The 220,273-nt window shown below is 39.5% G+C and overlaps 3 protein-coding genes across 13 annotated transcripts; 2 read left to right on the top strand and 1 right to left on the bottom strand.

Annotated features, from left to right (window-relative positions):
- The first annotated feature begins 1,541 nt into the window (after nucleotides 1-1,541).
- Nucleotides 1,542-26,246, top strand: LOC119799529 (potassium voltage-gated channel subfamily H member 2-like). Its single transcript, XM_038309467.1, has 10 exons — nucleotides 1,542-1,736; nucleotides 11,117-11,369; nucleotides 15,840-16,033; nucleotides 16,112-16,214; nucleotides 16,876-17,030; nucleotides 18,547-18,691; nucleotides 18,797-18,986; nucleotides 22,026-22,131; nucleotides 22,220-22,309; nucleotides 24,166-26,246. The coding sequence occupies exons 1-10, from the start codon at nucleotides 1,542-1,544 to the stop codon at nucleotides 24,541-24,543; spliced, it is 1,809 nt and encodes a 602-aa protein (XP_038165395.1). The 3' UTR covers nucleotides 24,544-26,246.
- Nucleotides 26,247-41,938: 15,692 nt separating this feature from the next.
- On the top strand, nucleotides 41,939-194,968 carry LOC119799535 (microtubule-associated protein 4-like). Of its 9 annotated transcripts, none has more exons than XM_038309481.1 (18): nucleotides 41,939-42,101; nucleotides 96,086-96,274; nucleotides 100,089-100,145; nucleotides 132,352-132,438; nucleotides 134,335-134,523; nucleotides 138,269-139,732; nucleotides 169,614-170,506; nucleotides 170,663-170,986; nucleotides 173,054-173,296; nucleotides 174,567-174,741; nucleotides 174,836-174,898; nucleotides 179,720-180,024; nucleotides 183,302-183,358; nucleotides 185,598-185,690; nucleotides 187,815-187,896; nucleotides 189,589-189,701; nucleotides 191,236-191,419; nucleotides 193,990-194,122. In XM_038309481.1, the coding sequence occupies exons 2-18, from the start codon at nucleotides 96,088-96,090 to the stop codon at nucleotides 193,995-193,997; spliced, it is 4,524 nt and encodes a 1,507-aa protein (XP_038165409.1). In that variant the 5' UTR covers nucleotides 41,939-42,101; nucleotides 96,086-96,087; the 3' UTR covers nucleotides 193,998-194,122. The 9 variants fall into 9 exon arrangements, with proteins under 9 accessions (XP_038165409.1, XP_038165402.1, XP_038165408.1 ...); XM_038309474.1 differs by lacking the exon at nucleotides 193,990-194,122 and adding an exon at nucleotides 194,169-194,968 and having other exon boundaries at nucleotides 41,954-42,101; XM_038309480.1 differs by lacking the exon at nucleotides 173,054-173,296 and having other exon boundaries at nucleotides 41,954-42,101; nucleotides 193,990-194,123.
- A 13,593-nt stretch (nucleotides 194,969-208,561) lies between these two features.
- On the bottom strand, nucleotides 208,562-216,522 carry LOC119799530 (leucine-rich repeat-containing protein 19-like). Of its 3 annotated transcripts, none has more exons than XM_038309468.1 (8): nucleotides 216,180-216,522; nucleotides 215,094-215,104; nucleotides 214,543-214,621; nucleotides 214,215-214,465; nucleotides 214,024-214,135; nucleotides 212,712-212,799; nucleotides 212,407-212,613; nucleotides 208,562-210,133 (listed from the first exon to the last, which is right to left on the bottom strand). In XM_038309468.1, the coding sequence occupies exons 1-8, from the start codon at nucleotides 216,201-216,203 to the stop codon at nucleotides 209,790-209,792; spliced, it is 1,116 nt and encodes a 371-aa protein (XP_038165396.1). In that variant the 5' UTR covers nucleotides 216,204-216,522; the 3' UTR covers nucleotides 208,562-209,789. The 3 variants fall into 3 exon arrangements, with proteins under 3 accessions (XP_038165396.1, XP_038165397.1, XP_038165398.1); XM_038309469.1 differs by having other exon boundaries at nucleotides 208,562-210,130; nucleotides 216,180-216,510; XM_038309470.1 differs by lacking the exons at nucleotides 215,094-215,104; nucleotides 216,180-216,522 and having other exon boundaries at nucleotides 214,543-214,675.
- Between the last annotated feature and the right edge of the window lie 3,751 nt (nucleotides 216,523-220,273).

The raw sequence follows: 220,273 nt of genomic DNA, 5'->3' as shown, positions 1-220,273 counted from the left end.
GCTCCAGTGGAGAGACCAGCACACAGAGATAGTTAATGTGGTTAACTTAAAGCCCTATTTTGGAGTTCAACCTCCTTTGCCTCCGGCTGGGGGGGGGGGGGATTGTAACATAACCACTATGTTATTTTTTCACCTTTTGTATAAAGCACTTTAAACTGTACCAATGATATACTGTCTGGTAGAACAGTTATGTCTTGGATAAAATTATTTCAAAACTCCACTGGTTAAAAAATGATGATGTAAATTAATATGCTGGGTTTTTTTGGTGTGGAAACATTTTTGAATAAAAAGGGGTGTGTGCATCGGCGCGGGCGGCTCGACAGGTGAGAAAGACGCGCACTGACAGGTCTGTGCAGCGGGAGATTTTGTCTTGTTGTCCGTTAAAAAGAAATCGAAAAATAAAGGAAGAAAGATGAACCACGGACAGAGTTTGTCCCAGCGCCGCAGATCACCGCAGAGATTTGAGGTAAACTGATTGTCGGAGTTTGCACCCAGAGGACGCCGCCCGGTGCAAAGAGACGCCGCCCAGGGGGAAAAAAGGACGCTCCGGTGAGATCTGGACCTTATTTTTCTTTTTGGGGATTTTTGGTGGTACCACTCTTTTTCTAATCTTTTTTTGGGGCGGGTTTACTGTTTGGATTTTTCGTTTTGCAAAAGACTTTGGACTGAAACGGTTCCAGGATTTTACTTTGGGTTCGAAGTGTATGGAACTCCTGTTGGGACATTATTATAAGAAGAAAAAAGAGACGGACAGTTTTGGACTTTCAGTTATTAGCGATGTTTTTGTTTGTATTTTGCGGATATAAATTGAGACTTTGAGTTTACTTATAAACTGGTTGTGAAGGTTTTTTGGTTTATTTATCATTTATATTGAAATATTATTGAATTAAACTTTGGATTTCCTCGGTAATAGTTTTTTTTATTATTATTATTATTATTATTTTAAATAAATCTTTGTTTTTCCTTAAAATTGTAATATTTTGCCTGATTTCCTGTGAAAAAACCCCCTTGAGTTTTTGTGAGTTCCGCTTTAATCTGGCTGAATTTTACAAAATGAATTATCCCAAATTTTGTCCAAAGCGTTAAACCAAAAGGATTTTTTTTTGCTTCTTTTGTGTTTTTTTACACAAACTGACAGCAGAATTTTTAAAATTCCTATCAGTAAAAAACAGTGTTATAAAACTTTCCAATCTGATTATATTGTTTAAAGAAAATGTTTGCGCACAGAGCAGGTTTTTTTTTTTTTTTTTTGGTCTCTCTGTATGTGTGCGTTTAGGCCGTTGCCATAGAAACTGCAGCGGTTATGTAGCCAGTGCTGTGAGCTGACAGAGGTTAAGAGGTCAGTGAGATCCCACCTGATGGAAAGATACTGATGGTTCATCGAGGAAAGATCAAACAGCAGGATGTCGTCTGCATAGAAACTCATTCTCGTCAAGATTTTGAATATTTCATGGGAATTTTTTATTTTTTTTTCCTTGCGAAGGATCATAGGTTGTATTTGATTTCCTGTCTGTTTTCTCTCCCCCACGCCTCCAGCCCTGATGTACGCCAGCATCTTCGGGAACGTATCAGCCATCATCCAGCGGCTCTACTCAGGGACGGCCCGCTACCACACCCAGATGCTGAGAGTCAGGGAGTTCATCCGCTTCCACCAGATCCCCAACCCTCTGCGGCAGCGGCTGGAGGAGTACTTCCAGCACGCCTGGTCCTACACCAACGGCATCGACATGAACGCCGTGAGTTTCCTCCTGAGAGTACTTCACTTTTTCCCCATTCAGGGCTTTTCTACCTATTTATTTAGCATTTATTATTATCATCGCCCAGGTTAAAGGTTTGGTAAATCAGTTTATTTTTTATTATTGAGGTTTAATCTCTGATCAATTAAAAACGGTTAAATGTTTTATACACGGCTTGTTAGGGTCGGCATCTTTGATTTGGTTATAAAGCTCTTTTTTGTGAACATGGGATTTTCCCTAAGTGCGTAAATGTACTCGAATTGAAGGTTAGTTGTTGCTAATTATTCCACGGTATAATTATGCATCAACGATTCAAACAGCAGCCGGCACTTTAAGCATCGCCATCAAACCAGCAGGAATGAAATTAAAAACCAGAGCGGCCCCTTACGGCTAAATTGGTGTAGAACCAGTGGCTGAAGCTGCAGCTCAGACTCCCACTGACTCACTCCTGTGGATGGACTGGAACACACCGTGGAGTGGTTTGATATAAACTTCATGCCTTTCTGGACGGTTTCTGCTCAAACCTGCACAGATATGCAGACTGGATGTGGACTTAAATGTTACAGAGAAAACAGAAGCATTGCATTAATGTACCTGTCTGTAAGGTGCTGCTTACATGAAGCATGTTTTGATGAATTAGCAATCAAATATGCCATATATGCACTAATTTTTAGGTTACACCACCTAAATATTGCGTTTTCTTATTTCTTGAAGCTATTTTATTGTTAATTTCAATAATAAAATCGTCCCTCAGCTTGTTACTGATGCAGCCAAACATTTTTGGCCCAAACTGTCTGATATATCAGCTTAACACCTCCAGGCCAGCAGGTGGTGCTCTCACCCACTCTTGTTTCAACCTTTAACCTCTTAAAATCCACCGGGTCGCCGGCGACCAGGTGGAACTTAAAGCTACAGTGTGTAACTTTCAGCGACATCTAGCGGTCAGACTGCAGACTGCAGCAACATGAACATCTCCCCCCCTCCGCTTCTCCCCCCCAACAGTACGGCGAGCTTTACGGGACAAAATGTCTTCCACGACGTCCGCATCACCTACCTTCTCAAGTGATGAGGTTTGTTTACATAGATAATTTTACAGATAGTATTTCATTAGTCTGTGTAGGGTATAGATTTCATGTAGACTTAAGATAATAAATATACCCGTTATTTTTTCTACATCGTTGTGACATTTTGGCGATCTCGCAATCGCTAGTTTGTTGGCTCTGCGCTGCCGTAGCGCAAAGATGTCTGCCTCCATGGCTGCGAGACCGGCTCCTATGTAATTATAAATAACGAATTCTAAGGCAACACAAATATTAAGGTTAAGAGGCTGAGCTCGTAGATGATGATAAATAACATAGTTATGTATAATATATTACATTTCTGACTGTATATCCCTTTAATTATTACACACTGTAGCTTTAAGCGAGGGTAATAATTCAGTATGCATAAAATTCCTCCGGTAAACTTTTTACCAGCAGGTGGAGCCACTGCAGCTCCAATCTGACACCAAAAGTTCCAAACCCCACAGCTCTGGAACTGTTATAGCTAGAGGTCTGAAATTTTCTGCATTTGTGGTTGACATGATGTAGAAAAATATAATAAAATAAAACCTGCTTTTTCTTAAGAATGTCTTTATAACTGCTGTTTAAAAAAGACCTATCATTTCCGAGAATAAAATAACAACCTTGAGTCATGTTTGAACCAATGCAGGATGGTCTGCTTTCTAGTCACCCAAATATATATATTTTTTTATATATAATCTATATATTAGGAAACTAGAGGGCGTTAGCTTTCAAATAATGTATTGCACATGTAATTTGGGCTTACAGTTTTTCCATTTGGGTAAGCAAAATAGGTGGATGTTAAGAGGTTCAAAATATATTTCTATATTTACTTCTGGTTACGATGCCAGTGTTGACATAAAGGATTGTGCACCAATAGGAACGGTAGGTTGAAGTCATGTGAGATGAAGTTAAGGCATTACATTTCTTACATTTAAGCCAAAAAAAAGGGAAATAAATAAATAAAAGCATATTGAGGGCCAAGTTCTGAGGTTTGTTGCCGACTTAAAAAAATTAAAGGGGCTCGGATTCCAGGCACAGGTTGCTGCATACCTTCTGGCCTTTAGGTCATTATTTGCAAAGGTTAGTGCCACTTTGGAGCTGGTCAGAGTTAAACTTGTGGGGATCACCTGTAACTAGTGATGGGTTTATGAGGAGGCTGCTGGTTTCTAAAATATGGGAGGCTGTTAAATCCAGATGTGGGGTGCGGCAGTGGTGCAGAAGTTTAGCATGACCCATGTTCAGAGGTTTGAGTCCTGACACTTTTGACCATTTTCTTTCTGCCAAATATAAAAAAAATAGATAACAAAATAAACGCTGTTGAAGCCTTAAAAAAATATGTTAAAAAAAGTAAATCCAGACATAACAATTTGCACAATTAAACACATTATTTATAAACAAAATAAGCCTTTCTCTCCTTTTTCAGGAAATGTTATATGACCCTGTCGTACCAACTGGCCATCGTTTCCATTGATTTGATCAGGCTCCTCTCAGTAGAGCAAGTTTGCTTTAATTCTCATGGTCCATTGTGTTCCAAGGGTAGGACATCACTTAAGCAAGAGAAGCTGCGATCTACACCAGCCGATTATGGCAGCCAAACACAACAGCTTGTACAGCTGTCATAATGCCCCATCTAATTCCAGGTCTTTAAAAAATACTCAAAACTCAGTTTTCCTCTCTTCCCTTGCAAGTCGCTGTTTGAATATATATATTGGGGCTTTTTCCTGAGGTATGTTTGTGGAATACACAGTGTGTTGTGGGGCATCACAGTAAATGTAGGTTATGTTTAAATTTTGTGACTGGCATGATGTGAAATTAGTTGATATCGGTATTGGCTTATATCGGAATCGAAAATTGAGCATTTGGAATATCGGCATATCGAATATCGGCAAAAAAGCATCCCTAGTTTTGATCCCATAAAAAATTCATCAAATTATTTATATACCATTTATGTGGATTGTATTTAAAAAGTTGTAGCTATGACCTTTTAAACAGAGGAATTCCCATAAAGAACGGTAACTCCATAGCATGACACTGCCATCACCAGGTCAAATGATTCCAAATGGTTCTTAATCCTTATGCTACCTCCCCATTATATATCTAGCCTCGTGAGACCATCCTGATCTCGCGAGCTTTCAAGGTTTCACTCGCTAATCAGTCTGGAGACTCTCCGTTAAAGAAAATTTGGAGCCGTTCACCAAGCGACGTCCAATCAGCGTTGGCTTTGAGGCGGGTTGAGGTGTGACGCAACGAGAAGCGCGACAGTTCATTCTAAAGAACATGGCGGCTTCAGCCGATGAAACTAGCATTAGCGTGGCTATCGAGCACGTTTTATCGGAATTACAGAGTATTTCTTCACTGAAAGAAGAGCAAAACACTGCTCTGGAGGCTTTTCTCAGAGGAAAAGATGTTTTTGCTCTTCTCCCAACTGCTTCGACTTGTGGTTGTGTTTTCGTCGTCGCTCTGTTAGTACGTCATATGCTTCGTTGATCTGATTGGTTTATTTGGCCCGTCTATCACCAACATAGGCCAATCAGCTAACCAGTATTTTCGCCCCTTCCCAAAATTACTTCAACGGAAGGTTTCCAGATGGATATGCGGAGCAAATCCATCTGGCGGAGTCAGGTTAATAAATATCACCTGTTTCTGCTAAAAAAATAAAACTCTGTTTGAAGGAGGTGTTGAATAAAGGCAACGTCCAACCGCTGCCACAGAGAACAGCTCCCTCTTCCTGGGACAGACTGCATTACACAATGTTTACCGCTTTCATTTGCTTCAGTCTGTCTCGTTCACTCCATGACCGCCTCGATCAGCTCTTTCACCGATGGAGATAGAAGAGAGAATAATGATGCAGCTGGGAGAGACAGCCGCTTTAAGGCATGTCGTGAAATTGCACCAGCTTCTACAGACACAAACAGAGGAAGGAATCTCAGCAAATAGAGATCAGTTCTTTTGTGCAGCACTGTGAACTCCAGATTTCCAGCAGAGGCCCTGAGGGCGGCCCCGCTGTGGCTCTCTCATTCAGCCCTCAGTGGAAGCGAGATAATAAGACAATTAGAGAACCGCCACACTGAATTGTTCCATTGTACGAAGGCAAAGCCCTCAATAAAGCTCTGCTCCACTCTGAGCTCCATTAAGTTATTTGTGAGCTCAGCAGTCTTTACTCTGCTGTAACACAGGACATTTTACCCATGGAAGGAAGGAGGAGGGATATTTAACGTAGCATCTAACCATCGTTTTATGTCATTGCTCTGTATTAGCAATCCCTTTTTCAATAAGGCATTGATTTAACACCCTGTAGGTTGGATTTATGCTGTGGAAGCCCTTTTTGTTTCCTCTATAACCCCTTATAAATAATTGCATTTATTATATTTCTTTTGTAGTTATTTCTCCGCTTCTTGTTTAAATGAGAGCAATTCATGGATCGTTCTGGGTGGTGTTTAAAAAAAAAATCCTCCTCACTTCTCTCTCTGTTTAGATATATAAGATATCTGTAAACAGAGGAAGAATCAAGTGAAAGTACTCATATGTATAGTGCCAAAAAGTTTTCTTTAAGTCTGCTAACATGTAAAACAGTACGATCACACAATCCAGGTAAGTATTCACTCAGAGAAGCGCTATAAGAAAGGTAAATATTATGGAAACATAATTGAAAATTAGTTTTTTTAATGTGTTTGAATTAGGACAATGCACAACATTAAAGCATCGATTTAAATATGCCAGAATTAGCACAACAGCTAATTTCCATCCGCTTTCCTAAGACAGATAAAACAGTAAACATTACACAAGATTCTGCAGGAGAGAACAGAGTAGAAACAAACTGATAAGATGCCAACAACATAAAAACATCCATGTTGAGTGTGGTACACACCATGTCACCAAACAGTGACCTGGAGCACCATATTTAAGCCACTGACTTGTCAAAAGATTGTAGACAACTGTGATGCTTTGGTCGGCTCATATTTAGTATTTTATTTACCATAATCTTTGTCCAATTTTATTTTTTAAGCATCATTCTTCTGAAGAAATGCAAAGAAATTGAAGATTTCCTACAGCGGTGTGTACTACTCCCTTCAGAGGACAGGACAAACAGGCTCTAACCAGAGTAGAAAAGAAGTGGGAGGCCGCGTTGCACAACTGAGCAAGAAGATAAGTACATTAGAGTCTCTAGTTTGAGAAACAGACGCCTCACAGGTCCCCAACTGGCATCTTCATTAAATAGTACCTGCAGTAGCCTGTTTGTGCTGTCCTCTGAAGGGAGTAGTACACACTAGGGATGCACGATATTGGGATTTTGGCCGATATCCGATATGCCGATATTTTAAAACTCATGTAGCCGATAACCGATATCGATACCGATGTTAAAGCTGGACAAAAATAAGTAGTCATTGAAAATAGCAGTTTTGTTATCCATTTCTGACACTTTGAAAAATAATATACTCAAATATATTTTCATATGCTGATATCAAATTGATTTTTAAAAACGCGGTATCGATCTATTTTACTTTCAAAATCTCGTGAAATGTCATCGTTCTGTTACAAACTCTCGTGATATTTTCCAAATTCTTGTGAGATTTTGTTAGTAAAATAGATCGATACCGCGTCAATATATCAACATATAAAAATATGGCAAAATTTTGTGGATTTTCGGGGGATTTCGTAGCATAACGATGACATATAGCAATATTTCATTAGTAAAAGAGATTGATATGGTGTTTTTAAATGGCAATATATCAGCATATGAAGATATTGGGATATTTTAATGGATCAATATTTTTTCCCTCGTCTTTAAGTTTTTAAGTCTGTAAAAAAGAAGTTTTTGAGGAAGAAGAAGAAGTAGTATTTATTTTTTTATTTTTTAGACTTTAGAAACTCGGAAGATGATCAAATATCGGGTTAAATATTGGTGGGGTGGCCGATGTCCGATATTCAGTTTTAAGGCCGATACCGATAGGGGGCCGATTATATCGTGCATCCCTAGTACACACCGTTGTAGGAAATCTTCCATTTCTTAGCAATTTCTCGCATGGAATAGCCTTCATTTCTAAGAACAAGAATAGACTGTCTAGTTTCAGATGAAAGTTTTCTTTTTCTGGCCATTTTGAGCGTTTAATTGACCCCACAAATGTGATGCTCCAGAAACTCAATCTGCTCAAAGGAAGGTCAGTTTTGTAGCTTCTGTAACGAGCTGAACTGTTTTCAGATGTGTGAACATGATTGCACAAGGGTTTTCTAATCATTAATTAGCCTTCTGAGCCAATGAGCAAACACATTGTACCATTAGAACACTGGAGTGATAGTTGCTGGAAATGGGCCTCTATACATCTATGTAGATATTGCACCAAAAACCAGACATTTGCAGCTAGAATAGTCATTTAGCACATTAGCAATGTATAGAGTGTATTTCTTTAAAGTTAAGACGAGTTTAAAGTTATCTTTATTGAAAAGTACAGTGCTTTTCCTTTCAATGTGACCCCGAACTTTTGAACGGTAGTGTATATATACACACTTATATTTTGAGTCAGTTTTAATCTTTAAAAATGGAGCAAATGTTATCTAATTAAAAAATCTTGTCTGCTTGAGTAGATTTTTCCTATGCTAGATTCTCAGAGGTGTTGGTTCTCCCGTCTCTAAGCCAACAGAGCATCCAGCTGCTAATTTCCGAAGCCGCTCTTATCGTTTCATTCCATGCAGATGAATTCATTTTTCCTTTGCAGCAGTTTTGCTATTAATCAACCCTTCCTAGTGTGTAATGAATGAGTGAAAGGAATGCTTGGTATAAATCCAACAGGATCCCTTCAGTGGGGCTAAGCTTCATTCTCTGCCATCCATAGTGACATTAGTTTAGGATCTTAGAGAGATGAAGTGAGCTCAAAGGGGGACTGGAAACAAGATAGTAGCTTGAAACGGAAATGAAACGTGGGAGTTGGAGATGCAGAGGTTTCCCTCTCAGTTTAGAAAGCCCCCCCTCGCCCACTGATTTAAAGGCCGGCAGTCAACTCATTAAAGTTGCACCAGTTCTTTATTTTAATTACTTTCTGGGTCTGCAGACTCCCTCTCTGCAAGACTGTTTGACTTTATTTTGCAATAAGGCTAAAATGAATCAGACAAAAATCCCCCTATTGTGTTTTTAAAAGTTAGACAGCTCTTAGAAAAATGTCTCTGCTTAGTTGTTCAAATCTGAAATAGATAATTAGATCAATGTCCCACGTTAGTCTATGTTCAATGTTAGATTTCTAGTTTTTCCTGTGCTATCACATTAGCTCAAACACTGGGGGAGTGGTGGCCCAGTGGTTAGGGCTTATAGCTTGGAATCCTGAGGTTGTAAGTTTGAAACCCACTCCCACAGACTGCCACTCTGGGTCCCTGAGCAAAGACCTTTAACCCCACACTGCTCCCTGGGTGCTGCACAATGGCAGCCCAATGCTCTCCAAAGGGATGGGTTACATGCAGAGTGAATTTCGTTCCTCTGTACTTGTGACAGTGTGATCACAAAAAAAAAGCTGGAAAAAAAAACTTCAGTCAGGTAGGATAGGATTAACTTCATATTTTCAGTTTTCCAAATGGTGAGATTGGTATTGGTAATTATTTAGCTCAAATCATAATGTTGACACTTCTTAAGCACCTGAATTAATGTTAGAGATAAGTTAACCCACTAGATCAGAGGTAACCAATTAAAAATCAGCTGGATCAGAATAAAGAAAATCATCAACCAGTAAAGGTCCAGAGATTTTTAATTATAATCTGTTACTTTAACAGAATTTAACACTGAAATAAAATGAGATTTTTACGCATCCATGAAGTGGATTTTTTAATAAAAAAAATATATAACAAAAAAATAGCATATTTTTTTACATTTTAAAATCTAAAGTGTTTTTTAATGTAGAGAACAACAATCATTCAGTTTGGTATATAGACAATGTCCTGATTCACGTACAGGGGGCTTTAGGCTGCCCTGCAAGGCTTTAAACCTGGGTTTAACCGGAGACTAAGCCATTCTCAAGCACATATCAAGGAGCTCATTTTGAGCCTGGATCCAGATTTATTGTTGATTCTGTTCATGGTGGAGAATCCTGCTTCACAGCAGCAGGTTGAGCCAAACATCCTCTAAATGTGCAGGGTCATCTTTGAGCACGCCATTTCACTTTTCTTTCACCAGTTCACCGCAGTTCTTCCAGCAGTCCACACTTTCTCTGCTCTCTTTTTCTCATGGTCTTCTCCTTCTTTCCCATCGCCCGGCTTGCCGCTAACCGGTGTCCTCTGCACTAGTGGGTTTATTTAAAAGGTGATACCAGGAAATAACTAAGAAGCCTATTCTGACTGACACCTGGATGATAGCATCATGTCAATAACAGCGCTGTGAATTGACACAAGAACGATTTATGTTGTTTTGTTTATAATATTCTAGCTCTGTAAAATTTCACAGGATCTTGTTGTTGCTCTGCTGCAGCTTGTGCAGAGCAGCTTAATAATAGGCCCTTGGTTTGTGTGCTTCCACCTAGTGGCTGGAGGTTTAAATGTTATATAAAAGTAAGACACTGAAATGAATGTATTTTTTACATTAAAGATCCATACTAAGTGTCAGGTCTAAGCACCTTAAACATCATACATACATGCAGGGAAAGAAAGTAGGCACAGAGACAATTAATTTAGTTACTCGCGAGGAGAATAGGAAGGAGACTGCAGAGTTTACAATCTCCACCCCACTCTGCAGTCTTCAGCTTTCTCCTTGCTATTTACTGAAGAAAAGGGGATGTCCCTAATTACACCAGCTGAGGTTAACTAAAGGGAAGGGAAACAAAAGGATCTTACTTTAAACCTCAGCACATATGTTAAACAAAGCATGTGGTTGTTTTACAATTGAATTGTTCCAAGAACACATGTTTAGAAGAAACATGTGATAGAGGATGTTCAGGCCTCTTTCACAACCCGTCCGTTTCATGACCTTTATCTGTAACGATCTTTAGCAAGAGTTAATAAAAGATGAATCACACATTATACATCATAGTAGTTCATTAGAACAAAACCCATGAAACCCGAACGGAGTATAAATAAAATATTTCTAACACTAAGCCATATTCTAAACCAACAACCAGGAAGTTACCCATGGATGCAAACCGATATTGAAAGATATATCTAGTGTGACAAAAACTATTTATGTTTCTCATTATTCTGACATTTAGCAAATAAACATCATATTGTTAATTCTAACTGAATTTCAATGAGAAGATTCCTTTTTCTGTCTTTGTTATCCTCCCTCTTTAATTCACCCACTCCTCTCTTTGTCTTTGTGCATCTTTCTCTCCTCACTACCTCCAGGTGCTCAAAGGGTTCCCTGAATGTCTCCAGGCAGATATCTGCCTCCACCTGAACCGAACGCTGCTGCAGAACTGTAAGGCCTTTAAAGGCTCCACTAAGGGCTGCCTCAGGGCGCTGGCCATGAAGTTCAAGACCACCCACGCACCCCCCGGTGACACGCTGGTCCACGCCGGGGACGTCCTCACCGCCCTCTACTTCATATCCAGGGGATCCATAGAGATCCTGAGAGGAGATGTGGTCGTCGCCATCTTGGGTAAAATATAACAAGTTACTTTTTTCTATATTATTTAAAGTTGTATCATACTTACATTTCGTTTAACTAAAAAACCGAATCAGTCTAAAGATCGAACACCTGTCTGGTCATCAAACTAAATAGCACTCAGTAAAAACACCTTGGTTTCTTGCCAAAGGGGCGATAAAACCTAGAAGGGGCCGAACCACATTCCATGGCTTCATGAGTTTCTGCACCCAAACCTTAATTCTAGTTGCATAAAGAGGCTTCTTGATTAAATCATGCTGCCCTAAAGGTTTATTCTATTTAATTTCTGTGTTTTCCACTTTTTTTGTTCCTTTTATCAGTAAATGTACCAAAGATACAACACGGAACAATAAGGTAGCGAGTAGCTTAACAAGGAAGAAATTTAGCCTAGCAAGTCACAACGACCAAAATACACATACCGTATTTTCACGACCATAAGGCGCACCGTACTTAAAGGCGCACTCTCAGTTATTTGTGCCATTACTGTATTTAACACACACATAAAGCGCACCGGATTATAGAGCGCAGGTTTTATTTACAGGTACATATCCTCTACTACGTTTAAATACCTCTACTGCGTATTTAAAAATAGAGCGGGGGCAAAACTGAGTATATTTGTGCTTTATTCATGTATTTATTACAAAGTATTAATCAAACCATCAAAGTCATCATCCTCTGTTTCTGAATTAAACAGCTGTTTAGGCCCCGTCCACACGAAGCCGAACCCTGGCCTAAACGCACAAATTTTTCACCAAACCAGCCTCTCATCCATACGAAGCCGGCGTTTCGGGGGTCTGTAAACAATTTTTTTTTTATTAAGCCTTCAGAGTGGCAAGATTTTGAAACGCAGTTTTCGCGGTTCCATCTTTAAGCTCTAACCGCATCGCAACAACAATGGCGCCGTGTTCAACTGTGTTGAATGGTTGCTGCTCATGCTCCTCACCCTGCTGTCGGGCTTACAACAGAATCTTCTTCTTCTGGAATATCTCCAGGAAGAACGGAGCAATTTCGACCACATAGTTCAGCACCTGAATTTGACTGAACCACCAAAATGGACCCGCAGGGCCATTTTCCGGTTTTCCGGTTTGGTTGTTGTATAAATATTAATGCACATGCCCAACATTTCGTTGCCTGTTTTCGCCTATTTTTGCTTTGGCACCACAGCGCCACTTACAGGCCTGGCATACATTTTGCAGCGTTTTCATGCATTCGTGTGGACGATCACATTTATTTTACGTCTCCGTCTTTAAGACAAACGTTCTGGAAAATATTAGCGTTTCGTGTTCGTTTTGACTTCGTGTGGACGGGGCCTTAATTTCCGAGTTGCGCGCGGCTCCTTGGAAATGATGCCGGCTTTTGCGAAAGCTCGAACAACAGAGCCAGCAGACACGTTAGCCCAAGCATCTACAATCCATCCGCAAACTGTGGCGTAACTTGCCCGCCGCTGCCTTCCACTTTTCGTGAAACTGTGGTCTCCGTCTGTCATCCATCGCTCCCACGCCGCTCGTAGCCTTACTTTGAACGGCCGGTTCACACCGATGTCGAGCGGTTGAAGTTCCTTTGTCAGACCTCCTGGAATAACAGCGAGCACAGCGTTCATTTGTTTCACCACGCAGATTAACAGCGATGGTGATGAGTGGGAAAAAACCACCTGGTCTCCTTATATTCACGTCCCTCAGCCACGCTTTCATCATCTCCTCATCCATCCAGCCCTTTCATTTGCCTTAGTAACGACTCCAGCTGGAAAAGTCTCTTTAGGCAAAGTCTTTCTCTTAAATCACCATAGGCGGCAGTTTCTGTCCGTCCACGCCCTCACTTCTCCCGCTTTAACGTTCTCATGGCGGTCTCAACAACATCTGCAGTAACAACACACATAGGGGCACCGCACTACAGGGCGCGCCGCACATTTTGAGGGAAAAAAAAGATGTTTATACCTTATAGTCGCGAAAATACGGTAGTTAGCTGAAATCAGTGTTGAGCGATCTTATTTACTCGACACAAATGTTAAAATGAAACTAAACGCTATAAACTTTGTATAAGTAAAAACTGGATGACAGTGGATATTTATTTATTCAGTGGAAGTAGAACTGTTTTTAATATTAAAAAAGACAAAGAGCTTAATTGAGTTAACAGTAGGTGTGCGAACGATCGATCATTTGAGTTTTAGATATTATTGGTAGAAATAGAAAGCCTCAAAATCAAGTTCAGCTAATGACCCCATTCTGCTTTACTAGGGTTATGAACATGGGTATCGGTTTAGGTAACAAGAACACATATTTTACACGTATTTTAGGTTTTAACGTGGAAGCCATGTTTGTTGTCAGACTGCAGCCTCTCTGTGTTGCTGCAGATGCTCTCTGCATGTTTACACACAGTTAACAATGTTTGCTTTGCTACTGAGGAATCTCATCAACAATCTCTCTTTAAAGAGGATTGCTGATGTCTGCAGCGGACAGGCTGTATAGTTCACAGTGTCCAGGCTGCTGCAGGAAAACAGAGGAGTTATGTGGACCAATACTGAATGGCTGTACTATTTCTTTGGTATGACCAGGTCATCAACATGGTGGGTGTAGAGTAGAGATGGAAACCAACGACTGACTTGCAATTAATTGTCAAATACTGGTTTCTTAGATAAGAATTGGTTCTTGTGATTAACTGAATATTTCCCAAAAAGTTCACTGGACTTTGTTTCCAAGTTTGAAGCTGTTTCGCTTCCCATCCAGGAAGCTTTATCAGTTCAAAATGGCAGAATTAGCATTGAGTTCGAGGCTTTATAGAGTGGACCAAATCAACGCCTTGTTTTAGCTTAGAAAACATGCAAATTAAACTGGAAGAACAGGTCCACCCCTTAGGAATGGGGAGTCATTTGGGTTCTTTGTTTGAAATGTACTGCCATTCAAACCAAACTAGAACTTTAAACAGAGGCTAGTGCAATCTAAGACAAAACCCCCAAACCAAATATGAGCGGAGTGCTGTCTGCAGTTCAATGCAGTGAGGAATGCTCTGATCTTTACTTTGGAGAAACCAAACAGCCTCTCCACAGACAAATGTCTCAACACAGAAGAGCGCCCTCCTCTGGACAAGACTCTGCTGTCCATCTACACCTTAAGGACAAAGGACATTCTTTGGAGGACCAGAATGTTCACATTTAGGACAAAGAAGACAGGTGGTTTGAGAGGGGCGTGAAGGAAGCCATCTTTGTTAAGAAAGAGAAACCAACCTTAAACTGAGGGACTGGACTCAGGTTCCAGCTTTCAGAAACCTACAATCCAGCAATTTAGTTGATTTTTTTCTCAGCTATCATCACAACCCCACCCCCATCGGGTATGGGGTATTGCAGGCTGACAAAGAACCCAAACAACCCCCCATTCCAAAGGGGCGGTCCCATTCTTCCGGTTCAATTTGCATGTTTTCTAAGCCAAAACAAGGCTTTTGTTTTGGTCCGCTCTATAAAGCTTCCAACTCAACACTATTCCTGACATTTTGAATTGAAAAAGTTTCCTGGATGGGAAGCAAAACGTCTTCAAACTTGGAAACAAGGTCCAGTGGATTATTTTTTTAACTTTTTTGGAATGACTATGACCTGGATGACTGAGAATCTTCACCAACATATTAACTGAGTGTTGTAGTGTTACCTTTGTCCATTAGAGGGCGCCACTGGTCACTCTACAGCGGAGCCTCACTGGTTATTTGCAGTAGACATAATGTCATAGTGGAGACATGCTGGAGCAGAATCATGAATGGATGCAGAGCCCAGATTATTTCTACTGTTTAATGGATCCAATGAAGCAGAAAGAAATTTCCGTCGTTCTTATTGTAAATATCAACACTAAATAAACTACTTAAATTCTCACCTCAATAGGCACATTTAGCTGTGCTGTATGGAGGAGCAGCAGAACTTATCTTTCTTGCATTCCTAGTTTAATAATTCATCCCTAGTCCAGTATATTATGCTGTAAATCTGGGACATACTGTAACTTGTCTTTTTTTACATGTATTTCTTTCATGAAAAAAAAAATGTAGATCTAGATAAATTTGTCCATGTTTTGAGCAGGCAAGTGAGAAAATGTGTCAGTGGGATAAAGTAATTAACATTAAAAATAAGTAAAAACAACTAAAATTTCTTATCTAAAGTGCATACTATCTAATTAATATTATTGTAAGAACAAAAATATTAATTCAAATGGCAGATCATCTTATTTAATTGCTCAAATTACGGGGAATACACTTAGTTTAAGAATTTTTTTACTTATTTTTTTAGATTTCTTTTTCCAGTCTCCCCTTTCAGATCTTGCTGTTAAAGCTTTAAGTTTTGGCGCCATCTACTGGCAACTATAGTTTCATTCCAAACTGATGAGGACAGAATAAATCTTTTTATTGTCTGCAGCAGAGCTTTGCAGTAGAATGCGATGCTGCTCACACGGCGGCTAATGATCTGCTTCCTCTTTTTTCATCTTCCTGCAGGAAAGAACGACATATTCGGTGAACCCATCAACCTGTACCCCCGCCCGGGTAAATCCAACGCTGATGTGAGAGCTCTGACATACTGTGACCTCCATAAGATTCTGAGAGAAGACATCCTGGAGGTACTGGACATGTATCCAGAGTTTGGAGAACACTTCTGGAACAACCTGGAAATCACCTTCAACCTCAGAGACGTGAGTTTAGGAGCTTTGACCTGGACAGGAAGGAAGTGGTAGATCTGAAGAACTCATGATGGTTGGTGTTTGTTCCAGACCAACATGATCCCAGGCTCCCCCAGCAGTGATGACTCCACAGGAGGAGGGTTCAACAAACTACGCAGGAGGAAGTTATCCTTTAGAAGACGTACAGAAAAAGGTTTGATACATAATGTACTATGAATTTTGTTACAATATGGTTGCAGGCAAAGTCAGGCTTTGTAAAAAAATATTTTGGGATATTTTGGTTAAAGATTGAAAACATAAAATCTGTTTAAAAAAAGGAGTTTTCCAAGAAATGAAATTCGAAAAACTTACATATAAAATACGTTTGTAAGCATTTTTTTTAAATGACATTTGAAAAAATAAAAAAATGTATTAAAAATGCTTAAAAAAAGCAAAGTTACTCTTAAAGGTTTTTACTAAATGTTTTCTTTGCCTGCAAAAATAAGGAGACTCAATTCATTCCATAAAGGACAGTAAAATATATTTATATTTTAATTTAACGCCTCATAAGTTATTAAATAATAATAAACCTGAGGATGAAATTACACTTTAAAGCATTAACATGTGGTTGTTGTCATGTTTTAATGATATTTTAAAGCTCTCATGTATTGTAACATGTATTACTTTATTACATAATATAGCTTAAGAATCCCTAGAAGAAAAGAAAATTGCTTGTTTGATAAAAAATAAATCAGAAATGTTTTCACCAGGGCAATATTTAGTTTAACTTGTTGGTGAAATCTGAACAAAATCAGCTGCTTACATGGGAAAATGAGAGATAATATGAATGTTTCTGATCTGGGCCTGATCACCAGACGATGCAGACGCCGGAGAATATAAAAAATCCCATAAATCCTCGAGGCGAAGACAGAGGGAGCCAGCAGGCAACCATCGGGAGAAGGAGGAAGCTGCTAAAAGACCATGGGGGGGCCATCGGGGCTCGGTGTCATCACACTCCAGCGGTGACGAGGTATCCGTCAGTATGAACAGTGTGTTAGGCTACGTTCACACTGCAGCCTTAAAGGACCCAAATCATATTTTATTGCCAATATCCAAACTTTACCTAATCTTAACATGACAGCCAAGTGGCCTGGGTCGCATTTGAAAAAAATATATCCCTTATTCAATTCAATTCAGTTTATTTCTATAGCGCCAATTTACAACACATGTCATCTCAGGTCACTTTCCAGTTCACCAGATCATCCAGTCAGATTGATTCAATGTTTTCTATCTAAGGAAAACCAGCTGATTGCATCGACTCATTGACTCTTCAGCAATCCCTCACACTAAGCATGCTTGTAGCGACAGTGGAGAGGAAAAACTCCCTTTGAACAGGAAGAAACCTCCAGCAGAACCAGGCTCAGTGTGAGCGGCCATCTGCTGAGGCCCACTGGGGTTCAAGGAGACAGAAGCAGACATAGAAAAAGAAGCATAGATACAAAAGGCAACTGTCAACCAGCTCCACAGGCGGCCCCGTCCAGGAAACACACAGCCAGGCAGACGAGCTCCGAGCCAGCTCCCATGTCAGAGGATGAAGAGAGCACATCCAGTTAGTCACAGTCAGAGAAACAGGACTACACTGTAAAACAGGCCAAGCTCCAACATCTAGAAACAAAGGTGTTGATGGCAGCAGCACAGCTGATATTTCTCTCCAGGATGGAGTCACAGCCAAACAGGAACAGACCAGATGAAGCTACTATGAGAAAAAGCAGAGAGAGCAGAACGTTAGAGATTGAACTAACAGATTCTGCAGAGTGGGAGAATAGAGATAGAATGAAGCAGAATGATGAAAAAGGGGTCCCTATGTCCTCCAGCAGTCTAAGCCTATAGCAGCAGAACTATAGAGATAGCTCAGGATAACCTGAGCCACTCTAACTAGAAGCTTTATCAAAAAGGAAAGTTTTAAGCCTAGCCTTAAAAGTAGACAGGGTGTCTGCCTCACGGACTAAAACTGGTAGTTGGTTCCACAGGAGAGGATATATATCCGATCTTTTCAAATGTGATCTGTGTGTGAACGTCCAGGTCGGATGAATGTGACTGAACTCAAAGGCCCCTATTCTGTGTCGGCCAATGCAGGAGCAGGTAGAATAACAACCACGGTGAATGATAATGCGGGGATCAGCCTTTCTTTATGATCTTCTTGAAAATATTTTGTTGATAATGCACTGGATGAAGTTTGGAAAGAAATAAAATTTCTAAATCACAAGATGAGCTCCAGCATTTCATCCATGTTTACTTCAGTGAACACTGAGAACACTCCCAAGTTGTGACGTCATTGCTTCCTCTATTGCGCATGCGGGACACTTAAGTTTTACGATTGCATTTCGCACAGGAGATCACATACAAGCCGCTTATATTTGGAAATGTGAACGACCACGAAGAAGAATCAGATTTCACAACATAATTCGCCTGCAGTGTGAAACTAGCCTTAGTGGTGTTGTTTATGCTGGCATTGTATGAACGCTGCTCTGGTTCTGCTCTCACAGGGGGAGGAGCCAGTTGTCACCGGCCTCGCTCCACCCCCCGCGATGCTGGAACCCCCCAAGGCTCAAGCCCCACCCAGAAACTTCAGTGATAACACAGAGGCTGAGGGAGACCCAAAGACAGGGAACACCTGCAACGCCCTTTCAGGTAAACCACCAAACACCCCACCCCCCCAGTGATCGTCACCAAATGTTAAAGTCATCCGTTGCCAGTGTTTGAATCCATGGTCCCCCTCCCCCACGCCTCGCTCAGGGGCTTTCTCAGGGGTGTCCAACATCTTCAGCTTCTGGGGAGAGAGCCGAGGAGGCGGTCAGTACCAGGAGGTCCCCAGCTGCAGCCTGGCTTCCCCCCCGCCTCTCAACACGCCGCTGCACAGCCTGAGCCGGCAGCAGCGCAGCCAGCTGGACACGCGCCTCGACCTGCTGCAGAAACAGCTCAACAGGTCAGTTTGGCTCCGCCCACCAAGACCCTTAACCCCTGATTGCTCCCCGGGTGCTGCACAATGGCAGCCCTTTGCTCCTAAAGGGGATGGGTTAAATGCAGAGTGTGAATTTCTCCAATGTGACTTCAGTTAAAAAACTTCAGTTATTACATTTTATTTTATTATTTAAGTTTTGCGACATCAGGTGTTTCATTTGTCAGAATACTAATTTAAAAGTCATTGATACGAGTTACAAAGTTTCAACTTTGCAATATTACGAGTACAATTTACTGACTGAAAAATGAAACTACATCCTCTGATGAAGCTGTAACACTCCTCACCACCTGATGGCGCTAATGCCGTTACAAATGTTCACCATTAACACTTACAAAAGAAGAAGAGGACCCAAAAAAAGCATTGAATAGAATATCAATGCGTAGATATCTGATGATTAGATATCTTTTCTGAAATGTTTTCAAAGCGTGCGCAGAATAATGTTTATTAACCAGTTCTGTTTTCTTCCTCTTCCTCTTTTTCTCATTTGAAGGCGGTTGGCAAAAACTTCCACTTACATCACTGCCACCAGCTGGTAGTCAGTGTTACTGCTTCTTCTGGATTTGTAGATTCTTACTCGTAAATTTGGAATTTTTACCTGTAAACTTGTAATTCATTTTAGTAAACTTTTAATAAATATTTTTGCAATGCATACTCCTTAAGTTATGATTATTATCTCCGCTCTGTCCAGATTATTTTTAGAATTTTTTTATTTTAGACAAAATCATGAAAATAACTTAGTTCTTGGAAAAGTTTGTATTATTTCTGTGTTGCAGTTTCTTAACACTATCAACATATAAAGGATTTGTTTTGATCGGCCAAAAAAATTGTTTTGCACTTTTTAAATTTGATTAAAAAATGCAAACAATTTGTGTTTTTTGGACATTTTTTGGACAGTGACAGAATTGTCCAAATTCTGTCCTAGATTTTAATTAAAGAATAAACATCTGAAGGTCAAAAGTTTTTTATCAGCCTTATATATTACAATGTAATGATACTGACCCTGATTTAACACGGATACCAAACTGAGCAGAATCACACGCCTCTTCTAGCCTCCAAACTTTTTTCACTCTCATGGAAGCTTAATTATGTCATAAATTAGTGTTTTAACATTGTTTATACCTCATACCAGATAATCAATGATGTACTTTGCATATAGAACCAGCTCATGTATCCATTTTGACCAAATAAAACACTGATATCATGATCTGCCGTTCTGGTTCTGTTTTCACTCTGGGTTCTCAGTTATGCTTTCATTTGTGTTATGTTTTAATGTGTTGTTGCCAATATTTATATCATTTTAGAGTTTTTAGTTTTACTCTTCCTCGTTTTTTGTTTTTTTTTTTAAGTTATCTCTTTTCCGCATTTTTGGTATTCCTTTTTTTTTTTTTGGTCTAGTTTGTCATAGTCAATCGTTCTGTTATCTTTAGATTATGTTCCTCTATGGAAAATTTGTTTTTTTAGTTGACTTGGTTGTTAGTTTCTTTTCTCTTTGGAGCCTCTTTGTATTTTTAGTTACTCTCCACTGCCTCCTAATGTCACCTTCTTTCCTCTTAGTTTTCTTCTAGTTCTTTCTCTGCCCTCCTGCCCCCTCTTAGATCATTGCTACAATCATTGTCCTGTCTCCTCCTCGGTGTATATATACTCCTAACCTACAGTTTGTTTTTACTTCATGTCTTCATTAATCCCTGTTTCTTACCATCTTTCTTTCTTTACTTTAGTTCCTGTGTTCTGTTTACTTTTTGGATTAATCTCTTTGCTGCCATCATCACAATAAATCGACAAGAAAACTACTCAGCCTCCGCTTCTGCATTCTGAGACCAACTACAAACATTCGAAAACTCTGACAAATATATCCCTAGTGAAAAGTCCCAGAGCGGCTGTAATACGTTCATTCCAGCGTTCTGTCATGATAGAAGGCCACAATAACAGTGAAATAAATCCAGTTTTGATGAATGTAAAGGTCATTTACCAGCTGAAATTAAGAACAAAATTTACTGATTTGAAGACATTATTACTTGTTTTGCAGAGCATACAGTACACAGAAGTGGGAATTCAAACTTAATTAGGAACTGTGAGTGAAACTTCAGGGTTCCTGTGGTCGAGTAGCTACATGCATGATTAATGTTTGCCTCAGATGCAGTGATGTGAAGAAGCTTTTCCCTGTTCTGTTCCATGCCACAGCTTCAGCCTATGTTGATGGCTTATATGAGCACATTGACTACCATTAGACATCTTGTTGTCAAGATCCAGAAGAGAAGGACTCAGTTTTCAGGCAAGACAGACAGTGGGATTACTCAAAAAGCATTTATTAAAAGGCTCAGATGTCCAGGACAAAGGCAGTTCAGGTGGGAACAGGCAAGCTCAGTGGTTTAGAGGCAGAACAGGTCAGAATCAGTTAATCAGAAACACCAAGGCACTCTAAAAACACTCACCACTGGCAAGAGAGAACAAGAGTAATTTGACTCTGATGACTGGATGCAGGCGCCTTAAATAGAGGCAGGAGTAGGTGGATCAGATGAGGAATGATGAAAAACCCTACTGAGTTAGACAGGTGAATGGAATGAGTAATTAGGCCAGTTAGGCCAAGATCATTACACTTGCAGACGACTGCTCCCAAAAATGCCACAAATGGCCAAAAATGGAAATGCTTTTAAATGCCTCTCTGATACTTTGAGCACCTCCACATGGTGTGTTTAGTGACCGAAAAAGAAAATATGTATATTTAAATTTTTTACCAGCTGGACAAGGTTTAGCCCAGTCGAACACCATTAAAACCTTAAACCTCTTCTTCGCAATGTTTCAAGTCAGCTTTACTGACTTTTCTGCATCATGTCTCATTATGCAGAAAAAAAGTTTTTTTTTTAGTATCGAGATGAAAATCATTAGATATTTTTCTTCATATTCAACATTTTTATAGTTTTTCTTTCGGGTTCCCTGATAATATTTAAAATAACATTAACATTTTAGGACTACAGGACCAATGCCTTTCCTTTCTGTATACAGGTTGGAGAGCCGCATGTCCGCGGACATTGGTGTGATCATGCAGCTCCTGCAGAGACAGATGGCCCTGGTTCCTCCTGCTTACAGTGCTGTGTCTTCACCTCCTCAGGTAACCACGTGGTTGGTCCACAATATAAACTGTTTTAGATCCGTTTTTATAAAATAGTTCATTTACACTTGATGGTTTTGGTCTGCAGCCCTCACCCTACCCTGGCCCAGGACCAGGAGACAGAGCAGCTCCACCCATCCCTCCTCTGGAAACAGACACACTGGCTTCCCTATCACAGGTGAGCGTTCGGACATTAAGGGATCCGTAAACCCATTACAGGCCAGTAACAAAACTGTTTGTTGAAGTGAACAGAATGGAAAAGCCTGTTCACCAGCATTCTTTCTTTAAACCTTTGTGACATTAAGCAAATATCTACCTGGGAATGCTGGGCATATGGCAAAAGGACCGCCATTTTTGACCAATAGAAGAAACAAAAGGCCATTTGTCAATTGTCAAATCTCAACATTAGCTCTAGCTTTTACTGAAAGCCAGTGCAGAGATGAAAGCTTAGCTACTGTATGTTTCTCCATACTAGTTACTAGAAAGCCTTTTGATTTAAGACTTTAGCTCTATTTCTGTAGTGAAGTGTCATCCAGAAAAAACAGTAGAGTTATACTTTATAGACAAAATGTATACTGAAATACAACTATTCGTCATCTGCATAGAATCACAGAACAGAAAATGGGTCCTTGATTCCAGCTTTTTATTGTCATTCCACTGTCACAAGTACAGAGAAACGAATGAACTCTCTGCATTTAACCCATCCCCTTGGGAGCAGTGGGCTGCCAATGTGCGGCGCCCGGGAAACAGTGTAGATTTAAGGGTCTTGCTCAGGGACCCAGAGTTGTAGTCTGTGGGAGTGGGGTTTTTGAATTCAGAACCTCAGGATTCCAAGATATAATATAGATGTAATACAGACCATTTAGCCAAACACACCATTTAGCCAAATACAAGAGATTCTAGATGTTATATTTTACATGACAAGGGGAGATCCTTCTGAAGCACCAAACCAGGGAACGCCATTAACTATCTTCAATATAAAACATCGCTAAGACTACCTTGTGAGTGCTGTTACTGGGAAAGGGTTAATATGAAAAGCAGACTGCTATGGTCCCAGTATCAATGTTAGATAAACTATTGTCTGAGTTGAGATGATGTTCTGAAGACTTTTAAAGCAAAATTTTCTTCTTAAGCAAGGCACCTCGTGTAAGATGGCTGCGCTCCTTAACACAACTTGCCAAAATTTGACTCCATGCCTCAGTTCGGAAAAAATACCAAGTTTAATGAAGGCTCTATTTTATATTAGAGTAGAATAGAAACAATGGAAACATTTACACAGTCCAAAAAAAAGAAAAACTAATTGAAATATGATTAAATCTGAATCTAAAAGAGAAATCAAAAGTTAATATAGCAAAATTATATTTTCAGATTAAATAAATTAGTGTATTATTCGGGCAATAATGTACACTGCATTATGTGATTAATTATGTAAAACAACATTGTTCAGTAAACCAAACCTTTTTTTAAATCGGTTATAACAACAAATACTTGTACCGTTGAAGCAGTGGTAATCAGTCGCACAGTATATTAGGGCAACATACCCTTTCTTTAAATTATAGTTTTCAAAAGGAAACCATGTTTAATATTGGATCTTTTCTTTTCAGTAATCTAGTAGGCCCATGTTTTTTTATCTTATAAATTTGTCCAATAATGTCTAAGAACACAAGTTTTTGTTCAGTTAGTTTAAAAAACATCTGGCACAATAAATACTTCAACTATAACGATGTACATTTTTTATTTGATCATTTGCCTCCCTGGTTGTTGTGTTAACGGGTTGACAAAACTAAAGTAGTTCATGATACATCAGATGCGGTCCTGTTGTAAACCATAGTTATGGTTACTTCCTGGTTAACTTAAACAACTTTCATATTTTACATAAATGTATATAACTGTCATTTAACTGAGCTAGCTAGCCTGATTTTAATTTAATATACCATTAATCGTCATTCAACAAAGCCCTAAACAATAAACTCTTGATTTTCCAAGTATTTTAATGACAATCAGTGCCTAACAGAGTTTTTTTTTTTCTTGCAGATCTTGGACTCCCAGAACTTTGAAGAGTTCCCAGCAAAGACACTTGATTCTGTTCTTCCCCAGGACACCTCTTTTATCATCCCCAAACAGGAACAACCTGAATCCTCTGGACTAAGCGGCTTGGGACAGCACCTGAAGCTGGAGCTTGGACTTGGCAGTGGGGCTGGAGTAATGGCGGAAGGAAGTGTGACACATGGGGAAACAAGTTTAGAAGGAGAATTGGGATTTGCGTCAGGGGAGCATTTGATGCCAGCAGCTGGGACGGCGGTATCACCTTTGGATTCTGAGACCCAAAGAAGGCTTTCTCTTCAAGACTCACAGACTCCTCTGGATTCACGGACACCACAGAGACATGGCTCTGACCCAGGGGGGAGCTAAGGCAATGTGATAGAGGAGGGGGTGAAGAGATCTGTCAATTGTTCAACAAGGAAGGTAGAAGATCAGGAGGCAACCGGTGGATCTACCAACCATGCCCTTTTTGGCCATAATAATGCCATGAAAAGGGTCAAGAACTTCTCCTTCTGCCTCAGTCTTTGTCTCTGAGTCCCCCTCAAGACAACTTGATCTTTCTGATCTTCAAAGCGGTACACCTTTAACCAAAACCATAAGCCGAACAGAGGCTAACCCTGGCCAGTCCGTTCTGGGCCTTTCAGCCAGCCACTAAGGATTACCTTTCTTCTCACTTACTTTGAAAAGATGACTAACTTATTGAAGAATCCCTTTACTGCTGTGTCCGGTGTTGGACAATTAAAGAGAAAGAGATAACAGTGGACAGAACAACAACAAAAAGTAGCCATTTTACGTCTTGCACTGAAAACCTTGATACACTGATTATTCTTTCTATATATGTCCAAGGCGCTTCCGAAAAAAACTCGCTGACCGGTTGGTGAATTGTAGTGTTAGCTGGCCTAACAGGAACTCTGCTGTCCCGTTCTGTCATTGGTTCCGTCCCCCTTGATGTCCCTCCCCCTAAAAGAGGTGGAGCTAATCTTTTAATTTGTATTCTGCCCAAGAGCCCCTTGGATTGGCTGGTCCGCACCTCAGGGGGTGGGAACTGGAGGGTTACAAGCCATGAATTTCCTCGAAGAACATATCAGCTATCCTATCATTAATGTTGACATTTGCTAGAGAGCTGAACACAAGCGACAACGCTTAGGTTGTGTGAGCAACAGGTAAACTGGCAAACTTACAAGGTTTTTAAATAAGAGCAGTAGACCAAAAAAGCTTCACCAAGCAGGCCCCCCATTAACAGCTCCATTAGCTTCTCTATGAGCTGATGCCCTGCAGTGAGGAGGTCTGCGCTGATTTCTAACACCCAGTTAAGGCTCATGCATGAAGGAACTCCAGTTTTTCGTTGTTGAATTTGCTACCTCAGATTTCATTGGTCCTTGCTTTTGTTTTTCACCCCAAGCACGCACCCTGAATGCATTTACCTTGTATATATGAGCTTGTCATGTGACACATAAGTATACGAGTTTGCCAGTTTACAAACGACCAGCCGAATGCGCCATTTATAGATGTACAGTACAATATGCAAACACTGGCTAGATGAAATAAGTGTGTGGGTGTGTGCTATGCTACTATGTGTGGGATAGGGCCTAATAGGGCCTGATCAGAGGCTTTCAGTTTGTAGTTTGTCTCGTTTTATTTAATCTCGTTCAGAGTTCAATGTGTTTGCTTCGACACAATGCTTAGAGGCTCACTGGGTTTGCTTGTTTAGCTTTTTTCCCAAGACAAAAACAAGTAAATTATGCCTTGTTGAAAAAAGCTGATGGAAGGTTAACTTTATGAGATATAAACCCTTTACACTTTCACTCTACGTATAGAACACACAGTCCTTTTAACATCGGTTAAAAGATACAAAGAAATTCTGCTTTATTACTATTTTACATTATAGGGTTAAGCTTTTATTATAAAAAAAAAAGGGGCAGTCAAGATAAACAGAAAAATTATATAGTTCATGAATAATTTGGAATTGAAAAATTATTTTGAAACTGAAAAGATTCATTTTTGTTTTTAGTCATGGACCCTAAAGCTCAAAGTTTGGGTTAAAGCGGCTCATGTAAGGAAAAGGGACTAATCATGACTAGGGATGGGGATCGAAACCCGGTTCCATCAAGGACCCGGTTCCACTTTTTTCAAAACCCGAAAATCAATAACGTTTGGGCTTATCAATACCACTATCGAGTCTGGTCGTTTTTTTTTTTTCTCCCGGAGGTCCTGTAACATAATTGTGTGTCCCTCGAGTCGCGTCACAGCATTTAAATCTAATCAATCCAATCACTGCAGCGTGTCCACCAATGTTTTGGAATGAAATTGTAAGCAAACAGATATTAAAAGTAAAACAAGTGAAGTCTGGCAGTTAACTTTGCTCGCGACTCGAGAATGGCTGAACAGAAAAGACTCCTCCTCCTCCTGCTGCTGCTGCCGCCGCACCACGTCTTCATCATCCACTCAGAGTACCACTGGTAAGCGCGCACACAGACTTTGTAGCTTGTCCGGTCAGTTAAAAATAGTAATTGTGAAATCCGTGTTGTAATCGGCAGCATACAAGCTAGTTAGCTTGAAAAGTAAATAAAGTTTCAGACGTGCTGCGTGATGATGTGTTCAGATTGGCTCAGTAAAACGACAATTAGGTTATCATGATGCGTTCATGTGTAACGTAAAGAAAACGGGAAATTTTGTTTTTGGCGAGAAACATGAGTAAAACAGTTGTATATTGCTCTATATATAATTAAACTACTGATGCCAACATTTATTAAAAGTTACATTTAATTTAAAATACAATTATTTATTTGTTAAATATTTTCCTAATCACTAAAAACATGATGAAAAGTGACAGTAGACAATACATTAACCAACAATTGTGAAAATATATTCTAGTTAGTTTTATGTCATTTCGAAGTGGCCTATTACATTAGCCATGTTTATTAAAGGCTAGAAACGTTTTTGTTATGCTCACTTGTTAAGCAATAAAAGCAATACCAGTTCTGTTAAAAAAATTTTGTTGCATCGTCTTTCCACCAAATAACAGAAAAGTATCGATAGTGGTATCGATAAAGACTCGGATCGATAAGGAGTATCGATAAAGGTATCAATATCAATAAATATTAACGATCCCCATCTCTAATCATGACACCCAGAACAAAAGCTGTTGGGTTTTACCTATTTTTACTTTTAGAGTGAACAGCTCAACAATTCACAATCTATGTTTTAAAAAATTTCTATTGGTGTAGAATACTCCCTCCTTGAAAAGTCTATATATCACAGTTTTATGCTAGTCCCTTTTTAGCTAAACTGGTTGCTCCGGTTTTCTTAAATAGGAGATATTTTCACAAAACCTAATCTGAGATGTAAAGAGCCTCTGTTCAAAGAGGTTATCAAATACAACTCATATCTCCTTAAAAAATAGGGAAATACATTTTAGCTCTAATAAGTTGGAAGTTGACGCTAAATCTAGCATACGTTAATGGCTAGTTAGCTAGCAACTTTATTCTTGTTATCCTTTTGAGTTATTGACATTTGCTCTGTCACTCTAGCACCTATTTAAATTTTTCCCCCAGAGTGCTGTCAAATAATCGATCCAAAAAAGCAGAGTTCCTTCTGTTTATTAAAGGCAGTGTTTTTGGCTAACATGATGAAGAATGCTCTTAGTTAGCAGAGTATGCTAACTAAAATTCTACTTCCTTCCTTTTTTAACCTAAGAATCTAAAGTGTCATGATCTAAAGTGTCAGTTTCGTGTTGAACAGTTATATTAGCTGAAGAGTTAAATGGACGTGACCGAAAACCATCAAAAAACAAGGAGGGGTTAACTCATATTTTCCGTTTCTGTAGAAAGAATATACCTGAAAAAGCAAAATGGAAAACTTTGCTATGATGAAAAAGTTTAGAGCAATTTCAGACCACTATGTGGAAATATACTCTAAAACACACAACAATAAAATTGATTTGACCTGTCGCTTTCAACTGTGAGACAAAAATTAGCCAAATTTGATCTTTATTGATGTTTTTTAAATTGCATTCTGGCTGATAAATGTAGAATTTTCCTATTTTAGATACATTCATCACATTGGGGGCTAATGAGCACAACCATTCCCTCATTATTAGAATTTTTTCCCATGTAAACATTGAAACCACTTCACAGATTTAGCAGTTGGTTATGGCCTAAGCTAGTATCAACCCGCACATATCAAAAACGATAATATACCTATTTATTGCAGGTATAAACACTCAACACAAATTCACCTAATAGGCTGAACTGTTCTTTTAAAATGTAATTTGAAGCCAGGCACATTTTTAGGTCCCTAGATCATTAAAACATGGCTAAATATTATTGGTCTACGCTAGACATTAGTTCATCATTTATATCAATATGACCACAGACATGGTGTTTTAAAATAAATAACTCTCATGATAGCATAAATTGTTAGCTGTTAAAGAGTCTAATGGTTTCATACTGGGTAATAGGTGAGTGAGTTTCAAACATCTAAAAGGAAGAAAACCAAGTGCACCAACATGTGGTCTAACTTACATCAATTATGTTTAATTCAGTTTATTTCTATAGCGCCAATTCACATCACGTCATCTTAGGGTACTTTACAGTTCACCACATCGTACAGTCAGATTAATTCAAAGTTTTCTATCTAAGTAAAACCAGTTGATTGTATTGACTCATTGACTAGAAGGCAATCCCTCACACCAAGCATGCTTGCAGCGACAGTGGAGAGGAAAAACTCTCTACATCCATTACCTAAAACAAAAAGAAAACATTTGAGTTCTTATGGGATGAAGACAAACTAAATCCTAGCTCATAATTAAATTTACTTCCCCGATCTAAAATCCCACAGAGAATCTGATCTGAGTATAAAAGGGTGAAGACATGCAGACGGGGACCTTTGGTGAAGTGCAATAGTCCTTTCATTTGTTCTGACATGTTGCAGCTCGAGTTCGTCTGGTAAAAAATAAAATAAAATCAATAGTTCTGCACTTTACGTTGCTGTAATGTAAACAGCGCACATGTTTAATAGAAGACTCAGGAATGTGTCAGTCAGGCGATGGGAGAGTTTTATTTTTCTTTGCTCAACAAATTAAAAATCCACCAATCAGGAGACTTTAACGCAGCTGATGTTTGGCTGAATTCCCCTTTAATGAAGCACTGAGAAGATGTGACTCTGCTGTTTGTGTCTCAGCTATTTATTTTATTTATTGTGATAAGTATATTAGGTTTGCATGTTGGCTGTGATTGAAATCACTTTGGTTCAGCTTTATTAGGAACTCATATGCTGGAAGACGTGAAAGGTTCTCAGTGGGACCGTTTAGTTCTCCATGTTCATGTTGCTGAAATGTATAAATATGCTCTGTCGTTGTAAATATACGGGTACAACAAAAAACTATGAATATCGAGAAAAAGGCAACTTTTCTATCATTTATCTCAGAAAGTAAGTTAATTTATTGTATAGATTCATTATACATATTGATGATTGTTGCTTATTGATAATGTAAACCTAAATTAATCTTTAAAAAAGGTGAAAATGGGACAAAGTTCAGTTTTAGAAACTTCCATTTTTAATTAACATAAAACACACTGGAAAAAATGGAAATCCAGATAAAATCTTAAAATAAGTGCATTTGCTCTTGGATTGATCAGGTAAAAGACACATTTTGCCAATAGAACAAGGTAATTTACACCTAAAATAAGAAAACACAATTGCATTGTCTTATTACAAGTGCATATTATCTAATTATCTTATTTTGGGGGGGAAATTACTCATTCCATTGGCAAACTATCTCATTTACCTACGGTACTCAAATTAAGGGTAAATACACTTAATTTAAGAACTTTCTACTTATTTCTGGAGCGTTTTTCCAGTGCATTTCCTGTAAATCAAGGGTTTCTAAACTGGGAGGACTGGGAGGATCCCTTGGGGTGTTGCAAGATACCAATTTGGGGTTTCTGAGATGATTTTTATAATATTTTTAAAGCGATTTCTGAGGTATATAAAGGTCCTAATTATACCAAAATACACATAATGGGAATTAAATCAATACATTTTCATTTAACTATGAGATTAATAGATAGAGTAGTAATACATGTTCAAACATATTAAAAGTACCGTTAAATAACAAAATCAACAATAAAATAAATGTCCCTTTAAAAAAAAAAGTTATTTAAAATTATTAAATAATGTTAATTTAAAATTTTATTTAACAAATTATATTAATAAATTCACTGTAGATGTTTAAATAAATATAGAGTGAAGTTTAATATGTATTATTCTCTGTTTTGTATTTTTATTTTTTGGGTTTACAGGCTAATTTATTTGGGACCCTCTGCTCTAAATTATCTGGCGTAATACATCCGGCCCTCAAGGACCTTAAAGATCTATCTGGACTTAAAATAGAAGAATTGGTTATTTTTTAAGCAGCTGAAATAACATGAGGGTGAGGTTATATTACCAGTGCAGTGTAACGTAATTACATGTTTCACTTAAACACCTGCACACATTTAGATAATGCTGAACTGACCTGATGAGTTCAACATTCCTGCTCTAAATGGTTTCAAAATCATCAAAAAAAAAGTCAGAATATGAGAGAATAAAATAATTTTGATAAGACCAATAAGACGGGAGCTGTGAAAGTTATCAGCAAAGCTCATCCAAACTGCAGCCTGAGCCCAAGAGTTTAAAATCAGAGGGAAGAAGAAGAAGAATTGACATTAAAGTAGGCTAATTCATAACCTGTTAATATTAGGACATTATCATGTTTATATTACATTTTGTTTTCGTGTTATGTTACGACCTTATTCTCTTACTTTTATAGCTTTAATTTAGCAATTTTATGACTTTATTCTCATAATCTTATGGTTTTATTCTTAGAATTTAAAGAAAAATAAATTCTTAGTGTGGCCCTAACTCTGGTTTAAATGGAAATCCAAAAATTATATATTTTTTATGAGGGTTTGGCACATCTTTGTAATATTTCTAACATCATCCTAAATCATGTTTAGCCATAGAAGATGATTGCTAAATAAGCTAGCTGTTCAGAGAGGCCGTATCCAGGTATATATATTTATTTAGAGATGGATGGAAGATAAAAACCCAGATAGGAAGAAAAGTTTCACAATTTCTCAGTCTTCCAAAATCTTCCTTTTTAGGTGGAAGTTAAGGTAGAGGTAACTGGGATTACTGGGTGTCCAGTAATGATGCTATACAAGAGTTAAACTTTCTGAAATGAGTGAAATATTGTGACATATTCAGATTTTTGTGGAGTTGTAACTGTATATTGAGGAACAGAGCAGACTGCTGTGTGTTTTATCACTTCCTGTATGCCTGTTTGAGCCATGTCCCTAAAAGATGGCGTCCCTAAGCGTGGCCCCCGGCGCAACGGGGCCCGTTCACACGTGCGCAGCTCGTATCACGCTTTGTAACGGTGCACTTTAGTATTGAACCAAAGCAAGCGAAAGCTGTAACAAACCAACAGCGGAGACATTTGAAGCCCACAGGCGACTCAGCTGAAGGAGCAACGATAGAGGAATGTGACAGTTTGAGTTTGGCCCGTTGGGACGTTGGTTTTTTTCTTTATGTCGGACGACAAAGGTCAACATGACTTATGATGTGAACAGGAAGAGATGGGAGAATCTGAGCCCAGATGATGACTTTCTATAGAGGCGGGATGAGGGCTACGGTGGGAAGTGACTCTTTTGGGAAACATTTGAAAACTTTTTCTGGTTTAAAGTCGGAATGAAACCTGAACCTTTTAAAAACTGTTCAGATGTGAGTCTTTCCTTTACGACTGAAGGGATCTGCTCGGTCGCCATCACTTCATTTCTCTACCTTAAACCTTGGTGTGTTCACTAGCATTGTTACCATAGCGTCACAGTGAACAGAAACTTTAACGGCTTTCATGCATCAGGACAAAATAAATGAATAGAATCTGGTTGATTTCTATCAAATTCTAAGAATATTTAACCTTAAGGGAAAAAGAAAAACATTAAGTTTCTTCATTGTCTTTACTTTTTAACCAAGTTAAGCAAAATTTATTTTGTAGAGGTAGATTTTGTTGCTGCATCTTGATTTCATTCATTTCTCACATCATCTGGAGGAAAAAAAGTGAGCCCATATCATGATTCCTCCACCTCTGTGCTTTGTTTTATTTATTGCCTTTATGCTTTGTTTTACTTTCTCAAACATCGTGTTTGGGACTTTATTTCAAAATGTGTTGCTTATTCGGGTTAACTTTCATGCTGCTGACATTTCCTTTCACAGCTTTGCTGCCCCCTGGTGGTGGAAAATCTTTTCCTAACTGCTGCTTCATGACCTTTGACATTTATTCTGGGCTGATGACTAAATGTTCAGCTTCTTATCAATCAAATCTATATCATTAAAAAGCACTTTCAACCAAACTGCTATGCAGGGGTCAAAAAGAAAAAGCTGCATTTCAGATGAAAATAGACAAAAAATTACTTATAACAACGATTATGATAAAAAGAGGAATATAGATAGTGTAAGAATTTGTATTATGTCATATTTTTAAACTGCAAAAACTTATTTTAAATAAGAAAAGATCTTAAAAATACATATTTTGCCTGTAATTTTAGCAGGTAAATAAAATAATCTGACAATGGAATAAGTATATATACCCTTACAAAAAGATAATTAATTAGTATGCAGTGGATAAAAGATAATGGAGCTGATTTGTTGTTTTTCTATCATTATTTTAAAGATAGGTCTTACAAGCGAAAATACGCTTATTTCTTGGGGAAAAAAGTGTCTGTTTATTTCTAATATTTACAGTCGCATTGCACTGCAAAAATTGATCTAATAAAAAGCTTAAATTTGTTTTAAAAAGTGTATTTGCCCTGAATTTGAGCAGGTAATTTACCAACATGATTCAATTATTTGAAAATATCAACCTCTGTTTACAGAACCAGAAATGCAGACAATTGAGTGAGTTGGTTTGAAAGCAAGTTAGTAATTTGAATCACATTACATCAAATTTTATCTATATTAAACACATAATTGAAGTATCGTGGATCATAATTACCTATAGAATAGAACACAACTGTGAAATTCTGATGTTTACAGCAGCAAACCGATAATAGAAAAAATGGTCAAACAAACGTGAGCTTTAGAAAAATGTATTACAATAACATAACATAGTACAGCCTTCCTGACCAGACTGTCAAAAAAAAAAAAATATATATAAATATTCATTTCAGTTTATTTATATAGCGCCACTTTACAACATATGTCATCTCAAGGCACTTTACAGTTCACCAGATCATCCCGTCAAATGGAAAACCAGTTGATTTCATCGACTCAATGACAATCTCTCACACTAAGCATGCCTGTAGCGACAGTGGAGAGGAAAAACTCCCTTTGAACAGGAAGAAACCTCCAGCAGAACCAGACTCAGTGTGAGCGGCCATCTGCTGAGGCCCACTGGGGTTCAAGGAGACAGAAGCAGAGTTACAAAAAGCAGCTGTAAAAGGCGGCCCCGTCCAGGAAACACACAGCCAGGCAGACGAGCTCTGAGCCAGCTCCCATGTCAGAGGATGAAGAGAGCACATCCAGTTAGTCACAGTCAGAGAAACAGGACTACACTGGAAAACTTTAAATAAGAAAAATGTAAATAATTTTAGTCCAATGGTAAATTGTCTTACCTGCTCAATTAAGGGTAAAACACACTTATTACATGAACAACAAACTTACCCTTACTAGTTTTTTTGCAGCTTTCTGATCTGTGACCAAATTGGCGTCCTGTAATACCTGTATACTGCAGAGCAGCAAACTGTTGAAAGTGCTTTTTATAGAAGAACTCACCTGCAGATCATCATTTAAACAAGGGCTTCTAGTTTTTAACAATTTCACATCATCACAACAACCAGACACTTTATTATGTCCTGATACAAAAACACAAACATTTCAGATTGAACACATCCCTGACTGCACCATCAATCTGCCATCATGGGAATGTTTCTAACAAAAGCAGCGGTCAGTCCTGGGAATCCCATCCTAACTGTAGCTTTTTTCTTTTCCTGTTCAATAAGTCACCTAGTGGCCTGAAATGTGTACTCTCAATGACCTGAAAACAAGAATGTGGTTGTTTTCTTCCCGTTAGGTGTGGTGTGTGGGGCGGTGGGAGCTGGAGGAATAAAATCCAGAGCTACTAGATGCATGTTTGGAGAGAAAACTACCAAACTGGATGAATAAAGTGAGACGGTGGTCATTCAGCCTACAGAACACTAAACACACACCTCCTTCTTGGCTCTTCCGTACTGCTGAGCTAATTTTTTTTTAGCTCTATTTAACTTTGTATGAGTTCCAACAGGTTCAGGTCCTGTTTTTGTACATATTTTTCATCACGTCGAGGGTCGGTATACAAGCACTGGATCTGTGTCTATTCTCGCCTGTACATATAACCTGTTTCCATTGTAAAAGAACCGGCGCCCCCCGGCGCTCCTATAGCCAGCACTATGCAGAAACTATGAATAAAATAAATCTTTGGCATGCTCTGAAATGCAGAATATATTAGAAGAAAATGTAATTTCTTATTCTTATCTAAAAATGACCTTGTTTAAAAAAAAAAAAAGCTGAATGGTGGTCATTGCGACGGTGGATGTGATGAAGGAGCGATGAAGCTAAAGACGTTTATTATTGTGCACCTTTTTACTTGCATGCTGCACTGAGAATCATCCGGCCAGTGAAGGTTCGACGTGCAAAGCGGCTCTTTTTTGCTGTATGCTTGCAGACTGTGTGTAGAGTGAAAAAAAATCTTCCAGATTGTGGGAGAGTCGCATTTATACACACATTATATAAATATATATATATATATAATTACCTGAATTCCAGGTCATGGAAGAAAGACTTACTGATTAGCTTAGATGATTAAATCTGTTATATTTATTTATCTGGGTGAGGACTGCTGGAGGAGGGATTCATGTCTGGCTGTTTCCCAAACATGGCAGGTTTTCTAAAAATCAATTACACCCCAAAATATTTAAAATCCTGCCGATGACCCATCTGGGAAAGAACAGCTCTCCGTTCCTCCAATTAACAGCTACCTTTCCTTATTAGCAGGTATTTAAAAGATCAGTTAGCAACAGAAAATCTGTGTGAAAGTGGGATTATCCCTCGTAATCTGATGCAAATGTTTAATGAAAGCAAAACCTTTTATTTATTTTTTTCTTTGTAAGTCATCCAAACTCCTCAGCAGCTCCTGGATTAGGATCTAACCTCTGAATGATGCCAGGCTGCTCCATGGAGCACTTCCACGCAGCAAATCATACGGATTGTTGGTGAAAGAGCGAAGAAAGTGAAAACTGTCAAATGTCATTAATTGTTGGACTTTCTAAGATTTCAAAAACCTTTTCTTTCATTAAACCTATTTTAAAACAAATCTGTTCTTTCTGAGTCTTTATTTTGTATCTAAAGCAGGGGTTTCCAAATTAGGGGGTCGAGAGAAAACTGTGCCTGAGGTATAAAGTATGGAGGGCGAAGAACGCCAAAATACAATAAATAGATTTATGAAACATTTATTTAAATGTGTCATTTCATTAAAACTGGAGATAAATACAGAATGTATTTAATAATTATATAATTCTTTTTATGTTTAATGTAGTTCCTTTAGGGGTTGCCCTAATTTATTCTAGTTGCCAAAATAAATTAGCTTTTAATAACACTATAATTTACCATATATGAATGTAAATTGGATTATGATTTTATAGCAAAGCACCTTTGAGATAACATTTGCTGTGGATTAGTGCTTTATAAATCAGCTGAAGTTAATTATTACAGTCAGTTGACAACATATTCTCATTATCACTGCGTATGAAATCGTACGAAAAGTTATGCACACTATTTCGTACGTTTTGGACGTTTTTTCCTCAAAAAACCTCATCAGTGCGCATGCGCTGGCAGACAGAAAAAAAAAAAACAGATCCGCGGACGGACGTAAAACTGGGAAAAACAGTGCAGTCATCACTTATTCATGTCTCTAACTACGTTGCTTGCTGTTTTATATCTTAGGGTTAGGGCTATTCTATATTCGCATGGGCATACGACGAAAAAAAACGTCCAAAACGTACGAAATTACGGTGCATAACTTTTCGTACGATTTCAGACGCACTCATAATGAGAATAGGTTGCAGTTGATGAATGACGTCAATGTGTCAACCAGAGGCAGAAAGCAAAAGGAAAACGGACATTGCTGCACAGGTTTTAGCTGAAAGACACACTGTTTTCAAAAAAACATGCAAAAAGACACAATATTTGCCTTTACGGATGCGAAGATGGCTGCCTGTTCCCCCCGACCGGATTTGGTAAGAGTTTGATTTATCAGTCAGTTGTTAAACAAATAAAGCTGCTGTGGTTGGATAAAAACTCACCATGGGAGGCAGGTAGCCAATCAGATCGAAGAACTGTACTGAATGTCCCTCCCTTTTGTGGAAACTTTTTACAGAAGCCTTTCCAGATCAATAGTGTGGTCCTGTTTGAATACTGCAAGGTATGAATCTGGCTCATACCAGGTTACTTCCTGCACATCTCAGACTGATTTTCAACTGCTGGACTTAAATGGAGCCCAGCAGGTAAAACCATCAAACCCTGCCTGGGGCTCAGGGATTACCTACTGCCTGATGTCTGTCTGTAGGAACTGAGGCCCTATTCACACAGAGAGCAGATTATTAGCATTTTGGAAGAGCATAGATGATATTTTTTTGAAACCAGGTCCCAAAGTGGAAGAAAAGGAGACTTCATGAGATCTTCACACGTCCAGTGTTTTTCTCAGAGGTTTGGGTGTGATTCTGTGGCAGTGCTACAGCGCCAACAAAAGGCTCGGCATGTGTAGCATCACATCTTCACTTGTGCTGTGGACACAACTTTTTTTATGGGACATCTTTGAAAATATACCACGTTAATCTTCATGGGGGAGTGGTGGGCTAGTGTTTAAGCTATAGAGTTTGGAATCCTGAGGTTCTGAGTTCGAGCCCCACTCCCACAGACTGCCACTCTGGGTGCCTGAGCAAGACCCTTAACCCCACAATGCTCCCCTAGCACCACAAGATGGCACACTGGAAAAACGATCTAAAAATAAGTAAAAATTATGTGTATTTACTCCTAATTTCAGTACGTAAATGAGATAATTTGCCAATGGAATGAGTGTTTTTACTCTTAAAATAAGATAATTAGATAAAATGCACTTGAAATGAGAGAATGCAGTTTTGTTTTCTTATTTTAAGTGTATATCGTCTTGTTCCATTGGCAAAATGTCTCTTTTACCTCCTCAATCCAAGAACAAATACACTTATTTTATAAAAAAAAATGACTTATCTAGATTTGGATTTTTTCCAGTGCAGACAACTGCTCCCCAAGGGGATTAGTTAAATGCAGAGTTAATTTCGTTGCTCTGTACTTGTGACAGTGTGATGACAAAAAAAAACAGAAAAAAAAATGTGGACTAGGTCTTGAAGTGAATGTAAAAAAGGCTATGAGGTATGTGGGGAAAACTGAAGTGCCAGATTACAAAAAATGTGTATATTTTGCCAGAAAAGCTTCTACTTCATGGAGTCTGCTAGGTTCACCAGATTCCCTGAGACAGAACCAGTATGAGGAATACCTCCACCACCTTTAGAGGCCCTGCAGCAATAATACAAAAAAACCCCTTTTTTTGTATTTTTTTTAGTTGCAATCAAAACTTCACAATTCAATAGACATTGAGTTTGTTGAATATACACTCACCGGCCACTTTATTAGGTACCCCATGCTAGTAACGGGTTTGACCCACTTTTGTCTTCAGAACTGCCTCAATTCTTCGTGGCATAGATTCAACAAGGTGCTGGAAGCATTCCTCAGGGAGTCTGGTCCATATTGACATGATGGCATCCCACAGTTGCCGCAGATTTGTCGGCTGCACATCCATGATGCGAATCTCCCGTTCCACCACATCCCAAAGATGCTCTATTGGATTGAGATCTGGTGACTGTGGAGGCCATTTGAGAACAGTGAACTCATTGTCATGTTCAAGAAACCAGTCTGAGATGATTCCAGCTTTATGACATGGCGCATTATCCTGCTGAAAGTAGCCATCAGAAGTTGGGTACATTGTGGTCATAAAGGGATGGACATGGTCAGCAACAATACTCAGGTAGGCTGTGGCGTTGCAACGATGCTCAATTGGTACCAAGGGGCCCAAAGAGTGCCAAGAAAATATTCCCCACACCATGACACCACCACCACCAGCCTGAACCGTTGATACAAGGCAGGATGGATCCATGCTTTTATGTTGTAGACGGCAAATTCTGACCCTACCATCCGAATGTCGCAGCAGAAATCGAGACTCGTCAGACCAGGCAACGTTTTTCCAATCTTCTATTGTCCAATTTCGATGAGCTTGTGCAAATTGTAGCCTCAGTTTCCTGTTCTTAGCTGAAAGGAGTGGCACCCGGTGTGGTCTTCTGCTGCTGCAGCCCATCTGCCTCAAAGTTCGACGTACTGTGCGTTCAGAGATGCTCTTCTGCCCACCTTGGTTGTAACGGGTGGTTATTTGAGTAACTGTTGCCCTTCTATCAGCTCCAACCAGTCTGGCCATTCTCCTCTGACCTCTGGCATCAACAAGGCATTTCCGCCCACAGAACTGCCGCTCACTGGATGTTTTTTCTTTTTCGGACCATTCTCTGTAAACCCTAGAGATGGTTGTGCGTGAAAATCCCAGTAGATCAGCAGTTTCTGAAATACTCAGACCAGCGCTTCTGGCACCAACAATCATGCCACGTTCAAAGTCACTCAAATCACCTTTCTTCCCCATACTGATGCTCGCTTTGAACTGCAGGAGATTGTCTTGACCATGTCTACATGCCTAAATGCACTGAGTTACTGCCATGTGATTGGCTGCTTAGAAATTAAGTGTTAACGAGCAGTTGGACATGTGTACCTAATAAAGTGGCAGGTGAGTGTATGCTCTCTGTGTATGCACCCTGATGCTCTATCTCTCTGGTTCTTTCTCCTGCGATGCACTCGGCACAAACTCTTTAAATAACACTTCATAACTTGCAGGTATTAAATAACCAGGAGACATGACAACAGAATTAGATAGAAATTGTAATCTTACTCAGATCAGAGAAATTGCTTAGAATGGACAGAAGGCAGCTGCTCACCTCTCAGGAAGAGGCCACGATTAATAGTTAAATGCATTTTATACATCTCATATCTGCCACATCATCTTATTTTACATCAAACACATTAGCAGACGATTAGACATCCATGGCTGCAGCCTTATCAAAATATTACTTTGTTCTTAGCTGAAGGACGCCGCTCTCATTAAATTCCCAAATCTTGGCCACATACAGAATGAAGATTATAACTGTATATCCAGACAGAGGAATTGTCTTAATTAGATTAAAACATCAGTTCTGACGCGCAACAGGCAGCTAATACCAGGGTCTAATAAACTCACACATCTTCAATGAGAATTATCCTAACAAGATGAAGAACTATTTAACTAAATAAGTGGACACTTTTATAATGTTAATAAAGTTGCGTCATAAACTCGTATAAAAGAACTAAAAAAGATGTAGTTTCGTGTTTATATAAAGTGCTGTTAAAAGGTTTTAGTTCTGTTACAAATTCCTTTTGATGTGAATTAAAACTTCAGTTATTGGAGGAAAAGCAACCAGTTGTGACTCTGACTCATATTCCCCTGTTTCTACTTAATTATAAAGTTGTTTCTTAAAGTTTTTCCTCAGCTATGCAGCTCCATTGAGGTGGCTGGTTGCAGTGGCGGCCGGCCCATAGGGGGCGCTGGGGCACCGCCCTCCCTGATAAGAAGAGAGAAACGTAAAATATATTTTTAGAAATTAACTCATAAATGTCTGTTTTACTCTCTAGACTGTGTAACTATAAGCAAAACAAATTATATAAACTACATTTCCCTATCTACTGTCATTAATTTGTGGATTTCCACAGACAGACTCCTACCGTCTCTGTTCTGGGGGCTGTGATCAGACTGACCCACATTTGCAGAGAATCTGTCAATCATGTACTATTGCTAGGTGAATTTAATGGCCAATCAGCGTCTCGGAACTTTATGGTATTGGGGCGCTGAAAATACTGCGCTTTTACAGGCTTCTCTTCTGAACCCAAGCGCAGGTGCAGACAATTAGAGGGAAGATGGCGAATGTAACGAGCGAGATGCAGCTTCCACCAAATTCGGTGAGATCCTTATTTATCTACCCGTTTGCCAGAAGAACATCCCTGTTGTATGATATGAACATTTCATTTCATGGTTATTGTGACTGTGACGAATCCACCTCGTCGCTTAAAACAACCTCTCTAACTTTGCGCGCCACACACACATTCCTGTTATACTGTGTTTGTGAGGACCAATACACTCGCGCTGAGCCCAGTAGCTCTATTAACTTAAAACACACAAGCTGTTCCTGGTTACCTGCTGGCGTATTGAGGATGCACACTTAATATTTCAGTGGGGTTAGCCGTGTGTGTGTGTGTGTGTGTGTGTGTGTGTGTGTGTGTGTGTGTGGGTATGTGGGGGGTGTGGGTGTGTACGTGTTTATGCGGGGACTTGTCATCTTCAGTCTGGCTGCGTCTTTGCTGGGTTCAAACCCAGTTTGGTGTAATTGAATAAGTCAATGAATCTGTGTAAAAGAATTAAGTTGTAAAAATTATTTGTTTTTGTACATCAATTGTTTGTGGAGGTAATATATGGACAAAACTGATTAATGAGAAGAAATCAGAAATAAGAGAGCCTGAGGTGAGGGGCTTAAACTATTTAATGAGGGCTGTGGGAAGAAAAGCGGCAATTTTTGTTTTCTGTTTCTTTGTTCCATTGCTGGTAACTGGAGGGAGGCTGAGGCCCAGAGGATCTTGTATATGTTTAGTTTCTTTTCCACCCTGTTTTGAGTTTTTGAGCTCAATAAATCACCAACACCGGTAACCCGACTGAGACTGGATTCTTGGAGGCCAAAGAACCCCGTCACAGTGACCCAAATCATCACTGTTACTGTTATTATATAGTAAATTAAATCATTACTGTTAAATTGTATGTATTGTCCAATTGTTTATTTGAATTCTTATTCCGGGTTAGTTGGAGACATACACTAGGCTATATCAGCCCCACCAAAAATATTTTTCACCAGCCGCCACTGGCTGGTTGACATTTTGAGCTAGATGTGTGTTATGCTGTCTCATCCTGGGACACTGGGCTGTGCTTTTTACATGTCCCACCACTAGATGTCAGTATAACACTGGTTTAAAACCAATCTGATGAATATTCTGAAACTTTTAATGTGTTTTTTCCTGTTATTCTATAAGCATTTCAAAGCTAGCAGTGTAAATAATTATCCTTTTCACTTGAAATTCGGATTTGTGTTTTTATTCACATGATAAAACAGCGAACAGCGCTGTTTTAATTCAGTATTTTTCAATAAATCTTTGTGTTTATATTAGTCTGCCATGTTGTACCAGACTGTCGCTGTGTTTTAGCCCTGGATGTTAATTCCCTTCAACCCGGTTGACATTCCTACGTCAGGGCGGGTTTTAGGACGTGTTCCTCGGCCCTAAAGTCGTTCCTCTCGGCTATTGGACCGAATCGGTGCCGTAAAAGGAATCAAAGTTCTCCATTGTGTGCGGAGAGTGTCTGTCAAAAGTACATCCAACAAAAAGGAAGAAGTGACTCATGGCTGAGGAGCTGCCTCTGGACAGCGGCATGGTCAGTCAGGACAACAGAAGCATCTGATTGGATGAAACCGGTGCAAATCAGCGAGCGAGGTCTGTGATTGGCTGTGTGAGCGTTTCCGGGGAGGGGCTGAGTGCGTGTACGGCCTGCAGAGAGAGCGCAGGCTTTGGGGTGGGCGGAACCACAGCAGTGACAGCGACGCTCCGGGGACTTCCTAACAAAGCTGTCAGAAAACATTCAACTAACGGTGAGTTCAGCTCAAATATAATAACTCTGCTCTACCCACTCGTGGCCGTGAGCACGCGCTGTTTCTCGCGGGGAGGCGAACCCCCCCTCGCGTGTCGGTGTTTGCAGCAGTGAAATGACGGTGATTTGGGCTCTCAGCGTGCATCCCAGCGGCCGTGGATGGGTGCTGGTTAGTGCTGCGTTCAGGTGCTACACGGAAACTTTTACTTTCCAATCGGCGCTGCGCCAAGACACAGGGCGGCTATCCTCGAGCTGATGGGCGATTTTTAGCATAAAAATGGTCGCCTTTAAATTTTTGTGTTTTTATCCTCTCACTTCCTTTTTCTGTGCGGATAAAGAGAGTAACGGTGCTCACGTTGTAGGTGAAGCTGTAATTCCCCACGTCATTAAAAGCATCCCAGAGAAGTTAGCTTAGAGAGCAAAGTTATGCTAGTTGGAAGCTCCTCTGTGGAAGCAGCTTTCTTTAAGGTTAATATGAGAGAAAACTCTGAAATAAAAACACATGTGTTTAACGTAGATCTGTTGTATTGATGAAGTGTTTCTGCAACATTTGTGGTTTCTGATTTACAGTAGCGGTTCCTGCATGAATGGCGCCCTGGGGAGCCCCCCCCCCCCACACACACACCTACTGCACTGAACAGTGCTGCTGTTCTGTCAGAGCAGCATGCCCCCATTGGGGCAGCATGCCCCTTTATCCCTTTAGCTTATCTCTTTAGTTTATCACTTTAGTTTTGTACAAAAAATTAACTTAAACAGGGATTACAGTATTCCGGCCCCAGGTCGGATTTCCGGCTCATAGCGATTGCCCATTGGTAAAAAGAAAATCACTCGAAAATAAATTGATGGTAAATAAATTCAAAAAGACAATCAAAATCCCTCTTGCGTTTGTCAGCCAATGGTAGCAAAGGAGCGCTCTGAAACTAACAGTATTAGCCAATCAGAAGAAGAAGGGGGCGGGTCTTAGGAAAGCTCCTCTCGCTTCTTGCTCAAGTCGCCAGATAGATTGTTGTTCAGTGCTGAAGTTCTACACGGAGAGTCACCTTGCTCCGTTTACGGCTTCATTCAACGGAGAGGTGTGTTAAAAATAAATAAAATAAACCTATGTTTGGAGAGAAGGACGATGGAGAGAACAGAAATTCCATGAAGTTGGTAGGGGAGAGTGAGGTAAAGTGAGACACCGGGTAATGTGAGACAACGTGTATCTAGGCAACAGAACACATTTATGCCCATGTGACCATTTTGATTCCAAGCTCCTCCCATTTCCCATTTGCCATAAAGGAGAGAAGCTCATTTTGCTGAGGTAAGCATGTTTTTTCCAACAAAATGTTTTTTTTGCATATAAAAGTAAATTTTCTTGCTGTCAACTTAATCAACTGTTGTGCCAAAGCAAACTGATTCAAGTAGAAAAACTTATATCATACCTGTTGATGAACTACCAACATATAAAACCATGTGATGATGCTAGCTGAAGGTTAGCCTGAATTGCTAAGAAAGGTAATTTTTTCAAAAATGGTGGAGGTGGGGTAAATTGAGACAAATGCTGTGGGGTAAAGTGATACAGTGTCTTACTTTACCCCCACCATGAGGCACGGGTGAAGTTTAGTTGTAAACATATTTAATGTACTATTACATTGCATATGTAATGTAATATTACTATTAATTACATATTAATTAATATGTAATGGTACATTTTTATTTCAAATGTCATAAACATTGTAGAAAAGCCATCATGCCAAGGAATTACACCAGGAAGACAACCTGGGGCAAAACACCCCTCGAGGAGATGGAGAGCACAGCCGCTTAGGTCAAGGAAGGAAAGAAGTCTCTAAGAGCAGCTCCAAAGGGACAGAAATATTGACAAGTCAAGCCTTTTAAGATTCATAAAGAATGCTGGGAATGCCATACCTCCCATGTTTGTCTTCCCCAGAGTCAAGTTTAAGGATTGCTTCATGACAGGAGCACCTCCAGGAGCCAAAGGTACCGCCACCAGAACGGGATGGATGAATGAAGACATCTGGCCTGCGTTCCTTGATCACCTGATACAGCACACTAACTGCACCCCTGATCGTCCCATGCTGCTAATCCTGGGTAATCTAAAAGCTCACATCTCACTTAAGGCAATAGAAATGTCCAAGAGCAACGGAATTGTTCTGCTCACTCTCCCACCCCACACATCCCATCGCATGCAGCCTCTCGACGTGACCGTGTATGGTCCGTTCAAGACCCAATACAGCCATGCTCTTGATGAGTGGATGAGGTCTAACCCAGACAAAACAGTCTCTATCTACCAGACTGCAGGACTTGTGAATGAAGCTTTCATGTCAGCAGTGACACCACGCAACATCACTTCTGGATTTAGGTCCACTGGGATTTTTCCATATAACCAAGACATTTTCCCTGATGAAGCGTTTGCACCATCCATGGTGTCACACCTGCCAAATCCTGAGCTGCAGCCTGCCAATGCAGATGATCTGGATGGTCCACCCCCTGCAGATGATCTTGATAGTCCACCCCCTGCAGATGATCCACCTGCAGACGAACCACCAGCTGCAGATAATTTACCCGCTGATGCTTATCATTCCACTGTGCATGGTCCACATGGATGTGCCTCGCCCGCTGATTCAGATGTGCCACGTGTTCCCAGCCGAACTGGATATGTGTCTCCTCGTGAAATACTACCACTTCCCAAATGTCCACCCAGAACACAAACCAAACGAAAGCGTGTGAAGACAGCCATCATAACTGAGAAGCAGGCAATTGAAGATGCTTATAAAGAAAGACAAAAGAAAAAAAACTATAAAAATTAAAATGGCAAAGAAAAGGGAAAACCGAATAAGAAAGCAACCAAAAGGAAAATCGTAGTTAGCAGCTCTGAGGAGAGTGATGTCCCTGTCCCATTTGATAATGAAGAAGAGAGCTCTGAGGATGAAAGAAGTGATCCAGGAAACAAAGATCTGTCTGGGGGTGACTTTGTCATGATTAACTTTACAACCAAACACAGGAACCTCCGGTATATTGGAATGGTCGAAAAAGTTGAAGATGATGAAATTCTTATCCAATTCCTTAGAAAAATTCAGGGAAACACAAAAGTGTGGGAGAGACCCACATTTGCTATTAAGGAAAAAGATGTGGCACATGTTCCCAAAGCAGATGTGGTGAAGAAGCTGCCTCAACCTAAGAGGCGTGGAGGGACCACACGTAGAGAACAACTCTTCATCTTTCCCTGCAATCTTCAGGGCTGGAATGTGGAGTAGTTGTAGAGGCCTACTGTATTTGTAGAGAATGCTCTGATTGTGGATTTAGTCCTGTTGAGTCCCAGGCTGTTCTAGCTGGCTCTAAAGGTCCTGTGTTCTGACCCCGAGACTGTGTTTTTATATTAAGACTTTTATATACATATAAAAAAGGGATATTTTGTAGTGTAGGAGTTGAGTTGCAGCAAGGTGATTCATACCTCTCATTTGAATATTAATAAAACATTTTGAATTGCATTATGTTGTATTTGATTTTGTTTAGAATTACTTTCAAGTGTTGTAGGAAAAAATTTGCTTCATAGACCAATTCCAATGGTTATTTTACTAATCTGGCATTTGTTCTGGGATGTGAGGTTGTCAGACAATCTGTCAGGATTCTAACCTGTTACAACATATGTTGTTATAGTACTTTCAGAGTGGAAAAGGTAAGTGGATCAGTTTACCCCTAGTTGGTTCACTTTACCCCATTGACTTCTCTGGTCTGTCTCATTTTACCCCTAAGCTGGGGTAAAGTGAGCCACAAGACCACTTTTTTTAAAAACATCATATTTTCACTGCCCTTCATCCTGAATACATTCTGATAATTACAATAACAAGGAAACATCCTTAATTAATGGGAAATGTGTAAATTTAATTGATATATCATTTTAGCTCACTTGGAGGGGAGCAAATGTAAAAAACGTCTCACTTTACCCCCCTCTCCCCTATAAGGCAGTTCATGGACTCCGGGGAAGATGTCACGACCTTAGATAAAGGTCTGAAAAATAAATGGCGCTGGGCATGGCTGCAGGAGACAGGGTGAGATGGCGAGCCATTTAGCAGCTGGTGCAGGAAGTTAGGTCAACCAGGCGCTTGCTTCTGCACGCTGTGCTCCACGAACGCTTAGCAGCAAAACTGGACATCAAAAGAAACGTGGTCCATGCTAGTTGTAGATATAGATGCACTTTTATCATCTTCTGGCCATTTTTGGTGTTAGATTTTAAAAAGTCAAATTTAGTTTTCAATCATTCATGCAATCTCTGATCCCATGCCCCCAAACTACTCATGGGCATGTGTCCCTTTAGTCATGTACAAAAAAGCAACTTAACGACTTACTTTTTGGTGTTTCTTTTTTTTTAAGCGTATGGCGATCTGACCTTAAATTGTGTTTTTTGTAGATGAATGAAGGGATACACACCTGTCGAGGTATTTTAAAGTGTGTAATTGTACAAAACTAAAGGGATTAACGCAAATATGACGCCTTCTGCATGCAGGTTGACTATAGGTATGCTGGTCTGACGAGGTGTGGTCATCTGCTAAATTAGCTTTTTAATGGAAGCACAGATTAAAAAAAACCTACAGAGCCAAGGTTGCAGACTTCTGATCTAACGGATGAAAACTTTGATCGATGCTAATATGGCTGAAGCTTCAAGGTGACTGTAATCTGTAAATACTGGATAAAGTGAATTGTAGCAGTGAAATATTAAATTGGTCCACTAACCAACTAACTAAAAAGTAAATTATGTCTTGTTTTGGGAATGATAAACTAGGCAAGCAGGTTATGTTAGATGATTAATCTTGTTTTGAGGGGATTCTTCTGAAAATAAGTGGAATAATAATCTGCCTTTGCAGTCAGACAGTTGACATGTTGTATATTCTTAAAACAAGCAGGTTGTTAATCTAGGATTGTTGGACGTGGTTTGATGGAGGCTTTTAGCAGTGCTGTTACCTGTCAGCGTAAATCATCATTGGAAATGTGTATTACTCTGCAAAAACTGAAGCCCAAAAGTAAAAACGTCTTAAATCCAGTGCATTTATCCTTAAACTTCCCAGATTTAAGATGATCTGTGAGTATTTTACAAGATAAACGTATATTATCCACTTGTTTTTTAGTTTTTTGTCTTATCTTGTTCCATTGATAAATTGTCTCAGCTACCTTCCCAAATCAAGAGAAAGCAAACTTATTTCTAGTAGAAATGACTTGTTTTCGTTTTTGTAGTGTTTGCTGTCGGTCAGGGGCCTTAAAAGGGGCCAGGACCCGTTCTACAGGAGCGCTGACCCTGTAGAACGGGTCCCTGTCTAGAAGCACCTAAGCAGCTGAATAATGCAACAGAAAGTCTTTTTTTTTTATATAAATTATCCGAATAGTAGGAAGAAAATAACTCTTATAACTTAAGTTTTATTAGCAGTATTTTAAATATATTATATATTACATACACTCACCGGCCACTTTATTAGGTACACCTGTCCAACTGCTCGTTAACACTTAATTTCTAAGCAGCCAATCACATGGCGGCAACTCAGTGCATTTAGGCATGTAGACATGGTCAAGACAATCTCCTGCAGTTCAAACCGAGCATCAGTATGGGGAAGAAAGGTGATTTGAGTGACTTTGAACGTGGCATGATTGTTGGTGCCAGAAGGGCTGGTCTGAGTATTTCAGAAACTGCTGATCTACTGGGATTTTCACGCACAACCATCTCTAGGGTTTACAGAGAATGGTCCGAAAAAGAAAAAACATCCAGTGAGCGCCAGTTCTGTGGGCGGAAATGCCTTGTTCATGCCAGAGGTCAGAGGAGAATGGCCAGACTGGTTCGAGCTGATAGAAGGGCAACAGTGACTCAAATAACCACCCGTTACTAAGGGTGTGCAAAATAATCGTCAAATCGATGCATCGTGATTCTAATTTTTGTGATCTACTGAATCGATTCTTGAAGGCAAGAATCGATTATAAAAAAAAAAATGAACAAATAAAATACATTAATGGTTGGCGCACATCAATCAAACCAAGTGGAATACAACTTCCAGTCCAGCAGATGTCGCTGCGGATGTGTTGACGCCTGCTGCTTTGTGTCACAAGCATGTCCGGCCGTTGGATACTGAGACGAGTCATTCGTAAACAAAATATGGAGGAGACTGAGAAAATTAGCCCCCCAGCTCCATCACATTTCAAGTCAGATGCTTGGATGCATTTTGGCTTTAAAAACAAAGAAGGTAAAAACGAAATTGATATGAAGCACGTAATTTGCAAAAGGGGAAATGTCTCACATTTGAATGTTTTCATTTCATTGGTTTAAAGGACCACTGGGGCCATGTAAACGGCTCTGATTATCCTTATTTTGTTATTTTAAGTTTGATGAATCCTAAGATCTTTTTGTTAGTGTGTCCACGCCAGTAATAGTAATATTTCTGTCCAGTATTTGTTTTCATGGAAACACCTCCAAAAGTCGTTTCAATAAATACAGCTATGTATGAATTCAGTTGCTTTCAGTTATGTATCAATTGAAGACACGATCCAGATCACACACAGCCAGTCAGCCACTGGTAAGGGCTGGATCTTTTTCTTACAGTGTTCAGTGAAAATATCCCAATATTTCAAGTATCGTGATGCATTGTGATAGAATCGCATCGTGGCTAGTGAATCGTGATTCGAATCGAATCGTGACTTCTTTGCCAATACCCACCTCTACCCGTTACAACCAAGGTGGGCAGAAGAGCATCTCTGAACGCACAGTACGTCGAACTTTGAGGCAGATGGGCTACAGCAGCAGAAGACCACACCGGGTGCCACTCCTTTCAGCTAAGAACAGGAAACTGAGGCTACAATTTGCACAAGCTCATCGAAATTGGACAATAGAAGATTGGAAAAACGTTGCCTGGTCTGACGAGTCTCGATTTCTGCTGCGACATTCGGATGGTAGGGTCAGAATTTGGCGTCTACAACATGAAGGCATGGATCCCTCCTGCCTTGTATCAACGGTTCAGGCTGGTGGTGGTGGTGTCATGGTGTGGGGAATATTTTCTTGGCACTCTTTGGGCCCCTTGGTACCAATTGAGCATCGTTGCAACGCCACAGCCTACCTGAGTATTGTTGCTGACCATGTCCATCCCTTTATGACCACAATGTACCCAACTTCTGATGGCTACTTTCAGCAGGATAATGCGCCATGTCATAAAGCTGGAATCATCTCAGACTGGTTTCTTGAACATGACAATGAGTTCACTGTACTCAAATGGCCTCCACAGTCACCAGATCTCAATCCAATAGAGCATCTTTGGGATGTGGTGGAACGGGAGATTCGCATCATGGATGTGCAGCCGACAAATCTGCGGCAACTGTGTGATGCCATCATGTCAATATGGACCAAACTCCCTGAGGAATGCTTCCAGCACCTTGTTGAATCTATGCCACGAAGAACTGAGGCAGTTCTGAAGACAAAAGTGGGTCCAACCCGTTACTAGCATGGGGTACCTAATAAAGTGGCCGGTGAGTGTATAGCGTGTATAATCTATCTGGTACGTTTATTGTCTTTTTCACATTCATTGTAAATTGGTGATCATCTGAATGGAAAGAAAACATCAGACATGCTTTTTAGATATTTTATGGATTGAAATATGAACTCATCGTATGTAATGAGTGCAGCGATTAAATGTAGGTTGTTTTTTTTTTTTTTTTTTTTTGGATGAAGTTTAAATCTATCAGTTTTGTAGGTGTTTGCACCAATAAAATCTGATTTGTTTGGATGCAATAGGGGGAAAATTATACTCTTGGGTAAAATCTTAATTAAATGGGTCCAACAAAAGCCTGGCTGCTGTTCTGAGGCTCAGGTTAGATTTTGAACAAGCAGTTTTCTGATTGCCTGACATGAGCTGTTTGCATGAAATATATTTTTTAAACTCATGTAACACCCATGCCATGCCACCCTGGCAGAGAGGTATAAAGGTAATTTTTCTCTTTCTGCAGAGAAAAATCAGATCTTTGTTTATTCTGCGTTATTCAGCTCTGCCTGTGGTTTGGCTGCTTTCCACCTGCAGGACGTCAGCGCCCTCCTCATCTGGAGGAATTGATCTAAAGAGGAATTACAGCAGAGAGGATTGTCCCCCTCTCTCCTCCCCTCCTCACTCCAGATTACCCCCCCCCCCCCCCCCCCCCCTCCCCAATCCTCCACCCGGCAGATTACAGAGTAGGAAATCAGAGTCTGCCTCACATCAGAATCTGATGTGAGGCAGTGAATTCATTATGGAGCTGATCCAGTCCATCCCTGAGCGATGCTAACTTTGCTGTAAGTCCGGGTCAGAACCTTCGGCGCTTCCTTTGGTGACAAACCCCTGGAAATGCTGGATTAAACCCGTCTGCCCTGCTTTAGGCACCTTATGTCATTGCTTCGCCTGCTTCTGGCTCTTATTTTGAAAGGTTTGGCTATCGGCTGATGCGATGCTACTGCAGGATATTTTCTAAGGCTGCTTTATAGTCCTTTTTTTTTTTTTTTTTTTTTTTTATTCTAATAAACTGAAACAAGTTGGTACATTAATCAGAGAAAGATGAGAAGGTTCCTGGAAAACATTCAAATTTAAGCATCATGGAGACCAAAAAAAGCTCAGCTTACAGTCAGAGAAAGCTGCATCTGCATCACCCACATATCCACCAACAGGCATGACTGCAGGGAGTCAGAGCTAAGCAACAACAAGGTGAAATCTCACCTGCAACCCCACCCATTTAAAGCATGGTGTTGGCTGCATGATGATGCGGAAATGCTTTTCTTCAGCAGAGACTGGGAGGCTGGTTAGATTTTACTGGTCGAATGGAACTAAGTCACCTTAAAACTGTGTGGAAACGATCAACCACTTTTTCCTCTCCTGATTTGAACCCACTGCTGTATGTAGAGACATTTGGTCCAATATTATCAAAGGCATGGACTATGTTACAAACAACAGAAATTGTGACTCAAAAGGGAACTTTTAAAAACTTATAATTGAAAGAAAACACATTTTAGAGTAATTTGTAATGTTTACAAAAGAATTCAATGATATTAACGTTTTCTGCTGTTTTTGTTTTTATTTTCTAAATTACAGATCTCTCTCAGGTTGTGTATTTAATTTTTTTTGTTAATTATGTTTTTTCCAATTTTTGGGTGACGGAGTTTTACCGATTGTTTTCTTTTAAAATCTTGTTTTAGAGATTTTTACTAAAACCTCTGGGTGGTCTGTTCGCGGACCAATAGGAGGGCTGTTGCTAATGTCCAACCAGAGCAGACTCATTTCTATTGGTCCACGAACAGATCAACTAGAAATGAAGGGAAAAATCTTTAAAATGGGATTCAAAGGGACTGCAAATGGTAGAACTCAGTCTTTGACCCCAAAATGTACATTAAAAAATGTACAAGAACTTAAAAAATATATGATTGGACAAAACTCTGGAAAGATTATATAAGATAAATGACTTTTTTTTTCATAATAAGAAAAACATTTTGAAAATGAAATCAGGAAAAAATACCTGAGAAAATATAAAAGAAAAAATAGAGCAAATAACAAAAGCTGAAAGAAAAAATGTGAAACATGTTTATTACAAAAATTACATTTGGCAAATAAAATGTGAAAATTGGCAAACTAAATATATTGGATCAATGTTTACATATGCATAATAGATTTAGGGCTTCAACTAATTCTTATTTTGCAAATTAATTTATCTGTCAATAATTTTTTCGATTAATCAATTAATAATCAGATTTTTTTTACTAATTACACCAGGTTAAACTCCACTTGAGGAGTTCTGGGTGTAGCATATTGATGACAAACATTTTTTTAAATCTAAAATGCAAAATGTTTATATATTTTTTTACTATTATGGTATAGTTACTGCTCTAAGTGGGTCACTCTGCACAAAATCAATGTAATGAGTTCAATGCAATACCTCGGCTCCAGAGAAACTGTCCAACATATTTTTTTAGAATGTAATAAATATACTCAGGAAAGAGAGATGTTGCGTAGAGAGTTAGACAGGAATAAAAATAAACTAGATATAAGGGAATTGTTTCAAAGGTAATCTGGGGATGTAGTTTTTGGTAGTATTTTTAATTTTCTAAGAAGAACGGGTATTTTAGGGAGAATATAATAGTTTGTCTGGTCCATACTCCATTCTGGAAGGTGGCGGTAATGCACCTATAAGTTGTCAACCGCCATTAAAAAAAAGAAGAAGAAGGCTACAGAGTGTCGACGTCACCGCCTTGAGAGACGCTCCGCTGCACCTCTCCCAGATTGTAGCTGACCGCAAACAGTGCAGCAGACAGGAGGCCGGCTTGTTTTGTTTTTATGACCGAAATTGCGGAAAACAACTCGTGAAGTTTGACCCGCTAGAAGAGCGAGGTGCACGAGAAAGCTGGGACCCTTTTTCCAGCTGAATCTCCGCTCTTTTTGGCCCTCATGTCCCTCCGTCGTCGGACTAAACTCGTCCCCACTTCCTCACCGCCTCGGCCGTATCTAGACCAACAGCGTGTAGCTCAGACCACGCTTCAATACTGAGCATAATTTAAAAATGTCTGTGTCAAGCTCACTGCAACACACTGCTGTAAGAGTATAACCATGAAGGAGGGCAAAATAGGTTTAGCGCCACCGCAGCACGGGAGAATTACACCCAGGAGCAAATGGATAAAAATAGACCGGAGGAAAATAAAACATGCATCGATTATCTTGCGGACGTGTCGATGCATCGGATCGTCGGCTTTTGGATCGATGCATCGATACAAAACGATTATTATTTACACCCGTAGGTAAAGGCGTGTTTTAGAGTCTCTGTACTAGGGATGCACGATATAATGGGCCCCCTATCGGTATCGGCCTTAAAACTGAATATCGGACATCGGCCACCCCACCGATATTTAACCCGATATTTGATCAGCTTCTGAGTTTCTAAAGTCTAAAAAAAAAAATACTTCTTCTTCTTACTCAAAAACTTTTTTACAGACTTAAAAACTTCTAAAGACGAGGGAAAAAATATTGATACATTAAAATATCACAATATCTTCATATGCTGATATATTGCCATTTAAAAACACCATATCAATCTCTGTTACTAATGAAATATTGCTATATGTCATCGTTATGCTACGAAATCCCCCGAAAATTCACAAAATTTGGCCATATTTTTATATGTTGATACACTATATTGCCAAAAGTATTTGCTCACCTGCCTTGACTCACATATGAGCTTAAGTGACATCCCGTTCCTAATCCATAGGGTTCAATATGACGTCGGTCCACCCTTTGCAGCTAGAACAGCTTCAACTCTTCTGGGAAGGCTGTCCACAAGGTTTCGGAGTGTGTTTATGGGAATTTTTGACCATTCTTCCAGAAGCGCATTTGTGAGGTCGCACACTGATGTTGGACGAGAAGGCCTGGCTCTCAGTCTCCGCTCTAATTCATCCCAAAGGTGTTCTATCGGGTTGAGGTCAGGACTCTGTGCAGGCCAGTCAAGTTCATCCACACCAGACTCTGTCATCCATGTCTTTATGGACCTTGCTTTGTGCACTGGTGCACAGTCATGTTGGAAGAGGAAGGGGCCAGCTCCAAACTGTTCCCACAAAGTTGGGAGCATGGAATTGTCCAAAATGTCTTGGTATGCTGAAGCATTCGGAGTTCCTTTCACTGGAACTAAGGGGCCAAGCCCAGCTCCTGAAAAACAACCCCACACCATAATCCCCCCTCCACCAAACTTTACACTTGGCACAATGCAGTCAGACAAGTACCGTTCTCCTGGCAACCGCCAAACCCAGACCCGTCCATCAGATTGCCAGATGGAGAAGCGCGATTCGTCACTCCAGAGAACGCGTCTCCACTGCTCTAGAGTCCAGTGGCGGCGTGCTTTACACCACCGCATCCGACGCTTTGCATTGCACTTGGTGATGTATGGCTTGGATGCAGCTGCTCGACCATGGAAACCCATTCCATGAAGCTCTCTGCGCACTGTTCTTGAGCTAATCTGAAGGCCACATGAAGTTTGGAGGTCTGTAGTGATTGACTCTGCAGAAAGTTGGCGACCTCTTCGCACTATGCGCTTCAGCATCCGCTGACCCCGCTCCGTCAGTTTACGTGGCCTACCACTTCGTGGCTGAGTTGCTGTCGTTCCCAAACACTTCCATTTTCTTATAATACAGCTGACAGTTGACTGTGGAATATTTAGGAGTGAGGAAATTTCACGACTGGATTTGTTGCACAGGTGGCATCCTATCACAGTTCCACGCTGGAATTCACTGAGCTCCTGAGAGCGACCCATTCTTTCACAAATGTTTGTAAAAACAGTCTGCATGCCTAGGTGCTTGAATTTATACACCTGTGGCCATGGAAGTGATTGGAACACCTGATTCCAATAATTTGGATGGGTGAGCAAATACTTTTGGCAATATAGTGTATATTGACGCGGTATTGATCTATTTTACTAACAAAATCTCACAAGAATTTGCAAAATATCACGAGAGTTTGTAACAGAACGATGAAATTTCACGAGATTTTGTTAGTAAAATAGATCGATACCGCGTTTTTAAAAATTTATTTGATATCAGCATATGAAAATATATTTGAGTATATTATTTTTCAAAGTGTCAGAAATGGATAACAAAACTGCTATTTTCAATGACTACTTATTTTTGTCCAGCTTTAACATCGGTATCGATATCGGTTATCGGCTACATGAGTTTTAAAATATCGGCATATCGGATATCGGCCAAAATCTCAATATCGTGCATCCTTACTCTGTACTCAAGTTAACGATTAATCAATTACTTAATTAGTTGATGATTATTTCAATAATCCATTAATTACGATTTATCTGATTGTTTTAGTCCTAAATAGATAACTCTCTTAACCGTTTTTGTTTTTATTTAGAAGAGTTACAAAGTTCTCTTTCTGAAACACATTTTTAAATTTTCAGTTTTTTTCTTTAGCGAATATACACCCCAAATTTCTCTCCATACTGTTGGGCCTTTTCCAGTAAAACCCCAGCTTCCACCAGAACAGATACTCCTGCGTCCACAACTCTGCTGTCCTGAGACTAATTTTACTCCTGAGTCAACTTTCCAGCACCAAACAGCACCTGCTGTGGTTTGGCTACTGTGTGCCCATTATTATTTACGCTTCTATGGAAACTGGTCTGGGTGCTAAATGCAGAATAACCAGCTTCTGGCTTCCATAACCAATCCAACATGCAAAACCCAGCTCAGAAAAAAGCCAGCCTGCCTTTTGCATGCTGCTGGATAAGATCCAGCTCCAGTTAATCATTACTCAGCCCAGAGCCTGGAGCCTTTCAGGCCCTTAACAGCCACTTCTACTGGGCCTTGTTAGTCTTTGACAAATGCTGGATTATTTGGACCCAGATGTGGATTAAAAACAGCTACATTCCTGGGAAGCTAAACTGGGTCAGCAGAACCAGTTTAGCTACATTGAATCCAGAGGTGTGAAGAAGCTGTCACCTGTAGGTGTGAATGTTTCAGACACTAAATGCTGCTTCTTTAGGAAAATCTTAAGTTAGACCTGATGATACCTTGATTATTTTCCCTTAATTCCAATTTATATTAAAGTTGTATGGAAATCATATTTAAATGTCAAATAATTCTGGCTTAATCATCTATATAAATGTACTCTTTATTAGACCATATTGTCCCAAAAGTTACCCTGAACAGCTAAATTCGGCCAATTATTTCCTGGGAGATTCATATTTCTGTTGTTTATGATAACCTCTATTAACCTCAGAGATCACATTGCAATGATTAATTTTTTCTGACCCCCTGGGGGTCCCTACCCTCGCGTCTGGAACCCCTGATCTAAAACATTAAGTGGTAAAAGGCATTGTTCTTTTTTTTTATTTTTAATTATTTTAGAAAAGTAGTACTTTAAACTAATTTACTTAAAAATTAATATTATGTTTAATTTTCTAATTATGAATGAATGAATATAGAGTGGAGTAAAAATTAAATAAAAATGAAAAAATAGTCTAACATTTTATTTAAAAAACTGCAATTTAAAGTCAATATAATACATGACTTCATACATATGAATAAATATAGAGTGAGGTATTTCCTTTGGTTCTAAGGGGTCCTCAGGTTGCTAGATTAGTCGTTTTTGGTTTCAGACGCTGAACGTGTCAGGACAGCCTGCCTGTCGGAGTGTTGGCCCTCAGTTAGAACTTCAGGACGCCCTGCTGTTGGCCCCCAGTTAGAGCTTTGGGATGCCCTGCCGTTGGCCCCTAGTTAGAACTTTGGGACGCCCTGCCGTTGGCCCCCACTTAGAGCTTTGGGACGCCCTGCCATTGGCCCTTAGTTAGAGCTTTGGGACGCCCTGCCGTTGGCCCCCACTTAGAGCTTCGGGACGCCCTGCCATTGGCCCTTAGTTAAAGCTTTGAGACGTCCTGCCGTTGGCCCCCAGTGAGAGCTTCGGGACGCCCTGCCGTTGGCCCCCACCTAGAGCTTCGGGACGCCCTGCCGTTGGCCCCCAGTTAGAGATTTGGGACGCCCTGCTGTTGGCCCCCAGTTAGAGATTTGGGACGCCCTGCCATTGGCCCCCAGTTAGAGCTTTGGGACGTCCTGCCATTGGCCCTTAGTTAGAGCTTTGGGACGTCCTGCCATTGGCGCCCAGTTAGAGCTTTGGGACGCCCTGCTGTTGGCCCCCAGTTAGAGCTTCGGGACGCCCTGCTGTTGGCCCCCAGTTAGAGCTTCGGGACGCCCTGCTGTTGGCCCCCAGTTAGAGCTTTGGGACGCCCTGCCATTGGCCCCCAGTTAGAGCTTTGGGACGTCCTGCCATTGGCCCTTAGTTAGAGCTTTGGGACGTCCTGCCGTTGGCGCCCAGTTAGAGCTTTGGGACGCCCTTCCGTTGGCCCCCACTTAGAGCTTCGGGACGCCCTGCCATTGGCCCTTAGTTAGAGCTTTGAGACGTCCTGCCGTTGGCCCCCAGTTAGAGCTTTGGGACGCCCTGCCGTTGGCCCCCACTTAGAGCTTTGGGACGCCCTGCCATTGGCCCTTAGTTAGAGCTTTGAGACGTCCTGACGTTGGCCCCCAGTGAGAGCTTTTGGACGCCCTGCCGTTGGCCCCCAGTGAGAGCTTTGGGATGCCCTGCCATTGGCCCTTAGTTAGAGCTTTGAGACGTCCTGCCGTTGGCCCCCAGTTAGAGCTTTGGGACGCCCTGCCGTTGGCCCCCACTTAGAGCTTCGGGACGCCCTGCCGTTGGCCCCCAGTGAGAGCTTTGGGACGCCCTGCCGTTGGCCCCCAGTGAGAGCTTTGGGACGCCCTGCCGTTGGCCCCCAGTGAGAGCTTTGGGACGCCCTGCCGTTGGCCCCCAGTGAGAGCTTTGGGACGCCCTGCCGTTGGCCCCCACTTGGAGCTTCGGGCCGCCCTGCCATTGGCCCTTAGTTAGAGCTTTGAGACGTCCTGCCGTTGGCCCCCAGTGAGAGCTTTGGGACGCCCTGCCGTTGGCCCCCAGTTAGAGCTTTTGGACGCCCTGCCGTTGGCGCCCAGTTAGAGCTTTTGGACGCCCTGCCGTTGGCCCCCAGTTAGAGCTTTTGGACGCCCTGCCGTTGGCCCCCAGTTAGAGCTTTTGGACGCCCTGCCGTTGGCGCCCAGTGAGAGCTTTGGGACGCCCTGCCGTTGGCCCCCAGTTAGAGCTTTTGGACGCCCTGCCGTTGGCCCCCAGTTAGAGCTTTTGGACGCCCTGCCGTTGGCCCCCAGTTAGAGCTTTTGGACGCCCTGCCGTTGGCCCCCAGTGAGAGCTTTGGGACGCCCTGCCGTTGGCCACCAGTGAGAGCTTTGGGACGCCCTGCCGTTGGCCCCCAGTTAGAGCTTTTGGACGCCCTGCCGTTGGCCCCCAGTTAGAGCTTTGGGACGCCCTGCCGTTGGCCCCCAGTGAGAGCTTTGGGACGCCCTGCCGTTGGCCCCCAGTGAGAGCTTTGGGACGCCCTGCCGTTGGCCACCAGTGAGAGCTTTGGGACGCCCTGCCGCTCTCTAAGACGCTCTCTGTCACCTCCTGGGAATAGCAACGGCCTCCGACCTTTGACCCTTGTCCCTTCAAATCTCAGTTAAAGTTCTACCAGGTTATACGACTGAGCCGATGACTTCAACAAAAACATGCTGCAGTTTTCTCAAACCAGCTCTGCTTGGCTGAAGCTCTCATGTTCATGTCTGCTTCCTGCTTTCAGGGAATTCATTAACGACCATTTTTTAAATCTTGACTTTGATAAACAGCTTCGGGTCAGACTCAGTGGTCTGTGCCAGGAAGTCCAGGGGAAGACAGAAAAAAAGGAAAGGATGTTTTTATACTTGGATATAAACTCTTCCCTCAGCTGATTGGTCCAATAATAAGTTCACTCTTTAGTTATCAGGGTGGGTGGTGGAGAAAAACAAAAATTCAGCTACGCTTGATAAATAACATCCTTCTCCAGATTTATGGGTTCTAACAGATTGACCTCTTGGGGCTCCTTCAGCCATGACCTTTGACCCATATTTATTATACAGCATCTTCCAGTTAGGGTAACGATCATTTTACAGTTATGGATAAAACCAACATTTCTGCAGAGATTCAGGGCTCAGGATGCACACGTTTAGATCACAGTTAGCATCCTTTACTGGCTGCAAAGAACAGCTAGAAATACAGCAGCTAGAAAAATAAGCATCTATAAAACTGAGGAAAAAAAGATTCATTCAAACATTGTTTTATAAAGTACAGTATTCTGTATTTCACTAACATTTTACGAACACACTGAAGTTAATTATAAAAGTTTTTGGTGCATTTGAAAAAATAAAAGATTTAAATATAGTATATTAAAAACAAAAATCTAAAAAAATACATTTGAAAAAAATAAATCTAAAGGAAAAAAAAACCCACTAAAGAAATTTTGCTTTGTTTTTTTAAATTATGTTTGGAAATAATCTGACAGAAAACAAATATTTGAAAAATAAAATCTGGAAAAGGAAGTAAACAAAAAATAAATCTGGAAAAAAAAAACATTTGATAAAATCTGAGAATATATCTTTTAAATAATATTGTTGTTAAATAAAAAAACTCAGAAAAAAAAAATTGGAAAATAAAATCTAAAAAGATGTAAAAAAAAAAATAATAAATGTGGAATATGGAAAGATAAAGAAATACATTTAGACAATAAACAGCAAAAAATCTTACAGTATTTCATAGGAAAATCTAAAAAAAATAAAAAAAAGTCTAAATTCTAAAACTACTGGTTGAACTTTTTCATATACTCTATAAACTACTCTATTTTATTCTTTTGTTAAAATAATCTTTCTAAAACAATCCAGAGGAAATCCTATGAACGAAGTATTGGGACTTCATTTTTTCTAGGATGTTCAGACAAAGATAAACCCAAAAATAACTTCAATCTGACAAAATATAATGGTTAAAAAATTCAGCAATTTAAAAGTCAGAACTTACTTTTCTAAAATCCTCCAACAGAAAGATAAAAAATAAATAAATAAACCCTTGAAACAGCCTGGATAAAATAAGGTACCCCCCCTAAAGGGCAGGTTAAATCCACGAGGGACTCAGTGAAGCTTTGTAGGCAGATTCTCATCGTCTCTCTGATCACAATTCATGTTTAAAAGGTTATAATTTAATCAACTGGGCATGTTTAGAGTTTGCACAGAGAAACAATATTTTTGTGTAGCATAGCGGCTGGTTGTGCTGCTCATAAAACTCTGTTTAGAGGAAGGAAGGAAGAATAATGGGAAGGGGAGTCTAGTAAGGAAGGGAGTGAGGAAGTATTTAGACAAACACGAAGGTTCCCAGAGCTCCGCTGGATTCCTCCTGCCGTCCTGAAGCAGTCCACCTTTCCTCCCTGAGCTGGAGGCATACAGTGGGGCAAAAAAGTATTTAGTCAGCCACCAATAGTGCAAGTTCTCCAACTCAAAAAGATGAGAGAGGCCGGTCATTTTCATCATAGATATACCTCAACTATGAGAGACAAAATGAGAGAAAAAAATCCAGAAAATCCCATTGTCTGATTTTTAAAGAATTTATTTGCAAAATATGGTGGAAAAAAAGTATTTGGTCAGTTACAAACAAGCAAGATTTCTGGCTCTCACAGACCTGTAACTTCTTCTGTAAGAGGCTCCTCTGTCCTCCACTCGTTACCTTCATTAATGGCACCTGTTTGAACCCGTTATCAGTATAAAAGACACCTGTCCACAACCTCAAACAGTCACACTCTAAACTCCACCATGGCCAAAACTAGAGAGCTGTCAAAGGACACCCGAAACAAAATGATAGACCTGCACCAGGCTGGGAAGTCTGAATCTGCAATAGGTAAACAGCTTGGTGTGAAGAAATCAACTGTGGGATCCATTATTAGAAAATGGAAAACATACAAGACCACTGATAATCCTCCTCGATCTGGGGCTCCACGCAAGATCTCACCCCGTGGGGTCAAAATGATCACAAGAACGGTGAGTAAAAATCCCAGAACCACACGGGGGGACCTAGTGAATGACCTGCAGAGAGCTGGGACCAAAGTAACAAAGGCTACCATCAGTAACACACTACGCCGCCAGGGACTCAAATCCTGCAGTGCCAGACGTGTCCCCCTGCTTAAGCCAGTACATGTCAAGGCCCGTCTCAAGTTTGCTAGAGAGCATTTGGATGATCCAGACGATGACTGGGAGAATATCATATGGTCAGATGAAACCAAAATAGAACTTTTTGGTAAAAACTCCACTCATCGTGTTTGGAGGAGAGAGAATGCTGAGTTGCATCCAAAGAACACCATACCTACAGTGAAGCATGGGGGTGGAAACATCATGCTTTGGGGCTGTTTTTCTGCTAAGGGACCAGGACGACTGATCCGTGTGAAGGACAGAATGAATGGGGCCATGTATCGTCAAATTATGAGTGAAAACCTCCTTCCATCACCAAAGGCATTGAAGATGAAACGTGGCTGGGTCTTTCAGCATGACAATGATCCCAAACACACCGCTCGGGTAACGAAGGAGTGGCTTCGTAAGAAGCATTTCAAGGTCCTGAATTGGCCTAGCCAGTCTCCAGATCTCAACCCCATAGAAAATCTTTGGAGGGAGTTGAAAGTCCGTGTTGCCCAGCGACAGCCCCAGATCATCACTGCTCTAGAGGAGATCTGCATGGAGGAATGGGCCAAAATACCAGCAACAGTGTGTGAAAACCTTGTGAAGACTTACAGAAAACGTTTGATCTCTGTCATTGCCAACAAAGGGTATATAACAAAGTATTGAGATGAACTTTTGTTATTGACCAAATACTTATTTTCCACCATATTTTGCAAATAAATTCTTTAAAAATCAGACAATGTGATTTTCTGGATTATTTTTTCTCATTTTGTCTCTCATAGTTGAGGTATATCTATGATGAAAATTACTGGCCTCTCTCATCTTTTTAAGTGGGAGAACTTGAACTATTGGTGGCTGACTAAATACTTTTTTGCCCCACTGTATTTCATTAGAGAACACCGACGCCTCCTTTCAGGGTCGCCCCCACGCTAGCGGGATGCTTCAAGGACGGCAGGCTGCCTCCTCCCATCGTCTCTGTGGGACGCTCAGGAAATCCATCATTGATCAGTGTGTGAGGAAAGCTCCGTCTGCAGCTCCTATGTGCATGAAGGACTACTCTACTGAAACAAACATAGAATTACTTATTTAATGCATTTTAAAGAGTCCAAAATGTAGAAATATTTCTTTCTATGACGCCAAAGAAAAAAAAAAGAAGCAAAATAAGAGGATGAACATCAAGCTTTGAGCGTTGGTGATGACTTTAGTAGGAACTTGCTTTAAAAGTCAGGCTGCTTTAGTTCTGGATGGGAAACTAAGTCTTTTCTAATGCTAACGCACAAATGCACCACTTCCTGGTTGGGAGGAGTTTAACTTGTAACCCCATACCTGTCTATGTTAGGGTGGGGGTTGGGGTAGACAGGTATGGGGCATTGCAGGCTAACTAAAAAAGCCTTTCCAAAGGGTTGGACCCTTTGGTTCGGTTCAATTTAAATGTTTTCTAAACAAAAACAAGGCTTTGTTTTTAGTCCACTCTATAAAGCCTGGAACTCAACGCTATTTCTGACATTTTGAATTGAAAAAGCTTCCTGGATGGGAAGGGAAATGTCTTCAAACTTGGAGCCTTTCTCACTGTTGACCGTTCGCTCCGTCTCTCCGCTCAGTGGCTTATAAAATCCCTTCTGCTAACAAACGCCACTGTTATCTGATGCGTTTGTGTCCCTCTGCTCTCTGAGAGCCGCAGTCTGACCTCTGACCCTCGTATTGACCCTCTTAGTTCAATCGGCTCATTTCAAAGCGTCTCTAAAAAGGTTCTTCAGTCACATTCAAGCATTTACTGTCATTTTAAATAGCCAGTAAGCTGGTGTTCTAGAGAAACATGGCTGACCCTTCCTGTTAATGTGAATGGTGTTGATGGTGGGGGGAGGTGGATGGGGGTTGCATGTCAGCAGCTGATTGAGTGAATAAAGTGATGGAGGGATGCGGAGTAGAGAGCAAGAATGGGACGGTACAGGGCCGCAGTAATCCCCTGTCGCCGCGGTAGCAGCTGGACCCGTGTGTCAGCATTCCGGCTCTGCAGCGGCCAATTAGCTCTGCTGGGATTTACACATCAGGACAGAACATTCAGATGGAGGAGTAGGCAGGTTTAGGGATAACCTGACTCCGCATATCCATCTGGAAATCTTCCGTTGAAGTAATTTTGGGAAGGGGTGAAAATACTGGTTAGCTGATTGGCCTATGTTGGTGATAGACGGGCCAAATAAACCAATCAGATCAACGAAGCATATGACGTACTAACAGCCAGGCTACTCTTGCCGAAACCAGTCGGGAGAAGAGCAAAAACATCTTTTCCTCTGAGAAAAGCCTCCAGAGCAGTGTTTTGCTCTTCTTTCAGTGATGAAATACTCTGTAATTCCGATAAAACTTGCTCGATAGCCACGCTAACGCTAGTTTCATCGGCTGAAGCCGCCATGTTCTTTAGACTGAACTGTCGCGCTTCTCGTTGCGTCACACCTCAACCCGCCTCAAAGCCAACGCTGATTGAGAGAGAAACAGACTGATTGCTTCCTGTTTGGACCTGTTCACTTCCTGTTTGGATTAACTGAGTGTGCAACTGAGTGTGCAGCTGTTCAGAGGATCTCCATCTGAAGTTAAGTTATTTTCTCTGTGATATCTCTGTATCTAAGTGACTACTTTAAAACATAGCACCTTCTGCTGCACTTTTCTACTGAGCACTTGTCAGTTTCACACGGTTTTATTTCTGATAGCAAGAAGTAGCTAGCCTAGGCTAGCGCTAGCTTAGCATTGCTATGGCTTCTCTCTCTCCCTCCCTTGACTCTTTTCCAACTCTTCCTTCTTCCTCTCCTCTCTCCTGCTCTCTGTGTCAGATGTTCAGTTATTCCTCTGCCTCCTTTAGTGATAATGGGATGTGTAATAAGTGTAGTATTTTTGTAGCTTTGGAGGCGAGGGTGTCAGAGTTAGAATCCAGGCTTCAGGCTGTTGAAGTAGGCCCCCCACGTAGCTGTCCTCCAAAAGTGCCTGAGCAGCCAGGCGATTGGGTAACTGTACGCAGAAAGCGTAGTCGTGGATCTCTGCCCACTGGTCACCACCAACCCGTTCACGTTTCTAACCGGTTTTCCCCACTCAGTGACACACCCACTGAGAAGCCCACTCTGGTGATTGGCAGCTCCATAGTCAGAAACGTGGCATTAGAGACACCAGGGACCATAGTCAAATGTTTGCCGGGGGCCAGAACGGGCGACATCAAATCCTACCTGAAACTACTGGCTAAGGATAAGGTTAAATACAGTAAGATTGTTATTCACGCTGGTGGTAATGACACCCGGTTACGCCGATCGGAGGTCACTAAAATTAGTGTTGCTTCGGTGTGTAAGTTTGCCAAAAAAATGTCGGACTCCGTAATTTTCTCTGGTCCCCTCCCTGATCTGACCAGTGATGACATGTTTAGCCGCATGTCGTCATTCAACCGCTGGTTGTCTAGGTGGTGCCCTGAAAACAACGTGGGCTACATTAATAATTGGCAATCCTTTTGGGGAAAGCCTGGTCTGATTCGGAGAGACGGCATCCATCCCACTTTGGATGGTGCAGCTCTTCTTTCTAGGAATCTGGCCACATTTATTAGTCCTCCAAAACCCTGACCACCCAGGGTGCAGACCAGGAAGCAGAGTTGTAGTTTAACACACATCTCTGCAGCTTCTCTACTGTTACCCACTCTTTACTCCATCCAGACAGTGTCTTGCCCACGACCAAAATCTAATAAATTAGCAAAGATTCCCAAAGGAGTAAATCATGATAATCTAATTAAAATCAAAATAACTCCAATTGGGGAAAAAGTTAAAACAATTAAATGCGGTCTGTTTAACATAAGATCGCTTTCCTCTAAAAGTCTACTAGTTAATGACTTGATTTGTGATAATCACATTGACTTGTTTTGCCTTACAGAAACCTGGCTGCAGCAAGAGGATTATGTGAGCATAAATGAGGCAACTCCTTCAAGCTATTTAAATTTTCACATCCCCAGAAGTTCTGGGCGAGGAGGAGGAGTAGCAACAATCTTCCAGTCTGACTTACTGATTACTCCCAAAACAATTAATACCTACAACTCTTTTGAACATTTAACCCTTAATTTCCCTGATCCAAATTTCAAGGCAAGAAAACCTCTTCTTTTTGTAACTTTGTATCGTCCACCAGGTCCTTACTCTGAATTTTTAGATGAGTTTTCAGAGTTCCTTTCTGATTTGGTATTAAATACTGACAGGGTCATCATAGTGGGAGATTTTAACATCCATGCTGACATTGAAGGCGATAGCTTAAGAGCAGCCTTTAATGCTATCTTAGACACTATTGGCTTTGTTCAAAATGTGAATAGTCCCACGCATTCTCATCTTCATACTTTGGATCTTGTGCTGACATACGGCATAGAATGTGAAGAAATAACAGTATTTCCTCACAACCCTGTCCTCTCTGACCACTTTCTAATAACCTTCAGGATTACTTTAACAGAGTTCTCCTCCCCCAAAAGAAGGTTCAATTTTAGTAGATCTTTATCAGATAGTGCAGTTATAAATTTTAAAGAATCTGCTTCACTTTCTCTCTGCTCTGTGTCACTGAGCAGTGCTGCAGAGTGCAAAAGCTTAGCTTATTCCCCTTCACAGGTTGATGATTTTGTTGATGGGGTTGCTAGTTCTCTGCGTATTGCCTTAGACAACGCAGCTCCTTTGAAAATGAAAACCGTTAAAAATAGAAAGCTTGCTCCTTGGTTTAATGCAGAGCTGCGTACTTTGAAGCAAAATGCTAGGAAACTGGAGAGAAAATATCGCTCCACAGGCCTGCGAGAGTCCTTCCTAGTCTGGAAAAATGGTTTACTGCTGTATAAGAGGACCCTTTGTAAAGCAAGAGCAGCATACTTCTCCTCATTAATAGAGGAGAATAAGAATAATCCTAGATTTCTTTTTAATACAGTTGCCAAACTCACCCAGAGCCATAGCTCTGTTGAACCGTCCATTCCACCTGCTCTTAGCAGCAATGATTTTATGGGATTCTTTATAAATAAGATTGATCTTATTAAAAATAAGATCATAAGCACTCCTCTATCCGCGATTGTACCTGAGGTAGTCATGGAATCTGAACCGGGTTTAGACTGCTTTGATCCAGTTGAACTCTCTGAATTAGCAAAATTATTGTCTTCATCTAAGCCTTCAACTTGTATGTTAGATCCAGTTCCAACCAGGTTATTTAAGGAGGTATTCCCTTTGATCTCCTCCTCCATTTTAGATGTGATTAATCTATCTCTGTTACAGGGATATGTACCTAAAGCTTTTAAGATTGCTGTAATTAAACCTCTGCTTAAGAAACCGTCTCTTGACCCAGATGACTTGGTCAATTATAGACCTATATCCAATCTTCCTTTCTTATCCAAAATTCTTGAGAAAGTAGTTGCCAAACAAGTTTGCGATCACTTCCACCATAATGAACTTTTTGAAGAGTTTCAGTCTGGCTTTAGAGCTCATCATAGCACTGAAACAGCTCTGGTGAAAGTCACTAATGATATTCTCATGGCCTCAGATAATGGACTTGTATCTGTGCTCGTCCTGTTGGATCTTAGTGCTGCATTTGATACAGTTGACCATAATATTCTTTTAGAAAGACTTGAATATTTTGTTGGAATTAAAGGAACAGCACTAGACTGGTTTAAATCTTATCTATCTGATCGAATTCAGTTTGTTCATGTTAATGATAGATCTTCAACACGCTCAAAGGTTACCTGTGGAGTACCACAGGGATCAGTGCTAGGACCAATTCTCTTTACTTTATACATGCTCCCAATTGGTAGAATTATTAGACAGCATGGGATTAATTTCCACTGTTATGCTGATGATACCCAGCTATATCTGTCTATAAATCCAGATGAAGCTAACCCATTACATAGATTACAGGCATGTCTTGAAGACATAAAAACCTGGATGACTCTTAACTTTCTGCTTCTGAATGCAGACAAAACAGAAGTTATAGTCTTTGGACCAGAGTCTCTGAAAAAGAAACTGATTAGCCAGTCACTTCATTTGGATGGGATTAAACTGATTTCAGATAATAAAGTAAAAAATCTTGGTGTTATTTTTGATCAGGACCTGTCATTTAAATCCCATATCAAAGAGGTTTCTAGAATTTCCTTCTTTCATCTGAGGAACATTGCAAAAATTAGAAATATCCTGTCCAGGGGTGATGCTGAGAAACTAGTCCATGCATTTGTTACTTCAAGGCTGGACTATTGTAATTCTTTACTATCAGGAAGTCCACAAACTGTAGTTAAAAGCCTTCAGCTGATCCAAAATGCTGCAGCCAGAGTTCTAATGAAAATAAAAAAGAGAGATCATATCTCTCCTATCCTGGCTTCTCTTCATTGGCTTCCTGTTAAATCAAGAATAGAATTTAAAATCCTTCTTCTCACATATAAAGCCTTAAATGGCCAAGCTCCATCTTATATCAGAGATCTGATTGTTCCTTATGTTCCTAACAGAGCACTTCGCTCTCAATCTGCAGGTTTACTAGTGGTTCCTAGAATTTCTAAAAGTAGAATGGGAGGCAGATCTTTTAGTTATCAGGCTCCTCTCCTGTGGAACCAACTACCAGTTTTAGTCCGTGAGGCAGACACCCTGTCTACTTTTAAGGCTAGGCTTAAAACTTTCATTTTTGATAAAGCTTATAGTTAGGGTGGCTCAGGTTATCCTGAGCTATCTCTATAGTTATGCTGCTATAGGCTTAGACTTTTGGAGGACATAGGGACCCCCATTTCATCATTCTGCTTCATTCTCTCTCTGTTCTCCTATTCTGCAGAATCTGTTAGTTCAATCTCTAACCTTCTGCTCTCTCTGCTTTTCCTCAGAGTAGCTTTGCCTCGTCTGTTCCTGTTTGGCTGTGACGTCATCCTGGAAAAAAAACATCAGCTGTGCTGCTTCTATCAACACCCTTGTTAATAGATGTTGGAGATCGGCCTGTTTTCCAGTGTGGTCCTGTTTCTCTGACCGTGACTGAGTGGATGTGCTCTCTTCGTCCTCTGGCATGGGAGCTGCCTTGGAGCTCGTCTGCCTGGCTGTGTGTTTCCTGGACGGGGCCGCCTTTTACAGCTGCTTTTTGTATCTCTGCTTCTGTCTCCTTGAACCCCAGTCGGCCTCAGCAGATGGCCGCTCACACTGAGCCTGGTTCTGCTGGAGGTTTCTTCCTGTTAAAAGGGAGTTTTTCCTCTCCACTGTCGCTACAAGCATGCTTAGTGTGGGGGATTGTATTTGAGTCAATGAGTCAATGCAATCAACTGGTTTTCCTTAGATAGAAAACTTTGTATCAATTTGACTGTATGATCTGGTTGAACTGTAAAGTGCCTTGAGATGACATGTGTTGTGAATTTGGCGCTATATAAATAAACTGAATTGAATTGAATTGAATTGATTGGACGTTCGTTTGGCGAATGGCTCCAAATTTTCTTTAACGGAGAGTCTCCAGACTGATTAGCGAGTGAAACCTTGAAAGCTCGCGAGATCAGGATGGTCTCACGAGGCTAGTTTAGGGAGGCCTCAAGTTGCTTTAAATGTGACATCAGTTGGCTAATAAAGTGTCAGCCTATACAGATAAGTATTACAAATTACACGTTTCTCTGTTAACGATTATTTTGCAAACTGATTACTGTGTTGATTATTTTTTCAATTAATAATGAAATTTACCTTAAAGAAGACTTTTTTCTAATTTTAACCAAGTGAAAATAAAACTGACCAGCTCTGCTCGCTAAGGAGCTGTTTGTCCAACTGAGTTGTTCTTATACTAGAGTGGTGGCAGCGCTGAGTCAGTTCTAGAACAAATATAGCAAAATAAAAAAAAATATATATAAAGTAATATAAAATAGTGCCCCATAGACTTGATTTGTACATTTTTAAATGCGAAAAACAGGATTTTAGGGTGTGTCGCACTTTAAGCTCAGGTAATAATCTCACCCCCTAAGGGTGGACGTGTCTGAATAGATTTCAATGGTATAAAACTGTTCAGAGAACATCTAATATTTAAGATCTGCTTCAAAATCAGTAGGTTTTCTTTTAAGAATAAAAAAAGACTTTAAACACAATCTAGAATAAACTCTGGTTATTTGCAGGTTAAACATGTCTTTGCAGCGGAGGAGTGAGCGTTGGGGTCAATGACAGTTCAGACATGACTGATAATAAAAACAAAGCAAAACTGAAAGGACTGAACCTCACAATGTCAGCTCCGTTATCTCTGCACTTTGTATCCTCTGGTTTTCATTTTTATTTCCACATATCGACTGAAGCGGTGATCTCCCAAAGACGTCGGACTTTAAGATGAATTTATTCTTTTAAAAAAAGGAGACGAAGACAAAGATCAGATAACGTTTTTTATGAAGGCAGCTGAGCCTCGTTTGCTAATGCAGACCAGCTTAGCTGCTGGCTTAATGATGCAGAACCCATCCTCTGCTGCTTTTAGAGCTTCTTATCAATCACTGTTTTTATTTTATGTATAATTGATGCTGTTTACACAGGACTCCTTTACTTATTTATTACGCTGAGAGGCAGAGAGCTGAATGCATGTGGATTTACTGCTCCTATAAAATATAAAACAGGGAATTTTCTGGATCATTTGCCAGGTGATAAAACAATATTTTACTGCTATATGAAGCTTTGAGATGCATATATATATATATATAGTTTTTTATATTTTTAATTTTTGAGAACAAAGTTGTAACATCAGAATAGAGTCATAATGATTGAATAAAAGCTTAATGATATGAGAGTAAACTTTTCATAGTATGAGATAAGTCAGTTTAATAGTTTAATGGATTTATGAGCAAATATCAAAGCCTCAGGCTGAACCCAGGCTATTTAACTCAAAGCTGCTCTTAGTTTGCTTCTTCTTTAATCTCGATAAATAGCATTATTTCCTGGATGTTAATATATATAGAACCTTTATTCTCCTTATGTTAGGACTTTATTCTTGTAATATTTTTGTAAAATTCAGCTTGATTAAAAGCAGAACTCACAAATACTCACAGGAAAACAGGCAATAAGTGTTACAATATAAATCTAATATAAGGATTATGTTGATTTTGTTAGCAAACAAAGTTTTATTAAAAAAAATATTTAAAAAGTCGCACTACTACCAAGAATCCACAGTTTCATTCAATAATATTTCAGTATAAATAGATCAATAAACCAAAAACCTTCACAACCAATTTATCAGTAAACTCAAAATCTCAATATATATCTGCAAAAAACAAACAAAAACATCCCTAATATCTGAAAGTCCATAGCTGTCCGTTCTTTTTTTGTTTTTAATAATAATGTCCAAACAGGAGTTCCATATGCTCCGAACCCAAAGTAAAATCCTGGAACCGTTTAAGTCCAAATTCCTTTCCAAAACGAAAAATCCAAACTGTAACCCCCCCCCCCCAAAAAAGAATAGAAGTAAGAGTGGTACCACCAAAAATCCCCAAAAAGAAAAATAAGGTCCAGATCTCACCGGAGCATCTTTCTTTCCCCTGGGCGGCGTCCTCTGGGTGCAAACTCCAATCAGTTTCCTTCATTAGATCTGCAGCGCTGGGACAATCTTCGGCTGAGTTTTATTCTTTCTTCCTTTATTTTTTGACTTGTTTTTAACAGAAAACCAGATAAAAACTCCCGCTGCACAGACCTGTCAGTGTGCGTCTTCCTCACCTGTCAAACCGCACGCGCCGACGCACACGCCCCTTTTTATTAAGACATTTCTCAACTCCAAAAAACCCAGCATATTAATCCCCATCATCATTTTTTAACCAGTGGAGATTTGAAATAATAATACCAAAGACATAACAGTTCTACAAGACAGTTTGTTATCGGCACACTTTAATGGACTTTATACAAAAAGAGAAAATAACATGGTGGTTATGTTACATTTTGACATTGTTGTCGTAACAGTACAACTTTAATCAAGTAATGCAATCCATCATCTGACAGGCTTGTCTACGGGCGAGAGGCGGGGTACAGTCGCCAGTCCATCGCAGAGCGACACAGAGACACAACCATTCACACCAACACCTAAGGAGAATTTAGAGAAGCCAATTAAACTAACAGTCATGTTTTTGGACTGTGGGAGGAAGCTGGAGTACCCAGAGAGAACCCATGCATGCTCACGGAGAACTTGCAAACTCCATGCAGAGAGAACCTGCTCCCCACTGCGCCACTGAGCATAATGCCATAGCATTCATCTGTGATGTTATGACATTATTCTTATAATTTTATTCTCATTATGTCATGACTTTAAGACTATTATCTACAACTTCGATTTTTTTAATGTTACGACTATTCTAATAATGTTACAACTATCCCTGTATTGTTGCAACATTATTCTAATAATAATGAGTTTATTCTTAGCAATATTACATTATTCTTGAATTTTAATGACTTTTTTTCTGGTAATGTCACCATTTCATGACTTTATTCCCATTAAGTTACGACTCCCATGATGTGATGATTGTTTATTTTTTGTAATATTAAAACTATTCTTGTATTATAATGACTTTACTGTGTTAGCATTTTAATATGGTGAGGGTATGGCCTTATATTCGCCATTTTACTTCTCTATTATTCTAATTTAACCACCTAATTCTGAAAATCTTACAAATTCCTTTTTGTAATGTTTTAACTTTATTTCAGTAATATTAGGGTTATTCTGGTACAGCTTTAATCTTATAATCTTGCACCTTTATTCTATTAAGATTACAAATTTTAATCTTGTGTTGTGATTTTATTTTCTTAATTTCCTCTTACTCTGGTAATGTTACGACTTTATTCTTGTAGACTTAAAATTAGGACTTTTTATTAACAATGTTGTGACTTTAATAATTTTTTCTGGTATTGTTATGAGTTTATTCTGATAAATTAGAACTTTAATTTTGTAATATTATGGCATTATTATCCTAGACTTAATATTATGACAATTTTTTAAATAATTTAAGATTTGAATCTTGTAAGGCAAGGCAAGGCAAATGTATTTATATAGCACAATTCAGTACAAAGACAATGCAAAGTGCTTTACATGATTAAAATATAGAAATCAAAGCAAATAGGAAAAAATAAAAAAAATAAAATAAAAAAATGCAGAGAGAAAAAAGAATATTAAAAACAGTTGGACTAAAGAAAATATGTTTTAGTTGTAGACCCAGTCCTCAGACTTTAGACTTAAAGAAGTTAAATCTGGATAAAATAATTGACAAATCTCTAATTCTGTTAGTTTGGCCCCTGTGGTCTGGTGTATATAATGTTGTGTCCACCTCTGTCGTCAGTTAGGGATTAGAGTGTGACCTCAGTGCGCGTATCTGTGCGTGCGTCTGCGCTGCTTTGCATTCCATCGCCATGTGTAAGGCCTCACATTTGCAACAATAGAGCAAAGAACCGCTCGGTTTGTGTGTGGAGGCGAGAACACAGGGACATACAGGGAGTCCATTCAGTCCCAGAGTGAGACAGAGCCGACATGGGTTAGGGAACACTACCTGTCTCTCTCCGCTAGCCTCTAATATTTCTCTAATGGCTTCCAGCAAGTGCTGAATTATAAAAACATGTCCTGAGAGGCTTGAGTAATTCTGTTACACACATAAAGACTGTTGGTCAAATGGCAAACATGGGCTCTTTGACGGAGCTCTGAACGGGGCCTCTGTGGGCTCCATTAAGGTACGTCTGTAGAGTAGAGCAGCAGACGCACATGTGGACGCAGGTATTACAGATATCCCAGGAGTAAAGAGAAGGAAGCCAGACTTAAGGCAAGGCAAGGCAAGGCAAATTTATTTGTAAAGCACAATTCAGTACAGAGACAATGCAAAGTGCTTTACATGATTTAAAATACAGGAAGATAAAACAGAATCAAAGCAAGTAGGAAAAAAAAAAAAAAAAAAAAAAAAAAAAAAAAAAAAAAAAAAAAAATCACTGGCTGCTCAGAACCAAGTCTGGACACAAACTACCAAGTCCTGCTTTAGCTGGCAGGGATGAGCGCCCAGCGGATCCTTCCAAATCATCATCATTACTAGGGATGCACCATATAATCGGCCCCCTATCGGTATCGGCCTTAAAACTGAATATCGGACATCGGCCACCCCACCGATATTTAACCTGATATTTGATCAGCTTCTGAGTTTCTAAAGTAAAAATAAATAAATACTACTTCTTCTTCTTCCTCAAAAACTTCTTTTTTACAGACTTAAAAACTTCTAAAGACGAGGGCAAATATATTGATACATTAAAATATCCCAATATCTTCATATGCTGATATATTGCCATTTAAAAACACCATATCAATCTCTTTTACTAATGAAATATTGCTATATGTCATCGTTATGCTACGAAATCCCCCAAAAATTCACGAAATGTTGCCATATTTTTATATGTTGAAATATTGACGCGGTATCGATCTATTTTACTAACAAAATCTCACAAGAATTTGCAAAATATCACGAGAGTTTGTAACAGAACGATGAAATTTCACGAGATTTTGAAAGTAAAATAGATCGATACCGCGTTTTTAAAAATCAATTTGATATCAGCATATGAAAATATATTAGAGTATATTATTTTTCAAAGTGTCAGAAATGGATAACAAAACTGCTATTTTCAATGACTACTTATTTTTGTCCAGCTTTAACATCGGAATTGGTATCGGTTATCGGCTACATGAGTTTTAAAATATCGGCATATCGGATATCGGCCAAAATCCCAATATCGTGCATCCCTACTTTCTGGGTCTGCTAATGCTAACCAAATATTTAACTTAACAGTTCTTTCAGCCCCTTTGCTTCCTTAAGGCCAATTTCTGCGACCATCAAATGCGACTCTGTGTGCGACCACACCCCCACGCAGAAGTTCAGCATCCGCCGTCGTGCAACTCAAAAAAATCCTGACTATGTGTCGGATGGTTGCGAACCCGCGCAGAGCTCAAGCGGAAGTGCGCAGATAAAAACCAGCTGTGATTGGTTCTTGGTTTGCCTTTCCGGCTGTCTGTGTGGTCGTCCTTCTCCATTCGGTGCCGGGGTGCGCCATTTTTAAAAACCGAAGAACAACTACAAAGGACAGCTACGATAAAAGGTTAATGGAGGAGATCTCAAATAGGCTCCCCCTTGTGCTTTGGCGTGAAACTGCTGTGCGTCCCTAGAATTTCCAGACTGACGGTGCAGAAGCATAGCAGCAAAACTGGTTTGCGACCCAAGCCACATTTGATGTGTGCTGTTGCAGAAGTTTAATCTGCTTCAAATATTTCCTCCCTTAGCCAGGTAGCTCTTGGTACGTCCTTTATTTCACAGGCAGTGAGGTAGATTGCAAATATAAATCTAAATATTCAGAGCGATGCAGCTATTAAACCAGCCATGTTTAAATATCTTATGGTTCTAGACCACTATTTCTACCAAATCATTTTACCTGACAGCCATCTTTATTTTCTATTTTTGCCCCAATCAGCAGATTTCCAGTGTAGTCCATTGTTCTCCTCTCCTGTTGGCTTGTCGACAGTGTTGAGGCCGTCCTGATTTAGTAACGCCTGATTAGAGAAGCAGTGCGGCGTGTTTCCCAACACATCCACTCAGAGCCATCCTAGCCCACTTGAGAGGTTTCCCATGTAGCCGTTAGCCACGAGGGAAACCAGCTAGCCCACTTGCATTATTTATTCAACCTAATTTAACAACTTCAATTATTTATTTAAGTTGTTGTTTCTCTTCTCCCCATAGATGTGGACATAGACGTGTTAGTGTGACCTAAACCACATCCATGTAGAGCTAACCCACTGGTTCATCCTCTTTAAGGCATCTTTAATTCACACACTCATCCAGAAACATGTATGCAGGCGTTAGCTGGTTGGTTGATGTGTTTTTTTCTCACAGTTGGCTGTTCAGTGACCCCACAACGCATCAGTTAGCTTCCTATTTTTGGCTCTTTCCTGTCTGACATCATCCCTAATGTTTAGGTGTCACCGCATCATCTGTTACCACGGTATAAACAGCTTCTAATGTCCTACTTTAAACTTGTAGAAAGACTTGAATTAGTTTAATCTAGATCTGCTTCACCAAGATTTAAAACACTGTGAACGCTGCATGACTTCAGGACTATAATTTAGCATTCATTTATATTATATTTTGGCTACATTTATTTACTTTTAGTACATTTAATGACTTAATTCATCATTTTAAATGCTTTTTTAATTAGTTAATTGTAGATGTAATCGTTTCATTGTGTTTTGGGAGTTATATAAATTATAATTGGCTAACTTTATTGATTTCACACTGGAGAAATTTATCTCTGCATTTCACCCCTCCCCTTGGGGAGCAGTGGGCTGCCATTGTGACCCAGAGTGGCAGTCAGTGGGAGTGGGGCTCAAACTCCAGGCCAAATGCCCTGACCACTAGACCACTAGACTAGGGATGCACGATATAATCGGCCCCCTATCGGTATCGGCCTTAAAACTGAATATCGGACATCGGCCACCCCACCGATATTTAACCCGATATTTGATCAGCTTCTGAGTTTCTACTACTTCTTCCTAAAAAACGTCTTTTTTACAGACTTAAAAACTTCTAAAGACGAGGGAAAAAATATTGATACATTAAAATATCCCAATATCTTCATATGCTGATATATTGCCATTTAAAAACACCATATCAATCTCTTTTACTAATGAAATATTGCTATATGTCATCGTTATGCTACGAAATCCCCCGAAAATTCACAAAATGTTGCCATATTTTTATATGTTGATATATTGACTCGGTATCGATCTATTTTACTAACAAAATCTCACAAGAATTTGCAAAATATCACGAGAGTTTGTAACAGAACGATGAAATTTCACGAGATTTTGAAAGTAAAATAGATCGATACCGCGTTTTTAAAAATCAATTTGATATCAGCATATGAAAATATATTTGAGTATATTATTTTTCAAAGTGTCAGAAATGGATAACAAAACTGCTATTTTCAATGACTACTTATTTTTGTCCAGCTTTAACATAGAGATCGATATCGGTTATCGGCTACATGAGTTTTAAAATATCGGATATCGGCCAAAATCCCAATATCGTGCATCCGTAATAAATAAATAAGTCTGTATTTTTGGCCCTACTATAGAAATATCTGGATCAACATTAAACTTTTATTTTGAAAAGCAATCAAGCATGCATGCAGTTTGGATGCAGGCAGGATCTTTGGATCCATTGCTTTTGTTAGTTTTGATGAAACCTGTTTCACCATGAGCAAAGATGACAGCATCATCTGTGTACATGACGATGAAGCAACTCCAACAAACTAATAGCAAATCATTGATATAAATGATGAAAAGAACGACCGTCACTGAGAATTGAGGTTTTCCAGTTAGTATTTGCAAAGCGTGGCAGTTCTAACTATCTAGTGGGATTTGATCACAGTAATAAAAGCTTTGGAGAAATGAAAGTGCTCTTAAACCTGCACTAAAAAAGCATAAAGGCTTCTGGTGGCTTCTGTCATCGTCCTGGTAGTCGCAGAGCCTGATGGAGGACATGCCACGAACGCCGGTGCGTTCGTCAGTCTCTGGGTGTGTCTGGGAATACGCTCACCGACGCTGCCTGGGCTTTAAACGAGGAAATGATCCCTGCTAAAAAGCTGCAGTCTCACTTTTCCTCTTGATCTAAAATGATCTTTGAGTTTCAGAGAGAAAACATGCAATCTTTAAATGAATGAAATGATAATTCAGAGCCTTCTTCTAACATCCTGCAGTGGCATTTGTGCTTGAGATGATTAAAATAATGTCCGTTCCTCTGCAGCCATGTAGCCGCAGCTAACCGTTACTAATAATAATAAAAATGTAACATTGGAGAAATTTACCTCTGCATTTAACCCATCTCCATTTAATCCAGGTTTTCTTTTTTTTACATAAAGCAGTGAAATTCCCAAACTAGGAATTTGCCCGGAGGCCTGGGTGTGATCTCACTTTCAATTAGCCGCTGTGCCAGACTGATTTGAATAAAACGCCTGAAGTGGAAATGAGATGAAAAAAGCTGCACTGGGGACATATTTCCCTCTTTCACACAGTTCTAGCTTTAAATAGAGCGTAGGATTCATGCAGGTGGGTGTGTGCGCTCCGGGACACAATGAAGCTCCTCTGTTTTAGGGGTTTCGATGAACTGGCCTGGAAGGAATTTCACTGATAGCATCTGTTAGATCTGTGCAGCAGCGGCATATAGACGATTAGGGGACAAACGGACACACCTTCCCCTTATTTAGACCTGAAATAGTCAATAAAGTCCATCCTGATGGGAGGCAGACGCCTTTCCAGGCCCTCATGTTCACCTAAAAACAAGTTGACACCATCAACACTGGTCTGCTGCCGCCTGTATGGTCTGATCCTGCTATCGTGGTTTTAAATCTTGATAACGGGGCGGCCATGTTGGAGGAAAGTGTATGGAGTAAATCTCGGCGCATAACTGCTTCAGGCAAGAACATGTTTTGTGAATGCAAACTGGGGGAAAATAGATGCAATCCTTAAAAAAAAAAAAAAACTTTGAAAAATGTTTTATTTAAAAAAGAATTGGGAAGTAACTTTGCTGATTTCATAGACTTATTATTTTTTTCCAGGCTTAATATTTGTTTATATAGAATATTTTAAAAGATGTTAAGTTGAATTTTTTTTTATTTCAGTTTCACAAATTGCATTTTTTTCCACATTCCAGAGATCCCGTTGTCTTCACTTCTGGGGGGCGGGCTTTACTATGGAGTGAGGAGCAAAGACTTATTTCTATTGGTCCACATGGACAGTAGCAGATAGGGGTGTAAATCACATCCATCATGGCGATTCGATTCAGTATCAATTTCCTGACCCAACGATTCGATTATTTTCGATACTCAAGAATAGGGCTGCAACTAACGATTATTTTAAAAATCGATGAATCGGACGATTATTTTTTCGATTAATCGATGAATCGGACAAAAAATATTTTTTATATTAACCTCTTTATTCCAAAATAAACATTATAGACAGAACAAACAAGCACACAAGTACAGGTTTCTCATTAACTGTACTGGTGCAATATGAAAAATAAATGTTTCTGTTAAAACTACGCAAACTTACATGAGAAATGTAGCTGTACATCCACAAAATATAGGGTACTTTGTTTCATAAAGCGCAAAAAAAGACATTTTTGTTTTTAAAAGCCCCTAAGGGGTTCAAACAATAGGTCCCCCCATTTCAACAAATGAGTTTTTTTTAGACTAGAAGAGTTCTGCCTTTTAAGACAGGATATAAGTATAGCAGTTAAAGTTGCTACTTGAGAAAATACTGAACCATAGAGATAAAAATAGCCCTGTGATTCAAATTATAAATTGTATTTGGAATAAAAATGAGAGAACTAGGGGTGCTAAAAAACACATCCTCCAAAGACAGATATTTACATGGGAATGTGGCAGATAATTAATTGACATATTACTGATCTTGCTGGATTTTTATTCTGCTTTACTTCTATAAATTGCAGGATCATCTTTACTTTATCTTTGCCAGAAGATTTAAACTTTAAAAGCCTTGCCCTCATAATTTGCAAGTTAATTTATTTATAAAGTAAATATAAACGCTGCTTAAGCTAATTCAAATGAAATTAAAAGTAAAATAAGTAGCCAACCTTATCACTGTCTGTAACCTACTAACACGGTAAGGAAAGCATCAGATGAGCTACCTGAGAAACTAACGTTACGTTTCCCCCACTTTAAAACCAAACAAACATGGTGGTTCCGTGCCATGTTAATTTCTTTTGAAAAAAGTTGCATGTTATCACTTTTTTCGCTTTACAAAGCGCAGGCTATTTTAATTATTGTGATCAATTTGCGCCGTCAATCCCGGTGCATGCGCGCTTCATTTGCAGTCTGGACGCTGAGGCTCTGAATGAGAGGGACTCCTGCGGGAAAACGCGGTTGGGGTGGGGGAGGCGCCCCACGGCAGAGTAGGAACATGCATGCTTTCACGTAAGAGTCTCCAAAAGCCGCCAGTGACACCGAAAAAAGTCGCCAGATTTGTCGCTAGTCGCTTTTTTGAAAAACATTCGCTGGAGGGGTCTGAAAAGTCGCGGAGTTGGCAACACTGCACCTGCGGCGCTGACTCGCTCTGCCGTATTTTTTTTTCTTCCTCTTTCAGTCAAGAGGCAGTGATGACGGCGCGGCGGATGACGCAATAATCGCGCGACACAACTAATCGATGATGAAATTCGTTGCCAACGCTTTTAAAAGTCGATTTTTATCGATTTTATCGATTCGTTGTTGCAGCCCTACTCAAGAATACACCACGATTCGATTTGATTAATCGGTTATTTATTTATTTTTTATTATTATTATTTTTTTTACACCTTACAGGCTAAACAAAGTTTCAAGTTTGAAATAAGTCAATGAAAGCTGTAATATCATTATGCATTTTCTTTAGAAACAACAGCAAATAACAGAAGTAGAAAAGTTGCATCAAAAAATCCTGCACAATATCAGTGTAATGAGTTCAATGCAATACCTCGGCTCCAGAGAAACTGTCCAACATATTTTTTTAGAATGTAATAAATATACTCAGGAAAGAGAGATGTTGTGTAGAGAGTTAGACAGGAATAAAAATAAACTAGATATAAGGGAATTGTTTCACAGGTCATCTGGGGATGTAGTTTTTGGTAGTATTTTTAATTTTCTAAGAAGAACGGGTATTTTAGGGAGAATATAATAGTTTTTCTGGTCCATACTCCATTCTGGAAGGTGGCGGTAATGCACCTATAAGTTGTTTGCCAACCGCCATTAAAAAAAAGAAGAAGAAGAAGAAGAAGGTTTCAGAGAATCGACGTCACCGCCCCCTTGAGAGACGCTCCGCTGCACCTCTCCCAGATTGTAGCTGACCGCAAACAGTGCCGCAGACAGGAGGCCGGCTTGTTTTGTTTTTATGACCGAAATTGTGGAAAACAACTCGTGAAGTTCGACCCGCTAGAAGAGCGAGGTGCGCGAGAACGCTGGGAGCCTTTTTCCACCTGGATCTCCGCTCTCTTTGGCCCTCATGTCCCTCCGTCGTCGGACTAAACTCGCCCCCACTTCCTCACCGCCTCGGCCGTATCTAGACCAACAGCGTGTAGCACAGACCACGCTTCAATACTGAGCATAATTTGAAAATGTCTGCATCAAGCTCACTGCAACACACTGCTGTAAGAGTATAACCAGGAAGCGCGGTAGGAGGGCAAAATAGGTTTAGCGCCACCGCAGCACGGGAGGGAGAATTACGCCCAGGAGCAAATGGATAAAAATAGACCGGAGGAAAAAAAAAAACATGAATCGATTCTCTTGCAGACGTGTCGATGCATCGGATCGTCGGCTTTTGGATCGATGCGTCGATACAAAACGATTATTATTTACACCCGTAGTAGCAGAACGTGTTTATTGGTCAAAGTCTGTGTCAAGAACAAGACGTTTTAATCAGGTTTGAAATAAAGAGAATTAATTTATGAGTTAGAATCTAATAATCTATGAAGGCCACAGAAAAGTTTGAATCATGTACAAGAAATGTTAATTTAATTTCTGAATAAAAAACAGATATTTGTGGATTAGAATCAGAAATTTAAGAGTATAAATAACAGATTTAACAAATTAAAAATGTACAAAAACGAGTTACAAGTTTTAAGAATGTAAATAACAATTTTTGAGAACGAAGAACAGATTTAGGAGAAAAAATCTGAAAATTTAGTAAGATAAAATTAGATTCAGAAATTATGCAGTGTTAATCAGAAATATAATTTAAACAAATTTGTGAGTACGAAGCACAATTTTTAGTAGAAATGAAAGGTTTATATTCTAGTAAACTAGCCCCACCCACCAGCGGCCAAAATAATTTTTGCCTGTGAGTTGGTCTAGCCTAAATCAATGCCCCAGGCCCTAAATCTGATGGACCAATCACAACGCAGAGATGTGGTTTGAATGTCTGGACAGTGTTGCCAACTCAGCGACTTTGTCGCTATATTTAGCGACTTTTCAGACCCCTCCAGCGACTATTTTTCAAAAAACCAACTAGCGACAAATCTGGCGAATTTTTACGGTGTCACTGGCGGCTTTTGGAGACTCTTACGTGAAAGCTTGTATCACTCCTACTAGGGGTGTGCAAAATAATCGTCATGACGATGCATCGTGATTCTAATTTTCGTGATCGACTACATCGATTCTTGACGCCAAGTATTGATTATTAATTAGAAAAAAATAATATAAATAAAATTGCATGAATGGTTGGCGAACATCAGCCAAAAACAAGTGTAATACAACTTCCAGTCCAGTAGATGTCGCTGCGGATGTGTTGACACACGCTGCCTTGTGTCACAAGCATTTCCGGCCGCGGGATACTGCGCAGAGGCATTCGAAAACAAAACACAGAGGAGATTGAGAAACTTTGTCCAGCTCCATCACATTTCAAATCTGATGTTTGGAAGCATTTTGGTTTTAAAAACAAAGGTAAAAATGAAGTTGATATATTGTTACAGTAATATTTGTTTTCATGGCAACACCTCCAAAAGTCATTTCAAAAATACAGCTACGTATGAATGCATCGCAATAATTCAAGAATCGTGATGAATCGTGATTCGAATCGAATCGTGACTTCTTTGGCAATACCCACCCCTAGTTCCTACTCTTGTCCTCCAGCGGTAGCTGTTGCCGTGGGGCGCCTCCCCCATCCCAACCCCGTTCTCCCACAGGAGTCCCTCTCAGCGCTGCAGTCAGAGCCGCAGGATGTTTACCCTCAGCGTCCAGACTGCAAATGAAGCGCGCATGCGCCGGGATTGACGGCGCAAATTGATCACGCGGTGCCGCTCCGCCCTGACTTACATTTAAGGCGGGAGCGAGCGGGATGTGAATGTAAAATGTTATTTAATCTAAAATAAATAAGTAAATTTGAAATATTTTATCTTAAATAAATAACAGCATTTGATTCACACAGCCACAGTCAGTCACTTAATCACCTTGTCTATTGTGTTTTCCTCTCTAAGATTAACATTGATCTGCTGGTGAGAATCATTATGTCTCAGTCTAAACTGTACAGTCAAAAATAGAGAAAAGAGTGGGCTCTATTATAGTAGTAATAGTAACACTATTATATAGTGTTTTTACTCACTTTTTGTCTTTCTGTAACGACATTATTTCTCCCACAGCATCAATAACATGCACATCACTTCCTGCTGCAGATTATGCAAATTAGGTGATGACGTCATTTAGCGACTTTTAGCACAGCCAATAGCTACTTTCCTTACTGAGGAGTTGGCAACACTGTGTCTGGTTGCAAAGTGGGCGGAGTTTTGAGGGCATGAAGACAAAGCTGCAAAATGCTGTTGGGAACAGTAGTGGTTCTAGATTCTTACAGCTGATCTGATATGCATGGATCAGATGACAACAAAGAACAAACACAAATCTTTTATTTATTGTTGGTTGCAGCTTTAATTTAGAGATTTAGACCCCTGGAAATATTTTTATGTCTGTTTGACTGGTCTGTTTCAGTCGGACCTAAAAGCAAAGTAAAGAGTATCTGCTTGGCGTAGGATCTCTGAATCCCCAGATTTACCTCCATATCTGTACATAGACTGAGAGACACTTGGTCAATAAAACATTTCACTGTCAGACATGAGCGAGGCTCCTGGCCTTTTAGGTGCTCCTACATCTTCATGCAGCGCCACTCGTGCAGTTAGTGAGAGCTGAGGGTTACCAGAGGATACTTTAATGACGAAGCTCCTCGGCGTGACAGGATGCAGGATCCCCCTGGGGGTGAAGGAGGTAAAGGTGTGATTTACAGGCTGAGGACAAGGGTCAGGTTGCAGAGTGTCTCTACGACTTCCTGCTTCTTGTAAAGGGGAGGAGTCGTGGCGGTAAGGTGACACAGCACAGTCTGATATCTTATCTGAGATCATTTATTCAGTGTTGTTGGATTAAAGGGATGATATTTTCCCGAGGCAAACATTAGAGCAGGTCTGGATGCCTTGTGGTGTTTAGAGCAGGTTTGTTTTTTTTGCTGACTTGGAGTGAAATCGATCTATTGATGTTTTTGCGTTTCCATTGCTGAGTTGGAGGTTTGATCAGCCGGGGTTTAGAAGAGCAGCGAAATGATGACGGATACAGACAGAACTATTCTGTTTGTTTTGCATTACTGTGGAAGTCTCTATATATTTGTCCTTTTAATAAAATGAAACATAAAATAAACATTTTCTTGCTTAGATATTTTTTTTTTGTGAAATACTAAAATTTATGAAAATAAAAGCAATAAAGGTGCATGCAGGACTCTTCTGGCTTATCTATGGTTCTCTGTACAAATATGTTTGTCCCTCAACAATCAGACAAAACATATATAACTGGGATTCTTGCAACATTTGTCTGTTCTTTTGTTTTTTCTCCAACAAAAGCTCGTTTCTTACTACGGCTGAAACAAGCAAATTATTTCATGATTGAAACAATCATCAAATAATTTGTTAATCAGCTCCTATCGTTACCTGAAGTATGACTCCCCATCACTAAGGGGTGGACCTGTTTTTTCGGTTCAATTTGGATGTTTTCTAAGCATAATAAGACTTTTCAGGGTTTGTACGGGTGCTGGAAATCCTTGAAAATGCTTGCATTTTGACGTTGTGTTGAAAAGTGCTTATATTTCGGATGAAATGCTTGAAATTGTAACTATTTCTTTCGCAACAAATACCTATCTAACTGAATCATGTTTTTATTACATGGAGAAATAAAATGTTGGAGAGCCCGAAAATGAAACCTGCTCGCTTATGTGTGACTGCGATCTGCCAGTCTATTTCCATGTGTGACTCCGCCCCCATGAAACCACTACTGCACCATGCAGGGAGGTTGTCGTTTCAATGAACGTTGGCTGGAAGATGAAAAATACAAATTATGGATTAAACGGTTACAAACCCCACGAGTTGCCTCTTGTAAAGTCTGCAAAACATGAGTTTGGCGAGGCGGCCGCCTTTGTTAATGAAAGTATATTGTCTGTCAGGTCCAGTGTGTTTTTAAGGACAACATAAAAAGAGAAACAGGCCAGGGCTGAAAGTCCCTGGTCAGCTGTCTCTGCACATCAGACAGATAGAAGAAGCAGAACAAAGAACGAAGGGAAACAGCCTCAAACACACACAGTCCATGAGCAACCGCTCTGATCAAACAGTCCTCACAGGACGGACGAGACGGACTGGACACACTTCTCTCACTTTATTTCTATAGCACCAGTTCACAACACGTCAATTCAAGGCTCTTTGCATAGACGACTCAACCAGGTTATATAGTCAGATTAGTCCAAAGTTTCTATCTAAGGAAAACCAGCTGATTGCAACATTTTATTCAAGTTGCTTGACATGGTCCACCCCTATAGAGACAGTAGATACATACATTTTGTCATTGACTCTATGGCAAACACATACACCAAGCCTGCATGCGGCAACAGTGGAGAGAAAAACTCACTTTTAACAGAACAAAAACCATCAGTAGAACCAGGCTGGGTATGTGTTGCATTCTGCTGAGGCCGACTGGGATTCAAAGAGACAGAAGCAGACAAAAAATATATCATAGAAGCGCTGAACTATAAATACTTCCCATGTTACAAAAGGTAAAGTTAAAAGGTAGCTGTGTCTCAGGAAAAACAGTTAGGTAGATGAAATCTTAGACGGTTTAATGTCCAACTGATAAGAAAGCACATAGAGCTAGGTTTTAAACTAAGAAATACTGCAGAGTGGGAGATTAGAGACAGAATGAAACAGAATGATGAAAGTGGTCCCCATGTCCTCCAGCAGCCTAAGTCTATAGCAGCATAACTATAGAGATGGCTCAGGATAGGAAAACTTTATTTGTTAATTTTGTCAGTATTTTATATATTTTCAGCACTACATAATTAATTTATGATAATTTACTACTTTTTCATTTTAGTATATTCTAAAAAAGTATATATAGCAAGAACATCCGGATAAAAGAGAAATCTCCTGTTCTAGAAAATGGCCGCTTGTCATTTAATCATTAGTCGATCCACAAGATCAAATCAACCTTAGATTAGTTGGCTAACCAATAAATTACTTTTCTAGAGGAAGATTGAAGTATACTTACTTGAGTTGCTGGTTACTTTACTTTCCCATTTGCTAACTAGGAAGTGTTTGTTTTTTTTCCATGTATTTGAGTTTCTAGGAACATAAAGTCTGTTACTAGTTGGTTGGAGGGAATTGCCTCATTTCCAGTAGATGTCTCAAAAGGAATTGGAGGAAAATCCAGTTTTAAATGGATTGTTTTCTTGTGAACATCGATTAAGTTACTTTGATTTCCAAGTTCTAAAGAAACAAAGAATTATCCCAAAGAATGATACTGCCACTGCCATACTTCACAAAGCAGGTATTGTTATCAGATTTGTTTTGGTCTCGTCTGACTGGTAGATCCATGTTATTGCAAGTCATTGCTGCTTCTTGGAACGGTTCGCAGACCTGGGTTAATCCCCCCTTCATATTAATAAACGTTTGATCAGTACGGAGGAATATTTTTTTTTTAGTATTTCTCAGTCAGGAGTCTGACTCATCCTGATGGTAACAGGAGAAGCCTGTAGCAACAACCGTTCAAGCAGCAACACGAGCCAGCCCCGTTTATGTCTGACACACTTGGTCCCAGAGGACACAGCAACCGCCAACATTGACAGGAAGTGTCCCACCTCTCAGGTCATTGCTTCTCCTCAGGCTGAAGGCCAGTTCGTCCTAATGTTACTGTGGAGCTGCGCAGTCGTAAGAAAGACAAACTGCTCCAGAGTCTATAGAGGATAGGGTTCCTAGATAGTCTAGAAAAAAAAAAGATATATAGTTTCCCTACTTTTCTACATCTGGATGAAAACAATAAAATGTTTAAATATTCAGACTTTTCCTTATTTTTTCTTATCTGTAAAGCAAAATCTATTTTTTTCATTTCAAGATATTGACTTTTTATTTTTTGGGAATATTTTATATTTTTTCGTATTTATTTATCGTACCCTTAAATAGATTCATGTCTAGTTGAACATGTTGGCCTAAATATGTTGGAATTTTACTATTAACTTAAAAATTGCTGTGATAAATAAAAATCTCATTATATATCAAAAACTATATTTCCTTTCTTATATTTTTCCACCCATGCCGGGCGCCATTTTTTCACCTGAGCAATGCATGCTGGGTAAATGCTGGGTTAGGTCTGACTGAAACCTACAGAGTAAACACACGAAGGCTAACGTTAGCAGAGCTGATTTTTATCGTATTGTTTGACTGTTATACATTTAGACAATGTCACACTGTGTCGCTGCCTCAAAATTTTCATGACTTTCATTATACTTTAGATACCCGTTAGCTAGCAAATGTGATCGGCATCTGAGCTCCTTTTTACTTTATTAGCTCGAGCTAACACCATTAGCAGAGGCTAACGTAAAATCAAAATCAAACTGGAAGATAATGAAAGACTCTTTAAAGTTACAGTGAGCCATCTTTCAGTTCTTGTAGCACATCTGATGCTAACCTGATGCTAACAGTAAACAGCCTCAGAAACTGGATTTCTTTGTAGCATAGCTCTCCATCAGGGTTAGCTTCTAGCAACAGCCGCGCTAACAGCAGCTTCTACTCTTCCTCTATTTGGTCCTCATCTTCATTGCTTCTTGTAATTTCTACATTATTGGTTTCAAAGCGCTCTTGTTCAAACTGTAAAGGTTTAATGTAACGTTTTGCTGTTTTGGGAGCTAGCGCTACAGGACCTAGCATACACCATTCCCTCAGAATGCTATCCATGTGACAGTATTTTATTTAAATGTATTAAAACTAAATGACTTACAGTCTAACTGTATTTTACTTTCATCAAGATGTAAATATTACTCAAATAAAGTCTATTTTTATGACCAAACATGGATCCCTTTAATAGTTTTCTGCTGCTACTAGTTTAACTGAACACATCTGAATTCCATCAAAATGTTTAATATCATCTTGGCCTCTATAATTTATTTTCTCCATTTTTATGTGTTTTTGGATGTTAGCAGTTTTCTGAAAAGATAAAAATTATAAAAAAAAAAAAAACCAAACGTAGAAGGAAGACAGAAGTGAAGTGTTTAGGATAAGATGGATTATATAAAGTCCAACTGGGTTAGATGCACCACAGATAAACCCCTAAGCTTCGGCTTGGATCAGTTTTAAGGTTGGATCTGTGGTTTTAAATTCGCCTCTGGTTTAAAAGTCAAGCAAAAAAAAGCAAACCTTGACAGAATAGAGGTCTTCAGATCCTACAAACTCTGTTTAAATGATCTTTATATTAAAATCCTTCAGTCCATGTTTTTTTTCCCATAATTTAGTGTTAGAAATCCTTAAGTAGAGCTGGTTTAACTGATCCAAAAATAATAAAAATAAAGAAGTGAGCTCCACTGTACAGCTGGACTGGAAGCCTAACTCGGCATCATGTTCAGTGTTGATTAATAAAACACACACGACATAAAACCCAGCTGGATAAATTATCTTTGGACTCAGATTTCCAGAAAAAAAAAAACCCATAAAAATTATAAAGCATGAACCTCTAAGATGAAAAAAAGGGGCAAGGATCCCTGGACCAGCTGGTAGTTCAGGTTTATTGATTTGATCCAATATGAGGACGATTTGGACTTTCAGTAACGGTCTATTATTAGTGATCTAGAAGAAGAGGAACAACAAAAAATGCTGAAAAGGAAGATTCAGTTAAATATGAGAAGTGAGAGTTGGATGAGGAAGTTTAGGTTTTCTGTATAATTTAATAATAAATACATTAATAAACTCTGATGCCATTCCTAGAGATCTTAGTTGTTAAGAATTTGGTGATACGATGTGTATCATGATCCATGCGTAACATTGGCTACGTTCACACAGCAGTCTGAAGTGACCAAAGATTTTTCTTTTTGCCCATATGCGACCTGTATCTGATCTTTTCATGGCAGCCTTAACAACACAGATCCTATTTTTTGTACCGATGGGATCCAGGCTACTTGGCTCTGTGGTCCTGAATCTGATACGAATCTGATCAAATGCAACCTGCGTCTGGACGGCCAGGTCGCTTTTATCCAACCTGAATCTCATTAATGCTCAAACAAAATGTCCTATCCTGCATCTTGCTACATAGAAATGGGAAGAAAAACAACAATTATGGTGGGCTTTTGTTTATTTTAAACTATCTTTAAAAGATTGAGTTTTTAAGCTTGGGAAAGATCGCTAAAAGTGCTCCAACACTACCATCCATGTTTACTTCTTAAACAAAGAGCACGCTTGCTTGTGACTTCATTGCGTCCTCTACTGTGCATGCGGGACACTTTAGCTTTATGAACGCAGTACACAAAGGAGATCACATACAACTCGCATATATTTGGAAATGTGAACGGCAACGCAAAAAAAAATCAGATTTCACAAAAAAATCGGAATTGAGCACGAAGGCCTGCAGTGTGAACGTAGTTATTAAGATTTACCGCGATGCATTAACAAATAGGATATATTAAGAAATACGATACGTTGACAAATGTGATATCTTAACAAATGTGATCCGTAAACAAATACGATACTTTAACAAATCTGATACGTTTACAAATCTGATACGTTAACAAATCTGATACATTAGCAAATCTGATACATTAGCAAATCTGATACGTTTACAAATCTGATACATTAGCAAATCTGATACGTTCAATATCTGATATGTTTACAAATCTGATACATTAGCAAATCTGATACGTTTACAAATGTGATACATTAGCAAATCTGATAGATTAGCAAATCTGATACGTTCGCAAATCTGATAAATTAGCAAATCTGATACGTTTACAAATCTGATACGTTAACAAGTCTGATACGTTAACAAATCTGATACGTTTACAAATCTGATACGTTAACAAATCTGATACGTTAACAAATCTGATACGTTAGCAAATCTGATACGTTTGCAAATCTGATACGTTTACAAATCTGATACGTTTACAAATCTGATATGTTTACAAATCTGATACATTAGCAAATCTGATACGTTTACAAATGTGATACATTAGCAAATCTGATAGATTAGCAAATCTGATACGTTCGCAAATCTGATAAATTAGCAAATCTGATACGTTTACAAATCTGATACGTTAACAAGTCTGATACGTTAACAAATCTGATACGTTTACAAATCTGATACGTTAACAAATCTGATACGTTTACAAATCTGATACATTAGCAAATCTGATAGATTAGCAAATCTGATACGTTCGCAAATCTGATAAATTAGCAAATCTGATACGTTAACAAATCTGATACGTTTACAAATCTGATACGTTAACAAATCTGATACGTTAACAAATCTGATACGTTTACAAATCTGATAGGTTTACAAATCTGATACGTTAACAAATCTGATTTGTTAACAAATCTGATACGTTTAATAAATCCAATACATTGTGGTCTTAATGATAATGTAGCTTTGGAAAACATCAGAAGATCTTGTTGTTGCTCTGCTGTAGACGGTTTAGAGCAGCTGGATCAGAGGCTATAATGAAAAGACGGTTTGCCTGTAAATGTTTTTACATTAGCATCCATTTTGTCACACTTAAAATCAAAACCAATATTTTAAATCAATACAAATTTCATCTAATGAAATATGATGTTTGACAGAAATATATATATTTTTTTTCACACCTAATAGTTCATAATTTATTCAGGATCTTTCAAATATATCTGCATTATCTTGTGATAAAAATTTTGTATAATTTGCACTATTATAAACATGTTCTAGAAACAAAACTTTAAGACTTAATAATAATGGATTTAAGATACGATATGCAGATTTATTATATAAGATGTATTACAGTAAATTTGGGAGCAAAGAGTTTTTTCCCATTTAAATGTTTTTTTTTTGTTTTTTTTATACAGTTTTCAGTAAAAAATGCTATTAATTATAATTGATAAATTACTGACCGTGTGTTTAACTGGATTCTAAATTAAAATGTGGTCCCAGTAGATTGAAGACGGGTCGGTCGGTCTGTGTGTAAATGTTACTCAGATCTTCTGCTGCTTTCTGTACCAGTCTGAGTTTATAAACAGAGCTCATTCAGAGACATTTCATTTACTGGTTTCCTGCAGGTAGAATCCCAAACATCATGCAGTGCAGACCTCAGGCTGTGGGATTTCCTGTAATCACAGCTCTGCTTCAGTGTCCATGTGGGGATATTAAAGCAGCCATCAGCTCTGATTGGTCAGAGAACGGCTCGTTGCTCCGCTCCTGATAATTCATGCATTTTGGTTTATTGGGATCCGACGTCTGGGCCTTCAGATCATCTCCATGACGACCGTCAGCCTCAGCTTTCAATTTCATTCTGTTCAGGGAGAAGGGATTTGTCTTCTTATGCGTTATGTCACTCGTATGCGTTGCGTCACCTTTTAACCTGACAGCTGCGGCCGACGGTAAGCTTATAGAAATCCACATTCACTCACCAAACCCTGAAGTTCAACTGTTTGCAAATATATGTTGTTAAGCAGTAAAACCTAAAGCCTCCTGGATGTTCGCTTCTCTGTTTCATCTTTATGCCTCCTGCAGATGTTGTGCTTTTTCTATTCGCCTGAACCTTTTACTAGACATGGTCCTCATTAAGGATCAATTATTACTAAAACTCTTAAGTACTCCTTATTGACTCCGTATTTTATCAACACATAAGGGTAAAAACTAAAGATGAGAGTAACTGGTTTATCTTTCAAACATTTTATATAAAATTTAAAATTTACCATTTAATGAAAACAAAATGATTCACACAGGATTTAAATAACTTTATATAGGACTGAAGAAAATGTTAAAATTGACTTTTTCCCTTTTTTAGATGTTTAGAATCAACATTTTAAACATTAAATTAAATTATTTTTTATTAAAAGTCACTAGATCAGATCCAAATCATTTGCATATTTAATAAAACTTTTATTTGGTTTGTAGGAGAAATAAATAAATATCAGCACTGGAAAGACTGAAAGGAATCATTATATTTAATATATTTTAAAATAAACTCACCTCTGAACCCCCCCCCCCCCCCCACCCCCCGCACATACAGTACTAACATTTTAAAGCTTAATTTAAAGTAAGAAGTGATTTAATGCGGTTTGTTAAATGTATGGAGTCAGAAATGGCTCAAAATGTTTAATTTATAAATCTTAGTTGAAACTGAGAAGATAAAAGTTGAAACAGAAAAAACAGAAGTTGATTTTTAATGTCAAATTTATACCTTTTATTATGTGAGAAACTAAAAAAGCAAACATAAAATAATTAAAAATTTAATCTAAATTAATTTTAGTGTTTTAATTACAGTTTTTCTTTATTTGTTGCAGTTTTTAAATTTTATATTTTCAGATTCAAATCAATTTTTTTCAATTTTTTATTCTTTTTAGTTTCAAATTCCTTTTTCAGTTTCAGGATTTTTTTTTTTTTTTTACATTTTCAAATAAATTTTTTTCACATTCAAATTTTCAATCTAACCCTTACCAGTGCGTACCCCACCCTAACCCAATGACACCTGAAGGGCCGGTTCTCCTCCCGCAGCAGTGAGAGTTAAAATACGATAATTTGATAAAATGCACTTGAAATAAGACAATTCAATTGTGTTTTCTTATTTTAAAGGTAAATTGTCCTGTTCCATTGGCAAAATGTCTCCCTTACCTTCTCAATCCAAGAACAAATACACTTATTTTAAGAAAAAACAGTGCATAAGAGTTATTTATACCACATCCCTGTTCAAAGCTACAATTTTAATTAAAATATTTCATTTTCTCTTTGTTTTGTTAACTTTTTATGTTCAAAACCTAATGTGTAGTCATAGAGGAACACAAGACCTTTACCTTGTACCTTTATAACATAAAAAAATATGGATATTTTAAGGCAAAAATTAATGTCAATGTAGTAAGAAACACCAACTTGCCTGAATATATTAAGAAAAATAACAAAAGTACTTTTATAAGAAATTCATGAAAAACATTCAGAGAGTGAAAGAAACACTTTTTTTGGTCCAACATAATCTTAGAGCCGTTAATGCTGATACTGGCACTTACATTTTTTGGATTATAAACCTCAACACAATTGTTAACTAGGTTTATTAACTCTTTACCTTTTACATATTTTTTCACTTAACTTTTTTTATATCAACTTAATTAATTTGACCAATCAGAGGCCTCCTGTCTGCAGTCACCTATTATTGTGGAGAGGTGCAGCAGAGTTTGGAAGGGGGAACATTTGTGTTCATTGTGACACACACAGGCGACCTGGTTTCTGAGTATAAATCAGCCTTTAGCCCTGAACCTAACCATTACCAGTGCACACCTCACCCTAACCCAGATGACACCTTAACCCTAAACCTATGGAAGAAAAACAGTCTCATTGGAATCTTTTTTTTAACGCCTAATTTTAAACACAGAGTTTTTTTAGACATTGAATTCCTTAAACCCAATTTTATTTGGTAAAAAGTTCACCAGAAAAAAATTCAGCTGCAGAAAATTCAGATGCAAAAAAATTCAGATGCAAAAAAATTCAGCTGCAGAAATTTCAGCTGCAAAAAAATTCAGATGCAAAAATTCAGATGCAAAAAAATTCAGCTGCAGAAAATTCAGCTGCAGAAGATTCAGATGCAAAAAAATTCAAATGCAAAAAAAATCAACTGCAGAAAATTCAGCTGCAAAAAAAATTCAGCTGCAAAAAAAATTCAGCTGCAAAAAAAATTCAGCTGCAAAAAAAATTCAGCTGCAAAAAAAATTCAGCTGCAAAAAAAATTCAGCTGCAAAAAAAATTCAGCTGCAAAAAAATTCAGCTGCAAAAATTCAGCTGCAGAAGATCCAGCCGCAAAGGGACCTTTTGGTGAACTCAAGCCAAAGCAATCTACACTCGATAGAGTCGAGCAGCTTCTAGCCAATGAAATTAGCTCATTTGGTCACGTGACACAATGGCTGCGCTCAGCACTGTTCCCGGCTGAATGAGGAATTATTTTTTGTTAAACAGATAGAATTACAAAACGTCAGTTAGCTACTAACAGAAAGCTATCAGTTTTTCCTCTTATCAGACTGGGTGAAACAACTGAGCCCATCACAGCTAGTACAGCACCCCTGTCTGTTTGCCGCCGCCATGTTGCCTCTGGCCGAAATGGAGAAGAAAAAAAGTTTGCCGCCGGCCGCTTCTTCCGGATCAAACCAAGATCCTTGGAAGAAAATTTGTTGTTAAAAAAATTCAGTGTTTAAAATTCGGTGTTTAAAAAAAAGACAGATTCCAATGAGACTGTTTTTCTTCCATATAAACCAGACTGACTGCAAGATAGCTGGTGAGGACCAGCAAATGTCCTCACTTTACTACAACTGGTCCTTCAAATAGTTATTTTCCTCGTGGTATCTGCTCGTCAAGTGATCATAGATGATCACTACTTTTCAAGGTGCATTTTGGGAAATTTCCAGTCCGCTACTTTTTCATCCACTACATTCAGACACTGGTTTAAAATGGTGTAATCAGCATATAGTGCCATATATAGTGATAAGGGTGGACATTGGGACACAGCCATGGTGAAATCTGAAATGTGGTCCTCACTCTGATGGCTTGACAGGTACACACACACACACCAACCTACTGAGCAGAAACCTTGGTGGTTTCCTTTATATATTGACTTCAGATCATAGCTATGTAGCCACGCTAAAGCTGTTAGCAGCAGGGGATTGGAACATGGACACCTGAGTTTGACTCCTACCTACAGTGTCCAGCTGGAGTCAAACAAAGGGAACAGAAAGCAGCACTAGTCCTGGGATAGAGTCCTCTTAGAGCCGTGTCTAATGAAAAGCTCTCCTCCTGCGGTCATGTAGGAAACCACAGGGCAAATAAAAGCAGCTGAACGCAGCAGAGACATCAGCCCTTCGCTTGCAGCCTGTTTCTTTTCGCACACAGGAAAACTGTGCAGCTGGCACACATTTGGTGCCGTAGTACACATGGAGACGAGGTGGGGCTAAATGTGGAAGCGGAGGCATTTTTTTATTTTTTTTTTCTCTCTGACCAGCATGGCTTTGTGGTGGAGGCAGCCGACACACCCTGAACTCTACATGCAGTTATTTCCAGCAGCCATGGCTCTGTTTGGGTGGGTTCTGTTTGGGTGGGTTTATTCATAGTTTCTTCCTATTGTTCACAAAGTAAACACTTTGGCTTAGGTAACATTTAATATGATTTATTTATGACATTAAAGGCTTACTCTAGTTTTTTGAATCTCAAAAAACAATAAAACACTCACCAAATTCTATTAACAAACTATATATATTTGTTTGTTTCTCAGCCTGTTTTTCTGTAGTAAGCCAACAAATCCAGCAGAGGGCAGCAAATACTTATTATTAGAACTTGGATTTTTTTTTAAATATATTTGCAGCCTTTTAAACATAGATGCTATCCATGAGCTTCTATTCTACTAGATCCACTTCTTTAAAACAAAGAATTTAAAAAGCAGAATTAACATAAAAGTGAGATCTTTAAAGCTCTAATGAGGTAAATTACACATTAAATTAAAGCTGTTAATTGTTAATTCTGCAGCCAGGAATGATCTAGCCAGTTTGGACCCCTGGTTTATAACGGTGTGCCGCCATCAGGTCTGGGCGGTTGATTTATTTGATTAATTAATTTTTTGGCAAAATTTGTGTTTTTTAATTCCACTAATGAACTCCTTGGTCTTCCTCAGCTCAGAGCAACATCAGTTCATCACTTTTTGTCCTGATAACGACTAGAGTAGATGACTGGCAGATTCACACACTTTGATTTATTGTTTGTAGTTTGGATGATTGAAATAAAAGGTAGGGATGCAGGATATAATCGGCCCCCTATCGGTATCGGCCTTAAAACTGAATATCGGACATCGGCCACCCCACCGATATTTAACCCGATCTTTGATCAGCTTCTGAGTTTCTAAAGTCTAAAAAAAAAAAAAAAAATACTACTTCTTCTTCTTCCTCAAAAACTTCTTTTTTACAGACTTAAAAACTTCTAAAGACGAGGGAAAAAATATTGATACATTAAAATATCCCAATATCTTCATATGCTGATATATTGCCATTTAAAAACACCATATCAATCTCTTTTACTAATGAAATATTGCTATATGTCATCGTTATGCTACGAAATAACCCAGAAAATTCACGAAATGTTGCCATATTTTTATATGTTGATATATTGACGCGGTATCGATCTATTTTACTAACAAAATCTCACAAGAATTTGCAAAATATCACGAGAGTTTGTAACAGAACGATGAAATTTCACCAGATTTTGAAAGTAAAATAGATCGATACCGCGTTTTAAAAAATCAATTTGATATCAGCATATGAAAATATATTTGAGTATATTATTTTTCAAAGTGTCAGAAATGGATAACAAAACTGCTATTTTCAATGACTACTTATTTTTGTCCAGCTTTAACATCGGTATCGATATCGGTTATCGGCTACATGAGTTTTAAAATATCGGCATATCGGATATCGGCCAAAATCCCAATATCGTGCATCCGTAATAAAAGGTCATTTTTTATAGTAATTTATGCAATTTTTCATTGTTTTTTAATACATTTTAAGGAAGGAAAAAAAATATCAATTGGATTTGATATGAAAACGTAATTTCATCCCTAGTTGCCATTTCTAAAGCCATGTTTGTTATCAGTTTATTTATGAAGTATTTTTAATGAATTATCAAGATAAAAAAAATCCGAAAATTCTTCTAAGTAATTTAGGACAGCAACTTTCGATCTCTGTAGATATTAGATAATCTTTTATATTATTTATTTCTATTTATCTAAGAAGAGATACTTTAAGTACATTAGCTTTTCTAAATGAAAACATTTATAGTCTTTAATTTGTATTTTTTAAGTGAAACACAAATGTCAAAAAAATGTAGAGAAAAAGTAAACTATTAAGATTTTTTATTTTAAATGTCAAATGTTTATATATTTCCATAGTTTGGTCTAAATTACTGCTATAGGCAGGTTATTCTTTCTGCAAACAGCACGTTTTAGAGTCTGTTCTGTTGCTTTAGGTAACAATCTTTACCAGATTGATCAAAATATTTACATTAATCAATTAATTACAATTTATTCTCTGAGCCAAAGTGTCATTAATATTGTGCTGATGCAGCTATCAGGATGATGATGATGATGATGATCTGAATGTTGTTGTTCCAGTGTTTCATGTTAACAGCTGCCCCCTTGTGGAGGAAAGTATTATTAAAGTTAGTTTCCGATCAGATCGGACCCATTGTTTGGTTTTATTTATTTACTTATTTTTTATTCTTCAGTTTTCCAGCCTGACTTTGTTTGTGGGTTCGATCCGTTGAGTTCTGGACTTCTGTTTACCTCAAACAGCCAGATATAATCAGATTAATCTAATCCTGGTTGTTTGGCTGACTTTCTGACCCGTTTCTGTTCCTCTCCAGCCATGGCAGAGTTGGACCTGAGTCTGAGCGACGCGCTGACGGACAGCCCTGCGCAGCCCGGCCCAGAGGGCAAGGTGGAGAGAGACTTTATGGCCCAGCTGGAGGCCGAGACGTTCGACGATCAGGTGAAGGAGACGGTGGGGAAGACGGACTACATCCCCCTGCTGGACAACGATGACACCCGGGCAGGTGAGGAGGCCTGGAAATGGCTGCTGATACGAACACAGAGGCTGAACATTAGAGGCGTCCGTCTGTTTCACTTTCATTTCTGTGAAACAACATAAAGAATGATTCTTCTCTTATTAAATAAAACCAAATAACCTTCACCCAGAAACAGATCTTTGAGAGCCACTGATGAAGCAGAGCCTGCCTGGTAACAGGAGCTGCAGCTGCTCCTAAATGACTCGTAGCGTTCCACACTGTGAGACAGCGGCTGCCATGTTGGATAAGCGGGGGTGTCATTCAGCCATCGGGTCAGCGTTCGCTCGCAGATACGGTTTGGAGCATCAGCTCATCGCTGCGGATTCTCTGCAGCCAAGGTTTTATTCCAAGGTCCTGCAGAATCTGGGGATGTATGGAGCTAAATTAGTGACAGTTTGACGGCGAGAAAAAGGTTTGACTTTTTAAATGATACATTGAAAAATAGGATGGTGAAAAGGATCAGTTTTACTTTAAGTCGTTTAATTTTTCTAAAACAAAAGCAAAATGGTCGTAGCACTCTGGCTTTAGAATAGAAATATAGAAATTAAAGTAAAGAACATTTCACTTTTTCTGATTCAAAAAGGATTAAGCAACATTTAAAACCTTTTTGAGTTTCATTTTCTGTTTTAATTCACAAAAAAAAAGGAATTTAGATAAAAATAGACACTAAAAATACTTGTCCAAATATGTGGGCCCTTATTTCACAAGAGGACTGAATTTGAGAGGGAGAAGAAATTACAAGAACGCCTGAGAGGAAGAGGATTTCTGCAGGTACTTTAAACAAATGTTTAAACAAAATATTTGAGACATTAAAAATTTAGTTGAAAACAGTTCTAATGTGGAAAATTTTAATCGTACAACTTCATTAACTGAAATTTTAAACTTGGAAAATACAGACATGGGAAATTTGAACGTAAACATTCAGTCTGAAAATTGAAATGTTAACAAATCAACCATTGAAAATTTAAATAACAAAATGAACACTGAAAATATAAATGTTCAAAATTTAAAGATTGAAAATTCTAACTTTAAAATCTAAACTTGGAAAATACAAACAAGGAAAAATGTTAAGTTTGGAAATGTAGATCTAAAAACAATCGGCCGTTGAAAATGTTACAATTTTAAATTTCAGATATTGAAATTCGAATATTTAAAGGTCAGACGTTTCTCTTTAAAAACCGACAAAAAAAATCTTCTGATGATTTTCTAATTTAATGCTGCAGCGCCTGATCTTATTAATGCACCAAAACTGACTTTATAGAGGAACTAAACTTAAATTTATAATAGAGGGAACGCTTCAGTGGTTAGCGCACACAACACATCTATGGAGGCCTAAAGCGCTGGTTATCCTCCTGCAGCAGTATTTCGCAGTGAGCTTTACGCAAATATTGTTGATTTGCGTACTCAAACTCAACTCAAACTTTATTTATAAAGCACATTTAAAACAACGTGGGTTGACCAAAGTGCTGTACAGGAATCACAGTTAAGGAACATAAGATAAAAGCTGAAGGCTAAAATACAAAAACACATAAAAAATAGAATAGGATAAATGTTTCAATTAAAATACATTTTAGAATAAAAATGTAAAATAAAATTTAGCCAAATGTCCAGCACTGGACTTTAGTCCAAATTTGCTTGACGTATAGTTAAGATGTGGATCTATAAAGTCTGAGGCTCATCCAGAGTTTCAAATGGGCTTTCATGGTGTTTCGCAGTGTTTATTTAGGAAAAAAAAAATGTTGTCAGGCTAAATATTTTTAATTTTTTATTTGTTTTATCACCTATAAATCAGACCTGGTGACATTTAAAAAAATTCAGAAAAATACAAACAATCGTATTTCCAATTTCTAGTTTGGGAGTTTTTCTTGCTTTAGTTCACATGTATAATTTCAGGTGGAATTTACTCCTAAGACCCTCTGGGCTTAAGGGGATCAAAATGTCTTTTCACACATGAAGTTGTGGTCAGAAATTTTAGATTTCTCTTGTCTTATATATTTAGTTATGTTATTTATCCAGTGAAAAATGCTTTTACTCAGATTGTTTCACCTGCAAGGCTGAGAAACGTATGTAACGTACACTGCGACTCACATGCAGACTAACTGGTTTCTGAGTATAAACGGCCTTTAGTCCTCGATGCGGGCGACCTGGGTTCGAATCCGACATGTTTTCCTTTGCCGCATGTCTCTCCCCATCTCTCATACTGTCCCAAAAAAAAAAAAATTCACTAGTGCTGTAAAAACTCAAAAAATAGATTAAAAAAATGTGCGAAAAATCCTCCATTATACGATTTTGTTTTTAAAGACCCACCCTCTGCACAAAAAAAAAGCACATGCTCAACCCTGTACCTGCTCCCAAAGGGAATGCCTATTAGAGCGTGCATGAGGAGAAATGGGCTGTTTAATAGTTGCTGTTTACATCGTTCATAGAAGCTTGTACGTGTAGGACATAAAGATGCCTGCAGAATGATTGACAATTAGAAGGACCACTGATTTAGATAATGCACCCAGAAAAAGAACATCCTCCACTATACCCACTGCAAAAACAATCTAGAAATAAGTAAAGATTTCTTAAATTAAGTGTATTTACCCTTAATTTGAGAAGGTATGTAAGAGGATTTGCCAATGGAATGAGTATTTTTACACTTAAAATAAGATAATTAGATAAAATTCACTTGAAATAAGAAAATGCAATTGTTTTTTTCTGATTTTAAATGTCAATTGTCTTGTTCCATTGGCAAAGTGTCTCACTTACCTCCTCAATACAAGAAAAAATGCACTTATTTTTAATTGACTTATTAAGATAAAAATTTTCTGCAGTGCCTTTAATTATAAAAAAGGAGCACTTGTTGGTTTCTGCAATAAAAAACAACCTTTGAATTTGAGTTTTTTGTGTTTTATTCCACATTTCCAAATCTCTTAGTTGATTTCAATGAAAGCTGTCTCTGGTTTAGCTCCAGTTTGAAGTGGAATTGTAAACAGATATAGCCTGTAGTTGCTTTCACTTTTGCAGCAGTAGAAAGCACTGAATCCTTATTCTTCTCCCTGTAGTTTAGTTTTCTGCCTCGGATTGATGCTCATCATCTGATCAGAGCCAGAATGTCGCCTTATTTGGTGCGTTAAGACGCTGTGCTGCTTAATTTGCTGCACAGCAGCAAAGGCTGAGCCTGGATGTGTCGGAAACAGAGATGCAGGATTCATGCGAACGCGGAGCAAAGTAGCCGGTGAGGGAACGGGCGGATAACAGGAAGTGACAGCTAACCGTGGATGACTGGGCTCTCAGGGCCCGTTCTGGTTTCCCAGACGCTTTGCTCAGACAGCAGACCGTGACAGCCGGCTGCAGGACGGGCCGTGGGCGGCGTCGCCAGCGATCAGCCGCGGAGCAGACATGCTGACACGGGGCGAGGCCGTCCGCCAGTTATTGTCCTCCTGTCAGCAGGAGTGAAGTCAGAGTCCTGCACAGGAACTCTGAGGTGACCTGGGAGTTTAAATCAGCTGCCGTCTCTGTGATTAATGAAAAATTTGATTTTTAAAACCTTTAATGAGCTAAATACTAATATTAGATTGAGAAAAGTTTATGTTTGCTTTTGGAGTCAGGTTCTTAGATGGTGAATGAACAAATCGCAGTGATTGAACACCACTTCCTATTAGCTTTGCTCTGCCGGGCACATTTAGTCCAAACCACACAAACATCCCAACAACAGTGAAAATCCTCAAACTGAGCAAACAGTGTTGGAGGACGGAGCCATTAGGAGTCAGATGGACAGTAATGAACCGTCTGTGTGTGTCTGTGGCTGTATGTGCAGACGCTGTGGCCGCTCTGGAGAACGGAGAGCAGGAGGCTCATGGGGCGCAAAAGCCTGGTAAGAAAAAAACTAAAAAAACAACAATTCCCACAATTCCATCTGCTGTCGGTCACTTGGCTAAAGCTTTTCCATCTCTGGCCTTTTTTTTTAGTCTTTATTTCCTTCTTGTCTTTTGGTTCTGCGTGTTTTTTTTTTTTGTGTGTAAAAAGTTGTTTTTGTTTTTTTATTGAGTTTCTGTTCAGAGTGTGAGCTGCTCTCAGCGTTTTCCAGCATCCTTCCTTTAAACGTGTCTCTGATTCCTTCCTCCGTTTGGGAACATCCACCTCCATCAAACAGTTCAGCCAGAAATGAAACAGACCTCAAAATAACTCATCAAAATAAATATATATTAAATTACTTTAAATTAAAATATTCATATAACAGGACATAATTATATACATGTTTTAGATTATTGTTTTTTTATGTATTTAATGGGTCATTTAAGTGTATATTTTGGTATATTTAATATTTACATAATTTAGATAAATAAAGGTTACATGGAACATTAATTTAGGGGGGTTCAGACTGTGTCTATGGGAACCCCTGATCTTATTTAAAGGCAAAGAAAACGGTTGAAACATTCCCAATTGGCGCAGGTGGATATTTTATATTTAATTTTGATTTAGTTTGGCCTATATGTTATTATTTATATTTTTTTTTCATTTTTGTTTTGTTTATTTATCAATGATTTTCAACCTCAAGATCATTAATCGTAACATTTTCAGCGGTCTAAGTGAGGGATATAAACAAATCATCTACTAATGATTAATTATTGATTAATGGTTTACATGTTGTCCACTAGGGGGCACTGAGGTGCATTCTTTAACAGATGCTCACTGGTATTTGTAGTAGAAGTAATGGCAGAGTGGAGGCATGATTAAGGAGAACATTGAATGAATCAGGGATCCGGTTTGATTTGATGACGAGATTGATGCAGAATTAACTTTCTGTGATTCTGATTGTTGATAAAATCCTTCAGTTCAAACCTCAATGAATGAATAAATCTGCTGAGATCAATTGGTCAGGATGTGATGCTAGAAAAGTGGAGGACATTATGCTAAACGTTTCGAACAGGATAGAAGTAGACGTACTAGCAGTTGGCATGCTAGCAGTTAGCATGGTAGACGGGAAACGGTTTGAGTTAATGGCTTTATGAGAAAAGTTTTACCATTCCTATAAGAGAAACCAGAGCCACCTGTTTAAAAGCTCAGCTAACGGCGCACCATCTCTCCCAGCTGATTGCTGGATCAAAATAAAGCTAGAGAGCTTTATCAAACGTAGCATCCAGGTCATTGAACAGTAGTAAAAAGTCTGCCACTATATTAGAGCGATATACCCTGTCTGTTTATTATAATTTCAAATTTATTTATTTTTTTATACTTTTTATTCTGTCACCTAATAGGTTCCCTTCTTGTTAGATCTCATAAATACCGTAAATCCTCTAATATTGGCCTGTATTCCATTAGTGGCCGGGTCTCTAATAATTGTCTGTCTGGCTGTCGGCGGAGGTAAATAATGGCTGGACTCGTATACAGGCTGGGGCTATAATTAGAAACAATGATGTTCCTGGGCAGTCCTCAACAACCTGTGATAGTAACATACAAGTACCACAGGGGGGCAGTGTTTGCTAACGAATGCAAGCCATTAGCATGGGAAGTCCCATCCTTACACAGAGATCGTAGTGGCCTTACGCAATCGTTCCGATCTGAAAGACACATGATTACCGGTGTAATGGCAGTAACCAGGCAGCGTTAAAATGACAGAATTTCGTTGGCCTTCATTGTTCTGAATTTCCCTTGAAATATACGATACTGGTAGCCTATTTCCTTTTAGCCTGCCTCAAATACAGTTTCGCTGTGATGGCAGAACAGTTTCAAATAATGTTTTTAAAAAACTTTATTTCGCAAGTCAGTTTGGCCAAGATTCCATTCTGTGTCTTTTTTTTTTGTATTTCCGTGCATAAATAAAATTGCAGCTGCTGGAAGATGTCTGAATAATGTTCTGCATATTGTTATGGTAACTCTACTTTTTCAATAAATTAATAAAATGGAAATAAAGGCCTGCCTCTAATTCTGGCCTCCTTCCAATAATGGCCTGGACCAAGATGTAACGGAGTGAAATTAAGGCCCCGGAATATATTAGAGGATTTACGGTAAGAGCATTAATATGTAAAGAAATATGAAAGGAATTATTTATTCAGTCAGAATTTTAACACTCTCAACAATAAATTATTAAAAACATAATGATGTACTATTTTTTCAGTTTAGTACATTCGAAAAAACATTTTTTTCTTTCATGTTAGAAATATTCTCTTAATGCGAGACAAAATGGCTGCTTAGCAGTAGCTTGAAAAGATCAACTTTGGATTCATTCTTTAATCAATAATTTACATCCCTAATTATATATTTTTAGCCAGACTGAACTCTAATTCAAACTTTCTTACCCACAAAATGGTACCAGAGTTAACTTATGACCAAAAATATTGGTTTAGAAGCAAATATTTCTACAATATCAATTAACTATCGGCCTAATAGTTTGTTACAAACAGCATCAGCAACCAAAGTCGTTGGTTCTGTTTGCTTGGTTTAATTTCTGTAGTGGATCTTGAGAATCCTTACTGGTTAAAGAAGGAACCTCAGGTGGGGTCACGACCCCAACTTTGGTAATCAATGAGACTTTGAAACAGCTTCACTCACAGAGACTCACAGATCAGAGAACCATTAGGATCTAGAGCAGGGGTCACCAAGGGCCCCTCAAGGACCACATGGGGGGCTGAAAACAGAAGAACGCACTCAGTGGGTTAAGTTTTTTATTTTTTATTCTGTTGCTCTTCTTTTTAATCATTTATGTATTATTTCATCATGTTAACTATTAAATCATATTTCAGTGGTTTCAAAATGACAATATTAAAAAGAAAATTAGAAATGAATAAAAGAATAAAATAAGAATAAAAATGAGTTTTTATGGATGAGATTTACTGTAGATGAACACTGATCCCTCCAGTTCATAGGTCAGTATTGGTAGCCCTTCCTATGACTCGGTAGCCATGAAGTAGCCCTCAGCCTTAAAAAGGTTGGTGACCCCTGGTCTAGAGGTTCAAGGAAAACTTCAACATGTCTCCATCTATTTCGTTTGGCTATAAAACGCCTTACAGAGCTGTACATACGCCGTTGAAACAACCAGGCATGCGTGGTAAACTCACTGTCATTGAGTTGCACATGCTTTTTTACATTAAAGCCCAAAACATCTAGACTTTCATATTGTTTGACCAACAGTAATTAGTACCAACCTTAAAGGAAAATTCCGGTTTTTAACACTTTTAGACCCTTTTCTGTAGTGTCCAGGATGAAATCGAATGATCGACACCAAAATTTTGACGATTGGTCCTGTCTCTGCTATTTGGCTCATGCAGAATCCACCCCTGGCTGCTTCAGAATGGCTTCCATAGTGCATGTCCGATAATGTCCTTAAAACAACCTTAAACGTTCTTTTTTTAAAATATGCTACTCACCGGGTCGTCAGCGCTGTTCAATGACGTTCCAAAAAAAGTTTCGTGAAGAAAAACCGTTCCTGTCTTGTTTTATTTAGCATTTTGTAAATCCCATTGAGTTCTGTTGGAATAGTCAATATCCCTCCGCCACCGGAAACGGAAATGGGGCCTGTTTACGCTTAGTTGTAGTCTTTTCGCAAGGCCCAAGTGTTTCTGCTTCACTCTGTGTACTCCGACGTCGAGGTGCTAACGTCTCTGTTAAACACTTTAAAAAACTCTGAAAATGGAATACGAAAGGTGGATTCTTGAGGAGGACATATTCATATACAATCCCAAAGTATAGAGACATTGTCGCCAACTAGTGGTGGAGTGTGCAACGCTTCAGATTCGATAAATAAAACAAGACAGGAACGGTTTTTCTTCACGAAACTTTTTTGTGAACGTCATTGAACAGCGCTGACGACCCGGTGAGTAGCATATTTAAAAAAAAGAACGTTTAAGGTTGTTTTAAGGACATTATCGGACATGCACAATGGAAGCCATTCTGAAGCAGCCAGGGGGGGATTCTGCATGAGCCAAATAGCAGAGACAGGACCAATTGTCAAAATTTTGGTGTCGATCATTCGATTTCATCCTGGACACTACAGAAAAGGGGCTAAAAGTGTTAAAAACCGGAATTTTCCTTTAAAGGCGATTTGCTCGTCCAAAGACTCTTTATTGGATTTGCATTCTAGCCTAGAAGGCTTGTATGAAGAAACTACTGAACTCTCTGTGGAGATTTATAGGTCTGGACTTTTTCCTCGACTGTTGAAAAACCATTACATTTGCAGCCTGTTTTTTAGGGATGGCGTCCTGCTGAAAGCTGAGTCTCCATTCATGTCTCTCAGACCTCTAACAGGGTTTTTCTCAGCCTTTAGCTCCATTCATCTTCCCTTCTACTCTGATCTGCTGGGTGTGGATTGTTCTTATTTATGCTTTTTACAGGTGAAATACCGGATCTATAGTAGACTGTTTCAATTGTAGTTTTTCTTTAGGTTGTAAAGATGGATGGTTTGCTTTAAAATTCCTCCCACAGTTTGTCAGCATTGGGATATTGCTGCTGATGTAGCTCTGCTGACAGTGGGCAGCTCTGGTGTCTGCTAAGGTTGAAAGTGTGGAAAGCTTTATGTCAAAACCTGAAGTTTTTCCAGACATGGACGTTTCTAAATATGTGTACTTTTACGTTCTGATGTCCTCGTGAAACGTCATCAGCTTCAGTCCTATTACTGTTTCAATTCAAAAGATCAGGATGATCGAGAACGGACAAAGCCGTCGACTCTTGTTCTGGCCCCTCCCTCTTTACCCAGCATGCATCAGAGCAGACCTGTCCGTTCTCCAGGTTGGCAGCTGTCCCAGCATGCACTGCAGCAGCAGCTTCCAGATTAGCGCTCACAGAGCTCAGTTTTAAGTTAGAAGTTCTGTTTTCTGTTGCCGTTTTTCTATTAAAGTAGAACATTGTACTTTTAAACACTATGAGGCCCATTTACTGATTTTTAGTGCGTCATAAAAAAAAAAAAAAAAAGTTCCGATGTTGAGAGGATCGCTGCAACCGGCGGGCCTCCTTGGCAAACCGCAGCCAGCGCTAATGTTAGCCCATCTGTAGCAGCGCTCTCTCTGGCATGAAGGGCCGCTGGCTCTGATGGAGATTTGGCAGCATGTTAATTTGATTTGTGTTTTTCTGACTTTGTTAATTATTATTACCCCACTAAATGAAAAAAGTAAGAATTTATTATTATCTAGAGACTAGAGGTGAAATGCAGCTGCAAACGAGCAGAGCTTGTGGTGACGTCATGAGTACGGTTCTAATTCAATTGACCCCGATTTATGCTGCGTGCTCCCAGAGTCCACACTTTGCTGTGTTCTTCTCAAGAACATACTTGGTGAAGACACAAGTCTGTACTCGCATTCTTGTCAATTAAGAAACGGCCGTGGGTTTATTGACATATGATACCTCACATAAATTTCAGAGCTGTTAAAGCTGTGTGTAGCAGTGAGCTAGCGCTAACCTAACAGGGATAATTATGTACTTAAAGCTCAGGCAGTTTGCAGCGACACAGACATGGAGAGCAAAGCAAACACAGAGCTGATAGTTTTGCGACCAAACGGTGGGATCTTTCTCCACCGTATCCAAGAAGCAAAGGTTCTCTGCAGGAGCCTAGCTGCCCTGACCCGACCCGACTACATCAGCTGCCTCAGAGAGTCTGCTCCCTGCTCTCTAATGGGGAACACAGATACATATGTGAATCAAGCACTTTCAATAAACAGAAATTAATAACTTTCATGTCTTGTGACCCCCTGACACAAAACTGAAGTCAAATCATTATTCTAGACTAGAAGTAAACTCCCTCTTTGTCCCTTTGTGATTCATTTTCTTTTTTTCTTTTTTCTTCATCAGGGGTTGATGCCCAAAGGGCAAGTGGCTTTCACATTTCATTTGCCCAAAAACAATTTCTACTTGCCCAGAATAATGTTTGGTAAATATAGTTCCTAATATTCCTTTTTGTATATATATCAATTAAAATCACGCGGCTTTTTCAAATCACGCGAGAATGTGTACAAAACAACAACAATGGTGCCGGCAACGCTTCTTGGTCGTTCTCATCGAATGTCAGTGATTTTAAAGTAATTTTGAGTGATAATTAATTTTGTTTTTTGCAAAATTTGTACTATGCCAACAATAAAAACTACTTGCCTCGGGAGATCGGGCGATGGTTTCATCTTTAAAACAAATTTTTGTTTTCCCCCAATAATTTTTATGTCACACAAAAAAGTAATGTCAAATCGTTATACTGGACTAAACAGAGTTGTATAGGTATATAGGAACCTGCAGAACATTGTGCTAACGCCCGCCTGTTTCCTGCTAAAATTATCTGTTGCGTGCATACGTATTAGAACAATGTATGCCGATCTGACAGCGTATGCTGTTCTGACAGAACATCGGCAAAAATCCAAACTGTAGAGGCGGCCATTGGGCTGCTGTTCCTCCTAAACCCTGAGTTTCTTTTACAAAATGTCTAGACCTGGTAACTGAACTCATGATGGATGCTGCAGTGAAGAGAGGAGTGAGCATCTCTGCAGCTCAGTTTTAAGTTGCCGGCATGTTCGCGTGGCTTCTGTTGTTTCCCTGCATGCTTAAAGCCGATGCTCTGTTTGGTTTGCCTTTGTGGAGTCTCCTCTGCTAGACGGGAACATCTGGCCTGGTCCTGGTGAACCGGATCCATTCATCATGTAACTGTATCCGTCCCCCAGAGAGAGAGAGCCAGCATTAAAAGTAGGAACTGGGTCACAGAATGGAGAACGCACACCGGAACCTGACAGAGCAGATCTAGATGCATCTATCTATGCATGCATTGACCTTTTCCTGCATGGTTGTTCTGCACAGCTTTTGCATAAACATGTAAAGTAAATATTTGTTCTGTTTTTGCACATGAAATAAGCTGTTTTAATTGGACATTTGTTAGACAAGAGTCGCAGTTTGATTCTGCTACTAACCTGCTGTCTTCCTCTTTACTCCTCCTCATTGTTCTTTTTTTTTGGGCTTACACTTGATTTCTTCCTTCCACATCATAATTTTATCCTCCAAACTGCTTCCATTTCATTTCCTCCACCTCACACGCCCCCCTCCCCTCCAACATTATCTTTTTGTTCCTCTCCACACCATGCTTCAGAGGACTAAAGCTCTTCTTCATCAGCCCGATGACTGCCTGTCGGCTCCGCTTCTGCTTCTCTGCACCTCCCCTCCTCTCCTCTCGTGCAGAACGCACACGCGCGCACACTCGTCCTCACACACTAGCTGTCTGATCAGCGCTTCCTTCATCCTGCTGAACGGAGGCGGTCTGAGGATGAGGGTGCTGGTCTCTATGTTCCACCAAATACAGCTCCCTTTGGAACGCCTTAGATCTGGACGGATGATATTCACATCATGACAAATAATCACCTGATCCGTTCAAATGTTTTTGTTCTCCTGCCCATTTCTCTCTCATCATTTGAGTCCGAGCTAAAATAAAACAAACAAAACATTAAGTTGGTTCATTTTCATGAGATTTAAAGCCTAATGTGGCAGAAAGTTTCCTCTCCGCAGCAGCAAACGAGTTCATAAGTTCACCTCCTCTCCCGCTCCGTCTCCGAGGCACCGCCAGACACCATGCAGCAGTCCCTCTCTGTCTGATACCCATCACAGAAAGACGCCGGCGCTGCAAGGCCAGTCTGTCAACACCTCGCCACCGACAGACTCAGACTCCAACATGACGGCCCGCTCGCTCACCTAAGGACTGTTTGTTTTCTTCTGTCTCCTCCTCAGTTTCACCTAAGAGTGATGCGTCCATTTTTTATACTGGCTTCAACCCAAAGGAAGCAGCTTTTCAGGTTTCAAAAGGTTTTAATCTCTTTTTTAGAATGGAAGCAACTTTGTTAGCCTCAAACATTTAATGGTCAAAGGAATTCACTTGCAGCGGCTCCCCCTACAGGGGGCGCTGTGTCAGTGCGGGGGGAGTCCCAATATACTCTAAGATTAACTGTTTAACTTAAAGGGTAAAGCTGTGATTTTAAACACATATGCTTTTCTTTTTCCTATTAAAACTTTTGGTTGTCGTCTGCATAAAGGGATAATACAATGCTTTGCTCGGATTTTGTTATTTTTGTAGCTCCTCCTGCATTTTACTGTTACGTTTCTCATTGAATAAACTCTAGATGTACGCATACTCTTGAAAAAGTAGTTTTAATTTCAGGCTTAAAGCCCCCCCGTACCAAAGTCCTCATAGCCGTCAAGGCATTGAACTCCAAGGAGAGAAAATAGACTGTACTTCTTCAAGGCACTGCTTAATTTTTAAATGCTTGATTGAACAGAAAAAAAGATAAAAGCAGTATAGAATATGCAAACCACCATAAAGCAAGCTGAACATGTGGCTTTTAAAGAACAGTTTGGGGTGTCCAATAAGACACGGAGATGAGAAATATTGAAAAGAGCAACACAAGATGAGATGTTGAGAATTATTTGAGGAAAACCAAAATTATAAAATCACTTTTTGGTTTGCTTGTAGACTTAAGTTTGTGATGATTATAGAAAAGTCCATGGATGGAACAAGACCTAACAATACGCTTCACATGCTGACTTAATCCTTATGCTAAAGAAATTATTATATATGTTATGCTTATTATGCTTTATTTTTTTATTTATCTCTACCCAGAGTAAAATGGTCAAATTTAAGTTTTGTTCTGCGTAAGTAAGTTAGATCTGGGCTGGAAATCCAGAAATGTGGACGCTACGCTAATGCTACATGTAGCGAATCAATGCGACCCCAGATTAGCTATTAGCAGTCAGTGTAGCTCCTCTCTGATTACTTCGTTTATAAACCATCAGGAACTAAATGCCGGGAAAAATGAGACGTCACGTTGAGACACAAACTAAAAAGCTTTGTTTTTCTGTCGGCTATTAATGCTTTTCTATCTTTGCTCTGTAATGCCTCCTTTACACTGGATAAAGTCCCTAATAAAATCACCAAGATCAAAGTTATCAATCAGAAAATAACTGGTTTGAAACTATTTAATAAACCAGTGATGATACTGGAACTCTCCCAGTACTTCCCAGTAGGTTATCTATATCTACAGCTCATTCTCAGATCAAACCGCTTTCTATTCCACCGAATTGGACAAATCCAGTCCAACTGCTCACCAGATTATCACTATTTCACTTTTGCACGAGGATATTTCTGTTACTTTGTCAGCTAATTTCTCCCGTATCTATATATGAGGTTTCAGCGCCTCCATCATATTCAGCCATGCAAAGAAGTGAAAATCTTAAAGGTTCATAGGGCCTGGTCTAATATTTTTGGATCAGCAAGCTACATTAATATGGAGTGAAATTTGTTCCATCATTCTTGCAAGCTAACCACACCCTTTCTTTTTTTTTATCAAAAAAGGTTTTGAAAGTTATTTTGCTGTATTCTCATTTTTTAAAACCGTATTTTAATTGATTTCATATTTTCACTTTTTTTTTTTTTTTGTGGCTTTCTTAGATATTGAAAGATTTGCATTCCAAACAATATAAATGTTGTTGCTAACGTCCATTCAGAACCAATTAAAATGTCTTTGCAGTTTGAAAAGAATGTGTTTTATAACAAATCTGACAAAAAAAGAAAATATGAAAAAAGTTGGACATCAAATTTTTTTTTAAAGATTGCAAAAATAAAAACTGAAAAAATAGAAATTTCTTTGAAAATTCTAAGAAAACTAAACACAAAAACTTTTTTTATGCACAAACTAGTCAAATTTTAATTTCTGAATTGCAATTTTTTTTATGTACAAAGAGTGTTTTTTTAATTGCAATAATAATGGGAAAAAGTTCACTCCATACCCCAACATGCATAGACCCCATGTAAGTTAGTCCTATCACTAAGCTTTTCCTAGGATCCACCTACGATTCCTGTGCTTTTCCATAATGAACCGCCTCTATCTTCCTACAGAAGTTTCTAAATTTGTCCAGAAACCTTCGCGGCTCGTTGATTAATTAGTTTCCTCATTCAGTCTAAAGACTTTTTCAATGCTACAATAAACTCCTTTTTATGCCAGAGCGGGATCCTTATCCAGTTTGAAGGGGGTAGAAGTTTGTTTTTGTGCTTTAAAAGTCTAATTCCAGAGTTTCTATGCTCTGTTCTGTCAAACTGCTCCTTTTTGGAGACGTCTCTGTTGTCAGCCTGCACCTCCTGCTAATAAATGGACGTATAACTCACACTTCTTTGGCTTTTGGTTTCTGTGTCTTCTAACTGAACTCTACTAAACCTCTTTTTGTTCCTGACACCTATTTTCCACATATATTCTTTGATCTTTCTGCTCTGTAGTAAACCTGAATGCTGAGTCTCTGGGCTGTAAGCTCAGAATAAGGATAGTGAGAGTTTTCTCATTTAAGTGGGATTAATAAATCAGAGGAAAACCGTTTCTATTAGCATTAGTGTTTGTCTGCTTCCCAAATACATCAGCATTGGTTGAGTATAAGCCAGGGGGCTCTTCCCACCTAACCTGATGTTTTTAACTCATTTGTTTTTGTAGAAAAGGAAAAAAGAGGGTTTTAATACTTTGAATGTAGCCTCGGGTTTTATAAGAGCAGAAAGGTGAACATCTATGAGTCACTTCTGATGACTAAAATGGTGATGTAACCTGGCTTTTTAAGCACATGTTTGGTTTCTGTTAAAATAAGATAAATCTCTGAGTAGTTTTCCAAGACAGAATTTTCCTAATTGTTTGGAAAGTAGCTTCAGGTTTTTATATATATTAATATAAGGCTGGAAAATAAGACAACGTCTCTGGGTCCTTGAGCAAAAGACCCTTAACCCCACAAGGGGACGGGTTCAGTGCGGTTGCTCTGTACTTTAGACAGTGTAATGACAATAAATCACTGGAAAAAAAAGAAAAAGAGAGCTTGTTTTGATGCTGTTTTCTAATTAGGTCAAGAATGTTTTAAATCTCCTGAAATAAGGAAAATAACAGTTTGTTAGAGTTTAAATTCTGTTAAAAGTTCAGATAATCCAGATCCAACAATATTTTAAAACATTTATAAATTACTGCATGTTATCCGACGACAGTGTCTAACTTCATTTGCGCCTCTTCTCCTGTTAATACGGTAAAGCCCTGGGGAGCGTCCGGCTCCAGGCTGCACGTGATCCAAATGAGCCAATGAGCTGTCAGTCTGGGTTGCTGCTGCTGCTACTTTTAGACACAGCAGGCAAACCTGTGGCAAGCCGGGCGATGGGAAAGAAGGAGAAGACCATGAGAAAAAGAGAGCAGAGAAAGTGTGGACTGCTGGAAGAACTGCGGTGAACTGGTGAAAGAAAAGTGAAATGGCGTGCTCAAAGATGACCCTGCACATTTAGAGGATGTTTGGCTCAACCTGCTGCTGTGAAGCAGGATTCTCCACCATGAACAGAATCAACAATAAATCTGGATCCAGGCTCAAAATGAGCTCCTTGATATGTGCTTGAGAATGGCTTAGTCTCCGGTTAAACCCAGGTTTAAAGCCTCGCAGGGCAGCCTAAAGCCCACTGCCAACATTAAGACACGAATGTTGCAGCTGCATCAGGTGATTTCCTGCTTTCTTTCATGTTCAGGCAGCTAAATGTTTAAAGGTCCAAAGGAAGCATATCGAGGGATGCTAACAGTACAGATGGACACTGCAGAACTACACATTAGTTGGAAAATCTGAGCTTCTTTGCAATATTGCATAAACCAGACTGAATTTGGTTTTGAAGTAGGATGAAGCAAAGACTTTTTTACATTAAAAACTCACCGAGGTCGATTCATCCTTTGATCAATGAAAGAAATAGAGATACAGAAAGACAGGTGACTAACTCTGAAAATGGAAGACTAGTACTGTGCCTTCTTATATAATTTTTAATACAACACAAACTATTGTTTTTGTTGCCATTTTAAACAACTAACAGCTTTTTTTTGTTTTTACCAAAATTAAGAAAAAAATAAAACGATTTATAAAGATGGAACATCAATTTTCTTCTATAGGTTATTTGATGTGAAAATAATAATAAATAATAATAATAAACACATAATTTCCAAGCTAATGAAAAGAAAATAGCTTTAAAAACATATTTCTTGTGCTTTTAATCTAATTCTGTTGTGAAAATCCACTTTAAATATTCTTTATAAAAACCAATAAAGCTTTCAAGACTGACATTTGTTATTAAACTACATCAGTTAGTTATTAAAATCATATTTAAACTCCATTGTAGAGGGTTTAAAAAGCCGCAGGTTGTAGATCCTGGTCTCCATGTTTGTAAATGTCTAATATTTTTATTTATTTATTTTTTACATGAATACATGAACATAAAACAAAAAACAAAAATCATCACATTTTGCCAGGGAAAGTACAAATTTACAAAAAGATATTAAATTGTTTACACACATTTACAGTTTTTGTTGCCTTTTGATTAAAATAATACTTAATGGTGTTAACATATTGCTTGACCTCATTGTTAAAAGCAATAAAATATATTTTGGAATGTGCAAACTTACATTTATGAATGTAGAATTTTGCCAAGAGAATAATAACATTAAGTAAATGTCTTAATATACCCCTAGAAACATTTTAATAGATGACATCATCAGTAATCTTGCATTCGATCGGTCAGAACGTCAGCCATCAAATATCCTCACCGGCCACTTTATTAGGTACACATGTCCAACTGCTCGTTAACACTTAATTTCTAAGCAGCCAATCACATGACAGCAACTCAGTGCATTTAGGCATGTAGACATGGTCAAGACAATCTCCTGCAGTTCAAGCCGAGCATCAGTATGGGGAAGAAAGGTGATTTGAGTGACTTTGAACGTGGCATGATTGTTGGTGCCAGAAGCGCTGGTCTGAGTATTTCAGAAACTGCTGATCTACTGGGATTTTCACGCACAACCATCTCTAGGGTTTACAGAGAATGGTCCGAAAAAGAAAAAACATCCAGTGAGCGGCAGTTCTGTGGGCGGAAATGCCTTGTTGATGCCAGAGGTCAGAGGAGAATGGCCAGACTGGTTGGAGCTGATAGAAGGGCAACAGTGACTCAAATAACCACCCGTTACAACCAAGGTGGGCAGAAGAGCATCTCTGAACGCACAGTACGTCGAACTTTGAGGCAGATGGGCTACAGCAGCAGAAGACCACACCGGGTGCCACTCCTTTCAGCTAAGAACAGGAAACTGAGGCTACAATTTGCACAAGCTCATCGAAATTGGACAATAGAAGATTGGAAAAACGTTGCCTGGTCTGATGAGTCTCGATTTCTGCTGCGACATTCGGATGGTAGGGTCAGAATTTGGCGTCTACAACATGAAAGCAGGGATCCATCCTGCCTTGTATCAACAGTTCAGGCTGGTGGTGGTGGTGTCATGGTGTGGGGAATATTTTCTTGGCACTCTTTGGGCCCCTTGGTACCAATTGAGCATCGTTGCAACGCCACAGCCTACCTGAGTATTGTTGCTGACCATGTCCATCCCTTTATGACCACAATGTACCCAACTTCTGATGGCTACTTTCAGCAGGATAATGCGCCATGTCATAAAGCTGGAATCATCTCAGACTGGTTTCTTGAACATGACAATGAGTTCACTGTACTCAAATGGCCTCCACAGTCACCAGATCTCAATCCAATAGAGCATCTTTGGGATGTGGTGGAACGGGAGATTCGCATCATGGATGTGCAGCCGACAAATCTGCGGCAACTGTGTGATGCCATCATGTCAATATGGACCAAACTCCCTGAGGAATGCTTCCAGCACCTTGTTGAATCTATGCCACCAAGAATTGAGGCAGTTCTGAAGGCAAAAGGGGGTCCAACCCGTTACTAGCATGGGGTACCTAATAAAGTGGCCGGTGAGTGTAGACTCCCAGTGTAAATAGAATCTCATAGAGCCTCTGGTCATTTTTATAGCAGAGCCGTCCATCATTCCTCAGGTATTGTTTCCCCTCTCTGGAGGTCAGCTATAGAAATGAGTATAAATGTACCGTACAGTGTTACATCCAGTCTGCGGTGACCTTTGGAGGCCAAGGTGACGGTTTGAGCGTCTCTGTCAGCAGGAATCTGAGCGTCTCTATGAGGCGCAGCTCCGCTCAGGCTGTGGGACTCGTTCTGTGAGTGATGGATGAAGAGGAGTCCGGCTGCATTAATCTGGCCGTCTCCTCTGGGTTTGCAGCTTTTATTGGTTGGATGCTACCGTAGTGAATGTGTGACACTAACACACACTTAATGCACCAGCCGTATAACCTTGAACAGTTTCACCTTTTATTGCTCCTCTGTTAGCTATGGTACGTTGCAGCTGCTGACCAACAGTAAAGGCGATGTTTACTGGAAGACCTGCAGCCATCTTTATTGATCCTCTGAGGGATGTTCCATCGATCTAACAGAGATGTTGGATTGGAAACCTTGTTGTCCATCATTATCCAAATGCTGAATGATAGATTTTTTTTTATTTTACAGTAGGTCTTATTGCCTTTTTTATTGTTTGTTTTTAATGATGCCCTGTCTTTTTAATAGTTTGACTCCTGAATATGTCTGCCTCATCACTGATGATCTGGTTTTAGCTAAATCTACAAGGTCTAAGCAAACGGATTGTAAGGCATTTAAAATGTTATATCTGAGTTTTATTTGGCTCTGATAATAAATACAAAAATGGATGAATAACGATATTAAGGACAAACCAATAAAAATCAAATCAATCTTCAAGTTCAGGATATATTATAGAGAAGCAGGTATGGGTTAAGGTGGCAGCGATAACTGGATTAATTAAATAGAATCTGGAGGGAGACATCTAAAGATGTATGGATAACATTTTTTAACTTTGAAAAACGTGCAAATCAGAACTACAACTTTGCTAAAAAACTTCTTATAGTAACTTAGCTTATTTCTTAGATTCATTTTTTTTTCAATTTTTTTCAGATTTGTTCTTTTTTTTCTTTTTTTTTTCTCAAATTCTTGTTTTTTTAAATTTCAGTTTTTTTCAGATTGAGTTTCAAAAATGTATTTGTTCCAAATTGTGTTTTACAGAATACATTGTGTTTACTCCTGGGAGCTGGCTTTCATTTGGAGCATTTCTTTTGTTCAACAACAATATGAGTAACAATTTATCAATTAGTTTGGGTTAAGAGCGAGCTTCTGTATTTGGGCTCGAAGTGAAGAGAAGATGAATATAATCTTGCAATTTGACAACAATGTAATCTGTGAAAGACGATCCGAAAAGGAAAAAATAAAAAGTTAAATGTATTTAAATATGAGAAAGAAATCGTGTAAAACAATATCTTGAATAAAACGCAGTTGAACTCAAAACCTTTTATATTTTATTATGAACATTTTTTATTTTTTTATTTTTTTGGATGTAATTTTTTTTTCATTTCTGGAAAGCAATTTACAAAAAAAATCATTCTTTGTTTTCAACAGTAACTGAAAAAAAATTCACTCCTAAGCACATTAACAGTGGGATGCCAATCACAGACCCACCCATCGTTTAACGTGGCTGTTGGGGTTTGTAGTTTTGGGCGGGTTTTGTGTTCGGCCATCTTAACGATGGTGAGGCTGATTGGATAATTTCTTTAAAGTGAGTTCCAGGAATAAATTTCATATGTTTGGAAGCTGAAACTGTTCAGTGATTAGCTTTTTTTTATTTAAAGAAAGATGGCTTCCTTTACCCCTCTTTTGAGCCGTCCGTCCTCTCTGTCCAAGATCTCAACATTTTGATCCTTAAACTTGTATGGTTTGTTTTTAAACTGGAGGTATAATGTAAATCTTGGCCAGACCTGCTGGCTCTCCTGCTGAGCCATTGCTTTAACGTAGGTGATGTCTGGCCTCTTTGTGTAGGAGTCCCAGAGGTTCAGCTGTGGGATTTGCTCTTTCTACCTCGTTGAACTAAACTCTAGGATTAACAATAACTCACTCAGCAAGTCCGTGAACTTATCCAGTCAACTGTTTTCGGTCTTTACCAAGTCAACCAGGATCCACCATTTAACTCCTGCTGGAAAAAAACCCCAACAGCTGTTGGTTCATGTTTGTTGTAGCCATTTTTTTAAGCCAGGTGTCAGCTTCTCTGAGGCTAAAAGACACACCACCGTCTTTTAGCCTCTTTTAACTGCCTACTTCATTCTCCTTTGCCAATTATTTCTGTCTAAAACCTGGAATATATAGAAATATTTGTCCTCCAAACAATCTTGGATAACTTCACTTAATAAATGTGGTTGATTTGGTCTCTAAATGCCAAACGGTGAACTTCTTTAAAGTCTAATTTCTTGGCAAACTGAAGCTCTATAGACGGCATTGCCAGACCATTCAATATTTCCTGGGGATTCCTAGAGCCCAGGTAGTTTTTTATCCATTTATTTTTAATATTTGCTCCTAAAATCCTTCAAGCCTTTGGTGTCATCTTCCCTTTTTCTCTCTATTTTTCTGTGTGCCAGACTTCTGAAAACCTGACTTTACTAGTTTGTAGCAAAACTTTAAAACTTGCAGCCGCCGTTCAAAGGGGTTGAGGAGTTCTAATGGCTCCCTATTTAAAGAAAACATGTTATATATACCTAATACTGATCTATTTATATATCTAGTTACTTTAATATTAAATATTTTTATCACAATATGCCCTTACCTCAGTTAATATCTGACCCAGTTGCCTGAAAAGACCAATAATTACATCTGATTATTTACTCTATAAATACCTTTTTGTTTTCTTTGTAAATGATTTTCACTCTCAAGAAGTTTTTAGCCCAGCTCATGTTTTGACGACTTTGACAGAGTGGTGCGATCACACTGCTGGAGGAAAAGGGGATAAATCCTCCTGTTAATATTCATGATGCAGCTTTAATCCATGAGCCAGAAAATAAACCTAATTCCTCTCTAACTTAAGTCTTTTCTGTAGACGGAGAGCTTTTCATCTGAGAGCACTTGAAGATGTGTTTGGCTGCGGTTATGTAAGTTTGTTATTGGATGCATCAGGTGCGTTCTTTGAACGTATTCCTCGTGTCTGACCAAATATTTATTGGAAATGTAGGATAAATAAAAGCAAACATATAAAAAAAAAAAAACAGAAGAGAAAAACCCAGTGAGGACGTTGAAGCGGGTTCAATAGAAGGACAGAACAGTTTGCCGGTTTTTACTTTATTTTCTCTTTTGTTTTTCTTATCCTGACAGAACTAAGCTTGTTTCCAGGCTACAGCAGGAAGGTGTCCAGGACACACTGACAAAGTAGGTTTACATTCAAGGAATGAAAGCCATGCAGGGAGAGAGGTAGGGTTCCACAGCTGGCTCTGAGTCCGTGCACGATGCCTGCAGGTCTTATCAACCACCTGCTTCTTCAAGGAACACAGACTTGGTGCAGCCATGCTGACAAATCCAACACATCATGTTTGGTCTTTAAAGGATAAAAGCTTTTTACATTAATGATTAAAGATGTCACTGGCTGTGAAATTCAATGCAGTTTATTATGTAAAAATGTTCCTATAGGGAACATACATTTTGTAGTAACTCATTGGGTTTCTTTTTTTTTTTTTTGCATTCTGTCTAACACTGGATCTGGAGAGAGCCACTGTCACACCTTACCAATTTAGCCAGTGTATTCCTGACGTCCCAGAATCTCCTAAAACGCTGCCATACGCTGAACTTTCTAAGTATTTCTCTCAATTTGGGGCATATATATATATATATATATATATATATATATATATATATATATATATATATATATAGTAGGGATGGGACGGTTTATGAAAACCGTCCGAACCGTTCGGTTCGACTGTCTCGGTTCGGTTCGCGTGTGTTGCGTTCGGTTCATGCGCTGCTCCATTTTCTCATAGGTGAAGCTATTACACTCCAGAGCAGAAGGTGGCGGTACTGCGACCAAAGCCAACCACCAGTAGTAAACAAGAAGAAGAAGCGAAGCAGCGTAGCCGGGTGTAGCAGGGAAAAAAATCAGCTGTTGTGGAGAATTGTGTGGGTATGGCGAGTGGGAAAGAACAGGAGCTGGAAGACGCGCCAGCAGCACTTTATAGGTCTGCTGTATGGGACCGCTTTGCATTTAGAGTGACCTACGATGACGGCGGAAAGAAAGCTGTGGATAAAAGTGCAACAGTGTGCAAGCATTGTGCAACACGATTTGTTTATGCTAACAGCAACACGACCAACATGTCCTGCTAACCCCGAAATCCCATATACTCCGTCAGCGCTCCGCTCCGCTGCGCTCCAGACCGGCTGCACAAAGCAACGCCTACAGCCTCCACTGTGGCCCCCGTCCGCTCCGCTCTGAGTTCCTTGGAGATCGTAGAGGGCATGCGCCAGATGATTAAATTCAAAGCAGCAAAACATGCGGAAATGATCCAGGGTTTCCGCGGATCATTAAAAATAATTACAATTCATTAATTTTTTGGATTTTTTCATTAATTTCATTCAAAAAAATTAGTTTAATTAATTTTTTATAATTTTTATATAGTTTTTACTTTTTGGTCTAACATACTGAACGGAACCGAAAACTGTGACCACGAAACCGTGAACCGAACCGAACCGTGGATTTTGTGAACCGTTCCACCCCTAATATACATATATATTGAGTATTCATAATGAGTCCAGAACTTCTGTCTAACGTCAGCCTAAATTATGCATAACGCACGGCAGCGTAATGTCCATGAAATGATGCACAAGCCAGTGTCCTGCCCGCTGGGCAAGTGCAATGATGGCAAGAAAAAATGTCCATCCATGCAGCCTGATAATGTGCTGGTTGTAATCCCAATTAAAGACTTAATTAAAATGTAAAAACATTTCCCCCCTAAAGATGATACTTACTGTATGTTCCTATATATTATGTTCAAATACCAGTTTTATTTTATCTGCAACATAAAATAAAGATATTTAAATCTGCTCCAGATGTAGTTTAAACTAACAATGATCACATTAAACTACAGAACAAATGAAACTTTAAAATATTAGGAAATAAAAATTAATGAGGCTCGTCCATTTAGCTGAGGGTAAATCTGACGTCTACACTGCAAAAAATCTAAATCTAGATAAGTCATTTTTTCTTAAAATAAGTGCATTTGTTCTTGAATTGAGGAGGTAAAAGAGACATTTTGCCAATGGAACAAGACAATTTACACTTAAAATAAGAAAACACAATTGCATTGACTTATTTCAAGTGCATATTATCTAATTATCTTATTTTAAGAATAACATTACTCATACCAATAGCAAACTAGCTCATTTACCTACTCAAATTAAGGGTGAATACACCTAATTTAAGAAATTTTTACTTATTTCTAGATCATTTTTGCAGTGTAAAAACACGTATCAGCTATATTCCTTGTTAATGTGGTGTCATCGCTGAATCAATGCGGCGCTTTAGATCTGTGTGCAGCTGAGGGAAGCAGTCTGTCCTGTCTGTGACCCGCCATGGACGTCCTGCAGCAGCTGAAACCCAGACAGCGCTCCTGCAGCTTGAAGTAATGCGGCTGAGGCAGAGGAAGCAGAATAGAAAGGGTCAGCCGAGGGGCGTCTGCAGGACTCCTGGCTGCCAGCTCATCCCAGATTACAGAGTTTAGAAGACGAGAAAGAAGCACAGTGTGACTCTGGGATGGAAGATTGGAAGCTGGTCGGATGAATCCAGCTCATCTGGACTTTGTTCACTGAAATGTCTCTTGTTGACCTTAAAGTGAGGTCAGCAGTCTGTAAACCTGCATTAATGGTTTTCCAGTGGCGTTACGCGGCGCCTTGATCCAGTTTAAATACATGCGTCATATTTTGTGCAGGGAATTCATCTCTTCTAGACGTTGCAGCAAACTAGCAGTGTGTTTGCATTTCTTTGCTCCTGGCTTTGCTGTAGCCTGACCCGGCTGGTACGGTTCAGCACTTCTGCTTTGCTGTAAAATGTAGAGCAGAGAATGAGGCTGAAGCCGGGTCGTCTGGAGGACGGAGACTGACCCAGAGGCTACCAGCCATATGAGAGGAAGCAGAAGAACGAGGCTGAGGAGAACGACTCAGCCGTCACCCCTGCTTGAACTCTATGTTAACCTATTCGCTCTGCCTTATATAGCCAGGCCACTTTGTCTCTCTGAGTGATGACATCAACCCTGGAGTTTCACATGCATCAGAAAGTTAGTTTTTTATAGTGTCGATAAAAACGGGTCAATTCCTGTTTTTTTTTCTTCCTAAAAGGTGTTTTATTTTGAAGGGATCCATGACTCATTGAACACGTCGGTCTAAACATGTGGTAACTGACTTATTAACTTAAAATTTGCCATTTGAGATTCATAAAAACTCATAATACTTGAGTAATTATAAATGCTTTTTTACATTTTTCATAGAGTTCACCATTTCTTTACCTTTGCAAAGCATGCTGGGTAGATGATGCTCTTACTAACTGGACAAGAACCGACAGAGTAAAAACAGGAAGGCTAACATCACCAGAGTTGTTTTAAAAAAAATAATTATTTTGTGTTTAACTGGTGTAAATTTAAACTACTTTATTGTTAAAAAAAACGAATAAAAGTGAACGGCTAACGGTTTACTATATTAGCAAAAGCTAACACCACTAGCAGATGCTAATGTGAAATCACAGTCATATTTTTGGACTGTGGGAGGAAGCTGGAGTACCCAGAGAGAACCCACGCATGCTCAGGGAGAACATGAATAATCCGTGCAGAAAGACCCCGGGCCGGGAATCGAACCCAGAACCTTCCCAGAACCGCGTCACTGAGCAGCCCTTATCGTTCAAATAAATACAAGAAAAATGTTTTGATCCTGATACTAACAGTAAACAGCCTCATTTAAAAACTTCTAGCATATCTCTCCATCTGGGTTAGTATGGAGTGAATTTTGTTCCGTTATTTTTCTAAGCACAAAACACATTTTGTAAATTTAAAAACAGAAAAATGTGCCTTTGAAAAACCATATAACTAAAAACATGTTTTGACTTCAGACTTCTTATTTTTTAATTCAACTTATTTGCTTCTTTTTTGTTGATTTTTTACAGCTTTTTCATATATATATATATACATATATAAATATATATACATATGTATATGTATATATTGTGTATATGTGTATATATATATATATATATATATATATATATATATATATACATATGTATGTATATATATATATATATATATATATATGTATATATATTAGGGATACATGATATTGGGAATTATATATATATATTATATACAAAAATAAGTAGTCATTGAAAATAGCAGTTTTGTTATCCATTTCTGACACTTTGAAAAATAATATACTCAAATATATTTTCATATGCTGATATCAAATTGATTTTTAAAAACGCGGTACCGATCTATTTTACTTTCAAAATCTGGTGAAATTTCATCGTTCTGTTACAAACTCTCGTGATATTTTGCAAATTCTTGTGAGATTTTGTTAGTAAAATAGATCGATACCGCGTCAATATATCAACATATAAAAATATGGCAACATTTGGTGAATTTTCGGGGTATTTCGTAGCATAACGATGACATATAGCAATATTTCATTAGTAAAAGAGATTGATATGGTGTTTTTAAATGGCAATATATCAGCATAGGAAGATATTGGGATATTTTAATGTATCAATATTTTTTCCCTCGTCTTTAGAAGTTTTTAAGTCTGTAAAAAAGACGTTTTTAAAGAAAAAGAAGAAGAAGTATTTTTTATTTTATTATTTTTTTTTTTAGACTTTAGAAACTCAGAAGCTGATCAAATATCGGGTTAAATATCGGTGGGGTGGCCGATGTCCTGTATTCAGTTTTAAGGCCGATACCGATAGGAGGTCGATTATATCCTGCATCCCTAATATATATATATATATATATATATATATATATATACACACATATAGAGAGACAGAGAGATAATGTAAGCCTCAATTATAGAAGCTGTAAGTAAAATTTGATTTTATGAAGTTTATTATATAAATAAAAGAAATATATTAAGTTTATATTTCTGTTTTCTTTTGTTTGTTATGAGTAAGATTTGATTTAGATGCACTTTGTTAATTGTTTAGGCTTCCTGTTGTTTTTGGCAAATTATGAGGAACAAAAGGAGCAAAGGTGGAGCTATACGGTTGTTTTACCTTTGGCGTTGCAGAGAAGCCGACATAACGTATAAAAACTTCTTCTCTACTTTATTTCACAGAGTTTAGAATATAAGAAGGTAAAAAAATCTGAAAATGTCAATCCTATATATAAATATCTTCATAGAGGGAAGCTCAAAGGACAGTTTTTTTTTTTCAGTTTTTGCTCCAAAATTGTAGAATGTTTTTGCGTTTGTGGTTTGTTTTACTTTTTGTTTTGATTATTTTGTTATATTTGTTTGGTCCTTTAAACATCTGGTTGGATGGACCTGGCGCTACAGTCATTTACTCAAAAAATCATTACAGGGAAATCCTGTCTGTTTGAATTTGTATGTAAATATGTTATATACATTCATTACTACTAAAAAAGTGACAATATTTGTATCGATTTACATAAAAAATAAATATTACTGATATAGTCTATTTTTACAGCTTATAATGGATCACTTCACAGTTATGGTTGTAATACTATCAAGACTTGTATTTAATTATTTTAGTTCTAGAAATCTCTCCATAAAGCCCCCAATAAAAAACTGAATAAAGTTTATAACATTTAGCCACAATAACCTGAATTAATCTCCTCTTACATCAATAGGATTCATCAGAAATATTGACTTCCTTCCAGAATATTCTGCTGCTTTTCCTTTGACCTTTTCTGCTTTAAATAAGCTGGTTTGTTGGGCATCTTTTCCACAATCATGTTTTTTATTTTTTCTAAATCCAGAGTTTTGTTTAGCGGCCAACTAGCTGGTTCTGTTGAAACGTTTTAATGATTAGTAATTAATTTTAGAAACATTTAAGCTTCCTACCTCGAGAGATTTTGGTAAAATAGAGACTATGTTAGACCTGCATTACAGAGGCTGAAAAACAGGGCCGGTTTCAGGGCGTTAGGGATCCATTAGCTGCAATATTTCCTGAAAGGTTTGACCTTAATGACCAAACGGACTTTGTTCTAGTGTTTTATTTCCCATTTGGTAGCCAGAAGCGTTTGACGTTCTCTAATAGATGTAACTCCATCTGGTAATGAAACCGATGCGATGGTAGACGGAGGAGGATTCTCCACCACAGAAGATTGACTCTAACTAAGTGTGACTGGCAGCCGGCCTCGCTCGTCTGCTTCCTGTCTGCACAACCGGCCATCAGGACCACTTTTCTAGCTTAACACTGTCTGAGCCGGGCTAAAGGAGCCTGTTCTGTCACTTTGCCTTTTCTTCTACTTCTCCATTTTATTTTCTCTGGTTGGTTGGTGTCAAACATTGGTTTCCACTCTGTAAAATCAGACACGTCTGTTTCTGTGTTTTAGTTTCTGATTGGTACGGAAGAGGATTAGGGCCAATAAAAAAAAGTTAAAAAGTTAACAGATTTTTAAATTTTTTTTTAGTTTAACATAGGAAAAAAGTCAGAATTCTGACTTTAATCTCAGAATTCTGACTTATTTCTCAGAATTCTGACTTTAATCTCAGAATTCTGACTTTAATCTCAGAATTTTGACTTTTTTTCTCAGAATTCTGACTTTTTTTCTCAGAATACTGACTTTAATTTCAGAATTCTGACTTATTTCTCAGAATTCTGACTTTAATCTCAGAATTCAGACTTTAATCTCAGAATTCTGACAGCTAACAAACATGTTAGCATCAAGCCATAGCCATGTCTCTTTTAGAGACTAGCTCTCTTGTTTTAATGACCTTCTGCTCCTCCATTAATGAGGGGACCCCTCGGGCACGTAAAAAGTTGCCTAATTCCGTCATTTTCCACCAATGTGTCACTGGCCACCTCAAACAACTCACATCTTTGTCAGTGAAGCTGAGTGCTCCACATCTCTTCCTTCATGGTGCCCATCTACATTAAGATCCAAAATTCTGAGATTAAAGTCAGAATTCTGAGATTAAAGTCAGAGCCGTCAAAATTCTGACTTTTTTCCCATGTTAAACTTAAATAAATTTTTAAAATCGTTAACTTTTTTTTTTTCCAGTGGCCCTAATCCTCTTCCGTAGATTGGAGTTCTTATAGAATTTGAAAATTACTATCAAAAATTATTCATTTTTTAAAGAAGCTTTTTTCAAAGTTCCATTTTTGAAACGCATGTCCTTCACATTTTCTTTTTCGAAACAAAGTTGTTCCTTTTAACAATATCGGAACAAATGTCTCTGCATAGATGGCTTCCTGTTTCAACATGGGCGTACTGATCCATGGGGGGGTATGAGGACATCCACTTAGAAACACTCTGTTTAAGCATTTATGATTAAAGCCACGTTAATAATGTAATTATGAAACCAAAACGTCTGTAAATCCATCAAGTTTCCAGTTAAATTAGATGGTTTGCGTTTGCATCCATCATTCACCTTCACTGAGAAGCCATAGAGAGCCTGCCAGTGTTAAGAGGGCCGATGGTGATGCCGTCTGGCGAGCCACCAATTTGCATCGATCTAACATTTATATAGATATCTATGGGACCATTTTCTGCAGATTTCCTTTTTTTGCTTTTAATAATATTGGGACAGATTTCTCTCCATAGCCACGGCTTCTGAGCTCAGCTCTGACATCATGATGGTGTTTATTTAGTACATCCTGTTGTTTTCCCCATTAGCTAAGCGTGTTCAACCCGTAGACATGTTCTGCGTTCATATTTCAGTTGTTAGGTTGCTAAGCAACAGCATCTAATACAACCAGCAGAGACACTGAGGGGTCAAAGGTCAGTCAGTTGAATACATGAAACCTCAGAAGCAAAAGAAGGAAACAGACAACTGTGTCAGGCTGCACCTGTTGATCATTTCAGTCATTAATTATTCTTTCACTTCACACCTGATTGGAGCGAAACGGGAACATTAACTCCCAACAAACACAGAACCTTTCAAGGTTTTGACTTTTTTAGGTTGTTATATTTAGATTTTGTCTCATAAGGAACGTTTTCTAAGTGATATAAATTGGGTCATGATGACACTAAACGTTCAAACTCTATATCTATACCTAGAACAATATCCAGTACTTATTTAATACCATGGGGATAAAAAATGGCAAATAATTAAAGGCCAAAGAATTATTACTAACATGAAAAATGGACGTTTTCAATCTGATGACGATTGATTTCTCATCACTTGATTGATTTTCTCATCAATCTGTAATTCTGTTGATTTATCAACAGAATTACAGATTAAATTTCAATGAATATGTGCAAAAAAAGTAATCCAAATATAAAACATATATAAAGGTTATCTGAGGTGTTATTTTAATAAGAAAATGATACAGAAATATAAAATTAACAGTAAAACTATACAAACGGCTGCCTTTAGTATTAACATCATGTCAAATAAATATTTCAACTGAATACAATTTTTGTCTAACAATATATTTTGAAGCATCAATATTTTTAACGGGTTGTACAGTGGAGCAATGGGTAGCACTGCTGGAGCAAAAAGGTTCTGGGTTCGATTCCTGCATGGAGTTTGCGTGTTCTTCCAGAGCAAGTAAGGGTTCTCTCCAGGTACTCCTGCTTCTTCCCACAGTCCAAAAACATGACTGTTATGTTAATTGGCTTTTCTAAATCCCCCTCCCCCTGCGCAGACACCCTTCCAAAATTTTAGGTGATCGCAGACAGGAGGCCTCTGATTGGTCAAATCTACATCCGCTCTACACGATGCGTGTTTCCTGTTTGGTTCCTTACCGGCTTGTTTTGTTTGTATGACCGCCATTGTGGGAAACGACTCATGGAATTGGAGCAGCTAGAAGAGCGAGGTGTGGGAGAACGCTGGGACCCTTTTTCCACCTGGTTCCCCGCTCTTTTTGGCCCTCATGTCCCTCCGTTGTTGCAATAACTTGTCCCCCACTACCTCGCCGCCTTGGCCGTATCTAGACCCACAGCTAGTTCCTGATTGGCCCTCTGGCATTGTGGCGTGGAATAACATAGTGCAGACCATGCTTCAATATTGGGCATAAATCAAAAACATCTGCAACAACCTCACTGCGACACACTGCTGCAGGACGATAACCAGAACTTTTGGATCTGTGAAAAATTGTAGAAAAAAAAGACTTTCTGTAAAAAGGAGAAATTTGAAAAAAAAATAGGATTTGAATCGAAATATCTCTCTAAACTGAAAGGAGATTTTTTTTTTACTTTTTTTCAAAGGTACCTTTTTGGTTTGCTTTTTTCCCCAAATTTCCATTTACAAAATCTGTTATGTGCGGCAGCAATAATGGAGGAAAATTTGACTCCATAGTTTTATTAATATTGTTTAAATCCAGACGTGTATATTTTTGTTTGTATCATTTTACAGACGAAGAAAAAGGAACATGGATTCAGGGATCATTAACGAATTGATTAAAGAACCGGTTTTAGTCGACCTCTTGTTTTCAGTCGAATTTCTGAAAAGTTCGAGGTCTTCTTTTAACACCCCCCCCCCCCTCCCCCCATAGAGGGGAGTTAAATATAGCTCCTCCTGCAGGCTGGTGGCCGACGGCCGACAGAAATGAACCTCTGTGTCTCGTTTTTTTTCCACCCCAGGGAAGCTGGATGTCATGGATGAATAAACTGACGTGTTTTAAATGTTGCTGCAGCTAAAGTTGAATCTATGAGAGGAATCTCTATGCACTTTTGCCAGTTGTTTTAAAAAAAGATCAGGAAAAGGCTGTTTATGAGAAGACATTTCTGCTGCGTGTCTTTACACGGATAGTTGTTAGTTTGGTGTTTAGAGGTCGTGGTGTTTTTCTCTCTCTGCCTGAAGCTCAGTCAGCCAGCAGGGTTCAGTTCAGGCCAAACCCACACAGACAGGCCCTGTTAGCTGCTGTGCTTTCCGTTTGTGGCCTTAGATGCCCATAGCTTTCAGCACCACGGACAGCGCCTCTGCTCGGCGGGACGTACCTCCGCCTGTTTTCCCTGCAACGAGCAGAGCAAAGTTTGTTTGTTTGCTTCCTGTACCTCTGCTCTGCGTCTCACCTGTCGCTTTGCATCGACCTCTTAGAGTCCTGAAATATTTGCCGTTGCTGAGGCCAAATATGAGGGATCGGTTTCTGGAAATGAGTCTGGGAAGCTACTGATGGACGGGTTTGTGCGTCCGGTCAGGGCAGCCGGCGGAGGCCTCTGTGTGTTGTATACATGAAAGCGTTTGTGACTGTGGGTAGCATCCTGTCGGCTCGCCTCACCGTCAGCCTGTGTGTACGCTGCTAGGAGGAAGAGGGGGGGGGGTCGCTAAAGGTGCCTCCCTCTGCGTCTCCTCTGCTCCTCGACATCACCTCCTTCCTATTTTCTATCTGTCCTCCTCTCCCTTTATCAGATTCTCCTGGTTGTCACTCCTGATCAAAGACGAGCGCCGTCCTGCTGTCTTTCCGCCGTCGTTTTGTCTCGCGCTCTGACTCCCGAATTCCATTCTGGCCCTATCGGTTCAGCCCGGACCTCGCAGACATGAGCTGAAGGGTGGCGACAGCAGAGGGAGGGGAGGGGAGGCGGTGGCTGGGGGGGGGGATACCCGGGACCTGAACCAGACAGGCGGTGAAACGTCACCGCACCAAAGCCAGACTCCCTGACTGTGATGGCGGCGTGTGTGTGTGTGTGTTTGGGTGTGTGTGAGGGTTCACAGCGTTGGCGGCTCAGAGCCAGCTGAGGCTGCGGCGCAGACAGACCGAGGCGGAGCTCTGCAGCTGAATGCCGGCGTGTTTGGGACCTGCATGGCTGCTGAATGCGGAAACCACCCAGGTGAGCGAGCACAGGCTGGAGCTTTGGGTTTCACACAAGTTCAGTCCTTTTTTTTTGGATTATTTTCATCTTTCAGGGAGGGACAAATATAAAGTTTTATTGTTGTTTTGCTCAGTGATGGAGATGTTCAGCAGGACGTTATCAGAGCTGCAGGTCTGAAGGTCGCCTCAGGGGTCATGTAGTTTTAAACCCGCCGCAGGCCTCAGTCTCACAACCTTTTATTAAGGAGCGTGGAAAATATTTATCTGAGAAGTGTGTGGAAACACCGTAACCTGGAGGTTTAGAAGGAACTTGATCATTTTAGGATGACATTCTTGAAAAGGTTTCAAAATTTGCAGTTAAATCAAAACCTTGTCTGGTTTGGAGTCTAATCATAAAGGCTGCTGTGAGGTTTTTGCAGACGATAAATACAATAAAACTAAATTTACCACAGAACAATTGCTAAAAAATTTAATACTTAGCAGCTGCTATGGATAAAGTTGGTTTCGAAGCATTTCTTGTCGAGCTAATAATCCGATATCAGATGCCTGTTGGTGCTCAGTCCGTCTACGTGGCGATTATGAAAGAAAGAAGCGATGCACAACAAACTGCCAACGATTTGCTGAAGACATGAAGAATAAAGAAATTGGAAATTAAAATATTAATAATAGCAATTGTGTGGTAGTGTTGGCCTAGTGGTTAGAACAGTGCTCTGAGAAGGTTGCAGGTACCCAGTTCGACCCCCACTGCCTGCACCCTGGGTCCCTCCCGGGTGCCACACAATGGCAGCCCACTGCTCTCCAAGGCGATGGGTTAAATCCAGAGAGAGATTTTCCCCATTGTTGGACAATAAAGGGATTTACATTTTTAATTTTTATTTTTGCAATATTAATCTATTTGGTCAAGATGGTTTAGAGTGCTTGTGACGGCAACCAGGTGAGGAGTGCAGAGTTCCTCGCCTAGTGGAGGATGGTGGTGGAAGTGTCATGTTTGGGGCTGCGTAAGCGTCCATTAAAGGAATAAAAATACCAACCTGTGACGTAATGAAGAAGAGTGCGATCCCTTCCCTCCAGGAACTATATTTTTAATCTAATGATGAAACTTTTTATTAATAATTTATTTACAGAAGTATTTTTCCATCCATTGTTTTGAATAAATCATCTCTCCATATCCCCAGTATGACCGCGACCCCAAACATTCCTCCAGGGCGATCACTGGAGATAAAGGAGACATGATTCCAGACTTTTAACTGTTTGTTGGGTAGTTTTTAGATGGAGAGTAAAGAAACACAGGGTCTAAAACATCCTCCAGCTTCATGATGTTTCATCAAGGAAGAGGACTCAATTCAATTCAGTTTATTTCTATAGCACCAATTCACATTATATCCTCTCAAGGCACTTTCCAGTTCAACCACATCAACCAGACTCGTCTAGAGAGTCAAAGCTATGCTGTGGAAAAAGGATGGCTGCACCAAATATTCACCCTTTGGTAACATTTAGACATAATTCATTCTGGTTGCCAAGAATTTGGACATTAACGTCTGTTTGACTATTTTACGTCGTATCAAAGAGCGACATCCTCAGTTTCATCTCATCAAAAGATGAACTAAAATATTTACACAAATGTTAGAAGTGCGATGCTGTAGCTTGGTTTGTGTAGTTTGACCTTAAAGGTAGCTGTCGCTTCCACTCATCGACTCTCTGAAATGCTTCCAGGCAGAAGGATTCTTTGTAAGTGAAAAGAGCCTTGTTTCAGCCAGCTGACCAGCAGAGGGTAACAGCACGGGGAGAAAAGCTTACGTCTATATATTCTATTTAACTGGAGAAAACTCCTGTACTTCATTGAGTATCTAATAACGTTACTTAAAGCATTCTACATTTTTATGAAGGAGGTTTTAGAGCCTCAGCCATACTTTATGTTTGGACCAGGCTTAGCCCATCCCAGCTTTTTTATTATGTAAAGGCAAATTAAACTGCTGTTTTACTCAATCATTCGAAAAATGTCTTTAAATTCACATTTATTCATCTTTAGGTAAAAAAAAAAACTTAAAGGATAATTCCGGTTTTTAACACTTTTAGCCCATTTTCTGTAGTGTCCAGGATGAAATCGAATGATCGACACCAAAATTTTGACGATTGGTCCTGTCTCTGCTTTTTGGCTCATGCAGAATCCCCCCCTGGCTGCTTCAGAATGGCTTCCATTGTGCATGTCCGATAATGTCCCTAAAACAACCTTAAACGTTCTTTTTTTTAAATATGCTACTCACCGGGTCGTCAGCGCTGTTCAATGACGTTCCAAAAAAAGTTTCGTGAAGAAAAACCGTTCCTGTCTTGTTTTATTTAGCATTTTGTAAATCCCAGAACTATTTTTTCCGATACATCACAACCGCTTATAAACTTCCGCTTCCCGTTCGAATCTGAAGCGTTGCACACTCCAGACCACTAGTTGGCGACGGTATCCTCTACCGTCAAACTCAAAGTCCAATATGTCCTCCTCAAGAATCCACCTTTCGTATTCCATTTTCAGAGTTTTTTAAAGTGTTTAACAGAGACGTTAGCACCTCGACGTCGGAGTACACAGAGTGAAGCGAAAAGACTACAACTAAGCGTAAACAGGCCCCGTTTCCGTTTCCGGTGGCGGAGGGATATTGACTATTCCTACAGAACTCAATGGGATTTACAAAATGCTAAATAAAACACTACAGGAACGTTTTTTCTTTACGAAACTTTTTTTGGAACGTCATTGAACAGCGCTGACGACCCGGTGAGTAGCATATTTTAAAAAAAGAATGTTTAAGGTTGTTTTAAGGACATTATCAGACATGCTCTATGGTAGCCATTCTGAAGCAGCCAGGGGGGGATTCTGCATGAGCCAAATAGCAGAGACAGGCCCAATTGTCAAAATTTTGGTGTCGATCATTCGATTTCATCCTGGACACTACAGAAAATGGGCTAAAAGTGTTAAAAACCGGAATTCTCCTTTAAGAGTTCATTGGAAACCCTAAACACAGGAGTTTGACTAGAAGCTACACTCGTTCATGTGGATATAGCGTTAGCAACATTAGCATTTGTCATGGTTGGTCTCTTGCTCAGGAGGTCAAAGGTTACACAATCAGCAGCACTTGGCGACAACGGATTAATCCCTGATTGGTGGAATAGAGAAGTGGAGATAGCGGAGCAGGCTAACGTTAGCATCCTTCCAGGAATAACGTTAATTCAAGTGGAGGAGCGAAAAGTTAGTTTGTAGGCTTTTCTGGTTTGAATAAAGAGTCCAGAAATAAACAAGCATTTTTTTAGACTTTTTTTTTTTTTTTTTCCAGGTGACGACTCCTTGAATGGTAATAGTTAATTCGTTTCTTCTTCTACGGCCGCTTATCACTCAGAAAAGCAACCAGAACTGCCGTTAGCTTTACTTCCTGCAGATATGATCATGCACCGAAGTTATTCATACCCCTTGCATGAATTAAAATGACCAACAAATTAGGGATGGAACGGTTTTTGAAAACCGTCCGAACCGTTCGGTTCGACTGTCTCGGTTTGGTTCGCGTGTTTCGTTCGGTTCATGCGCTGCTCCTTTTTCTCATAGGCGAAGCGTTTCCACTCCAGAGCAGAAGGTGGCGGTACTGCGACCAAAGCCAACCACCAGTAGTAAACAAGAAGAAGAAGAAGAAGCGAAGCAGCGTAGCCGGGTGTAGCAGAAAAAAATCAGTTGTTGTGGAGAATTGTGTGGGTATGGCGAGTGGGAAAGAACAGGCGTTGGAAGACGCGCCAGCAGCACTTTATAGGTCTGCTGTATGGGACCACTTTGCATTTAGAGTGACCTACGATGACGGCGGGAAGAAAGCTGTGGATAAAAGTGCAACAGTGTGCAAGCATTGTGCAACACGTTTTGTTTATGCTAACAGCAACATGGCCAACATGTCAGGCTAACAATCAACATGTACCGAACCGAAAACCGTGGATTTTGTGAACCGTTTCACCCCTAATAAACACCTCATTTTATTTCAGTGTTAAATTCTGTTTAAAGTAACAGATTATAATTAAAAATGTCTCCAGACTTTTACTGGTTGATGATTTTTCTTATTCAGACCGCTCTGATTTTTAATTGGTTACTGCTCTCCTAGAAGATATTTTAAAGTCAAACCTTTATGGTTAAATCTGGACCTTCCTCACTCCTGAGCAGTCGTCGTCTGATCAGCAATTCCCTGTTTGGTTTGAGGACCCAAGTTCTAACAGTTTTCGCCTCGAGCCCAGGCTGCTGCTGACTGAACATCTGGACCTTCTGGACGGCTGTTTTGTTATCAGAACACCACAATCGATTAGAACTGAAAGTGACCTTTGCCACTAGAACGGCTCTCCTGTCGTATTTGTTTGGTGTGCTGAATTATTAATGCCTTCACGTCTAACATCCTCCTCCATCTTTCTTCCTCTCCATCCTCTCAGTCTCCATGGCGGCTCACTCTGACTCCCTTGCCTCTCACTCCAGCCCCGTCCAAATTATGGATTCTGGTCTGCTGGGGACTTTTCAAGGTATAGCTGGAAGCATTCTGCTACAAAACTCTGCTTTTTTCATTTCTACAGCTGCCACTGCTGCAGGCCTCTGCATTTATTTATTTAGCTTTATTGTCTGTAAAACATAATAATTTGTACATTTACTGCAGCCGTTCCTAATGCTGCTGCTATGGATATATTTTTGTTCATTTCTAACCTCATTCTGTTTAACATTAATTTAGTAGCTAGTTTTTTAATTAGCCTAGCAATAGATCGGTGTGAAAGAGACGTTTGTATCATTGGCATTTGCTCCATATTTTCTAAAGTCTCAGTTAGATATTTTACCTTTAACCTCAAGTTAGTGCTAAAGTAGCATGCCTTAATTTTAGCGTATATGTGTGTTTTTAGGAGTTAGAAACTATATTTCAAATATTTTAGGCTCTAAAGAAATTCAGCACTTGGGAGTCTGCACCAGACATGTAAAAAAAGTTACATTTTTGATCTTTTTTTGTGCTTTTTACACTAAATCTGCATTTTAGAGATATGGTATAACAAGCTACACATTCTTAGAAAGCATAGATCCAATTGTGGACATTATCTGTGCAGAGATAGATGTAGCTGAGATAAACTAAAGGTTTCAGTAGCACGGGCCTGGGTCTCCTGCCTTTGGCACCACTTGGACCAGTTTACCAATTAATGAAAGTAGAATTTTCTTGTTTATTCTTTCCACTTTGTAAATGTAATTAACGTTTTTTCCAAAACGTTTAAAATTAGTTTTTTATGAAGCTTTTCTAATCAAATACACTTTTAATTTTCAGACAATTTTAGGATACAGCCATTACGACAACTAAAACTTCTTTGAATTGGTTAGTTTACACAAATCAGTTAATCCATAAAGCTGCTAGAATCGAGCTTATTACATTTAGGTTTCTCTAACCCAGTGTTTTTCAATCCTGGTCCTCAAGGCACACTGCCCTGCATGTTTTAGATGTTTCCCAGCTTTCACATACCTGTTATCAATTGATAGCAGATTATCAAGCTTTGCTGAACTGCAATCATCTGAATCAGGTTTGCTGAAGCTCAGAAACATCAAAAATATGCAGAGCAGTGTGTCCTGGTGACCAGGGTAAATGCAGAATGATGATGTTGGGCTATGCAGTATGAACAACCTTAACTTTCCTTGTGACTGATTAAAAAAGGGGGAACAGTGGTGCATAAAGCCAGAGAGGGTGAATTAGTGGCTCGTTTAGCTAACAGGGCTGTGTTAGAAAAACATGACCCAGGGGTATGGAGTGAATTGTGTTCCATTATTGTCGGAAAAAACTGATTTTGTGAAATGAAAATTTAAAAATAAGATGCAAACCAGAAATGAAACTTGAAAAAATATTAATTAAAAAAAGGTTTTTAAAGAATTTTTTTCCCTTAATTTTGTAATATTTTATATAATATTTAAAAACAAAATGTTTCAGATTGTGTTTTATGAATTGCACTGTTTTCAAATTGCGTTTTGGACTGAGGAGAAAGACACATTTCTAATGGTCTGTTGGACATTAATAACTGCATTTTTATTGGTAAATGTCATTTGAAATGGGCTTAAAGTGAAGAGAAGGTGACTGGTGGAATGCAGTAGGGAATACAGATTGTAAAAGTCAGTTAAACTACATAAAAAAAAAATTTGAAAATCAAATTTTTTTTTTTTTATTCATTTTCTTGTATTCAAAATGTCCATTTAGACATTTTTTTCCCGCAACAATTATGGAACAAAATTCTCTCCATACTTTTGGCCTTGCTGCTTTTGTAGATGTCTGGGTCTACTTCATGCTGTCAGACAGGTGCTTTCTCAGGTCACAGGCTCCTTTTTTCCACCATTAAAGCAAATTTATTCATCTGAAACCTTTCAGGATGGACTTTAAATCCTAAATAATTGTTTTTTAGGCTTTTCCCAGCCTGGTGGGATTGGAATGACCGTGGAAGTCGGAGCCTCACCTGTGCAGACACAGAAGACCCCGAGTATATCCGAGCCGCAGTTTCCTACACCTCAAGCTGCGTCGGACGTCCCGAAGGATCACAGCGCCGCTCTCCCAGAGTTCCATGCTCCCAGCAGCCCTCTGGATGCTTCAGCAGGTAAAACATCACGAGTCCCACTCTGTCAGAGAGAGCTTATACAGAGATTCACTTGGTTTCTTTTCAAGCCTGGTCTGTGGCACGGTGACATGTATTTTCTAGAAGATGTTTCCCATCAGCACTAATCCCCTGTGTAGCATTGACTTGTTTTGAGTTCGAATTTTAATGGTTAACAAACCTCCAAAGCTTTTGGCGTCCCTGGGAGCTCAAAGAGAGTAAGCAGACCCTCTGGGTCATAGTGCTCATTCTGGAGAACTCAAACCATGTCACTATGGCAAGCTGTTTTAGCATTTGTAAAAAAGTACACAGACATAATAAATAATGATACACAGTGAATAAAGAGATTTTAATTTTACTCACCATAAAGATTAAACTAAAAGTTAGTAAGTCTACATCTATGGAGAGAAATGTGTTTCAGTATTGCTGAAAGGAAAAAACATGTTCCAATAGAGGAAATTTGTTGAAAATGTTTTGTGAAAAATGCAACTTTTAAAAAAAAAACGTCTTGATTAAAAAAAAAATAAATAAATTTTAGATTGATTTAAAATATTTATGCAAAAGTTAAAGCAATATTTTTAGTTTGCCATTTTTTATATTTAAGTCTACGTATATTCAGAGAAAACCTTAAATAGGAGGACACTAGTTTTCTAATCAGTCAGTAACTTTTGGTTCCCATTCAGGTTACATTAGAGCCATAATCTCTACTGGTTTTATTGGGTAAATAGACCGATTCACTGCCTCAAAGCAGGGAACACTTTTAAAAGGAGGAAAAATAATCCATAGTGATTAGTTGATATGTTAGCTACATTGCAAAAAATCTAAAATAGATGCATTTTTTCTTGACTTGAGAAGGTAAGTGAGAAACTTTGTCGGTGGAACAAAACAATTTATATTTCAAATAAGAAATAACAATTTCATTGTCTTATATGAAGTGCAAATTATCCAATTATCTTGTTTTATTAGTAACAATTCTCATTCTGTTGGCAAATCATCTTATTTATCAACTCAAATTAACGGTAAATACATTTAATTTACGAAATCTTTCTTCTTTCTTGATAATATTTGCAGTATACAAATAAAAACTTCGACTCAGATTTCTAAAGCCCCATTGACTCAGTGTCAATAAATAAAAACTAGTGTAATCTATTACCTGAGCAAAGAAACAAGAGAAAAGAAACAAAAACAAATCCTGGTTAAGTTAGATTTTAACATTTTGGATCTGTTCATCCTAAAATACAAAGAGGAGGTCTGAACTGAAAACTTAACATTAACATAACCATTAACATAACATACAGCACCTCTGGAAGAGCTGCAGAAATTGATTGCTCAGGTGGGAGAATCGGCGGACAGGATATTATTCAGGTTTCCTCTCCACAACCCTAAACTTTTTAGCATAATGGTAAAAACTGCTTTTTAAAGTTGTTTGGAAGTTTCTCTTGGTTTGTCCTGTACGTATTCTCTTTGATGTGTCACATTAATTTTGACTCAAAAGTTGTTTTAATGTCATAAAAACACCAATAGCTGCCATGATGGTGAAAAGTATTCTGCTTTGACTGATCCTGCTCCTTCATCAGCTTCGCTTACACTTATTGAATTCTTCTAATGCGGGTGGAGGATCTAAGCAGACCTACTGTAACCAAGCCTGTGTCAGTCTCTGGTCAGTCAGTGGAGCTCGGGTATATTCCTGACGTGCTAGCTGTCTGTTCTACCAATCCAGGCAGCTTTTTTCTGCCTTTCCCAAGTTTAGAACCCTCAGCATTGAGAGCACAGTTCTGTCGTTGCCTTGTTAGCATGAAATATGGCCCTCCAGAGAGCCACTGTATGGTTTGGACCCTGACATCTGCTCTACTTTAGCTCTTCCTTCCTATCCATGTGCGTCTGTGTGTGGGTATAGAGAACTGTTTTAAACTGGGCCAAAGTAGAAATAATAAATCCGCCTCAGTGAGCAATTTCCTCCTGAGTTGTGTTCCTTCTCATTTGCTTTGCATCTTCCTGCTTTCCTTACCTTGGAACTGAGAGATGTGTTGTTTTGCTGCCATCCATCATAATTATACTTCTGCTTTGAGCACGTAGTTAAGTTAGAGCAGCGTGGTCTGTAATGACCTCCTTTTGGTACGACGGTTCAGTTCAGGTCATTTAGATAATGCCATTTTACAACATATGCTGTCTCTGCGCACTTTACAGAAAACGACCAAGAGTTAATGGCTCTTTTAGTAGCTTCCTCTAAGAGAGAAATAGGGCTAAGCAGATGAAGTATGAGCCAGTTTTCTCATATCGGATGTTAGAGAGCTCAGGCCCTTTGCCAAAGGAACAATTTAGACGATGGCTATCAGTAATAGAGAGACAGAGGTAACCAGTGAAAGTCATCCGGGTCATGGAAAATTCTCGCAAAAATCATACAGTGTATGCCCGGCTTAAGGGGTAATAAACTCACCCATCATCAGTGTTAATTACCTAACATAGCTTCAATTGAAGGTAAAAAAAAACCCACACAACTTTGAATTACGAAAGATTAAGGAACCATAAGGCCTAAAAGCTATATATTATTTGAACTGTCTCTACTGTGTAAAAGTAGTTTTAGCAGATTAATTGTCTGAAGTCACAAAACAATCTTAGAGAAGTCATTGTTTTTTTCCTTTCTTTTGAAGGACTAGTAGTTCCATATTCAAATGTGCAAACCCAAAATCAACAACAAACCCAGCTGATGTAGGTCAGCATCTACATTAGATAATGTGAATTGTTAAGATCCATGAACTCACAGTAATGTAAAAAGGAGGGCGAGGAGAGAGTCTACAATTTGATTTTTCAAAGCTGCATCTGAAGCACAACACATCCAAGCAGAGAACATTAGCTTAACATGAACAAAGTCATGATTGGTTAGAATTGAAACATATTACTGATAAACATAAAGTATCAGTTGCTAAAGACATGGTCCAGACACAAGAAATCCTCTTTCTGTTGTTTTTATGGAAAGTCTTGATCCAAAAAAATGAAGCCAAAATAGATTAGTGGACCTAAAAGACACAAACTAAACACATTTTAGCGTTAAAGCACAGTGGCGGAGGGGTGATGGTTGGGGCATTTTGAGCAGTATCAGGTAATCGCCCAGTTATTGAGTCAACATGGACTTTCACGATTACACATATGCTTGACTCAAATGCCATAATCTGGAGGAGTGTCTTCCACATAATAAGGACCCTGAACAAAGCAGTAAGTATTGGAATATCCAAAACAATAAAAAGAACAAAATGTTTGTATAGATCTAGTCATAAAATAACACCTAATTAAAATTAAACATCCATCGGGACTTTGAAAGAGGTAGAGAAACCAATATAATTAAAAGTCAGACATCAGTTTACCATCATTGTTGATCTGTTAAACGAAATCGATGCACCATAGCCAGAACGTTTAAACTAGCAAAGTCATATTTACGGATTGGGCAAATTGATTTTAAGATAATACATACTTTTGGAAATCGGCACCAATTTCATGTACAAATAATCTATAAATTTAAACAGGATTTGCACATGAGTTCATATTTGGATTCCAGCATTAGACTGATTAAAAGCTTGATATAATCCTATGGCAGCTGCCAATTAATACAACCTGGCAGCCCAAATAACCTGATTTAAAAGTTTTTGGGCCTAACTTTAAAAGTGGCTACTATAACAGTGTTTTTTTTAGTTAGATCAAAAGAGCCAGTATACCCCCAACATTTAACTTTCCCCTCTTCGCCCACAATAAGGTTCCTTAGAGGACACTTGGCAAGACCAGACTGGGGCCATATCAACAGACCCACCGTTGGCTCCAAGCATTACAGTGACGTTTTCCGACCAAGCCGAACAGCTCACAGCCAGCCCAGAGGATGCGCCCGGCAGCTGGCCCAGCCGTGAGAGCTCCGCCTATGCTGGAGGTGATGAAAGAGACACGGATGGATCTGACAGGAAACAGAAGAAAAAGAAGAAAAGGAGACAGAAAGATGAAGGATCCTATGAAAACTTTGAGAGCAGGGACCAATCAGAGATGCAGGGAGCAGGAGAGAACACTCCTCCGACGGAAGAGTTTTATCATAGGATCGGTCCAAGAAGGGACAGAGGAGAAGGTGGCTGGGAAGAGCATATTGGCAAGAGCGGAGGCCGCGGGAAGAAAAGTAAAAACAGGAGGAAGCTTCCAGAGGAGTGGGCGGTGACCGCAGAACCCTTTGTTCCCTCTTCAGCGATTGCCTCGGAAACAAAACCGGACATAATGATGGATCTTGGGAGCCCAAATAATGAGCTGTTGGAGACGTCTTTATCAGACACGGATGGTGGCAAACAGGCCATGAAGAAAGAAGTTTACCCAGAAGAAGACTCAACCCCTCTGTCCCAGGATGTGTTTTCTCCAACGGCAGCAGTCATCAGTCCACTCGCTCTGAACAGTGAGCTGAATGCTACAGCAGCTCCGTTCACAATGCCGTCGCCCACCAACAAAACAACTCATGGAAACTTCGCAGGGGCTGCTTCCTCTGGTGATCCAGTTGACATCCTAATGGATGCTGAAAATGCCGTTTTGGGCCAAAGCAATCAAACCTTTTATAATCCTTTCTCCTCAGAGAATACAGAAGCAGTCAGTAACATGGTTGACAGTGGGATGTTCGACACCTCAAGTTCCATTCACGAATCTTCTATGACGGCTGTGTCAGAGGGAGACACCTCTGCTTTTAGTTCTGCTTCACAATCAAGCCAAGCCCTTTCCCCTAAAGTGCTGGCTTCTGCCCCACCTCTGTCCCCCTCTGATGCTTCATGGCTTCTGAATAACTCTCAGACGAGCAACAGCAGCGATCTATTTGACTTCAGTGAAACCAGCGCTGCTGGCCATCCTTTACCCCTGGGCCTGTCCTTTAACACCCCGAGCCCAGCACCTCTCCGCTCACCTAAAACCACTGCGCAAGAGTTCCAGCCCAAGCATAAAGATGGAAAGTCAACTCAGAAACAGTCCCGAAAGTCACCCTCATCATCTCCCCCCTCATCATTGAGGAGTCCTACCTCCCCAGAGGCAAAGCCCTCCCCGCAGGCTTCCCCCGTTACTTCACCCTCATCTCCTGGTTCGGTCACTGCTGTCGGAGTTCCAGGATCTGGTCTCAATCCTGCAGCAAAGCCTTTCTTTCCTAGCTTTGCAGATCCAATGGAAGACACAGCTGTGGTCCCTCCAGTTGTCCCCATCGTGGAAGGTTGGTTGTAGTCAGCCTTAACCGCAGTAGAAGTGCTGAAGGCTCCTTAAAAATAGAACCCAGTTGTTGCCCTGCATGATGCTTCCAACCAGCTTCAGTAGTTCCAGTATCAGGCTGTATTGATTGCTTGAGTGTCTTCTACTAATCAGGGGGATTATCCTGAGAATTGCACCCATCTATGCCATTTCTTGTATGACTACAACTAAAAATCTGTAGCATGTGTTGGACTTGTTTTGGGGTGACTAACTCAACTGTCGACCATTTGAGACTCTGGATTGCCTTGATGCTAACCTGTATTTTCGAAGATCAACTGCAAGGATTCTCCCATAATTAACAACTTTCTTGTTGATGGGTATGCAGCCTCTAACCAATCACAGTTTCTCTGTCCTTAGACACACTGGTAGATAATAAAAAATAACTACACATCTTCTCTTTTTGGGGAGTTCTATCTTCCGCAGAGGTTTGTGCTAACACAATAATGATGTTCCCCCCTAACTTTGCACCCAGCAGTTTTAATGTTATCTCTCTTCTCTGGTCATTTAATTCCAATCTTTTCCCTGCTGGTCCTATGTGTTTGTTTTCATATTTACTTAAACTTAAAATAACTTTAAAAACTGATGTCTTTTTAGAAAATACAGTAATTGAAGGAAGAATTCTTATTGCCTTTCTTGTTTGTTTTTTTTCCATGTCATGACTCTTGACCTGGCCGTGTCTCTACCATAGGTGAGTCCTATTTGAATTATTTTTTGTCTCTGGTGGCTTTTGTTCCTTTACTTCTCTTTAAAGGTGTTCACTAGAAAACACTGCTCCTTTATTTTGTTATGGTATACACTCACATTGGTCTTAAAGGACCGGAACCACAGTGGCTCAGGAGGTAGGTAGGACACAGTGTCATTGTGTCCTAGGGTAAGACACTTCACCTGCATTGTCTACTGATGGTGGTCAGAGGGCCCAGTGGCACCAGTGTATGGCAACCCCGCTTCTGTCAGTGAGCCCCAGGGCAGCTGTGGCTACAATGTAGCTTGCCACTATCAGTGTGTGCGTGAATGGGTGAATGAATGTAGTGTAAAGCGCTTTGGTCAAGTCTCCTAACTTGAATAAAGGAGCTTTATAAGTACATGCCATTTAGGTAGGAGTTCATCCAGTAACTGGTGGGTTGCTGGTTTAGGACCAGCTCCATCTGTTATCTAAGACACTTGACCCGTCTTGTTGGTGGTGAGGCTCTTGGACCTGATTAAGCATAATACAAGTACTGCATTTACCATAAAAGTTCAACACTAAGCTAAATTTTATTTTTATACACATTTTGGTTCTTCCCAAAGATTTACCAAAATCTCTAATATTTCTGTAAATTTTAAAGATATTCATAATTTGTGAACATTTTCACAATGTTACAAGCCAAGAGGTCTCCAAGGTGAAGTGGGTAAAGTCTTTGACTTTAATGTTGGGTACCTGGTTTTTTTATCTTTATGTCAGAAAAGGCGTCTTTCATAAAAACTCAAACTGGGTTTTGATATTGAAGTGGTTGGACACAGATAATTATGTTAGAAACCCAACCATTCCATCCATTTTCGCACTTATCCCAGTTGGGGTCGCGAGGGGTGCTGGTGCCTATCTCCAGCTGTCTACGGGCGAGATGCGGGGTCGTCCCTGGACAGGTCACCAGTCCATCATAGGTCAACACAGAGACAAACAGGATTAGCCACCATTCACACACACACTCAAGCCTAAAGAGAAGCCAATTAACCTAACAGTCATGTTTTTGGACTGTGGGAGGAAGCTGGAGTACCTGGAGAGAACCCACGCATGCTGGGAGAGAACATGCAAACTCCATGCAGAAAGACCCCGGGCCGGGAGTCGAACCGGTAGACCTTTTTATTGGTCTACCTTCTTGTACCACTGTGTCACAGCCTATTTTTATTTGGCCTCGGATGGGTTTTCTACCAGGACCTCCCTGGTTTTAGCCCAGCCCATCCTCCATCTAGTCCCATCTGAAGACAACCCAATCACTCTCAACACAAACGGCACAATAATCAGGGCAGAAATCAGTGCAGGTATCACTGCAGTGAGCCCCCCTTAACTTTGTGGTTTAACTAAATTGCCAGGGCTTTTTTTGGTTTTCAGATAAACTGTTAGTTTTCCTCGTTCAGATTGCCTACTAAACAGAGCTCCCTGAGATGTTTAGGTCTTTTTTCTGCAGGTCTAAACAGCTTTCTCTCTTTCCTGTGCTGTCTTCCTTTGTCTCACATGATACTGTTAATTCACAAATAAACAATAAACAAACATAAAACACTGAGCTCCAGTAACCAGAATGTGGATAGCATTTGGTAAAGACTACTACTACTACGTTATTTAAGCATTTTTTACTTTTTTTATTGGTCTACAACATAAAATCCCCAAATAATACTTTCTGGTTTTTGTGTGTGACTAAGTGCCAAAACACAGAACGCCAAATATTTAAAAGTGGACACTGTGTGTCATTCAGAGTGATTGTTCTGGTGATGATGTCTCTATTGTCTTGTCTGGGTTGGTGTCTACCTGTGTGGGTTTTTCCTTTCCAACAGCAGATGAGGTGTTTGGTATGTTGTGTTTATGGGGGTGCTGAGCTCCAGGGGAGTCATTTCCTCCTCCTCAATTTCAACACTTCCTGTCTGCTTCCATTTGGTGGCTTCATGAGGGCTGAACCAGCCGCACCACCCTGAGACTAGGATCCTCTACCTGACTATTAATTTGCCTAAATCAATGTTTTCATAACCTTACCTTACCATTTTTCCTCTGGATGTTACTGTTTCAGTCTGCTGTCTTGATTAAACATTTGTTGTTTTGTGATATTCTTTCTTAAAGTGTTTGTTCACATTTGATTTATACAAACTGTGTGAGAATTAAATATTGGTGCACTTGAGAAAAGGGACATGGTGCAGCTGGCTGAGCTTTCTGTTTAATGAGAGGTTGTGTCATGGTCTAAGTGTGCCTCTGTGTCAGAAAAACTGGTATTTAAGCCCTGTAAGGAGGATAGGGTGTGTGGTGAACGATAAGGAAAGGGAATAAAGACATGCAGGGTGAGGGAGGAAGGGTTTTCAGATTAATCTGAGGAAAGAATAAGTGAGGAATGAGAGAATATGGGAAGTAAGGAAAGAAGAGAAGGAGAAAGCTTAGCAGTTTATAGCAAAAGTTATTAAAGCAAAACCATCACATGCATGTTTTTATGTGTTGATGTCTGTTTTCTCAGCTATCTTACATTCTTAACCAGCAACCAAAGAACAAATCACTTTTACAACCACTTATTGCTGCTGGACTCAACATTAGCTCTACGGTACACAAACCATATGTTCTAAAACTACAAATTTAGATTAATATTTCCTTATTTGTAAGCATTAATTAACCCCAAAACTCTACTTTAAACAAATGAATATTAGCTAGGTCAAAAATAATCTAAAATAAGTACATTTCATTCTCACCATATCGAAATCTTTTTATTTTTCTATCAGAAACAGCTAAAAAAAACAGGTGTTAGATTTCTATAAAAGCTGCATCAATAACGTTTCCCCTGTTTTTCTGCACAAACACACAGACGCCGACACGCACACTCTACACAACTCTACACTAAGGCTATTTGAGGACAAGCCCAGATCCTCAAAAGGCATAAAAACGCTGTATCAGAGGTCCATTTTCACCACATAGGGTTCTTTTCTGATGCTTCACAACAGGCTGTTAGACGGTAGCCTGGAAGGGCCACATTTACAGTACGGCACCACCGGGAGCTGTGGCCAGCTAATGTCTTTTGACGGCTTTGGGTGAAAATGTCACGTTTCTTTTCCTCATCGGCGTCGATTTAGGAGCCAACAGCTAACTTCTGCAGCAGAGTGTGAGTCATTGTGGGATTTGTTTTTCTAAAGATTCCTGACCAACATGTTTCTGGGGTTCCTCCTGAGATGGCTCCGGGGCAGCTGTGTGAGCCGTACTTGAGATGTGATAAAAATGGCTTTAAAAAGGCTCAGCAAACGGGAACTTTTTCTAGAAGCTCAGATGAACAATATCATATCCTAATATTTCTAATAAGGCGGTATGGTGGTACACCTACCGACCCACCCTTCTCTACCCCCTAGAAAGAACTGCATTGAGATGATAGTCGTTTTTGAGCTTTTAAATGTCAGGAACAAATTTAACTATCTCCTGTGCTTTTATTTTCTAGCAGCCTAATTTCAGTTAATGATTTTCGCTACATGCCTAATTTCTTATGGTTCCTTCTCTCTGAATTGGACCTAATTAGCAAACAGATGTTAGCATCAGGAAACAGACCGCAGTCCAGAACAAGAGTTTGCCGCTTACTTTCCATGAGGAGTTTAGGTTGTAGATATTATTGTTGAAGGACTGTTTTACAGAGTTCAGGAGAACTGTAGGGATCTGTAGGTTCCAGGAACCAAAGAGATTAATTTACATGTTATATCTCTTTGTAGAGACATGTTTACGAGTGCTATGATGCAAAGGAACGTGACAGGCGCTTCCAGCAATGCAAGCGGCACGTTTATGGCGATCACAGCAACACGAGAACAACACCTGCAAACTACACCTGTGATGGTTGTTAGAATTAGAAAATTCTGATCTTCTCCTGAGCCCTTGTCATGTTGGGACCCTAAATCTGGGCATATATGTAGGGTGAAGGAGCACAGAGACTAAGCTGTTTTCAATATAAGTGTTAGAAAAGATTATGATGACATAGGATGGAGTTGGGAATGTTCTTCACAGGTTTATAGATGGCTTTAAAAAAGCCATTTTAATTTAACCCTACGAAGAACTGTTACCAATCGTCCTCCTCTTGTAGCTCCACCCACTTCTGCCCGGCTCTTGTCTACTCTCTGCCGCGGTCATTACTCTGATCTAATGCCCCTCCCTGAGCACCAGAACACCTCTTTAAGGTCTGGTTATCTTCCCGCAGCAGTGTGTCGCAGTGAGCTTGTTGCAGATATTTTTCATTTATGCCCAATATTGAAGCGTGGTAATGCCACACCACCATGCAAGAGGGACAATCAGGAGTGAGCTGTGATTCTAGATATGGCCGAGGCAATGAGGAAGTAGGGGCAAGGTTGTGCGACAACGAAGGAACATGAGGGCAAAAACGATTGCGGATAAAGGTGGACTAGCTGGTCCAACTCCACGAGTCGTTTTCTACAATGGCGGTAATACAAACAAAACAAGCCAGTAAGGTACCAAACAGGAAATGCATAGTGTAGTGCGGATGTAGATTTGACCAATCAGAGGCTTCCTGTCTGCGGTCACCTACAACTCTGCATTCACTATAACACCTACGCTGACCACCTAGTTTCAAAGTATAAATCAGCCTTTACCTTACCTCTGTCCTGTCAATCTGTGGTGTAACGTGACACTGGTGGATGAATCGAGAGATGATGTCCCAGATGTTCTTAATCAGATTCAGGTCTGCGGAACAGGCGGGCCGGTCCATAGCTCCAATGCCTTCATCTTGAGTGAAGGATAGAGGTGCTAAATGCAGCAAAGTCCTCCACAGACTGGGACATCACCCCACGCTATGTGTAGTAGGAGCCTCTATACAGTACTTACCTTAACCAGTTGGACATAGAAAGAAACTGCAGTCAGAGGGAGGTGGCGTGACCCTGGCTTAACATTTTGAAGATGAATTAGATACTGACAGCCCACATCTAAACCACACACCACCCTTTTAATATAGCCAAAGCAAAGTAAAAAAAAACAGCCTAAAAAATTACAGCTAAGAATTTTCTGCCTCAGAAGCAGATGATAATAATCCCTACAGGCTGTTTGGAGGTCCTCTTTTTACTCCTTTAAAAGTTTTCTATCATCTATGACCTGCTTTTCTGTTCATATCAGCAACTTTATGTTCTGAGCTTTACTTAGCCACGATGTGAGCTAAAAAAAGGTAGGTCTATACTGTCCAGTTTTATTTAGCGCTGGTGCAGGTTGAATCTGTGGTGTAGAGAAAGTGTAATACTGGATCTCTATTCTAGTCTGCCAGGAATCACATCTTGTTCCTTATGTCTTCAATATATATATATATTTTTAATTTATTTATTTATGTTTTTCTTGACATGTTTCATTCTACAGATGACTAACTGGATGGTCACTTTAACTGGCAGTCTGTGTTGATTTGTAAAGAAAACATTTTGTAAATAAGGAAACCTTTTAAACTTCAGGTTGGATGGAATAAATCTAAAATAGAGCACTGCCTCAAAAAACGATGTCAAAAGAAATTAAAAGAAAAAGGGTCGGTAAACAGACAAGAGGCAGAGGACTGTCTGGTCTGAGCGGACAGAAAGGGTTGACAGGCCAACCGAGATGTTAGGAACAGTTTCCGATTGGATAAGACAGGACAGCTTTCCTAGCATGAAGGTTAATATTTATGTTAATACATGGAAATATCATGAGATTCAGAAACGTTCTCCGAAGCATTTATGATTGTACATATATTAGTGGTCGGGATCTATTAAGACTTTTCAGTCATGTTAATTATACATTCTGTAATTAATTAGTCACAATGAATCCCATTTTAATCTAAGCCCATAACAACATCAACCACAAAAAAACGTTTCTATTCAAAAACCCTTTTTGCTCCTAAATAATCAACCATCAGATTCGTTGAAAGTTATAATCATTTAGCTATCGAAAAAACACTGATATTTTTATGCAACCTGTTTAAAGCTACAGTGTGTAACTTTTAGCGACATCTAGCGGTCAGACTGCAGACTGCAGCAACATGAACATCTCCCCCCACCGCTTCTCCCCCCCAACAGTACGGCGAGCGTTACGGGACAAAATGTCTTCCACGACGTCCGCATCACCTACCTTCTCAAGTGATGAGGTTTGTTTACATAGATAATTTTACAGATAGTATTTCATTAGTCTGTGTAGGGTATAGATTTCATGTAGACTTAAGATAATAAATATACCCGTTATTTTTTCTACATCGTTGTGACGTTTTGGCGATCTCGCAATCGCTAGTTTGTTGGCTCTGCGCTGCCGTAGCGCAAAGATGTCTGCCTCCATGGCTGCGAGACCCACTCCTATGTAATTATAAATAACGAATTCTAAGGCAACGCAAATATTAAGGTTAAGAGGCTGAGCTCGTAGATGATGATAAATAACATAGTTATGTATAATATATTACATTTCTGACTGTATATCCCTGTAATTATTACACACTGTAGCTTTAAAAAAAACTGCTTCTTTAAAGTACATTAATATTAATTGGATCACAATTAATATAAAAAGTTGAACTTTTTCTGTATGCATAAGTTAAAAATTCATTTCTAAAACTGACAACAGACTAATGACCATAGTGTTGAAGCTTTGCTGTTAACAGCTCAGCATCAACATGTAACATTTAGTGAATTTCAAACCTATATATACCAGTGAGGATACTTCCTCCTCCCTTAGACAGTTAATAAGACAAACAATCAATGTTGCAGCCCACTTTAGCAGGAGGTGTTTAGTTTTTCAGGCGGTGGCTCTGAAGATTGTCATCTGGTCCGATCTGGCCCGGCTGACATGATTGTTGTAAATGTTTGTTTATGCCACTGAGATGGTTTTACCACCAGTTAACAAACGCTTGTGGTGCTGATGTCAGATTTACAGGTGTAGAGGAAACAGAACACAAATGGACTTTAGCGCATATCTCTAAAAGCACACTTCTTCTCCCTGGCTTCTAATCAAGTCTAAGTGGACATTTCGCAACATTTTATTTGAAATTCTATTTTATTTTAAAATGTATTTTAATAGAAACATTTATCCTATTATATTTTATCTCTATTCCATTTTCTTTTTGTAATGTGTTTATGTATTTTGGCCATCAGTTTTTATCTTATGTTCCTGTACAGCACTTTGGTCAACCCCGGTAGTTTTAAATGTGCTCTATAAATAAAGTTGAGGTGAGTTTAGATTAATTAATATGAATAAACACATTAAAGTCCCATCCCTAATATAAATATACATCTGTGTGTGTGTGTGTGTGTGTGTGTGTGTGTGTGTGTGTGTGTGTGTGTGTGTGTGTGTGTGTGTGTGTGTGTGTGTGTGTGTGTGTGTGTGTGTGTGTGTGTGTGCTCTTGTCTTGGTATCTTAGTGAGTAAAGTGAGGACATTTTCCTGGTTTCTCACCTTAATGTGAGTTGGGTATAGTTTAGGGTTAAGGTCTGAACACATCAGAAGCGTACACATTTTTTATCTCCAATCCCATTTTTTTTTTCCATGTCAAACTGACTCCATATACAGAAGCTCTGATTAGGCAGGGTGGGTAGATCTGAGCAGAGATTCTTTATTAAAACAACTTCCCACATTTGACTTGGACAGATTATGAGAAGTTATGTTGTGCATTCTATAATGCAAAGCCCCATTTAACGAGTCTGTGTAGCATCTCAAACCACAACAGATAGAGAATGCACATATATTTAACCCTTTAAAGCCCAATCCAAGAATAAAACAAAACAGAAAATTGCTTTTTTTTTTGTTTTAAGTCCTTATTTGCCCTTTTAACAAAATACGTAAAAAGAAAAAACAGAAATACATTTTTGATATTAATAATTTATTACTATGCGATAAGTCAAGATTATTTTTTGTGCAGTCTTCTGCCCTCTGTTATCAGGTATATCTGATTGTGTAAAATAGGATTTTGAGCAAAGTTTTTACCATTAAATTATGCAAAAGGTGTCAGACGCAAAATATTTCAGAAACCGTATGTATCAAATATGATACATTTGGCATTACAGGGTTAAAAACATAATGACATCTACGTCTAAATAAAAGAAAAACACAGCCATAAACACCGTGGAGTGGTTTCTATGCTGACTGAGATAGAAAGGTGATTCTCATAGAGGGATCTGGGAAGTTTATCCAAGTTTATCTTTCTTTTTTTCCATAAAGAGGTGAGGAACCTGCTCTGTCTGCCCCTCATATTTAGTTTTTTGTTAAGCTCAGAGAGGATCACGACTTTATCTGTTTTCTGTCCTCCTGAAGTCCTATCATAGGTATAGTTTTCTATTTTAACGTTTCGGTCATTGTTTTTGCACCAGTCTGTCCTGATATACGCGATGTACGACTCAAAAACGACTCATTCCCGTGCGATTAACAGATTTTCTTTAGTATTTTCTCCCCCAAAGCGTCTCTCCTCCTGTCAGACCCATGAAATTGCTGCTGAATTGCTGCGTAGTCCAACTAAAATAGACCTGGGGTCTATCTTAGTCGAAGCTATGCTGCCCCCTGCAGAAATCGTGTTGGATCGGACGCACAATCCGATTCGCTATGTTCTGGCGTTTAGGATTAGCTATGTTAATGGTTAGTATTAGGGTTATAATCGGTTTTAGGGCATAAAAAGAGTTGAAAATGACAGAAAATCAATGGCAGTCAATGTATGTATGTTTTCATTTAGCCGATCTCTGATATTTAGACTTTCTCCATTAAATATGCCTTTGTGTTCTAGAGGTCATTGTTGTCTCCCTTTGCTTTCACTTTGTTGTTTTTTGAGTTTATGAATAGAGAATCAGATGCATCTGTTTGGTTCATCCTCAGTCTCATACATAACAGCTGAAAATGCTTGGCTTCATATTTGGCAGCATGAGGTCAAACCCCTTATATTTGCTCCTTTAGGTGAAGTTGAGCACTAATGATGATTGGACGAGGCAGATGAGCAGGTGGTGTTTTGCACAACTTGCCATGAGAGCTTCAGCAGCAGGGTGAAATATGCAAACCATTATCAGCATCACTCCAGTGCCATTTCCTTCTTTTCCTCACTGCGCAGCGTTCACATGAACCCGTTTGAAAGATCACGTTGTAAGAGATTAAATGGACGTAAAATGTCACTAAAGGTCACAAAGTTGTTGTTTTGAAGTTTTCCTACTGCGACTGAGATGGAGATGGGCTAAGACATGAGGTGGCTTTGGGGGAAAAGACAGACGGAGGGGGAAAAAAAGATCAACGAGCAGGGGTTGCCATAGAGACTGAGTATCAGCTAACATTTCTACAAGAACAGCAACAGATATGTAGAAGGAAAACCATACTGCATGTACCAACAACAGCCTTTTGTAGACCATGAGTGCTTTCTATTTTTGGTCTCATTGAATCTGGTTTATGTTTGAGTCCTCTGGAAGAAAGGCTTTGGTATTCAGGGTGGACGTTCTCTAGGTCGTAGCTCACCTTTAAAGGCAGAAGACCTTATAGAATCATTATAGTGACAGAGGTGAAAAAAGGAAATTAGAGGGGTTTGTAGGAAATGGTTTTTGAAGGAGGGCAGTATGGCAAGAAATAGCAAGAAATCCTCAGTTTGTGCCGTAATTATGTAACTCTTTGGTGTATATCTATACAGTAGTAGCCGTTTAACATTTCCCTGGCCCTTTGCTGGTCCTTGGCTGGCCCTTTGCTGGTCCTTGGTTGGCCCTTTGCTGGTCCTTACCTAGTCCTTTGCTGGTCCTTACCTGGCCCTTTGCTGGTCCTTACCTAGTCCTTTGCTGGTCCTTACCTGGCCCTTTGCTGGTCCTTACCTGGCCCTTTGCTGGTCCTTACCTGGTCTTTGGCTGGCCCTTGACTGGCCTTTTGCTGGTCCTTACCTGGCCCTTTGCTGGTCCTTACCTGGCCCTTTGCTGGTCCTTATGTGGCCCTTTGCTGGTCCTTAGCTGGTCTTTGGCTGGTCCTTACCTGGTCTTTGGCTGGCCCTTGAATGGCCTTTTGCTGGTCCTTACCTGGTCCTTTGCTGGTCCTTACCTGGTCTTTGGCTGGTCCTTACCTGGTCTTTGGCTGGTCCTTACCTGGTCTTTGGCTGGCCCTTGACTGGCCTTTTGCTGGCCCTTTGCTGGTCCTTACCTGCTCTTTGGCTGGTCCTTACCTGGCCCTGGGATGGTCCTTACCTGGCCCTTTGCTGGTCCTTACCTGGCCCTTTGCTGGTCCTTAACTGGCACTTTGCTGTTCCTTACCTGGCCCTTTGCTGGCCTTTGGCTGGATGGTCCCCTACATTTCCTTTTTAGACATCAATCTTTGTACTAAAATATTCTTTCTGTCATGATTTGTGATCTAAAGAGATGTGCCATCTCCTGGTCAGACCATTTTATTCAGTGAAAGGGTGGAGTCAGAGTAAACAACTATGCAAGTGGGGGGAAATGTCATGAAAGCTGTCTAAAACGAAATGCCGTTGCCTAAGTCTTAAGTTAGAGACCCAAAAGAGCTACAGCTTTAACTGCAGCCATTAAGGGTTTCCACCACATGTTGTCTCTCAGAAGCTGAACAAACATACTCTACCCTCTCTACCTGCAGGTTATAATTAAAAGGTTTATAAGCCTTGTCCCAGTTATTCTCCACTTTAAGCGTATTCTATCCTAAGAATATCTGTGGTTGGAGGGTACTAGAAGGTTCACAGAGGATGGATGTCTTGATTCTGCTCTGAACTACTGGACCAGGTCTTCATGTTTTCCAGTGAAGTTTACTCTAACTGCGTCTATAAAGTGTTGGAAGTGTATAGATGTTCACCCAGCTGCTCTCAATCCCCTCATCCTCTCCACATCCTCCCTTCAGCTGGCCCACCAGGGGTTTTTCTGCCACCCCTCTTGCGGGGTGCCTGTTGCCGTAGCAACATGAGGCAGGCTTCTGGCGACTAATGTGAATAGGGGCTAGCGAGGAAACAATAGGCGTTTGGGGGGTGTTGTGGTGGGATGCTGAGCTATAAATAGATTTATAGCTCAGCCGCTTCATCCTGTCTTGGATTTTCCTTCTCCTCCTCCTCTACACCTGTGATCAGCTCTCCTTTATCTCCTGCTGTTCTGTATTTAGAGGAAACTGAGGGATTTTTATTTTATTGAAGGACCGGCTAACACCACAGCTCATGGGTAATCATAGCTTCTGCCAGCCAGACGTGGTGAAATCAACCCGTCTACCTGGGCGTCCACGGGGCCCGCCGTCTAGATAGTTCTATAAAAAGAGACAGATGGTGATTTTTGAAGTTTGAAGCCGGACTGAAGAAGCTATGAAAGCAGAACCTTCTCAGATGGTAACAAGGTTAAGTCACACGATGAGATTTAACTAAATGAGTTCAAACCAAACATCTTATGGCAACATTTAGAATTCTGATATCCACGTTTCTGAAGTTTTCCTCTGGAAAATGTTAAAAAGCTGCATCAGTGCACCCTGATGCCTGATTGTTAGTGACACAGCCCCCTGCTGTGCTTCTCCTTGCACTTCCTCTAAGTCAGACTCATGACGGGTCACCAAAATACCAAATCTGCTGGAGCTGTGCTCAAAATGCCACCTCCCCGAAGCGTAGGGCGCACCATCCACTGGGTGCTGTTACATCATCAGTGGAGGTTGGATGTTTTTATCAATTCATTTTAATACCAGTCAGAAGCAACTAAGGACGCCACAACCAATCATCTTTAGCTAAAAAACAAAACACTGATGAAAAATTAATATTTTAAACAGATTTAATTGTAAAGATCTTCATGTTTAAACACAATTTGGTATTGCTGAAAACTAACAGGAACTAGCAACATATTTCATTATATCAAGCCCCTTGACGATTTAGCTAAAGTACGCTGAAACACGTCGACAGTAAGCGAGTACATTGAGATACATCTGGCATACGTATCTGGCATACGGCAAAATTCCGTTACGTTACAGGTAAGTTATCTGATCGTTAACATACGTTAAGTTCAAGTTACTCATAAGTCGTGGCGTGTAGCTTATTCAAAACCTACGTGCGCATAACTTATGCGTAAAATTTCAATGCGTATCAACGTCTCTGACGAGTTCCAGACGAGCGCTGAACGTGTTTCTAACTTACAGCTATTTAATGGCGTATTGGCAGCGTTTTGGTACATGAACCAGATATACATATTTTATTTTATTTTTAATTTAACCTTTATTTTACCAGGACGTCCCTTGAGATGAAATCTCTTTTTTTTTCGAGGGAGACCTGGCCGAGAGGCAGCAGTACAGTGAGACATATAAGAACACAGGACAACATAATAAAATCAATCATAAAGTAGACTCTAGAATAACAGTTACAATTCTTTGTGCAAGCGGTTTTCAATAGTGATTTAAAATGCTGTAGCGTAATAAGAGTCCGTAATTGGAGGGAGTTTGGAATATTGTGCCACGACCATGGTGCTTTACAGAAAAATGTTTTGCCAAGATCTGTGTTGATCCTGGGAATAGTGTAAAGAACACGACTTGAAGAGCGTGAGTTGTAACCACTGTTAGCTACAGACATGAGGTGACGAATATACTACAGATATACATATTTTAATTTGGAAACATACCTAAATTAAGTTTTTCCCTCCCCCAAAATAGTAATTGCATTAAAGTATATTGTGTTAAAGGTTAATAATGTATTTCCTGTACTATGTAATCCATTAAAATCCTTTCTGTTTTATCACTGGTCTGTGCCCGACCTGTGTTGGTAATGGGATCCTACGCTACTTCAGGGAGCCAACTTTTTAAGGTTTTAGAGTTTTATGTTTTCATTTTGTGTTAATATTATGGTATACAGTGCGAAGCCTGAAGAAAGAAATAACTAAAATGCAGATAAACATGGTTTAATCATATTTGTATGCCTACTCTGAGCATGTCTGATGATGTCAGAGAAGCAGTTTAATGAAGAGAATTTAAAAAGCATCAAAATTGTCTCAGTAAAATCATTAAAAAATTGTTTTAAACTGTGTATTGGTATTCTTTAGTGAGTTAAGGATAGAAATAAGTAAATTTAATGCCATAATTACATTATTTATTGAAACCCGGATGTAAATATGGTGCCACATGCGCAAATGAGCTGATGGCACGGATCGAGCTTCTGGTACAAATCGGGTAGTGACAGTTCTGCTAACTTTGGATATTAAGTGTTAACAATTTTTTATTTTATTTTTTTTTTGGATTGAATCTTCGTTGTGCAACAAAATTTAGTCTCAGCTAAAATTAAATCGTGTCAATGTTAGCATCATAATCAGAAGTAAAATATTTAGATATTTTAGACCCATCATCATTTATAAAACAATTAGTAATATACTATATAGCTTTTATTTTGAATTAACGCGTTAATTCTGGGCTGCTCTAGAAGTTATGTGCGTCTTTGTTTTTTTTGTTTTTTTTTTTTTGAAAGATGAATCCTTTTAAAAAGTTAACAAACATTTTATCTTTATCGGTCCTTTACGCCTCAGGCTGTACTTTATTGTTTTCCTTGATATTTTGGGGTAGAATGGTAGAATAATTTAAACTATCCCACCTGTTAGCCTAGCCTCATTTTATTTCCAGGGCTTTTTGTGTTGTGAACCTACACAAACATATGAATTCCCATTTTCCTTTCCTCCATTGTTGCCACTCTCCCCTCCTCATGTTAATGCCTCTAGACTCCATCTGTCGGCCCTCATCTATCTGCCTCCTACTCCTCCTTCCCAGTCCTGCCTTGTCCCCATGTGCCCATCTGACTTTTTCATAAATTGTTGTTTTGTGCTGACATTTAGCCCTCAGTGTAATCCAACAGCCTCGGGAACGCCCGGACTTGCCGGGTGGCTTGACTGGCAGTGTATGTTAAATTCAGCCAACAGAAGCCTGTCACTTTCTGCCCTCAGATAATCCTCACATTTCCACCACACTCACCCTTAGTTTGAATTGTGTGTTGGGTTAATGAGATTAATCGGCTCTGAAGTTGTCAGATTCTACCTGTTCGGTAATGTTTTTATGGCTGGTTTATAACAAAACTATCCCCCACATCCATTTTTGTTTGGTGTTCTCCAAGGCTCTGTCTTTGGGTTCCTCTTGTTTGTTATATCTACACCTTCTTTAGTAGATTCTGACAACTATGAGGACATCTTATCAATGCTACACAGTTAATATTAAGTCCTTTTAACCTAATAAAGTTTCTAAACAGTATGTTTTACTAAAGTAGTTAGACTCAGGCAAACGGGAAACTGAAAAGTTGACAGTTCTACTGTTTATGTAAATTAACCCTCAGATCTCTTGGTACTTTAAATGTATTCTTTTAGAAAACTCTATATAGAACAGAATCATCCAGCTCCTGATGGAACGCCAGGTCTTGGTATAATTTCAGATTGCTTCTAAAAAATGTTGTATTCATCTCAGTTTATTTCTATAGAGCTAATTTACAACAGATGTCATAGAAAAACAGCTGATTGCATACAAGCATTGACTTTGTAGGATTTGCTCCTCCTGGATGAGCATGTGGTTAAGGTAGACATTTTGTCATGTATTTGGCACACCTCACACTAAGCATGCATGAAGTGACAGTGGAGAGGAAAAATGTTAATAATAACCAGGCTCAGCCTGATTAGCCTTCTGCTTAGGCCAACTTGGGGTTTGAGTAGAAATAAGAAGACGCACAATAGGGACATAAAACAGTGATCTATAAATACTTTACATCTTAGAAAAGGTTACAGTAAACCAGTTCCATTGTAGCCCCTTTCTGGGAAAGAAAAAGTAGAGCTGAATCTGGGCCAGTTTTCACCCCAGAACTTCACTTGAACTTATCTGACATTGGAGAAATTTACCTCTGCATTTAACCCATCCCCTTTGAGAGCAGCCAGGTGCCATCATGTGGCGCCTGGGGAGCCGTGTGGGGTTAAGGGTCTTGCTCAGGGACACTCAGTGGAGGCTGTGGGAATCGAACCGGGTACTTGCAACCTCCTCAGAGCATAAGCGCAGTGCTCTAACGACTAGGCCAACACTCCCCAAATAAACACGTTACTAGTACCAGAACGGATAAAACAGAGAAAATACAGTTAGTCACAGTAAAAGCGGAACCCCTAGCTATGTCTAGAAGAGAAACAGGAATAAAAACTGTAGAACAGGCACAGGTCTATGATCTATTATCTAAGGTATTGATGGCAGCAGCACAGCTGATATTTCTCTCCAGGATGGAGTCACAGCCAAACAGGAACAGACCAGATGAAGCTACTATGAGAAAAAGCAGAGAGAGCAGAACGTTAGAGATTGAACTAACAGATTCTGCAGAGTGGGAGAATAGAGATAGAAAGATGTAAAGTTGTCCCTATGTCCTCCAGCAGCTTAAGCCTATAGCAGCATAACTAGATTCCTTTCTCACCACGTATACCAGCATTCTCCTGAAGTCCTGTCATTATTGCCTAATCACAGTCATAATACATTTCTCCACTGTGAGATCAAAAAAGTCAATAAATCAATCAAGTCCTCCACACAAAGTTAAAACTCAAAACAAGCTGCTTTTTTATTGAGGAGTGAAGAGAAGATCTACATCAACTGCAGAGTTATTTTTAGTCCAGGAAAGTGTTTTCATTTTGAATTAAAATCAGATTCAACCTAAATTTAACAACAAAAATCAAGAAGAGCTCTTTGATGTTTCTCCTCTGTTGTTTGGTAGATTAGGAGAGACACCTTGATCAAAGAAGCTAAATCATAGGCTCCAGATCTACAGCTGTGGACAGATCAGGGTTGCTGAGTACAGGTTTGCAGGAAGTAAAACTAAACATGCGGAGCTATAACATGCATGACTGTATTTGTGCATGCACAAGCATGTCTGTCTCTCCTGAACATTTTCCTGGCTTCATGTCAAATTGATTACTCAGTTACTGATAAAATGTGCATATTTATAAATAATAACTGTTTAAAAGTACAAACAAAGAGGCTTTTCTGCATCTAAATATGTATTACATGATCCCTATTAGTCTCACTGTCCTTCAAAATTCCTAAAAGTTGCTTCATACAGACCAAATAGAGCAGCAAATAGACATACTTAAGCTGATTTACATGTTTTTTTCTCTTGATAAGGAGAATGTTAAATAAGCGAACATTAAAATGGACAGACCTAAAAAAACATGTATTTTACATTTACTGAAAACTTTCGGTTGGACTTGTTGAATTAACTTTATATAGAAAATGTTTGAAACTCACAGTTTGCATATTTAGGAAGATAAATGCCAGCATAATATGACTGAATTGGTTTTGGGAGTTGTGTCTATTTAAGTACACATTTGTAGGAGATAAAGACCCAAGTTTGTATTTCTTCTTTACCGGTCCTCAGCAAATACTCAAGGTTCCTCCGGGGGGAAGATCAGGTTTTTTGTGTTTGATTTTACGTTTTGCCAAAAGGCACAGCAACAGAAAGAAAGGGCTGATGGAAGATCAGGAGGAGGAGGGGGCTCACTCACTCCACCACAGGTAGGTGGGATCTAGGAACCGACTGGCCAATAGGAATCCACAACTTAGTCACATGATGACTGCAATGAGCCATGAGGACCAGAGAGAGGGAGAGAGAGGGAGAGAGAAAAAGCAGACTGATTCAGTTTGTATCTGTGTGATTGAGTTCAGAGCAGAGACGCACTGACAGAAAGCAGAGCACACCTGAGTCACCAAAAGAACAACGGAGGACAACGAAGGATTGTTGAACATTGGTAAAGATCTCTTTTTGAAATCAAAGGCGAGACACACTTGGAAACTTGGGAAGAGGCGTTGAGTGAACAGAAAGGAGAGACGGCATGTCTTCCCTCTCCAATCAGCAGCCTGGCTCTCCTTTCTCAGAGTACAGTGAGCTGTGTAAGGTACCGTCCAGCATGCCGGTCCAGGGCTGGGATTGGCAGCACCCATCGGGCGCAGACATGGGTGCCCCTCAGGGCATAGGGATGAGCGGCGGACCGATGCCTGCAGGACTTACAGATGAAGACAAACTCTGCCTCTTTGAACAGCCTCGCGCAGGCGGCATGGATGCAGCGCTCAAGGTTCCTGGCAGAGGTGGGGGCATGTCAAGCAGCGCGTCTGTGGGTAACGCCTCACTAGGCAGCACGGCGGAAAGCCCAGACAGCCCTCTCTCCTCTTCCCCATCTCCTTCCCCAGCATCCCCTGGTCGTCTACCCTCCGCTCCGTGCAGCGCCGCAATGTCGCTGTCACCAGTTCCCAGATCTGCCATCAGACACGTTGAACCATCATCGTCTATAACTGCAGAACATCCGAACTCGGTTGAAGTCTCTCTGACAGGGGCTGCACTATGCAAGGAGCCTCTGCCTGAATCGTGGAACAATTCCAGTTTCTCTGAATCCGACCCAAAGTTCGCCACGCACCATGTGGTCCCTCATCATCCCATCTTTGGAGAAGACCCTGACGACCACCTAAGGGAGGATGGAAGGAATGTGACTGCAGTCACGGCTCATCTTGGAGACCAAAAATCAGTCGAGGGCTCCTCAGAAAACAACAGCGAAGACGAGGAGGTTGAGGAAGACGAGGAGCTGCAGCCCTGCTTCATGGGCCGAGCCCAGCAACAGAGGAAGGCAATGCGGCGTGCGATGTCTGAATGTTCCCACCTGTTGGTACCTTCCAGCCTGGAGCTGCCTGATAAATACCCGCTCGGAGATGGACCAGAATCCACCCAACTGGGCCCCCGCCGCTCATCGCACTCCATGAAACGCTCACTAACTGTTGCAGAGGATCAACCACCAACGCCGCCGCCGACCCTTTCTGCTGCTGGCGCCACACACCTCGATTTACGGCAAACCCCACCTGAGCCCCAACTCTGCCTCACCCCGTTACCCCCTCTAAAGGACCAAAGCGTTGGCTTTCCTCTTTCGCCATTAGAGACCCATCATGAGGGCTGTGAGCTGGGAGAGATTGTGCTTCCAGTGCCTCTTAGCCCCAGAGGGTTCATTACTGGAGACCTTTACCCTTCAGCAAGCGTCGGCCCACTAATTGAAGAGAAGACGTCCCCCAAACATGACAGCGCTAAAGATGATGACTTTTGTGGCGTTAAGCTTCAACAGCTGAGCTCATTTGAAGGAAAAGGCTTTGATGCTAGCAGGACAGAGACTGATGACCAAGCAACTGGTGGTTGCCTCAGCCTGGATTTCAACTCCAACACAAACCCCTTCATCACGGTGGAGGGTAGGTGGAGCCCCAGTAGTGTTTCATCTTTTTAGTTTCAGTGGTTTTTCTCTCTTTGGTAAAAATGCTTGTGAATATGTGTTGTATAGCTTAAAGGAAACTTGTGTGTTCAGATGATATTTCAAATGGTTTCCCTATTGGCTTTGAGCAATTTCAGATCAAATCTGGGTTTCTGCTCTCAGAATTACCTCAGCTATCTGGAATAGATTTAATTTCATACATCAAACTTTCAGTTGCCTACTGAGGAGGAATATACTGTGGTATGGGGGGAATTTTGTTCCATTATTTTTGTATACAAAGAACATGTTTTGTAAACGGAAATTTCAGACAAATGCAATCCAGAAATGAAACTTTTAAAAATTGCCATTTTAAAGAAAATTTTTTCATATTTTATTTTTTGGATAATTTTTATTTAGTTTTATTCTAATTTTTTTTTTGTCAGATTTTAACAAATTGCATTTTCTTTCAAATTGAGTACAGATCATGTTCTCTTTATTTCTGAGGGTGAAGTGAGGAGCTAAGATGATTTTCTTTTACATTAGCAGCAAAGTTTTTGTTGGTCCAGGAAAGAGAATTTGATCTGTAAAAATCTATTTTGAAAGAACGTCATTTTTTTTAACTTGATCAGAAAAAGATAGATTTGAAAAAGATATTTTTTAAAGGATCAAATAAAAAAAATTAAATAACTTGAAAAGACAACATCTGCGAAAACAGATGTTACTTCTAAAAAAAAAAAAAAACTATTTTTGTTTATTTTCATTCCTGGATTGCATTTACAAAAAGTGTTGTTTCCTTGAAATAATATTGGAGTGAACCTCACTCCATAGAATAACATAAAGTCAATAAGGAATCAAATGGAGGCACATGTTAAAACTCCTGGCCACTGAAATATTTCCGTTTTAAAACAGGTATTTTAGCCACAGGACTGAACAGACGTAATTGTGATTATTAAGTCGAAGGTTCCATTTTTTTAATCTTCTGGTCAGAAGCTCAACAGGCTGTTTATGTTTGCATCCACACACTGATTGGATGCATATAGTAGCTGACTGGGTGATGCTCTGGCTCATTATAATAGATGCAGTGAACATGTGTCCTTTCCCAGACCATTTGTCCAAACTGCTTTGTTGTTCTAGATCCTTCCTCTGTGTTCTTGTTGCTCTGAAAGCAGGTCAAATGGTAGCCGTCCCATTTAGAGGAAGGTTACTGTCTCTGAAACCTTTTCTCCATCTAAAACCAGTGTTACCTGCATCATTTAGTCTTTCTTTGTCCCCCTCTTCTCTCGGCATGTTATTTTCCTTCCCCCTGTTTTGCTAACAGGCTGACAAAGGCTGCTGGTTTTATCCACTAATGGAGGCATCTTTCTTGATTTTTTTTTCTGTCCCTTGGGAAGTTTAAATGGAAGTGTGATGGAGTCATCCGGCTCTAGGCTGTTTTGTGGTGAACTCATCTGCTTGCATTGCTAGCAAGGTCATTGGGAGATATCTGTAGCTGCTGATGTGTGGCTGTTGTGGCCTCGTTTGTCACGCCTCAACATTTTCAGTCTGGTTTTGGTCCAACCAGGACGAAGCATTGATCTGGATTTGTTGGTGCGTGTCTCCAGAACGGGTCAGAAAATCTGAAAAAACAAAGAGGAACATTGAGATGGATGGGATTGTAGGAAGGGTTTACAGACATTAATAAAACACAAGTTAAGGAATTACAGATGTGCTTTTTTTTGCAGATTTACATGGAAAAAAAGGAAACAAATTGTTTGTTTAGAGCAGCTACAAGAGGGCAAAGATTTTGACATCAACAATATATTTGAAGGACTATAATTAAGGTAAAGACTGTCTGAATGTGAGTCAAAGCCACCAGACACACAGAATCTGGAAAGCATCTAATAAAGACTGAAATGGGTGTTTTTATTCGCTGCATTGAGCAGTGCACCTCAATTTGATCACAATTCAAACCAAGGCTAAGTTTGATCTAAAGGATATGTGATCAATAACAACCGTTCTGATGATTAAGTCTCTCGAGGTGTTTGTGGACGTATCCATCGTCTGTTTCAGAAGAGACGCTTCAATGTGGGAACTGATATTTCTGTAGAAAGGCACTAATTTTCCAGCATATGGTTAACTCTGTTAGGAAAGCTGCTATGATGTCTGGATAATAAATTAAAAAAAAAACACAAATACATGTTTATAATTTGTTTCTAAAGTTAAAAGTGTCTCAACTCCAATATTTAACTCCAATAGGTGCAATATTTGCTAAATGCGAGTCTTTTGCTTTTACTGTCCTGATTTACATAGATACTGATAACACTGGCATGTTAAGACTTTATTTACGTTTAAGAGGAGGTAGGACAAAATTCACAGGGTTTTTTTTTCATCTACAGCTTTGGTGATTTCAGGACACAGGAAAAAGCAGATAAGGGTTAGAGAAGTCCAAATTAAGTCTAAAAAAATGAAATTCATATACTGGAAAATAGGCTCTTTCTCTCTTTAAAAATTGTCCAAAATGAGGCAACTTGTTTAAGAAACAATTCAGTTTATTTCTATCTCGCCAATTCACAACACATGCCATCTATAGACACTTTACAGTTCAACCAGATCATCCAGCCAATTTGATTCAAAGTTTTCTATCTAAGGAAAACCAGCTGATTGCATCGACTCATTAACTCTTCAGCAATCCCTCACACTAAGCATGCTTGTAGCGACAGTGGAGAGGAAAAACTCCAGACACCTCCAGCAGAACCAGGCTCAGTATGAGCGGCCATCTGCCGCAAACATGATATAGGTTATCGGTTAAAACCATTCTGCAGCTAACAAGGTTGACCAAACCTTGAGATATATTGCTGCTAATCACTATAGTTGTTTCAACTCCTCTCTGTCTAATCAGAAAGCAGTGCTGCAGCAATAATGGTAAAGCAAAAAAAAAGGCAATTAACAATGAGAAAGTTCCCAGTATCAAACCATTTAAAATGTACGTCTTTCCTTTAGAGGAATGGAAAACAAAATCAAGTTGAAAGTGAGATGGTTTCCATCAACATGGAAAGCCAATCAGAGAATCTGATTGGAAAAGGTTTGGCAGATTGAAATCCAAAAGCTTTGAGCACAAATTAAAGTGGTCTGGGTAACAAAGTCTCAGTCTGAACTGTGAAGGAAAGACTTTTGCTGCTGGTTTTACAGAATGAGATGCAGCAAAAAAGCCATTGCTAAGATGCCAGTAAAAGACAGAAGCTGACCTTAGCCATGTTAGCATTAGCCATAAATTACTGCTGCTAGACACCCAAAGACTGGCAGAAAGTGTTCAAAGAATCTTTGGTTGATCCCAGCAAATGTTGGAGGAAGTTTAATGATGTGGACCTGTTTGACCACAGCTTTCTGCACCATGCAATGCCTTCTGGTATGCACCAAGCTAGTCAGGGCTTCACCTTTCTGCAGGACAATAACCCAAAACTTAAATACAAGCTGTAACTGTAAAACTAGAAGAAGAACATGGTGGTTAGATTAAAAACTGGAGCAGACAGCACAGTCTTGTGCTGAATTGAGGATAATCTGGATGGAAGAGTAAAAAAACTGGCAACCGACTAGTGCTGCACATTTTAAGGGAGACGCTGCAGGATATTTAATGTATATTTTAACATAATGAGACATTAATGGAATCATTTTCAACAGAGAAAAATGGAAAATGTGCATCTCCATGCCTGACGGGCCGAGAACTGTGACAGGGTTTCATTAGGACAGTTCCTGTACAAGATAATTACACAATCCTCTTTTTCAGGAACTGCTCTGCGTTGGTTTACCAAAGAAAAAAGCTCTACATTGTAACAGACCTGTGTCACACAGAAAGTCAGAAGAGACCAACTTCTTTTCTTATTAGAGTTAAAACAGAAGAGCAGAGTCTGCATGTTTTAATGCAACATGATGAGAACAAAAACACTTGAGTGGAAGCTGGGCTCTACAGGAGTGTCTAAGCTGTAACAGCCCTAAATTAGCTGTAAGTGTTCTCATTATGCAAATGAAACCTTCAGATGAAGCGGCTCGCTGCACCCAGATGCTCACTGGTGCTGCTTTTTGCTAAATGCAGAGGATTACCAGATGTAGAAACACTTAGATCCTTTACTATTAGACCTTTTCATGTTCACTTCATTTCCATCACTTTATGGCAGGTTTTCTTTTTCTAAACTGCATAGAGACCCTTCGCAGCATTGATTAAAGAAGCCGGGTGAGTGTCTATCAACAGCTCTTCAGCCTGGTTTATGATCTGCAAGGGTCTTTAACATCTATGCCAGCTCTGTGACCTGATCTGATCCAGGAAAAGCTATCATTTTGCAGACAGGGAAAAACATGGTGGACCAGCGACATCTATAGACGTGTTGCGGTTTAGGCCATAAATGTCTCCTCAATCAGGGCAGTGAAGTTACTGTCACTCTTAGATGAACAAAGAGGCTTTGAACATGTTGGAAACCTTTGTGTTTTCTACTTCTACATGTTGTGTGGTGTTGTAAGCAGAGGAGGTACTAAGAAAATGTTTTATAAGTTTTTATCTTCAAGTCCTAAGTCAGGTTTCAGGGTTTGCTGACACTGAATGTAATTTTCATGCTCGGAAGTGGTCGATTTACGTTATCCCTAAGTAGTGGGTAGCTGAGGAGCACTCTTAAGCGGAGAGGGGTAAAGGTGCTCATTCTGGTGAGGCAACAGCAACTTTTTGCCAAATATAGCAAAGCAATACGGCCGTGGCATCTTGTGCAAGTTGAAAAATCCAATTTTCTGTGAATTTTCGTGTTGTGCAAACCAATCAGTCTAGATATGGTTGTGCAGGGTAAAAATATTTCAACAGAGACAAGATAGAGAAAATATTGTTGACAAACAATGAATTATGGAATCTGTTAAGAGGTTTGTTTCTAGCTACCATGGGTTGTGGGTACTGGCAGCTTGGTTTGGCTTTCTAAAGGAAACAAAGTACAACAATTTACTCCTTAAATCCACGTCCGCCTGTAAAGAACAGGAAAAAAAGAACACCCCGAATCCAACCAGAAACAGCTGAAGTTTGAACAGTTTATTAAATATGAAAATGCCGCCAGTCGGGAGGGATTCACCAGAGTCAGCAACTAGAACTTCTTCTCAGAGTCAGAGGGAAGCCGTTTGACGTTTGACGTCACTGGTGAACTTCGAGGGATTTCTGAATCCATCCGGGTTGGTTTGGAGGAATCGGAGTGAAAGCCATTTGATCCAGAGACAATCCAGAGGAGATTCTGAAAGCAAGGCCAAGGGCACAGAAAGAGATCCAAAGACACAATAGGACGGGTCCGATGGGGTTCAGGCAGGCTCAGAGAATCAGGAGGCAGAGTCAGGTATACGGGCATGCTGGATTAAATTCACTGATGCCTCATAATAATCTGGCCCTGGTGACTGGTCTGAGAGCGGGTTATATAATCAGGTGAGCAGGTGAATCTCATAGAGCCTGATGAGGACCAGGGCTGAGCTGACAGGTGCGTTGAATTAGGAATTAAATTAGATGACGGGACCATTTCGAGATTAAACTGACAACCACTTGATTCGATGCAAGTGGCTTTCATTGGTCTGGCAAAGCTCTGACAAATTTTCAGGCTGCCAAACACCTTCTCTTTCACACCTTCTGTCTGAAAGAGCAACAAGCAAAGACAATCAAGCATCAAGTCAGAAACTTTAAATTTCAAGTCTTTTTTGAAACATATTATTAAAAGTTAGATATTTTTAATGTAAATAGTTGACAACATATGATTGTTTTAATATCTCAACAAGGGATAAAACCAGTGCAACTGAACATTTTCTAATAAGTCAAAGTTAACTAATGTTGGCTTTCTCAACATAGAAAGATAAAGACCTAAAGTTCCTCAGATTTCAGTTAAAGTTGGAAGTTGTTCTGTTTCCGTCTAACTCAATTTTTGCACGTTTTGCATGTTGAATTTTCTTTTTTGTTAAGTACTTTACCAATTATTTACCTGAAAGAAATAACTTTAGGGAGTATATTTGTATTTGTTCTGTATTTTTTATCTGATTAATTTGATTGGCTGTGCTGCAGCCCACACACACATAACAAGACTGGAAAGACTGTCTGCAGTTTTTAATACTTTTAATTAGGGCTGGGCGATATAGAAAAAAAGCTTATTGATAAAAAAAAATACATATTGATCGATATTGATAATTATTGTAAAGATTTGAAACCATATTTTATGTGCAGCTCTACCTGGACTTTTTTATAATATTGCTAAATGATTTATTTTTAATAAAAAACACAAACACAGACTTCGAATTAAATCTTTATTTAACTAACTTTAACCATAACAGAATTGTTTTAAAGAAAAATAACTTAAGAGACCTGGGTTATGTTATTAAATACTGACAAAGAATAAACTAAAGGGAACAGAAAAGTGACCAAAATAAATATAACAAATAGATAAATGCCCCCCCACCGCCGCCGCCGCCCCCGTTTCCTGCTTTAACCTGAGTTATTACTTTGAAGTTTCTGGCCCCTCAGCATTTTTATCTCAATCGTTAGAACTACGTGGGAAACTGCCCAGAACTGAAAATATATATATATTTTCCCAAAATTCCTCGGAGGAGAGCCGCGCCGGGGCCTACACAGCTCGTACTCCTGCGGCTGTGAGCGGCTGAGATGATAAAAAAAAAAAAAAGAAAAGTTAATTGTGTTATCAGACTTCGTTTTCACTGGTTCCCGACACATTTTTCAGATGACTGTGGTTTGTTTTTGGTCCGACTTGCCATGACCGAAATACTGCCAGACTGCCGAACTACAAAACCCTTCTTTGAAACAATTTCCTCCGCCTCTCTTTGCTGCGACATCTTCATGTGCTCTGTGTTGTGGTTTGAGTGACGTCGTGCCTGGGTCCGCGATTGTGATTGGTTGGGAGGAAGTAGTGACTAGCATAAACCTACATGCTAGGCTACAATGAGAAGGAAGGAAAACTGCGTTTCTTTTTTATCGAACTTTTATCGACCCTCTTTTTTTCTATTGCGCCACACGACTATCAATCGATATATATCGTTATTGAATTATCGCCCAGCCCTACTTTTAATGTAATAAAGAAATGGAGTGCGCCCCTAAAAAATTGTTATAAACTTTAGATTTGGGGTAACCTTTTTCTTTAAAAAAAAAACAAACTGGTTCAAGTCCATTTTGAGACCCAAGTCTCTAACCTTTTATTGACATCAGGTCTAAAGTCATAAAATTGTGACCTGTTACCTCGCTTGTATGCTAGCTGTCTTTGCTCTACGTAGATTTTTATTAAGAGTAGATTCCTCATTTACCTGGACTGCCTATTGTGCTGTCGAGCCGTGAGGCGGCCATATTGGAAAGGTCGCCCGCTGACATGCTCATTGAAGTTTCAGCCAAATAAATTAATCATAACCAACTGAAAACAAAACATTTCATGCTATTTGTGATGCAAATGTTCTCAGTACACCCACCCTAGCTACATGTATAGGGAGACATATTTCAGTGCATTTAAATATTCTTAATGGAGTTAAACAATAAGAATATTAAGATGTGATGTTTTTGCATCGAAAAAGACACAACCTACAATACATTTCTATATATTTTTTTATTTATATACATATTAATATTTAAATATATTCATATATTGAAAGAAACAAATATATTAAGGAGATGGTGATTAGCATTTAAAGTACATATATGCTATATAACTCCACACAAATATATAAATATAATTCTAGTAACTGAGGCTATCTATCTAGCCACCAATCTGCAGTTTTTATAGACGCTGTTTTTAATCTGGTTACTTTGAAAAGCAGATTTATTTCTGCAGAAGCGTTATTGCTAACAGGTAAAATATTACTGCATGAATGCACTGATGATATGAAGCAATAAAATCTCTCAATGCTGTGGGGGAATGAGATTCCTTGGAAGCAATGAGGGAGTTACGCAGCCTGAGGTCCCCAACCCCCCCATGGAAAACTGCAGGCTTTTCCCAGCTGTGACATGTATCAGGTTTCTGCCCTAATTAAAAGATCAGGCTGATCTCCTGAGTCCCTCTGTTGTTACAGCACAGAGCTTCGGTTGATTTCTGACAGTGATCGATGTGTTTGTTTTATCTCTGAGAGGGTCGGATGTCACTGGTGGAGGTTTTTGCTGCTTTATGCTCAGTTTAGTCTTAGAAACTCCTGCTATGCTGGATGTGAAGTGAAGGTATGGAAGAAAGGAAGAAATGTACCGTTTGACCATGAAGAAATAACATGTAATTCTTTATTGTTGGATTTTCTTCCTTTGTTTCCCTGGTCATCTCTTACAACAACCCCTCCCATCTTTTCATGTGTGACGATCAATATTTTCTCCTTGACATCCAGAAAACTGTCAGACATCTTCCCAAGAAGAAAATACCAGATTTTCCCAGATTGTAATGAAAGATTACCCATTTTCTCTTTTATTTTATACATCTTAACCCTTTCATGCATGAATTATGATAGTATATGTTATGATTTTTTTACCAAGTGTTTTTATTACTCTTTATTAATGAAAAAAACATTTTCATAATTTATTTTTAAAAATATACTTTCTTTAGGGAGTTGGTAACATGTCCACTTGGGTGGACAATGCGCATTTGTGCAACTGATATAACCTTGTTTTGTTTTGTTTTAAAGAAAACTATTGTTACTTGATGTCCCCATATTTTTTTTAGCTGCAAGGATCGCCTAGAATAGAAGGAATGAGCAGATATTCCTCTCCCTCACAACCCATGTGCTCCTCTGTCGGCCATTTTTTTTTTTGAGGAAAAAAAAGTCACTTGCAAAGGCTGACGAGTAGGTGGCAGTTTGACAAGTGGCAGGATGATACATTAGCATCCACTGTAGTAACATATGTGCAAATGTGACATTAAAACATGTTCATTTAAGAGAAAACAACCATTTAATAACTGTCCACTGTAGTGACCACTATGCATGAAAGGGTTAAGAAGAAAAAAGTTTTAATTTTCCTGCTGAAATTTTATCCTAAAGTTAGAAGAGTCTTGTCTTGTCTGAATTTTACCAACACCACCACTGCTGCCTAAATGTAGCGATATTACAAATTATTTTATTTAATTCAATAGAGTTTTGAAGTCTTTTATTTTTAATCCAATAGTGACAACCTTATATTCCTCTTTATTCAATAATTTCATGATTATTAAAATTTAAAAAGTGTTTGAATGTTGAGCAATCAGTTTTTATAAGTTTTAACACACAGGACGAGACATTTAAGCTGCAGTATTTATGTTTTTGCAGAACTCAGAGAAATTCCGATATCATTTCTGTGTCTTAAGGATATTTAGATTATTTATCTGTTTCAAACATAGCAGCAGGGATGGGAAGCAGCTCAAAGCCCTACTTTTCTACACAACAAAAAATGCCTTCGAAAAAATATAGTGTTTTAAGTGAATAATTGCTTATTTTGAGCAAAATAATCTGCCAGTGCAACAAGCAAATGAGACTTGGTAAGATTTATTAAAACAAGAACATAATATCCAAGTAGTAAGCATCCAAAAAAACTTAAATCAAGTAGAAAAATCTATTTTTTCTTTTACTCGTTAAGATTTTTTCTCCTATTTTAAGCAATTTATTCTCATTTATTAGTCATTATTGCTTAGAATTAAATGTCCTCTAACCAATTATTGCTCAAAACAAGCAAACAACAGGCTTCACTGCAAAAAATAGAAACCTCAATAAGTTATTTTTTCTTAAAATAAGTGAATTTTTCCTTGAATTGAGGACGTAAGTAAGACACTTTGCCAATGGAACAAGACAATTTCCTTTTAAAATAAGAAAAAACTATTTTATCGTCTTATTTCAAGTAAATATTATCTAACTATCTTATTTTAAGAGTAAAAATACTCATTCCATTGGCAGATCATCTTATTTACCTGCTCAAATTAAGGGTAAATATACTTAATTTAAGAATTTTTTTACTTATTTCTGGATTGTTTTTGCAGTGTTAAAAACAAGGCAAATGTACTTTGTTCATTTAAAGGCTTAAAACTAGTCTGTTTTTCTTAGCTAGAATTTATTTCATTATTTAGGTGTAGTGAATGTATGAAAAAATACACCTGACAAAAACTTAAAAACTTTTTTTTATTATTTTAGCAGAAATGTCACAGAATTAAGCGAAATACCCATTCCTCCAATCAGATTTGATCAGCTGGAATATCTTAATGAGATGGGGTCAGTTCTTAAAACAGGTTAATATGGATCGTCTTATTGTCTTGAAACAAGTAAAAATGTACTCACAGTCTAAATGTTAACGCGACTCAGTCCGCAATGTGAGCTATTTTAAGAAAAAAGCTGCTCAGAATTAGTTGTATTTTCTAGTTAGGATGAAAAAAATGAATTTTCTTAAAACAAGTCAAATAATCTTAACAATATTTAGTCTCACTAAGAAAATACATTGAAAAACAAGTGTAATAAGACCAATTCATGTTTACCTCAGATGTGTTTTACAGGTTGACAGCTATGGAGCTTTTAAATTCTATGGTTTGGCAATGCGAGTTTCCTCAAAACCGTTACTTTGACAAATGCAACATCCATCTATTTTCTGACTTAAATCCCAAGTGGGGTCGCGAGGGGTGCTGGTGTCTATCTCCAGCTGTCTACGTGCGAAAGGCGGGGTCCACCCTGGATAGGTCGCCAGTCCATCGCAGACAAATGCAAGAGAGGGTGGAAAAAAATAACTGTCTGTTGTTAATTTTACTCTGAGAAACACTGGAATTGGTTATAAAAGCGTGTTTGGTGTTTGATATTCTGGAAAACCACAAAGAACAGCAGTTAATTTCCTACCTAAAGACCTAATTCCTTGAAACGGTCGCAGTTGGCTCAAGGATCTGGCATTTACTAAGCTAGAGCTACCAACGCTATTGTCGTTGTTGCTTCGAGTCGGTATTTTGTTGTTTGTCACTGGATAAAATATTGCTCTCCAGATGTTTTCATTATCTGGCTCTACTGTTTTTAAATTTACATTGCTGTTTTTTTTATTTGCAGTTAAGCCTAACAAGATGCAGACAATAGAGAAGAAGGACGACAAACAGAAGGACGGGGAAAAGAAGGTGGAGGCGTTTGAAGACTTGAACAAAGCTGAGCACGGGAGCGTTAAGGTTGAATTCACCAGCAATGAAAGTCCGGTCAAAGTGGAGAATGAGGTGGGAAAGGACACGACCAAGGTCAACGAACACGAGGCAAAAAAGGGTGAAGAAGAAAAACATCCAGACAAAGAAAAGGAGGCGGATAAACCGGATGACCAAAAGCAAACAGAGAAAGTAATAGGAAAGGAGGAAGCTGTTCAGAAGAAGGAAGAGAAGGGTGACAAACAGCCCAAGGTAGAAGAACCATCCGTCACAGTGGAAAAGCAAGAAAAGGTGGAGACAATCAACAAGGTGGAGAACACCAGCGAGAATCTGAAAGAAGAAACGAAAGTGGAGAATGAACATAAGGAGAAAGCAGAAAAGGTGGAAGAGAAGGAAAAGTCCAACATGGAAGAGAAGAAAGTGGAAAGCAAACCCATTGAGAGAGAGGAAAATGTAGAAAAGTTGGACATGAAACAGGATTTCCATGTGGAAGAAAAAGCAGAAAACAAAACAAACCAAATTGCAGAAAAAGCTGAGATAAAGGAGGACAAAGAGCTGCACAAAGTGGAAACGGCTTCAGAGCAACAGCCGGCACATGTCCAGCCTGAGCCGACTCATGACAAGATGGAGACCAAGGTTAGGGTGGAGGTTAAAACCGAGGAGAAAGCGAAGAAGGAAATGTCCGACACTGCCGAACCCAAGGCGATAGAAAAAGAAACGGCTGCCACAGGTGAAGCCAAAACGATGGAGAAAGAAAAGGTAGACACGGGCGAAGCCAAACTGACAGAGAAAGAACAGGCCGACACGGTCGAAGCTAAAACAACGGACAAAGAAAAGGTAGACATGGGCAAAGCCAAACTGACAGAGAAAGAACAGGCCAACACGGTCGAAGCTAAAACAACGGACATAGAAAAGGTAGACATGGGCAAAGCCAAACTGACAGAGAAAGAAATGGCTGCCTCGGGTGAAGCCAAAACAACGGAGAAAGAAAAGGCCGACACGGGCGATTCCACAGCGATGGATAAAGAGAAGGCGGACGGTGGTGAAACCAAAACAACGGAGAAAGAGGATGCAGGAACCAAGCCCCTGGAAAAGCCTGTTGTGAAAGAAGGACAAAAATCAGAAAAGGAGGAAAGGCAAGACAAAAAGACTGTAGAGAAGAAGGACAGTAAGAAAGAAAAAGCTGTTAAAGCAGACGGAGACAAGGCCAAGAAACCTGTGAAGGCTGCAGCCAACGGAGGCAGCTCAACGGCTAGCAAGGACCTCCCAGGTGCAGAAAGGAAGACCAAGGTAGGACTAACTAGATGCTGTGGTCTATAGCTAATGTTGGTACTCCTCATAAACCCATCAATGGAGTCAAAATCATATTTTTCTTTGAAGCTAATGACGTTGGCGTTGACTTTACCCCCCAAAAATGTAGATATTTCTAGCTCTTAAAGCGATTTCTTAGCTAAATCTGGCATCAGTGGGTCGGGGCTGCACAAAGTCAGGGTTTGGGAATGGATCAAGAAATGTTTGACAAGTGCCTCTAAATTTCCCTTTAGGTATGAGGTCATAACTTCAAATTATTTCAGGAATTTCTCCTTCTCTTTTGCGATAACTCATATCTCATGAAGTCAACGGAAACAGTTGCTATCTTAAAAACAGCCAGAAACCTACAGAGCAGATTCCCCTACTAGAAAATCTACAATTACAGGAGAATTTCTAGGTCTACGGGACAGATATACCTGTGAGTAAAACTCAACATAAAGCTGCAGTTATGATAACACCGAAAATAATGCTGAAAACCGACCTTTTGATTCAAACAACGAAAACATTGTTTCCACCATTCTTATTGTAAACATTGGGGAACCAAAAAGCCCGCCCAACTGGGAAAATATTCAATTCAATTTCATTCAATCAGATCATCTGGTCAAATTAGTGTAAAGTTTTCTTTATAGTTACAGTTGACTTTGTAGAATTCACTCCTCCTAGAGGAGCACATTGTGACAGTAAACATTTGCTTGCATTGTGTTGTCGACGCTACAGCAATCCCTCAGCATTCATGCACTGACAGCACAGAGAAACCTCCCTTTAATTAGGACCAGGCTGCATAAAGCTTAAAGTTAAACTAACACATAATGCAGAGGTGGAGGCTAGAAGTCGAATGAAGCAAAATGATGTAAAGTTGTCCCTATGTCCTCCAGCAGTCTAAGCCTATAGCAGCAGAACTATAGAGATAGCTCAGGATAACCTGAGCCACTCTAACTAGAAGCTTTATCAAATAGGAAAGTTTTAAGCCTAGCCTTAAAAGTAGACAGGGTGTCTGCCTCACAGACTAAAACTGGTAGTTGGTTCCACAGGAGAGGAGCCTGATAACTAAAAGATCTGCCTCCCATTCTACTTTTAGAAATTCTAGGAACCACTAGTAAACCTGCAGATTCTCTGGTCGGCAAATACTAAATAATCAGGACTCTGATATAAGATGGACATTAGTCCAAGCTTGAGAGAAGTCGGTATGTTATTGGTTTTCAATATTAGCATTTATAAGAATGTTAAAGTGAACAGTCTGTGTTGGACTGGTCTGTAGTTAAAGTAAAAAAAATGTCTTTAGCTTGGTATGCCTTTAATAACACATTTAGTTACCATTGTCATTGTAAACAACATTCTTAATGGCTGTGAATGTCCAGCCTCTATATAGAGAACTTTATACAAGTTATGCCATTTTATGTCCGAACATCTAGTGGATGAAACAGTAGTGGACTCAAAATTTCTCACAATGCACCTTGAAAAGAAGTGTAAATCCATGGTCACTAGAAAAGCATAAATATCCAAGAATTATTATCAAGAACTCTCCTAGCAAAGAATCATGGGATTTTGTTTTTGGGAAAAAAAGATGGCGCAGGGAGCCGAAGCAGCTGGATGATGGAGCAGGAAGTGCGTAGCCAACAGTCTAACCAGAAATAAACATGTAAATAAACAATCACATCTGCTTTGTGAGAATCCAGGATTTCATCTTTGACAAAAGAAAAACATAAAATCTAAAGATTTAGTGGTTCTCATGGCGTCTGCTTTCAGCAATAACTTTTACACTAAAGAGTGTTAGTAGTTCAGTATGGAGGGCTCGTTCAGTTAGTAGTCCGTCTCTCAGCTGCACTTAGAGAGCACAGTACCCTTCTTCAGTTGCAATTTTATTTTCTTATTATTTTAAACTGTTTTCCTTAAGTTTTCTATTTTGTTCAGCTTTTATTTTGTTAAATTATTCCTCCATTAGCCTGCTTCATTTATCTATGATTTTATATTTCATTTTTTTTCTGTTTGCTTATCCTTTTCATTTTGCCCTCCATCAACGACCCCGGTGCTTTTCTGATGCGGCAGGCTGCCGTAGGGGCGACCAAACCAGCAGGCGCTGTCAAAACGCGGCCAAACACCGCTCCCGCCGCCGCCGCTGCCACCAAACGCCCCACACCCACCACCACCAGCACTACCACTGACAAAAAAACAAGCACACTCAAGACAGCTTCCACAGCTGCTGCCGGGCCCAAACGGCCCCCCACCAATCCCACTAGCCGCCTGTCATCACAGCCCCCCTCCACGGGCACACGTGACGTTAAACCTAAGGTGAGTGTTTGGAGGTTTACAGAAAACACTAATGTAGAGCTTAATCGTCGTGCACCAATTCATCGGTCAATATAGAATAAAAATGATATACATGTTCCTGTAGGTTGTTAACTGGATAAAAACTAATTTAAAATATTTAAACTGAATTATTTCACAGTTTTTCTTTCCTTAAAAAAAAAGTATTTAAAAATAAGATTCAATTCAGTTTATTTATATAGCTCCAATTCACAACTATCTATCTAAGGAAAACCAGCTGATTGCATCGATTCATTGACTCTTCAGCAATCCCTCACGCTAAGCATGCTTGTAGCGACAGTGGAGAGGAAAAGCTTGCCTCTGCTTTAGTCTGATGTACCTCTGACTCTTTGGTTAAAGCTTTCCTTTGGTGACCCTGCAGAAAAAAAAGATCCAACAGCATGATGCTGCCTCCACCATGTATATTCAAAAGCCTCCTACAGACTTTAAATAAAAAAATAATTTACAAAAAATCAATATTTGTAAATATGAAGTTTGTACGATAAAAAAAGATGAATAAAGATATGAAAAACAATTATAATTTCCCATTTACAGAGATATAAATCTATCATTAACAGACAGGGTATGTTGCTATTCACCACTTCATTTCAGTGAAGTAACACGTATTTTGTAGATATTTGGTTGTGATGGAGTTTAGCTGTTCTGGTTTTGAGCAAAGCCAGGAATTATTTCCCTTTAACCTCAAAATTATTTGCTCAGACATATTAAAACTGTTGCTGTTTTGCAGGTGATATAGTGTGAAACATTAATAACCTGTATTTGATGCTGTTTTTTAATAATTCTCATGTTCTTATTCTGAAAAATATCGACTTAAGTTGTAAAAAAATGGAGAACAAATTCTGAAGCATGTTTTTTTAAAGAAATGTATTTCTTTTTTTTACCCCCAACATACAAAAGGAAGGTTATTGCACTCTGTAATGCAGGTTTCATCTGTTAGAATGATGCTTCTTTGAATCTACCTCTCTGGCGCCCTCTTTTGGCGACCTTCTTAAATGTGACACTGTAACCCAGACACTGCCAGCCTTTATTTAGCCCCTCAGCCTTCCAGGGAGCAGGGCGACAGCGTTCAGGATGAGCGGTCCGTCACAGGTCGGCTCGGCTGTATTTAGAGCGTGACATCATCCAAAGGGCTGCACTATGATGCAATCAGCTTTAACAGAATTAAATCCTCTTTTCTGATTACGTGAAAAATGTTTTCATTTCCACACTAATTTTATTTTCTCTCTCTTAACAGTCCATTACAGAGAAGCGCCCCCTAGTGCCAAAAGCCACCAGCGCTGCCACCAGTCTAACCGGCCCTGCAGCAAAAAACGGAGCAGCCGGCGCTGCAGCCAGCAAAGCGGCTTCATCGGTCCGCATGGCCACGTCCACCCGCACTACTACCAGTCCTGCCGCCAAAAAGCCCCTGGGTCTGTCCAGCTTTGATGACCTCACATTCAGGAAAGGCCGATGATTCGTATCCGACAAATGAACTGACGTATTTTCTAACAATGTGTGTTTCAGCTTCTAAAACTGACAGCAAACCAGGAGAGGAGAAGAAGCCCTCCACTGTTAGGACCTCAACAGGTATCACTATTCAATAATGTGCAAACTTTATAAAATTTATTTGATTCTCTGATATTTACAAAACATCTTGCATATTTTAAAGGAAAGGAAACCTTTTGCAAGTTATGGAAAAAAACAATGTTTAAAGGACAACTCACCCCCAAATTAACTGTTGTTATGCTAACAAACTATGTCATGGTGCTGATTACATTTCGTACACAAGATTTAAGACACAATTGTTATAACATTGCTTTTGTCTCTGAAAATGTCTGTGTGGCGCCCTCCAACTGTTTAAAAAACTTTATCACATCAGATTTTAAAACAGTTTTTGTTCTAGATTCCATAAAAACGGAGCTCTGCTACTTTGATGCATATCTGCTTTGTTAGCCGCATAGAGCTTGAATAGAGAGCTTAACATAATTCTATAATTTTACATGCTAGCAGTTTCTATAATAATAATAATAACAATAATTGAACTTTATTGATCTCACATCAGATAAATTCACTCTCTGAATTTATCCCTTTATGGGGCACTCAGTGAAATACTTTGAAAATCTAAATTTAAAGCCAATAGTTGTTATTAGAATTCAGGAACTAACCTTATTGCCTTTGTAACATTCAAAAAATATGAATATTTTGAAAGCAAAAATGTATGTAAATGTAATAAGAAACACCAACTAAACCAACCAAGTAACAAAAGTTCTTCTTTAAGAAATTATTGAAAAACACTCTGAGAGAGAAAGAAAAACATCTTTTTGGTACAAAATAACCTAAGAGGCATTAATGCTGATACTGGCATTTGCATTTTTTAGTTTATAATCCTAAATATTATTGTTAACTATTCTTATTAACTTTTTTCATCTTAATTTACAGAAGGTAATATATCATTCAAAGGCTCACCTGATGCTACGTTCACACCGGATGCAGCAGAAGCAGCTAGTTTCCATGCAAAGTCAATAGTTGACGCGCATTAAGGCGCAGCAAAAGTTCCTGCAGCGCATTTTAACGCCTAAATTAACTTAAGATGTAGAAATCTGCTGGCAGAATATCTTCGCTTTTATTATCCTGCTGCCTGCAGTTTACGTTATTTTGATGAAAAACACCTACCAGCCGCCGCGGTGAACCGCGAGGAGGCGACCCGGCCAGAGGCTGCTGATGAATGGGATCCTACTGATGGCGCACCGCTGGTATGTGGGGGTCTGAGCGGCTCCGACAGAAATAATATTGGAAGGCAGGATGATAATCTGAATGAACTGACTGCAATGATTACGTTTTCAGGTGTATTTTCTCACTTAAAAACATATTAAAACTACTTTATTCCCACTGATCACAGCAAATATAGCTGCAAGGCAGAGAAAGGATAGTGAAGCTCCGCCCAAAGCGCGTCAGACACGCTTTTGCACCGCGCAGCCAGAGCAGCAAAGCTGCTTCAGCCGCACGTCAGAACTAACTGGTACAAGCAGCAAAAATGAAGCAGCAGACGCGATTTTGCTGCTCCTGCTGCGTCCGGTGTGAACGTAGCATGATTAGTCAAATACCAAAATGAGATGTGCAGCCATGTAGCAGGATCTTTTCTGAATGGCTAGATTTAGATCTTGTGCTTCTAGACCTCACTGAGGGAAGGTGGGGGACTCCATTTGTAAGGTGGATGGATGCAAGTGATCAAAAATGCTAACTTGTCTTATAAAGTGTAAAGGCATCCCCTTTGGGAGCAGTTGGCTGCCATTGTGCAGAGCCCGGGGAGCAGTCTGGGGTTACGGGTCTTGCTCAAGGACCTAGAGTGGCAGTCTGTGGGAGTGGGGCTCAAACTCAGAACCTCAGGACTTCAAGCTCTATGCCCTGATTATCTATTGGAAATGATAGATTTTTACAGATTGCTGTTCTGTAATATATTAAGAGTCTGAATCATATAAAGTTGCTTTGACCTGCGTTGCCCGTGTTGCTGTTGACGGATCAGAGGCGCTCAGACAGCAAACCATGACTCTGCTGGTCGGCCTCCAGTAAAGAAAGACTTTGTTGCAGAAAATCTCTGACTCTAAAACCTCCAGCACAGCAGCCTGTGGATTAGCAACCGCTTGCTGCTGACAGGAGTTAGCAGCTCTTGCTGATGCGACCTCAACTTGTTTAATCTGCCGGGGTTCGCATATAGAGTCAAATTATTCTTAAGCTTCATCACAGCAAAGGGGGAGGATTTCCTCAATTAGAGACGTCCTAAAAGGAGTCAGAGATATTCCCAGAGCTTTCAGGGAGGATTGACGGAACAACATGTGATTCTCTTTGGCTCAGCACTTTGAGGAAATAGCTGACAGGGACTGCAAGGAAATATGGATGACAGATTTGCCTTGGCACAAATGTACTGCCTCAGTGCATCTTGCCTTTGGATGCTTAAGTCAGAGATATTATGTTAAATCTGCCGCCCCCCCCACGCTGGAGAGGATTTTCCAGTCAAAATGTCCTCAGTTTGAATATTTTCCTTTAATAGAGGAGAACCAACAGCCTTCTTTCTGTCTGTTCTTGTTTGCTGTTCTGCTTCGCTCCATAGTCTCCATCGCTTTTGTCTCGTATCTGTCATGGTTGAGAGACAGAAAACCATTCTAGTATTTAATCTCTTCTGCGCAGTTCAGCTTTGGTTTAGCATTTAGCAGGTCGTCTTCAGATTAAGAAGGAAACCTTAAGAGGGTTTGAGACGTTCTTAAAGAAATCACACCTTTAATAGTGATGGTTTGTTTTTGAAATTAGATTTTACTAAAAACATTTGTCTAATTTTCTGTGACGCTGACTTCCTTTAGTGTGGCTGTATATAGATAAAAATGGGTAGAACCTAGGGCTGGATGATAGTTTGAGATAGTTTGAGATTTCAGTTTCAGTACAAACCATTCATTAGTACATCCCATATATATTGGGGTGGCGTGGAGGGGGGCTGAGAGGGGCAACGGTGTACTGTGGTCATGCGTGTCGCAGAACTTTGCCTAATGCTACGTTCACACCGGACGCAGCAAAAGCAGCAAAATCACGTCTGCTGCTTCATTTTTACTGCTTGTACCAGTTAGTTCTGACGTGCGGCTGAAGCAGCTTTGCTGCTCTGGCTGCGCGGTGCAAAAGTGTGTCTGACGCGCGTTGGGCGGAGCTTCACTATCCTTTCTCTGCCTTGCAGCTATATTTGCTGTGATCAGTGGGAATATAGTAGTGGAGAAAATCCACCTGAAAATATAATCAGTGCAGTCAGTTCATCCAGATTACCATCCTGCCTTCCAATATTATTTCTGTCGAAGCCGCTCAGACCCCCACATACCAGCGGTGCGCTGTCAGTAGGAATCCCATTAAAAAGCAGCCTCTGGCCAGGTCACCTCCTCGCGGTTCACCGCGGCGGCTGGTAGGTGTTTTTCATCAAAATAATCTAAACTGCAGGCAGCAGGATAATAAAAGCGAACATGTTTTGCCTGCAGGTTTCAGTATTTTAAGTTAATTTAGGCGTTAATAAACTTTCAGAGGAGTGATCATAGCGCTCTGATCATCAGCGATATGTCTCTCTCCCTGCCAGCTCCCAGATCAGCTTCTCTGATTGGTTGACGCGGCGCGTCGAGCAGCAAAAGTAAAATTTTTCCATCTCGAGCAGCAGCGCGTTTGCGGCGTGTCAGATGCTTAAGCGCGCCCGACGCGCTGTTCAGCTGCTCAGACGCGCTGCGGGACCTTTTGCTGCGCCTTGACGCGAGTCAACCACTGACTTTGCATGTAAACTCGCTGCTTCTGCCGCGCCTGCTGCATCCGGTGTGAACGTTGCCTTATGGCTGCCAAGGGCCCCAACCTGTAGGCAGTTCTCTATAGCACTGCCTTTATTCTGTGGAAAGAAAGGAACCGCAATGGGTAGAGAGAATACAGGCAGAATACAGTTTGAGATATAAAAAAAAAATACCTCTGCACGAGAAAAGCACATGTACCACGAGCCAGACATTTCAGCAGAAGGAAAACATTGGAGGCTGGAGCCACATGAAAGTCAATCTGTCATTTCAGATGTCTAGATTCTAGACGCTTACCACATTCCATTCTCTTTCCATGTGGCGAATTGAGGTTATGCTCAGATGTGTGACTTGACCAGAGGTCCAATGTTGTGGCGTAGTAAGACACAGATTACAGCACTGATTTGCACTGATTCCCTGCATTCATCGTCCAAATTAGGGAGCGCTGAGTTAGAGGAAAAATTGGGGCCAAGAATGTTGTATCACGGATCAAGATTAGCGAGCAGCTGTTTGAAGTCAGGTTTTTCAGCTGCAGACAACAGCAGCATATCCATCGCTATGAAGCATTAGCTTGTCCATTATATTGAAATGGCTTTTTAGGAATCATATGTCATGGTTGTCTATCGTAATCATCAGGTGTCAACCGGAAGTTGTGGGATATGCCACTTTAAATGGTCTTGATGAGCCAAAGACCAACGCTTACATTTCTAGATCCAAATCAGAGGAAGTAGAGAATTCTAAGGGATGGAACGGTTTATGAAAACCGTCCGAACCGTTCAATTCAACTGTCTCGGTTCGGTTCGTGTGTGTTGTGTTCGGTTCATGCGCTGCTCCTTTTTCTCATAGGCGAAGCGTTTATACTCCAGAGCAGAAGGTGGCGGTACTGCGACCAAAGCCAACCACCAGTAGTAAACAAGAAGAAGAAGAAGCGAAGCAGCGTAGCCGGGTGTAGCAGAATGTCAGGCTAACAATCAACATATACCGAACCGAAAACCGTGAACCAAACCGTGGATTTTGTGAACCGTTCCACCCCTAGATTCTAAGATAGGAATATCTATTCAAAGCGAGCCACATTTTGAAGCTTTGTATAAAACTTTCCATCCAGCCGACTCTACCAAGCTGAAGACCACTACCACCGCCTCAAGGAGCGCATCTTCCACCACTACTGCTTCTCGCACTCGGACAACGGCAGCCAAGCCAGCTGCGCCGTCCTCCACCACGGCCACCACAGAGAAGAAGCCTCTGGTGCCCCGCACCACACGGCCCACTTCATCGATCACATCCACCACGACTAGCACCGCCACCAGGCCCGCGGCTCGCCCCGGCACGGCTCCGGCTCCTGACATTCGCAATGTCCGCTCGAAGATTGGCTCCACCGACAACATGAAGTACCAGCCCGGCGGTGGGAAGGTAGGTCCTGCTGTGACGTCTTATATCGCTGTCCCGCTCCCAGCATGCTAGTTGGGATCTTGATGCTTGTTTACTAACTGTAAGTATTGTCAAACTGCAGAGTCTGTGATTAACATGGTTTGGAACCTTCTGGTGATTATCTCTTAACTTCTCTTTCTTCTTAACCCTCTTCTCTTGGAGGGGGCGTCTCCAAGAGCAACCAGTTGTTAACTTGTTTGGTCCGGGTCGATTCAACTCTCCTTTCATTATATGGAATGGGGAGTCATTTGGGTTCTTTGTTAACCTACACTTTTCTAAGCCAAAACAATTTGTCTTGTGTAGCGCATCTTAACAAGTCATGTAGGGCACCTCAAAAAGTGCCATTTTTAGATCCATAAAGAAAACTAAACCGTTGGTTATTTGTGTGCGTATGGCTGGTAAAAACCGATGCATGGATGCTGGACAATCTACCATGACATTCAGGAACACTGGTTATGAACCAAAACTATGAGAGCAGGAAGAGTGAAGGGAGGAAATTACCTGCAACCAACAGAAATCATCTCAGTCTAATTATTCTTGGATTCATCGTTTTTCTCACCTCTCACACCGTCTCCTGCATGTTAGCTAACTTCCATTAACCAAAGCTTTGACTTGAAACAAAGGAAGCATGACTTTCTGGTAGCCGGTGTTCTTTCAGATCACCATACCCCATCAGACCAGCATACCCACAGTCAATATGCATGAGCAAGACATCAGATTTGTGTTTATCCCTTTAGCCTATCACTCAGACATGGGCAATGTGGAGTCAACAAGTCATCTCCATGTCGTATTTAATCTCCCCAGCCAATTAACCAGGTGAGTCCAATCTGCACAGGTTAATTCATGGTGAAGATTGGACTCACCTGCTTCAGTGGCTGGGTAGAACAAATACATGACATGGAGATGACTTGTTGACTCCACATTGCCCATGTCTGCTATCACTTGAGTTTTGTAAGAAAAATACACTTTCAACTTCCTCGACAGGCGTGTTTCCCTTAACCTCAATCAGATAAACGCCCGTTGAGGTAGTTTAAAGTGCATTTTTTGTACAAAACTAAAGTGATAAACAGGGATAAACTAGTGATAAATTAAAGCGAAAAACTGTGATAAACTGAAGTGATAAACTAAAGGGATAAACTAAAGGGATAAACTAGTGATAAATTAAAGAGAAAAACTGTGATAAACTAAAGTGATAAACTAAAGGGATAAACTAGTGATAAATTAAAGAGAAAAACTGTGATAAACTAAAGTGATAAACTAAAGGGATAAACTAGTGATAAATTAAAGAGAAAAACTGTGATAAACTAAAGTGATAAACTAAAGGGATAACCTGAAGGGATAAACTAAAGGGATAAACTAAAGTGATAAACTAGGGATAAACTAAAGGGATAAACTAAAGGGATAAACTAGTGATAAATTAAAGAGAAAAACTGTGATAAACTAAAGTGATAAACTAAAGTGATAAACTAAAGGGATAAACTAAAAGGATAAACTAAAGTAATAAACTGAAGTGAAAAACTAAAGGGATAAACTAAAGGGATAAACTAAAGGGATAAACTAAAGGGATAACCTAAAGGGATTAACTAAAGGGATAAACTAGTGATAAATTAAAGAGAAAAACTGTGATAAACTAAAGTGATAAACTAGGGATAAACTAAAGGGATAAACTAAAGGGATAAACTAGTGATAAATTAAAGAGAAAAACTGTGATAAACTAAAGTGATAAACTAAAGTGATAAACTAAAGGGATAAACTAAAGGGATAAACTAAAGTAATAAACTGAAGTGAAAAACTAAAGGGATAAACTAAAGGGATAAACTAAAGGGATAACCTAAAGGGATAAACTAAAGGGATAAACTAGTGATAAATTAAAGAGAAAAACTGTGATAAACTAAAGTGATAAACTAAAGTGATAAACTAAAGGGATAAACTAAAGGGATAAACTAAAGTAATAAACTGAAGTGAAAAACTAAAGGGATAAACTAAAGGGATAAACTAAAGTGATAAACTAAAGGGATAACCTGAAGGGATAAACTAAAGGGATAAACTATTGAGATAAACTAAAGGGATAAACTAAAGGGATAAACTAAAGAGATAAACTAAAGGGATAAACTAAAGAGATAAACTAAAGGGATAAACTAAAGAGATAAACTAAAGAGATAAACTAAAGAGATAAACTAAAGAGATAAACTAAAGTGATAAACTAAAGGGATAAACTAAAGGGATAAACTAAAGAGATAAACTAAAGTGATAAACTAAAGTGATAAACTAAAGGGATAAACTAAAGGGATAAACTAAAGAGATAAACTAAAGAGATAAACTAAAGTGATAAACTAAAGGGATAAACTAAAGAGGTAAACTAAAGTGATAAACTACAGTGATAAACTAAAGAGATAAACTAAAGAGATAAACTAAAGGGATAAACTAAAGTGATAAACTAAAGGGATAAACTAAAGTGATAAACTAAAGTGATAAACTAAAGTGATAAACTAAAGGGATAAACTAAAGAGATAAACTAAAGTGATAAACTACAGTGATAAACTAAAGAGATAAACTAAAGAGATAAACTAAAGGGATAAACTAAAGGGATAAACTAAAGGGATAAACTAAAGAGATAAACTAAAGTGATAAACTAAAGGGATAAACTAAAGAGATAAACTAAAGTGATAAACTAAAGTGATAAACTAAAGGGATAAACTAAAGGGATAAACTAAAGAGATAAACAGGAATAAACTAGCGATAAATTAAAGCGAAAAACTGTGATAAACTAAAGTGATAAACTGGTTTTGACTGTGGGTTTGCTGGTCTGACAGACATCTTGTGCTCCATTATGCTCTCCTTAACAGTTGCACACACGATCCTCCGTCCCAGAGGCCTCATATAGGTACACAATGTTTAATGTTCTTGTTGCGGCCCTTTTTTAAGCCAAAACCTTGTTTGGTTGTCGAAAAAATTGCATCATCCACCCATTTTAGTCGATGTTGCAACTCACAGTTTCCGCTCTTTAACAGACTTGGATTAAACCAAAATAGACACGGTTCTTCTTCACTTCCATATTTCATTCAGACCGGTTGCTGGTTTTCCCTCTTTATTCGGACGTCTGCCTTCGCTTTCCATGTTTTCACACTTTCTCCGGTATTCTTTTGATCCATTATAACTCACTTCCACAAACTTCTCTGTGCACGTTGGCCGCTTCCTTCTCTCCATTTGTCGTCACGTTTCTTTCATTGATCATGGGGGGCGGGGCTTCTCTCCTCAGGTGTCTTCTGTTACTCAGAAAAGGGCCGTGCCTTCCAAAGAAAGCAGCCAGAGCAAAGTGAGTTCCCCTCCAAACGCATTTCCTCATCTCCCACTCATTCACTCATTCATTCATCCATTCATTCATTCATTCCGTTTTCCTGTAAATCAGCTCCGTTTGGCACTGATCTATATCTTATCCTCAGAGACAACAGGATTATTACAAATGTGTTGACATTTCTTTTTTTTTACTTTGAAGATCTTATAAAGCACAGATAAATGTATGAAGTGAATTTTCTTCAATTATTTTTCAAGCAAAGCACAGGTTCTTTATGCCGTCTAAATTCCACTGCTGGTTTCTTCACTCAGTTTTACTTTTAAAACACGAAAAAAACAAGAAAAAAACAATAACATCTGCACTTTTTCAGAGATGGTTGAACTACAACGGTCTACGTTCTGTGAGGGTGATACTTCTGTGGTTTGTTCCCAGTTTACTGAGAAGAGAAGAATTGAAGAGACAGAATATATATATTTGTATTTATTTATTTTTTTCTCCAGAAAGAAAAAAAATCAAAACTCACTAGTGAATTTTGTTAAAAGCCAGCATAAAATGTTCTTTTTCCATCTGTTCCATGATCTCCCTACCCATTATGTTTATCTGCTGTGTATTTGGCGCCACCTGTTGAACGGCGGATGCATTGTCCCATTTTGCACTCAACTAAACTCATGATGTGTTACCACAGAGCTAAGAGACGCATTAGTGAGCAGGTACAGACAATATTCCACCATACTGTGTGCATTTCTGCTTTAATGCAACACAACAATTACCAAAACACCTTTATGCCTTAAAGCAATTGGATACTTTAGGAAGGTTCATCCTTATGCATATCAGAATCCCAACTTGAGTTTGTGTTTATTATTTTTTTCTTTTCTACTTTTCTACTAGGAAATTAGACAATCTGAAGGCGACCATAGTGGTTTTTCAGCTCTTCAAATAAATGTTCTCGGTTGCATGTGAAGTTGTACTCTGTTTATTGTCCTGTCAGAGTAACCGATTTATATGTTATCTCTTTATAACATGCTAATGATTAACGATGGTGGCCTCCTCCTTAGATTTTGTTCCACTTTGCTGGTCTTTGCTTCTCCACCTGCTGTTTAGAAATCAGATTATGTATTCTTAGTGTGTGGTTTACACCTCAGGGTGCAAGTTTCAGTGTTCTAAACTGTGCATTATATCCCCCATCATGTTTGAAAAAGCACATAATCATCTCAAACCTAGAGTTTGGATCAGAAGCAGATTCAGACAAAGTCTGGACCTTTGTGGCTTTGCTGTGGTACCACTTGGTACTTATGGTAGCTGTCACCATATTTCTGTTTTTCTTGGACACAGGTTTCCTCTTTCCTCTGTGGTGTGACAATGCTGTGGTCCTTAAGTCTCCATCTAGCTGGAGACTCAGATGCTATCACAGCCAAATGCTCTGCAATGGCAGCACCCTAATTCAGCAGCTAGAAACTCAAACACATCTTAAAGTATTTTTCTTTGCAACCCAATCTCTCCCAGTGAAGTTTTTCGTCATAAAGTGTTAACAGTGGTTCCCTCAAAACCCAAGCAGATCTGAAGGCTCCCCTATATACCCATCAGTGAGGCCCAAAGAGCAACAGAGTAGATTTTCCCTGTTTGATATCCTAAGAAGTCTTGTTATCTTAGAGTCACATTTAAAACAGTTCAGGATGAAAAGTCTTTCTCCTACCGAGCAGTGAGACATTCTATATGTGGTCATAAAAATTCAACTGTCCCTGCAAACTCAGCGCAGGCGTCCATGGACATGTGTTTGCGCAGCTATGTGGGGCCTTTTTTCTTTTTTTATACCAGTCTACAAACTTATTTAGTCATAGTTCCTACTTTATTATGTTGTTATAGAAAAGAGGTTCCCTGAATTTTGCTGCTAATAAACTGAAATGAAAAACTATAAAAAAAAAATGGATAAATAGGCATTACTGTCAAAGCTGTTGACATTATCATCAACTGTGGATACCCCTCCCCCAATGTACTTGCACTATATACAAGAATTACAAAAAAAAAAACTTTTTCCTGGGAAATAGCGTCCAAAGCAGCATCTTTAGACATTAAGGTGGTGAACCTTGCTTTTTCCTGATGTCTTGTCCTTTCTAACCTCGGCTGTGGTACCAACTTCTACTGTCCTCCTGTCTCCCTCACCTTCTGTTCCTCCTTTCCTTTTTAACTCTTGTGGTCCCCTCCCCCTCCTCGGCCCCTCCCCTGCCTCCTCTCTTCTTGCCACTGTGCTGTGTCCATGTAGGTTCAGATAGTCTCCAAAAAGCTGGACTTCAGCCATGTCACCTCACGCTTGGGCTCCAAGGACAATATGAAGCATGTTCCTGGTGGAGGGAATGTAAGTACTGTCTGGCCCACAGGTCCCAGTCAGGGGGGCCACAAACAAAAACGTTCCCACCAGAAGGGGTGAGAAATCAGATTTTTAACCCCTAAACACACTTAGTTGGTGGTTCCCTCTAAAATCATTTGAAGACATCCAAGTTACCAACAAATACAAATCTGTGCTTGGGTGTCATTACAAGATAGGTCACTTCTGATCTACCATAAGGCCAAAATACAGGATTTAAGGTTTATTGACTAAAAACCGGTGGGTGACGTCACTGACGCTCAGACAGGAAGTACACGCCCAAAGAACCTGCTCCCCCTGCTACAGAACATGCTTTACCTTCCCCACGCTTCCTTAAGCTTCTCCTCTCTCACCTTGTTCTGCCTCTAACTCACTAAGTAAATGCGGTTGTCTGGTCTCTGATTGGCTGTGCTTGTTCTGTTTTGTTTGTGGCTCTGTCACGTTTTTCAGCGCACTATCATAGGATTTTTTTTATTTGTTTTGTTTTCTGGGCCTTTTTTCAAATAAAAAAAAATCCCCACAATCAAAGTTATATTCCTCAATACTAGGGATGTAAATCACATCCATCATGGCGATTCGATTCAGTATCGACTTCCTGACCCAACGATTCGATTATTTTCGATACTCAAGAATACACCACGATTCGATTTGATTAATCGGTAAAAAAATTTTTTTTATTATTTTTTTTTTTTTACACCTTACAGGCTAAACAAAGTTTCCAGTTTGAAATAAATCAATGAAAGCTGTAATATAGTTATGCATTTTTTTTTTTTTTAGAAACAACAGCAAATAATAGAAGTAGAAAAGTTGCTTCAAAAAATACTGCACATAATCAGTGCAATGAGTGCAATACCTCGGCTCCAGACGTCCCCCCCCCTCCACAGACGCTCCGCTGCTCCTCTCCCAGATTGTAGCTGATCGCAAACAGTGCAGCAGACAGGAGGCTTGTTTTGTTTTTATGACCGAAATTGCGGAAAACAACTCGTGAAGTTTGACCCGCTAGAAGAGCGAGGTGCGCGAGAACGCTGGGACCCTTTTTCCACCAGGATCTCCGCTCTTTTTGGCCCTCATGTCCCTCCGTCGTTGGACTAAACTCGCCCCCACTTCCTCGTCGCCTCGGCCGTATCTAGACCCACAGCGTGTAGCACAGACCACGCTTCAATACTGAGCATAATTTAAAAATGTCTGCGTCAAGCTCACTGCAACACACTGCTGTAAGAGTATAACCAGGAAGCGAGGTAGGAGGGCAAAATAGGTTTAGCGCCACCGCAGCACGGGAGGGAGAATTACGTCCAGGAGCAAATGGATAATGGATTATCTTGCGGACGTGTCGATGCATCGGATCGTTGGTTTTTGGATCGACGCATCGATACAAAACGATTATTATTTACACCCCTACTCAATAGAGAAATCTTTTAAAATTGAATGGAGAGCTTCTCACTGTATGATGACCTGAGAGCTTCGGACGCTACGGCAGATCTGCTTCGATTGGTGACATGGATAGATGTGATGCTTTAGGCAAAATAATTCTCCAGACTTTCTGACCATTTCTTTTTCCCCAACTAGGGAACTGATAAAGCGGTGATGGCACAAAATCACAAAATATATAAATGTAGCATTAAATGCAAATAGAAATATAGATGAACAATCCATAACTATCTGTCAAAAGAAGCCCAGCTAAAACTAAAAGATGAAGCTACTATGGCGAGAAAAACCATCTGATTTTGGTTTAGTTCTGTATTTTTATTTTTTTTTTTTGTGTGAAGCACTAAACAATGCAGAGTTTATTTGGCTTCCTTAATTATTACTATTTATATAGCAGTTTTATTCTAAATTAATCTGTTTTAAACTTTGTTTAGTAGCCTTCTTTCAGCCAGCTGACCAGCAGTTATCAGTAAAGTGGCGCTTTGCTGCTTTACTATTTGCAGCTATGAAACTCTGTTCCTTTAGGAAGAATGTTAAAGTTTTTACAACTTTTTGTAACTGTAACATTGACCGTGGTGTAAAAAGTAAAACCCTTGTTTTTTCTTTTTAAGATGAAGAAGCCTTAAATTCAAATGTGCTTCCAGAATAAAGATTGAACTAAAAAATGAATCTTTATTTCCAATTTACCAGGTGCAGATTCTCAACAAGAAGGTGGATGTAAGTAAGGTGACTTCAAAGTGCGGCTCCAAGGACAACATTAAGCACAAACCTGGTGAGCCGACGCCTGCTCTGATCCGTTAGTTCACAGAAGAAACACCAGACTCTCTGTACCTCAGAATATATACTCCTGCAGACTGATTTAGGTTAAAAAACTTTAAATGTTTCCTTTATTCATATAATTGCACGAAACAAAGACGAGCTACATTCACACTGAATGCAGAGACTGGATTGATGGATTTCTGTGTTATGCCAATGAAAAGTCCAGTTTAGTAGAGATACGGTTTATTCGGTGTGTAAAGTACATTTTGATTGATAAGAATGGTAAATAATGTAGATTATAGCGAAGTGTCACTGTTAGTGGACACGGTGGACCAACTGCACTGGAAAAATAATCTAGAAATAAGTAAAAATTTCTGAAATTAAGTGTATTTACCCTTAATTGGAGCAGGTAAATTAGATAGTTTGCCAATAGAATGAGTATTTTTACTCTTAAAATAAGATAATAAGATAATATGCTCTTCAAATAAAACAATGCAATTGTGTTTTCTTATTTTTAGTGTAAATTGTCTTGCTCCATTGGCAAAATGGCACTTTTACCTCCTCAATCCAAGAACAAATGCACTTATTTTAAGGAAAAATGACTTTTCTAGATTTCGATTTTTCCAGTGTGATAAAGTTGCGCTGTGAGTCGACGCAATAAAGCGAAGGAACTCTGGAGTAGCTGCGTTTGCCGGACTGATTACGCAAAGCTGGATTGCAAGAAGGCGAGTGGTTTTGCAGAGAGGCGGATTTTTGAAGGAGAACAAACCAATTTTTTATGTTCCTAGTTATCATTATTACACAATCCACAATGAAAAGAAAGTTTTTGGGCAGAAACTGCACATGATGAATGCTAATGGGAATTTTTTTATTACATCATATTGAATTAAGCGTTCATTACCTTCTATTGTGTTCCTATAAATTAAATATCACACATGCTCTCCTCCAGCTCCAAGGAAGTCAGAGCAGAACCAGATGGGAGGAACAGCAGAGGCTGTAGGCGTTAGTTTGCGCAGGAATGGAGCAGGGCGGTTAGGGAGGATGTGGGATTTCAGGGTAAAGGTTGACAACGGGGAGAGATAAATACATGTAAAGCGGAGCTATAAGTAGGTGTGGATGTGCAGATAGAGCGCAGCAGTTAAAAAAACTGGAACCTCTGACAATAGGCGTCACATTTACCAATTAGCCACCAGATGTGGTGGTGATTAAGGCTGAAGGAGCACAACAGAGGAACAGATATTTCTCTAATCTCCTGAGGTTGATCAGTCCCCCTGCTGTGGTTCATCAGCTCTGGATGCTGGACAGAAACCTGGAAGTTTTCATCCGGTCACGGGTCCAGGTGCACATGTTGGTGCTAGCACACTGGAAGGGGATTTGGTTATTCAAAGGATCCCATCTCCTGTGCTGTTGGGTTTCAAATACAGAGCTGTGATTCGCTCATTAAAATCAAGATCAGGTTAGCAGAGATGAACTAGCAAGCAGATAGATGCTGATGGAGCGAGCTGGATGCAGTTCGCCACAATATCTGGACAAAAGCCAAGCAGGAAAAAGGCAGAATATCAAGTGACCAACGCCAACCAAAAACTTGCAGCTTTCGCGTTCTGTCAGAATATACCTTTTTTTGTAATAAATTTAGGTATTAAGCATGTGGCTACTTTAGTATTAAAGGTGAGATTATCAGGCTGATTGTTCTTTTGTGATGCAGGTGGAGGCACCACAAAGAACGAATCCCACAAAGTGAACTTTAGAGAAGATACTCAGGCCAAAGTCGGGTTGCAGGACAATGTGAGCAGTTCTCCTGGAGGAGAGAACGTCAAGGTGAGGCTGACATGGAAAGACTGTTTGAAGTTAGAGAGCTGTTGGTTATAAGAACAAGTCCTGTTTGGAAATCTGATTTCTAAGCATGGCCTCTTTTAAACTTCAAAGTCTAACTTATTATTAACAGGAATAATTCAAAACTTAACATGGAAGATGCTTCCTTAACAGAGCCATAGATGTTAGTTAAATAATTGTGTAAAAAAAAAAAAAAGCTAATTCTATCCTCCAGAGGTCTGGATTAGTCATAAATTACCGCATGTCGTCTAACAACAGTGTCTAACTTCTCTTGCGCCTCTTCTCCTGTTAATACGGTAAAGCCCTGGGGAGCGTCCGGCTCCAGGCTGCACGTGATCCAAATGAGCCAATGAGCTGTCAGTCTGGGTTGCTGCTGCTGCTACTTTTAGACACAGCAGGCAAACCTGTGGCAAGCCGGGCGATGGGAAAGAAGGAGAAGACCATGAGAAAAAGAGAGCAGAGAAAGTGTGGACTGCTGGAAGAACTGCGGTGAACTGGTGAAAGAAAAGTGAAATGGCGTGCTCAAAGATGACCCTGCACATTTAGAGGATGTTTGGCTCAACCTGCTGCTGTGAAGCAGGATTCTCCACCATGAACAGAATCAACAATAAATCTGGATCCAGGCTCAGAATGAGCTCCTTGATATGTGCTTGAGAATGGCTTAGTCTCCGGTTAAACCCAGGTTTAAAGCCTTGCAGGGCAGCCTAAAGCCCACTGCCAACATTAAGACAGAAATATTAAAACGGTCATTTCAGGTGTTTTATAAAAAAAAATTTAGATTTTAAAATGTAAAAATGTCCTATTTTTTTAAATATTTTTTTTATTTAAAAATTAAATGTAAAACATGGATGCATAAACACTTCATTTTATTTCAGTGTTAAATTCTGTTTAAGGTAACAGATTATAATTAAAAATTTCTCCGGACCTTTACTGGTTGATGATTTTCTTTATTTGGACCCCGCAGCTCTAGATGTAGATTTTCTTGTTTTCTGAGGTATTTTCCTTTTAATTCCTAAATGAGTGAGATTTTACCCTAATAAATAGCAAGAATATGTCTTTAGCATCTATACCATGTTTACCATGATTAGTATTGTGTCCAGATGCAGCATTTTTATATCAGTTGTTTTTGGATTATAGATTAAATTTATAGATTTTACAGAAAATATCAATATTTTTGACAACCCTTCTATTTTACCAGCTGTAGTGGTAAAGAGTGCTGCCTTAATGGAGCAATAGGTGGCGCTGTGCTCATCTCCACACAATGCATGCTCCTTGATTTAATGTCAGAACAAGATTAGTCTTTTTCAGCATGCTGACTGGCAGTGTGTAGCAACAGATTCTAATGGTACAGCTCTGATATTTCTGTTGTTTTAAAACTGTTTAAAAACATTTTTTCTCATGGTTTATGTTTACCAGATTTAGCTTTATAGTTTAGGTTGCTTTCAGCCTCACGGCTAAATGGGAACAGTTTATCCAGGTTGTTCTGAACCAGCTGCCATGTTCTGCTGTGTATTTTTAGGCTGAGGGGCCCCAACAGACCGAGGGGACTGGGACTCCCATGATTAGCAGCCTGGCTCTGGCCCCCGAGTCAGGGCCAGGAGGGGACCCTAATACCCAGGAGAATGGGTTGAAGGATGGAGCTCCCAGTGATGGTGAGGGCCTCCGGGAGCCTCAAGCTCTGGACTCCCAAATGCCAGAAACAAGTAAGTCTGTGTTTGTTTAAAGTCATGAGTTCAGAGTCGGTTCCTTACGTTTGATTCCCTCAAAGACGGAAGAGCCTGATGGAAAAAGTCAAAGATGCTACAAATTTTATATTCCCCGAAATCATCTTTCTCAGTCATCCAGGTCATAGTCATTTAAAAAGTTTTTATAAAAAAGTCCACAGAACTTGGTTTTGAAGTTTGAAGACGTTTCGCTTCCCGTCCAGGGAGTTTTTTTTCATTCAAAATGTCAGAAATAGCCTTGAGTTCCAGACTTTTTAGAGGGGACTAAAAACAAACCTGAAGAACGAGTACGTCCTTATGGAATCGGGGTTGTTTTGTTTCTTTTTTAGCATCTATGACCTCCCTTTCAGAAACATAGACAGCTTTTGGTTATTACAGGCTAACAAAGAACCCAAACGGCCCCCATTTCATAAGGGTGGACCCGTTCGTCCGGTTCAATTTGCATGTTTTCTAAGCCAAAACAAGTTTTGTTTTTAGTCCACTCTATAAAACCTGGAACTAAACGCTATTTCTGACATTTTGAATTGGAAAAGCTTCCTGGATGGGAAGCGAAAGGTCTTCAAACTTGGAAACAAAGTCCAGTGGATTGTTTTCTTACTTTTTTGGAATGACTTTGAGGATAGAGGAAAATTTTATAGCTACAAATTTAACTCCTCCCAGCCAATGACTGGCGTGTTAGCCCACTCTCATTCTCTCATTCTGTGGAAAAAGAGAAACTTCCACCTGCCTTCTGAGCCTCTGTGCTTCCTGACAGCTGTAAATACACTAAGGACGTAACGCTTATGTGCGTGGTTTTAAAAGATGCATCAACGTTTGCTCCACAGCTATGGGTGTTTGCGATTCAGGGGCTGCATCCTTTCACAGGGTTCGTTCTATGTGGGCCTTACCTCAAAAACAATGAAAGCCGGAGATGATCAGCTGTTATTTAGGATGGCTTAGCCTTCAGCAGCTAACCACGCCCTCAACTCAGCATAGCCTTGCTCGCCTAGCAAGCAAGAGGCGTAGATCTGCGCTCTCACTGATCAATTGAAGAACTTTGACCTCTAACATGGCAAAGGTTTTGAAATTACAAGTAATATATCCTGTTTAGATCACCTATAGGTCAGTGCCTTAACCATCAGGTTAGAAATAAAACATTTTAGCATGTTAGCTTGTTAGCTTATCACAACTACTAAAAATTGCTGATGATTTATCTCTGGAGGCCATTTTCTTTTTTATTCCTTACCAAACAGTAGCCTACAATGACTTAAATAACAACTTCAACCTAATTTAGGCGAAGCTTAATGTAAACAACAGCGCGGGACACATGTATTACGCTGTTAGCATAAACAACTTGACTGATCAAAAAAAGAGTGCTCTGTAACATACGCACGCTGCTGTGTTGAGCTTACGAGTTTTAACGCGTCTGGTGTATTTTCTTCGTACTTCGACAAGACACTCCAAATCTTGACCGACGTTCACCCTCATTTCCCAATTACGCTGCTAGCATAGACAAATTGACTGATCATAAATGAGAGCACTCACTTGCGTGACCTACGCACAATGCTGTGTTGAGCTTACGAGTTGTAACGATGTATTTTCTCCGTACGTAGACAAGACACTCCAAATCTTGACCGATGTTTACCCTCATTTCGCAATTATGCTGCTAGCATAGACAAATTGACTGATCATAAATGAGAGCACTCACATGCGTGACCTACGCACGATGCTGTGTTGAGCTTACGAGTTTTAACGCATCTGGTGTATTTTCTCCGTACATCGACAAGATACTTCAAATCTTGACCGATGTTTACCCTCTTTTCGCAATAATGCTGCTAGCATTAACGACTGATCATAAATGAGAGCGCCCACATGCGTGACCTACGCACGCTGTTGTGTTGAGCTTACAAGTTTTAACGCGTCTGGTGTATTTTCTTCGTACGTTGACAAGACACTCCAAATCTTGACCGACGTTCACCCTCATCTCCCAATTACGCTGCTAGCATAGACAAATTGACTGATCATAAATGAGAGCACTCACTTGCGTGACCTACACACGATGCTGTGTTGAGCTTACGGGTTGTAACGGTGTATTTTCTCCGTACGTCGACAAGACACTCCAAATCTTAAACAATGTTTACCCTCATTTCGCAACCTCACTTTGCATAGCAAATCAACACATCGTCTGCATAATCGCAATACATTATGCGATTATGTGTTATCCGGTTGGACACTTAATATAAATTTAAAACACTACTAGCCATTTGTTATATCTTGAAGGGCGGACCATGAAATTTAACATAATAAAAAGAATTCGTAATTTTCTCAAAAGCCCATCAGTAAGCACTGACTCTAAGATTTTATATTTGTATCTTTTTGCCACGATTTTTACTAAATGTCTTTAATTCGTCACAGTTTAGTAAAAGGAAAATAAAACTAGCATAGTTAACGATGACTTCCGACATTTTTTGGGTCGTTGGAGCTAATGTTAGCCCTCATTGTGTCTGAATGTGTTTAAGCTAATCATGTCTGCCGTCCATCTGATTATATTTTGACTTTTTATCTTACAGGCATCTAATTCTGCTATCCCTCTGCCCTCCTCATTTCAACTGCCCCCCTTTAACTTCACCGCCTCCCCTCCCCCCCTTATTTTCCTTACTGTAAATCTTTTTTTTTTTCTCCCTGCCTCACTTTTACTCCCTCCCTCCCCAACCCCCCTCCTCCCCTAACCTTAACCCCTCTGCTGCAGATTGAGTCTTTCAAGCTCAACTTCCGCGAGAATGCTCGCTCTCGCACGGACCACGGCGCTGACATCACCATTCGGCCAGCCCCCCCTCTCTCTCTCCCCTCCGGCGACGGATCCTGTTCTTCATGCACGACAACCAAAGCCACCACCCAGATTCTCGCAGTGTTTCCTCCCCCCTTCTTTGCTGCACCTACAGGTGGAGGTCCGTGGCGGACGGCAGTAGGAGCAGCAGCTCTGCGATGGGATCCTGACCTTTTTAAACCCCGTTTATCTCAAATCTGTTGTTGCAAAAATTAGAATTGTTCAGTAGCTCTTCTCTCACTTCATCATGCGTCATTACCGTCACCCCTTTCATATATTTTACCTGAAGTAACTCTGCTTTGGTCCTGATCGGTACTCTATGTGAAGGAAAAAAACCCAGGACGGCTTTTACTTCTGAGGAATCGTCAACTCTTCTAGAAAACCACCTTCATCTCCTGCTTTTCCTCGTGACTTTAGGAACGTTTTCCCTCAGTAAGCGCATACTTAAATAATTCAGTGTCCATCTCATCATGGCTTCCTCCAACTCTCTCTTTCATCCTCATGTACAAGCTAACAAAAAAGAAAAAAGAAGTCTGAATCGTTTTAACTCTTTATTCTCTGTGTTTGTGACGAGGTGTTTGATTGAAAAGTTTTTATGTAGAAATGAGATTCTGATACGTTTGGATCAACTTTTTTTTTTTTTCCTGCTTTCCATGTTGTCCCTTGATGATAGAACTAGGTTGTATTTATTCAATACTCTTAATAAAAACAGCAATATAACAGGTGTTTTATTTTCATCGAATAGTGCTCAGAAAATCTTTGAAAAACACGCACATGTTCCTGCAAACTGAGAAGGGAGGAAGAAGGTTGTAGAATGCTGAGGTAAAAATTGATAAATCGAAATCTAGATAAGTCATTTTTTCATAAAATAAGTGCATTTGTTCTTGAATTGAGTAGGTAAAAAAAATTGCCAATGGAACAAGACAGTTTACACTTAAAATAAGAAAACACAACTGCATTGTCTTATTTCAAGTGCATTTTATCTAATTATCTTATTTTAAGAGTTAAAAAAAACTAATTCCTTTGGCAAACTATCTCCTTTCCCTACTCAAATTAAGGATAAATACACTTAAGTTAAGAAATTTTACTTATTTCTAGATCGTTTTTCCAGTGAAAAAGATTAATTTTACAGTTGGGGTTAAATATCTGATGTGTTTTGACTAAAAGGAGGAAAAAATGTTCGGCAGAAGGCCAGCTGAAGCTGAGAATCATCAAACGAGTCCAGAGGGAGATGAGGAAGATGCTTGAATTGTTTGCGCGTCTGAAATGTGCCTCCTGTTTGTTTTACCTTAAAAGAGAAACCCAGTGGATAAGAGTGATGCAGTCTCACGCCTAACAGAGAAAAAGATGAAGAGATGTTCTGGTTCTGGTTTCTACACCAAGCCGCTCTGCTAGACTCTATGTTCCATTTCAGATGTTTCTGTGACAGTCTGGTTTGCATGTTTTTAGCAGTTTCTACAATATTCAGCTGCATTTAAAATCTAATTCTGCAGTTCTGTGTGTTCGGTGCTCAGCTTGTTGCCGTGTCGTCACTCTCTCTTCTCTTGTAGCAACCTGTTGCCTCCTGATGCCTTTCTAATGCATAGCAAATAGAAAACTCATCCCCTAACGCCATCGCCGTTACTCCAAAGTGTTGGTATCGCTTTGTACGATTTTTAGAAAATGGAAGTTAAGAGGAAATACTTCATATTTATTCCTGTGCTCCAACTCTATACATACAGACCGCACTACTTAAACATTGATGGAAACTTTTCAGCCACATATTTTATCATCAGTGGTCCTTTGATTTGTAAAGACAAATTTTGATGTTTATGAATAATTCTAATATGTTGCTTTACTGTATTCAAGACATTACAACTAATATATCTTAATTTAGCCAATATCATGCAAACATGATAGTTATTACATAGTTTGTGAGCAAAAAGCGCTACTTTAATTCTACTGAAACTCAAACACTTTTTCAACTAATAGTTTACTTTTTTTTTTTTTTTTTTTAAGTAAACCAGCTTCTTATAAACTGCTAGCTTCTGGGAACGTATTAGTAATCACAACTTCTACAGGCTTCACCAAGGCCAACAGTCAGCCAACAGCTCCAGCTGTAAGCCAGCAGTTCCGGCTGGTAGCCATTAGCTCCATCAGTTAGCCAACAGCTCCAGCTGTTAGCCAGCAGTTCCGGCTGGTAGCCATTAGCTCCAACAGTTAGCCAACAGCTCCAGCTGTTAGCCAGCAGTTCCGGCTGGTAGCCATTAGCTCCATCAGTTAGCCAACAGCTCCAGCTGTAAGCCAGCAGTTCCGGCTGGTAGCCATTAGCTCCATCAGTTAGCCAACAGCTCCAGCTGTTAGCCAGCAGTTCCGGCTGGTAGCCATTAGCTCCAACAGTTAGCCAACAGCTCCAGCTGTAAGCCAGCAGTTCCGGCTGGTAGCCATTAGCTCCATCAGTTAGCCAACAGCTCCAGCTGTTAGCCAGCAGTTCGGCTGGTAGCCATTAGCTCCATCAGTTAGCCAACAGCTCCAGCTGTTAGCCAGCATCTCCAGCTGGTAGCCATTAGCTCCAACAGTTAGCCAACAGCTCCAGCTGTTAGCCAGCAGTTCCGGCTGGTAGCCATTAGCTCCAACAGTTAGCCAACAGCTCCAGCTGTTAGCCAGCAGTTCCGGCTGGTAGCCATTAGCTCCATCAGTTAGCCAACAGCTCCAGGTGTTAGCTAACAGCTCCATCAGTTAGCAAACAGCTCTGGCTTGTGGCCAGCAGCTCCGGCTTGTGGCAATCGGATCCGGCTAGTGGCCATCAGCTCCGGGTGGCCACCAGCCGGAGCTGCTGGCCAGCTCCTCCGACTGGTGACCGGCTGCTCCGGCTGGTGGCAAACTTCAGCTGCTGAACTGCAAGACTTTTAACTTCTTATTAATAAATAGTTATATCTGATATCGCCCAGAAAGTTAATTTTTGTCATATTTTCCCATCATTTTTGCACAATCTGTGCCATCACCTCATTTGCAACTAGAAATACATCCCTACTGGCATTGAATGCACTTTAGAAAACACTACCGAAATTATTTCTATCTTAAGTTAAGTACACTTTGATAACTAAACTACATAGAGTAAAATGGTAGAAGCTATTTTGCTGGGAGGAAAGATTCTTTAACATCCTTTCTGTTATATTACTCAATGAAGTCATCAACAAACTGCCCAGAGAAGTCTGGTAAAATAAGATTGCAACACTTTTTTTTCGATGGTTTTAGTATCTCAGCCTCGGTGCTTAAAGTGTATAAAGTACCAAAATGTTCAACAATAAAACCAAAACACAACTACAATATGCAGCTCGCTTTGTTCCTGCAGGACAGATCAACTGGTGACAAGATCCAACAGCCACCGGCTAGCCATTCTCACACTTTGATATAATTTGATTGTTTGCTGGCATTATCTCCTGTAAATTCATTAGGCTTTGATATTTTTCTTTTTTTTTCCCCAAATAGAGGCAAATTGTAAACACCACAAAAAAAAGTGTTTTAAAATGTCTGACAAATGTTGTTTCAGACAAACGCTCTGTTCTTTCCAGCTACTAAATATTTTTTTTTGTTTGGCAATATTATAATAAAAATTTAATTTTCTTTAAATGTTCTATATAATAGATTAAAATGCTTAGTTTATAACTTTTGGATTATTATTTTTTTTAAGTAATGAATTTATATAATGCCTACAATTGATAACTCTCTTCGTATCTTAATTTTTCCTGGTTTTGCTTCTTTATTTTATTTTATTTTTTTCTTCGAACCAATAACTAGTTATTTGTAGATTATATTAAAGCAAACTTTCCATCCTAAGACAGTTTCCATCGCAGAGTTTTGGGATTCCACTTTACTCAGAGCGTTTAAACCTTGAACTTCTACTTATCTGTATTAGTAAACAGTGTGACAGGTTGGTTATTGACTGCTTATAGCCTCACATTAGAACCCCATTTTACAAAAACTAACCAAATAATGGCCCCAAACTAGAGGAAGTACTCATCATTAGAGCTTTAACGCCAGTTTTTGTCTTCTTTTTGAAAATGGAGACCCTGAAGTCTTGACAGGTGTCACAGTAGTTCAAAAAAAGTCCAATTTGTAAACGAAAAAACGGTCATTGCTCTAAAATAAAAGAAATATATATATTTTTTTCCGATGGGTATTCGACTAACCTCGATTGCCTTTAGCTTAGCATGTTAGCATCAACTCTTAGCTATAATTTTTAAGTTTTCTGACATGTATGAAAATAACACGGCTGCTTTGACTGCATATCTCTGGATTTATGTTGAATTGCATGTCGGACACAGAGGACCATTAATAACGGCAAACATCAGTCCGAATCTTTATTGATAATGTTAAGATTCACAATCACAATGCTGAGTTATTCTTTGAAGTTAGTTTCTTTATTAAACTGATATGCTGCTGCTGATTTTATAGAAGAGGTTTGATGAAACTAAACCGCACCTTAATACTATAATAATAGAGGATTAGCTGTGATGTAGCAGTGATTCCACTTTTAATGAGTCGTAAGTTTAACATGAATGTGGTCTTACTTGGTAACAGTTTGTGTAGAGCTAACTGATTCCTTCATTACACTTTAAGGTTCCCTTTAGGTCTTATAAAGTTGTTCTCACTTATTAAAGGTACATAGTCACATTATTTGACATTAACACTCTGGTTCCACCATGTTTTTATGAAAAAATATGGTGTCCTGCATGTGTAGGAGTTTATTTTTTTGTCTTCTAAGCTTTGTTTTTGCTCAATCTGTTTGTAAACATAACTTTTTTGTGTATATTAACCCTGACATCATTTCACCGAGGTTATTATATTTAACTAAGACCAACGAAATGACAAAAACTAGGATGAAAATCCATTTTCATTTCCTAAAATAAAAACTAGACCTCCCAAAAACTAACTGAAACTATAAGAACTTCGAAACTAAACCAGATTTTAGAGAAAATGTGCTTAGTTTTCATTTATGTCTTTATCATAGTTCATTAATATGAGGTCTAGTGTCTGTTTTCACTTTTTTGTTTTTTGCTATACTGTATTTTTGTAGCTTGCGGCAGGTTTTGGTAATTTTTGCTGCTTCAGTGGTCTGTCCTTATCTGGGATTTTTTCTGGTATAACTATCACTATTATATTTTTTTTGTTTTGCCCCTGATGAAGAAAATTAAAACCAAACTGAAACTAAGTCTTTTTGCAAAATAAAAACTTAACTAGCTAACATGCTAAAAATGAATTAAAACTAAACTATAATGTAAAAAAAATTCAGAAGTCAAAACTAAATAAAAACAATTAAAATTTGAACATTTTCAAACCTTGCTGCGCCTGCATAGAATTGGACAACAAGCCAAAACAATGGAGGCGCATGAGAGCACTGCAAAAAATTGAAATCTAATAAGTAATTTTTTTCTTCAAACGGGTGCTTTTTTTCCTGATTTGAGGAGGTAAGTGAGACACTTTTGCCAGTGGAACAAGACAATTTACATTTATCAAGAGAAATAATTGCTTTGTTGAATTTTAAGTGCATATTATCTAATTCTCTTATTTTAAGAGTAGAAAAACTAATTCCATTGGCAAATAACCTTATTTACTTGCTAAAATTAAGGTTAAATAAATTAAATTTAAGCTATTTTTCTTTATTTTTGGATTGTTTTTGCAGTGTGGAACTCCTATCGTAGTTACAGCAACAAAAAAAGTCCAAGATGAAGTTTAAAAAGGTGCAAAATCTTTGATTCCAACAAAGATAAAACTGAAGTTGTTCTGTGAAACCAGTTGGATTACACTAAACCTCAGGAAGCATTCTGATGTCACTGTGAAGCTGATCGATGCGTGAGAACATGTCCTTGCTAATAGTGCTACTGATGTTAGCAAAGCAATGCTTTTAACCATGGGTGGTTCTAGACAGGGGCCAACGGGGGCCAGTGCCCCTGTAGATCATATCCATGCCCCTGTTTTGGCCCCTGCACTGAAGACATAATACTCAAACAAGTTCTATTGATGATCTGTGCTGGAACAGACATAGTTACTGATTGGTTCTTTGGGTAATTCTCTTACAAGTTCTGTTTTACTAATTATTTAAAAACAATAAGGTGATAGCTTCAGGGGTATTGAGATATGATCCCAGTTTTCATCTGATAAATGTTTTTTTTCCAAAACCAATAAAATAAAAATACTCTAATTTTCACAGCGGAATTTTTATTTAGCTCTAATTCAGATTTGATAGAAAACGGTAATTTTAACTCAAATTAAGTCAAAAAATTTAAAAATTATGAATGTTTATTGACCTAATAAGACATAATACTTTGAATTAAACGTAATTGAATAGAAATTTCACCTCATGCAGCTCTCTTAATATATTTGAATCCCTTGCCGTGTTTTTTAGTTCATGCTTTTCTGGGCCCCCATGAAAACACTTGGCCCCCTCCTGGCCCCCTGGTTGATTTGGTCTAGATCCGCCACTGCTTTTAACCGCTATCATCCCAGCTGCTGGTTTTCCATCAGGACTTATGTAGCAGCTGTGTTGATGGTCACTATCTGGCCTTCTGGTAGTTCAGCAGTACTGCCAGCAGATGGCGCCATGTTGGTTTATGTCAACTGGAGCTGGGATTCTATTGGAATCAGAAAGGACTATTAGCACACTATTAGAAAAGACACTTGGAGATTATCACCTTACTTTAAATAATTGGTTATTTGTCTTCTTAAAATATAACGTGACTATGTACCTTCTTATAATCAGTTCATTCTGACACATTAAGGCAATATGCAAATTATTCCTTGTTGCTAACAGATGTAGCTGCAGGGTTGTTTTTCTATCTGAACTCTTCCTGTGCCTGTCCGTCACTAAGATTAGCTTTTGCTTCCCGCCTCAAAGTTTCTATCCGCCTCTAGTTTCGACTTCTTCTTGGGTGTTTATCGATGCTCTGCTCATCGCCCCCGATATCAACGAACAAACAACGTACGTATGATGTAGCTTTACATGGGAGGAAAGTGCTTTTAATCATGACTGTTATGGCTGTTATTTTCTGATATACCTGTTGTAACAAAGCGGGAAGCGATCAGGCCCTTTTTTTTAATCGTTAGAATGACGCGCGGGAGGGCGCCAAAGTGAAAGAATGTCTTTTGAGATATATTGTGCTAAAAGACGCAACACTTTTGTAAATGTATTTATCGTTGTGTTCCTGTAGCCTCATGGCTCTTTTTTTTTTTCTTTTTTTTTCCATGGTTGAACTCGTGTTGTGATTTTTTTTATTTTCTTTTGGGGCAGCGGATGGTGTTGGGAGGTTGCACAGAAATTTAAACAGATTTATTGATTTTATTTGAAGTGCTGTAACACATTTTCAAAGTTTTAACTGAATTTCTCATATTTCTAAATGTGTCTGCCGCCACAAGCCCAGTCTTAAGAAATTCAAATGTGATTAATTAAAAAAAGTAGGGATGCAGCGGCCTCTGCTGGAGAGAAATGGGACTGAAGCGGTGATTTATTATCTAGAGACGATGACGCTGCAGCCTGCCAGAGAAGGAGCCTAACACACAGTTTTTGGACGTAGACAGCTGGTCGTAGCGGTCGGGTTGGTCTGCATGTGAGACGCTCCTATGAAACCTTCCAAGGAGCAACATGGAGCTACATGTAAACATTAACACTAGCTAAAGAACAGCTGCTGTTCCTGCAGAGCATGCTGAAAACCAACAATGGCTTGTGTTTGGTAGACTTTCTCTCACTTACAAAACTTCCTCATTGTTTTTTTGTGTGGGATTATTTTTCTTTTCTTTTTCCAATATTTTGAATTTTATTATTTTGGTTTGAAAAAGTGTTTATTGTGATTACTTGTTAATTAGTGATGTGATTATTAAACATAAAATAAAGTTGAATTAAACTCAGTTGTGTTGGATCTAATTCTGTTTTTTGGGGTTGATTTATTGATTGAAAATGATAAATTATCCTTTTCTACTTAAATTATATTCATATCTCCTAGATATGAATTTAATATGAATGAAAGAGTATGAAACTTATTTTGGGTTAATATTCTATATCCAATTCAAAGACTTTTTAATGGATTTTCAGAAACAATTCACTCAAATTCTAGATCAAAAGGTGGCAGCATGCACCACTGCTGCCACTTTTATTAATGAACAATTATAAAACAATACAAATTAAGTAAAAACTGAGTCTTATATAACTGGGTGGTTTGAGGAAACAGTATTTCCTCACAACCCTGTCCTCTCTGACCACTTTCCAATAACCTTCAGGATTACTTTAACAGAGTTCTCCTCCCCCAAAAGAAGGTTCAATTTTAGTAGATCTTTATCAGATAGTGCAGTTATAAATTTTAAAGAATCTGCTTCACTTTCTCTCTCCTCTGTGTCACTGAGCAGTGCTGCAGAGTGCAAAAGCTTAGCTTATTCCCCTTCACAGGTTGATGATTTTGTTGATGGGGTTGCTAGTTCTCTGCGTATTGCCTTAGACAACGCAGCTCCTTTGAAAATGAAAACCCTTAAAAATAGAAAGCTTGCTCCTTGGTTTAATGCAGAGCTGCGTACTTTGAAGCAAAATGCTAGGAAACTGGAGAGAAAATATCGCTCCACAGGCCTGCGAGAGTCCTTCCTAGTCTGGAAAAATGGTTTACTGCTGTATAAGAGGACTCTTTGTAAAGCAAGAGCAGCATACTTCTCCTCATTAATAGAGGAGAATAAGAATAATCCTAGATTTCTTTTTAATACAGTTGCCAAACTCACCCAGAGCCATAGCTCAGTTGAACCGTCCATTCCACCTGCTCTTAGCAGCAATGATTTTATGGGATTCTTTATAAATAAGATTGATCTTATTAAAAATAAGATCATAAGCACTCCTCTATCCGCGATTGTACCTGAGGTAGTCATGGAATCTTAACCGGGTTTAGACTGCTTTGATCCAGTTGAACTCTCTGAATTAGCAAAATTATTGTCTTCATCTAAGCCTTCAACTTGTATGTTAGATCCAGTTCCAACCAGGTTATTTAAGGAGGTATTCCCTTTGATCTCCTCCTCCATTTTAGATGTGATTAATCTATCTCTGTTACAGGGATATGTACCTAAAGCTTTTAAGGTTGCTGTAATTAAACCTCTGCTTAAGAAACCGTCTCTTGACCCAGATGACTTGGTCAATTATAGACCTATATCCAATCTTCCTTTCTTATCCAAAATTCTTGAGAAAGTAGTTGCCAAACAAGTTTGCGATCACTTCCACCATAATGAACTTTTTGAAGAGTTTCAGTCTGGCTTTAGAGCTCATCATAGCACTGAAACAGCTCTGGTGAAAGTCACTAATGATATTCTCATGGCCTCAGATAATGGACTTGTATCTGTGCTCGTCCTGTTGGATCTCAGTGCTGCATTTGATACAGTTGACCATAATATTCTTTTAGAAAGACTTGAATATTTTGTTGGAATTAAAGGAACAGAACTAGACTGGTTTAAATCTTATCTATCTGATCGAATTCAGTTTGTTCATGTTAATGATAGATCTTCAACACGCTCAAAGGTTACCTGTGGAGTACCACAGGGATCAGTGCTAGGACCAATTCTCTTTACTTTATACATGCTCCCAATTGGTAGAGTTATTAGACAGCATGGGATTAATTTCCACTGTTATGCTGAAGATACCCAGCTATATCTGGCTATAAATCCAGATGAAGCTAACCCATTACATAGATTACAGGCATGTCTTGAAGACATAAAAACCTGGATGACTCTTAACTTTCTGCTCCTGAATGCAGACAAAACAGAAGTTATAGTCTTTGGACCAGAGTCTCTGAAAAAGAAGCTGATTAGCCAGTCACTTCATTTGGATGGGATTAAACTGATTTCAGATAATAAAGTAAAAAATCTTGGTGTTATTTTTGATCAGGACCTGTCATTTAAATCCCACATCAAAGAGGTTTCTAGAATTTCCTTCTTTCATCTGAGGAACATTACAAAAATGAGAAATCTCCTGTCCAGGGGTGATGCTGAGAAACTAGTCCATGCATTTGTTACTTCAAGGCTGGAATATTATAATTCTTTACTATCAGGAAGTCCACAAACTGTAGTTAAAAGCCTTCAGCTGATCCAAAATGCTGCAGCCAGAGTTCTGATGAAAATTAAAAAGAGAGATCATATCTCTCCTATCCTGGCTTCTCTTCATTGGCTTCCTGTTAAATCAAGAATAGAATTTAAAATCCTCCTTCTCACATATAAAGCCTTAAATGGCCAAGCTCCATCTGATATCAGAGATCTGATTGTTCCTTATGTTCCTAACAGAACACTTCGCTCTCAATCTGCAGGTTTACTAGTGGTTCCTAGAATTTCTAAAAGTAGAATGGGAGGCAGATCTTTTAGTTCTCAGGCTCCTCTCCTGTGGAACCAACTACCAGTTTTAGTCCGTGAGGCAGACACCCTGTCTACTTTTAAGGCTAGGCTTAAAACTTTCCTTTTTGATAAAGCTTATAGTTAGGGTGGCTCAGGTTATCCTGAGCTATCTCTATAGTTATGCTGCTATAGGCTTAGACTTTTGGAGGACATAGGGACCCCCATTTCATCATTCTGCTTCATTCTCTCTCTGTTCTCCTATTCTGCAGAATCTGTTAGTTCAATCTCTAACCTTCTGCTCTCTCTGCTTTTCCTCAGAGTAGCTTTGCCTCGTCTGTTCCTGTTTGGCTGTGACGTCATCCTGGAAAGAAACATCAGCTGTGCTGCTTCCATCAACACCCTTGTTTATAGATGTTGGAGATCGGCCTGTTTTCCAGTGTGGTCCTGTTTCTCTGACCGTGACTGAGTGGATGTGCTCTCTTCGTCCTCTGGCATGGGAGCTGCCTTGGAGCTCGTCTGCCTGGCTGCGTGTTTCCTGGACGGGGCCGCCTTTTACAGCTGCTTTTTGTATCTCTGCTTCTGTCTCCTTGAACCCCAGTCGGCCTCGGCAGATGGCCGCTCACACTGAGCCTGGTTCTGCTGGAGGTTTCTTCCTGTTAAAAGGGAGTTTTTCCTCTCCACTGTCGCTACAAGCATGCTTAGTGTGGGGGATTGTATTTGAGTCAATGAGTCAATGCAATCAACTGGTTTTCCTTAGATAGAAAACTTTGTATCAATTTGACTGTATGATCTGGTTGAACTGTAAAGTGCCTTGAGATGACATGTGTTGTGAATTTGGCGCTATATAAATAAACTGAATTGAATTGAATTGAATTGAATTGAATGTGTGGTATACAAGTATTAAAAAGTACTTGTATATATACAAGTACTTTTTAATAATAAAGTATATTTCCATTGTTTTGGGCCAACATGACATTTTGGAAATGGGGTAAAATGATTTATGTTTGAAAAAGGAGAGAAAAAGTGTATCTTGAAGTGAATGTTTTCTAATTCTTTTTTTAATGTGGCCTATTTGCCATTACAGCACTGAGAATCAATGACCTGGTGCTTGATAATTGCTTTCACAAGTTGACCATCATACTGTAGCTGTTGCCATGCTGTTCCACTTCATAATTCTGTATGATACATTATTAGCAGTGGGACTGGGGGAAAGAAAAAAACCTATGCATTGGACACTGAGACAGAAAGGGAGGTGAGGAATTGAGAGGGGAAGAGAGATGGAGGGAATAAAGGAGAAAAAATGCAAAAAAAACACAAAGCGGTCTGCTTCCACAGCTGAAAGAAAGAGAAGGAGAGTAAAAAAAAAATCCCATGGACCATATAAACCCATATAAACAAACATTGAAAGAAAAACCTTAGAAGATGGCAGGATGTTATGCAAAGCTATATTTATTTGAATCTGAAGCTTAATGTTTGTGTCCTTTTCTCTTTCCAGGGAAACAAAAGAGGTAACTGATAATGATAAATAAAAAAAGTATTCTTTTAAAATTATCAGCAAATAGATCTATTACCATAAAAAGTATCATCAGGGGGGAAAACGGTTAAATATTTTTGCCAATTAGGATGTGATTCCAGGGCTCTATTTAATGGTAACACATTTCAGCTATCATAATCTTTTCCATGATTTTTTCATCTAATATAATCATTTAACATTGTCCACTGACTTGATTGCAGGTGTGCATTTTTGATATATATATATATATGTATGTGTATATATATATATATATATATATATATATATATATATATATATATATATATATATATATATATATATATATATATATATATATATATATATATATGTGTGTATATAAATTCTTTGTTTGTTTGTTAGTTTTTAGTTTCCTTTACATATATTTACAATTTTAGTTTCTTAGTTTTTAGTGTTCTTTACAGTGTACACTAACTTTCCTTTTATATTTGAAAGGGTGGAACTGAGGTCAGACAATTTAGATTTTTCTTATTTCATATATTAATTTATCCTATTTACTTACTGTAAAAGTTTTCACTCAGTCTGTTAACCAAAGTGTCTGTAATTTGTTTCGACTCTGACTACTTTTCCATTGTTGTAGGTAAATAGAAAACACTCTGCTCAGGCAGAACAGGGCTGATTACCAAGCAATTAGGGCCGTATGATGAACTGTTCTCTATTTGCAAAGATATAATAAATGAAGTGCCGAGTGAAATCCATCAATCTCCGTTTATTTAACTGGGGTAAATAGTTAAATACTTGTTAGATTGTTGGTTGTGGTAATTGAGTCTCGTTTTAATAAATCATTTAGAGAAATCTGACTATGGAGTAACTTTGTTACACTCAAAACCATTTTTGGAATAGGAAGTTTTTTTGTTTTTGTCGTTTCTAGGTTGCATTTTATTTAAATTTCCCTTTACTAAGCATGTAGAATAGAATTCAACTTTATTGTGATTCCATTGTCCCAAGAACAGAGCAACAAAATGAATTCTCTAAAACCCATCCCCTTGGGGAGCAGTGGGCGGCGCCCGGGGCAGTGTGGGGTTGGGGGTCTTGCTTAGGGAGCTGGAGTGGCAGTGGATGGAATAAATAAACAATACTGGAATAAATGGCTCAACAACAAAAACATCCTCTTGTTGAAGTCTAGATTTTTACAAGAATAAAGTTGAAGTTTGAAGCAGATAATAAAAAAACGGGGGGGGGGGGGGGGGGGGGGAACACACATAATCTTGCCAAAATCAAACCCCATGTTGGAGCAGTAGTGCTGTAACTGAAGCAACATGATTCCATTTGACACAACAGGGCTCCAGTTGGAAGCATGTGCCATACCAGACCAGACCTGTAATCGTAAATGTTTCAGCCATATTAGATTTATAGAACTTGACACCATTACAGGAAACAAATGGCAGAACAATATGCATTCCACATTTACTGCATTTACTACATACTACAATTTTTTACATACCTAAATATTGTAATGTCCAAAATAAGACATTTTCCAGGACAATGCAGTGGTGCAATAGCAAAGATGCAATGTTTAGTTAAATTCTTAGCAACACATGTCACCTCCAGGCACTTTACAGAGAAAATTCAACCAGATCATCCAGTCAAACTGATTCAACGTTTTCAATCTAAGGAAAACCAGATGATTGCATCGACTCATTGACTTTACAGGATTCACTCCTCCTGGATCAGTGTATAGAGATTATATTAACTTGCATTTTGTCATTAACTCTGCAGCAATCCTCACAGCAAGCAGAACCAGGCTCAGTGTGAGCGGCCATCTGCTGAGGCCGACTGGGAGACAGAAGCAGAGATACAAAAGAAACATCCATTCATTATCTGACACGCTTGTCCCGAGTGGGGTCGCGAGGGGAGCTGGTGCCTATCTCCAGCAGTCAATGGGCAAGAAGCAGGGTCCACCCTGGACAGGTCACCAGTCCATCACAGGGCAACACCGAGACAAACAGGACATACAACCATTCACACACACACTCACACCTAAGGAGAATTTAGAGACAGTAATGTTTTTGGACTGTGGGAGGAAGCCAGAGTACCCAGAGAGAACCGACACATGAATACTCCACCCAGAACATGAATACTCCATGCAGAAAGACCCCAAGCCAGGAATTGAACCCAGAACCTTCTTGCTGCAAGGCAGCAGTGCTACCCACTGCACTACTGATAAATAACATATAAAACACTTGTTCAAGTATTCTGCTAGTGTCACAGTCTTGGTTCTGTTATGTTTTCTTTTGTGTATTCTCTTTTACTTTATTAAATGTTTTCTAGTTTTAGTTGTTTTATTCTTATTTTGTTGTGTTTTCTGGTTATTTTCAGGTTTTTATTTGTTGCCCTCTGCTGCCCTCTTGTGTTCTCCTTTTTCCCTAGCTCCTTTCCTGTTCTGCTCTGTTCACACCTGCTCCCAATCTGCTCATTAGTCCTCTCTTTGTTTCAGTCTCCCATAAATACTCTTTTTGTTCATTTCCTCAGTGCTGGTTCCTTGTCTAACTTCCTCCAGCTCCGTCTCTCTGAGTCCTCCTCCTCGTGATGGTTTCCCCCCTGATGTCTCCATAGTTTCTGGTTTCTTTGACTTTGTTTTCATGTTTTTGATTTGATGATTTTTGGATTCCTGCCTAGTTTCTGCTTCAGCTGTTTATCTGTTAAAATTTCATCAAACCAACAACAAATAATACCTACTTTACTCTCTTTTTTTTCTTCTTCCAGATTTTGCAGTATTTTCTGTTACTTTGCAAATGTTAAAGCTTTTATGCAGGAAGGAGTGGAAAGTTTGGGAAAAGCTGTTCTGTTAGACACCAGCTGGGCGGTTAGGAGAAATATAATAGAAGAAAACGATGATAGCTGACATTTAGTCTGGGTTCCATTCAGTTTCTTTATACAGCAACAATTTACAGCGGATCTCATCTCAAGACAATTTGTTCAAACTTATTTCAAATTATATAGAAATTTATATAAAAATAAAAATAATTCATACCATTTCAATCCAGTTTACATTCAGGTTAATCCAATCATTCCTGATATACAGTAAAGTTCTGCTGCGTTAATCATTTAATCTGGTTGGTAACAAAACATGTGTGTATGGAAGTCCAGATGATTGCATGTAGCAAGAAAAGGTATTTTCTAGAACATCAGCATGCGGTTGGGGGGGGCTGTACCTAGTAACCTCTCCGTCACCAACATGGCCGACCCAACTGGCTGATTTTCTGTCAGTAACCTCTTTACCATGAATCCACTGACTGTAGACTGTTTTATTGTTTCAGAGGTTTGGACATAAAGGTAATTTTGGGTTTTATTCGTGGCTCAATGAAGCTTAGGAAGAATCTACACTATTTGTGTAAAAGCATCTAAAACATGCGGGACACCAACCCTTGAAAAATGAGGTTGAACACCCGCCTCTGTTTTTGAATCGCTTGGATTCCTCCATATCATCCCCTTCCACCCTGTGATAAAATAGATGTAATAAATATTGATGTTGGGTTTCTCCTCATAACCCTGTGGCTCAGTGGACCCTCTGCTCTCTGATGACGTGCAGAAGGTTTGGTAAACACCTTCATTCTTCACAGTACAGAGAAACTAAACGACTAGCTTATTCCACATACGAATCAGATTAAAATCTATTAATGTAATTTACAGATCTAGAAACTATAGATCTGGTTTAGTTAGATATCCCCTCTTAGAATCTCTCCGTCTTGGTCGTCTGCCCTCCTGATGTACGGATCCTCAAAGTATCCATCGCCCCCGTCTTCCTCCTCTATCTGATGACTCAGTTCTTCAAACACGAAGGTCTGCAGGTCGCCGTGCCCCCCCGTCTCAGAGAATACCGCCGGGACGTTCTCGTCTTCGTCGTTGTCGTCGTACAGCCTCCGATGCCTGTAGTTGTGGAAGCATTTGTACCATGAAGGTCCCTTGATGGCGGCAAGGATGAGGGCGCAGGTGGCGATGGCCAAGGCGGCAACGCAGGCTGTGAACTTCCAGGTGTGGCCAAGCGCAGGTTTCCGACCTGCTCGACGATAAAAGATGAAAAGTCAGTCATAAAGGGTAACTCACCCCATAATTCCCTCTTTGCACTTTAAGTTTATAGACCTGGCCTATGAGGGGTAACTTTGATGTAAAGTAGAAAACACTTTAGACATCTTATAGCGTGCCTGAACCTATACGTAGGTACGTACGTGCAGAATAAAAATAGATTATTTATAACAAAAAGACAAAAACTGGAGAGAAATATGAATAGTATATAAATAATTGTTTTACAAATTGTGACTGGTCCAAAATATATTAATATTTTATTGCCGATATCATCATGAAAGGATTCTACCCAAATAGGAATAGAAGGTTTAAGTCTGAGCTCAGATCCTATTCACTCAGAGTTACATATCATAGATACTGTAAAGCAGTGCATAAATGTTCCACAGGATCTTGCTGTTGCTTTCTGTAATTGCTTGGCATTACTACAATTCTAATATGTTTGTCCTGCTGGGGACACCGTAGTACAGGAGATTTTTGTACAGGAGCTGCTGTATTTCTTACAGTGTGTTTTACTTCCTGTAAGGTAAGCAGCAGCTCCGCTAGCCCAGTGTAAAATATACGTTACACTAATATACTGAGCTATTTGTATTTGTTTAGTTTGCCAGTTAAGTACATATTACATTTTGTACTGGTGATGTTTGATTATTTTGTATTAAAGAAAGAAAGAAAAACGGTTGCTGACAGTGTGTTTTACTGCCTGTAAGGTGGACAAAATAAACGCTCCAAGGTCTCCCCACAACTAAGAGCCCTGTGTCTGATTCCTCTTCTGCACGGAACGCATCCCACCTTCACCCAAAAGAAAACACAATGCAGAGTCTATAGGGTGTCATCCACCAGTTGCAGGTTAAAGAGGGAAAGCCTGGGTTACAATACGACAGGATTAAAAAATAAGCAAAATGAGGGTAAGCATTGGTCAAGCTTTTGAGCACTGGTGCTGACTTAATGAAGCTAAGAAGCCACTTAAGCCACTTTCCCACTGAAAACCCAGGTTTTTCAAAACCGCTAAAAATTGACTTCTGGCTCTTTTCCAGTTTGACCGAAAAATTTATTCTGGCCCCCTGCTGGGAGCTATGTGGCCTCTGTCCCCCTCCGCTGCATGTCTAATGACAGCGTCACACCGAGTGAGCGATGATGATGTCGACAGTACGACAGAAATCAGGGAAGTAAATAATGGAGAGCAACATGGACGGGAGCCAGGGCGTAGTAAATATTCTTTGTTATTTCTGTCTTTTATCTATCAGAATCCCTCTTAGCAGTGCTGCAAAGTTTTTAACAATTGTAAACAGAGTTGTTTCTGGTAGTTAGATCTGAAGTGACTGGCGTGGTGTGCTCACATCCGTACATTGCGTTCAATGGTGTCACGTAAATTAGCAGGTCAATCCAGGTCTGGTGTTTCCACAGCATGCCAATCAGAGCCGAGGTGATTTTAAAGCGAGTCATTTGCACCGGGTAGGCGGGCATCAGTGAGCTGTTCCCACTGCCACTAAAAGCCAATTGTTCCCGGGTGTAAACAGGTTTTTCTGCCAGTGGGAAAGTGGTGTTAGATTGTGCTGCTTTCCTTCTGAACTGGGAAGTTAGCATTAATGGGCATGGCAAACTGTACAACTGACAGTCTGAAAGAGAGTGGGCAAGCATTATTGCAAAACCTACTGGCAAGAAAAAGCTAAGCTTGAAGCTATTGCCTTTTTGTTTAGCTCTGCAAAATTTTTCTTAAAACTTCCATTACTGCCCTCTTTGAACAGTGGCTATTGCAGTTGAATTTTCAAACAGTTCATGCTTGAACGTGCCTAAGTCAAAGGCAAAGACTTTCATCATCAAAGCCCCTCATTCTGGTATAAATAAATCTCAGAGGCATTGCTTTATAGTGAGTTATCCTGTCTTCCACTGCCTTGGCACTAGTAGCTCGAACTGTTGAAGACCTGACCCACTGGGCTTTCCAAATGTTTCATCAACCTCCAGTGTCAATGAGGTGAAAAAGAGTTAATCTTAAAAGATCTAACTACCAGCATCCCTCTGGGGTCTTTCTGTGCTTCATGTGTCTAAGCTAGGCTAAGCTAGTTGCCACTTTCTCTTGTCCTGACAACACCTCTGCTCGTATGTATTCCTGCCCCTCAGGATCTCTTGCCACCGGCAAAAGAATGTCTCTGTGTGGGGTTATGCTTTCACACTGGAGTGGGTTAAACTCGAAAGACCTGAAGTTGCCAAGTTTAGAGGAAGAAAGGCCCAAAGTAGAAGAAAGGTGGAACATACCTGCACCGATGGTACAGTTCTGAGTTGTTGAAGGGCTTATCGACACCTTGTTGACTCCTTTGGGTTGCTGAGAGGTGCCTGGTGTTGATGTGGACCTTGGTTCTATCTGCACAGGTTTTGGAGTTGATGTGAAACAAAGATTGATAGAATCCAGGAGATTTTTATTTCTATTCTCTTCTGGAGATTCACAGGTGATCGTCGGGCCCACTGTAGAAGAAGACGACAAAAGCCATCCCGGTATTTAGGTTAGATTGTTAGTAACAACTAGTGCTGGTCGCTGTGTGTTGGCTAAGAAATCTTTTTACCGATCGTGACATTTGCTTCTTTCATCTTTCTAACGGTGTTCAGCAAAGGACAGGAGCAGTTCCAGGGGTTTCCTTCTAGGTGCAGTACCTAACAAGAACAGCCAAAACAAAGCTGGTCAATGTAAAAGGCTCCTTGTCAGGAATCCAGTTTGTGTGGTCTGTTTTTGTGTTTCCTCTCCTCCTCCACCAGGTGGTGCCCCGTCCTCATTGGGTCTCCCTGCACACCTGCAGCTCATTGCCTCATTACCTGTGGAGCGTTCTTAAGCTGCTGACTGCCACTACCTCGACGCCAGAGTGTTTGCCAATACAGGGTACTCTAGCCATGCTTAGTTTAGCAGAGTCTAACCTGAGTTTTTGTTTGCCAGTTTTGGATTCTCTAGTCAAGCTGAGTTTTTCTGAGTCAAACAGAGTTTTTGTCAACCTGAATCTTAAATTTGTTTTTGTCTTTGCCTCTCGGCAGGAAGTCATCCTGCAAACTGGATTTGTTCGGTCCTTCTCTCTCTGGAAGGTTCTACTGAGCTTCTAACTGAGCTGAGGTTCCAAACAGGAAGTTTAGACCCACTTTCCCCAAGTAGTCGTTTGAGCTTCACACCAAGCAAAGGTTTCATCTGCACTACAGCCCGTTCAAGTACAGCAGGAAATCTGAGTGGAAGTCAGTTTCTCCATTCACCAAGGAACAACTGCAGTCTGAGTTACCCAGTCTGCCCATCACCAAACAAGACAATCTCTGGCACAATCCTCACAGTCTGGATTCCATAAAGCAAACTTTTTCCTGGAGAAGTGAGTCTGCAACCTTTTCCTCCTATGCAAAACCAAAGATTCATATTTCCCACTGAGCCTGAACTAACCGCAGTGTCTTCCCCTCACCTTCCAGTTCCGGTTGAGCCCTGTTCACAGCAACACTGGACTCTTTTCATTCTACTCTGAGCAGCAGTGGATTTCATCAAATTATTCCTAAAATAAACCTGTTTAAACTTTTCCTTGGTCTCTCTGTTTGGTCTTCTGCATCTTGGGGTCAGATCTTTATTATAATCATGACACTCCTCTTACGAAATACACTGTCTGTTACCTTTTCTTTTATGCCATTTCACAGGACAACATTAAAAGGCTTTTTGGAAAAACTTTGCAGCTAGTGGCTAAAATTACAGTTACAACCACCTGGCATAATCCAACCCCCACAATGATCCTCATGTTCTTTCATAAAGAGATCTCCATTCATTCTGTGATTGGTTCTTTTTGTCCATCTGCTGGAAGATGTGAACAAATCAGGGCTTTCTTTCTATGATGTTTGATAAATCTAGACCAATTTAACCTTTAGACTTTTTAAGTCGGTGATCAGCTTTGCGGGGAGATCTGTCAGCTTGTTGTAGGACATGTCCAGCTGTTCCAGGACATCCAAGCCAGAGAAAGCCTCAGGGTCCAAACTGGAACAAGAACAATAACAAAAACAAAAATCATGAGCCGTGAACCTTAGGGCCACTGTATTTTTGTGTCGTTGGTTACCTGCTGATGTTGTTCCTGGCTAGGGTTAGCACTCTGAGGAATGGTAGCCCAGAGAAGTACCTGGCTGGTATGGTAGTGACCTGGTTAGCATCTAAATGCAGTTCAACCATCTTGGGATAACTGTTAAAGGCCAGTCGGTCCGTCTCGTTCAGAGTGATTTGACTCCCTTCAATCACCAGCGTTTGAACATCAGAATCGTTGACATTAGGAGGGACGGTTTGCAGAAGGTTGTCTGTTAGGTTTTTGATCAACTAAAATGGAAGGACAACCATGAACAGGACATGGAAAGAAGTAAATATAAAAAATGGGTTAAAGAAAAATCTCATACCGATGTATTTGTGCCTTCACAATAAGCACTGAGTAAAGGCAGGAGGAGGAGGAACTGCCAGCAACAGTCCATCATTTTACTTCAGAGACAAACAGCAAAATAGATCACCTGAGTCAGGAAGGAGTTAATCTGTAATATCATAGGAGAGAAATTATATCAGTCAGCAAAGATAGCTAAATCAAGCATCTTCCAGTAAAAAAGCTTCATACTGATCTTAGAAGTGATTTTGGTTCAGTTTAATTTATTTATATAGCGCCAATTCACAACTCATGTCATCTAAAGGCGCTTTAATTCAAAGTTTTCTATCTAAGGAAAACCAGTTGATTGCATCGACTCATTGACTCAAATACAATCCCTCACACTGAGCATGCTTGTAGCGACAGTGGAGAGGAAAAACTCCCTTTTAACAGGAAGAAACCTCCAGCAGAACCAGGCTCAGTGTGAGCAGCACAGCTGATGTTTCTCTCCAGGATGGAGTCACAGCCAAACAGGAACAGACCAGATGAAGCTGCTATGAGAAAAAGCAGAGAGAGCAGAACGTTAGAGATTGAACTAACAGATTCTGCAGAGTGGGAGAATAGAGATAGAATGAAGCAGAGTGATGAAAAAGGGGTCCCTATGTCATCCAGCAGTCTAAGCCTATAGCATCAGAACTATAGAGATAGCTCAGGATAACCTGAGCCACTCTAACTAGAAGCTTTATCAAAAAGGAAAGTTTTAAGCCTAGCCTTAAAAGTAGACAGGGTGTCTGCCTCACGGACTAAAACTGGTAGTTGGTTCCACAGGAGAGGAGCCTGAGAACTAAAAGATCTGCCTCCCATTCTACTTTTAGAAATTCTAGGAACCACTAGTAAACCTGCAGATTGAGAGCGAAGTGCTCTGTTAGGAACATCAGGAACAATCAGATCTCTGATATCAGATGGAGCTTGGCCTGATTTCCTTATTTAGCATTTTAAATCTTCAGATTTCTTTTCTTGTTGTGAGCTGCTGGAAAATGAAACCAAAACCAAGTTTTTAATTTAATTGAATTCAGTTTATTTCTATAGGGACAATTTATAACACATGTAATCTCAATGCACTTTACAGACACAGATTAGTCAGATTGGTTAACGTTTTCTATTGAAGAAGAAAGACAGCTAATGGCATCCAGTGACTGACTTCACAGGATTTTCTCAGCATCACAACTGGACAAGACATTTCTGATTTTTGCAATATTCTTGAGATGAAAGTAAATTCTAGAAGACTCTTTGATATGGGATTTAAATATCAAGTCCTGATCAAAAATAACACAAACACTGTTTTTATATTATACTCTGAGATTAATGTAATCCCGTCCAGATAAAGTGACTGACTAATCAGCTTCTTTTTCAGAGACTCTGGTCCAAAGACTATAACTTCTGTTTAGTCTGCATTCAGAAGCAGGAAGTTAAGAGTCATCAAGGTTCTTATGTCTTCAAGACATGCCTGTAATCTATGTAATGGGTTAGCTTCATCTGGATTTATGGAGAAATATAGCACCATCAGCATAAGAAGGGTAGAGAAAACCCCAAAGAATTGCTCCTTTCTTTCACTCTGAACAGAGGAAATTTGTTCCTCAGAGCTTGTTGTTTTGGTTTCTTCTAATGTCTCAGACTCACATTGACGTTTTCTGCCAAACTCATGCATAAGAAGAACTTTCAGGAGGTTCCTGTGGTCCCACAGACCTCCTCCTTCTGCGATATAAGGTCTGGAAGACGTACAAAAAGCTCCTTTTCATGCCGTCCCCAGATCTACATCCTCTCTGACAGCTGGTACAGTTCGCTAAGCTTTTTTAAAAAAAATGCTGAAGCCACAAAACTCTTATGTTGCAACTGTCTAAACGCTGTGGCCCGGTCTTGTCTGTTCTTGCACAACCATCTGTCTGCACTGACACAATCTGACAGTTTTAAATAAATCACAGGAAGCTGCAAAGACTGACGTTCACAGAAGAAGCGATGCTATAGCAGCCCAAACTGAAACATGTCAGCCATGGTAGAAGCTGTTAATCATATGAGAGTTTAGCCCAGAAAGACTCTTACCTGTGTTTCCACACCTGAACCTCTTCACCTGTTGCCTCTGAGCAGCTGGCAGAGCCTCCGACCCTTGCTCCCTGTAAAACTTGAACTGCTTTGAACCGTTCCACTGGCTAACCATTTATGACCAATCAAGTCTTATCCGCTGCTCTCTACTTCCTCGTTGTTCTTCCTCCGTGGTCGAGGCTGAACATGCGCTCTGGAGATTTTAGTTCCAGCAGGAAGGATGACGAGGAATGTCTCATATTGTCTTATGTGCAAATTATGAGTAACAGCTTAATATCATCTACATAAAACATCTACTGGCTACAGGACCCTTAGGAGGAGCCTCTAAATTATTCTACAAATACATAAAATTATCCTCTATCTGTTATCTAGGATGTTAAACGAAGCTTAATCGTTCAAAATAATGGATTGCACTAAAACCAAAGTACAGCCTCGGTATCTTTTACTAACTCCACCATAACAGTTTAGTCAGGCAGAGGTTTTTTAGCCAAGCAGTTTTAGATGTTTTGGATCATGTTCCTGTTTCAACGGTAGAACGGATGGAGTTGATTGTAAGATCATCACCCCTCCACCACCGTGCTTCACAGTATTTCTGCAATGGGATGTAGTTGGAAGCGGGGGAGATTGGACTCCCCTGCTTCAGTTGGTGGGTAGAACAAATACATGACATGGAAATGACTTGTTGGCTCCACATTTCCCATCTCTGGCTGAAGGTTTAGAGCCTGTTGTCTTTTGGAATCATCCTCCTGCTTCCAGGTTTCTTGGAGTTATTTGAGAAGACCAGAGATGAGGAGCTGGAGAAGTTAAAAAAGAGCCAGGAGAACATCGTCTCCCTGCAGGAACGCTGCTTTACAGATCATGATAAGGCTCCTCTGTGTAGATGGGGTGTCCACCAACGAGCTGAGGAGCATGCAGGAAGTTCTGCTCAGCAAAGAGACGGACATGATCCGGTCAGAGTGGACTGACGACAGGTGAGTCAACCTGACGGCCCTAAACCCTCTGGAAACTACGGCAGGATTTAGATGGATGAGGCGACTTCTCTCCCTCTCAGAGTCCAGACAGCTGCAGCAGGACTTGCAGAAGCTGCGACAGCAGAAAGGTAAGCTCCCAGGAGAGACCAGCACCCTGAAGGAGCTGATCAGAACCATGGAGTCTGAGCTTAACACCTATAGAGACCTGGACATCCGGAAACAGACGGCAAAGGATGAGGAGAAGGAAGCTAAACAATCCTGATCCGTCAAACACAAAAAAACCTCATCTCTCCTCTCATCTTCTTTTGCTGTAGAGCCTCCTGGAGGAGCCTGAGTTTCTGACTCTAGGTAGAGACACATTTGGAGAGCTGCTGGAGGAGATGAACCAGAAACACAAAACTCTGAAGACCAAACATCAGGAGAACGATATGGACACTCAGGTTAGAGCAGGACAGGGATGGACACCCACAGCTAATGTTTTCATCACATTTGATCAGAATTACCTTTACTTTTGGTGTCTGTATCTTAGCTGACTAATCTGGACAGGAAGTGGCAGAACCTGGAGCAGAACAACCTAATGAAAAAAATATCTTTCAGAACCAAGACTAAACATCTGGAACTGAAACAGTTTAACTGGAATAATATTCAGCAGGATGTCTTAAAACAGTGGAGGGTGAGGACAGCCATCCTTCAAACACTTCCAAGGATGGATGTCTTTATGCTTATTTTCAAATATGTTCCAGGACCTTCAACTTATTGTTTGACATTTAATGAATCATTTTAAATGTTAAGATATGAAGGGATGCTTTTGATAGAAGTGTAAACACTGAAAATATAAAATCTATCTCTCATCACAGCAGTTCTCCAGACCACTAGGGGAAGATGACCATCAACTCGTAGGGACCGGACTATAAATATTACTAAAAAAATATTTATGGATGAGATGTGGTAGAAATTCACATGCAGGATGCAGAGGAGATTAGGAGGACAGAACCTTTGGCTCAGTCAGAATACCTCAGTTTTTAGCGTCTATCCTTTACCTGTCAGGAGATGAACAGTAGAACTCTATCCAGGTCTAACTGGGACTTCCGTCTTTCTTTGGAAAGGGAGTTAAGTAAAGAACTGATGCTCTCTGTTAAGCCGGTCATACGCCGTGCGATTATTTTCAATCGCTGCATGCCGCTACAGCTCACACTGTATGATGAAACTGCAGGGTTTTACCTCCTGACAGCAGCTCTGTCAGCACACATCTCACCTGAGGATTCAGGGACCCTATCTACAGGTAAAAGCCGGTAAATTAAAATATTTTGAAAAACTTGATTTATTTCAGTAATTGCATTCAAAAGGTGTAACTTGTACATTATATTTCTTCATTGCACACAGACTGATGCATTCAAATGTTTATTTCATTTAATTTGGATGATTTGAAGTAGCAACAAATGAAAATCCAAAATTCCGTGTGTCACAAAATTAGAATATTACTTAAGGCTAATACAAAAAAAGGATTTTTAGAAATGTTGGCCAACTGAAAAGTATGAAAATGAAAAATATGAGCATGTACAATACTCAATACTTGGTTGGAGCTCCTTTTGCCTCAATTACTGCATTAATGCGGCGTGGCATGGAGTCGGTAAGTTTCTGGCACTGCTCAGGTGTTATGAGAGCCCAGGTTGCTCTGATAGTGGCCTTCAACTCTTCTGCTTTTTTGGGTCTGGCTTTCTTTTACCCCACAGTTAATCAGCTGATTAGTTTGTGGCACCAGGTGTCTTCAAAAATGTAACCCTTACACAATATTCTAATTTTGTGACACACAGAATTTTGGATTTTCATTTGTTGCCGCTTCAAATCATCAAAATTAAATGAAATAAACATTTGAATGCATCAGTCTGTGTGCAATGAATAAATATAATGTACAAGTTACACCTTTTGAATGCAATTACTGAAATAAATCAAGTTTTTCAAAATATTCTAATTTACTGGCTTTTACCTGTATGCCTACAACTTTTCCTCAGGATGCATCTATCGTAGTCGTTTAGTGATGATCTATTTCCTGACCTTTCTTTAAATTTATCATCAGTCATTGCATCCAGGAATCAGGAGAGCGACTTCGCCTCAGTGGCTAAAAACGTCTCCCAGCAGGAGGCCGATTATAACAAGAGCCTCATAGAGTCGCTGCGAACCAGAGACCTGAGAGCTGCAGTCATCTCTAAAAATGTTCTATTTATTCTGTTGTAGTTATTCTGGTATTTGTTGTTTTTAAGGTGTTTGAAATAGTCTCTCCTGATTGGTCAGATTCTTTAATTGAACCTATAATCTGAGCCTTATTTTTATGTTCGGAGCTCATTTCTAATCAATACATTTATTCTGTTTTAACTTCAAATCTAAGCATCTTCTGTGGTTTATTGCATCGAATGATTTCAATCATTAGGAATTCAGGACAACCTTTTTTTTTATTTATTGCTTATAATTAAAGAAAAAAAGATCAGTTTGCATAAAATCCAAATTCCACTCTAGAAATATATTTTGACCTTTCCAGTACATTAATATCAAAGTACAGTAAACATAATGGCTGAGGGCAGCAGCAGACGGAGCTCCCTTAGCAGATTTACAGTACAGCATTGTTCAAATGGGTCAGTGGAACAATACTCGGGTTGTTTGGCGCTGCCTCGGCATGTACGCTGGACTTCCTCCTTCATCCACACC

The sequence above is a fragment of the Cyprinodon tularosa genome, unplaced genomic scaffold (genome assembly GCF_016077235.1).
Source record: "Cyprinodon tularosa strain WSP-4 unplaced genomic scaffold, ASM1607723v1 ctg660, whole genome shotgun sequence".
NCBI classification, from domain to species: Eukaryota; Metazoa; Chordata; class Actinopteri; order Cyprinodontiformes; family Cyprinodontidae; genus Cyprinodon; species Cyprinodon tularosa.
This window is presented reverse-complemented; position numbering and strand designations above follow the sequence as displayed.

Excerpts from the sequence above, each read along its gene's own strand:
- LOC119799529 (XM_038309467.1), top strand. The coding sequence starts at position 1,542 with ATGTACGCCAGCATCTTCGGGAACGTATCAGCCATCATCCAGCGGCTC. Across the intron at positions 11,370-15,839 it reads TGTGGTCGTCGCCATCTTGG|GAAAGAACGACATATTCGGT; the intron begins GTAAAATATAAC and ends ATCTTCCTGCAG. Across the intron at positions 18,692-18,796 it reads CACCTGCAACGCCCTTTCAG|GGGCTTTCTCAGGGGTGTCC; the intron begins GTAAACCACCAA and ends CGCCTCGCTCAG.
- LOC119799530 (XM_038309468.1), bottom strand. The coding sequence starts at position 216,203 with ATGAGTTTGGCAGAAAACGTCAAT. Across the intron at positions 212,800-214,023 it reads CCGACTTAAAAAGTCTAAAG|GTACTGCACCTAGAAGGAAA; the intron begins GTTAAATTGGTC and ends TGTTCTTGTTAG. Across the intron at positions 212,614-212,711 it reads AGAAGCAAATGTCACGATCG|TGGGCCCGACGATCACCTGT; the intron begins GTAAAAAGATTT and ends CTTCTTCTACAG.
- LOC119799535 (XM_038309481.1), top strand. The coding sequence starts at position 96,088 with ATGGCAGAGTTGGACCTGAGTCTGAGCGACGCGCTGACGGACAGCCCT. Across the intron at positions 139,733-169,613 it reads AGTTGTCCCCATCGTGGAAG|TTAAGCCTAACAAGATGCAG; the intron begins GTTGGTTGTAGT and ends TTTTATTTGCAG. Across the intron at positions 170,507-170,662 it reads AAGAACAGGCCGACACGGTC|GAAGCCAAAACAACGGAGAA; the intron begins GAAGCTAAAACA and ends GCTGCCTCGGGT.